This window comes from Miniopterus natalensis, chromosome 17, assembly GCF_054644295.1.
Source record: "Miniopterus natalensis isolate mMinNat1 chromosome 17, mMinNat1.hap1, whole genome shotgun sequence".
Classification (NCBI taxonomy): Eukaryota; Metazoa; Chordata; class Mammalia; order Chiroptera; family Miniopteridae; genus Miniopterus; species Miniopterus natalensis.
This window is the reverse complement of record NC_142097.1, coordinates 35,152,129-35,401,873: the sequence shown is the minus strand read 5'-3', so window position 1 is coordinate 35,401,873 and position 249,745 is coordinate 35,152,129. Positions and strand designations below refer to the sequence as shown.

Genomic DNA, 249,745 nt, shown 5'->3' with positions numbered 1-249,745 from the left:
AAGAAATGGGAACTGCGTTTGGGCAGTTACCGCCCTGCAGCCGGCCAGGACAGGGTCCCCGCCAGCCCCCATTGAGCAGGGCAGGGCCAGGTGCGCGCAGAGACTTGAAAGCTCTGCGGGGGTAACCCTTCTCCATTCATTCATTCATTCATTCATTCATTCATTCATTCATTCATTCATTTTAATTCATTCGTTTGCTCTTCATTCATTCTATAAACTAAGCGCCTGTCTAGGGGCTGAACCTGGGAACCCCAAGAGATGGGGAGACAGCTGTGCCCTGTAAGACTAGCCGGCATCTGAACGCCGCGGAGGGGAAAGCGGGAGCGCATTGCGTTACAGCGGGGAAAGCAGCTAGGAATTCAGCTGGCTGGACGCAGAGGACGCCACAGCGCCCCCTGTCGGCCGAGCCCTCAGAGTAAGGTCAGCTCCCCTGCCAGACCTCAGGGTCTTCACCCACCTGGGCTCCCTAGCTCCCCAGTGCACCCCCAACTCTGGATAGCAGCTCCTGCCTCCTCCAGCCCCTTAAACTTTCCCCTACAGCGCTTGCAATCGGACAGAACTTCTGGCTTCCCCTACTTTTTTTCTTCCGTAGCCTCTCCCGGGGGAGCACAGTCCCAGAGTGGTGGCTTTGAGATCAAACTCTGAACCTAACTGCTCTGGATTCTGTGCTCTGCTCTGCCCACCCCCCTCCTCCCTCCCACCCACTTCTCAGCACACTGGGCAAGAGCCAGCACATTCATGGGTCCAACTGATTCTTCATTTAGAAAGGGTTATTGTAAGAGGTCGTTTGATCCAATATGCAGTTTTTTCGTGAGGAAACTGAGACCCACAGGTGGTGGTGACCTGTTCAAAGTCACATAGCTGGTAAACCTAGTTCTCAGCCTCCTGAGTCCCAGCTCAAACTGTCTAGAGGGGTAGGCCCTGGTTTGGGGCTCTAAAGTGGGGAAGGACATTGCCCTGGACGCCAGCTGGTCACACTGGCCTAGCCACACAGGGTGGCGCTTTCTAGATGAAGCACTCAGTCCAGCGTCTTGCAAAACCCCCATTTGGTTAGTGCCCCAGAGCTGGTCTTATGGAATTTGGAACTGACTCACCCCCAACCAATCCCAGAAGAGATGGGTGCACCAACCAGATTGCCAATTTATTGTTCTCAACAAAATTGGCAGGGTGGTCTAGTGTAGTGCAGGTTCTGGAGTCAGACAGCCTGAGTTTGAGTCTTGGCTCTTCCACTTGCAAGCTGTATGAACCTGGGAAATTATTTAACAGTGCTTCAATTTTCTCATCTTCAAAATGGGGTTAGGAATTCCTACCTCATAGGTAGGTGTAAATGAATTATTATTTTCAAATGGCCCAGAATGGTGCCTGGTCCATAACAAGGGCTTAAAGAAGGTTAGCTATAGTCACCATCACTGTCATCATCATTGAGGGGACCAGATGCTCAAATGGTCCCTCCCTCTAGGCAATTCTTTGTGGAAAGCAGAATTCTTGCTGAGAAGGTCACAGCAGCGGGGGATTGTGGAATCAGAGGAGAGAGCTGGCGGGCCCTCAGGGAGGTTTGCCCAGATGCTGCAGAGGCATCTCTCCCCAACCCTGCCTGAGACCTTGCAGCTGACTCCCCCGGGACCAGACAGCTCCAGATTTTCAGATTCCATGTTTTTCTCTGCTTACTAAACACCATCAAATTTTGCCTTTCTAAGCCCCTTAATCTTCCCCTTGAGTCGATCTTTAAATATGCTAATGCCATTGATCAGGCTGTAATCAAGTCTTGCTCTCGCTGCCTTTTTGGCCTTGGATTCAGACCTTCTCTTTCTAAAGGGGCAGCTACAGATGGCACATTTCATCCCCACTCGTCCCCCTGAGCTGAGAGGAGGAAGGCTACTGTATCACTTCATGACCTTACTTACTTATGGTTTTGGCCTTGACCACCTCATGGGTTATGAGAGCCTCGAGTTTAACACCAGCCTTTGAAAGGATTCCATATCCCCTTTCATTTGTCCTGAAGCTGCTTCCTTCCACCCTCCCGGTTCTCATCTGCTCTGATGCCACTGCAGAGGCCTTCCATGCTCACCCACTTCAACACCCCCCTCCCACCCACCTACCACCTACCCCCACCTCCAGCCTCCAGACTGCTGGCTTAGGGTGATCTCAGGACAGGCCTTCTGCTCCACTCCAGCACCCCCTTCCCAGCCTGACCCTTCCCAGGCTCTTCCGACACCCTCTGACCTTCTCCTCTTCCTGTCTAGACCCAGACCACAATCAGCCTTCATTCATTTAACTTGCCAGATTTGGAAGAAAGGGAAAATATGAGGAACCCAAAAAGGAATAAAAGACAATCCCATGTCCTTCCAGATGTGATAACAAGTAGTGATGGGTGGGACGCTGCAAGGGAGGGCTGAGTCTGTGGATTCCGTTGGCTTTACCCGTGAGTGTTCCAGTGAGGGCCATGGCCAAGTTCCAGTGAAGCTTACTTTTGGCACAAGTAAGCTAAGAAGCTTACTTGTGCCAAAGAACAGGTTCTTGATTTTTTAAATTTCTAATTGGTTGCAGAATGATACTATTGAAAAGTACAATGGGAATGAATTATTAGAAAAATGAAATAAAGACATATAAACTAAAAGTCCAGTTTTTAAAGCTCTTAGATCCAGTGGACATAAAACACTGTCAAATTGCTTGAAAATTTCTAAACGCTCACTCTTGATTTCTGCACTTACCTTGTCACAAACTGGCACCAAATAGTTTGTAGACAGATCATGCTTGGAATAGAACTGGTCTAGAATGCTTCTGAAGTATGAGATCAGAAAAATGGCAGCTTATAAAACCTCATGAACATTGGGGGAGATGGTGTTAATTACTCCATTCATCTGTGCATTCATTCAACAAACATTTAATGAGCAGCAACTATGTGCCAGTCACTCTTGGCTAATAAAGATTAATATAACAGGGCCCTAGCTAGCCCTCAAGATGTCCACAGACTGGAAGTGGAGACAGCCACTTTGATGAATAATTAAAAGCCAGTAAAATTAGGTCAATAGAAGACTGTGGGCATGGAGGCAGAAATATTAATTCTGCTTGGGGTCAATGGAAAAGATTCTACTTTGTGTGCTGGGGTCTGGAGGCAGATCTTCAATCCCATATGGCCAGCTGGCACTCAATAAATAAGTTAACCTGTGTAAAATGCTTAGCACAGTGCCTGGCACATAGTGAGTGCTTCCAAAGCATTAGCTGTTTTTATTATTAAATCTTATACATTATCATCATCATCCGTCTATATCTACCAAGCACTGTGCTTCACTTGGGCTTGGGGCTGTGGGGTTATAGGTAGCTCGGTTGAGGGAAGAGAGCAAACTAGTCTTAACCCACCCCCTTTGTCAGAGGGAAGATCTTCTAGAGGGGGTGGGTTGGGAGTTGGGTATTGAAGGAAGTGGTGTGAACAGACAAAGAAAGAGGGAGACCTTCAAGGCAGGAGGGTCCCTTAGAGACACACAGACAGAGGGACAAGTATGGGGCCAGGGAAGGGGACTGGTCTGATAGGGACAAGTGATGGGAATGCAGTGACTGGATCAGACTCGGCAGAATTGAGGGCAGACAGTGCCAGGCTGAGGATCTCCTTGGATAAGGGGCTTGAGATTATTCATTCTCTCATCTAGAACAACAGATAATCGCAACACCAATTAGGATTTGCATGACAGTTGGTAAAAGCTCTTTCACAAATATTTTCTCATTTAATCCTTATAACAACCCCATGAAGGAGGTATTAATAACCTCACTTTACAGATGAGAAAGCTGAGCTAAGCGGCTGATCCCTTGTCCAAGGTCACACAGCTGGCTTTGACATAGGAAGGATTCTAGCCCGATGTCCCCAGCTCCAGCTCCAGATATTTTTCAGTGTACCACAGAGAGGTGAACTGAGCCTAGACCCCCAGGGAGTTGGGTTACCACCCCAGAAGGCCTTGGCTCCGGGGAAATGATGTTCTAGGACCAGTCTTTCCCCCCTTTCTTTCCCCAGTGGATGGACAAGTGGAGGAGCAGAGAGAAGCCACAGGACAGAGCAGGCAGGGGTGGGTCACTCAGCTACAGAGGGCTCCTCAGGTGACCTACCAACTTCTCCTTCTCTTCTCCTCAAATCTGAGTCTGTATCAAGACAGGTCAAGTGTGCTTACCATAGGCACAATTACCATAGTTTTGCATTTATTAGGTGTGGCTGAGGGGCACTGAAGGTGTTTGTTTTTAAGAAAACTTTTTAAAGGTGCATTGAAATAAGAAAGGTTGACACCCTGGGAATGTCCTGGAAGTGACAACAGATCTGAGGTGCCAGCCAGAAGTGGAGTTGAAGGAAAGGCATATACTTATATACCTCTACAGAGAAATAGCATTCCTGTAGCCTAGACCAGTGGTTCTCAACCTGGGGTGCTTCTATATGGGGGAAGAGCTACTGTAATTTAGTGGCAGAGGTTAGGAATGCCACTAAACATTCCATAATGCATGGGACAGCCTCCACAGCAAAGTTATCTGGCTCAACACATCCATAGTTCCTAGCGAGGTGAGGCATCGTGGCCTACACAATAGGTTGGTACCATGGACAGCAGAAACCCAGGCTTTCCACGGGCTATGATGCAAACCTAGACATTCCATTCTGTCTGAAAATCACAGAAAGTCGAAGGTTCTCCACTCTGTGTCCTATACTCCATCATTTCCAAAACACGGAGCCCCCAGGGAAGGCACCGGGGTAACATGAATGGTGGATGTGTCCTGCTTAAAGCCCCCCTCCTGGTAGTTGGTAGAGCCAGGGCTTGACTCCAGGGTCTTCTATGAACGTTCCTCACTCTCTCCCACACCAAAGCTACCACTCAGCCCGCCTCCCCTCCTTTTTCATAGGTATAGTTTGTCCCTTTTCTGCTGGTCTAATAGGTAAGGTGGTGTTGTTTTCCTTTTCCAGATGGGCACACTGATGTCTAGAGGTTAAATATACACGTCCCTGCCTGTTTCCCTGAAGAGCTGCGAGCTCCTCCTGGAGGGCAGAGACTGCTTCCCATTCCCTCAGCAGCCCCAGCCTCTGGCAAAGCACTGTGTCTCAGCAGATGCCAAATGAAATGTTTGCAGTTCATTTTACCAGTGGATTAGACCCCAGACTCCTGCCTCCAGGGCAGCACACTCTGTAGGCACCTGTCTTCTTCTGGATCCTTCTCACCACCAGTGACTTGTAAAAAAACACACCACCAAACTTATAAATAAACAATTGGAAATATGAATTCTGATTAGATATTTAAAAGTGTGATAATGGCATTGTGGTTACGTATTTAAAACGAGTCCTTACCTTTTAGAGACACAAACTGAAATGTTTACAGATTAAATGACGTTGTGTCTGGGATTCACTTTGACATAATATGGGAAGGGAGGAAGTGGGTGGGGATATCAATGAAATGAGACTGACCATGACTTGTTAACTGAATCTGGATAATGGGTACATGGGCGTTTGTGGTAACGTTTTGTTTATTTTTATGCATTAAAAAAAAATCACAGCATATGGATGCTGTCTGGGACCACTTAGGGAACACATAGGCCAGGGTTTCATTTTATGTGAAACCTCAAGATTCCCAAGAGATGCCTCAGGGACTGAAGTTAGAGGTGGGGTGGAGGAGGAAGTAGTGATGGGGAGACTGAGGAGGGAGCCCTGAGGTTGCACTTTTGTTTGAACTAGTTTCATGCATTGGAGTTCTAGAGGAGATCTCGTTTTGGGAAAAGGGGTCTGTCCAGAAGAGGAAACAATTTTTCCAAGAGCAGGTGTGTTTGGGACAGAGCTGGACAGACTCTGCACTGTACCACACCCTTCCTCAGGCTTGTCGAGGTCCTGCAGCCCCTGTAAGACCCAGTGGACCTGCAGCCTAGGTCCAGTGTGCCACAGCCAGGTCAGGGGCTGGGCTGTGCCATTTCTGCCTCAAGGTGCCTGTGAGTATGCTGCCTCTTGTGGGCCACTCATTGCCTGATTTCTAAAGCCAGGCCTATGGCTCAGAGCCAGCCTCAGCTTCGCCCGCTGCCATCTGGCCAGGCGCAAGTGGCTCAGCTGGATGGGGGCCAGCACCTCCAGGCATGCCTGAGCCATAGAAGTTCTGACCAGGGCTCGGCCCACTGGCCACACAGTAGCAGCTCATTTCAGAAGAGGAAAGGCCTCATGCTTGCCCCTTCCTGAGTCCCTTCCAAGCATGACAGGCCTGGCTTGAGACTGGTCACATGGGTCCATCCCCATGTGGTCAGGGCAAGGGGGTGACAAGGGCTGAAATTATTGAGTCCCACCTGCAGGCCCGGTGGGGAAGGAGCACAGAGGGCTCTTGAGTCATGGGGCAGAGGGGAGGGGGGGATCTACCTGTGAGACAGGTGGGGAATAGACTCATGAGGGCACAGGAATAGAGTGCGCATGTCAGTAATGAAGGGGGTCGATATGGCTGTGTAAGGGACCTCCCATTTGCACCTCCACATCTACTCTGCCTTTCCTTACCTGCGTGTGCCCCAGGGCTGACCTGTGTAATTACAGGAATGGGCTTCCTCACCCTCCCACTTCCCGATGGGTTCAGCCAATAGGAAGCCCGAGCTGTAGATCAGCAGAAGGGATGAGAGTGAGCTGGGGAACTTATCCCACCCTGTGGGGTGGCCATGGGCTGGCTGTGTCCCTGATGCTCTCATGGCAGCCTCTCTCGCCATTACTGTTCTTCTGGATTCTGGTAACTTCCTTCTCCCTTGTCCCTTTGGATCTAAGGGTAGTTAGTTCTTGCTGGCCTCAGAATACTGCATGACACCTTGTGGTCTGTATAAACCTTTATAAACAGTCACTTCAGTAAAGGCTTCTCAAGTTATTGGCTTCAAGTGGGCCACCTGCTTCCAGTTAAGACCTTGGTGGATGCAGGCTGCTGAGAGATGAGTCTGCAAATGTGAGTACACAATGAGTCTTTTCTTGTATGTGACCCCAGTGAACTGGAGGGATGGTGAGGCCTCCCCAGGGGGCCTGGCTGAGCAGTCAGGACAAGGGGTAAAGGCAGGATGTGAGGCAACCCGAAACAAATGAGCAGAGACCCCAGTGGAGGGCAGCTGGCCAGACATGTGCTTGGTAGAGGTGTCAGGAGGAGACCTGGGGGTCTCCCCAAACCTCACTAGAAAGATATTGTTATGGGGCAGGAGAGAGCAGGAGGCAGAGGGCTCCAAGACAAAGCAGCAGTGCCAGGCTCTGCCTGTGCCTCTCCAGGTGTGAATTGCACTACTCCAGGGGTGCCCAGGGAGCCTGGACCTGTGGCTGCTAAACTCCCAAGGATGGGCCCCATTGGTTGGACAAAAATCTCCTGCCAACATACCTTCCCTGTCTTGTCCTAGGTCCTCCCTATAAACATTCTGCGGAAGGCAGAGTGAATGCTGGACACCCCTAGCTCCTTGCCGTGGTGCCTTCCTCCATCTGTGCCGGCTGCCTGGTGCCCTGACCTTCTTTAACTCTCTCTGGACAGCCACAGCACTCCAGGCCCACTTCTCACTGCATCAGGCCCACCTTATTTAGGGTTGTGTCCCCAAACCTGCCTTCCAGTCCTGGCCCAGCTGCCCACTTCCTGTGTTACTTTGGGCAAGTTACATCTTCTCTCCATCTCACTTTCCTTGTCTGTGAAATGGTAGTGGTAGTGAGTGGTATATTAGGGGACTCTCGTGTCCCTTTCTGACTTGCATAGATTCTATGTCCTTTGGCTCAGTGATAGATGATGCAAGAGAAGATAACATGCTTCACTCATTCATCCTGTATTCCCCACGGCACCCGGCAGAGGGCCCGGCCATAAGGCTTGGATGGATGGATGGATAGGTGGGTGGATGATAAATCTCCCTGGAGTAGAGAAAGGCAATTTATTCCATGGCCCTACGTTGATAGAAATGTCCCCTGGGAACTACCCAGTGTCTCTGCCCACTTCCTGACTAATCCTGCGTGTCCTCATTTATAACCTGGTCTCCTGAGCAGACCAGCCCATGAAAGGTGTATCGGGCGCCAGAAATAATAGTCCTTTAAAGGAACAGGAAACACCGCCAACCGTATTTACCTCCGGCTGTGAGCTGGGGGCTGGGGAGAAAGAAGTGTTCTTTGGATTTCCTTTGGCTGTCTTTGGATTTTTAAAAAAAAAAAATACATGAGTTACTTTTATACTATAAAGAAGTCTTTTGGGTAAAAAGTCATAATTATTTTATAATTTAAAAAATGTTTTAAAGTCATGATATTTATTTATTCCAAGAAAGGGAACATAAAGGAGACTTACTTGTCAACTTATATCCTTTGGGTGCCTTTGGAATTTTGTACCATGTGTTCATCATCTATTACGAACCAGACATTGCTAACCAGTGTATAGATATTCTTAGAGAGAAATGAGGTGCTTTTACGTGCAATAGCTCACTTAATCTTCACCACAACCCTCAGGAACCACTACAATCCTTATTTTCAGAGGAGGAAACCAAGACCCAGAGGGTTAAAGGTTTGCTCATAGTCCCTTTGCTGGGGTGATGTGGCTTTGAGATCCATACCCAGGGTTTCTAATCCTAAAGCAGGCTGCCAGTGGGGCTTAGCTTGCCAAGTATGCTTCCATTAGAGAAAAACGAATCGGCATTTTTGACGTATGACTCAGTCTCTGGAAGGTTTGTTTATTGTGAGTCAGCGTAGCTGAGCTCTATCCTTTTGGAGGCAGCTGGAATAACATAGTTCCCAAGGCTGCAGAGCTGAGGCTGAGACACAGGGCTGAGGAAACCCCACCAAACTGCAGACACGAGGGCCTCCCCAGGCCACCTGTCATGTTCCAGCTCCTCATCTGGACTCTAGATGCCTCAACTTTGTCTTTGGAAATGTTATCTTAAATCTCACTCCCTTTAGGAAGCCTTCACCATTGCTCCAGGTGGCTCCCTTGCCACTCGAAACACTGTCCAAAGTCTGCTTTCCCTGCTACATGCTAAGCACTTACTATGTCTTGATCACAAGTATAATCCAGCACACCTGGCCCTCGGCCAGGCACATAGCAGGCACTCAATAGATACTTATCAAATGAATGAATAAACCAATGGCCAGGCCCCCGCTCCTTCCACTCTACTTGACATCCTGCATCTGTGCCAATCACCGATGCACAGGGTGTATGGGGGGGTGCCTACAGGGGATGGCCACCTAAGGAGTCTGCGTGCCAACTCCAAGTCACTCTCCATTTGAGGACACGGTGTGGGCAAAGTAGCTGCTCATCTTGTCAATGAATGAGTGTTTGTCTCTCCCAGGCTGCCCACTCCCAGTTCTAATTTCCCACAAGGGGGCTCTGGTGGGCGGATGGGCCACTGTCCCTCTCTGAGGTGCCACTCCCAGGGTGGCTGAGCTCTGATGGTGGAATGGAGGTGGCAGTGGTTGGGAGGGGGCTGCAGAGGCCTCAGGTGGCTTCTGGCCACCCCTGAGTAGCACTGCATCTGGTATTAACTCAGCAGAGCTCTGTCCACATTGCTCATTTCTATGTCCCCACCATCTCTCATCTCTCCCTGTGCACATCCCTGCTCACCTCGCCAGCCTCCTGAGCTGCTTCTTCCGGAGTGATTGAAGGAGACCAAAGGACACCTGATTCTATTCTCTCTGGAGCTTTTTCAGATTTTCAGTGAACCCCCTGAAACCCACCCCAGGCACTGCTGCCCCTGCCCACCTTCCCTCCAACACCCTCTCCCTGACAGCTCCACCTCTCTGCCATCCTCCCCTCCTCCTCCCCCACCCCTCCCCCCACTCAGCAGCAGGATTTTTGCTCCACTGGCAATTTATTTCAGCGTTTCTAAACTCTGGGAAAGCCCAGCTCCACTAATGAGCTAAAGCGGGCCTCGTCTCCAGGCCGTGGCGCTGCATTTATTAATCTCTCACTCTGGCAGGTCCCGCATCGACTTCCCAACCCCTTTCTCATCATTATTTCTGCAATCCAATGGAGCCATTTATTGGGCCCCCACATGGGCCAGGCTTCTCAGGAGGGATGGTGGTGCTAGGGACACGGCCCTTTTTTTTTTTTTGTGGAACTATAATCTTGCAAGAGCAGCTGCAATGTAAAGGGCTCATGTGTGAGAGGAGAGGTGGCGGCTGGGAAGCCAGCAGGACTGGAGTCTTGTCTAGGTCATGCCACCAGCCAGCTATGTGATCTCGGGCTAGTCCCTTCCTCTCTCTGAACCTTGGTGCTTCTATTTGTGAAATAAGGGGGTGAACTAGGCCAGCATTTTCCAAACTGCAGTTTGCAACCCATTATAAAATGGTAAAATGAATTTAGTGAGTCAGAACCAGCATTCAAACAAAGGAAGCCACAGATTAGAGTCAGAGCACTGTGCATAGCAGAGGTGAGAAAGTGTTACATAGACAAACTTCTTTCAGTTGTGGGTACATGTGTACATGTGTGTTTTGTATACATGTGTGTTTACATGTGAGTGTGAGTACACATGTATGTTTCTCTGTGTGGTTGAGTGTGTATGTATATGCATTGTGTGCAAGTGTGTTTATATGTGCTTTATGCATGTGTGTGTTTCTTTGTGTGTGTGCTGGGTCACAGTATAGAATGGATTTCTTACCATGGGCCAGTCAAAATATTTTGGAAAATGCTGGCATAGATGGTCCCTAAGGCTCTTCTGGCTTTAACACTACCTGATTCCAAATGCTGTTAGAAGAGGGGAGGGACCCCAAGGGACTCATTCTAGCCATGGAATAGGAAAGGCTGCACAAGAGATGGTGGAATTTGTACTTTCAAAGATGAGAATTTCCACCAACAGAGACATATGGTGCCGGAACAGAGGGGAGAAGGGGAAATGACATTCCAGGTAGAGGCCCCACTGAGCAAGGGCCCAGAGATGGGACTGTGCTTGGTCTGCTTGGGGAACAAGCAGAAGTCCTGTGAACCTGGAGCAGGACATGCCTGGGAGGTTCTGAGGTTGGAAAGGTGGGCTGGGGCCACAGTTTATGGAGGCCTTTGATTTCCACATGGGGACTTCTCATAAGGGCAGTAGGGAGCCAGGTGAAGCTTTTAATATCCTAACATAATAGGCCCTTCATGAGGGACCCCAAGACTCTGTCCTTCTCCTCCTCTTCCAAGAAACAGCTTTATAGGCTCATTTATACTAAGATGTGACTGACTGGCAAGACTTCATGAATGATCTGTTTTATAGAGATAGTTGGTGTTTTACTGTTGGCAAGTGGCTCTAAAATAGATTTTGGAATTTTTAGAGCTGGACGGATCTTTGAAAATATTTTTAAAGTGATTTTTTCCCCCAGGGGAAAAATTAGCACACAGGGTCTGACAAAGGATTGTCTCTCTGGGTGTGCAGCCTGATGGTCTGTGAGGGGGTCTGTGTGTTGATGTACTGGCATTTCAGGGACCTTGATGTGTGTGAGGACATTTGGGCCCAAATACTGGAAGTTGAGTCCACATGTCTGAGAATCTGATACACAAACAGATGGATTCATTGAATCGCTCCTTCTGCAGATGAGGAAACTGCAAGCCAGAGAGAAGTGACCAGCCCAAGGTGACGAGTGGGCTGAAACCCAGTCTGGCCCGTTGTACTCCTGAATGATGGCGTGCTGTGGGGGGCTTGGGGGCGGGAAGAGGTAGTATTCCAGGATACTACCCAGGAGATCTCTGGAAGGTGGCTTCCTGCTCAAAAAGCCCATAGGACTAAAATAAAACAGCTCAGCCTGGCCCCCTCGCCCACAGAAGGAGGCCCCACCCCTGCCCACCCTGCTATATAATTGGCCAGGTCTCATTAGTTAAAGCTGGGTTAACCCTATCCTCCACCCCAGCACCCAGGCAGGACCTGGACCCCAGACTCATTTCCTTCTTGGCACCAGGAGAGATTGGATGTTGAGCAGGGAAAGGTGAACCCACAAGCCAACTATTTTTAGCCTAAGAATTGGTTGCCAGGGACATACGCTAATTCCCTGCCTTATATCAGGGACACGACAGTGGAGCTGTTTGCAGGGTCTAATTGCGGGATTTGCTGTAAATGGCAACTTGTCAGCGCTGCAGTGCAGGGGTTCAATCTCTCTGTCATCAGAATTGAGCTATTTGCCAGTTCCTTGGGGGAGGGGAAGGGAGTGGGGTGGATAGGGGAAAGCCCTGTGTCCTGGGACTCGGGGTACTCCTCCTACTCGCAGTGGCCTTGCACTGAGAGTCCTTGAGCCCAGGAGGGGCAGAGAAGGTAAAAGGGATGGAGGCTGGACGGGGGACCAAGCAGGAGGGGCTGGGGCTCCTAGGCCCACAGCTGAGAAGGCTCAACCTTGACTTTCTTTGTACATTGAGATCTGGAAGAAGGACTCTGACAGCTTTTCCTCTTGCCTGTGGACAAATAGCACAGGAGGCCATGGACTTGGGTAACAGCAGGAGGGTCTTCAGTCAGACAGAAGGAGGACCTCCTTGACATGAAGGTGATTGATGGAGGTGATTGATGGTGTCTGGCTTCGGTGGTGGTCATTCTTCTGTTCAAAGGAGGGGAGGGGAGATGCACAGACACCTAATAGAGCCCATTATATGCTAGGCACATTGGGTGGCCTCTGGGTGGGATCTTATTTAATACTCACACCGGGGGTCTCTGTATCCATTGCATGGATGAGAAAACTGAAGCTCAGGTAAAGACCTAAGGTCACATGGCAGTCAGGAGAGCAGAGCTGGGATTTGGGGCAGAATGTGTCCAGCTCCAGAGCTCTGCTCACCACCTCTCACTGACCTAGGATCCCAGGAGCTGGAAAGAGGGGGTCCTGTTCCCCTTTTTTCCTCCATGCCTGAAATTCTGGGGCAAAAAGCCATCCATCCAACACATGGGCCAGGTGCTGCACCAGGTTTCTGGAATATAGAGAGCATGGTGCCCACTCATAAGGAGCTCACACAGAGAGGTCATTCCATGTAGCCCCCTCCTGACCTCATCCAGCGGTCTGCATTTCAAATCACTCAGTAAAGGAAGAGCTGTAGACTTCCCTGTGTTGGGAACACTGAGGGAGCTTCTGTTATCCCAGGAAAGGGGTTGGGGAAGGATGGCTTGGACTCAGAGTATCTTGAGGGAAGGCTGGACTCAGGCCTACTTTCCTTATTTAGAAACCGGGAGTAATGATGCAGAACCACCTTATGGGAATGCTAAGTGCTGAATGAGAAAGGGAAGGTTGAATGCCGCCGGCCACGGGTTCAACTATCCTGAGATGAGCTAAAATTGGCTTGATCGTTATAGCAAAACTGTGATCGGCACTCAGGTCTGTGACTATTCTTTACAATCACTTTTAAGCTGCGTATGTATATATATTTTAATAGATACCATAGAACTTGTACATGATGCAAAAATGAAAAAGTGCTCAGGATATATCCTGAAAACGCCCCTCCCTTCCCTGCTGTTGGCCACCGCATTCCTCTCTCCACCTGCTCCAAGGTTATCCTTTCTTGGTGCCTCCCGGAGAGTCTGTTTATTCACATAAACAAGCAGTTTTGGTTGTATGTTCTTTTTGCTTCATACAAACATGCTTTTATGATTGATGGCCACTCTCCCCGTGAATTCACTAGTAGTCAGCCTCCAAAGCAAAAAAGCAAGAGGAAACACAATCCTTTACCACCCCCAGGCTTGGGGAAGACCATGGCCAGAGCAGGGACATCAGCCCTTGAGTGAAACCTGCAGCCATCAGCGATATCAACACGGTGTTCAGGTGGGAACAGAGATGACCACCCTGACCTCTCCTGAACCAAAGGGATGGATTAGCTATAGCCTCTCCCTACCTGAGTCCTTTTCCTGCTTAACTGTTACCAGAAGTGCAGAGAGAAAGCCCAGCACCCATGACAACTGGCTCGGTGTCAAGGAGGGGACAGGGCAGGTTCAGGGGAACCAGGAAGCCTGGCGACAACCTCCCACCCTGACAAGTCCAGCTGGTGAACACAGAGCAGTGGCTCCTTCCTAGATCCCAGCTTGCGTCTTTGTAAAGTAAGGTGCTGTACTAAATTCTGTTGGTAAATGGGCACTGAGCACCTATTACATGCCAGGCGGAAGGAAAACAAACTTGAGCAACACGTGGAAGCAGGTGTTGAGGGAAGTGATGGGCTGACTGCTGGAGAGGCTGGTGAACTGAGGCTGAGGGGCCAGCGAGAGTCTGTGGGCCCAGGCCTGGCTGGAGCTGGGGGCAGCCAGTGAGGATGAGGAACAGAGGTGACATGGGGAGAGAAGGGGCTGCCGAGCAAAGCCGCTGGCAAGAAGAGAGGGTGGGACTGGCTTCCCAGAAGGGGCTCATCAAACACCCCATGACAGAAAGATTTCTGGCCACGGGAGTGGAAGGGACACCGAGGAATCCTTGCAAAAGGCACTGAGACTCTGAAACGTAAGCTTCTCTGCTTTATCTGCTGCAGGTTATGTAGTGGGTATTGATTTTCTCTTAATAAAATCCTATTCTGATGTTTTAAAAAGGAAAGATGAGAACAGATGTATGTGGAGACAGGGAGCTCAGGCATAGCTCTGAGGAAGGGGTGGGCCTCCACTGGGCCAGGGTGGGTGCTGGGCTTGAGGAAGACAGGTGTCAGAAAGTCCCCAGATTCAGTCCCTGCCTGCTCCCTTCTCTCGCACAATCCAGTGGAGCAGACACCCCTTCCATAGGTCACACCTCTGCTTGGACATATGCACCTATGGTCCATTTGACCTTTGAGGCCTGTCCTGCACCTCCTGGCCTCTGAATGCCTGCGTTTCCACATCACCTCTCTGAGGCTCACCTTTGCTGCAAAACAGGAAAATGCCACTTTGTGAATGCTCTGCTGCCTAGTGCACGGGAACTCTGTGATTACAGAAAACCAAAGCACTTTGCACAAATGACAAGTTCCCTCCCACAGGCAAGGGAGGGAGAGGAGGGGGGGGGGTTGTTGATTCCCAGCCCTCTGCAGGGCCAGCCTTCTGCCTAGTCAGATGCCTCCCTCACTCACACTCTCCTTTTCCCCTGCTCACATCTTACCCGTTTTCTATTCCTGAAATGGAGGTGGCACTGGGGAGTCAGGACTGTGCCCTGGTGTTTAGTTTCTCTTTGGCCACCTGTCCCCAAATCAAATAGCTGTCCCCAGACAAATAGGTCAGAGTTTATTTATCAGGAACTGCCACACTTGTACATTTCTATTTTACCAAAAAAAAAAAAAAAAAAATTAAATTGTGGTAAAATATACATAACAAAATTTGCCATCTTAACCATTTTTAAGTGTACCGTCCAGTAGTATCAATACATTCACATTGTGCAGCCATCACCACCATCCGCTCCAGAACCTTTTCATCTTGCAAAACTGAAACTCCGTCCACATTAAGCAATAACTCTCCATTCCCTTTCCCCCCAGGCCCTGGAAACCACTATTCTACTTTCTGTCTTTATGAATTTGACTACTCTAGGTAGCTCTTATGAGTTGAATCAGTCAGTCTTTGATTTTGTGTAGTCCCAGTAGTCATTTCTGCTGTTCTTGATTTTGGACTTGCCCTTCCTAGAGTTGAAGGTCTTCATTCATTTAAAAAAATTTTGTTGCTGGATTAACATCTGCCAACACAAATGCCAGGTGCTGGGGTGGGGGGCTTGGGGCAAGGACATGGTTTATGCTCCTCTCTGCCCTACAACCCCTTTCCAGGGCAGGAGTTGCTCATACTCTGCTTAATAAGTATTTATTCAGTGGTCGAAGAGTCATGTCTGTCTACTGTCACTGTAGTCCTTCAGTGTTTTAATTTGGGAGCACCCCACCGATCACCTAGCCCACCTTCTCTCATGCCTTTTACCTGGCTGGCTTCTAACTGTAGACACCTTGCCCCAAGCCCCTCCAGTGTGCCCTGAAAGCCCTTCCACTCAGTCTGTTATCAACCCTGCTTTCTTGCCATTCCCCACTGCAGAAGGAAGAGGAGCTGGGGAAGGGGGGTCAGGGTTCAGCTTCTGGCTCCTGATTGGGGCTGGGAAAGGATAGGTGGGGGTGGGGTCAGAGAGTCAGATGTGCTCTCCCTGGAGACCTCCTCGCTGCCAAACCACCTCCTCTCTGCCTTCTACTTCTGAAGATTGAGTGTGCACCTATAGAAAGTGTACCTGTATACACCTGGCCCAGTACCTAAATACTTCTGGCCTTGTCTCTGAATCTCCCAAGGGAACCTGTTAAAATGGAAACAAACTAAAAAAGACCCACATTTTCCTGGGCCCCCTTCCAAATTTACAGAATCAGAGTTTCTGAGAATGAGGAACCAAAAATCTTAATTTCTAACAAGCTCCCCTGATTCTGATGGAACCAGCTTGGAGCTGGGAACCACTAGCATAAAGAAGAAAGAGTCTGTGGAAGTGGACAGCCCTGGGTCTAATGTCAGTTCTAGCATTTATTTACTGTGCAACCTTACCAAGTTATTTAACCTCTCTGAGCCTTGTATCAACACCTGCTTTATAAGGTGGTAGTAAGAAATACATAAAATGATGCACTGTGCCTGGAATTCCCAGAACTCTAATAAATGGGGAGCTGATTTTACAGTTATTATTACATAATTAATTTATTATTATGACTACCCAAACACCTGGCAGCCCACTCTGTAGTTCTAAAGAGTGCTGTTGCCAGGCAGGGCCCCTGGAGAGAGTGTCTCAAGTTGAAAGCCAAACAGATAAAAGGCAGCAATGGAGCTATTTGCTAGATGCTGGGCTCAATGACAGTAAAAGCTCCAGGGAGACCAGAGAGATGAAAGGAAGGAACTCTCCATGTTGGTGATATTACCCCGCGCGGTGACATCTATCAAACACACTCACCCCAGGTAACTCTAGGTGCTTCCACCCAGCAGCTTCTATAGCAGCAGAAGAGGCTTCGAGAAGCTTCAGGACTGGAAAATCATTTGGGGGAAGTTCCTCTGGGCTGGGCAGCTGGCACCACTCCAGAGCCCCCTGCTCCTGGCAGGGAAAAGCAGGGGGGCTTGGAGCAAGGTCCATGGTGACAGAAGGACAGAATTCTGGCCACACTGGACTGCAGAGAGATTTTTAAGTCACATATGAAGACCTGGTTGCCAATGTAGCCTCTTCCAGGCTGGATTTAGGGCTTCCCCGAGTGTTTCCACCTCTATTGCAGCATTTACCACTCTGCTCTGATTATTGGCTTATCTGCCTCTCCCAGGGGATGGGAGTGACTTGTCAAACCTCATCTTGCACTGTTGGAGCCTCAGTCCTGCACTCCTGCTGCACTGGACTCCTTTCTGGTCCTCAAACCCACTGAGCTGTTTCTAGCCTCAGGGCCTTTGAACTTGCTATGCTCTCTCTTGGCTCCTGGTTCCTGGCTCCCAGCTCCCAGCTCCCGGCTCCTGGCTCCTGGCTCTTTCTCTTCAGTCTCCAGGTCCTAGAGGCCCTCCATAGCTGTCCCTATGCAAAGTATGCCACACAGCTGCTCTCCATCACAACATCTGCATATTTTCTTTATAGCACCTATAAATCTAGAATCATCTTGCTTATTATGTATTTCATTATTGTCTAGCTCCTGTGGAGGGGAACATATAAGCTCTCTGGAGGTAGGACTATCTTTCCTCTCCACCTCTTGATGTCCAGTACCCACAACCCAGTGCCTGGTGCAGCAGGGGAGCTCAATGCATATTGTCAAATAGTCTCATTGTCTGTTTGAACAGTCTCATCGCAGGTTTTAACACCTAGCGGCCAGGAACCTAGAGCTGACTAACAAACACTATCTGAATGAATAGATGATACCCTCTACCATTTCTGAACTGGTTTATCCAAGAAGAAATCTTCTTGCAGTGATCCTAGAGCTAGAAATCCATTTATTCAACAATGTTCATCGAACAATTGCTATATCCCAGGCCCTGAGCTAGTCTCAGGGGACACAGCAGAAATCAGACTCCCTTCACAGTTTACATTATTGGGTAGAGGAGGTCGGGGGCAGGTGGGTGGGGCAGAGGTGTGTAGAGACGCTCTCACCATTGCCTGGCCAGGCCTTACTGCCCCGCTTTTCCTCCCATCCTTTTTACTGAATTCTGGGATATTCCAACATGCCATCATCACTGTGGTTTGGTTTGCAGGCTTGGGGTTTGCTGGTTTTTTTATGTTGGAGAAGCCAAAGGAAATTGCTCTTTGTAGGCAGGATCAGAGCAGCCACAGAGCTTCTCCCCTCTCCCCATCCCCGTCCCTCTGCTTCTGCCCATCTACAATCCAACAGCCTGCAATCAGGTGCCTTCATTGATGGTATGTGGACGGGGAGCTGAGAAAGCTTCTGATGAGTCTGACTTTCTTGGTAGGAATTTAGACCTCGGTAACCAGACCAGCAGCTCCGTTATTCTGTGCCCATCAGCCAGGCTGAGGCAAAAGGTTCCTAGGAGGACCCAGAATGGGTCCTGGGGGCTGAGGACAGCCAGCTAGATGAGGTGCCCCAGAGCCCTAGGGGTGGGCTTTCCCAGCAACATGTGGGCACTGAGAAGCAGATGCAGAAACAAGGGGAGCCCAGAGTGAATAGAAGCAGTGGGGCAGTAAGGCCTGGCCAGGCAATGGTGAGAGCTTATTTGGTAAGAGGGAGAGGAACCCAGGAATTGCCCAAATGCACATGCTGCCTGGGGATTTGGTTAGGAACCAGAAAGGGCTGCCAGTGACCCTGCAGGGGCTGAGAGACTCCACAAACCAAGCCACAGCATCCAAAATGCTAATGCCAGATTCCCCTCGCTATAGACTATGAATGTTTGTCCCCCCTACCCACCTCAAAAAAATCCATATGTTGAAACACAATCCCCAGTCGTGATGGTGTTGGGAGGTGGGGCCTCTCGGAGCCCTCATGAAGGAGATTAGTGCCCTTGTCAAAGAGACCCCAGAGAGCTCCCTTACCCCTTGCACCAAGTGAGGGCACAGCAAAGACAGCTGTCTATAACATACAATTTGCTGGTACCTTGATCCTGGATGTCCAGCCTCCAAAACTATGAGAAATAAATGTTTGTTGTTTAAGCCATCAGTTCATGGTAGTTTTGTTGTAGCAGCTCAAACGGACTAAAACACTGCCCATAGGCCTGGTCCTCCCAAATCTCTTAGGCACAATACACAAATAACCACTTGACCTGAACCCTCTGTATTTCAGGGTCACCTCATTCCTATAAACCAGGCTATCAGCCTATGGAATGAGTGATGCCTGTGACCTTGGGGTCCTGCATTTTCCTCATTCTGCTGTATTGCCCAAGTAGCCCCTGGGGTCTAGGAGAGGACCACTGCCCGGAAATGAGAAATCTCTGCTCAGAAAATCAACCAGACCCTGAAGTACTAGAGCTGGAAGGGCCCATGAGATCTTTAGTCCAAACCCTCATTTTACAGAGAGGAGCCAAGGCCAGAGACTGCAGAGAGCTGCCCAAGGCTGGTATTAGAATTGGGTTTTCCAGACTCTCACTTTTCTATCTACACACTGCCCAGCACATGGAAGGTGCTCAGTATAGACTGGCTGAAGGATTGAATGTCTCAATGGATGGATGGGTTGTTTTATATCTTTAGGGAAAAAACAAGGACATCCTCCTGATTTCCTGAAGTGTGGTTAGCTCCACAGACCAGACCTCAGAAATTTATTAATAAACCAAATGATCAATTAGACACCACCCACAAGTGCATAACACACTACACAGCAGCCACCAAATTGGCTTTGGGAACAGCAAACTGTACCAGACCAATTTAATTTCCTCTGCAGTGACAGAGTGATGGGCCTCATCGGTGAGGAGTGAGAGGAGCTGTCATCTATCTTGATTTCAGGGCGGCTTTTGGTTCAGTCTTACATGACATTCTCATCAACTTACCAAGGAGACACTGCCTGTTCCAGCATCCCCTGGGGGTGGACAACTAGCCTGAGGCTTCATGCCCAAGGCCCTATCCCCATGTCAACTCCCCATGGGCTCTGGGCTGTGCACACCTTCACACATTGAAAAAATAAAGAGGTCCGGATGCAGACATGCACCCACACACATGTGCATAGGGACATCTGTGCACAAAGCCACATGAATACACATGTACTTGCAAACATGCATGTGTCATATGGAGATCAGCATGCCAAGTATGGGTCATATGTAAGCCCAATGGGGCCAGCATTTGAGCCTGAGGATGTGGGGGAGGGGAGAATAGGGTGGGGCTGGATCTTCAATCATGTGCTACATGAGTGATCTACATAAGTGCTATCTGATAGAAACAGAATTCAAGCCACATATAATTTTAAACTTTCTAGCAGCCACATTTAAAAAGTAAAAGAAACAGATGAAATTAACTTTAGATATATTTTTGCTCTTTGTTCTCTATAGTAACTCACTGTATCCTAAATATGATCATTTCAACATGTAATCAATAAAAACTTATTGAGATATTTTATTCTATTTTTAAAATTTTGTACAAAGTCTTCAAAATACAATGTGTATCTAACACAGCACATCTCAATGTGGATGCTGAATTCAGACACAAGCATTTTCCACTGGGTATATTAGATCTCCATGTGGATTTCATTAAATTTACAGTTGAAAAGGTAGGTTCACATACCCAAATTGTTCCAAACATATTTAAAAGTTTTCAGTAACTGAATTGAGTATCAGAGCCACATTCCAAGCCATGGGGGCAACTGGCCACCAGACTGGATGGGAGGCCTAAAGCCCCAGCAAGCTTAAGAGCAGCAAAAGTTGGCGTTGGAGGGGAGGGACTGCACAGAGCATGTCAGGAGCCCTAAGGGGAGGTCAGAGTGCACATGCTGGGGCCTCCTTGGAAGGATGGGCAGGAGTCAAGGGTCTGGGGCCGCAGGGCCATGGAGAGGCTTCATCCCTTAGGCAAAAGGAAGCAACTGGGTACTATCTTCAAGGGGGTGGGTTGGGTCAACAGAGACCCTTGGCACTTACACATGCCCTCTTCCCTAGTTACTGCCATTTATTGATGCATGCATGACACATAACCCCAAAACTTAATGGCTTAAAAGCAATTTACTGTTTTCATGTTTCCCAATTTTGTGGGTCAGGAATTTGGACAGGGCATAGAGGGAATGCAAATGGAGACTACAGCTAAATCAAGAAAAGGCCGAGACCCAGAAGGGCAGCCATGCAATTAAGAAAGATCACCAAGAGCAAAGATGTGTCATTAGAGACCAGGTTAAGATCGCCCACACCCTCATACTCCCAATTACTATATACAGATACAAAAGTTGGACAGGGAAGAAGGCTGATAGGAAACAAATTATTCATTTGAAATATGGCTGTGGAGGAGAGCTCTACAGATACCCAGGGCTGCCAGAAAGACGAACAAGTGGTCCTAGAGCAAATTAAGCTTGAAACATCGCTGGAGGCAAAATGACAAAACTGAAGTTGTCCTACTTTGTGCACATCATGAGAAGGCAGGGTTTTTTGGGAAAGACAATAATGCTGGGGAAAATAGAAGGCAGAGGAAATGAGGTAGAAAATATGAGAAGGATTGACTCCATACAAGAAGCCATAGGCATGGGTCTCCAGGAGCTGAGCAGGGCTGTTGAGGACAGGACATGGCAGACATCACTTATTCATAGGGTCACCAGGAGTTTAAGCCAAGTCAACAGCACATCTCTGCTCCAGGGTGCTTGTGGCTGAAGTTCAGATGACTAGGATGGCTGGGAGCTGAAACTGATTGGCGGGTGGCTGGCATGTTTCTCTCTGCTCAGTCCCTCCACGTGGCACCTTGGGCTTCCTTACTGCATGGCAGCCCTAGGTAGTTGGTCTTACAAGGCAGCTCAAGGCCCAAAGTCCCTAGAGGCTCAGGAACTGCAAGGTTGTTGTGATCTTGCCTTAGAACAGAGGCCACAGCCTCAGTGACATGTTGAAATGCTTGTCTTACCTACTTAGCCAGAACAGAAACCCCTGAAGAGTTGAGACTATATCTTTTATGCCTCAGTGCCCTGGCCTTGACATTTTGGGTGCTTTGCGTCCTGAATTGGTGCCCCTCACCTGGTTCCGTTGGCCTTCTGCTGCTGGCCACCCAGTGCTCCTAGAAACACCTTCATTGAGTATCCTGGTCCCTGGGGTGGAAAGAGGGCTCATGGATTCACCACCATGGCTTGAGTGCGGAGACAGATGGAAGAGGAGGACAGATGCATGGGGTGGACAAAGTGGGGGGAGAATGGCAGTGGGGTCCTGATCTGGAGGAGCCTTAGGTGCTGATGGCCATCTGGATTTATGCTCTTGTCATGGACACATGCCATCTGTCTACAAGGCCCCCGCTCCTGCATTTCAATTCAGTGTTGCCCTTGCCTTACAATGCAAACTGTATTAGAGAATTACATGGTTCCCAGGAGGGGAAAAATAAAAGATAAACAACAAAAGGAGGGGAGGGTAATAGCAGTATCTTTAGAGAAACTATTTGTCAAAATATTTCTAAATAATGATGGCTGGACTAGGTCTACATTCAGGTCCCTGTGTGGAAATACATGCACTTGCACCGAGCAGGCAATGTAGCCCGATGTATTCTCCTGGCCCCGGCGGAATGCAGAGGCACAATGAGACTGGGCCATGCAAAGCAGAAACTGCTGATGGAAAAGACGATTTCTGCTCGGGAGGGCAGGGGCTCGCCTCTATCTGGATCTCTTTCATTGCTCCACAAAGAGCCCTTTCTTCTTCCCAGGCGGCGCTAAATAATCACAACTGGGGACTTTTTCTCGCCCCATTTCTGAGCCTCTTCAAGTGTCACCTGGTTAGCAATAAAATTCATACCTGGAATAGTGTCTTTGACCTTGGGCGAGTCTGTGTGTTGCCTGGCCTTTGGGTGGGATTCTGGGAGAAACAGCTTGGTTTGGAAATGTGATGGAGATTGAGGGCTCCCAAAATGCTGGTAGGCTACACCTAGATTTTGGATTTTTGCAGAGTGCATAATTTTTCCTATCAAACGCTGTTAGATCGGGAAAGTGTGTTGTCCAGAAGGAGTTGCATAAGCTCCCTCCCTGCACATCCACTGGCCACCATGGCCCAGGTTTCCCTGGTGTTTCTTGCTCCCACCATCAGAGCTGTGCTCTGGGTGTCATTTTGCTTGGGTTTCTGCCTGCCTGTCTTTCCACCCACCAGGTCTTGGGTCCCCAGGGCCGTTTGCTTTGTTCTTGGTCTCTGTGTTTATCTGAGTGGGCCTTGCTGCCCTGGCCTTGACATTTTGGGTACTTTGCTTCTAGAATTGGTGCTGCTCCCCTGGTCCCATCAGCCTTTGGCCACCCATTGCCTGAGTGACACCATGTCTCACTGAGTGGGTGGTGAAGAGATCCCAGGCAGCTTGGGAATGGAGGCTGGATTCAAATCCAGGCTCCACCACTCAGTAGCTGTGGGACCAGGCAGGGTATTTAAGAAGCTAGAACTTGTGTTTCCTCGTCTCTGAAATAGGGATAAGAAAACCCTCCTTGCTGGGTTGATGTGAGGATGACAACTCATGTAGGCCAACCGTCTGGCCTTCAAAAGCATTCAATTAATGACAGCTCCTAGTACCTGCTCACCTTTGCTGATGGTGGCAGTGGGGACTCACTCCATGTGCCTTAGCTGAGGGCTGCTTGGCCAAGGCCTCGTAAACAAGCTTACTCAGCTGCACAATCCAGGGGAGCCGATCGAGAGGGGTCCGGGAGAAGCCAGGACCTGTCTCCCAGCATGCTGAGATTCTGTTCTCTGCCCCATCGTGCTGGTCGCACTGTTGCCTCATCCTAGGGCAGGAGTCAAAGATGGTCTTTCTACTCCCGAGAGGGGAGATGGTAGAGCCCCTTAAAGTGACAATGTTTGTCTTCCCATTTATAGGCAAGAGTCCCATGACTGGCTTTCATAGAACCTTTCACAGCCTGTCCACTCAGGGGAATGCACACTATCTCCAATCTCCTCAAGCTGTGAAACCAAAATACAGAAACAAAGGCCCGTCCTCAGGGGCCCTTAATCTCTCGGCCAATCATGGTCAAGGAGCCCTCTTTCCCTGGTCACACATGCCAGGCTCAGGTTTAAAGCTGAGGGCACAGCAGACAAAGAGGGCAACAGAGCAGGTGGAGACAGAGCTATTGTGTTGCCTGTTTAGTCTTGCGGTCCCAGCCGGGCCAGCTGGGAGGGGCAGGGGGTCTATTTTACTGCAGTTGGCACAAGTCTTACACATCCAGGCTTGTTAACCCATCTGCCAACTCAGCCCAGGTCTCCCGGGCCAGGGGCACCCATGCTAAGGGAAAGGAGCAAGAGACAGTGGGGCTGGTGGGAGGGCAGCCTGACAGAATAACAGAGGGGTACACATCTGGGTTTAACACCAAATGGTAACCCCCCCATATCCCCAGATGGAGGTGGGGCTTGGAGATAGAGCATAGAGATGCTGTAGTCTCTGTCCCTGCTCCACACAAGCAGACCCCAAGCCCTGGCTCTCCCACCCCGCTGCCCCACGACTGTTCCAGGAAGACCCCTGGGAGTTCCCGAGTGAGCTCCTGGTCTCTTGGTTTGGGATTAGGTGTTCTGCTCTGGCTGCTGTTAACGAAGTTGTCACCATAGGAGACCCACCCTTGGAGCTGAGTAACTCCTGGACTTGATGACACTCATTCATCACCCTCGTTAATCGGTGATGCCCGGTCTTATGCAGCTGGGTGTGACAAATATGCTGGGTACGCCCGCCCAAAACCCTGTGCAAGGAACTTCCCATGGGGAAGAGGAGAGGGAGAGGCAAGACGTCCAGCCCTGCCAGCCCTCTTGGCCAGAGTCTGCTCCTAGAACATGTAGGGAGACAGTATGCCCGAGAGGTTAACACTGGGCTTTGGTATTCGGTGACTTTGGATTTAAATCTTGGTTCTGATACTTGCTGTGGATAACCTGACCTCTCTGAGCTACCACATCTCTATCTGTAGGAAGGTGAGATTAAGAACAGTTTCATAGAGTTTTCAGTCAATCAAATGAGGTCAAGTTGAACAGCCATCACACAGGGATGTACACGGGGGCATTAGTGTACATTGGTGGGTATTACTAAGTGGGTATTACTAAGAAGTCACATGGGGCGGAGCACAGATAGTGTCAGACAAATGTTGACTAGTGAGGATGAGAAAGTTCTGGGCTGATGGTACTGTTTCTGACAACCAGGACAGTCTCTCCCTTCATTACTGTCCTTGGAAAGACCCTCAGAATGTCTCTGGAATTGCAGGAACCTCACCTGCCAGCAGAGAAAGGGAGACAGGGAAGGGACTTGTGCATGCACTCAGGAACCCGGGCTCCCAGCAGGCCCCCAGCAATAGCAGTGCAGTCCCCTATGTGCCCAACGCAGGACACATGTTCCCTCAGAGGAGCTGGAAACTGCTGGGTTCCTCTCCCAGAGTCTGTAATGACGTCTGGAGCAGATGGCAGGGGTGGGTGTTCCCAGCTGGGCTGACAGAGCCTCATTTGCCTGGAAATTCCCTCCAGTTCCAGGGAATCCCTTCCAGATGTTCTCACCCACAGCCCCGCTGAACAGGAGCAGTGGGGAGGTGAAAAGCCAGAGATAGAAAGCTGAGCCAGCCTATACATAGACAAAGAAATAAACCAACGTAAGGCCAGTGTGATAGCCTTACTGCGCTCAAGCACCTGCTCACCACCACTTATTCCAATCCATGGCTCCACTATTAGATAGCCATTCCTTTGGATGAGTCATTCCATCTCCTGGAGTTCTCTTTCAGACTTTAATTTCCCTGTGAGGGATAACACATAAATCCTTGCCACTCAAACTGTGGTCCAGCAACACTGGCATCATTTGTTAGATTCTCAGGCCCCACCCCAGATCTAATAAATGCATTTTAACAAGATGCATTTATTTAACATAGTGCATTTTAACAAGATGCTGCACTAAATTACTGTTGCCCCTTAATTTCTAGAATGAGCTCCAAAAGGGCAGGGGTTTCTGTTTGCTTTGTTCACTACTCTGTCATCAATGCTTAAATAGTTCCTGGCACAGAACTCATTGGAAGCTTTTTGAATAAACGAATTAACACTATTTAGAGCCTAGTTCCCCACAGCCCCGAGGGAAAGAAGGTACACAGGAAAGGTAAGCTTTGAGATGGGAGCAAGGAGAACACTACCAGGGCCCAAGGTAGTTAGGGGAGAGGGCTGGAAAGGAGAGGGTGTGCAAAGGTGTGGCGCCCCAATATAAGCTTTATAGTTATTCCTGAACTAGCAGTGAAAATGGACTTGGGAGGAAATGAGATGAGCCCCTTCTAGAGGTCCTCCTCTTCTTCCTCTCGGTCCAGTCTGACCCTTCCTGAGCACGTCTCCAAGTAGCCCCCTCTTTCAGTAGCCCCCCTGCCGGTCCCTGGTGGCTTGGATGCCTGCAGGGCCCCTGAGCTGCATGTGAAGCCATTTGGCCCCTCTGCCCAGAGGTGTAGGCTGCTCCTTCCATGTCCCCATGAGGGGGCTTGGCTAACGCGGGTGAGTCCTTGGAGCTGGCAGCCCCTGGCACTGACCACAGTTCCTTCCCAGACCACCTTGGCTTCTGGCCAGCCCCACTTCCAGCAGAGCATTCAGTCAAGCAGTCCGGGCCAGGGTCTCTGTGACTTCAGGTCACCTGGGGCCATGGGTACCTGCTCTAGTTGCACCCCAGTCTCCACCCAGCTGCTCAGCAGGAGAATCACCTAATAACTGCCAAGCTGATCTACAGTTGGGGGAACTAAAGCCCAAAGAGATAAAGCAACAGGGACAAGTTCACACAGGTGGCAATGGCAGACTAATGCCCAGGACTCTGCCTCTGACACTGGTTGGTGTTCTCTCCGTCCCACCTTTGGGCAGCTCAGGTGTCCCTCCTCTGGGTACCCTAGCCTCTAGTGCCTGGCAACTAATAACTGTGGAATGAATTAGTAAGAAGCAAAGAGTTCCACTGGCACCAAGAGAGTGACAAGGGTAGTAATGGCCACCATTTCAGCCAACTCTTTCCTCCCTGCTGGGCACGGTGCTAAGCACTGCACAGGTTCTTTCTTTGAATTTACACCAGCCTGTGGGAAAGGTGCTGCTGTTACCACTGTTTACGGATGAAGAATCGGGGTGCAGGGTGATTAAGAAATAAACCTTCATCCTGCTGGAACTGGGATCTCAACACATTTCTGCCTAAAACTCTAAAGCCCCCAGTCCTCAGCTGCTATGCTGCTCTTTTCTTTGAAAAAGGCCACTGCTGCCCAGATGACTCTGACACAGGCTCTGAGCCAGCCGAGTTTTTAATTCACTTTGATGGCAGCAGTGTGTCCCCACTGTTTCATCGAGGAGCCTGAGACTTCAAGGAATTCTCTCTGAATCCTGCTCCCCGCCTGGGATGCCCCTAGTCCCGATTCACTCTCCGTGGCAACTTCTATTTAAATACCAGCTGTCCTGAAGGGCTCCATGGACCCTTCAGTCTCTCCCCATCCTCTCTCCTGCTGTATTTTTCTTCATAGTAGAAAGCATTGCCTGACATTATTGTATAGTGGTGAGCTGTGTTGGCTCTTTAACTGTCTCCCCACTAGGCTGTGACCTTCATGAGGGCAGGGACACTGGCTCTTTTCCCCAGCACGGAGTAGGTGCTCAGTGTGTATCAACAGAATGAATGGATCCTCACAATGTGTTACATAAAACAGCATGTTTCTAAATCACTACGTACAAGTTCGTAGTGTTCTGGTGACCAATATGCCTCTCGGAATTTGTTACTGAGAGCAAAAAATCAACATGTGCCAGAGGTTTACTTTAAAAAACACACAGTGGATCCGCTGCATACCCACACACCACTTACTAAGCCCCTCCTTGTGCCTGGTGGCCTACTAGGTCCCGACCTTGCACAGAACAAGCCATGCCCCATCCCATCCCAGGAGTTATATTTCAGTGGAGATGGGGGGAGACAGACACTAAGTAATCCCCACAAATAAATAGTGAAACTGCATTGTAATAGTGCTGGAGCTAATCAGGGCCCTGACCTGGTCTGCTGGGCCAAGCACAGATTCGAGGGCCGTCCCCTGACAAGGTCACTCCCACTTGTCTGCATTCTGATGGGTCTTCCTGGGTGGGAGGGGGCTGGAGCAGCCGCTGGCTTACCCGGAGCTGTGGATGCCCAAGGGGGTGGGTTTAGCAGGGATAACATCCATCACGTCAGCTCCGGGAGAGCAGGCTGGTAAATACTGGGGGGGGGGGGGGTGACTTCCTCTGGGAAAGGATGGACCCCACAGGCTGCGGGCTCAGCCTCACAGCATTAGGGGTCTTATTAGTCACTTAGAAAGGCCCCCCTCAGTCTGGGCTCCAGGAGCCTGCTTCTCCCACTGTAAGCATGATAACAAGATCTGCCTCCCTGCGGGCAAAGGATTGAACAAGACATATGTGAGGGATGCAGCTCAGTGCCTGGCTCTCAGGAGTGACCTGTGAGGGTCTCTCCATGTGGGACAGGGTGGAGATCCCTGGGGGAGGGGGTACAGTGAAAGGCCACTGAAAGGCGAAAGCACAAAGAGACTGGGATTGTTCCATCTGGACGGTGGATGGCTCAGGGGCCTCAGTTTTAATCTCTAAAATGGGTCATTGGCCTGTTGTTTTCACACAAAGGGCAGAGCAAGGAGAAATGGACTACAAATAAAGCAGAAAGATTTGCAGTCAGAGAGGAGGAAGAACTTCTTGAGTCTCAGAGCAAATAAATAATTGAATAAGCCAGTGAGAGGGAGGGGTGGACTGCCTTAGAAACGGAATTATAAAGCTGGAGGGGACAAGTCACCACCCGCACCACCACCTCCTCCCCCCTGCCACAGACACACACCTCTTGGATTTTAGAAGTGAGACTCTGAAGGAGGGTGGCCTGCCTTTGGTCCAAGTGATGCTGATATTCAGTGAAATTTGAAAATCACCCAAGTCCAAACCTTTGAATCAAAAATAAATTACCTGTCCAAGCATACACAGTTAATAAACTGAAAGCAAATATTTGGAAGCTACTGTTCCCCCCATGACACTCTCTGCGCTGCAGACACACATGACACAGATGCACGCACACATCCCACATACCCGCTCCTGAGCTAACGCCAGGCGCCCGTCCTGGGGCTGACTAAAACCTGGCCCCTTTACTTCTAGGCCATGGAGCCCCAAGTCTGGGACAGAGCAGTCCCTGTGGAGTGGGGAAAGGATGGCTGTTCCTTGATGAAAGCTATCACCCCGCTGGGGCCAGGGCCTGGCATCATTCAGAGCCCAGGTCACACACCCAGCGGTGATGAAACCCGAGCTGCCCCTCCCTGTCCCAGCTGTCCCAGGAGGTTCCAGGGGCCTGGCCTCTCGGCCACCCTCCCCAAGATTCAGGTGTCACGCAACTGGGCCCCAAGCCAGGCTCCTGGTTCCCAGGCCCCTCTCCCACCCGAGCCTGTGGGAATCCCAGGGGACTGCAGTTGTCTCTTGGAAACGGCTGGAAGGCTCGGGACGGCTGGGAAAGGGTGCCGAGGAAGTGGGCCTCCTCCTGGGCCTTGAGAGACCCTTTCTCACTACCTGCAAGCCCTGAGTGACAGGTCTTCCAGGTCCTGCCATTCCGGCTTGCTGTCCCCAGGCTCTTCACTGCCAGCCCTGGGCCCCAGCAGGCGGAAAGCAGAGGCCTAAGCGCCAGGGTAGGGGACGGGAGGCAGCAGAATCTAAATTTCAGTGGTGGCACTTCAGTATTAGACGGGAATTCCAGAGAACACTGGGATTTGAAACATAAAATATATTTACTAGTTTTCCCGGAACCTTTCACCCCTCTTCTCCGGGCAAAGCACTGCCCATTCCCACTCAAACTGGGGGGATGAGTGGGAGCGGCCATCTTGCTGAAGGTGATTGGCTGAGGCATGATCACCTGATCCCAGCCTGGCCAATCATGGTGCTTTTCTACCCCTGGCTCTCAATGATTGATGCCAGGGGATGGATGGCCCAAGCCTAGCCAATCCGAGCCTTACCTTCATTGTTTAGTTATTTGTTTGTAACTGAAATCGGAGAGAATTTTGATGTTTGGTGGTGAAACTGGGAGTATTAAACCTTGGAACAGCAGCATGGGAGGAGCTGCCTGAGCAGGTCTGACACCCAGAGGATCAGGGATGAGAGTAAGAGGGATGCCTGGTGGCCCCAGAGGCCCTGGTTCCAGTCATCCCTCAGGCTGCATTCATTCCCACCCAACCAGTGGCTTGGATACTTGAGCCAGTAAGTGATCTCCCTCCCCCTTTCCAGAAGCTGGAGCAAAGCTGTGTCTGTACCAGGGGAGGGGGAGGCTTGTGCGGGTTTGCAGCTTGTTGCCCATCGGGAAGTTCTGTCCCATGCAATGAGGCCTGGCTGTTCTGAAGCTCTGAAACCCTGCATGCTGGAGAAGATGCTGAGGAAGAATAGGGCCAGTCTTCCCTCTTACTGAGTACCTGAGCTGTGCCACATAGCACACGCTACAGGGGAGGTATTATTAGTCCACTTACAGATAAAGCAGCTGAGGCTCACAGAAGTTGCTCAAGATAACACAGTAGTAAGAGACAAAGCCTGGGTTGGGACTCCAGTATTTGTGACTTGCAAGTAGTTTCTTTCTGGTTTGTCCCACTATCTACAGGAGCACAAGGATTTCTCTCTTAGCAAGTCTCGTCTGCTTACGTAATGCTCTTTACTATCTCAGACATTTTAGTTGCTCTGAACCTCAAAACCATAGGGGTACTGGTAGCCCAGCAAGACTTAGTGGTTAAGATTTGGTGTCAGATGGATGTGGGACAGTGTCCAGGCTGGATGGGGGACGCTGGGAACGTTACTCTACCTCCGTGGACCTCAGTTTCCCCATCTTCCATTTGAGTTGATAATAGTAACGACCTCCTAGGGTTGTTGTGTGGATTAAATGAGACAATGAATGGAAAGTGCTTAGCCTATAGCAAGTGCTCTGGCAGAACTCAGTGAGCAGCCTCTGATCTTTATGAAAGATGAACCCAGGGCCAGGCATCTTCTGTCACTACGTCAGCCATCTGACGTCCCTAATCTCCCAGGCTCTGACCTTCTCCCTCCTCCCAAGCTCAGCTCTGCCCAGGCCATTCTTGTTTAAACTTTCCCAAATGTCTCTCTTTGTTTTTCCTTTTTTTTGGCTTTGTGTCTTTATCTAGGTGACATTTTTCTTTCCTTCCACAGGGACTGTTACGAGAACAGGAGTGAAAATAACAACAGGGCCTCTGGTCAGGCTTCCCAGAAAAGCAAAAAGCAAAAAGCAAAAAGCATGCAGCAGGAGGATATTTTGGCCTAGAGGCACCTAGAGGGAGTCCTAAGGGAGTGGAGGGCGGGGGAGGCAGAGAGATGGAACTGGGGGAATGCTGCAGCAGTGAGCCTGGGACCAAGAGGAGGTTTTAGGAAGTGCTCTGCCATGGGCCTCGGTGAGGCACTTGGATTTTATTCTAGAAGGGACGAGAAGCTACTGGAAAGATTTAGAACAGAGACGTGAACTGATCCATTTGTGTTTTAAAGATTCACTCTGGCTGCTTGGGGGGAGGAGAGACTGACTAGGGGTGCGACTGGAGTGAAGAATCACCAGGTATTATGGGTGGGATTTGAGCTCAACCATTCTGATGCCAGAGCATCACCCTTGGGTCTGCTGCTTCCTGAAGGCATCAGGGATGTCAGCTCTGACCTGACAATTGCAGTGGTTGGCTGGCCCACCCATCGTCTGGCCTCCTGGAAATAGTTCAGCACGGTAGGCAGCTGACATCTTCCATTGTAAGTCAGGCCTGGGGTTGAACCCTGGCTCTGCACTTAGAAGTTACAGGAACCTCTGTTGCCTCACTTAGCCTCAGTTTCCTACAAAATGGTGATAATAGTGTCATGTAGCTCGTAGGGTGTTTGTGAGCATTAAATGAGACACTGCTTATGAAGTTTGGGCTGTGGCACAGCGACTCTCTCTGCACTGGAGAATCCAGGGGCAACCTTCTCAGTGTAGCGCTAGTAGCCTTGGGAAGGTGATCCCTGATCCCTAGTGTTTGGCTTTCCTTTTCCTAGAAGCCTGGGATCCTATCTCCTGGGTTTAAGGCTTTGCTTCCTATTACTGTGCAAAGTCCCAGGAGAGAGGCAGCACATTTCAAAGTGTCTGCTAGTTCCCTCCGGGGATGGGGGAGGGGAGCTTCAGTGAACCCTCCCCAGAAGCCTGCTTGAATGAGGGTCTCCCTGGGGAGAGGAGTGCCAACAAGAAGGAAAATCACTCTCAAATTAGGGCCAAAGATCCTCCTTCCTTCTTGGGCAATTTTGCCTGCTCTCCCACACCAGAATACTCTCACATTCATTCCTTAAGTCCATTGGGGAAGGAGAAGTTGGCCAAATTCTGGCCCCTCGGAGCTTATAATTGGAGCACGCAGGCTAGGACAGGACCTTGCCATTGGAAGAGCTGGGAGTGAAGGCCTGGCATCGAAGCTTGAATCTCTGAGGAGCAAAACTTTGAGTTTTCCTGGTGCCAGTATTCACATTGATTCAAAGGTGGAAAGCCCCAAAGAGATTATACAAAGCTCTGACCTAAACCTGCTCCTGGCTGAGCACATTTTGACGTGCTGAATAGTGATGAGTTGAATGGCTCTGCAGGAATAAAGAGGGATTCTGACAAGTCTGTGGAAGATAAAGCCCAAGGGTGCAGACTGGGGGCGGGGTGTCTGGGGTGTTCACTGGCCACATGATGGGCTGGAGCTGGAGTACCAAAGGGAAGAGCTGGGGAGGGCCAACCAGGAGCACTGGAGTAAACCTGCCAGAATGTTCCCTCAGGACATGCAAAGCTAACGGTTGAGATCTAGTAGATAAGTGTGGCTTCAGTGTGGAGAGAGGTGAACAAGGGGGAAGACAGCGAAAAAGGGAAGGAGGGGAGAAGGGGTTAAAAAAGATGTGAAAGATGGGATTTCAGAGTCCACTGGCCATCCTGAAAACCTCTCCCCCTGAACCTAGAAACACTGGGCAAAATACAGCAAGCACCCTTTCAGTGAAGCCCTGAACTCACAGGCAGCCGAGGGCAATCCTCAGGGGCCCCAGACAAGAGAGAGCATAAGAGTAAGAATGCTGAGATGATATCGAAGGTGGCAGCTCCCCTCGGTATTACCCACCCCCTTAACACAGGGTCCTAAGTTTTCATACAGAAATGTTTGTATTAACAAAGCAAACCACAAGCAAACACTCCACCCACTCAATAAATACAGCCCCTCAAGATACTGACCCACCCCAGGCCTTGTGCAGGCAGCGGCCTACAGGGGAGGACGGGACCCCAGGGCTGGGATGCGGACTGTGCCCGCAGCACACAGGAGGCGGCCCAGAGCAGGTGAAAAACGCAGCTGGAAGCCAGCGACCCAGATTCTGGGCACATGGATAACTTTGTTTGCTGTGCGGGCCCCTTGAGGGCCCTCTTTTGGGCCTCAGTGTTTCAGGCAGAAAGTTTCAGACAGGGCTGGACCTGGTGACATTTTGTGATTTGAACTGTGAGGCCCTCAGGTGGGCAAGCAGGAACCTGCTCCCAGGCCAGGCCAGGCCAGCCCAGAAGGGAGCAGGGAGAAGAGCCAGATTTAGGGTAGGAAAAGGGAGAAGAGGGTACCAGCCACCCTGGACAAGGGCTCCGAAGGTGGGTGCTGGCCAGGGCAAAAGCAGCTCCCTGCACATGGTCTGCCAGCCACCTATGGGGGCCTGCTTGGGGCTGAGAGGGTCCTCACACAGAGACCTCTTCCCGGAGTGAGAATTCCCGGGATGGGGGTGAGTGAAGCCTTGGGCAGACAGAGAACCCTCTGGGCTCATTTTCACCCATGCACTCATTTCCTTCTCCATCCACATTTTCCTGGAATCTGACACGCTTGTGAGTGCAGCCCAAGATCGGGCCCATCCAGCCCTCCCTGTCCCCGGTGCCTGCCATCTCCCCCATGGGGGCATGCCAGGACTTCGCACCCCCTGTTCCCAGGACTGAGCTCCTGCCGCCTTCTTTGGTCTGGAGGATTTACAACTTCTAATAAACTACAACACCCCCTCGATGTGCTTCTGTTGTAGCCCAGGATGCACAACCACAACACGAGCTCTGAAGGCAGGCTCTCACTCCTGTACATGATCGCAGCGGTCAAGTCAAAACCCTATGCCATGGTTCTTCTGGAAGGAGGGGTCCCTTGTCACCAAAAGGAACAGGAAGTGGGGCCGGTGGGAACCAGCTGGCCCCCGAGAGACCGACTCTGGGGTTTCTGGCTCTGGTTGTCTTTCTGCCTGTCCTCACTCAGCTGGGGCACCTCCTCGCCGAAGCCCTGCAGGCATGACTCAGGCTGACTGCCTCTCATCACCCCTTCTTTCATCAGCTCCAGGCCACCCCTCCCCGGCCAGGCTCAGGCTCCCAGCTGGCCCCCTCCTCACCCGCCCACTCCCTGTAAGGAAGCCTCCCTGCAGCTTCGATGTTGGCTTCTCTCCCTAAAAGCCTCGTCTCGGTCCTGTCTTTTCTCCCCCGAGAAGTGGTGTCTTTAATGCTCGTTGCCAGGAGGGTTCTTATTCCTTGGTCCAAGATTCCTGTCCCCCTCTCCCTTTTCTCCTGCTCCTCCCCCTTCTCTGCCTTCTTCACCTCCTCTTCCTCCAGAAAGCCCCTCTTGATTGAGGGGGAGTGGAGGGAGAACATCCCGGAGTCGCCTGTCGCTGTCCAGCACCATCTTACCTTCTTACCTTCTCGCCTTCTCCGCTGGACCAGAGGAGGCAAGCAGCGTGTCCCAGCCCATCTTCCTCTTAGGAACTCATCAAGCTCATCCCAAAGTTCTTACAGAAAAATAACCGAGCAAGTAGAGGCAGAGACCTAAACAGGACAGCAAGGGGTCCTGGGGCTACCAGATATTTAAAATAGTATAAAGCTGTGGTGATTAAAACAACGCGAATAGACAGATCAATGGAACAAAAAACCAAAAAAACACAAAAGCCTCTGGAATGAAAACAAAGAGGGACAGCAATTTGGTACATGGTAATTACTGTGTTTAAATCACTGGCAATAAGACAGTTATTTACTAAATGGTATGGACAATGGGTAAACAGTTGGAGCCTGGTCTCACAGCTTACACGGAAATAACTCTCAGAAGCATCAAAAATTAAACCAATGGAATACAATGAAAATATTTTAAAAATTAATTTGGAGGTCGGAAGACCTTTTAAAATTTGATGCAAAACCTAGAAGCCCTAAAGAAAAGGTTGATAAATTTGACTACATAAAAGTCAAGATTTCCTCCATGGAAAAAATACCCTAAGCAAACAACAAACTGGCATCTCTTAGCACAGGCAAAGGAGTTATTTTCTTAATATGTAAAGATTCCTCCAAATGGGTAAGAAACAGGAACAATCCAGGTGCAAAGGCAGCAAGTAAAGAAGATGGTCAGACTGTTCCTGAGGCAGGAGGAACAAATGGTCCTTAGACACATGAAAAGATACTCAACCTCACTCATAAAAAAGTGCAGAGTAGGCTACAAGGAGATAGGATTTTTTTCACCTGTGAAGTCAGCAAAAATAAAACATATTTGCTAACAACTTTTATATATTGTTGGTGAGAGTGTAAATTGGTCTCCTCTCTGAAGAAAGCAATTTGGTACTATCAAAATATGAAAAATGCGTATGTCCTCTGATCCAGAAATGTTAGTCCTAGATATTTAGCCCACAGGTTAAGCAGGAAAGCGCATACTTGCGGGCCTGTTGTATTGAAGCAACTCTTGTAAAGCCAAAGATTGGGGAATGACCTAAATGGCTAATAGAGGATTAACTAAATGAATTGTTCAGAAAATGGAATACCAACCACTGTTTAAAAAATGGGCCTACTCTCTTTGTGCTGATATGGACAGATCTTCAAGTAAGGTGGAAAAATCCAGGGGCAAAACCATGTTTAGTACGTTACCTTTCTGGGGAAAACAAAATATGTATTTATCGACACACTGTCTCTGGAAGGATCTGTAAGAAGGTGGAGCAGTTGTTGCCTCATTTTACAGATGAGAAAACTGAGGTTCAGAGAGGTTCAGCAATTTTTCCAAGGTCACACAGACGTGGTGGGACCCAAACCCAGAACTGATCTCTTAACCACCCCCCTTAGAGCTACCTTTCAGTGTAGCACAGATGATGCTCAGCCAATCCTCACTGTTAGCAAAGTCCAGGCCAAGAGGATACAGCGAGGCACATGGGAGGGGAGAGCATGTTCTAGCCCCCAGGAGTCTGATGCAGGTCACTGTGACCCAGTTACTGATGTAAAAACGGGAGGTCTGTGCTAAAAGCACCCACAAAACATGATGTGGTCCTTTCTGCAGCCAAATGCACCTCCTTCCTTTGATTTTCTCCTTGCCTGGTGGGCTCTTATTTCCAGTTCCAGTATGGGGAGTAATGGAGTCACTTAGGCGAGAACCTGCCACATTGTGAACACCAGGTGTGGACCAGCTGAGCAGCCTGGCTCGGTAGGGCAGGCGAGTGTGAAACTGGCAGAGGCTAAGACATCCAGACTGTTGCTCAATGCCGTGCACTAATTGCTTTAATTAAGGTATAGGACTGTAGGTCACAGGAGCACAGGAGCACGTTCAAGGTGTATAAACAGGATCTTAAATGAATTTGCTATTAGGTCTTCTCTGGTACTGACATCAGTTGTCAGGTCTTTAGCTTGTGATAAATGCATTCCTGGGCAAGAGCTTTGTCCTAAAGGTGGCTCTTGAGCAGAGTGGCGACGTTGGCAAAGCGTTTGGAGAGGATGTGACTTGCATGTGGTCATAGAAAAAAGATAGATGGGGAGAGTGGAGCAGGAAGGAGGAAACAATTTTAGTGCCTGCTGTTCACCAGGTTCAGTCACATTCAGAACTCTGTGTCATCCCCATAATACTCTGAGATAAGGATTGTGCTCCCATTCTATAGATGAGGAAACTGAGGCCAAGAGTCAGCTCTAAATTAGGGCCGAGGTCACAGAGCTAAGTAAGCAGCAAAAACAGAATAGAAGGAAAGCTAAGATTAGTCAGATGCTTCCCATGTGGGGCAACTGCTTACCATTCATATTTTTACTTTGATACTAATCAAAACTCAGTAGCATAAGTATGTTTATCACCATTTTACAGAAGAGAAAGCTGAGATCCAGAGAGCTTAAGTGGCTTGCTGGTAAGTGGTCTGTCTTACAACACAATTCACGCTCTTTTTCCCCAGTACCTTGGAGTCTTGAATGACAAGGAATCCACAAATCTATAGTGAATCAAACAATGACAGCATAAATACCACACTTTTTATGTTTGCTGCTTTTCAAACATTTGTTAACTGCTGCTATATTGGTTAAAATATACATTAAAATATAATCAATTTTAAAGGGTAACCTATTCATAGTTGCTTTTTAAAACATTGTGCCCCTCCCGCCAACCTGGTCCCGATTGACGGCTACAAAATACAACTGGTGAACCTTGGGGGTCTGAGACATGGGTCGATGCTATAAAGGGCTTTCATAGTGAAAAAGTTGGGGGAGTTTACTCTGCCCTCCCTGGTAGGAGCAGGTCTGGAAAGAAAGCAGGTACTCTTCAAAGGGAATGAATTTGACAGTGGGGGGGCTGGTCTGAGTGTCCAATAGGGTGCAGAGGCAGAGGGGCCAGGAAGGGGTAGTCACTTTTCTGTGATGATGCTGTATGGCAAACCCCAAACCTCAGTGTCTTATAACAGTGAGTTCAGGAGTCTGCAGCTGGCTATGGTGACTGCTCTTTGCTGTGGGGGACTCAGCTCTGCTCCACGTGTCTCTCATGCTGGGACCCAGGTTGAAGAAGCAGTGGCTACACGGGGCCTGCTGTTCTCAGGGTGCAAGGCTGGAGCCCAAGAGGACAGGCCGTCCATGCAAGCACACTTAAGCCCCTGCTTGGATGGGGCTGTGAGTCATGTCCACCTCCACTCCACTGGCAAAGCCAAAGTCAGCGGCGCAGGGCAGTACACTCGCTGCACGGCAAGGAGGGGAGAGTGCACATCCTCTGAACAGTAACAAACCTGTCACGGAGGGTGAGTCTGCCTGAAGCCACCTGGGCAGAAGGCCTGGAGGACCATTCCAAGGGAGAGGCCAGCATTTAAAATCCACAGTAGTCTTGAACCTGGGCACACATGGCTGTCACCTAACAAGCACCCTTCAAAGCCCTTTGCTGAGTCGGATTCTGCACCCACTCTGCCCAGGGCACATCCCCTGTAGGTTACGGTGGCTTTGGGACAGTGGAGATGGCCCCAATGCAAGGCTCTCTCCTGCCTCCCCAGCCACTCTCCTACCCATCTCAGGGGATGGCTCCCCCACTAGCTCGTAAAACATTCATTTCTCCTAATTCAGATATTTTCACCCTTTAGAAGACTTGTTAACGCTGTATTTTAAGAAGCATTTTGAAAAGTCATCCTTTGCTCTGGCTGGAACAGTAGCTCATAAATGATTGATTTCTGCTGGTGGGAGACGAGGATTGTCTTCCTTCTGGGACAGAAAAGACATGGCCCTGGCTGGGATCTCAGAACAGGCAAGCGATGGGGGAGAGGGGGGGTCCTTCTCCCATCCAGGGCAAGGAGAGGAAGAAACAGGGCCCCCTTTTGTCCACCCCTAAATGGGGCTCCAATTGCTGGCTTTCTTCACCCTGGTTAGGCAATGCGCCTGGCAGAATTTCTGCTCTGCCTCCTGCCAGCTGTGTTACCCTGGGCCAGCTGCTTGGCCTCTCTGAGCTGCCGTCTATGTGCCTGTAAATGGAGCAGTGCTGCTGGGAGTAAAGACTAAATGAGATGGTGCCTGATGAGCCATCACCCACCATCATCTACCAGGTCCTAATAAGTGTCCATTTTCTTCCTTCCTCTGGGATCAGACTCCATCGGAATGGGGCACCCTGACTGCAGCCACCACATTCAGACTCTGAACTCGGTGCTGGAATGGGTCTAGGACAAGAAGAGCTTTCAAACTGGGTTTCCCAGGAGGCCCTCTGTGCTGCCTGAAGCCCCCCTGCAGGGCAATTCAGCAGCGCCCTTGAGCCTGGCTTGTCCCCGGAAGGCAGGAGTGACCTTGATCAGAGCTTCTCAGTGGTGTCTGGGAGCCACCATGGGGCTGCAGTGCTCAGAGCTCTGGTGGGAGCTGCCAATGCAATCTGCCTTCCCCGTGCTAGCCTCAGCCCCGGGGGATCTATTAGCATCTCGCACTTGTGCAAGGCCTGGTAAATCAGCCTCCTGGTGTGGGGGATTCTGTGTGGCAGTATTCACTGGAAATGCAGAGAAAGGGACAAGGAGATGTGAAAAGAGGCTGCTCAGAGCCCCAGGGAGCGGCGCTGGGGAGTGCACCAAGCTAGAGCTGCTTAAGCCCACGGGCATTTGGCCCCCTTTCCTAGCCATCATCTGGTGTCCATGTCAGGGGAGTTGGTGATAGGGGCCTCTGATCAGTGAGGGGCTTAGGGGCTGGACACCCTGTCCTGACCCAGCTCAGTGCATGAGTCCTTAGGCACAACCACAAGCCCAGAATCAGGGTGGCTTAGCCCCTAAGCGGAGGGACGGGGGAAGGCTGGAGTTTCTCAGGACAGGAACCAGGTCCTGGATAGGTCATTCATTCCTAAACTTCGAGTGCAAAAGCTCTGCGCTCTGCTGCATGACTTAGGGCAGGCATGAGGGTATGCCTGCAACGCCATTCTTGATCATGGTTCTGATGAACTTTTCAGAGAGGGAGGATATGTGTTATCACCGCCCCTGGAGTGGTCCCAAAGAGAGACCTGAGCATGGCAGGGCCATCAGGCTAACATGGCCTCGGTGGTCACCAGCTGCTCCTGCTCCAAGGCCCCTGAGTTTCCATATTTCCTTGGGCAGATAAAGATGTACAAACCCCTCGCCTTCACCCACATTGTATTCCCTTCACTGAGTCATATTCTCTCTGTCATCTACTCCCACTCAGAGTGACTCACTCATGTCAACAGACCCAACATCTTTCCCTACCCTTCCTGAAGCTCCCAAGACTGACTCCTGGTACAGGTGGGGCTGGTGGGGGCAGGGAGTGGTGAACTCCAGCATTTGCTCTAGTGTTGATGCTGCTGGGGAGAGAGTGGGAGAGGAGAGACCCTGAAAAAAATGCACTTGGGTTTCTGCTAAAGGCAATATAACATCTGGAAAGTGGGGAAGAAATGGGGCTGGAGGCGAGGAATGAGAGATGTCTGGATCTACATGGCTGGTGCAGTCCCACTGCCCATCCATATATGGCTGAACATCCCTCTGAGGAGGGCCCCAGACTCTCCTGTGGGTACCCCCCACACACACCAAATGTCCTCTCCTGTCCCCAGCTATGCTAGACGTGACAGGATTTTCAGGGATGTCCAGGGGATGCAGGATCCACTGGGATAGCAATTGAGAATAACAAAATTGATGGACTGAAGAGAAAAAAATCCATTTCTCTTCCCCAGCCCAGTACTAACCACACATGGAAGTCCCATTCTCCTTTCTCCTGGCAGGGAAGCAGTTACACAGTCTGACAACGAGTCCCTGGGGCCTGGGCTGAGTTGGAGCTAATTACCAATTACTAATAAACATTGAATTAATACTCTGGACCAAATTAAACTAATCTGGATCAAACTATAATGACCCAAATGAATTCCATGTCTATTGTCTCCTCCAATTCACACACCCACACCCACACCAATTTATGTCTGAGCCTAAAGTCTCCCCAGGCTTGGGAATCCCAGGACAAAAACCCAACCCACAGTGACCTGGCGTCAGGACCAACAACTCTCCTGTTCATATTGAAGCAACTCAACTCCAGCATGCAAGGCCCCAGTCATCAGCCCACCCCGTAGTCGAACATCTCACCAAATGCATCTCGCACTCCCTTCACTTGGCCCCTGGAGCCACTGAGCTCTCCTGATCCCCAAGCACACTCTACTTGCCAATTATTGCTTCTGTCTTTACAACTCATGGTTACTTCCATGCCTGAAAGTTCAGATTCAATGCCCCTTCAAGAAGCTTCTCTTCTTGGGTGATCTTTATCACACACAGAATTGGGGGTTATATCTCATCCCCACCTTCCCATCTATACCAAACTCCTCTAGGTATCACAAGTCCCTTTCCAACACCTTGAGAGCAAAGCCTTTGTCTGGAGGAGAAAAATCTATTCTTTCTTTTTATTTTCCCTTCCAAGGTGGTGAGGCCTTGAGGCTGGCCATGCCCCCTGCCTTTTCTCTTGAGAGTTAATGGAAATTAAAGAAGGCACTTGCTAGTGAGGCCGGCTCTGGTTAAGGTCTCCGGGGAGAGAGGGGTAAAGGGTTTTTTTAGGGTCCATGGGTCTAGTCCAGCTCCATTGGCAGGAAACAAAATAAAATTGAAAGCAACTGTCCCATTTGAGAATGAAGAAGGTGCCCATGGATGGAGAAGTCCCTGAGTATTAGCTCTCAGGGAATTCAGACCAGGAAGCAGGGTGAGTGGGTGGGGTGCACATATGTCCAAGGTAAGTAAGGGCCCAGCCAATACCTTCTGATTAAAATGGAAGCAACCCAGCTCAACCATCCAGTCAACTCCTCTTGTTTTAAAGGAGAAACAGAGACCCATAGACATTTGACCTGCCGCTCATACAGCAAGTTAGTCAGGGATCAGTGTATTGGTCTGATGAAATGTTAATGTTTCCAGTTCCAATGATAGAGCTAAAGCAGTTCCTTTCCTCTGTGCGTAGTGGACCTTCACAAAGATACAGTTTGAAGGAAGGTGCAGGCAAGCCGTCTCCTCCTGTTCCTCCTGAGACCCAGTGGGGAAGGCTGGGAGGCTCCCCCTTGCTAAAGAGGGGGTCCAACATTGTAGCCTATCCCCTTTCAAGGTAAGGAAGGGCATGTGCTGAGAGTGGAGCAGGGAAATGGGCATAGTCCCGACAGGCTCAGGTCCTGAGAATGCCGAGGGCAGAAGAGGAGCTGAGGGGGGACAGCACTCAGCTGGGAGCCTCTGGGGCCTCCTGCTTACAGGGTGAGCTGGGTGTGACAGTAACAAGCAGGGGTTGAGAGACCCCTATCGTCTGGGGATAGGCACCCAGACAAAAACCACACACCGATCCTTTTAAAAGACAACTAAAAAGCCAATCTCATGCTTACATTTCAAATTTAAATGATTGCACTGCTGCAGTTAGATTGGCCAGTTTTATATCCAAGACTTTGAGGCTTTAAATACTCTAAGGAGTGGTATGGTGAGTAAAGAAAGAACATTTCATTATAAAGTGTTTTTTTTCTTTAAAGGTCACAGACCCTAAAATGTTGCTTGCTTCAGGGACCCCTTTCTCAAGCTGGCCACAACCCTCCCCCCACGCTGTTTTCGGAGCCGTCATTATATAAAGTGCTTAGGATTATTTCTGTGTGTTCCCATGTGGGTGTTTTATTGTCTAAAAATTTATTAAAAGACCCTTTATGACAGGAGCTGGGTTCCCTATGTCCTTTGGCTTCTTCAAAGTGCACAGCTGCGTGCTGAGCTCTGATTAGAAAGCTCAGCTCCTGGTTAATTCTGAGATTGTTGTTCAGCACCATGGACAAAACCTCTCCTTTTCCCCTCCTCCCAGGCTGTTTTCTTTCTTTTTTTAAAAAAACTATCTTTATTGCTGAAAGTATTACGGATGCCCTGTTCCCCCCCCCCCCATTGACCCCCTCCACCCCGCTCCTGTCCCCAGATCTTCCCTGCATTATTGCCTGTGTCCATGGCTTATGCATACATGCATAGAAGTTCTTGTTAATCTCTTCTCACCCCCCCGCCCCCGTTCCCTCTGAAATACGTCAGACACTAAAGCATGCACCAGGCTGTTTTCTATTTCCCATGTCTCCCTTCTAATTTCCTTCCAGAAGAAGCCCCCAGCTGCCTCACTGAGGGCTGAGATCCACTCAAATCTGTCTTTCTCCTGGGGGTACTGCGCTGGGAGCCAGAAGCCACACCATGGCAGCGGGGAGGAGAGAAGAAGGACCGTGGAAAAGAGGGGACCTCACAGCCTTTCTTGCTGTGCTTAGTTAGACCATCTCATTCACGTGCCCCAGCCAGAACCACAGTCCCCAGCTTTCCCAAGAGCTGCAGATACGCTTCCAATACTGCTGAACTTGGTCTGTGCTCAGGGGATTTAAGAGCAGCAGAACACCTGGCTACCTGGGGCAATGCTGAGATAGAGCCTTGCTGGGCAGGGCTGGGGAGACCCTGACATGGCAGGAGACAGATGGGGGACACATCTGGACTGTAAGTGAGGGTGGAGTCCAAAGGCCGAGGGTTGGGGGTACCACCCTCAACTGAGGTACAGCCTCAGTCATCAGAGTCAAGGAAAGTCTGCAAAGCCCTGGGCAGGGGGCAGGGCAAGGGCCTAGCACCGAGGCTTCCAGGGACAATTCAGAGAAGATTCAAAGCAGTACAAGGTGGCAGATGTTTGATGTTGGCCATAGGGTGGAGATTGTCACACTTTAAACGGGGGGTGCCAGTGGGACACAAGGTGGAAACAAGATTGAATTTTTAATAGGTAATAATCCAGAACCCATTTGAGGTCAGATAGTGCCACTCCAGAGCTGGAATTAGTGTATTTGTTAATACACGATAAATTCAAAAATCCACTCACTTGCTGTATTTCCACTCTGGTGGGTGCTGCAGAAGCTGAGATAAAACAGTAACAACCACAACACATAACAATTCCATTAAATTTATTGCCCCTTCTCCTCTTTCCATATTCTGCCTGCCCTTCAAGGGCCACTTGAATTTCTTCCTCATTCAGGAGTTATCACAGGTGCCAAATGTTTGTTTGCTGAATGGATGGATGGCCCTGGTGATCATCAGACCTGTTGATTCTCAGTTTTTTGTATCGCCTTACATTGGTTACTGGGGAAACAGACTCTGAAATAAAGATCTGCGTGCAGAAAATTATTGAGGGTGCTTTGTGCATCAACATCTGGGGATGAGGGCAGGGGAGGAGAGTGAAGGAAGTGGGATTGGGCAGAGAGAGGAGCTGAACTTGGATAAAGCTTTGGCCAGTCCTACAGGGAGTCCTGAAGCTGAGATGACCCTCTCGTATTGTCCTTTCCCGAGGCAAAAGGGGTGGAAACTTTCACCCTATGTCTGTAGTTGGATGCAGGCTGCCCCCAGGAAGGTGGTGTGTCCTTGGGTGAGATGGATGTTTTGGTTGAGGCCAGTTCCTGGAGTGGGACTCAGCCAAGAGTCATCACCTGCCAACACTCCCAGTAGCTGGAAGAATGAGGACCTGGGCCCTGAAAGGGGGATCAGGGTGACACCCCACAGCATCCACTACATGTACCAACAAACTTGGATGACAATGGGTGGAAGGTACATATCAGAATCCCTGAAGGATTCTATTTTAAGAGTTGTCCAGGATGGTTCTTTCATAACCCCTCCTGCAGATCATCATGATAAGGAATTATTCATCCACTCCTACTTGCCCTGAGACAAAGGAGGAGATTTGCCCTGGGACACACAGAAAGACAAGTGGCTGGGGGAAAGGAGCCCACACTCCATGGTGGGGTGAGCCCCATTCCCCAAGTGACCACCAAAACAGCAGTGCTCATGCCTCACCTGCTTCCCTAGTCTCTGTAATGAGCAAAGCCTAGCACCTACCTGGTCCAGAGAAGATGGGGACATGTTGGGGGCAGAGGCTGGGGAGGAGGCCTGTGTGTCAACAAATGCATACAGAATTGAATTGGTTTTTTAAAGCAGTTATCCTGTACAGACACGGCCTTTGTGCTGAGTATACATGACTTAACCCGGTGAGCAAATCCCCTGATCCTTAATTAACCTTTTCACTTGAACCCCTTGACCAAACAGCAAATGGAGGCTGGTGAATCGGAAACCACAGCCTTACCTCCCCGGTGCCACCTAGACTGGTAATTACCTCGGCCAAGGCTGGAACTTTTGACAAGCTGATGAACAAATAATCTCCCACTAATAGCTGTGATAAACCACAGAGCCCAGTTCACCCCTCCTCTCTTCCTTGACTACCTTCCATGAAACCAGAGGGCGGGTTGTGATAGCGTTTTCCTCTCTCTCCCTCCTTTTAATAAAAAGGAGCCCACTTGGACCGAGGATCAGGAGATGGCTTGAGGAGGGAGACACTGGCCTGCAGAAGCCTCTCCCCCAGGATAAGCCAGAAGCTCTGACATGTCCTTTAGCAGACCTGCTGAACAGCTGAGGTTTCCGGGGCGTGCCCCTCAGCGGATGTCAAAGCAGTTTAGAAGGCTGGCTCCTGGCCCACAGTTACATGGGGGGGGGGGGTCCACAAAGTCTTTAGCCCCCAAGGCTCCCAGCTGAACTGAGTAAGGGGCAGCAGAGAAGAAGGGAAAACCGATGGGACAAAAAGGGAGAGGAAGAGGAAGGTGGAGGAGGGTGCAGGAGAAGCAGCAAAGATTAGACACAGGATACTGGGGAGGGGGGTCTGGGCATAGAAAGAAGATTCTGACAGTGGCCCAGGTCTCTGACACGTCCCCCGAGGCAGCTCATTGTTTCTGCCTGGAGCGTCCTCCCTGCCCCAGCTCCGTCAAAATATAGCGGTAGTGACAGAATCGCTTCGAGTGCTGAGCACCGTCCGTGCAGCATCTTGAGCGAGCGCCCCCCCCAGGAGGTAGGCACTGTTCTCCCATTCTTCAGATGAAGCAGCTGAGGCACGGAGAGGTTTCCCTTCCCTCCTCCTCTTTTGCCCTCTCCTTCCCATGCCCCAGCGCTTCCCAGGACTTGCACTCAAATGGGAAGACATCTGCCCCTCTCTTTCCAACTCATCCCACGCGTGACTTTAACTCAGGTTTTCAAAAGCATAGCTGAGACCACATCACAGCCTGCTCAGGGTCCTTCCAGGGGCTCAGGGGAGAAGCTCAGGCTCTGAGCCTGGCGCTAAAGCCTCCTCTCTGGCCCCTCGCTTTCCCATGACGTTTTCTCATGGCACTTTCTTAGGATATTCTAGTCCTCACTTCTACTGTCGGTTTCTCCATCCGTAACAGCCTCGTAGGTAATGGGCTAATGGTGCCTGGCCCGCGGTTTGTGATCAATAGATGTGATATGTTGAGATGACCTTGTGGAATGAGAGCTACGTGCAAGGGTGATGGAGCAACGGGAGCAGGATCCTGGTTTCTTGACACGTAGGACTGCCCTACACGTTCCGGATTGTCTACCTCTGCATGTTGAATGAGAGAGAGAGACATACTTCTATCTTGTTTAGGCCACTGATACTTTGCGCTTCCTATAGGAAGCAGCCAAACCCAATCCTAATCGATACACCACCTAAACTGTTCACAAGCTAACGCTGGTGAAAGTACCTGGCCTAGTAAATCCCACATGACAGCATCTCAGTCGATCTCTTTTCTCTCCTAGCATATGACATGCTCCTAACAAGCTCTGGTATTGTAGCTTTATACAGCCTTTATACTGTCAGTGAACTATTCATGGCTATGTATAACCCCAACTCTCTAAATATAGCTCCTATTATATTTGCTTTTCAAAATTATTTTACTCCTATGCTTATTTAATTCTGCAAAAAGTGCATTACTGTCCCCATTTTACAGATGTGGTTCTGCAGGCTCCTAGAGGAACAGATTAGGCCTGGGACCCAGGGCTTCTCGCCCCAGGTCCACAGTGCTCCTCCTGCCTCACACCCACAGCAGCTAGAGCTAAGCTGCTTGATTGACCTTCATGTTCTTTCCATTGTGAACAGTGTGAATGTTCTTTGGTGTGAGGTATGCACACAGTAGGTGTTCAGTGAATACATTATATGAAATTAAGCATTCATCCAAGCTACTCTTTGAGATACATCTAGATCCGGGGTTGGCAAATTATGGCCCACAGTCTGTGTTTGTAGGACCCATGAGCACAGTACAGTTTTTATATTTTCATATGGTTATGGGAGAAGAGGGAAGAGAAGGAGAGGGAAGGACAAGAACATGTGACAGAAGCCTAAGATTATTTGTCCCTTAACAGGAAACATTTGCTGCCCCTGGGCTAGACCCTCCTCCTGCAGCTGTATGTTTAATCCACCAGCAATGCTTCATCAGCTGCTGTCCCTTGAGAGACATGATTCCCCAGAGAGCTTGGGGATCCTGCCACTGAGGGCCTGAGGGCTTGATCTACCCTCTCACACCGGAACCCTGAGAGAGCCCCCAGCCCCTCGCTCCCTGCAGCACTTCTTCTGGGCAGATGGGGATGAATTTTTCTATCCCCACAACCACCACCGCCCTGTGACTTAGAAGCCTTTCTGAGCCACTGGTCAAATAATCAAGCTCAATTTGATTAAAAATTCATTGGCTTTTTTTCCTGTAAAAGAAAATAAATAAGTGAGCAAACATCAGCGGCTGAGGCTATAAACTGAAGTGTGAAAGCCCAAACAGGCTGAAACCATGACAAGAAAAACCATCAGGTTCAGAGCATTTTTATTTCCCCAGATACCAGCCTTCCAGAGGGGAGGCTGAGCAGGTCCCTGTTTCCAGTGCCCCTCACAGCATGTTCCCCGGCAAGAGCCCTCAGTTATTCACTCGGGAGATAGTTGAGTGCTTATGAGAATGGGGTTTGAAGTCAGATGGAATTTTACCAGCTGTATGTCCTTAGCTGAAGCACTTAACCTCTCTGAGCCTCAGTTTCTCCATCTGTAAAATAAGATTTACCTTGTAGGAGATGCACAGTGCTCAGCACAGTGCCCAGCCCAGTGCCCAGCCCTGATGCGCTCACTGACTGGAAGGTAGACCTTTGGTATCATACTGACCAGCTCTCTTTCTCTCCTCCTCCTTCTGACTCTCTTCTTTTTTTCCTCCTTCTAATCACTCCTCAGTTACTCGCTAAACCCCATCCTTGAAGGAGTCCAACCCACCTCTAACTCGGCTCTCTCCTTTCTGGCCAGGCCACTCAGCATTTCCACCAAATCTTCCTTAAACTGCTTCAGACCACCACCCTCCAAGCCTCCTGCCAGGGGTCCCTTCCATGCTTCTTTCCTACCTCTACCCCAGGCCAGCTTTTTGCCCTTTGTTGGCACATTGTAAACCTAAAGGCTAAAATATCCATCTTTCATTTGATGAAGGCTCAAGACATCAGTCCATTCTGCGAGCAGGGATTCTGTGAGCAGGGATTGTGCCTTCCCTGTATTCTACCTACACCCCCTGAGCTGGGCCCATAGTAGGTGTTCAGTGAGCACTGGCCAATAGCATGGCCAGAAGGATGAACAATGACCAGCTCATGGCCAGAGTGTCCCTTCCTGTGACTGATGTGAACCCCAAGAACTACTTGGACTCAGGGACTGGCCCAGACAAAGCCAACCAGTTGGAGGGCTTCCTGATGTAACAACAACAAAATGAATTTGGACGTGAGACATGCCTGGTTTGAATTTTGGTATCACTTCTGGCTATGTGAATGTACTTACCTATAAAGTCAGATGAACCTACATCGAGATACCAATTCACACCCACGAGGATGGCTATAATAAAAAAGACAGATAATAACAAATGTTGGCAAGGACTTGGAGAAATTGGAGCCCTTAATATGCTTTGGTGAGAACGTAAATGGTACAGCCACTTGGGAAAGCAATTTGGCAATTGCTCAGAAGTTTAAACATAGAATTACCATATGACCCAGCAATTCTATTCCTAGGAATATACCCAAAGAAATAAAAACAGGTCCAAACAAAAAACTTGTACACAAATGTTCATAGCATTATTCATAATAGCCAAAAAAAATGGAGAAAAGCCAAATGCCCATCAACTCATGAAGAGATAAACAAAATGTTGTGTACCCATACAATGGAATATCATTTGGCATAAAAAGGAATAAAGTACTGACACATGCTACAACATGGGTGAGCCTTGAAAACATTACGTTAAGTGAAAGGAGCCAGCACAAAAGACCACATATTGTATGATTTCATTTATATGAAATGTCCAAAAAAGGCAAATCCTTAGAGACAGAATAGATTAGTGGTTGCCAGGGGCTGGGAAGAGAGGGAGATGGGAGTGATAAAAATGTTCTTTTTAGGGGGTGATAAAATGTTCTAAAATTAGGTAGTGGTGATGAATGCATAACTCTGTGAATAAACCATAAACCATTGAATTGTACATTTCAAAAGGGTGAATTGTGTGATATATTTCATGTCAATAAAGCTCTTTGTTTGTTTTCTTAAATGGGGTGGGCAAGGTCTCCCACCCACATCGAAGGGTCACCATGAGGGGCAGAGGAGGATGTGTGTGCCAGGGTTTGGGACACAGCGTCAAACTACTTACTATAAATAGGAGGGCTGGGGCCATGGCCCCTCATATAGAGGGAGCTGTTTTCTGCGTTCCCTTCTTGCTGCGGTTCGGGACTCCTCGAGGAGTCTTGCTGAGGAATGACATGGCCATCTGGTAAGGACAAGAGGAGGCTCTGGGCCTCCAACATGTCAACCCCAGAGCTGGGGAGGCAAGAAGTAGCTCCTCTCAAAGCTTCAGACCAGGAAGGACCTGACCCTATCAGGACACTCCTGTGTGTCTCAATACTGCCCCTTCCCTCACTGAGAGCCTCGGGGTGGGTCTTCCTACTAGAGGAAGGAGGGGCCAGTTAAACTTGGGGTTTGAGAGTAATAGAAAGCAAGGCAAGGGAGCAGAGCCTGGCCAGGGGTGACAGAGCATATTTTGAAGAATTGTGGTTTAGCGCTTTTAAACCTTCAGTAAGCATCAAGTGCTAAAATGATGATGATGATGATAACTAATATTGATTGAGTGAGCATTTACTATCTGCCAGGTTAGCCTTCAATAGAGACTTGTGGATTTGGTTACAGACCTCATGTACCAACACGCTCCTGTTTCAAAGATCAACTTGGCCAATATGCACAATTGGCTAATTCAATGTCTGCCGCTCAAGGGGACAGTCCAAGTGCCTGGATTCTTTCTCCATGGAATCCTGGTGCCTTCTCTATGCTAGACACCATGCTAGCACTGAGGGTCCAGAGGGAGACCCTCTCTGAGGGCTGACACACCCAAATAGCTTGTTCTAATGCAGTGTCCTTGGGTGAGATTTTGCCCTCCAGGGGATATTTGACAATGACTGAAGACATTTTTAGTTGTCTCAGCTGGGGTGATAGGGCCTCTGGCATCTAGCGGGTAGAGGTGAGGGATGCTGCTAAACACCCTGCAATGCACAGGACAGGCCCCTCCCCAACAGCAAAGCACCCAGCCCCAAATAACAGCTGCGAGGCCGAGAAAGCCTGCGCTAATGGAATGTGCTAAGACTTAGAGCGTAGCAACCGGTGACAGCGACAGTGATGGAATGGTGAACCCCCAGGGAACAGGGGCTTGTTGGAAAGGAATCGCAGAGGAGATGCTTAATACATATGAGCTGATAGATGAATGATGGGTGGGTTTTCCCCGCAGAGGCAGGGGAGGAAAGAGGAGGTGTTCCCGGCACCGAGGTGTGAGAGTGCTTGGCAGGTTTGGGAAGCTATTGCTGGGTACCATTTGGCCCCAGTGCCTGATGTTTGTTCCTTTCATTCATTTAACACATCTGCTGCCATCGTATTTTCATTACTCATTTGATCAGCAAACTCTGCACCAGGCGGAGTAGCCTGGTCAGCTCTGGCTCTGGTTGAATCATCCCCAATTCCGAATCGGTGACCTCTGAACAAATGGGGCTTACTACCAGGGTTGTATGTGATAATTTAACTGCACGGAGAGGCGAGACCTCTCCTCCAGTGGCACCGTTAGAAAAGGCCACCACCCAGGCATGACATCTTCCTTCCCAGAACAACACACGAGGGCTCTTCTGCCAGCAAATGAGGAAAGTGGGTTTGAAGGATGCCCGCACCTCTCAAGGTAGATAGGAATGAACACACTACAAAGTAATTCTGAAAAAAGAGGTAATCCTGGCAATGTCTGTCTCTTGAAATAATAACAACCAACCTTGAAGGCCCATTGTTTATTTTAAATTGCTATTTCCCTGGATGAGCTCAGTCTTTGCTGTCTCCTCTTGTACCCTCTTCACGTGTCTCTTCACTTGCTCTGGCCTCTCCGCGTCTGTCTCTCTTCACATCCACTGTCTGTGTCTGTGTCTGCATCGGTGTTGTGTGTGCTTCTCTTTTCATGTCTCCTTTTCTGTGTTTCTTTGAAGGTGGATCTGTTGCTCGAGTTCTCTCTCTTGCTCTCTCTCTGTTTTGATTTTTTCTTTATTTCTGTTTCTGAGTCTGCTTCTCCCCCCCTCCCCCATTCCTAAAACCTCTCCTCCCCCCCCCCCCCACTTCCCACCCCCCACCCCAGCCTCCTGTCAATAACTGGCCACAGTACATAACTGAAGTGTATTTTTATTACTGGTTGTCTTTCCCAAGTAGAATTACATGGTCCCCATACTTGATTTTCAAAAGCAAAAAATGGCTAAACATTTTCTATTGCTCTCACCCTACATTCCCTGAATGAAGCTGCATTTTATTTTCATCTCCCTCCATTGATTGATTTTTCCATTCTGTGGGTCATGTCCTTGAAAGGAAACAAATAAGTTCTGCACCCTCATTTTACTGTATTTCAGAGAAGAGCAGGCGCAGGAGGTGTGCAGGACGCTCGGGCAGTTGGTGCTGCCGGAGGCTGCGGGTTGGCTCTGGGTAGGGCCACCCCAGTGCTCTGCCATCGAGAGGGGGCTCTTCTTGGTTAATCTGACTTCAGCAGAGCCAAGACCAGCTTGGGGGTTAACATGCAGCTCTGGAGGAATATCTATGGATTCCTAATTCATCACCACGCATTCCCTCCCCTTCCATGCTGCCTGTAGTGACTGGAAAGAAACAGAAAATGATTGAAGACAGGTCTCAGGGAGCAAACCTTTTACATCTTAAAAGGAGAGCAATTTTCAGCGTGGCAGGGACATTAATGTAGATCCAGCAGCTCGTCAACGCTTTGCACTTCCCTGTTTTGCTTGAGCCTCTGCCATGCAGGATGCACTTCAGCTCGGTGAGCAGGTCCGGTACCTCAGCCTCGTGCTGGATGGAGTGGGCTCTCCATCTCTCTGCCCAGCCAGGGGTCATTATAAATGGAGTCACAGGACCTGGGGCATCGGGGAGGAAAGGGTCCAATGAAATTGCCTCATCTGATAGAGGAGAAAATGAATCTCAGAGGGTGGAAATGATTTGCCCCCAAAGCACAAGGCTACCTGGTAGGGGATGTCCCCAGTCCCCCTCCAGGCCTGTCTGTGCACCTATTGAAGGTAATGCTACCTGGCCAGGGTGTGTAGGCTGGATCCCCATCTCTGCTAACAGCTCTAGGATCTGGGGCACAGGGCCAGCCTGGCAGCCCTCAGGGACCATCCCAAGGCACATAGGACATGCATCTCCCAGATCACAGATGACCCCCTGCCAGAGCAAGAGGGAAGGAGGAGGGGGAGCTACTGGAGCAATCACACCTGTGTCTACATTCATTCTCACTGAATTCAACATCATTTATTGGCCAGCTAGTGGAAGCCAGGACCTTTGCTAGAACTGGGGCTAACACATGAAGTTTAGAGCCTTAAGGTTTAATTCTGAGGTATGTATAGAGAGACAAAGGGGCAGAGAACCGATCCTCCCTCACAACTCAGCCTGGGAGGAGAGTCCAGGAAGGCTTCCTGGAGGAGGTGATGTCACGAGAAATAACTCGACTAATAATGTTCTGTTAGACCTTTCCTCAGTAAGCTGCCAGTCAGGAGCCTCTGAGGAACCAAGGAAATAAAAGGCATCTTAATATATTAGCAATTCAGATCGAAGCACTTAGTGTTTCATCTCAGCCTCTGCATTCACCCACCAGCTGTGTGCCTACGGGCAAGTCACAGACCTCCCGAGTCTCCCATGTGTGCTCAGGGCCTGGGGTGAGTATCCAGCAAGATGTGATCTGGGAATGCATTGTGCACATTTTAAAGTTCTCTGACATTGTGGCTCATCATAACCCTTAGGGTTCCATTTAAATCCTCTGACTGTGTGGTGCAGCTGAAATCAAAGCCATACCCCCTCCCTTGAGGGTGCAGCAAAGGAGAGATGAAGTAGGTCCTCAGAATCTGTATCCTTGGTCTCTTCCTGAGCCTCCCCAGGCCTCAGTTTCCTCACCTGAGAAATGAGTGTTGGCCTGCTCCTCTAAGGTTCCTTCCTGCCTGTGATTGTAGGACAGCAGCCAAGAGGCAGAGGCTGGGGCCCTCGAATGGCCAGCGATCTGCCAGAGCAGGCCCAGCCTCTGCCTGGCCTCAGGCAAGGGCCTGCACCACCTCTGGCCCAGTTGCCGCCTCAAGCTAAACCCCCGGCTCTGCCACTCTGGGGCACCACCGGCAAAGCAGGGGCCCTGCTCCACGCAAGAACCCAGATGCTGGAAATGAGCTCCATCCCCAAAAAGAGGGAGCTGAGGGAAAAAGAGATCTGCCATCTTCCTCAAAATAAAAACAGAAGCAGATGGCTGGGAGGGTTTCCATGGTTAATTAAACATGCTTTAAGTCTCTAAGTTAATTATAAAATGATTCCTGCAGAGGAAAGCTCTGCTTTGCATGGAGTGGGTTCAGGTAAATATCCCAGGGAGGCTGCAGGGCCCTCTTTGCATTGCTCCCCCGCATGAAAAAAGATCCTCTGGGCCTCAGAGACAGCAAAGGCCACCCACTCGGGGCAGGGGGTTAGGGGACTGAACAGGAAGCCGCTCACCACCCCAGGCATCTGCGAGGAGACAGGTACCACACAGCAGATCTGAAATTCTGTAATTTCCCTTCTGAGAATTTCTCCTACGGAAATTATCAGAAACCCAGATAAAGATTTCCTGGGCAAGAATATTCACCGCAGCATCATTTATAATCATGAAAAATAGGAAACCGTTTAGATGCTTGCAAATGGGGAACTGGCTAAATAAATTCTGGTACAACCAGACAATGAAATATTATATAGTCATTAAAGTGGTATTTTTGAAGACTAGCTAATGACCTGGGGAAATGCTCCAGTTGTATAAAGTGAAAAAAGCAAGAAGCAAAATTGTATGGAAAGTACAACTAATTTTATAAATAGTGTGCACAGAAAAAAAGGGCACATTCAATGCTAATCATGGTTATTTCTGATTCTGGGAAAGTTTATTTCTTTCTATGTACCTTTCTGTATTTTCTTAAGTTTTTGCAATGAACATGTATTACTCTCATAATCAGGAAAATTATAAAAAAATGTTAAATGCCAGAACCTCACATAATGGATTTCTGAGTAGGCCTGAACAATTTCCGTACATCTTCTTTGAAGTAAATTAACTTGACTAAAATATGAGCTTTTGGGATTGATAAATGCAGGCAGTAGTTTATTTTCTAGAACTCTGGAGTTAAGGTGCTTCCAAAGGGAAGCACTGAACATGTTAAGTGTCCGTTCCCACTGGTGCCATGTGACATGTCATTGTGCTCTGTCAGCTATGACAACTGTACAGGACTCTGGGAGAGAGGAGGTGGGTGTGGGTTCCTGGGACCGCCTAATCTGAGAACTTGATGAGACCTTAAAGCTAATGAGAGGTGTGAGGACACAGCAAGTAGAAGCCCTTCCAGCCTGGAGAAACAATGGGATGACCAGGTCAATGGTGACATCCCAGCCTGTCCAGGACCATAGGACTGGCCTCTCCTTGGTCTCTGGAAACTCCCTGGAGTCCCCAGAATTGCGTAGGGACAGTGGCAGCCAGGCTGACCTATAGAAACTTAGAAGGCATTCTTGACCTCCCATGCCCACTGGCATGACTGGAATGGGGGATGGAAGTAGAAACAAACATTCTTAAATGTTTCTATGATCCAAACGCCACTTGACATGATAGTAGTTTTCATTCCTTATCAATTTAGCAAGCTCTGTCACCAAAATGGCTCACATCCCAGAGAGGAATTCAGGGTTTTGTCCTTGTGAAGGGCTATCTGGTGGTGCTACCCACCTCTGGGGCCCTGGGATGCTTCTATATACAGGCCATATGAGTTTTCCCCATCAGCACCAGGCCTCTCTGTGTTTCAGTGCCACACATGCTGCTCAGCCATCAAACTAAGAGTAACAAGATTCCATAAACCCTCATTGCAAGGAGAGTGAGAAACTCCAGCACTGCCTAACCCACCCCAATCACAAAAGGATACCAAAAAATGTGGGATAAAGAAACGGAGATGTTAGTGAGAGTCATCAGCTATAACGTGAGACACTCTCCAGGAGACCAGAAGCAGGGAGGGGTCCAGGCCACACTGAGGAGGCAACTTTGGTCTTTGCTGCTCCCTGGGACGTCTGAAACAGAGCACAGCCCAGCACTCCCCACGATTCCATTGAAGAATCTCCCTCTTTCATGCATCTGCTATGGAAAGGAACAGCAATTATTCAAAGTGCTCTCAAATCCCTCTCACCGCAATCCCAGCGTGGTGTAGGCCCTATCACCAAAACTTTTCGAAGCCATTCATTTTCTTATAGACCATCTTAATTTCATAATAGAATTTTAAAAACCTTTCTGACTCATAAGGGCTTGCTCTATAGCCAGCTTTCTTGAAATGGGCCTGCTGTTAACATGAAGGATACCAGTCTCCAACGTCATTGGTTTCAGTCAAGTGTTCATTGGTCTTGAGCCAGCTCTCTGAGTCTAGAATCCACCTTAAAACATAATTAGTCATTGACTAATGCTTTAAATATATTGTCAACTAATTTGCATGAGAACCCCATGAGATAGTTACTATAATCATTCCCATTTTCAAAAACTTGAGGTACAGAGAGATCTCTCAGCCATACACCAAGAAGTGGCAGATTTGTGCCCATGCCACCAGGGTCATTGTCCATGCTCAACCACAGGCAACACTGCCTCTTTTATAGCATAACACCATCAGCCAACTTGGATACATTTGACAGCCGTAGACATTTTCAGCAACTTATTATGTGTAAAAAAAAATAAGGTCAAGTTCTACTGGGACAGGGCAATCCTTGAGGGAACCTCCCCCTTTGCTGCTCTTGTCTTTCATGAACCTGTGGTGGTCAGCTTTCAGACTCAAGCTAAAGCAGGACTGAGGAGGTATTTAGACAAAAGCAAGACAGAAGTCATTTTTGCCATGATCAAGGCAATCGGCGCATGAACATATAGTTCAGTTCCAAATATAGTGTGTAAGACTCACACTCGAAAACTCCTTTACAAGACAGAAGCCCATGCATTTAAATTAAAAATTTAAAAAGTCTTTGGGAAGGGGCCGCTGAAATACAGGATGTCTGCATGGAGCAAGTGATTTTCCTGTCACTGGGAACATTACCTGTAGCCTAGGCTGTGGCTGTCACATGAGGCTTTCCATTTCTAGGTGCAGGGAAACTGAGGTCTGCCTGGGAGAAAGAGAAGGAGAGACGATGTACCTGCTGGCAGGTCTGATCTCCAACCTCCTGAAGCAGGTTCGGTGTTAGGGTTTCAAAGAGCAGAAGTGAGCCCCTCTTCAGGATGAGTCCTCAAAACCCTTAAACCTGCGAACCAGGTTTTCAGGGAGTCAGCATCCGTGTGAGCCCAGTCTGGATAACCTGGTACCAAGTTATGCCCCTTTGAGAAGCTGCAGACACTCTAGGAAAAGGCAATGCATGTGTGCACATGCCCATCCAATTTAACATACACAGTGCATGTGAGGGCCCCCTCCCCAGGCAAGTCCACATCCCCTCCCCAGATTAAAGAGTGCCTGCTGAGTGTAGGGGCATTTGGGAGGCAAGCCAGAAGGCTCAAAGAGCAGAGCAACTTGGGTCATGTGACTTGTCCCCTGGTCCGATGCCAGGTCCAGAAGGTTACAAGAGGTCTCTTCACTAGTGCCCATCAGAGCCCCTCGCAAGCTGTTCTCGTTCACACTCTCAGCATCTCTGTGAGAGGCGTGGGGCGGTGACCTTACTCCTCCCGTGGCCATTCAGGAAAGGGGAGAGCTGGATGTCTTGTCCATCTGTCCATCCTGGGGCCTGCCCTATTTGCCTGTCCCCACACCCTGCCCCTCAAGCTGTGCAGACACCCCTATTCCATCTGCCTTTATTTCTCATGTGGGAGATGGTACAGGGCAGTGGGGTGTCTACAGAAGGGAATGTTGAAAGGGACAGTGCAGTACACGGCCCAGGGAAGTTTGCAGGCCTTGAATTGCAGAAGAAAGCCTGGAAAGGATGGCTTCTTGGGGTTTCTTCAGCTCTCAGCCAGAGCAGAGAGGAGGCGAGAGAGAGAGTTCAGCAACTGGAACCAGTGAACTTGGGGAAAGAGATTGCTGTTAAGGCCGATAACACAGGCATGCCCGTCTTTCCCTTGGGTGCTGAGACATCTGAGGAGTTGATGCCACAGGGCCCCCTGGGGCTGCCCACCCATTTAGCAGCTTTGGCAGAAAAAAGCGTGTCAGCTGGGTTTGGCAGCTTTCCCAGCACCAACCCAACATGGTTCAGAACAGAAATAAAGTCTGTCTTCTCACTCCAGAGGATGGGTTCTCCTGTTCCCCTGTGAGTCAGTCACACACGTGCAAACTCAGAATATGCCGGGTAGACAGAGAGAGGAAAGATGAGAGGAGAACCCAAACCAGGCTGTGGGTCAAACTACAACCCTTGGGCCAAATCCAGTCTCTGCCCTGATTTTATAAGTAAAGTTTTATTGAAACAGAGCCACATCCATTCATTCGCATATTGTCTATGGCTGTTTCATGATACAACAGAGTTGCATAGTAAGGACAGAGATCACATGTCTGGCATAGTCTAAAATGCTCACTACCTGGCTCTTTACAGAAAAAGTTTGCCAACCCTATAGCATGGGGAGGGAAGGGAACTGGACTTCACTGAAGGGAACTGTGAATCCACAGATGGCAGGGTCCTGGGTCCCTGAGTAATTGCCTGGAGCAGAGCTTTCCTACTGGCTTGGGGTTGTTATATGAGAATGACATAAACATCAGCATTCTTTAAGCCACTGTATGTCAAGGCCTCCTTATTATAGTAGCTCAGCTTCAGCTACATTTTAAAATCCTGGCTTCAGCACTTACTGGCTGTTAGATAACCCCTCTGAGCCTGTTTTTCCGTCTGTAAAATATAAATAATAATATTGACCTTATGGGTTATTGGAAGGATTAAATAAAATATAAAGCCCTGCCTCAGAGTAGGGGCTCAAGAGATCTTACTTCTCTTACTCAGTACCCCGTTTGGGTGCCCACGGTTTGGGGAAGAACATCATTTCTGCCTCCTAAGAACTCCATCTGCTCAGGGAAAGCAAGTCACAATGACATGCCAGAGAAAGTTGTTAAAATGTCTAGATGCTTGTTTTTCTTAAGCCAAAACACCTCTGTTTCCCCACTCTCACCCGCTGCTGCAAATGAACACAGTTTTCTTTTATTTGGAGGCTGGCACTGCTGTTCACTTTCAGAAGTGTCCTTCTCAACTCCAATGAGCCGATCTTAGAGCTACTTTAAAATAACCGCCTCTCCAGGTGGGAAACCCTTTGGCTGGGCTGGAGGTTGGGGAAACTGGCTTAAGTGGCCACCCACGGCTCGGAGGGGCTGAACAGGAGCACTTCATGCCAAGGCCAGTAATTACGGGGTTTCTACTTGGCTTCATTTAGTGCCAGCTGTGGAGGGGGGCTGCCTCTCCCCCCTACTGGCAAAGAGTAGGTCAGTTAGTTCAAAAGTATGTCTTTATCATCTGCTGAATGTTGAACACTGTGCTAAGGAGCTGAGGAGAAAGAAGGGGGAGGGGACACAATAAGAAACGGGCCAAGAAATGCCACCACCAGCAGCATTTTGTAGGACTCAGCTATAAGCCTAGAAGTAACCAGGTCTGAAGGTTCAGGACTGCCAGGGGCCCTGCATTAAAGCCCTTGCCACAGCTGGCTGATCACCCAGTCGCCTGGGGAGTTTTTACATATACAGATTTCCAGCTCTGCCAGGGGCCCACTGATGCAGATTCCCTACGGTGGGGACCCAGGACCCTGTATTCTTAGCAGGCTCCCTGAGTGACTCTGCCTGGCTCTGGTCTGAGGATAGATTTTAAGCAAACACAACTATATGTAATAAGAGGAAGGGCTGTGATGTCCACAGGTCCGGGTTCAAATTCTAGGTCCAAGGCACACAAAAAGACTCAGCATAAAAGAAAAAATTGGTAAGTTGAACAATATCAAAATAAAAAACTCCTGCTCTTCAAGAGATACTATTATGAAAATGAGACAAGCCGTAGACTTATAGAAAATGCCTGCAAAGCGTGAATCTGATAAAGGACTGGTATCCAGAATGTAAAAAAGAGCTCTCAGAACTCGATAACAAACCAATAAGAAAGAACCAACCCAACAAACAACTAATTTTTTTGAAATGAACAAAAAATTCACCAAAGAAGAGATACAGGTGGCAAATGAGCATGTGAGGAGATGCTCAGCATTAGGAAAATGCAAGTTAAAACCAGAAGGTACCACCAGACACCTGGCTTACATCAAGCCCTGGGCCTACTGACTACTGTTTGGAAAAGCTCTGGCAAAATGCTTGACCACCCCATGCCTTAGTTTGAGACAGTGTTAAGATAGGGATAATGCCCACTCTGCGGGGTTGTCAAGATTTTATGAAATAATAGACTCTGGTTTATGGTAGAAACTAAGTGCGCTTAGTTCCCTTCCTTCGCCCCACCTTTTCTTCTCATACAAGGGACCTGAACTATTTGCTCAGTTATTTACTCTTAATTTAGGTTCAATCTAAAGCCTCATTATTTTGTTCCATGTCATAGGAAAAGAGGCTGTCGCAGGTAGGCCCACGATGGCAGAGAGAAAGAAGAGCAAAGGCACACAGGGTGTATCCGCTCTCACTCATTCATTCATTCATTCATTCATTCATTCATTCATTCATTCATTCATTCATTCTCTATTCAGCCCAGTTTTCTGAGCACCCTACTAGGATCTTAGGGAAGGAGGCAGCTCCAAGAGTTCAAGGAGCTTTCCTCCCCTTGGCAGAAGCAGAAGCAGAAGCATTTTCCTAGGCAGTCCCCTCCCAGTTGCAAGGTTCACACCAGCCTCAGGACATTTACTGCCTGAGATGCTGGGAGGGCTCCTGGCTCCCAGAGCTGAGGAGCAGCAACAGGAACTAGAGCCTCAGGGGCTCACACTAGGGGCTCAAATGCCACAGACTGTGCCCAGCTGTGTCTCCTCTCTGCTTGTCTCCCTTCTCTCCCGGGGCCTGGCTCTCAAACGGCAGATCCACAGCAGATCGGCATTGCCTAGGGCTGGGCCCTTGGCGTTAACAACGCCTTTGTCCGCCCTGCAAAGGAGAGCTTTAAGGTCTCCCAAGAGAGGCTTCTGATTGTCCCTGACTGAGTCACACGCCCATCCTTTGGACCAATCACTTTTGTCAGGACAGGTGATCACGTGCTCCATGCGTGTGCTTTCCCCAGAAAACAAAGCCCGAGACAACTTGGATGCAGGTAGTTAATTCGGGAGGTGACTGCAGGAAGCAGGAGCGGGTGGGGGGGGGGGGGAAGCAGGGTGCTGGGAAAGCCAGGGAAGGGTGAAGTGTCGAGCTGGTTGGCACCAGAGGCCACGTGGAGTACACCGCAGGACTGACCCCTGAGGGCCAGGAGGCTGAAGCTGAGGATGGCCCCTTCCCTTCCTCTACCCTTCCAGGCTGCCCCAGCTTTCAGGGCCCGAGGCACAGTGGCAGCTGCTGCAGGTGGAGGGAACTGGCCTGCACGGCTGGGCTGCGGCTGAATCCTAAGTGGACCAAAGGGGTGAGATGCGAAGCACAAGGGTATGTGCTCCGGGGGCCAGGAGAGCAAAGTCTGATCTATGAAGAGGGGGTGGGAAGGCTTTGGGGCAGATCCACTCAGTTTCCCCCACTATCTAGCACCCCCCCCCCCCACCACCACCAACAGTTACAATACAACAAATAAGGTGATAGTACAAGGTACCGGGAGGGGGAGCTCTGCCTGGGCACACAGGTTAGGCGCAGATTGCTCTTGCCCAGCTATTGCCCAGGCCAGGGTCAGCAGGACCCAGGTCACGTTCAGACGCTCTCCTCAAACCACCCCCTCCCCCACCTGCAACTCCTCCCACCCCCCCACTCCAGCAACTGCCTGAGTAGTGTCTTCTCACCTGCTGCATGCCCCCAGGAGATGAGGGTCCCCCAAGAGCTCTGAGGCCCCTGTGCATTCTGTCATTAGCAGGAGCATCCCGCATTTAATCTCTGAGCCTCCCCTCCCACCCAGGGCAGTCAGCTTCCCAAGGGCAGGGGTGTCATTTCTGGATCTCCAGGACGGACATAGCACAGGGTTGGAGCAGCGACTGAGCTGACCAGATGTGCTGAGAGTCGGGTGGCATCGAGGCGACCATCCGGCTCAGAGGATGAATCAAGAATCATGGTGGAGGGGGCTGGAGGCGGCATATGAATCAGCCAGAGAGGGAGGGAGAGGATTACAGGCTCCTAAATGGCCCCCCTGATTCAGGGCAAAGCCGAGAACCTCCAGGAGGTGGAAGGGGCCCTGCGACCTGGTCACACCCATGAGGCTGGCTCCAGGTACAGGCCCTGTGTGCTTAGATGAGAATCTCCTCACAGCCCGCCAACAGATGCCTCATCAAGGAGACAACTTGCAGAGATTACAACCCCTTGTTGTGATTTCTCCCACGGCACTAAAAACAGCACATCAATCCCACGCTCTCTGTATCCAGATGGATTCCACAGCCTCTGCACCCCAAGGGGGACTGAGGGTGGAGCAGATACTAGCCTGGGAGAGAGGCCTTGGGGGAGGACAAGCCTTAAAGCTGGAGGAAAATCCCACAGTGTGCTCCCTGTTCCACCCCCCACGACACCCCAATCCCAGGGAGAGCACAAGAGAGCCAGGGGCCAGGGGCCTCTCTGCCCCTTTATTGTGCTGGGGTAAGTGAAGCATGGGTAGATTTGGGTACATCAGCACCAGCTGAAAATCCAACACCTTTTCCCCAGGTAGCCCACCTAGGAAAAGATGCCTGAGCCCCGAGAAAGCAAGGAGAGAGGCTAAGAGGGTGGCTGGAGAAGCATAACTGAGATAAGTCGCAGGAAAGAACTTTGTCAGCACTACGATGCTCTGTTATTACAGACGCAAAGGTGGGCAGCAGGATTCTGAATACAGGCATGCTCACCTGTGGCCTAGGTGGGTGGACCCCAACTCGATTGCACCCCATCTCTTTCTTGACCAAATTGGCTCTCCCATTGCTAAGACCAACATGCAAGGACCCTGAGAAGCCCTTGCCTCTCCCTAGCCTGTCCCCTCTTCCTCACCCCCTCCCTGGGCCATGGGCAGGCTGCCCAGCATCTGTCAGGCAGAGTGGCTGCCACACACTCAGACACCTTGAGCCCAGGGTTGGCAGCAAGCGAGGGATGGATTGCAAACTCTGGGGGATATGCCGCTGCATGCGAGATTCATGTGGCAGGGTGACAGTGATGGGCAGGGAAACACTCCCATCCTGGCCACTCTGAGACACCTGTCCTCCCAGAGCAGCTGGCCTCAGGGCAGAGCAGTACAGAGTCCCCAGGAATTCCAGAGAGGTCCTTGTTCGCAAGCCCCAACTGGGCCAACCACGGCTTCTTGCTTCCCACTGCATCGAATGGAAGCTCCTTAGCCTTCCTGCCAGCCCCCCACCCACCCACCTACCCTGTCTCTCTTACTTCAATTAGCAATAATCGTGCCTCGGATAAACCTCATTGGCTACAATACTGCCACTGTGCAAAAAGCTGTCTCTCTTACTTCAATGTTTATTAGAAATCACTTTCATTTCAGGCTGACTGGCTGTACCTATTGTGTGCCACCTAGGGGCCTAGGCACCTTGGAGGCTACCAACCTAGATGGCTTGCCTGACCTCACACTAAGGCTGTTTCCCCCATACCAACAGGATGCATTGAAAACTCTCCCAGCAGTGCAGCAGAGCTCAGGAGCTAGGGGAGGGGGAGAAGTTCTGGGAGGCAGAGTCTGGAGATGGGAAGATATGGTGACCTTTGAGTGGGTTCTCAGAGCCAGATCTCATCACAGCTCCATCATCCCCACCTCAGGGCCTTTCCTCCGCCATTCCCTGTGCCTAGAATGCCCTCTGTCTTCCATTTGGGTTCCTGCCTCTCCCTTTGCGAAGCCTACCACGCAGAAGGCTGTGGAAGGCACAGAAGTGGATCTAATGCCAGAATGAAATAAAAATACGGTAATAGCTTCTGTTTCATAGAACTAGTTCTGTGCCAGGAATAATGCTAAGCATTTTATATGCATAATCTCTTCTAATCCTTACAACACTCACAGGCAGGTATTATTGGCCCTATCTTGGACAGGCAGGTACCTGTGGATGGACGGACGGACGGACGGACGGACGGACGGACGGACGGACGGACGGATGGATGGGTGGATGGATGATGGGTGGGTGGGTGAGTGGACAGATGAACTCAGACCAAGCTTACCTGGAACATCACACCTGCAGAACCATCCTAGTCATTCCTCTGCCTCAGAGCAACCTGAAGCATAACATAGGGGCAATGTCCTCAGCCCCCCTGATATCTATGGAACTGCAGGCTGCCTGTTTCTCCCTCGCCTGGGCACTCCCTTCACACACACAATCCTGCCACACTGCTCCCTTCCTCCTTCCTCTCCTTGAGTATTTCCAGTGCCTCCGGAATGGCCATAGTCCCACGATTTATGGCACATCACAGGAGGTGCTCCCAACTCGTGATACATTCCAGCCTGAGAAGCCTCCAGTCGTGGCTTCAGGGCCTGCAAAATGATTTGGAGGCCTACTCTCTCTCACTGTAAATCCAGAAGCCTGTGCATCGCCTTTCCCAGAAAAAGAACGTGTGTACCAGAGCCTGACAACAGATCACCCCCATCTACCCACGCCAACCGCCCCTCACTTAATCATCGGCACCCACAAATGTCTAAATCGCTGCATTATCAAATAAAGAACTGCTGAGTCATTGAATCCACCCGCTGCTGGACCATTAAAAGTGAGTCCAAGTCATAGCGCAGAAGTATTGCTGAGTCGGCACAAAGTACTCTCCTGGGCCATGGCTCTGTTCATGCAGCTCCTAGATCTTTCTGAGAGCCAAATCCCACTTCCACGTCCAATCCACGATGTGCTGTGTGAACATGATTTTATCTGACTCTCACAACAAATCTATGAATAGTTATCATTCCAAAAAGGAAACAGGTTCTCAGGGGTCACATAGCCTGGACTCACACCCCAGTCTTTTTGACCCGAAGGCCCATACACCCCCCTTCTGGAAGGCCTTCCAGTTTCCAGACTGAGCCAACCTTTCTCTCGGTGCAGCCCAGCCCTTTCTTTTACCTTCCTTTATAGCACATATTACACTGTATTAGAATCTCTCTGGGCACTTAATCCCCAAAGACTAGGTGTCCCACATAGACAGAGAACTGTGCCTAATCTTCCTCATGTCTCCCACACCCAGCACAGTGCCAGGATCATCTCAGGTGCCAAATGGGGACTTTGAATGAGTCCGTCCATAGAAGGCTCTTGCCAGGGAGCTTGACTAGCACAGGGGCAGACCTCAGAAAGGCAGTGCCTTCTGAGGTTCAAGTTTCCATCTTCCTTTGGGTACCTAGCTCACTCTAAAGTTGGGAGTGGCCCCCATTCCTCACCCTTCCAGCGGCCCAGCTGGAATCACATGCTTCCCGCCTTGTCCTGCCCCCAGCATGGTCCAGAGGGAGGATTTTTGTTCTGGGTCCTGAACCCATCAGAGAATCACATGAAAACTCAGGCCCCTTCTTCCCAGAGAGAATTTGAAGCCCAGGCACATGAAATTTTTTCATACACAGAAAATTTTGCACATGTCAATGAATTTGGTGTCTCCTGAAGTCCATCAATAAAGCCCCTAAAAGCATTTAGAACCCAAATTAGAGAACAGTCTGAGAAGTTTTGGAAGCAACGAATGTGGAGAGCAGAGAGCAGGGAGCGGGGTTTCTGGGTAGGAATGGGGTCCTAGTGAACCCCAGCCGAGGCCAAGCCAGCCCTCCCAGGCCTTCCCTGGCCACCCCCCTCCCTCGGCCCACCTTCTCTGGCTGAGGAAGCCTCCACTCTCCTTGCCAGCCGTGCTCTGCCAAGGAGGTTTATCTAACGTGAGTTGTTTTGCATTTGCTTCATTAGAAAGCCTTTTAAAATTCATTTTCAGTCTGTGTGTTCAGTACAGTGTGTCTCCCAAAAAAATTTCAAGCAAATCACTTTAAGGAGGTTGGTTTTTCATTCTTTCCACCAAGGCTCGCCACCCCCAGGCAGTGCAAACCGCATGAGAACATCATAAACCGTAAAGCAATCAGGGCCCCCAAGACCCCAGGCCTGCCTAATTCTCTCCATTGCACCTAACGGGTTGGGACCCCCCTGGCCAGCACCTGCGCAGACGTCAGTGTCCTCTCCCACCCCCAGACCCATCCCATGCTGACTTTGACCACAGTGACAAAAACCACCCTTTATAGGGGCTATTTTCTCAATTTACAGATGAAAAAGGAGCCCGGTGAGATGAAGGTGTCTGGCAAGGCCACCCAGCAAATCTGCGGCCTGGTCTTCTGACTAGATGAGCGCTGAGTGGGCCTCAGAAACCTCCACAGGTCTGTGATTTTCTGCTACTTAAAAATTCTAGGAGAAAAGAAAACTGTCAGAGATGGTATGCAGGACCTAGCATTGGTCTGGAGTTTTCCAGACACTGCAGTTCGATCAGCTCCAAAAGGCCCAGACAGTGCTGGGGACAACGGTGGGGACAAGGTTGACAGCTGGGCTCCAGACCAAGCGTTCAAGTGCAGACTGCTGACTCTGCATAGTGACACTCGACATCGGCCCCATAAGAGGAGTGATGTGTCTGACGGAGGGGCTGCGGCAAACAGTGAGCCTTCTGCTCCACAGCAGGCTTCTGAGGTCCCTACACAGTCTCTGCAGGAGGATTTTCTTTTAGAAGCAAGACAGAGCAGCATGGATTTCTCCTCTGGGCAGGTACCTGACATTCACAGATGACCACCTGTGTCTGCAGGTCACACGTGGTCCTGCTCTCCCATTCTAGATCCTTCTATGTAGCTGGCCTTTCAAGCCCCAACCTCTCACCGAAGCAGGTCTGTTGTTCTAGGCCAGGCATCAGCAGGGATTGGATCCTGCTCAGTGTTGAGACTTGTGTGAAGGTGGCTGGTGACAGCAGAGGCAATTCACTCCTCAGCCCACATTTGTTGAGTGCCAACTAGGTGCTTGGCCCCGGGATACAGAAAAAGCTGAGACCTGGCCTTTAGCCTCAAGAATTCACTGTCGGGGGGGGGGGGGGGGCGGACCAACACCTGAATGAATCATTATCCTTCACTGTGTCCACTGTGGTAGCAAAAGTATGAACAGGGCCTCAGAGCAGCAAGGGGGGGGGGTGTTTCCATCCTGGGCCCTGGAGAAGGCTTCCTCTCAGAGAAGGGGCCCTGGGAGTTGAGTCTTGAAGGATACATGAGACACTGTCAGATGAAGAAGGCCTCATGTAGGGAAGAGCAGGCTCTGCAGAAGGAATGGCCTGTGCAAAGGCACTGAGGTGCATAAGAACATTTCTATAGGATTCTGGTGGATGTGAAGTGATTGGGGGAGAGGGTATCTCAACTCTTCCCTCTGAGCTCCCTATGTCCCCATGATATGTCATCCTGTGTGGGTGAGACAACAAGTGTCTGGTCCCGCACAATTCCATGGTCAGTGACAGCTCTGTCATTAGCAGGGCAGAGGCACGCTCTCCCTGAGTGAGGAGCTCCTGGATGCTACAGCTGTGCTGTCAGCCACCGGCCCCATTCACTCCCAGCCAGGCTCTTACCTCTGCTGCCCCGTCTCAGGGAGGAAGACCCCTCCCCCAGAATCGCCGTCTCTGTCTATGGAGGCTGAAGCCAGTGGCAGCCCTGTCTTTTGTGGGGGCTGGACTGGATCAGTGTTCGGGGCCTGGGAGACCAGCTCCATTGTAGCTACGGTAAAGCAGCAGCAGCACTGTGAATAGATCAGAGCTCTGACAAGCTGTGGAGCCTTGGAAAGTCCTGTGTAGGACTCGCTGTATATTCCATCCCTGTGTCCCCAATACCCTTCCCACCTCCCCAGGGCCTGGCATATGGCAGGCACTTCATACATGTTTGTTGAATAAATTCTGTGCTTAAAAAAAAGAAAGGAAAGGAAGAGAGAGAGATTGATTGATTTTTAAAAGGGAGAGACATGGATGAGATGTTGGGGCACAGGCACACAGTAACAGATCACACCCCGAGGGCCCGTGTCAAATGCCAGGTCCTATTGCAAGCACCTTACATGCATTAACTTAATGAACCCTTCCTTGCAAGAACTCCATTTGGCAGTTAAGAAAACTGAGGCCACGTGGGGCTATGTAACTTGCCCATGGTCACATCTGGGACCTGGGTGTGAACCTGGGCAGTCTGGCCTTAGAAGCCGCACTTCTAACCGTGGAGTGTGATAAATACTGCAGTTGTGGTAGGGAAGGGTCTTCATGGGACACAGAGGAAATGGCACCCCTGGGGCACGGGATCACCGACGAGGGAGACACAGTCCCAGTCCCCTCATTTGCTCAGTGCGGGTTCTGGCCCTCAGGCCTCTGCGCTAGCTTCCTGGAGACCAGCTCCTGTGCTCACTGGCTATTGCAGTTGACTGGTCTGAAAATTGCTATCAGGAGTGTGGTGGTCTCCAGTGTGGCCTGCACTGCCAGCTGTGGGTCAAAGGAGCTTGGCTCCCAGAGCCTCTGACACCATCTATTTTTTGTTGCAAAACAGCTGGCCAGATGGTCAGCTTACTTTGTCCTGTTCCCAGATCCCTGCCAGCAGAGTTGCCCAGGGGATCAGCAAAGTAAGGGTGGGTTTCCACAGGGCTTTCAAGAGTCACCAGGGAACCCTCCTCTCCAGAGCCCACCATCGCTTCCCTCCCTTGACCTTCCCTCACTGGCTGTCCTAGTCTCTGTGGTCAGACCCGCCACCCCATTTGAATATCACTGTCTGCCAGGCACTCTGCCAAGCCTATTGCATGAATCATCTCATTTAGCCTTCACTACTGCAGCCTAGAGGGCAGATAGCATTCTCTTCTCTTTGCAGGCTTGGAAGGGAGGCATACCCCCCAGCCTCCCACCCGCTCCCCCACTTGTCTCAAAAATGCTGGAGGTGGGGCTGTGTAGGAGCCGAGCTCTGCCAGTCAGCCTGGGCCTTTGTCTTCTGAGCACCACGAGGGGGTGCTGGGGCCTACTATCTTTTAGCACTGGCTTAGATCCTTTCTCAGTGCCTAGGCTTATCCTGAGTGGGAAACAAAATTAGAGCAAGGGTGGCCTCTGGCCTCTGGCCTCCCTTCTGTCACAGGTGGATAGAGCCCAGGGGAGTCATTTAAATGCTAAGATGCTCCAAAGGGATTGAAGGGGCTGCAGACACACCTGCTGCAGCAGTTCCCAGAAGTCAGAGGTAATGGCCAGGCAGGAGAGGCCTGGGCAGAGGAGGCCAGTGAGACCCACTGCTCTTTCCACTGGAGAGGGCAGAAAAGGAGAAACAGAGGAGGCTCTATGAGAAACCAAATGTCACAGTGGGAGGCCTTTGTGGGGGCACACGTCCAGGACATACAGGAAGTGGAAGCCCAGGCTAGATCCCCCTATTGCAAAATTCTTGGGTGTAGTCCCACCTGCCAAGGTTAGTTCCTAGGAGCATTATCTGGGCCACAGCGCCATCTGCAGGGCAGCCCCCCACAGCACGGAGGCTACTGGGGCTGGTCCTAAGAGCTATTGATACAAGCATTCACAGGAATGATTGTGGGGGACAAAGCCAGCACCCTTAGGGTTCTTAGGGAAGTCACGTAGGCCCCCTTCCCAGCGGCCTTCTAAATCATTCGGGTCGATGTGACCGTACCCGTTTTGTAACTGAGGAAGCTGAGCCTCAGAAAGTTAGAACCTCCTTTCCAGTCGTTGGTAGAACCAGGCAGGATTCCAGCGCAGGCCCTTTGACAAAAAGCTCTGTGCTCTCCAGCTTTCCCTCCTGTAGCAGAGGAAAGAGAAGAAGTGTGCATGGTGGAAGGTGAAGCAAAAATCTGCTGGTTGGAGGGGTCAGAGAGGCAGGATTTGTGTCCTGGTTCGGTCACACTGACCCTCAGAGAGGACCCTCCCCACCCCAGCCGGGGAGAGCAACACCCCCAGATGACCCATCCTCTTAGGTCTGTCAGCAGAAAATTGAAGTGCTTAAAGGGGACTATCAAGGGGGGTAAGATGGATTTTTACATGTCTCAATAACTAGTAAGATACTTGAGAACATTCTGTTTGCTCCTTTCAGTGCCCATCCCAGCCGTGAGCCCTTGTCAGCCAGAACCAGGAGGCTGAGGGCTGCCTACCCTACTGAGGGGTTGGCTAACTTCATCCATTTTTCTGAAATTTGAAACCTATAGTTTTCTTGTTAGTTGGCCATCCAAATTCTTGAGCTCATGTTTAAGTGCCATAACACAAAATGAAGCAACCTAATCTGGTTTTCATTGATGGTTGAGGTTCTCTTAGCTATCCATTGCTAGGACCTATGAGGGAATTTTGCGAAAACATAGTCCCTTATCTCAAAGAGTTGACAGCACAGTGGGGAAGATATATATAAAATGTAAGTATAACAAACACAGACTTTAAAGGCTAGAGTTTTTTCAAAGCAAGAATACCAGGGAAGAGATAGACCACTGTTTAAGGCACATGACGTGATGTTTATAAAGACTGAAAAAAAGTTCAAGCCTTCTTTCTCCCAATTTTCTTCCATTTCTTTTGTTAAAGAGAATGATCTTCAACCTGGGAAGGTTAACAAACATGATTATGGGGTAATTGGGATCCAAGACAGATGATGCAATGCTGGAGGAGAGCCCTGCTGCTGTACATGAGCTCAGTTCTCCTGATTCCAACTAAAGATATCCAACGACTTTCCAGTGTGATCGTAGAACCCCTACTGGTAAATATCCTATGAAATCAGGAAGCTGAGAGGTGTGTGTGTGTGGGGGGGGGGGGGGATACGGGGAAATGTTGTCTACGTTTGAGAAAGTAGATTCCAGGAATTATAGGTTGATATGTCTGATGTTGATCTGTAGTCAGATAGATTTTCAGCACAGAGTCCAAGGCAGAACTTTGTACTGGAAGGATCTGGGCCCTGGTGCCCTAGACCTGCATTTGAATCATGGCCACGTGTCCTCCAGCAAGTTGCTTTACCTTCTTGAACCTTGGTTTCCCCTTTTGCAAAGCAGATGTAATACATGTGCCTTTCCAGGTGTGAAGATTAGAGATGATATATGTAAAGTGCCTAGAAGAGTGACCAGCATGCGTAATAAACAGTAGTGATGACTGCTTTATGGTTATGATTATTGCTGCCTGTATTATTATTGGCACTCACAAGCCCTCTGCTCTGGATGGCTATTTTGCCTCTCTCTTTCAGGCATATCCCTAGCTGTATTCCCTGTTTCCTGAGTCACTCTTGGTGTCCTGGCAAAATAATGGATTCTCCTACACTTGGGAACCCCTGTGGCTCACCCCAGCCAGGGCTGTGTGTAGGTGAGTGGCATGGAGCAGTAAGTAGCACCACCCAGTAGCAAGCTATTTACTGGCCACAATAGTAGCTGGTCTAAACATTGGACACCTTGGAGGGTCGCCTACTTCAGTGGTCCATCCGATGCTTGTGGCTGCCACAGCATCCTCCTAGAGGCTTTCCCATGCCACGCATCATTAGAGTAAATGAAAATCAAAAGAGTTCTTCATGTGCTGTTCCTCAAGGACCACAAGGTGGCGCAAATGCAAAGTTTAAAAAGTGCTCCACCAAATCCCGAGACAGAAAGGAGATCAGTGGTTAACTAGGGCTGGGGGGTATGAAAGAAACTGTGCAATGTGCTTTTCTACACAAACATCCCAGCTGGTCTTATTAGCACTTACCATGGCTAGAAAAGGAGTACAGTGAGCAGGTTTAGGTGAACTGAGCAGGAGAGAGAAAAAATAGCCCACACCCCATCCCCACTTCACTTCTGTAAATAATGCTGACCACTTTGTGGCCAGTACCGCTGTTTACAGTTGGGCATCAAGAGAGCCCCAGGGAAACACCAGAGCAAAGCACACAAAGGTCTGAGACATTTAATCCCCGCAACCCTATGAAGTAGGTATATTCCCATTTAACACTTAAGCAAACTGAGGCTCAGAAACCAGGGGGCTACAAGTAACTGGACCAAGGCCAGCAGCTAGTGAGGGACACAGCTGGGATGTGAATGTGGCTTTCAGGGACCCAAGTCTCTGCTCAAAGCCACTACACTAAAGTGTCCCCACTTACCCCAACTCACCAGCTCCAAAACCACTGAAAGACAAAGACTATAGTTGGAGTCATGAAAGTACCATTGAGGAGCCCTGCTAAAGGCTTGGGGCCAGGATAGTACCCCTGTGGTTCTCTTTTGTACAAGTGCCCTGTGAGTTTTCAATAGAAAGTCAGCTAAGATAGGAAAGAAAAGGGATTTAAAGTAGTTCGAGACATTCAGAAGTATACAGCTGCCTTCTCTTCCTTCCAGAGCAAGTCTTTATTGTCCAGTCAATCAAGTATTCAATGAAGACTAGTACTGTACTAGGTACACTGTACCAAGCATAAATATAAAAGTATAAAACACAGTCACAACCAATTTAGGTGTAGAATTTAAATATTTCTCAGGAATTACTCCAGGGTTAAACAAGAAAATCTGGAGTTAGTTGCCAGTATTACAACAAACATTCTTTAAAGTCAATATTTTAAAGAAAAACATTACACCCACATTTGTCATGGTATGCAATTTCCCCCCAGTAATATAAACTTCACTGTTATCAATAAACAAGGCTTACTTTTGTTAAAATTCGCCTCTGTAATTTCAATAGAGTTTTTAAAAGGAATTTTATGTAAAAGGTAAAGTAGTAGAAAATGTGTACAAATTTGGCCAACAGCTGTCTGAGCGAAAGAGCTCGAGACTACTGAGAGAACCTAGCTCATCTGCAGGCCATTTTCATTAACATTTTGATGACATAAGGCATGTTTCCATCTGAGACATTCCTGCCATCCTGAAGAGGAGGTCAGTACCATGGACAGCAGCACAGGCTAGACATTATCACAGCAAAATTTCTCACCAACTAGGGCACTACCAGGGGTTGTCGGGAATTTTTTTCCCCAAATTAACCTCTTGATTCTCTCACAAACTCTCAGAACTCACAGGTGTGTAGTTCTTTGAACAGAAATTAACTGAAACCAGAAGTTGGACTAAGGTACTGTACATGGTGATGATTCAATCCCAGGAGGATGCCTCCTGCTTCGAGCGTAGAACATTGAGTACGGAGCAGAGGCGTGGGAGCAGCAGTCTCAGAAGCCTGAAACCTGAGATGGTGATGCAAGGACACAAACATGACTGTCACCTTGCTTCCTTTACAGACCCTTCACTTGACCCGGTGGCCCCACTAAAGAGCTTTCGCTTCATGCTGGGTCATTACCCCAAATGGTCTCCATTTTGGCAAATAAGAGGCAAATGAGGGAAGGAACTAGCAAAAGAGAAGGACTGGATAATTTTCTAGTGTTAATGGAGTCTGGATACTCTAATGAAGAAGATCACTAATTCCCTGAAATAAAGCATGTTATATCAGGAAGTCTGGCTTGGTAATACAGCTTAAGGGTAAAGTTCAGATCTGAACTTCAGACCTGCAGTAAGCAAGTGCCTCTTCTCTCTTGAGGATCATTTGCTTTAAAGCACTGAAAAGTGAGCTGCTAGTTCTGGCGGAGATGGAAAAGAATGACAGTTCCTTCCTTTTTGTAGACACCAAAGTCTTAACAGGACCCCAGGTATGCAGAGATGCCATATCCAGGGCTGCACAACTGAACTCGGTCCTCACACCAGCTCTCCTCCTCATTTCCACCATGAAGATCACTCTGGCTGTTGTGCACCCATAAGCCCTCAGGATTCCTCCAACTGTGGAAATGATCATCCAATGGGAGGTAGTGTACAAAATATAACACTGATTTTTCTTAAAATATAAGACCGGTTTTCTTACAGCATGTAAAAGGCACTGTGTGCGAAAGCTGCCTCCCCTCCCAGCCAGACATCCACATTTGCTCCTTGCACACATACAAGCACAGAAGAGGCCAGCTGATTTTGCCATGATGCACAGGGAACGAACTGCTTCCAGTCACTTCCGGTTTCTGAGCTGGCTGGTCAGCCAGTACAGGCCTTCGTAAAGCCCATCTCCACTGGTGGCACAAGTAGCCTGAATGGACCAATTTCTACGGCGGGGTGAATGTAAGCCAAGTTTGTCTGTTATCTCTGCTGTGCTCATAGCATTGGGAACATCCTTGAAAGAAAATATTCAAAAGTCAGTTTATAATGTTATATTCATATAATGAAATATTATGCTCTTCTTCCAAAACCGGCCCTAACCCACAGTTCTTACCTCAGCTGAAGGCAACTCTAGCCTTCTAGTTGCTCAGGTCCAAAAACTTGAAATCATCCTTAATTTTTTTTCCTCTCTCTCTCAACTCTCACAACTCCACATTAGGAAACCCTACAGTGTCTACCATCTAAATATATTCAGAATCTGACCACTTCTCACCCCACCTTCACAGCGACACCCTAATCCCACCACCATCATCTCTCACTTGGGTTACTGACATAACTTCCTCATTGGTCTCCCTGCTTCTGCTCTTGCTCCTCTGATGGTCTGTAAGGACCTCATGACCTGAGCCCCCATAACTTCTCCAAATTGTCCTGCTTAATCTTCTTAACTACAGCATTCAGCATGTTACTATAACATTTATTTATTTAGTATGTTTTTTATTATCCATCTCCCCTAACTAGAATGCAAGCTTCACAAAGGCAGGAATCTGTAGCTTGTTCTCCGATGCACCTCAGGTACCTAGAACTGTGCCTGGCACACAGTAAGCTCCGAAGAACAAGGTAGGTCTGCCTTAGTGATATGGAAGGACGTCAAAGATAGGCTAAGTGAAAAGGCAGGTTGCAAAACAGAATGGAGAATATGATCTCCACAATTTAAATGTGAATATAATCATTTAACTGCTTATATAGGCATAGAAAGTTGTACCTCTGGAAAGAGGTAAGAAATTTAACAATGTTTTACCCTGAGGGGTGAGCCTAAATATTTCACTTCACTTGGTATTCTGAACTGTTTGCATATTTATACCATGAACATATTCTGCTTTAAAATTAAAAAACCAAATCTGTTACTTTCTTTTTTGAAAGTCCACTATGTCCACGAGTGAAATTCTGGACTGACATCGAACCTAAGAGTAGGGTCATGGTTGAGTAAATGATCATCTATTTGCCCTTTAAAGTCACATTTACAAAGAGATGGATGACAAGAGAAAATGCTTTCGATAATTCTGAAGTGACAAAACAGTATGCAACACTGTCGAAGCAGTATGATTTCAATTACATAATGATCATATTCACGGAGGAGAGAGTGGGAGGAAACACATCAACAGGTCACTGTGGTTCTAGCAGGCTGTACATTCCACAAGAGTCTATCTTCTTTTCCACACTCAGTTCAGCTTTGAGTCCTGAGGGTGAGTGGGTCTGCACTGGGCCCTCCTCCCACCCTTTTACTCCTTGTACTACATCTCCTCCTCCATGACAGGCCCCAGATGAGGCTAGCATTTCCTCCCTCGCCGACCCCCAACTCTGCTCCAGTGTCACTGGCTGCTTTGCTGTTTCTAGAACCATGTGGCCCCCTTCCTGCTGGACTTCAGGTCTCTGCTCAGATGTCATCAGAGAGGCAACCTGGCCCTTCCCCACATCCATTCTGCCCCCTTCTCTGCTTTCCCTTCCTCCATGCGACTTCCACCAGATACATTACATATTATTTATTGACTAACTCTCCTCCCACTAGGATGTAAACTCCATAAACACAGAGGCTTTTGTCTGTCTTGTTCACTGATATATCACCAATACCTGGAACTTAGATGCTCAATGAATATCTGTTGAGTGGGGGAATGAATGAATATAAGACATACGCTAAAAAGGAAGGAGAGGGAGAGGTTGTGGTAGGGACTGGAGAGAGGTAGGCAGATATCTAATTTAAATATCTATTATTTTTAAGTGACCATCTGGCAGTAAATTTCAATCCCAGTATTTAAAAAGCCAACAATATACCTGTTTATTTGCAAACACCAAAAAAACTGCATCTATGAGCTCATATTCCATTAACAATCTGGTTAGTTCTTCTTGGGCCTCACTGATACGCTCTCTGTCATTACTATCGACCACAAAAATCACACCTGGAAAGAAATCACAAGTATGTTGGTAGCCTGAACCTGGAAAGGGCAACTGTTTATATGTCCTTACAGCTTCTCCCTGTTCATGTATGTGGTTTCACTGAAAGCAATTGTATAGAAGGATATATAATCCCAAGAGTGAGGAAGTCTACTATACACTCAACCAACCTATCTCTGACCTTTCCCTCCTGGCTTCCCAGGCTCCTGCAACAGCTGCCTGACCAGCCACTCTGGAGCAGCCCACTCTAGCAGACAGGAGCTTGACAGCTTCTGGAGGTTTGGGGCTTGCAAGTGAGTCAAAACCATGTCTGTTATAGCACATCAGATTTAAAAATGCAAAACATTCAAAACTTCCCCCCAAATTTGAATGCTACCAATAGTTCTGGACTCTGATCGTCACTAAGCAAACCAAGTTATCCAGAAATTTGAAGAGATCCTTAGAATATCATTACTTTCCAGTGTGAAACTGAAAGGTGGAAGCAAGAATATTATCCCTTTTCCATTCCTAATAAAAACAAAGGTTTATAAATATTAGGTACCATTTCATATTCTATTTTTATAGGGATCCTTGTCGGAGAAACAAAAGAACCCAGCATCAAACTGACTACACTTTTGAAATAAAAGAACCTAGAAAAGGTAAATTTACACATAAATAGTATACTGTAATTTATTTATTAAAAGGGGGAGAAATATATATGTATAGATGTATTGCATAAAATATCTTTGGGCAGATATAAAAGTTGCTGCCTAAGGAGGGGAGCTAGATGGTTAGGGGACAGGAATGAGCTGATGACTTTTACTATATACTTTTATTTCTTTTTTAATCTAACAAGTTATAAGTATATTTTCATTTAACAAACTAAAATAACCTGTAATCAAAGAAAAATCTTTCCATATGAGAACTAATAGACCATTTTATGCATTCTATACAATATAACCCCATCTTTAAGAAAATGATAAGGAAATACATCTGGGATAGTCATGCCTATTCATGTACTTGTAGAATAGTAGGACAGTAGGGAGGGACTGTGACCACATAAGATGCTGAGACTTGGGATTTGGGGCTTCAGTGATTTCTGTTCATCTCTTTCTCTCCAGAGGCATGGTTTTTATTATTCTCAATAGGTTTAAAAAAGTTTACCGAATTCAGATTCTTCAAAAACCAGTACCTCATCTAAGGAACATGTAATTCTCAATCAAAAAATGAAATTCATCAGGACAACCATTTTCTAACCATTTCTGGATTAAGAGGAGTTTCCTATATAGGGCATTAAAGCCCAAGTACTTTTTCTAGGAACAGAGGGATCATTTCCCAGAAAAAAACCTCCCCAGTAAGTGTAAGTGGGCCATCAGAAGAGAAGGGATGACTGACAGTCCAAATAAAGCAGAGCACCACCAGGTTTTGCTTCAAGCCTCCATTGTTGGACACATTTAATATAAATGGTTCTGAGGACTGGATAATCCTTACCTTGGGTGTTCTTGAAATAATGTCTCCACATAGGTCTGACTTTACAATGGCTATTGACATCCCAGATTGTGAGGCTCATATTGTTATATTCCACCGTCTCCACATTGAATCCTAAATTGAAAAGATGGAGAAAATTTTTAATGATGATTTTTGCTGGCTGAACAATTCAAAATAATTTCAACTAACATTTGGCTGGCTTTAACATTTGGACTTCTAATTTACAAAGCAGCTTGCTAGTCAAAGACTTATAACTTACAAACAGAATGTGTTAGTCAGCTTGCTCTCCCACTCATCATGACAGGTGACAGGTGTCAAACCTTCCCTACTGTCTACAACCTCAAACCTTTTTCTCAGCAGAAGACCTTACAGTGTATTTGAGAGCAAACAGGAGCCATTAATGGGACTGACTTCCACTTCCCACTGCACAGTATAGAAACCTTCCTACATCTTCCCTCCCTCCCTCTTGGAACAACAGAAGGGGGCAACTATCTGATGCCCATTCCATCCACATATGTGCTGGATCCAATCTACGCACCTTGTCTGGAACCTTTCACCATTATTACCCTCTCCCCCCATCTGAATCTCCAACCTGTTCTCTGAATATTTAAGTCTTTCAAAAAATAGCTTCCTTGACCCTGTATCTTCCTTCACCTGCTAGCACCCTCTATTTTCCCTTTTAAAGTCAAACTTCTCTAAGAAGTTTAGCTTCATTCACTGCACCTACTTTGTCACCTCTCACCCCGAAGCACCTTAGTTCTGCTTCATCATGTTCCATACCTGGTCTCACCAAGGTGAGCAATGATCACCACGTCAATAAATCCAACAAATGTTCTTCAGTTCTTATGTAACTTAATTTAATATCTGACACTACTGCTTACTCCCATCTTGAAACTCTTCCCTGGCTTGACATTTTCCTTCTATTACTATGGATGTACCTTCTCAGTCTCCTTAGTGAGCTCAGCCACATTTAACTGATTCTTTTTTTTTTTTTTTTTTTAAATATATCTTTATTGATTTCAGAGAGGAAAGGAGAGGGGGAGAGAGAGACAGAACATCAATGATGAGAGAGTCATTGATTGAGCCCACAACCAGGGCATGTGCCCTGACCGGGGATCGAACCCTTATCGCCTGGATCCTAGGCCAACGCTCAACCGCTGAGCCACGCCCGGCCGGGCTTAACTGATTCTTAAATGATGGAGTTTCCATGACTCTGTCCTGCCCCATCCATTCTCCTCTTTCCAGCCCCCCCCCCCCCAGGTAATCTCATTTACTCGTACGGTTTCATTACCATCTTTGTGCTAATAACAAATTTACATTACTGCCTCTCTCTCACATTAACGAAATCTCTCTTCTGAGCTTCAGACTCATAACCCAACCTTCCATCCAAGGAAATGACATAAAAATAGGTTCAAACATTTTGTTTAATGCAAAGTAAACTAGAAAACAGCATGCATATGATTTTACAAAGATAGTCACAAAAATCTTAATAGTAGAGTGTTTTTAAAACTTGTTTATGTTTTTCTATGTGTATGAAATTATCGAAGCATGAATTATTTCTATAATTGGAGAAAACCAAGCAATTGTGCTATTTTCATTTAAACTAACATTTTTTAAATTGTGTTAACAATTTCTCCATCTGGTTTCCTCCTTTTCAAATGTTGCAGTCGCTGAAGCTCGTGCCCACGTTGGAAGTTGGTCATTTGGTTTCTGTTCCTAATCCAATATTCAGAACACTCTGACATTCTATGCCTATTCTCACTTAGGAATTTGGATCTAGAGGCAGGTCTTAAGGCAAAGATTAAGTTCTGCTGAAACCGCCTTTGCAAAACCCTTAAATAGCCTACAAAACACAGTGCTGGTTCAAATTCTTCAGTTGGACATCAGCTCAAGTGGGTGGCTTGAGCCAGCGTGAAGGAAAAAAATAAAAATCACACTTCATCTTTAAACACTAGGAGCATACTTGGAGTGGAGACATGCTTCCACTTAGAAAGGCCAGCTGGAACGAAGACTGGCTGAGGGGGTAACAGCAGATTCCCAGCTTCCATCGCAGGCTTAGGCTGGGACACATGCTAACTGAGAGGAAGGGAGGGTGTAAGTGCCCTCACTGTTTTAATCATTACCTTTTTCTTTTTTGCTTATCCTAAATGTGTTTGTATGACTCCCCTGTAAACCTAGGAATGTGCTAGAGATGTTGGGGGGCAGTTAGCTAAGTATATATTACCTGGTTTTTGGCCTCAAAAAGTTTATGTTCTTGGGACAAACAGATTTTTGAAAGGAACATTCAATAATATATGCAGCACATAAGAGTATAACAGACCACATTGTAAACTGGTCTTGCCACAGGTTGTTAGCATACCTGTTGTAGGGACTGTATTCACAGTCTTTCCCAGCTTCAATTTATACAACATGGTGGTTTTTCCTACTCCATCCAAACCCAACATAAGAATCCGCATCTCCTTTTTCCCAAACAGACTGTTAAACAGTTTTTCAAAAACATTCCCCATTGTAATTGAATTCCGTTTACCTGAATGAAAAGAAAGGCAAGTCAAATAATTGTTCTTTGCAGAGATATAGAAAGAACATACATAAAATACAAGTTTCTATTAGAGGTCACTCCTACTAAAATTCTTTAAAGCATTTTTTATTTTTCAGTTAGGGTTGACATACCATATTATATTACTTTCTGTGATTAGACATATAACTAAGTAATCATCCTGATAAATCTCACATCCATCTGACACCATACACAGTCATTACAATATTAGTGACTGTATTCCCTCTGCTGTACTTTACATCCCCATGACTATTCTGTACCAATCAATATGTACTTCCTAATCCTTTCACTTTTTTCACCTGTCCCCCAACCCTCCTTCCCGTCCCGCAACCATCAAAATGTTCTCTGTACTTATGAGTCTGTTTCTGTTCTGCCTGTTTGTTTATTTTGCTTTTTAGCTTTTTTTTCCTTAATTTTATTTATTGATTTGAGAGAGAAGTATTGACTTGTTGTTCCACTTATTTATGCATTCATTGATTGCTTCTTGTACGTGCCCTGACCAGAGATCGAACCCACAACCTTGGCATATCGGGATGATGCTCTAATCAACAGAGCTGTGGGTTTCCTACAGCAGTTTAACTGTACGATGTCGAAGCCCAGGCCATTCTATTCTACAAGCACAGAAAAGGAGCACAGCTCTTATCCTGTACATAAACGAGGTCTAGGTAAACTGCTACAGCCAAAGAACGAGGCATGCTTTAATCATTCATAGAAGGTCCCTACAGAAAGCATATGAAAAGTTCATATGCTTGTTGGATGGCAAAACTAGAAATTCCTTGTCTTTGTTTCTGACAAAAGAACGACAAATCTGTTAAGAAAAATCCTAAGGAGCACGCTGTGCGAAGGAAGGTACTTCCCGCTTAAATATCCCATGATCCCCCCTCCCAGCCACACACTCCTGGCGTCTCGCTCCTACTTCTCTCTCTCTTCCTACCCAACTTCGAGGGGCGCGCAGACCCCGCCGCGCCGAAAGAGATCCTCGGGAGGAAGGCACCGCCAACAGGGCACGAAGTGCGCGCAGGGTCCCCAGAGAAGGCCCCCCAGGGCCCTTTCTGCTCGGCTACCAAGCCTCCCTCTCAACCCGGCGGCCATCGGGAAATCGGAGGGCCCAGGGACAGACGAGCCGAGCTTCTCTCGGATCTCAGAAGCCTCCGCCCTACGGAAAACAGAAAAGGGACGGGGCCCCCCCCGCTGCTCTCCAGTTCCCCTCCCGCAGACGGTGTGGAAACGCAACGAGGCCGCGAGTACTGCGGCCTTTATCCCCGGCCTGGGGCTCGGTCGCCCTCACTGATCGCTGTTGGCCTCACCGCAGCCTTCAGGATTTCCGCTCCATTCTGCTAGGAGGTGGGGCACTGGTGTGGGGGCGGGACCCTTTGAAGCTTTCCCACCAATGAGCTCGAAGTTTCGTGAGTGACGACATATCTGGCCAATGCGAAGAACAACAAGAGCCAGGCGGAAGGAGGCGCGCTCTTTGCGACTTGAGCCTCGGCTCCAAGCTCTGGTAAAGCGGAATTCACCCACCTGGGACAGCTCGGCGCTTCCGTGTGAGACACGCCCACGTGCCCCGCCCAGTGCTGTCTGCGACCAATCAGGAAAGTGAAAGGATTTCGGGTTCGTTCTGCCAATCCACTAGGAAAAACCCGAAGGACTGAACTAACCTGGGGGAGGAATGGGACCAACCCCGGGGCGACGTGCGGGCGGGGCCAAGTTCACAGCACTATTTAAGGAACTTCGCTGGGGTGCCACTAAAAGTAGAAACTAGCTTGGGACGATGTTCTGTGTAAGAAACACGCACTGACACCGAAGCTGGGCGTAAGGAAGGCTTCCTATTCAGTCTGAAGCGAGACTGCAGCCCTGCCTCTAAACAGATTTCAACGTGTTCCTTCGTTGAAATGGTGCAGAACCACGGTCCTCACTTCTTGAGAAATGCTCTCAATAATTCAGCCCCTTAAAGGCCAACCTGGTTAGCTAAAAGGGTTACAAACTCCTGTAAATGTTACATGCGAATGGAAAAGGGGAGACACACTAAACTTGACAAGCTGTGGGGGCAGGCGGGTGGGGGGGCGCATGGCAGGTCTTACACTCAGATACCAAGAGTAACCACACAGGATGGTGTGAACATAAAAATCTTAACTAAAAGCAGGCAATAGTGGTCAGTTATGTCCTAGGCCTATAGCTTCCTTGACAAAGGTCAATGTCAATCTTTACCTTAAGTAAGCCTGTCTACCGTCTTTGTGCATCTAGGATTAAATACCTTTGCAATGTATGCAGAGTAATTTTATAGTACTCGAGGTCATGGTAATCAGTACTTGCTAAGTGCTGGGTCAGGTTTTGAATGTATTAGGTACTCTGATAATCATCTCATCTAATTCTCACGTGAAGATATTTAAGTTCAGAGCTTAAATGTCACACATTATACCCAGGCCACCTTCACCCAAGTATCACTAAACTTACCCCTCTATTCTGGTCACAGTTCTGTTCAAGGGTTGTCTTTTCCCTCTCTTAGAAAGCCCTGCCGTACGTATTCCTTGCCCTAGAAACAGCCCTCCAGTAAACTCTCCCTTAGAAGAAATCTGAAGACACACTCACTTTTTCTCAGGAGCCCTCCAGAGGACTGTCACAGGTAGCCAATGTAGCCATATCAATCAACTGTGGTTTGTGGGCCTCTAGTGCCTTAAGGTTCTAGGAAATGCAGCCTCTCCCAGGAGACTAGGACTTCCTTTTCTCAAGATGCATAAAGTTTCATCAGACCAATATTCGAATAATCCCTTTTCAAAGAGATGCAGGCAGCTCTCTGGATCCACAATGTTAATATGCAGGGTTAGGCAGCCTGGCAAATGCATTGGGGCTCATATTAAAGGATGGTCTGGTTTCCATAGCAACATTCATTCCCTTCCGTGGAGGATTCTATCATCTCTCCTGCCCACTCAGACTTTCCAGAGTGAATTAATTTTCGTGACTATAGGTGTTTGTCCTTGATCTTCCAAAGAGGAAAGACATATTCATCTGGAAAAACAAAAACCAACCACCTGACTGCAGCTAGACTGCTGCATTGCATCAGCTGCTCCTCCTTTCTTTTAAAATTCTGATCCTTTCTCCATTTTGCTCTGTTCTTTAGCCTTATCCATCAGTTGCGGAAATAGGTTTCTCTGACAACTCTATTTTCCTAAAACTGGCTATGATGGGGCTGTAAAATGAAGTTTTCAACAAGGCTCCCTGAAAGCCTGGGCTTAGCTTAGGTTGGGGTGGCTAACCTGTGGGTTATGATTGGAGGGACAAAAATAAAAACTGCTGTCCACATATAGCTCTCCATAGAGAAGTCACAGTCTCTGAAAATTTGCCATTAGACATTGTTTCCTTGGGTTAGGCATTGATCTCCTAGGCAGTACTCCTTAAACTGCATATACTCCTGGGAAGAGTAATCTATTAGGTTACGAATATAAAAAGAATGTAGAAAAGTGAGGAGTTGGTGCAGAGGGAAGGGTATCAAAGGGGCTTGGAAGACCACCTTTGTTTGCTTCACAATGACATCTTCCGCAAGAGGCACAGTGCAGGTCCTTGCCTGGGTTCTGTGCTCCCTCCTGGCCCAGGGTACCTTGTCTGACAATGCTTCCAAGGCTGAATTAACTGGGGGAGCTGTGACCAGAAAAAGCAGGACAGCAAAAACATTTGTTGTTTATCAACTATCACTGCAAGGATTGCTCAGCTCCATGCTAAGATGACCTTGAATATTAGAGCACAGCACAGATGGGATGTGTAGACATGTGACAACCTGGAACAATTTCTCAGAATCTTCCTGGAGCTGGATGCTAAGCACTTTAAGGACTGGAGCTCATAACTGCCTACGGTTTCTTTGGTAGTCCCTGCAGGGCTATGCACACCATTCTATTACATTCGTACAACTTGTGAGAGGATACAAAAGGCCCCTAGATAGGCTTATAAACTGATACACTGCAATCTCTCCAGCAGACCAATCTTTCCTAGGTAATAAACATTCCTCCTGGTTGGAGAGATTTAAAGACATTTTCTCTTTGTAATATAGCTTACCTATTAAACTCTGATCCACCCATGATTTAGTTAACATCTGATTTGTCCAACAAAGCACTTTACTCAGATACAGCGTGAGAGTTTATGAACCTGGCCTGAATTCTTCTGTCCCTAGCCCATCTTCAGGTCACTTACTGATTTTATTAGTTCTTAATTTTAAATCGCTAAACACGCCCAGCTCTTCTAATTCTTTTTTTCCTCTCCTTTCCTCGTGTTGGAAAAATCTATTTTTTCTAACTGTGAGAAATGAAAGATAAATCCTATAGTTTTGTATTATCATTTATAAATATGAAGAGAAATATAAGATAGTGGGGGCAATAAAAGCATCAGAGAACCTACTGGGCAGAAGCAACCTTCTTGCAGAGTCCTGTTACTATCCTGATGATGATGATGTATTCTGAGATTCCAGTGAGGAATTAAACTACAAAGGAAACAACATCAAGGTTTAAAAAAAAAAAAGGTGCCACTTGGGGCAGATTACATTCAAATTCCACCATATATACTGTCCAAAATGAAACACTGGGGAATGGCAAAGGTGTTAATGACACACATCACTTTTACAAATAAAAACAAATATAAAACATTTAATAAAATATTAAATAATTGGAAAATATGGAAATAATCACAATTCACTTTTAAATTAGAAGAAAATAATAACTTTAGTTTTCCAGGCTACAAATAAGCTAAATATAAATGCCAACTTCCAGGAGCTAGGAAAACAAGTCCGCCTACAGAGAAAAGCCTGAATTTACGCAGAACTTGAATTCAGAACCAACCACTCATTACTGATCTTCCTTGGGGGAAGGCCAATACCCTCTTGCGTGCATTTTCACTTTTAAGTGTGTCTGGAAGCATCAAGCTAAAGGCTATTACAGGGCAAAGATCAGGTGCAAAGAGAGAAGCAGGTGGCTCTGTGACTAAAGACTCAAAAGCCTCGCAAACGGCCAGCTGTGAAGAGATTCGAAAAGGAAGCCCTGGAGAAGGTCGCTGGCGGACACGTGCGCTCTAGAAATACAGAGTCACAGCTTCGTCATTGCCCTCAGCTCCCTCCAGTTCAAAATGGCGCCGACACCCCTCCCTCCCCCGGCGGCCGCTGCGCTCGCACGTGCCCTGCGGGGCGGGGAGGAGAGCCGAGGACCTGGATGGGCGCATGCGCAGCCTCACCGTGGCTGCGCGCCTGCGCGCCTGCGCGAGGGCTGGAAGTGGGCGGGCGGTTAGGGGCGCGCGCGCGCGGCGGGGGCGGGCTCTGCAAGGGATTAGCAGCGGCTGCGGAGCAGGACGTGTCAGCGAAGATGGCGGGTCGGGTGAGTGCTGGCTCCCGAGCCGCGGCTCGAGGCGGGGGCGCCGGGCTTGCGGGCACTCTGAGGTCCGGACAGCCCCAGGGGAGGGGGAATGGCTCTGAGCAAGTGGGGCGTTGGAGGGGGGACAGGCTAGAGAAGAGCTTGAGGGTAAGAAGGGGGTGCGGTGGTAGGGAAATACCCTCCTCAGAAACTCCATCCTCCTAAGAAAGCTCGTGGGGAGGTGGACCCCTCTCTACCAGGGTCTCCTGAGTCTCCCTTAGTTCTCCTTTTCCTTCCCTTGGGCTGTTCCCCTCGCCCCTCAAGGCAACCGCAGTATGGTGGCCGTTGCATCCGTTTGACGGATTCGGGGGGTTTCTCCTCACCCCCTTGCGAGGGCTTATCCGTTGCAGCCTCTGGAATAACTGCGGAGGACCCATCTGCTGCATCGGGGCGAGGGCTGTGGGAAGGATCATTAGGAACCCATTTCTGGTTCTTCACAATAAAAGGTCTTGGGAAATTAGAAGGAAGTGTAAATGACTTAGCGTTAAACCCCGGCTATCTGGGGGACCTGTCACTGTAGGATCATGCAGGAAATACCTTTAGCTTGGACTGGGTATTTGGGATATCGCGTTGCTTTTATGAATGACAGTCGCTTCGAATGCAGCAGTATGTGGTGTAGTTTCGGGGTTTTAAATTTTACTTCCTCCCCCAGCCTCTAAGATCACGGCGTAATATGGGCTTGGCGAGCGGAGATAGGGCTGGTTCTGTGCTGTATTGCAGTGTGCTTTGAGCTAAAAGCTCTCAGAGATTACACTGGTCATAAACCTGGGGATATTAACTGCGTCATTAGAAGATAAGGATGTGCTTGACTGATTATTTATACTAGAATATTTGGATAAGTTTGCATAATTTATGCATACATGCAAATATCTAAAAGAAATTGTCATGTCATTCCAAAGAGAGAAGAGACCTTAAAGGTCATTTAATTTGGCCTCTTTCTCTTCCTTTTCCCCATAGCCTCTCCTTTTTACCTGTGGCTACTCTGTCGACCTATGTTTCAGATTCTGTCTTTTCCTACCCTCTCAGGAACCCCTTTCTTCTTTATTCCCCTGCCCCATCTTAACATACTCAGGCTACTCCTATCCTAAAACAACTCCCCCATACCTCCACAGCTGTCACCTTTTCCTGCTTTACAGCCAGAAATCTTGATAGAATTGTCAACATTGTCTCTCATTTGTTTACCACATACTCATCCCTCAACCCATTGCAGTCTGATTTCTGGCACTGTCATCCCTCTGAAATGTGTTCCTAAATTTACTTGACATTTTTCACTCCTTGTCTTGCTTCATGTCTTAGAAGCATGTGGCATTGTTGACTGACCAGTGCCTCCTTCCTGGGAAAATGCTTTTCTCGTGGCTTCTGTGAAGCCTTGCTCCCTTTTTTCCTCATACTTCTCTTTTGCAGACTCACCCTCCCCTGCCCTGTTGTTCAATGCGTATATTCTTCAAGATTCTCTTCTCACTCTCTATTTTCTCCTTCGTCAGTTTCTTCTAACGCCACAGCTTCAAATACTATCTATATGTCAATGATTTTCAATATTTTACTCCCAGTCCAGACCTATTCTTTAAGTTCCAGATTAATACGTCAAACTACCTTTTCAAAACTAGGCACCTCAAATTCAACTTGTTGAAATGCAAACCCATGATCTTAGCCCACCTAATTAGTACTTTTTCTGTGTTTCCTATTTCGGCAAATGACACCACCATCTGTCCATTTCTATAGGCTAGAAACCTGGAGTGGGGGGTGGGGATGTCATCCTTCATACCTCTTCTCTTTCACCACACCCCCTGACTGAGTTCTTGATAGATCAAGATTTCTTGCATCCCCCCCCCCCCCAAAACGTTTTAGGGCGGAAGAATCAGGCTTGGGCCATTGCTGCTTTATACCCAAATCACCTACTGCACTGGTCACATGGGTTCTGTCATTTTAATGTCCTAAAAATCTCTCCAATATGCCCACCTCTCTAACATCTTCATTTTCACCTCCTTTTTCCTAACTTCTATCATTTTGGGTCTTAAGTGTTGCAGGAAGCACCCAAGTAGTCTCTTTACCTCACTCTCCACATTGATTGTTACCTCTCTTGCCCAATAAGCCCCTCCCTCTATAGCATTGCATTACTTTTGGGAGAAGACCAAATCTGTAATCTGGCCATTAAGGTCCTTCGTTGTTCTGCTCCTGCTTCTCTCCAGTACCCCCTTGCTCTCTTTGCTCAAGTTATATATAAGCTTTTCAATTCCTGGAACCTACAATGGTTTCTCTTAACACAAGGTCTTTGCATGTGCTGTTTCCTTTCTTTGTAATGTTTTGCTCCCAACCATTTTCCTCCTACTCAGATCATTCAGCTACTCAAAGGAAGCCTGTTCTGATCTCACACTTCAAGTCAGGATTCTTTGTTATATGCTCTTGAAGAACTATATTGCTTTCCTTAGAGATTTGTCTGTTTGTTACTTTAAATTTATTAGTGTGATTATTTGCCTCTACCATTATACTTTACCTTTCATTAGACCATGTTAATTTTTTTACTCACTATCATCATTGTGCTTTGTTGTAATACTCTTAAAATGTGTTCTGTATTTACTTTTTGTGGGAGAAAAGCTATTTTGAATTATTGCTTTTGGTTAGTTCAGTTAATTTTGGCATTCTGATGTCATCTTGTGATGGATATTTATGTTCACTGTGTAATTGTTTTGTGTGTGTGTGTGTTGTATCACTAATTTTTAACATTAGTAACCTGTAGTATATCTTGTCCTTTGCTTTTTTGGCCAAAAAAGAAAGTGTATTTAGTTCATCTGGGAAATTTGCTGCAGAATAAAATGTGTGATGTTATTCAGGATATAGCATCGAGGGCATCAGAACTTGATTAATCCCTAAAATAGCCTCTAATCTGAAAAACAAAAATCCTAAAAGAAAATAATTTTTGTCATTATAGTTTTAGTGTATTTATTATATGAGAAAAAATACGGAATGGCAAGTTGGATATAGTTTATAATAAAATGATTACTTGATTTAAACTTTTGTTTCCTTTGGCCTTTCAAAAATATTCAAGTAGGTATTAAGTTTTCTCAGCTATTTTAAATTTTTGCTAGTAATAAAGCAGATTCTAAAGTTATAATTCTTACTACTTACATTGAATGTGGACTATTATTTAAAATGAACTCCACATACAGATGGCTACCACTGCCCCAGGCCTCCACACCATCTTTCAGAGTTCTCATGCTACAGCTGCTCTGGAATCATGGAATCAGAAGTAAAAAAAGATTTTAAAATGCAACCTTAATAGCTTAGGAGAGCTGACTTTAGGTAGGGAGAGGCTCCTTAGTAAAGCTACTCTATTTGGTATTGCTTTCTAGGCCCCTTACACTACCGTCACCACTCCATTACTGAAAAAATGAAAAGAAGAAAGGCTTTCCACATTGCCTGAACTTTTTATGTAATCTGTCTTTTAAAATTGCTAGGAATCACCCTGGTTGGTGTGGCTCAGCTGGTTGGGTGTCGTCCTGTGCACCAAAAAGTTGCTGGTTTGATTCCCAGTCAGGGCACATGCCTGGGTTCCAGGCTCAATCCCTGGTAGGGGGCGTGCAAGAGGCAGCCGATCTATGTTTCTCTCTCTCCCTCTCCCTTCCTCTCTCTAGCAGTTCTTTTCTGAAAATATACATACATTAATGCAAATAAACCAAATGGATCACTTTCTTTCTACACCTACTTGAGGTGATTTGTTGAGAAGAAATAGAGCAAGTTGATTTTAAATAGGCAACTCTCTTAGGAGTTGAAAGGAGAATAGAAAAATGCTAGCGTAAAATTTACCTAATCCAACGTTTTGCCTAGACAGGCTGGGTATATTTATTATCAGTTAGTCTGGCAGGGTGAACTCCCTCCTCATTTTTCTTCATTTGGCATTTCTTGGCCCTTTTTCTTTTTTTAAATTGATTTTAGAGAGGGAGGAAGGGGGTGGCGAGAGAGAGAAACATCAATTGGTTGACTCTCATACGCTCCCTGACCAGGGATTGAACCCACAACTCAGGTATGTGCCATGACCAGGAATCAAACCCAGGACCTTCTGGTACCTGGGACCACACTCCAACCAACTGAGCTACACCAGCCAGGGCTCTTGGCCCCTTTTCTTATGAGTTTTAGGAGCATCTTAATCCTCCTAATAAAAAAAAAAATTTAGTCTTTATCTATTGCTATTGATTTTGACCTACTTTTTTACTTTTGACATTAAGCTAAAGAGTGACAACTTTGTGCTCTATAGATTTAAAACCAAATGAATTTGCATCAGCTGTTTATGAGTAATGCAGGGTATTTTGGTCCTTTGCTAAATTCAGAACAAAGTGCTAAAGTTCTGATGTATTTTGCACTAACCATATAGATCTTTGGTAATGGATAAAATGGGGAAAATTATTAATTTAAGATAAGAAGCATCCTGACAGGGGCTTTCCTGTGGAGCCAGCCCTGTACCTTTCCCCACCCACTTTCCCCTAGGTGCGTTTTCCTTGCTCTTCTCTTTCTCCTAAGCTCCAAGTGCCCTTCTTTTTTAATTTGGGCCCTTATTAACTTGTTTCCTGAGCCCACACCCAGCTGGCTCGCTTCTCCTACCTCTATGACTTTCTAAATAAACTTTTGCTTATAAAAAGAAAAGGAGAAAAAAAGAAAAGAAATAACCTGTCATTTTTGAAATCTAACATTTATTTTTAAAATCACTAAATAATAAAGAGTATTTAGGGTTTCAGTGGTGGATTTTTTAAAATTGTAAGGTGTTTTTAGTGTTATGTACATAGGAACAAACATTTTCTTACTTGGTTTGACAAGCAATGAAAATAGTAATTATCACTAATTCTGGGTCTTCTAAAGAACATCTGTGTTGGGGGATTTAAAATTTTTAGTTATCTTGGTTACTTTTCTCCTAGAGAATAATATTAGCAAAATTTTGTGAGAGGATTGAAGACTTAGTTCCCATTGATTAGAACAGAGCCTGACATGGAATTATTAATGATTTTTGAATTAATGAATGAACATGTATTTCTGAATACCTTAACCATTCTGGACAGTGTCTGCAGTTTGAATTTTAATGTTATATTCTCTGCCAAGCTATTGAATACTCCACTGTTTATTCTGTTATCTAAATCAGTAATAAGGTAGCATAGATATAACTTTAAATAGCTGCTGGACTCCTATACAGCCTTTTCTTCACCTGCAGATACTGAGTCTGATAACTGCTTTTTGTATATATAGCTTTCTAATCAATTTACTACTTATCAAGCATCAAAGTAAACTTAATTATATTTACCAAGTTAAATGATGAAATGGACCAAGAGCATTACTAAAGCCTCTTTTCCACATTTTTTTCTTGTCTATTGTAGAAGGAAATGAACCTGTCAGCATTTCTGTTTTGTTTTTTAATGAAGTTTATTTCTCCTTACTTAGTACAATGATTCTCAAAGTGGAGACTGAAGACCAGCTAATTAGCATCACCTGAGAAGCAAATTCTCAGGTCCCACCCCAGGCTGATTAAATTAGAAACTCTGAGGTGGGGGCCCTGCAGTCCACCCTCCTCCTCTCTCTTTTTTTTACAGAGCAGGGTAGGGGGAGAGAAAGAGAACATCAGTGTCTGAGAGAAACATCAATTGGTTGCCTTCCATATGCACTGATTCCAGCAACTTTCTGGTGCACTGGATGACGCTCTGACCAACTGAGCAACACCAGCCAGCGCCCCTGCAATCTTTTTTAAGATTTTGATGTATGCTAAAGTTGAGAACCATTTTGAGCTCTCCCATTTAGTTTCTTATAAATTGTTGAAGATATTTTTCCCCAGATTTCTTTCCAAATGTGTACTCAACCTTGTTATTTCCAGATTTCCAGTTAATGTCTTTCCTTCCTTTTAATACCATCACCTTTATCCAATTTTCAAACATTTCAGAAAGCATAGTTATTTCTTACAGAATAGTAGATTTGGTACCCTGATAGAAACGATTTGAAATGCCAGATAGCATGGTAACTATAGTTAATAATATATTGTATACTTGAAATTTGCTGATAGAGTAGATCTTAAGTGTTCTCACCACACACACACACACACACACACACACACACACAGTGGTAACTATGTAACTTGATTGTGGCAGTGATAACACAAGGGATACTTATATCAAAACACCACACTGTATATCTTAGACAAAATTCCCTAAAGCTGAACATGTGCCATATATGTATATTTCCCAGCAGTTCTACTGGAGGCTGGGTGGCGTGAGATGGGAATATATTCAATAGAAATGCATATATATATATAATATATATATTATTCAAAAGACATGTACAAACATGTTAATAGCAACAGTATTCATAATTAAAAACTAAAAACAACTTAAATGGGTAAATAATGGTGATATATTCATATAATTATATACTATAAGAAGCAATGAAAACAAATGAACTATTGCCACATGCAACAACATGGATGAATCTCATAATCATAATATTGAGGGGTAGAAGTCAGACACAAAATAATACATGATGTATGACTCCACTTATATAAAATTTTCAACAACAGTCAGAACAAATCTATGGTTTCTATCTGGTGATAGAAATAAGATATTGGTTATCTGTGGTTGGGGATGAAGGTCTAGTGACTGGGGGCCAGTATGAAATGCTGATAATGTCTTTCTTGAACTGGGTGTTGGTTACCTTGGGTGTGTTCATTTTGTAGAAATTCATTGAGCCAAACATTTGCAATATATGTACTTTTCTATATGTATGTTTTTATTCAGTAAAATGTTGGTTTAAAGAAATGGTAATGTTGCTCTGGCCCAGTGGCTCAGTTGGTTGGAGCATCAGCCCATGCACCAAAAGGTTGCAGGTTCAGTTGCTGGTCAGGGCACATACCTGGGTTGTGTATGAGAGGCAACACATTGATGTTTCTCTCTCTCTCTTTCTATGCTTAATTCGCCCTACTAAATTCTTTGATAAACAGTAAAGCATATACTTAATCCAATTTTTAAAGTGAACCTTTGGACAAAATTATGCTACTTAAATTAAAAAGCTATATAATGTTGCCCAGAGGTGTCCTGGTTAAATCCCCCCAATTTTTAAAAATATGTTTTTATTGATTTCAGGGAGAGAGAGAGAGAAGTATCGATGATAGTCATTGATTGGCTGCCTTCTGCACACCCCCTACTGGGGATTGAGGTGGAAGCACCAGCATGTGCCCTGACTGGGAATGGAACTGTGACCTCCTGGTTCATAGGTTGATGCTCAACCACTGAGCCATGCCAGCTGGGCCCCCAGCTTCTATGATGAAGAGAAGCAAATTCTCTTTCTGTACTTTAAAGGCTCTCAAATAAGTAGTGGTATAATTACTTCCAGTAAAGATTTGTTGAGATTTTCATTCTTTTGAGTGCAATGAATTAATCATTTTTTAATTTCAAGTTGTTAATGAAAACATTTTACAGCCTTCAGACAGTTAAGTTCTAGTCACCCAGATTATTAAACTTTTATAAAATTGCTCATCAGTTTGTATTTTATTTTCTTCGTAGTTGCATGGCTGTAGTGGTTGGTCTTTATTATTATTTCCTGGAGGGAAGGTCAGTGTTAGAAAATTTGTGGAATTTTTCTTTGGTATTACTGTGGTAAGTAAACAGCTACTATTTATAGGGACTTATATTTTGATGAGAAAATGAGATACCCTGCTTGGCTTTACCATAAAAACACAGATGCTTCTGGATTCCAGTAGGGAGGCCTTTTGCTTGCAGCATCTGTTTTAGTTGACCAGACAGATGACTTCTAAAGATTTTTTCACTCTTTTTTTTGAAGGACACCACCTCTTTGACAAGTAAACAAGTTTATAAATGAAAAGGTTAACTTAACATTCTGTGATTTTTTATTACTTTGGCTATATCAGTTCTGTGTAATTTTGGACTATTAGATAATTAAATCATATCACTTCCTAAATAAGCTTGAAATGTCCTTTGTGTACATATTCTTTGAATTGTTTATTCTGCAGTTGAGATAGATTTGTATTGATCAATAAATTCATTTATTAAACAAATGTTTGATGAGCACTCACTGTGTGCCAGGCCCTCCACTGCCCCAGGAACCAAAAAGTAGAACAAAATATAGTCAGAGTTCTTGAAAAGCTTACTGTCTTTTATTCAGTGCAAACGTGTAAACAGACAATAAAATAGAAATATAGCCAGGTGCTTCCACTTGAAGTTTATCTTATCAATTTAGTGGGGAAGGTAAGGTGCCAAGGAATGTCTTATAGAAGTATGACTGAGCTGAGAATTGTAGAATGAGTAGGAGTCGGCAGGCAAAGGCTCAGAGTTAAGGGAGAGAAATACACAATAGACCCCCCCTTATTCACTGGCAAACCCTTCAGGTGCACATATCCCACTTTAGAGACCACTGCTCTAGACACTGGGATAACCGTATGGAAACTAGCCTTTTTAAAAACAAAAGGGAAGCAATAAGTAATTTGTTTTCCTCTATAAATTTGTGTTTGAGAGACAAATTTAAGAAGAATCAGCTTTGACTTGAAGAATGGGCACTTTAGTTATAAATAGACTATAAGTGTCATATTTCACTAACTAGGAAACCTTAGAGAATGGTGGAGTGTTATTGGTTAAATACATTATATGAAGGACTGTTTTGCTAGTCACTATAGATAAAAAAGATTGTTTATTTGCTGCTTTTTAAAAATATAACCCTGTAATTATCTTTGTTGGAAGATATTTGGAAGATGGTTTTTCTCAATCTTGGGATCTCTTATAAAAAGATACTTTTCATACTACACTTTATCAAACTTGTAGAATTTACTTCATTGTGTTTGAAATCAGTTAAAATTCTTCTCTTTGAAGAGATAGAAAACCAACTCAAGTACGCTTGAGCAAAAAAGAGAATTTATTGGTTCATAACCAACATTCAGGACTCAAGGACTTTAACTTGGTTGTCAGGTCTGTTTCAAGGTGTTGGTCTTTGTCTATTGCCTTTGCTTTCTCTGTGATTAATTCTTAAAGTGGAAAGGCTTCCTTCATGTGGTGGTGAGGCAAGGGAGAATGCCTTTCTTCTGTTACTGGTCTACATAAGGGCCCATGGGTGGAATAGGACTCCATGTGGTTGTATATGTGCTGTGATTGGCACGCCCACAAAACCATGTGGAATGAGGTTTTCCAACGGAAGGTTTTGCTATTATCACAGAAGAAGGGGTCCTGGGAGTCAAAAATAATAGTTATTTATAACAGGCGATGAGGAATAGAGGACAGGAAGGCATAAACTATTCTTTAAGGTTATAAAAGAATTTTATTTTCCTAATCATTGATTTTTATAGAGTATGCAAGCTGCGAGATGTCCTACAGATGAATTATCTTTAACCAACTGTGCAGTTGTGAATGAAAAAGATTTCCAGTCTGGCCAGTGAGTATCTCTAACTTTGTTTTCCTTCTGACCTGCTAGATGGTATTTTAGAAAGTTCTAGAGAGCCCTTATTTTTAAGTAAACTTGAGAATAATTTTTTATTCCTCTTGTTGAGTTAGAAAATGGAAGAGATGAGAGTTACCTATTTCAGCCTTTACTGTGTTAACTTGCATAACTATAATGTTTTTAAAATCATACATTGCTTTTTATAACTAAACATACTGGTCTTGTGAATCATACATAGCATTGTCATTAGGTTTTTGGCTCTGGAGTCAGGTTGTCTGAGTTTGGATTCTGGCTCTGCCAATTATGAACTTGGTGACCATGGACAAGTTACCATCTCTGTATCTCTGTGTCCCAGTCTGTAAAGTGGGGATGATGATAATATCTTTTTCAGGGTAGTTGTAAAGATTGAGTTATACAAGTAAAGCACTTAGAACAGTGCCTAGCCCATTAATAAGTCCTCGATAAATATTAGCCATTTTGATTATTGCTGATAAGATAATCTAAAAGGCATGAAAATTGGAAGATGCACAACAAATATGGAATCTTTACAAGCATTTTTCGTTATTTATTTGAACTGATTCATGTCACCCACTGCCAGAACTTCTAAAGGCCCTGCTAACCAAGTTCACTGCCATCCATATGCTTCTGAGGTTGGTAGAGGTAAGGAAATGAAGGGGCTGTACCAGAAGGCAGACTAGGGAGATCAGAAACAATGAAGCAAGATTTTAACTGAGCCTTTTTTTGTTTTCTGTTTTTTTAGGCTTTCTGTGAAATACATGAGTTTCACGGAGTTAGAATTGGTAATAATCTGTGGGTTTCAGCTTCAGAGTAAGGGGCTGTACTGCATGATTGTATTAATATTGTTTTCAGTGCTAAAGTCCTAAAAATTCTATGATGCTAAGTTGAACACAGAACTTTCCACATATAAACTGGAGTATGGATAATCAGTGTGAGGATTTGTTTATGGAATTCTTTTACATATGTCAAATGTTCACCATGCTCATGATGGGGTTACTTAAAATATAGTTAGTAGCTATAAGGAACTTGTGTTCTAGTGGCAAACTGATGTATATAGAAACATTAACCATTAATATTAAAAATTATAGCATTCTAAAAGATTATTTAAAAAAAGATAGTGTGTAACATTTTGAAGTTTCTATCTCATACACAGTTCTTGTTAGTTTCTTGGTGTAAGAGATTATCATGAAATGACTATTTTATTTGTTTATGGGTAACTTCTGAGCAAGGTGAATTAGCAGAAAATGCTTCGAAATAGGAGATATTGATATCTATACGAAAGGTGATATATTTGGTGAAAAAAATTCTTTTTACCATCTTTTTAGTTTTACAGGTTGTTAGCTATTTCAACCTGTTGTGAGAGTCTGCAAAGAGATTTAAACACTCGTCCTAAAAACTAACTTTTTTTTTTACTGTCATATCCTGATTCTCTGTCTTTGGTTCTCCTCCCTTTATTCTATTTGGAGGTGAAATAATTTTCAAGAGAGGAAATTCATCTAGTTTTTACTTAATATTAAGGACTCTAATCACTGTCATCAGTTTTACGTAAACTGGAAATATAATGAATTTGGTTTGGGATGGTATGTACTCTCTTGAACCTGGCCCTCATTCTGCTTGATGAGTGTTTTGCCCAAGGTGCTCCCTATGCCTGGAAGACATTTTGAATTGCTGACACTTTTTGGAAATGAAATTTGTGCTCCTAGTCCTTCAGGACTCGCATGTAATGCCATTTTTCCACTTGGTACTCATCAAGTCTCAGTTGTTGGAAATGAACACATTTGGAAATGGTATCCTACATCTCCTTTGACATGGAGTACTGACTATGTTTCTGTCTTTTAGGCATGTGATTGTGAGGACCTCTCCCAACCACAGGTACATATTTACACTGAGGACCCATCCATCAGTGGTTCCAGGGAGCATTGCATTCAGCTTACCTCAGGTAACTCAGATATTAATTTATTCTCTTCTATTCTTAAAAGTTATAGAAGAAGCAATCCATTTAAAGCACGCATCAGTCACCCTGTAACTGCATTGATCCAAACTGAAGAAAAACACCTCGGTAATATACAGGGAATTTAAAGATATATCCTTAATTGCCAATTTTACTGTGTCTGCCTTTTATTGCCTTGATTTTTTTTCTAATTTTTAAAAATTCTGCAGTAATATCAGTTAGCTACCAGATAAGGTGTTATTTTATGGTAACAGAGAAGATATAAAAATAACATTTACTTGTAAAATTGACATCTGTTAATAATGCAGTGATGTCGGACTAAAGAATATGACATGAGTAATTGTTATCTCAAATTACGACCAATCTTCCTGGGCTCCAGTAAAGACTGGATGGTGATCACATTTGTAACCATTGATGGATTCTTCAGAGGGAAAATTGCCAGCACTGCTTCAGGCACATAATACATAATCTAGGAGCACTACAAGTATTCTCTGTGCTCTTTTCTCCCTTATCATCTTGCACATGCTGCTGATCCTACAGTCTTAAGCATTGTAAATACTACCCCTACTTCCTGCTAGTATACTAACAAGCATTGATTTACTCCCCTGGAGGTTTAGGGAAAGAGATCAAACACTTGTTTGGGGAACTATTAAATACCTCTTGAAGCTCACAGAAATTATGGGAAATCTTCACTCACTATTCCCTTTTTCTGTGGATGCATTTCCATTTTCAGGACTACTTTTCACATTTGTCTCTATAGACCAAAGGTTTGGGGTATTCCAGGGTTTGCCAGCTTTCACAGAGCTCCATTTGGGAGTCTGGTGGTCAGAAATGGAGTTTCTGACTATTTCTCCTTGTCTTTCTGCTATTAAAACAATTTCCCTAACATATAGGCCAGATACAATTCTAAGTAACTTTTGCATGTATTTGCTCATTTACTTCTTAAAACAACCCCATACCATAGATACTATTATTATCATCCTTTGAGGCTGTCTTTGGAATTGAAGCGCAGAACCTAAATGTAGCTTCTCTGTGACCCCAAGTCTGGGCCTAGTATGCCGCTAAATTTCAGGTTGGCAGTGCATGGGATGGGATATTACAGCAGAGGGGTGTCAAGGGCAGAGAGGAGGAAGTGACCTATGATGAGAAAGTTGGAAGGGAGAGCACTTAATGTTGCACATATTCACAATTCAGCATCTTCTTAGCTATTCACCTCAAAACCCACAATGTTCAAATGAGGAGACAAACTTGATTTTCGACCAAAATTATTTTTCTCTGTTCTTTGGAGTGGTGTAGTGATTACTAATTTTGAATCTAGACCAAGTCAGTCCCGAATTCCCGCCTAAGTACAATCTGGCTGCCTCCATACATTATTGCCATTGTAACTAGTCACGACCTGGGGAGAAGCTGACATCTGGCTGCAAATGCCCACAGATCCTTTGGCTAATACACAAAGACTAGTTGTAACCATCTAATGATTTGAATCTCTGCTTGGGTTTCAGTATACGTTGTCTGGCCAGTTTTAATTTGGTTTTTTATGAACTGAATGTCTTTCTTTTTGTGATGCTGTAATAAACACTGTAACCACAGTACATTTAGAATACTGAAATATCCCTTCAGTAGTGTTATATTATGCAAATGAGCATCTACTCACTGATGTCAGCTTTACTGTAAAAAGGCAAGCTTTGTATGTTTTGGGATGGAGCTTCAGATATAAACTGTAGCGCATAAATTTCCTAGACTGTTGTAACAAGTTAGTACCACAAACTGGGTGGCTTAAAACAACGGAAATTTCTTCTCACAGTTCTGAAGGCTGGAAGTCTGAAATCAGGGTGTCAGCAGTGCCACGCTTTCTCCAAAGGCCCTAGGGAAAAAGCAGTCCCATGCTTAGCTTCTGGTTGTGGCTGACAATCCTTGTTGTTCTTTGGTAGATGTATCACTTCAGTTTCTGCCTCCTTTGTCACATGACTTTCTTCCCATGTGTTTATGCATCTTCTCTTCTTACAAGGACACCAATCATGTTGGTGTAGGACCCACCCTAATTTGATTCTACCTCATCTTAACATGCTTCCATATGCAAAAATCTTATTCCCAAATACAGTCACATTCACAGGTGCCAGGGCGAAGACTCCAACATGTCTTTTTGGGACACAATTCAACATATCAGAGCATACCATGTTTTGGTCTTTGAATGTGTTCCTGAAATTCAGAGAAATTCTTCTTTTCCTCATTTATCTAATTTTGATTGATTTGGCTTTAAATGTCTTTTCTCTCTCTTATTTTACAGCGAAAATGGGCTGGACTTTCTATTGGGCAAGAAATAGAAGGTAGGTAAATATTTAGCTACCTGAGGGAGATCTTCTCTATGATTTTCTCATAGTTAAATGGAGATCTGTACAATTCCCTGTCACTGGTTGCTAGGTCATTGCACATTCATCATAATCATATTACTGGTTAGATCTATGAGACTAGACAGTAAATAGTTATGGTACTTGTATCCTTACCTCTACCTGCCTGCTATTTTGCCTGGAAATTACTGTCTAATGGGAAAAGAATATCCACATGTTCATAGCTCACAGAATATGTACAAGGTAAATATGTGCACAAGTATTACCATTAGGAGCTCTGTGTAAAAGTGCTAAGATAGAATGGGAGTGAATGAGTTGATTGGAGACTGGAAAATTAGCATAGAAATCTTTCTAGGCATCAGTGTTTGAACATAATTTTTTTGTTTTATGATGGTGACAGTTTTGAGGAATACATTTATAAAATGAGTTGTTAGTCAAAGGGTACAAAGTTTCAGTTATATAAGATGAGTAATTTCTGGAGATTGAATGTATAGCATGGTGATTACAGTTAACAATACTATATTGTATACTTGAAGTTTGCTGAGAAGGTAAATATTGTGTCTCATCACACACATGAAAGAAAATGGTTTGGGTTCACTGAGAAGGAGGTATATTCTTTGTTATCAGGATGTAGTGATATATATCCACAACCTCTACTTTATTGATTATGCTGCTTAGATCTATATTCTTACTTATTTTTGGTCACTTGACCTGTCTTACATTGAGAGTGGTGTGTTAAAATCGTCTGTTATTAGTGTTTTTCTGTTTTCTGTTCATCTCCTATGCTTTTTACTTGACATAGTAGCTTCTGTTTTATTTGGCATGTAGATATTCATAACTGTTATATTTTTTATTGTAAATTGTGGCTTTTAGCTATATTATATAGTTATTGTAGTTATTATACTTGTTTAATGTATTTTTAGTTATACTTTGATAATCAGGATTTCTTATTGTTTTTAATTTGCTCATTGTTTCTTTGCCCACCTCTTTACTTTTAGCCTTTTTGATTTACTGTGTTTTAAGTGTGTCTGTTATATATAACAGAGTTGGGTTTTGCTTTAAGCTACTTGGAAAATCTTTTTCTTTTAAAAGATTTATTAAGCCCATTTAGTTATTGATATGACTGATATGTTTGATCTTAATTCTGTCATTTTATGTTTGAGTTGTTTCTCTATTTATATATGTCTTCTTTGCTATTTTAAAATTTTTATTTTTGTATTTAGGAATATTTATATTTTTGTTTTAGTGATTACTTTTGCATTTACACCTCTCATAGTGCCCTTAGTACCCCCACCTTCCTTTTCAAAAACCCTGTTCTGTCAGTTCTAAATGATATTCTTTGATTCTCATCTATTACCTACACAACAGCTAATGATCATCATATTCTACCTTCCCCTTTATCCCCCCTTTCTGTTAGTTACTTTCTTTCTACTTTGTCAGAGCATAATATTTGCATGCTGTTCTTCTACACAGGACCCCATTCTTATTTTAGTCTTAACTCTACAATTAAGTCTCTTAAATGATCATGCTCAGACCTTTTGCTAGTTTCTACTTGGTTGTATAAAAACACCTCTGTAGATTCCTCTAGGAAGTATATATATGTGGTGTTCCCAAAGTTCTTGTATATTTAAGCCTTTTTTTTTTTTTTTTTGTCCTGCATCCTACTTTATTAGGGCAGAAGAGTCCACATACCTCTCACCTTAGCTCTTTCTTGTGTCAAAGAAAAATCTGTTTGGAAACAGCATGCTATGTCAACTTCACTGAGACTTCCAATACTGTTGTTTTGAGGAAGATGCAGGGGCCTTTTGCGGGTGGCAGGGGGCTGTAATTTCCCCTTAAGAGTTGAGTGGGGAATAGAAGTAGAAGGAGAGTGTTGTTCAGTACATTAGAATTAATTCAGATGGGGAAGAAAATCTCTAGTGGTTACTAATATGTTTTAAAATCTGTGCCTGTGTCCCTCCAATGAAGACCATGTAAAGCCCCCTTTCGGTCAAGTTCTTTTATGATTCATTTAGGTGAAACTTTTAGTTTCTTGAAACATAGCAAGTATTTGGTGTTCTTGTGATTTTAAAAAATGCTTCTTTTTTTGCCCTAGTGTCATTATATACATTTGACAAGGCCAAACAATGTATTGGCACAATGACCATCGAGATTGATTTCCTGCAGAAAAAAAGCATTGACTCCAACCCTTATGATACTGACAAGATGGCAGGAGAATTTATTCAACAGTTCAACAACCAGGCATTCTCAGTGGGGCAACAGGTAGTTTGAAATTTTCTCTTATTCCTTTCTCTTTATAGGCATTCTAATTCCTGTAGTTGTCTAAAATTATTCTACTTTTAAAAAACTGAGAGGAGCTTTGTGTATGAACAGGTTTATCTAAGATGAGTGATAACAAGTGAGGAAGATGTTCAGAAAAATTCTAAAGTCACCTTAAGTTACAATGTCATATATAATTACAGCAGCTTTTCCATCTGTAAATTTAGGAACACTGTGAACATACATGTCTCAGATTTTTTCTTTGCTTATTGTGGAGCGTTTGTTGAGTCTTTGGGTGTCTTTCTCTTTTACTGATATATTTCTGTAGAAAAGTAGTTCTTAACTTTTTTTGGTTATGAACCTCTTTGAGAATCTTAAGGAAATTATGTACACTTATTTTCAGGCTTTTCATAGAACCTCTGAAGCCGTGATCTTCTCTTCTTTAAAATGATATAGCTGATGTGGGCCCTTTGCTTGGACTTCAGTTAATATCATATTGTTAACTTCCTAGAACAACATTCTATCCTTTTAAAACTGTACTCTTAAAAAATGTGTGAATTCATAAATTGCTATTTGTACACACAAATACATAAGTAATCATTGCTCTTTTGCCCTTACATTTGTTTCCTTCTTTGTGACTTTTCTTAATCATTCCTAATTCCTTCCTCCTACCATAGCTCCATAGCCGTGGTCCTAAAAGTGTGGTCCTAAGACCCCTGGGGATCCCTAAGGCTCTTTCATGGAGTTTGCAAAGTCAATAACTATTTTCATATTAATACCAAGACATATGTATCTTTCCCTCTTATTCTGTTGTGAGCAAATGGTGCAGTTTTGTAGATACGTGCTAGTTTTGTAGATAGTGCATGGGCTGCTGAAGCAGACATGGCGTCCAGCTGTCTTCCACTAAAGAGGTTTACAAAAAAGTGACAGTGCCACTCTTCCAGCTTATGTTTTTTTATTTTGGAAATGAAGAGGATTTTCTAAATTAAAAATGTTATTTTTGTTAACACATGATGAATTTATTAGTTAATTTTTGATTAATAATTTTTAAGTTTTTTCTAACTTCTAATATGGTAAATATCAATAGATATAATCCATGTAAGCAAAGACTTTTTGGGGCCCTCAACAATTTTTAGGGTTATAAAGGGATCCTGAAACTAAAATATTTGAGAATCCTTGCTTATAGCATTCTGATCTCCGCACTGCCGTTGCAGTCTCTCACATGGGAAGGTATGTAAGATGGGAAATGAGAGAAGTGGTAGAAGGAAAGAGTTGTTGGAGTGAAAGAGTGTTATTTATTTTAATTCTCGTGTTCAAAGGCATAGACCTGGGACAAGACTAAGAATTTGATAATCCACACATTATAATATCAAATGGTTGTGAGTAGAAACTGTATTACCGATAGGCAGGAAGAGGATTCAGTACATCTGTTACTATTAAGAATATGAGACTTGGGATGAGCCTCAGACTTCATCGTGTCTAACCTCATTTTGCAAACGAGGGATTTTAGGTCCAGAGAAGGTAAATGACACGTAACTGAGACAAGAACTCACTAGTCAATTAATTAATTGAACGAATATTTATTGAATACCTAGTATGTTCCAGCCACCGTTTTAGGCATTGCAGACCAGCAGTGAATAAAATACACATAATCCCTACTCTCATAGAGCTTGCTTTCTAGCCTGGGAAGACAAAATAAGAAAGAAATACCATGAACTGTTAAGTACTTTGATGTCAGTAAAATGGGATGATGCACAAGGGAGCCACTGTGGTACTACTTTGGATTAAATGGTCCAGGAAGGCTCCCCAAGAGGACATTTAGCTGATAATTTTTTGACTACCTGTCCATTGCATTATGGACTATACCGTATTCTTCTGGATTCCTACACTTTTGGACTGATAGCTCAAGTCGCCTCGCTAAACTTCATTGTTTTTACCTTCTCCTTTAGCTTTAGTATTTCAGTAGAAAATGCTTAGAAGAATGTTTAATAGAAAATGAGTTGGTATTTGTAATAATTTTAAACCTAATAACATGCAGACGTCTATAAACCCATGAAAGAAAATCCTCCATAATACAGAGAAGAAATAAATATCTTACTCCAAATCACTATTCTTAGTATTTATTCCCTTTTGTAGTAGGTAGTAGTGGCAGGATTGACAGTCGGCTATGCTTGTTATATTTACTGTTACATCCCAGCCATGAAAAGGGCCTAGCTTGTGGATAATGAATACTTGGAAAATGAATTCATCAGACGCTGTCTCTGCACTCATATGGCAGGCATTTTGTATTGGTTGTAGAAAAGCACAGATGTCAGTCACAGACCCAGGCTGAATCATGGCACTGCCATTTACTGTGACTCTGGGTCCCATTGCTTAACCCCTCTCTCAATCTCAGCTTCCACACTAGTTAAAACTGAGGAATAATTTCTGTTTCCAAGAGAGATTGTGAATATTAATTATATAACTTCCTGTGGTGATTGTTAGGTACACAGCAAATAAATGTTAGTTCCCTTTTCCTCTCATTAGCTAGTGGGTAGTTTGCCCATGGAGCAGATCTAAGAGGAACACATAGGACAAAGCTGCTTTTTTGCATTTGGAAAACATTGGTGATGATGTGAGTCAAGCCACTATACCATAAAGTGATTTTTCTTCCCTTATCTCTTTTCTACATAGCTTGTATTTAGCTTCAATGAAAAGCTTTTTGGCTTACTAGTAAAGGATATTGAAGCCATGGATCCCAGCATCCTAAAGGGAGAGCCGGGGACAGGTAAAAGACAGAAGGTATGTTTTATTTCTAATAATTTTATTAGATAATCTCTATGATGTGAATTGTGCAGATTAATTGAATATTCCTACCCATTCTCTTGCTCAGTAATTTCTTTCATATTATGTACTCATTCTTTTACGATAGTAGGAAGAGAAAATACCTTTATAGCAGGCATCGTTATTAAAATATAGCATAAAATACACATACTTGCAGACATAGTAGTAATTTGAAATTTGTAATCCTGATTGAATGCAGATGAAATGTATTGTAGATAAATAATAACAATATGACAGGCATTATGAAAAGATATATACATTGAAATAAAGAAAATGGGAATAATTGGAAGGTAGTTATGAGAAAAGTAAATGTAACTTAGATGATAGTTTGAAGATTTTCTCTGCTCAGAGAGATCTCATTTCCCCTTTGTCTTTGGCTTTGCTTCGAGAAGTCCAGGAGTCTGCTATTATGCTACTAATCATTGTCTTTCTGTACAGATTGAAGTAGGACTGGTTGTTGGAAACAGTCAAGTTGCATTTGAAAAAGCAGAAAATTCATCACTCAATCTTATTGGTAAGACTTACAGGTTTTAGAAGATTCTGAATGAAGTGGGGTCATCTCTGTTATTATATGTGACTCAATTGTAGTGATTTTCAAGCGAGAAGGAGAATAGGGGCACCTCCCTTGAGAAAGCTTTTCACAAAATTACAATGTGCTAATGTAGTAAAAGTTTAAAATCTTCACTAGATCAGCATTGTCCAATAGAAATATAATGTGAGCCACATACGTAATTTTTAATTTCCTAGTAACCACACTATAAATAAGGAAAAAGGTACAGATAAAATTAATTTAAAAAATTTTTATATTTAGTTAAGTTTAGTCTTACAGAAGATTTGCAAAAGTAGCTCAGAGAATTCCTATATACCCTTCACCAGCTTGCTCTGATGTTACATCTTAAATAACCATAGTACAGTTACCAAAGCTAAATTATCATGGCTTACATTGCTGCTAACTAAACTACAGACTTTATTTGGATTTTACCATTTGTCCTTTTTCTGTTTCAGGATCTAATTCAGGACCCACCTTGCATTTAGTTGTTCAGTCTCCATAGTCTTCTCCAATCTCTGACAGTTCCTCAGACTTTCATGGTCTTATATGACCTTGAGAACTGGTCAGTTATTTTGTAGACTGTCCCTCACTTGCTTATGTGTTAAATGCAATACTAGCATCACTTCTGTTAGTGATTGAGTTAAATGATGAATGGGCAGGTAAAGAACAGATTCATAGTTCAGTCCTACTCTTTTACATTAGCCCTATTTTTATTATATTAAAATAATGCAGATTGGGCTTTAAGAAGAGTAACTCACCAGAATAATAATGCCATTAACTGTACAGCAATTCTTATTTTCAGTTGATTTAATAACTAAGTTGATGTCTACGCCAATAGAAAGTAGAGAATTTTCTTTGGTTGCATACTATCATATCCAAGGTTATTTAATTTTTTTAGACTGTGTGGCCTTTTTTTCTTGATTCATAAACTATCAGTCCCTCATTATTTTTTCTTAATTATAAATTAAAATATTTATTTTATAAAATATGGATAGACACCCAAAACTAACTCACAAACTCTAAAAGTTGATTCTCTTTTCATACTGTTTTATAATTCATTCTTTCTGCTTGACATATTTCAAGCATCTTAAAATCAGCTAAGAGCATGTTTCAATATACCTTTCAACAAAATTTTTAATAACTAGATCACTTTATGGATGTGGAATATATCCAAGTCTTTTATTATTGCTCTATATTTCTGCAGTGATTTCTTTGTATTTTGTGTTTTGTACACCTTTTGTTCTCTTATCCCCAGGGAGTTGCGTGACTTTCATACCATGTGGGTATTTCTAAGTAATTCATGCAAAGGTGTGATTGATAGGTTTTTCCCTTTGAAAATTAAAATTGCATAGTGATTTAGCATGCAGTAAGTTTGGCCACAAGAGGGCAGTAGAGTGTAAGAAAAATATTTTCCATAGCTTTGCAAAGTGTTTTTCTCTCTTTAAGTGCACAAAACTCTAACCATGAAACAACCATCTAAGATAAACTTTTTCTGATGCAACCTTTTCTTCCCTAATTAAAAAACTATAATATCATTTTCTTTTTTTTATTTATAGTAGAGTGTACTAAGACATTTTTATTCTTTGTGTTTGTGATATTAATGTGGTTCTCCTGAGTTACTTTAGGTGGCACTATGACATTTAAGTGAAATAATTTTTTTCTGAAAGAATTTGAAAACATGAATTTTGAAATCATTGAAGATGATTTTAGACTTTTGTGTACGAGTGAAGAAAAAGCAAATAAGACAACCAGCTTATTCAGTGCATCTTCTCAGGCTGAGGGGTTATATATTCAATTACAGATTTAATCTGGATAAATATATGTATTTTTAAATACACTTGCTTTAGGAGCCTTGAGAGGCTGCTAGATTTCAGTTGCATTTCTGTCAGCTGGTGTTGTCTTCATCAGATATGCACATGGTGTTTCTTCTGATCAAATTAGTTACCTTGGTTAGAATTAAAGGTTGATGAGACCAAGCTCCATGAATTGGTTACAAATGGACTGCAGCATAAGTTTAGCTAGTCATTTCAAAAGTGTTTTACTGACCCTAAATGGGGACCAGACAAAATAGTTAACATAGCAAAATCAGCTAAGAGCATATTGTACATCTTTGTATAAGGGTAGCTCTTCTTTATTCATTGAGGATGCCCTGTGAGCTCTGTCTGTCTTTTTACACTTACTGATGAAGTCCTTGCTTCACATTTGATTATCTTTGTTTGACATAGGCAAAGCTAAAACCAAGGAAAATCGCCAATCTATCATCAATCCAGACTGGAACTTTGAAAAAATGGGAATAGGAGGTCTGGACAAGGAATTTTCAGATATTTTCCGACGAGCATTTGCTTCCCGAGTGTTTCCTCCAGAGATTGTGGAGCAGATGGGTGAGTTTAAAAAGGAAAACTTGATGAAACCTTGTGTTAAAAAAAATGAGTGTGATGAAGTCTCTTTTCAGTAATGTTTTGAAATTATTCTTCAGACCTGCTAAAGTGTTTTTCTCTCTTCCTTAAAAAAAATTTTTTTTTCTAAAAAATCTTTGATATGTTAGAACTTTTAAAATTGCATTTTAAATTTATGGGGAAATCATAGAAATATTTGTTGGTTTGCCCCATTTTATTTATTTATTCTAGCATGATTTTTTTATTGGACACATGTAGCCATTTCGTTTTATTTAATTATCTATTAATGTTTTTGCATAGGGAATATTTAGAAATTTTACCTGACTCTAAAAATACACTATGGGTAAGATTTATCCTGCTGAATAATGATTATCTGTTAGACTATGAGCATTTTCTAATATTAGCTGCTGTTGCTGCTTTGTAGTATGCTATTGCATTACTTAATTAGTACATCTTCATACCTAGTAAATGGATAATTGGCATGTTTTTAAGTTAGATAAGTTTGATCCAATAAGACAAATGCTGGGTACACATAGGAGTTTCCATATTACATACAAAGAACTGCACTCTTCATTTATCACTTTCTTCTTGAAGGTTTATTTAGTTTATCTGTGTGAAGTGGCATTATTTGCCCTAGTGGAAATGCTGTCATGACTGTTTTCATATCCATATTATAGATCGGACTGGAATGTAAGCCACAGAATATCTCAGAAAGGAATTTATAACAGCTTCTGGCAGACTATTAGTATAAAAACAGTTTTCAAAAAAACTGGCAGAATACAAATATATTCCTCCTCTCACCCCCAACATTCTTTATCTTTCAGTTGCTACTGGGAGATAAAAGTATATTCATAATGGTGGGGATAAGAACTGCTTTCTAGGCACTAAGTGCTTGGTTCTGTTCGCCTCCTATTGTTGGTAGCCTTTCTGCCTGGTCACTCATTCTGATAAATTACAGGCACAGCACACACCTGTTCACTAGTAAAGGTCGAGTTTGGAATTGGATTAAGAGAAAATGACAGAGACCCTCATCACCTGAGTTTTATACACCTTCAAATGCAATAACATACTTTTTTATCTGAAAGATACAAAGGCCAAGTCCATAAAATAACAAGTTTAATTTGGAAAATAATAAAAAACGTAATAGTTCACTATCTTGGCGATGTATATTTTGAGGCACAATAAATCCGTAAAGCTTTTTTGACCAAGACATGAAAATATTGTTTAAGTGTATTGTAGGTATAGGCAGAGATAAAGGTGTGATTTCAAATGTTGTAAGTTATTCTTGTAGAATATTTTTTCTGGATTTCAAGAGCAAGCTCTGGTACAGAGAGAGTAGTGATTCTGTTTCTTTGAACATTGTACTGTCCAGCCAACAAGTAGAAGAATAACTGCTTTTGGAAAGCCATAACTTTTCATTATGACTGTTTTCTCACCATTGGAAACTACAGAGGACTCAGTTATTCAGATGCTAGTTTTGTGTTTGTGCATCATCTAAACTCTGCTCGTTAGGGCCTTTGTCTGAGGTTGGGTAGATAATTTATAAAGGAGTAAAACTCATATTGCTTGATTTGTGGTTTTGCCAGCTGTCAAAAGAGTTTGAAATTAAGTCAAAACAGATACAGAATTTCTGAGTGACTTCAGTCCATGTTTCTGCGATCCATACTGAAATCAATTGAATTATAATAGTATGCTTTTGTTTTTATTAACATGCTTTTTGACTAAGGACCATGGATTTAAGTTTTGTTTGTGAGTGCTACTATCCAAAACCCTTTTTATGGATTTATTTTTCTAATATTTTTACACTAATTTAATTAGACAAAAAAGAGTTCTGTCCTTTTTATTTTTTTATTTTATTTATTTTTTAATTTTTTTATTTTATTTTTGTTTAAAATATTACAGATAGTTCTGTCCTTTTTAAAAAGTAATATATTTTTTCTCTTCATGGCTTTTTTTCATCAAGAAGCACATGCTATCAATTTGATTTAAAAGAGAATAAGTATAAAGCTACCTTGGCTTTTGAGCTACATTGAAAGACATTTTCTTTATTCTGAATGAAGATTCTCAGTGTCCTAAAGCTACTTTTTTATGGTAAAATGGCTGCAAAATAATTCTCTTGCTATGCGTGTGTCATTCCTTATTTTTCAATAGAGGCTTTTTTTCTTTGAATTTTGCGGAAGTTTCATAGTAGAATACTTATTGCACTCCAAGTACAGTGTGGTTATTAAGTTCTCATTAGGCTTTGATAAAGGTATATAAAAATAAAATTTGCTACTTTTGGGTAGAATATAAAATAACACTACACAAGTCCTTTTTATATATGCCCTGTGTTCTCTTACCCTGTCAAGTGGAAACAAAATGGTTGTGGGATTCAGTTGGACACTGGATATGATTAGTTAAATCAATTCAAATGAAAAAAATAGTGATTAGAAAAGAATAATTATGGGGCTGTTTCATTTTGATTTAAGCAGGTAACTTTTTTACTTTTGGCTTGAGACCAAATCATTATCTTTACCATGAAGTCTAGAGTTATGTCTGCTTTGTAAACAGGAATCTTAGCTAAATGGGTCTTTTTGCCTGTACATCAAAGTTTGAAGTTGACAAAGTGATAAATTTAGAATTCTCTTTTGTCGTGTTTATGAGACTGATAATTATGCTTCTAGGTAATATAGTTCTCTCTTTTTGCTTGTAAAACTTCATGTTGCTTTTCAAAATTGAAAATAGTTTAGATACGTACAGAATGTTGCCGATGAGATGTAGGAAGACAAAAGGACTAACCAGAGTCACACAATATGAATAAAATTGGGGATCAGATGAGGTAATATACATGAAATAAATGTCCTATACAGGATGGGGCAAAAGTAGATTTACAGTTGTGAGTACATGAAACAGTTTATTCTTATATTATTTATGAATTGTATTATTTTTCCATATGAACAACTGTAAGCCTTCTTTTGCCACACCCTGTATATTTGTTTCCAATCTGTTGGTTTCTCTCTTCAAGTACTTTCAATTATGTAGTATATACCTTGCTGTTTTTGTTATAACATTTTTATAGAATTAAAATGAAGGAAAGCCTGAAAGGGGAAAAGAAGTCACATACAGGCCTATAGACAGAGGAAGAAAGGCCATGTGTAGAGATGGGAAAAAGGCATCACTTAGGGGGAATATCAGTTTAGACTTTTATTGTTTTCATCAGTGTAACTGTACATTTTCCTTGTCCATAGCAGTCGGACTCACCCAAACCCTCGTGGGCAGCTCTTGCTTGGAAGTATATGAAAGCATTCGCAAAGAAAGCTAGACCTATACCTTGCACTCAGTGGATACCAAATAACTATTTAGTCACAATGTCCTCCAGCCCCTATAATGATGGATGTTTAGTTACGAATGACCTTAGGTCCTTACTTTGTGGAATAATAGAAGCACCTTTTGAGTGCCAGGGTAGAAATGTCGGCATTAAGGACTAGTATCTGGAAGTACAGGTGAATAAACTCAAGGCTGATTGCTGGCCTTGAGAGTACTCAGATGTCAACTGATTATATACTCTTACCACACTCAGTCCTTTGCGTGCAGTTTTGGAGAGTGCTCAGGATAAACGATTGATTTCCTCAGTTCTCATTGTAGCTTTTTTGTTGGCAAAGATAGAGTTTCTGCAAAGAAACTTCATTTTTCAGCACCCCTGGCAATTACCTCTAAACTGTAAATGTCAGAGCAGAAAAAACAAAAATCCTTTTCAAAGAACAGTGGGATAATTGTTAAAGAATTAGTGTCTCTTAATGTAATTCTAGGACTAGGTTCACATGCATCCAAGGAAAGGGGCTTTGGTAAAAGTTATCCATTTTAGAGCTAGAAGGAAAAGGGTGTAGAGACTTAAGTCCTCAAGCCTCCCACTGTCCTTTGGTGAATCTATACCTCCTAGATACCCAGGCCGCCTAGTGGGGAGGACAGCCACTTTTATGGTCTTGTACCCCATTCTTTCGTACTGACAGTGTGTTCGTTTTGTGCCCTTTCCTCTGTGCCTCCGTCTCTAAGTCCATTTTCAATCTGTATTTTTAAGATTTCTTTTGAAATTCTAGAGGAAAGCAACTCTTTTTTGCTATCATAAGTGAGACTGCAGTTACTCTATGAAGCAGAGCTGCCGAGAGATAAGGAGCCTTTCAATCACATGCAGACATCTTTCAGATGCTAAGAACAGTGCAAATAAAATAGAGTGGAAGAAAGGGCGCTAAGGTTTTGAACATGCCATATTTGGGAGAGAGGGAGTTCTTGCTAAGATTAACATAAACACTGACACTCTTAAAATGCATTTTCACACCCCCACTCTTGAGCAGAGATTGCAATTTAAATGGGGGTTAAGACATCTAGCCGAACTCCAGGGCTCTGTAAAAGGAACCCTAAGGCTAAAGAGCTTATCTGAAATTTGAAAAAAAGAAGAAAAAAATGAAGCTTTCTGACATTCATCTTTTCCCCTTGTATTAGTCATAACTTGCTTTTCAGCTATATTTTAGGTTTTGAATGCCAACCTGACATCTGTTCAAGTCTGCCTGTAATTTATTAGGGAAGGAAAAGAAAGCAATTGCTCACTGGTTAGAGATGCAAAACTTCCCCCTTCTGGTTTTCCACAAAGTACTTGTAGATGATACTTAGATATGAGGAATGTAAGAGTTTAATAATTTATTAATTCTAATTTCAGGTTGGGAAATTGATAAAGTTGTGTGTTTTTTTAATTAGAAGAAGAAAATGGCTTATGACCATGTGGTTTCCAAAATCTCTAGATCAGAATTTAGAGATCAAGCACACACCCTAAAAATAATACTATCGGGGCCTTTCTATTAATTGAAATTTTAAACCTTGAATTAATTTTCCCATTGGTTTTAATTTTTTAAGTTGAACTTACTTACATTTGAATAGAAATAATGTGGCTGTGCCTATATCTTAGAGTCAAATCATATGCAAATTCAGCTGGCATTTTTTTATTGATAGACTTCTAGAAAAAAGTCTTTTGGGGATGCAGAGTTGTCTATAGAGTCACCAATGCATTAGGCTTGCTGGCAACTACAGTTGAGTTATGTATAGATCAATAATTGGGTCACTATAAAGTTGAAGTCCAAGTTTGAACCTGTAAGAAAATGATTAAATAAACTGCTGCACCCTCCTGTCCTCATTATGGAATGCAGTGGAGCAGATCCTAAAGTGACATATCTCTAAATGTACATATATGTTTTAATGAAGAATCCTATAAAACTAAAAGTAAATGCATCACAAAAGTCTCTACAAACACACAGTGAATTGAAAAAAATTGTCTACTCCTGGGAAAGGGAAGTTAGGATGGGAAATATAGGGAGATTTTTATTCTTTTCTCTGCATACCTCCATGTCTGATTGTTTTACTGTGATATTAGATTTCTACTTGTATAATTAAAAAACACAAAGATAATATCACAGGCTATTTCTCTCCCATGGTAGCTCCACTGTCAGCACAGCAGGGAGGAGAACAGGTATGTCCCACTCCCTTCATGAAGTTTCTCTGGGGAAGAAGAGCACAGAGGAAAGACCTGGATTCCCAAGGCATTGATGGCAGTTCCTTACAGATGCAGAAACTATGGTCTATGGTCACTAAGCAAGTCACAGGCAGAACTGGACTAGAACTTCGTTCTCCTGGCTCAGGAACCCTGAAGCAGGAGAAAGAAATGACTTACTAAGTTTGTACAAATAGCAAGTGCCAGAGCTGGGATTGGAAACCAGGATGCCTGCTTCCAGGGTCTATTCTGAACTGCCTCTCAGATACTGAAAGAGGGAGCTAAGACTCAAGTAGTCAGGAAAACTTGAATTTATGTCAAGGAATATCCTATGCTAAGTAAGTTCCACTTCTGCCTTTTCTCCCCCTTTAATTCTCAAAGAAATGTACAAAGCTTTTCATATGTAAAGATTCTGAGAACTTAGACATAATAGGCTTGGGGTATGAAAAGGAAGAGCGGAATTATTAAAACACTGAAAGTCTATAGTCTGGCCTCATCCCCTACCATTTCCTATATGCATTTATAAATGACAAGCTTAGCACTCAGAAATTATCCAGTACTTTAGTAATTTGCTAGAATTCTACACAGTGAGTGTATATAGAGGTAGTTATAAACTACAGAAATCTGATCTTTGTGTTTTGATACCCGACAAGACAACTGTGTAAACTTTCCTCTGCTAAATAGTTAAACCTCCTCCTCCTTCCCTCCTCCTTTCTCCCCTTCTTTTTAAGGTTAGAGGCATTTTCCAAAACCTCAGATTTTTGTCAGGGCAGGGAGTGCATTGACTGAAAGCATAAAGATCTCTTTATCTGTTAAGGTTTTAAAATTTGAGTAGAGAATGTGTCTCAATTGGGATTTCTTTATTTTCTTATTTCTGGCAGATTTTCTGAACTTGAATGTGGCAAAAATCAGTGTCTTGGCCTTGAGTAGGAAGCATAAGTGCTCAAGGTGTGACAGTGAATGAACTCTCTAAGACACTAAGGTTTTATAAATACGCTACTTTTCTAGTAACCTGATGTATTCAAATTTTTATGATTTCAAGAGACATAAGAGTTTGTGGTAGGACTATAAGGTCTAATAAATAACTCTAGTCCACTTACTTCATGTGTTTTTTGGTACCTGTCTGTTTTAAGTGAACTGTCAACTTAGAGATGGAACATAAGTGATAAGATAAAATAATAATTTAGAAGTTAAACAACATAACCTAACTAGAGATATCCAAAGCCAGTGTATTATAAAATGCCAAATCAGTGGTATAGATGATAAGTCCTACAGGAATTTTAAGAGAGAATGACAGAAAACTTCATAGAGGAGGCAGAGCTTGGGTGAGGCCTTAAATGCTGAATGGTTTTGATAGTGGGAGAGGAGGGGTTGGTTGTCCATATCCTGGGAAGAGCGACAGACTAAGCAACGTGTATAATTCACAACTTAGACCAGGCTAGCAGAGCATGGTAGGGAAGAAGCAGGAAATCAGATTTAAAATTAGGTTGGGGTTGAGTTGTAGAAAGCTGTGAATCAGAGATGACGATTTTTTGTTTGAGTGAGGATTGTTTAACCTTCCAGATAGACTCAAGTGCTTCTCCTGTGCTTCCTCTGTACCTTGTGTGTGCTTAGAATCTAGCTGTGTTCTTTTTTTTTTTTTTTTTTTACTGAATTGATTGTAGTGACATTGGTTAATAAAATTATGTAGGTTTCAGCCCTAGCCAGTTTTGCTCATTAGTTAGAGCATTGGCCTACAGACTGAAGGGTCTCGTGTTCGATTCCGGTCAAGAGCATGCACCTCTGTTGCAGGCTAGATCCCTGGCCCCCTTTGGGGCGCCTGCAGGAGGCAACCAATCGATGTATCTCTCTCACATAGGTGTTTCTGTCCCCTTCCCCCACTTCCACCCTCTCTGAAAAAGCAAAAATATCCTTGGGTGAGGATTAAAAAAAATTATATAGATTTCAAGTGTACAATTCTATAATACATCATCTGTATCTAGCTGTGTTCTTAATGTATAATCATAATTCATTTGTATTACACTCTTAAGGCAGTTTCTCAGCCTCAGCATTTTTGGCATTTTAGGCTGGAAAATTCTTTGTTGGGGGTGGGGGAGCTGTTCTGTGCATTGTAAGATGTTTAGCACCATCTCTGGCCTATATCTACTCCATATCGGTAGTTCCCCCTTCCCCCCAGTAAAAATATTTTATTCCCCTGGATGGCAGAATCACCCGGTATTGAGAACCACTGTTCTAAGGCCTTTGAAGACACAACTGTAATGTCCTTTTATCCATGTATAATCGATATCAAGGCTGTTTGGAATGTGTTCTATAGACCAGCAATTTTCAACCTTTTTCATCTCATGGCACATATAAACTAATTACTAAAATTCTGCGCACAACAAAAAATATACTGTATTTTTGCTGATCTGACCCAAAAAAGGTATAATTTTGATTCATTAATTCTTTGTTATGTTGGCCATTGTCTTTTTTTTTTTTACTTGACAATCTAAGGGAGATGAGGTCAGTGCCCTTGACTAAATGTTTTAAAATTTTTTACTGTACACTGGTTGAAAATCACTGGCTTAGACCATCGCTGGACCATGAACCATTGTTACTAGCCCATGATAAGATAAATATTTAAGTTGAGAGTAAAAACTAAGGAACTTTTTAAAAACAATTTAACATTACCACGTTTGTTATCATATTTTACAAAAACATTGGTCTGCAATCGATTGAAAACTTAAAAGAAAAGGGAAAACTGGACCTCGGCATAGTTTAAGAAGCACGCATCAGATTGATTCTGGAAAGTGTGATCAAAGTTGCCCAACCCAAAAAAGGTATATAGGCAGCAACAGCAACAACAGAAAGGAAGAAGAGGTACTTCAGCTGGTGGAGGAGGTGGTACTGGGGTTTCATGACTGAGATCAGGAGCAAAACTGGAACCAAGGATTTAATAACTATTATGATCAAGGATACTGAAATTACAGTAGTGCCTGTGGTGGTGATCAAAATTATAGTGGTTATGATTATCCCAGGTATAACTATGGAAACTATGGATATAGACGGGCATATGCAGACTGCAGTGGCCAACAGAGCGCTACAGCAAGGCGTCTAGAGGGGGTAGCAATCACCAAAATAATTATCAGCCACACTATAGGAGGACATTGTAGAAAACAGGAGGAGATTGCTAAGATAACCCATCTTGCAGGATGACACAACATTGGTCTTCTTTTGCTCTAAGATATTTATTTTGTAAAAGACTTTCTAGTGTACAAGATACAACTGCCCAACTGTATATAGCTGCCAATTAGTTTTCTTTGTTTTTACTTCGTCTTTTGTTATCTGTGTTATAATTCAATGTAACTTTGTGTTTATACAGATTTTATTTGATTTCATGTTAAACCTCAAATAAATGCTTCCTTATGTGAAAAAAAAAAGTATACTGCTGACCGTTCTTGAAATTTCCTCTTTACTTGGTTTCTCTCACTCTAAGGGTTTCAGATTTTCCTTTACCTCTCTGGCTGTCCCTTTTCAGTCTCTTTTGAGGCCTTTAACATGTTGGAGTTCCTCAGGAGTCTCTCTGAGACCTACTCTTCCTCACTCTGTAATTATTTTCCCCAAAATAGATAATATCTATCTGTAGCTTCAGTTAGTATCTTTATGGCATTCACTCTCAAACATGTGTATTCTATCTCAGTCTCAGTTAGAGCTCTGGATTTTTATCAGTATATGGCTATCTCATGATCACAAAGTGAGTTCAAAATTAAATTCATTCAGCTGCCCCCTGCACCCTCCCTAAACATGCTCCTTTGTGTTGTCTCTCTCAGGTGATGCCTGGGTACTTTCTGTAACTCCTCTCCTTCCTTCACCTCCCATTTCCAGTCAGTCACACAATAGACTGTCAGTGCTGCAGTCTCCTTAGTATCTCACACCTGTCCAGTTCTCTCCGCCTCCCCCATAGCCACCTTCCTTCAGGACACCATTATCTCTTGTCTGAATTGCTCCCTAAGCCTTCAGCCTTGCCCTTCTCTAATCCATTCTCCACACTGTAACTGGAGCAATTTTTATAAAAAGGCAAGTCTGATCCTGTCACTCCACTGGTTAAAACTCTTTAGTAGCTCTCCTTAACTCCTTCCATAGCTTACTAGCCCCTATGTGGTCTGGCCCCGGCCAAACTGTCTTGCCTGTCAGCCTGTACCCCTCCCCCATGCTCTGGGTTCCAGCCAGCCTGTGCTATTTTTGGGTCCTCTAATTTGCTATGGTACTGTCTTTTACCTACTTCTATATCTGAGGTTGTTTGTTCACCATCTTTTATCCAACTCCTCCCTTTAGGCCACAGCTTTTTCCAGGGTGTTTTTGGCCTTAGTGTTCCTCCTATGTTCCAATAATTCCTTATGTTCTTTTACGCATGATTACATTGTAATATAATTGCTTATTACAGGTCTATAGTCCAGTCCCCTCTCCCCCATGTCTGTACCCCCAGAGGAAGAGACCTTGCTCATTTTTGTCACTAGTGTATTTTCTGCTCCTGGCATGGTGCCTAGCTCATCATACGAGTTTTTAATAAATGCCAAGAACTTGATTAATCTCAGTTGTAGAACACTTAGGCAGTTAGACCCAAGTCCTGCCCTCAATATGCTTACAGTGTATTTGAGAACAACACTGCATTTGCACGTCCCAGAGCAATATCGTGTGAAGTATAAGGCACATCGTGAAGCAAAGTAGCAAGGTTAGGCAATATGGGGAAGCAGCCGATACATTGAAGGAGTACAGACTTGAGCCATGTCCTTTAAAAGTCAGAGCAAGTATGATATTTATAGTTCATTACTAAATCTATGTAGATCCTTTTAGATCCCTTCTTAATCTAAGAAAAACCGCTTGTATTGATTTGAAATGGAGCTAGACTCCAGAAGTATGGGGAAAAGTATTTTGCTTAGGTTCTTGTCACCTACTATCTGCTTCACTGGGAAATGCCACCCTGGTATATGGGTGCTGTTAAATCCGTGTTCAAATTTAAAGGCATCAGGTCGGTATAGTGTATGTAATGTGTAGTGTGTAGTGTGTGTGTGTGTGTGTGTGTGTGTAAAACAACACAGATACGCAGAATGAAGTGGCATCTCCCTTCATTTTAGACGCCCTCCCCCAATTTTACTCCCTCTCCTAGAGGCAGTCACTGGGAAGAGATTGACGTGAATCTTTCCAGACCTCTTCCTAAGCACTTATACACATATGTGTTTTTGACTCTGTGAACTCTATAATGTATAGATTTATTTTTCTGTTAAAAAATGATCACACAAGTCATTGTTCTTTGACTTTTTTCTTGATGTATCTTGGGGGTTTTTCCCTGAAAGAACATATTGATAACATTTTATCTTTTAAAAAGATAAATACATTAGCAAAGTTCTATCTAAATAAGCCCTGTAATGGTAAGTTAGCATCTCTTCCTCAGCAGAAAGAAGACTCTTGGGCCCACCAAACAAAGCTGGCTTTGAGTCGGCCATTACCACTTATTGCTTGTATGGCCCTGGTCCTCTTAATACATCTGGGCCTTGGACCCTAAACTCTGTGAGCCTTGGTACCTCTGCCTGTAAAGTTATTTCCTTTATAGCTTTATTGTCAGGGTAGCATTAATGTGTATAAATATTCTAACATAGTACCTGGCTCACTATCAAACACTCTATAGACGGTGTGTGATTGGTATTGTTATATTGCCAAAAGACACTGCTATAGCTCGGTAAAAGGCAAAAATCTTTAATCCATTTACTTTAATCAAATGTTTATATATATTCTCTTATCTTAAACTTTTGTTGCTGTTGAAAATAGTTAACACGCCTTAGATTATGCTGTTTTGTAATTACCCATTTTGAACAGTGTTTGTTGATAAGGTAGTCAAGGGGACACTTAGAAATATTTTTTTTATTGGTGAACTCATACCTTGGCTGATTTATACTTACTTTTTATCACATTCCATCAGAGAGGAGCTGATAAATGTTCTACCACGTCTATAAATCTTGTCAGTTTCTTATGTGTGATATACTGACTTGGAAAAACAACCATCTTGATAGACACAATAGAGGATAGGATGTTGGAGGAAGGGAAGTGGAAGAAAAAATGAGCAATAATGTTAGCAAAATGCTGCCCAGAACTTAACAGAGAATTATTTCAGAGAGTACTTCTACCATGATTCAAACACGACTTTTCTCGGAGTTCCATGTGATTTATTACCTTTGATAATATGTCCATAATTTTTTACAAAATACTCTGCAAGAAACTTGGGTTTTGCTTTTTAATAATTAACATGGTATTCTTTCAGGTTTTTCAAAGAAGTTAGAGTAGACAGCAGTAAATCCCTTCCATACAATTTTCCTAATAGTGTGAAATTTGAGATTGAAAATTATTATAGATAATGTATCCAGTACTCACAGGTTTTGGATGTGACTTTGCGCTTCGCTAATAGCTCTGGCTTTAACACAGTATCTTCTCTCTGGGCAAGTAATAGTTGGGAGTCCTATTCTTATTCCAGAGTGACTGAAAACTGACATATAAAGATACACACATCCGTAGTTGCTGTACTGTTGATACATGTATTTACTCAAATTTATCCACAACAATATACTTTTTTTAGAAGTGCTTTGATTTTTTAAAATCTATCTAGAATCCTGTCATGAGGGAGAAAACTTAGCAAGACTTAAGCGCCTTTTGATAATGAATGGTTACTGTAGGATAAACCTATAATTAGTATGCTGCTAATCCACACATCAGATAGATTCAGTCAAATCTCAAATATACATAGGAGAATTATCCAAATTGAAGATTATTAGTGCATTCCAGGGACATTTCCATGGTGACCCACAATGACTTTTTTGCCTGACACTTTTTTCTGTAACTGGACTTTTCTTTCCACAAAACTCTTTATTGGCTCTTGCTTTTTTGTCTACTACCCAATTACTTTGACTTCCTCTGTAACTCTTCATTTAAGCAACCAGTTGTGGCTGTGATGAGATTAGAAAAAGACAAGGAAGACTCACTTTACTGAGGTACAGATTTTCTGTAGTCTGATTGTTGTTTATCTGGGTATAGAAGGCTGACCATATGATGGTAAATGACACAGAGCTCAGCTGTTCAAAATTCAGATTTGTCTTATAAGTGATAGTGGCTCCAGGTAGATACTGTGTCAACATAGAAGAGAAAGATAATACTTTATTGCCGCAGTCCAAAGATTGAATCATTTTCTCCAAAAAGGAATTTTTTAAAAAATTGAATGGGTTGAACTTGTAGTTGAGTAATTCTGTTTTTAGCAACTCATAAGAATTTTTTTTTCTTAATCCTCACCTGAGGTTATTTTTCTATTGCTTTACAGAGAGAGTGGAAGGGGGGGTAGAGATAGAAACATCGATTGGTTGCCTCCCGCTCTCGAGCTGGCTGGGGCCAGGGATTGAGCCTGCAACCGAGGTACAGCCCTTGGCTGGAATCGAACCTGGGACCCTTCATTCCACAGGCCTACGCTCTAACCACTGAGAAAAACCAACCAGGGCAGCAGCTCATAAGAATTTGAAGGGAAAGATAATTTAGAAAGATAGACAGGAACAAAATAAAAGACATTGTTTACATTTATTACTTTAATTATTCAAGCCTTTCTCAGATACTTTTTTTGCCCCTTTTGCCAGTGGACCCTTTGCTTTCTGCTCTCAATTGCTGTTGTCAAGGTTTGAAATTTTCTCAAAAGGATTGCCACCAATTTTGTATTATCTAATATGTCTCTCTGTGAAAGAATCAAAAATAGTATATATGTAGATACAGCAGATTTGAATGTATTAAGGTAGTTATTTATTTGAATCAGAATTAGACTATGTTAGAGTAGGAGACCTTAGAAATGATGTTATCTAACATTTTCCAAATTTACTTAAACTTAACAAACATTCTTACAAAGAGATACACCTAGTAACATTCCAAGGAATACAGTTTGAGAAACACTGATCTTGTCCATGTCATTCTTATTTTATAGATGATGACATTGGGGCCCCAGAAAGGTAAACAGCTTATTTAAGCTAATGTCACAGTCGAGGCTGGGATCTAGATTGCCTACTCCCAGTCTGGTGTCCTTTAGGATTCTTGATTCAGCCACTAAAAATCATTTGATTTATTATTGGGGCTTTTTTTATTCCAGATTTCACAACTTGGGTGTGAAGCCATGCTTCCCATTGTTTAGAGTAAGCTTCACTATTTTCTGGAGTCTGAGTCCTTTTGTTTGAGCACTTAATGGTGATTTTTAGATTTCTTTGTATGTGATATAGGGTTGTATCTCCAGGTGCTTTCACCATCTCCCATTAGAATTCTTACTGAAATGAATTCTTCAAATGTTCAAAACTTTGTTACATTTATTAAACATTTTTCCCAGTTACCTTTATTTTCTAGGTCCTTGGAGTTATGTTTTCTTCCCTTTGTCTTTTGCTTTGCATGCATTTTTAAAAATTAAGACTTTATTTTTAGATGGCAAAATTTAGATAAGATACAGCGATTCCCATATACCCCCTACCCCCACCCATACATAGCCTCCTCCTTCATCAGTGTCCCCTACCAGAGTGGTACCTTTGTTACAATTGATAAACCTACATCTACACATCATAATTACCCAAGGTCCATAGCAAGTTGGTCAGAAGTACAGGCTGTCTCTCATATGCGCCTGGGGATTGAACCCACAACTTGGGTATGTATGTGCCCTGGCCAGGAATCAAACCCACAACCCTTTGGTGCATAGGACGGGGCTCCGACCAACTGTCTTTGTTCCATTGTTTTGCCTTTGCTCCTTTGTCAAAGATCAGTTGGCTATATTTATGTGTGCGTGTATTTTCCAAATGCAGTCTTGAATACTCCTAATTTTTTTTTCTGCTTTGCTTTTTGGTTTTGGTTTTAGAAAAAAGCTTTTGGCCTTTTGCTTTTTCATAGCTTCAGTAAATTACACTTAAACTATAGCAGTAGCCTCTTTGCTGTCTTCCTGGCCTCCAGTCTCCTTCCTTCCCATACTGGAATATTTCAAAGCTTACTATTTGCAAAACTGCCTGATTCTACCGGAGAATATCAGAGGAATTGTAGAATCTCAGCATTGTAAGGGATCTTGAAAGTCTTTTAGTTCACACACTTGTCTTTTGTTTGAATTTTCTCTCCATATCTTCCAAATAACTTCTGCCAAGTTCCATAGGCTAAGCTGGAATTCCTCCAGTGACAGAAAACTCATTCTCTCCCAATGCGGCAGTCCATTCTTTGGACAACTGTAAGTTGAAGTCGAATCTTCCTTATGTTAAGGTAGGATGTATATACTTGTAGCTTCTGCTACATGCACCATACAGAACAAGGATCATCCTACTTTCCTATGAAAATCCTTTAGGTTTGTGAAGACACTATTTTGTCCAGAATAAACTCCCTGTAGATTTATCTTTTCTCTAAGTTAAATCTCCAAACTTGGTTGGTTCCTCCAGCCAATCTTTTTGTAACTTGATTTTTAGCCCTTTACTATTTTATTCACATTTCTCTGAACTTTAGCATTTGTTTATATTCATCTTAAGTTATGAAACCCAGAAATCAGCTTGAGTACTTAAGTGTGGTACCTGTTATAAAATAGACCAGAAATATCCATCCTTTGTTCAAAACATCAATCTTCTTCTAATGCAGGCTGAAATTGCATTAACATTTTTGACATCCACATTCTATCTTGACTCATATTGAATTTACTGTTGAGTAACACCCGCAAGTCATCTCTCACAAAGCCATATCTCCCCCAGTCGTACTCAAGTGCAGGAATCTTACATTTACACTTGATAACTTTTATCTTGTTATAATAGCTCTTTGCTGATCTACAACTACAACTTGTCAAGGAATAAAAAATGTTTTCTTACCAGCTTATGATTTGAGACTATAAAACATATACACTAAATAGAATAAAAACCTAAGAACTCTTAAAAAGCAATTTAACATAGTGCCAGTTGTAACTATGAATGATGTTTTTCATAGTGTCCTCTGGCCTGCATTAGAATCACCTAGGGAGGGGCTTGTTAAATATTCAGCTTCCTTGGCTCCACTTTAGACTTAATGAATCTGAATTTCTAGGAGCGGTGCCTGGGAATCTGCATTTGAACAAGCTCCATTGGATGTTGGTGCTTGTTGAAGTTTGACAACTACTACTATAAGTATTGAAGGATAGAGCCGAAAGACATGATTGGAGCTAGGTAGTATTAATGGTTAGATGTGATCAGAATTAGGTGCCATTCATTAAGGAAGTGATTTCTGAGAAACAGAAGAACATGAACTGATAATGTGAGTAGAGGTTCCAGGTATAGGAAAAGAAAGAATAAGTTGTCTGCTAGAGAAGACAAGATGTTGGTTAGTCTGAAGCAGAGGCCTTGTAGAACAGCAAGTAAAATGAGTTTAAAGCTAAGGGATGTAAGGGGGAAAAAGAAAGGAAAAGCTGTAAAATTCTGAAACCAGTGAGGATACTTGCTGCCAGGTGGCAGCAAGGCAAGACCTGCAATGGAAGCATGATCTTTGTCATCAAGAATTCACGAAATACCAGGCCACACCCTGTGAGGGAGTGTAAAAGGGTGGGGGTGTCAGCAAAGATTAGTTTGGAGAGTTGCTACACATACCCCATCTTTAGTTCTAGACTATCTAATGAGAAGATCTATATTAAATCTCAGTTGACTAATTTGGTTATAGACCAGTCAGGTGGTAGACATCTTGCACAACTGCTTAGAGATCAGGGCATTGGCCCTTTTCACTTTATCGTAACGGAACTCAAAGTGCTCTTGGTAATTTAAAATTGGTGGGACAACAGCAAGTCTCTACTAGACAAAATGATACCCAGGGAATGGCTTATCAAAGACCTGACTGCCCAAATGAGATCAGAAGTTGTGTTTTTAGTGTTAAGTGTTTCCTTTTCATAAAGATTTGATAAGTGCACAGCTATGCAAATGTAGATAATAGCCTGTTTTAAATGCTGATTGACAGTCTTTGAAACAAACAAAAGGCTCCTCCTGTATTATGAGTTGATAGAGGGTACACTCCAAGTCTTCATTGCTTGGCTGGAAAATTCAGAACTGTTTCTTAAATCATATTGTACTGCTAAAATGAAAAGTTGAATAGAACTAAGAAAATACTCATGATTCCAGGAGAAATTGGAACTAGGCATATTTTAAAATGAAAGATCAAACATTCATATTAATTTGTGATTTTATTTTCTACAAGTGCATGCACTACATAAAAATAAGCATTCAGCCCAGCTGGGCGTGGGTCAGTGGTTGAGCATCAACCTAGAATGCAAAAGATCGAGGTTTGATTCCCGAACAGGGCATGCGCCCGGGTTGCGGGCTCAATCCCCAGTCAGGGGCATGCAGGAGGCAGCCAGTCAATGACTCTCATCATTGATGTTTCTGTCTCTCTCCCTCTCCCTTCCTCTCTCTGAAATCAATAAAGATATATTTACCCCCCCCCCCCAAAAAAAAAAAGCATTCAAATCTGGTTTGCATAACTGCAGAGAGAAGCTTGCAAGACTTGTGAATATGTCCTGACTTGCCACTAGTCTGTTGATAGCCTCACTCTTTGGCAAACTGTCTGGTGAATCTCTCTGCATTTGAACTGGAAGCTATTTGGGATTCCCCTTTAAACATCAGTTATCATTCAAAACCCACTTCACACTTCTCCCTTTTCATAGATCATGTTGCCTACAAAATGAATTAAACGGTTCTTATCTTGATGTTAATTTGAGATCACTTCTGATTTATTATTCTGCTCACTCTTGTGTAAAATTGGTGTTTGCTATCATTTTTTTCCACTTTTGGATACCTAAAAGTTGACTGACAATTTTTCCTCAGTGCAGCTTGCCTCTGATAATATATCAGACAACCAAAGAAAATTTCACTGTTTTTTAAGATAGACCCTATAGACCTTAGCAAATACAAACTTGTCACTTTTTGGATAATGTTTGAAAGATTGCAAATAATAAAGATTACCGTTTATTCATTTTGTTACAGAAGTAAGGTTGTGTATTTTTCATTAAGCTATTTTAAGAAAAGAGGTTAAATTAGTCTATTAAGTAACAAGTATTTTCATGTATCACTTTCATAGAGGGGCTGGATAAGCCTTATTATATTTGATAAGGTCTCAAATTTAAATTTAAATTTTTAGATCAGAAACCATTTCAAGCTATTTATAGCACACACCTTAAAACCTCTTAAAGTTCTCTCCACCAAAATGTGTATGATTATAATCACTGATATCAATACCTGAAGCTCAAAACAGTATTCCATATCTAGTACATTGCTGGGAGAATTGCTAATTCAAGTGAGAGAGCAGTAGCTGGACGTGAGGTAAGAAGGCATCTTATACTAACCTGTCCCAAACTAAGAGACAAAGGATGGTCTGTGGTAATCCAGCACTGCAAATACACTTTTGGGTGATGCTCCCAGAAACATCCCCAGTTCATCCCAGTAGAACCAAGTAATCCCAAGTGAGTACCAGCAGAGCAGGGTATGTGCTCCCTAAGAAAGGGGAGTGGCAGCTTTCTAATATCTGGTAGTTAGGGGCTCAGAATGGTTGCAGTTGGGTAGATAAGGAGAGCTTTGGAAAAGAAACATAAGTATGATAGAATAGATGGGGGCAGGGGGAAGAAGATGATGGAAGGATGTGTACATGTGGTACTGATAATCATGGTAGCTTGGTTTTTATGGATGAGCTGCGTATTGAGCCTAAATGAGCTTGGAAAGCTTGAGAAATAGGTATGAATTGACTGCCTAAGGCACAAGAGAAGAAGGCAGGATTGAGTCCAATAGTAACCCTCCCAGAAGAGAGAGGGTTAAAACCATGGAGAGTAGCGACCCACCAAACACTAGTCGAGTCTGTGAAAACGATGTGGTCCGTCTCTTCTACTGCTCATTTAATTTAGAGCTAGACGTTCATCAATGGGTACTGTAGTTTACAATACTTATATGATAGTAGAATTAGATAAAGTATTAGATGGCCACAACATTCACTCTCGGAAAAAATTTTGTAAGCAAAATAACATTTATTTTCAAGCTTTACAGTCACTTAATAGTTCTAATTTTCACATGCCAGTTGGGAGTCTGGCTCCATTTCACCACTTCTACAGCAAGGTGATAAAAAAATAAGCTAATATTACTTAATAGCCAATATTTATGAGCTCTAACTAGCTGCCAGAAAGAATGCTAAGTGCTATATGTTCATTATATTTAATCCTTGTAATAACCTTTTGAGGTTGTTGCTTTTATTACTTCTAGCTAGTAAATAGAAGGACCAGGATTTGAATCCAGGCAAGCTGACTCTTAAAGGCCCTTACTATTAACACTGTACATAAAATTGAGTATATTTAAGACCAAAAAAAGTCCTTTATTTTGAGATTACGTCCTTCCTATGTTTTGATATTAAAATATATTTTATATGAATGATGGTGATAGATTTTTGGGCAGGTTTGATTTTTTTGTTTAAGAAATCTTTAGTTTGCAAAATAAAAACTGAGCAACTCAATGACCGCACTACTCCCTAGGTTTTTTGTTCTGTTTGTTTTAAGTTCTTTTGCTAGTTTCTGATACCAAAGTCTGAGAACCACTGGTCAGAAAATTGGAGCTATTAGTAATTTTAGCTCTAGAGATTTTTCACTTGATTTCTTTCTTTTTTAAAATATATCTTTATTGATTTCAGAGAGAGGAAAGGAGAGGGAGAGAGAGAGATAGAAATATCAATGATGAGAGAGTCATTGATCTGGGGATCAATCCTGCAACCCGGGCATGTGCCCTTACCGGGAATCGAACCGCAATCGCCTGTATCCTAGGTCGATGCTCAACCGCTTATCCATGCCCAGTCAGGCTTGATTTATTTCTTAATGCATTTAATCCAGTCATTCCTCACCTATCTGGCACCTGACTACAATCATATGTTCATCATTTTGACAGGTATCTGTTGTGAAGCATAATTGAAATGCAGCTTTGTGGTTCATATTCTAGAGAATCATTAAACATACTTTCTGGCAAGGTGTTTAGAATGAGATACAAGCCTTCTATTAAATTCTTTACAGAATATAGTCTTATAGTGAGATTCCAGTGTCTCATTAACCTAAATCCTTAGGAAACAATGGCGTTACCATTTGTTATGCTTATTTCTTTGGCATTTTATATTACTTGTACCTTTAGTAGTTGCTATTACTTAATGATATATTAATAAACATTAATACTTTTCATTGTCAGTAACATTTGGAGAACAGAATGAGAGTGAACAAGAATAGCCCTGCTAGAGAGGAATGAGCATGAGCCAGATAAAGAGGCTGCCTGGCTTACTTGCTTTTCCTAACTGTAATCTTCCCTGGATGATTGATTTATCCGTAAGTTGCTGGTGACTTTAGTATCCTTGTTGGTGATTCATTCAACAGTCTGTCTTCACAGTTCTTTGACTTCCTCATTTCCTTCACTCCTTCTCAGCCGCCACTGTTTGGTCATACCTAGCACTTTGCCATTACCAATAACCACTTCTAGGATCTCAGTTTTAAGCATCCTGCTCTCTAGCCACCTTCCATTTGTTCCTTGATTACTTCTAGCACCCCTCCCATGCCAACTCCAGCAAGTTTGATCCATGGGACCCTCCAGTTAATTTACTCTTTCACTTCCCAGCCTTTTTTTCCCCTCTTCCCTTTACCCAGCTTAGATTCCATGGTCTATCCCGTTTATCTTCCTTGCACACACCCTTAATGGTCTTGCCCCTCGCCCCTCATCTATGTGTGTCCAAGCCCCAAGTGTGTCTCAGCTACCTGCCAGAAGTATCAGTACCCAGACTATTAAATATGGCTGAAGAAAAACACAAAATCATGGTGTCTGATCTCATTTTATATATGCATAATCCATAGACACAGACAATAGTGCAGTGAAGGCCTGGGGAGGAGGCAGGAGCAGATGGAGGGGGTTAGTGGTGTGGAGGAAGGACATCTGTAACACTTTGAACAATAAAAGTAAATTTAAAAAAAAACAACAAAAATCTAGATCTCAAGTGGGCCTTCAGTATGTCTGGAAGCAGTAGTTCCTGGATTTCTCTAGTCTAGTCCGTTTACTCTCCTGCTCTCTGAGATGACTGGTTTTTCTTCTCCATTCTCCTCACACCTCTGACATTGCCTCTTCCCTTCCATCTTCATCAGCAGCCAGTAACCTGGAATCTTTACTTCCCTGAGAAAATAGAAGCAGTCATCTTCTTACCACCAAATGTAACATATTCCAAGACTTCATTTACTGCTATATTCAAATGTAATTGGCAACTTATATTCCAAAGCCATATATATATAAATCTATTTTGGATTATGCTTTTTCTACCACCTTCCTTTATGTTGTTATAACCTCGAGTTGTGAATATGTTTGTGCCTCATTCAAATAAAATGAGGTATTTTTAAGAAGATGATTAACAGAGCAGTTAGTAAAACAAACAAGTAATTGAACACAAGAAATTAAAGAAGTGATGCATTGTAACTATATTTGATTATCCTGTTAACCCACAATGGCTCTTACATAAGCTATAGAGGAAGAAGAAAAGAAGAAAATGACTTAGAAATGAAGATTAAAGCCCCAAACTTTGTGGGAAATGGAGGAAAAACATTGTGAATAAATCATGTGATAGTTTTGACCTCACACTTTGAATGAGATATGTAGATAATAGAGTTGAGCCATAAATATGTTGATTTCAAATTAAATTAATATTATTTACCTCGTGTTGCTAAACTTTAAGATTCTGTTTTGAAAAAAGATGAGATGTTTAAAACCAAAAGAAGTCAAGATTCTTATGTCAGCCTTGATGACATTTATATTTGTAGAGTTGAGTAAGAATCTATACCTTATGTAACGGTGTGAGTTGCTTATATAATTACAGCAAAGAGGAGAGTCCCTCAGTGGCCTGGACTTCATATGCCAAGTTCATGTAGGATGGCATCTGTCTGCTCAAGTACATTTCCCTACACACCTTCCCAATTCCCCACATTCTTTCCGAATCTTCACATTGTTCCCCACTATCATCTTCTCATCCCTCATTTTGCAGATGGTTAAGCCCCTACTTCACATAGCATACAGAGCCCCACAGGCATAACTCGGCTTACTTCCTCTTCTCCAGTTTACTTATCTCAGAAGAAGAGGTTGCCTTGTACTCTGTCTCCCTGAATCCCTCCCCTCTTTTGCCAGAGTTCCTGAAAGTGTGATCTGTCTGTTCCTGCTTATGCTATTTAGCTTCTTTCCCATGCCGCATCTTGAAATGATCTGACTCGATCTAAGGCCCTGTGGCCCAGATCAGCATGAAATTCCTGATTTTTAAAAGCAGTGTTCTTTTTCCAGACCTCATCTTCTACCTCTGCAGCATGTGTCCCTGTTGTCACATTCCTCTGCTTAATGCTTTGTGTGTCTTTTCATGTGCCCAGAGCAGACATTCAGAAGTATTGAACCAGTAATTCTGATATCTTCTGAGTGTTCAGCCAACATCTTTAATGGACAATACTGCCTGAATCTCAAATGCCTTATAGCCAAAAACAAAGCTATGATTTCCTCTGCCCCCCTCTTGCTATCTTCTTGGTGATCTTCTGATCATATGTGCCCAGGCCACATACCTTAAGGTCATCCTTGACACCTCCTCTTTCTCTTATTTTCATCCTGAGTCTAAGTTCTGATGAGTATCTCCCTCATCTTTCTTTCTTTTCCAACTGCTATTGCCTCCAACTATTGCCTCTTTTCATTCCTACTTTCTTGTCTGGATTACTTCAGTAGTACATTTAGGAGTTTTTAATTTGGATTCCATGAATAGACCTCAGGGGATCTAAGAATCCCCTCAAAATTGTGTGCAAGTTTTTTGTACCTGTGCATTTTTCTGGGGAGGTGCATTAGGCTATTCCATGGGAAAGAAAGTGAGAGATACAGTGAGAGACTGTAACAATTTAAACAAGCCAGTTTCACTCATTTCTCCATTTTTTTTTTTTTTGCCTGCTCTTTGCTATTTAGTTCCCTAACCCAGGGCACTGATCTCTGAGTAGTGAGGGAGCATGTGAGACATACCAAAAAAAGTAATAGCAATCAGTACAGCTCTGCAGTCAGACAGTCCAGCGGCCAAGAGATCAGAGGTTCCCTAACATCAGAGCCATGCTTTAATGTCCTGGAGAAGCTCAGGAGAAAGCTGGGGCATCAGTAGGGAGGTGTCCTCCTGAGCCCTCTGTTCCCATTTGTTCATGTGCTTCCAAAGAAATTGGAGGGATATGAGAAGCTTAATTGGTGAAAATCCAGAGCTAGCCAGTGAGGCAGTGTCCCCAGAAAAAGGTTAAGAACATTTCTTCAACTAGACTTCCACCCTCTGCCTCTTTGTTCACTAATCCTTCCTCCATTCTACCACCAGACTTAGTTTTTAAACACATATCTTATTGTGCACCTTCCTTGATTAAAAACCTCGGGGTTTTACAAAACATATTAAAAACTCCTGGGCATGGTGTCAAGGCCTTCTGTAGTTGGGAACTTGTCAGATTCATCGCCAGGCACTCCCCTCTCCTCACCTCCAAGGCTGAGCCACAACAGGTTACTACTGGCTGTTTTGAGAGGACAGTTTCCTTTGTCCATACCTTTGTGTGTTTGATCATTCCAGCCTCTCTCTTAAGGGTTCCATTTCTTCTCTGTTGCCCAACCATGAACCTCTACTATCCTTCAAGGCCCAGATGGAATGTTACCTCTTCCTCTATGTCCATCCCTAATTTTCTGCCATCACTCTGGCAGAATCAAGTCTCTCTTGGCTGCGTTCCAAAAACATTTCATGCATATCTCTGATAATGTCATATTATATTATAGATAACCTTTTTTAATTTCCGTCTTTCCTACTAAACCAGGAATGCCCTGCGGGTAGGGATGGCCTTTTTCATGTTTGTATCCCTAACACCTAGTTTCATGCATAGTCCAAACAGGAGTTTAATACACTTTTGTTGAATGGAATTACTTATGAAAAGTTTTTATGACTCATTTAAAATTAGAGACCAATGCTTATTTAATAAGTCAGAATAGGCTATAATAATAATGGTAATAACAAAGTCTCATTTCCACTGCTTATTCAAGTAACTGCTTCCTTTGTGGAAGTGGATTTTGAAAATCTTCACATGTCAGTTGTATATTTTTGATGTGCTTTTTGAGATCCTAAAAGAATTATAGTTCTAATGCAGACTAGAGCTTCTGTGACATTTCTATTGATGTTATATTGAATAGAGTCTGTCATTTCAGAGATCTGTATTATATATAATAAGTTCCATGTAAATGTATCTTATCTCTCTCAAACTTCATTGTAATATTTTGTGAAATGTTTAGTTATTTTATAAGATCTGGGTCAATTAAAATGAGCATTTTCCACATTTTAACAGAGTTACAGAGTTAAGATTCTAGTAGTTATATATTATGTAGTTTGTTCTACTAAATTTGCAGAGTTCAGCTATGGTACACCATTCCATAAATTAAGAACTTTAAATAAAAATTTTAAAACAGGCTTCTCTCCCTCATTTTCTTTGAGTTTTTTAAGGAAAGGAATCCATAATTTACTTATTCAGCCACTTATCGAGTACATATTATATGCTAGGCACTATGCTTCATGTTTGCAATTCAGGATTGATGAGACAGTAGCTGCCCTTGAATAGTCCACAGTCTAATGCTGAAGAAAGTATATACACAAATTATGGCAATTTAAACTTTGGAGAAAAGGAAGGAAACTCGTCCTTTGAGAACCAGTGTCGATGTTGAGAATGGATGTGTCTACAGATAAATATGTAGATACAGAATCAGGGAGCTATAGGGAGCCCATAGTCTTTAAAAAAAAAAAAAAAATGAAGTAGGAAGGTAGGTCATCTTTAGGAGTTAATGGCATGGGGTAGCACTTGAGAAGAATGGTGAACATCTGGACAATTACTAAGGGGAATGGGAGATAACTAACAAAAACAAGTAAAGTATGCCATGCAGTATGGAGGAAGTAGTGATGTGGAACTGAAATTGGATGGTATTAAATTGTGAGGATATCAGCAGAGTGGTATAAAATTCTCTGGCTGTGCTCTGTGACCACTGTTCAGGTGCAATAAAACCATGTTGTGTTCAGGGCTTGTGGGATGGGTATTCCAGGAGTATAAGAAGGCCAATGAGTTGAGAGTCCTTGAAAAAAACTATGGCTTAATATGGAAGTATCATTGGGGGGAAGTTGATAAACTTGGAGAAAGTTGAGAAACTGGAGATGAGGATAAGGCCTGGTACTCTGTAGGTACTCAGCAAATCTTCAGTTTTTCTTTCTGTCTCTCCTTGTACCTATTTCACCACCACCATCACCTGCCTCTGCGTGTGGTTTATATATAGGAATAGTTTCAAATCATCATGGTAGCAGTTGGCTTGGAGGAAAAGATTAGGAGGCAGGTTCCAAAGTCCTCACCAAATGTGCCAGTGACTTGGATGCTGGCAGGGCTTGGTGGTATTGACCTCTAAGTGAAGCGCAAGGCTTTCCCCCTCATCTCCTGCTTGAAGTGTGGGTCACGGGCCAAGACATTTTTTTGAGCCATGGTTCTTAGTACAGAAATCTGCTCTGTGATAAGAAAGGTTAAGACTAAGCCATCAAGGGTTTCCACTAAGTTCCCCTATTCTCCACAAACCTTACCATAAGCACAGATCTCATTACTTTCAGAGATTTAATAGGGCGTCCTTTTTGACATAATGATAGAAGTAATGATCTTACTGGCAATCCAAAAGGTCTTCCTCCTTAGAATCTAATATTTCTAGTAGAGTTGGTTATATCTTGTGATTTCTTTTACGTGAATTATTAAATGTGTTGTCATCATTGAAAACACACAATTTATATTCCATTTCCAGAAATTTTCTTTTTCACCTGTAGTTTTGAGTGTACCACTAAAATAATTTTTTATTTCACAGCATTCTTTTTTGGTGTAGGAGAAATAAAAAACTCATTTAAAAAAGTCATGCATCGAAACTGTAAAACTGCTAGAAAGGTGAAAATTCCTAGTGTGAGTAAACAGAAACAACAGGTCATCCTAATCTTAAGAAATGGAGTAATTGTTCATGTAGAATTGACTAAAGAAATCCTGGAGCATCTAGATTATTAGTCTTGTTATTTTGTTATTAATGATACCTTTATAGCATTTGGCAGTGCTTGCCTAGAAAAGAAGTTTCCTTTGGAACCTCATCTGGGTGGCTCTGAGAAAGCATGTGCCTCACTTGGCATTAGTCATGTGAAGCAGACCATTTAACTTTATCCACGAAGTCTGTAATATCCATCTGGATCCTATGGATTGCTCTAGACCATCCAACTCAGACATGTTTGCCCTTTCTTCAAGTGCTTGTATTGACAGGTAGACCTGTAATTTCTATGACTAAGATAGAGTTTCCATAGCTTACTGTATCATAGAGATTTGTGTTAGGTTAAATTTACAAAAACAAAAAAACACCAGATCTCTTTCCCTCCCCTGACTTTAAAGAATAATGAAAAATAAGTAATAGTTCCTAATTAGGTATTTAGTTTAAAGAGACCAAGTTAAAAGTATTTGTTCTACATGATAGTTCAAATATGCTTTTCCGAAGACCTCTAATTGGCAGCTTCCCCCTCAAATATTGGTACTGGTGTAGGAATTGTTTCTGAATTTTAAAAAAAAAAAAAAAAAGGAGCTTCACTTGTTCATTCTTGTTCTGTTCATGACACCTGGCTATTAATGTATGTTAATGAAATCACTGTATTTCTCATAATGTGCATACGAAGAAGAACGAAAACTTTCCTTTAGATGTCTTACTTGGATTTTAGTTGATGTAAGACTGTTTTCTTTTTCTTTTTAGGTTGCAAACATGTTAAAGGCATCCTGTTATATGGGCCCCCAGGTTGTGGTAAGACTCTCTTGGCTCGACAGATTGGCAAGATGTTGAATGCAAGAGAGCCCAAAGTGGTCAATGGGCCAGAAATTCTTAACAAATATGTGGGAGAATCAGAAGCTAACATTCGTAAACTCTTTGCTGATGCTGAAGAGGAGCAAAGGAGGGTAATGTTAATATAAGTATAATTCAGTAAAAGTTTATTATTACTTATATGATGAATGAAACCCAGAGTTATGGTGGAAAACTTGTTAGAACAATCTATATTTTGAAAAACTTCAGGGTAAAATTTATTTAGACCAAGGTATGTCACTCAACCCAGGATTATCAGGGATTTACGTGACGTGAGCAGATGTCATTACCCACATGTTCATAATACAAAGATTGTATAAGCCAAAAGTTTTACAAAAACAGATCATGAATATATTTTCAGGTGACACTTTTATTCCACATTACTTCCAGAGACTTGAACTCATCTTTTGGAAAGGGAGAAGTTAAATTCATAAAGGGACTTGTAGAATTGTGTTTATGTTACGTCCAGGGGCAGAAAGCTAGCTTATTTATCACTGTGTCAGCTCAGTTGTAGAGTGACAGGTATGAGTTGTTAGGTCTCAGAGGCAGGCTTGATTTGGGTCTTAGAAGAAAAATAAAAGTAATTAAAAATAAAACCAGAGTTTACTAATTATGATTTTATGTGTCAATTTGACTAGGCCTCAGAGTGCCCAGACATTTGGTTAAACATTATTCTGAGTGTTTTTTGTGGGGATATTTCTGGATGAGATTACCATTTGTATCAGCAGACTGAGTAAAGCAATCACACTCCCTAATGTGGGTGGGCTCCATCCAGTCAGTTGAAGGCCTGAATAGAACAGAAGATCTGCAGATCTTGGGCCTTGTCAGCCACCATAATTGTGCAATTAATCTCCATATAGCTAGCTAGCTAGATTGATAAATAGAGATCTAGGTATATAAATCTCTTTCTAGATATATAAATCTACATGTACATCTGTATATTTTCAGGTGACTAATAGGGTGGATCTTGGTTCTGTTACACTGGAAAACTTAGACTAATACACTAATATTACATATTTGTTTCATTGACAGAGTGTTTAAAAATAATGCCATGGGATTTTTGTTTGTGGCAATATAGTAGAGTAGGCAACTTGGAAACCTTCCTTCTACAAACACCTTCATATGCTGGGTAAAATATAATAAATCATTTCAAATGCATAATTGAGCTCTCAGGAAAGAAAAGAAGATCTCCGGAAATGAAAAGAAAACTCTGAAAATTAGAATGATAAAAATATGAGCTAAAGCTTTGGTTTTGGTAAAGTATGAGTTTGGGTTTTAGCACCACTTGGGGCAGAAAATGAGTCCTTGCATTTAAGGTATGGACTAGGAACTGGAACCTTCAAGGGGCTGTGTCCTCAATGAAAAGAATGGACTAGAAAATATCTGCCTACCAGCACAGAGAAATAACAAAAACACTTAACTGTCTACCTGGGTTTTGAAGTGGGAGCTGATGAATCTCTCATGGCCACTCTAAACTGTGGATCCTTAACTCATGCTTAGGATTTAAAAACAAACAAGCAAAAAAGCATTCTATCTATGGTCTTGGGCCTTGGGTCTATGGTCTATGAGTCTTGGGCTGAGAAAATAATTTTAAAATGAATCCTGGATTAATGATACCATAAGGTTGTTAAATATGAGCAAACCCCAAGGAATGCTCCAACAGCCCAGTCCACAAGAGATTCTCATAGGGGAAGCTGAAATAGTTTCAATGAATGGAAAATGTTATCATCAAAATGTAAAGCTCAGCAACTAGGTTAAACAAGCCAGTAGTTTCAGCTGAAGAGAGAAGTGATAAACAGAAGAATAGATCTGGAGAAATCACCCAGAATGTAGCACAGAGAGATAAAGAGATGGAAAATATGAAAGAGAAGTTGAGTTAAAAGGTTAAAGTGAGAAGTCCAAATAGAAAGAATAGTGTAGAAGCAATATTCGAAGATAGAATGGCTGAGAATTTTCTAGAATTGATAAAACATAAATACTCAGATTCACATAGCACCATGAGCCCAAATAGGATAAATAAAAATTAAGTTATTTTTAGACCCATTGTAGTGAAACAAGAATGCCAGAGAAAAAAGAGAAACATCTTATATAAACAAAAAAGAAATGATGATGACATACAAAGGGAGGTCCATATGTTGACAGCAAACTTTTCAATGACAGCAACAGAGATCAGAAAATGGTGAAACAGTATCTTCACAGAGCTAAGTGAAAATAATTAACTTAAAATTTTATAGCCAGTTTAATTCTCATTGAGCAATAAAGATGAAATAAAGATATTTTTTCAAGCAAAAACTAATAGAATTAACTAGTCCCAGAAGCTTGCTGGAAGAATATGAAGGAGAATGAAGGAAGTTGAACACAGAAGGAAACAGTGGGTGCAGGAAGCAATGATGAGCAGTGAAATCGGTGAAAATGTAGATAAAATCTGAAGTTTCTGCTTCTGGTAGTGGCAGATTAGGTAACTTGAATCATGCCTGCCACTGAAGAGCACCAGAAAAGCTCAACAAAATATTTAATTATTTTTTGCTTGAAGGAATCAAAGAACTGACAAGATCTAGGGGTAGAACGGAGGCCCAGGTAAAAAGGCCCTGGTTTATAGAGGCTCATAGAAAAAAGGTCACTGTTTTTCTGGAGATATTAGCCAGTTCTGGAGTTGGCTGCTAAACAGCTTTGCAGCCCTTTTGATAAGCTAGTGGGAGTACTGGGCAGAGATTAGAGCCTATGGCCCACAAAGAGGGAACACCTGATGAATGTGCCCCATTTTGAGTTGAAACACTGAAGGGCCACACCATAGGAGCAAGGATTAACTAGAAGTAGACATGGGTCCTTTTAGAAAAATGAAATGGCAAAGTTTCTTGTCACAAAATACAGCACATTGAAGACTTTTTCTTGAACAAATAACTGGGTGAAAATGTCATATTTTCTTTTTGTCCTTAGAAATACATTTTCTCATTCTTGAGTTTGAGAAAATTTATGTAGAATATCATCACCTGAAGGCATGTCGTAGTCTGAGATTTTACTTACAATGATCAATTTCACCATCTTCATTAGAGTCTCAAATGCTGCTATCTCACTCTTTGCATTCATCTTTGGATTCATATCACTGTGAAATATCTTTATCAATTTTCTTTCTTTTTTTTTTTTTTTTTTTTTTTGCCATTATGGCCAGAGAATTTAAAACATCTAAGTTCTCAACTGTGTTCCATTAAAACTAAAACCAGGCAATAAAAATGGTGAATGGTATCTCCAGACTTCTTTTATACCTTCTTGAAAAATGATGCAATACTTTGAACACTAAGAAAACTGAAGGATGATGTCATAGCGATACTTATTTCACTATTGCATCATTCTAAGCAGTTTCATCATTCTTTCATTTCTTATTGTCTTAATCTTTTTTTGGCATAGTTGGTAATTGATGAGTAATGATGAGATAATTTCTAGAATGTTGAAGTAGCATAGTATAGCTTAGATTCATAAAAAAATCCAATAGACCCATATGGTAATTTCCAGATAGAATAAGTGTTATTTTATTTTTTTTAATATATTTTCCCTTTTGGTCTGTGGAAGACTTCTAAGAAAAAAAAAGTCATGAAGTAGCAATCTTTAGAAATAAACTTGCAGTCAGTTTAAATATGACACTATTAATGATAAAATTGAGTTGGCAGAGAATTTCTAGGTAAGTGTTAATCATAGCCAGCCTTTTCAGTTATACCTTTTTCAGTTCTTACATCCAGAAATGGCTTGGTATACTCAACTAATGACCCCATGGAGGGTATATGTGTTACATAATAAAGAAAAGCATCACCTCTGTGATTCTGGCCAGCCCAGGCTGACAGAGGTGAACACTTGCATATAGGTCAAACTAGTTAAATATAGAACTGTGGCTCTCCAAGGCTGTTGCCAGGAGCTCAATAGCATCAGCTCTGTTTCTATGGGGGAAGACTTTTCAGATGGTAAGAATAGAGCTAGAAGCCAGCAAATTGAAGAGGATTGCATTGTGGAAATTTAAACTCTGGTAAAGGGTTTATTGATGATTCAGCTCTATTAATCTGTGAACATTAATTTTGACATCTTCCTTACCTGACTCCTGATTTATTGCAATAAGAACTTGGCTTTATTTAAGTAACACACCTGTAAAAATTGATGTTATTATACTGACTAGGTTGGGGAAAGGGACCTGATGACAGGTCACAAGATTAGTAAGGTTCTGAAAAGGTCAGAATTGTACTGAATTATGTTTAGGACAGATTGCTCCTGTGATCATTTAATCAAACACAGTGTTCTTATTGTCTCTGGCTTCCCTTCCACAGAGATGATTTTTGAGGTTGGCCTGAGAAGGAAGTCATGATTCCAGTGGCAACATAAGGCACATTGACAGCGAAATTCATACATTATAGCAGCTTTTTGTTTCATGCTCTATTGGCAGACAACCTTGAATAAAAATGCCTTATAAAAATAATGTAGAATCCCACAGTTTTTCAGTCACAAACAGGAGTGTCCTTGTTTAGTACTGAAGACGGCAAGAATTAATACCCTACATAGAAGTGTTTGGCAAAGCTAAGGTGGTAGTTCCAATTCCTCCTCCTCAGTCTTCTCTACAGATGGAAAGATGAATAGTTTTTGGTGTTGAATTTTTTTTTTAACAGCAAGCTATCATTTATCATCAGACGTCTGTTCAATAAATATGATATTGAGAAATTATGTTCAGATTTGAATTTAGTTTTTTAAACATTTGTGGAAGGAGAACAATTTGTAAGTAATGTTCAGGAAAAAAATAATAAAACCTAGTTAAATTTTGGAACACTTGATGAGCACATGACTATCAATTATCTTGCATAGTGTTGCATTAGAGAATGAATAATACTCTGAATATGAATGATAGAACATCTTATAAGATATTTGTGTTTCTATTTATTATTATGAAATAATACTGACTTTCTTGTGTACAGTTTTATGAATTTTAGCATGTGTATAATTTTATGTAATCACCATTAAAATCTAGATATAGAACATTTACATCACCCCCAAAAATTCCCTCAGGCTGTCGCTTTATGGTCACTCTCCCTTGCTAACAGCTCCTGGGTAACTACTGATCTGTTCTCCATCCCTATAGTTTTGTCTTTTCAAGAATGTCATATAAATGGTATCTTAGTATGTAAGCTTCTGAGCCTTGCTTCTTTTACGGGGCGTATTTTCTTGGAGATTTACCCAAGTCGTTGCAGGTCTCAAGCATCCCTTTCTATTGCTGAGTAGTAGTAGTCCATTGTGTGGATGCACTGCAGTTTGTCTATTCATCCACTAAAGGGCATTTAGGTTGTTTCCAGTTTGGGGCACTTAGGAGCAGAGCTGCTGTGAGCCAAGGGGTGGAATTGCTGGGTCAAACAGTATTTCATCTGATTTTGATGTTTTAAAAACTTTATATATTTAGGTTTGTTTTAGACCCCATCTAATTTATCTCTGTCATGTTTTCTTGGTCCCCCTTTTCTTCAGGTTGCCTATATTGTAGGCATCTAACAATTTGTCTTCGGGAAGTTCATTGCAACAGCATACATAATACTGAAAACTTAGAAATTATTAAAGATCTGTAGCAAGGAATTAATGTGGAGCAGGGGAGTTAAGCTATAAAACCAGTCATACAATGAAATATGTAGCCATTAAAAATCATATTGTATAGCTGTATTTATAGGCATGGGAAGCAGCTTAGGGTAATGTCCGGGCTGAAAAAAAGCAGGATACAAATTATTTACATAGCATCAAATTAATAATGTTAGTTATTTCTAGCTAGTTGAATTTTGGGTGATTGTGATTTCTTTACTTTTTTGGTGTTTTTCCAAATTTTCATACTATCATGTATTTTGCAATTAGAAACTAAAATAACCATTTAAAATTGTTTTCAAAGAATAGTTAATGTTCAAGAGAATAGCAGATACAATAAGTTCCCAATTTTGTAATTAAAATAAATTTAAAATATAGAAATAAATCTGCAGAATGTTAACAACAGATATTTTTAGGTAATATAGTTTAAGTTATTTCTACAACTTTTGATCAGTTAACTTCTGATACTTTTATAAGTTTTAAACCTATTTTTAAAAAATCATATCCTTGCCAGAGGTTTAATGAATACCAACCATATCTAATCCTTAATCTCACTATGCCCATCTTAATATTATCCATATGGTGTCACATTTAGGTTTTGTTCATTCTTATCTGTTTTGTTTTGTTACTCCCTCACAGTTTTGTTTTCTAAAAAAAGAAAATTTCTAGAGCACTTCTCCCTTTGGTTACTAATAAGGGACTTAATTACTTAAATACAAAATGATAGAAGGTCCATTTAACCAAACCTAATTAATTAGTAGAATTTAAAAGTATTTGCATCCATTAAAGTTTTAAAATATATAACTTATTTTAACAATGACTCTTATTTCCAATAAACTAAAACAGAAATCACTATGCAGAAGAAACAGCACCCCCTTCACTGTATTCTTTTTATAAACTGTGTCTGTTAGGAAAAAATAATCTGTTTTCATGTGATAGAACTGAATGTGAATCATATTTAATTCCTTACCCCATTTCCCAAATTCCCAGTGGACCTCTGGGTGGAGTTACCATTTAGCTATATAATGTGACAAACAAATGAACATTAAACCTATTTCTAGGATGATCTCCTCACCAAAAGTCAGGGAAAATGGGAGGGAGTTGCCATTCACTGACTTTGCATCTGATAAATATAAGAATTCTTTTAAATAGTGAGGTAAGAAATGAGTGTAAATGAACAGTTAGTTATATGATGGACTATTCACTTTCATCAGCATATAATGTGTATGTTTGTTTTATGGCTATTAAATAAGAGGTTCTGGAATGTCTTTGCAGTTTGCAGAATTCTGAGAATGCAGTTCTAACACCTTTGAGAGAGCAGCAACCATGACTAGACTTGCTATATTTATTAGTCAACATGGAGCAAAGTCCATCTATGGAAAGCTTTGCTTTTTTGATTAGTTTGATAATATATTCAAATTATTTGACCTTTAATATAATTTCTTCCCTTACTAGCTTGGTGCTAACAGTGGTCTGCACATCATCATCTTTGATGAAATTGATGCCATCTGCAAACAGAGAGGGAGCATGGCTGGTAGCACGGGAGTCCACGATACTGTCGTCAACCAGTTGCTGTCCAAAATTGATGGGGTAGAGCAGCTGAACAACATCTTAGTCATTGGTATGTTTGTTTAGAAAAAAGTGCTATGATTTCAAAAACATTAGACACATAGGTTTGGAATTAAGATCTGTGTAGGTTGTAATTATACTACTTTGCCAATGTTTCCAAGTTAGAATCAAGTAATATTGAAGAATTTGACTAATTTAATGTCTAGCCTTAACAGGACAAATGAAAGATGGGTTTTAGTAACTCACGGGCTTAGCCTATAGCTCACCCACAGATTTAAAAGGCAGTACAATGTAATGCAGTGGTTTTCAAACTTGGTCTTGTAGGCCTCCAAGGGTCATCAGAGGAGCTTCAGGGTCTGTGAGGGCTACAGAGTGAGCTTCAGATCATGCATCCCTGTTATAACTTCATCTTTTAACTGTTTTATGTACTGAGCTTCTTCTTAAGATGACATCGGGGGGAAAAGTTTGCTGTTTATGAAGGTTGAAAACCATTGGCCTACAAAAAAAGGGAAGGGACTTTGGTCTCAGATCATGTTCACATGGTCCTTCTCTCACTTTGGCAGGTCACTTACCCTATCTGAACCTAATTTTTCTTTTTAAATATTTGAAGTTTTTATTGTATTTGTATTCCATTGGCTTGTACAGTAGTGAAATGTTAAAGCAAAGTCTCCAGGTATTTTCATTAGAAGAGATCAAGAACAAATGGTATTTTTATTTGAGAATAATTTGGTTTTCTATTTGACTTTTATAAAATGTCCTCTTAGCTTCTAAGATAAATTACTATTCTTATATATATTGAAGGAAATTTTTCTCTTATTTTTATCATTTGTATATTGTTTTAACATCTGTGCTCAGGAATGACCAACAGACCAGATCTGATAGATGAGGCTCTCCTTCGACCTGGAAGACTGGAAGTTAAAATGGAAATAGGTAAGTAGACCTGTCACTGATGGCATGGGGGTGGGGGATGTATTTAGAGTTCATTAGCAGGAATAAAGGCATATCATTCAATGATTTAATGTTTGTGAGAAAAGTTGTATAGCATGAGAAGCAGATGTTTACATGTTTGAGTACCTATAAGAAAAGCATTAGGGATACAATAATCTCTACTGTATTTTCAATTTTATCAGGATTACCGGATGAGAAAGGTCGACTGCAGATCCTTCACATACACACAGCAAGGATGAGAGGGCATCAGTTACTCTCTGCTGACGTAGACATTAAAGAGCTAGCTGTAGAGACCAAGAATTTCAGCGGTGCTGAACTGGAGGGTCTGGTGCGAGCAGCACAATCCACTGCTATGAACAGACACATTAAGGTCAGTCAAGTCAACTAATAGATTAGGAGTCTGCAGCTCTGTAAATACTGTGCCAGTGTTCTTTCTCTTTCCCTTCAAGCATACCAAGGGCTGGGGTGGTGCTGACTTCTGATAGAGAGGATTCATGGTAAAAGGAATAAGAATTGACTATCAACTGCTAAATCCTCAGAGTAGCAGGAAACATAATGGTAGCATCTGCCCCATGGTGACCACTGACCCATCTACCTTAGCTTGTCACCATCTGATACATGTGAAGATGAAGATTTTGAAGAAGTTTTTAAATCTTTGTGCTGTGTTGAGTTATAACATGTCATAGGAAGTTGGATTTTCTACATTCTAGAATTATGGGGGCTGCTTCTTTAAGAAAATGTACTGCATAATTGCTATGTTTGTGGTATTAAACTGGAGACACCAAGATAATGAAGCATGACCTCTCCCCTCAAGGAATTCAGAGTCAGGGAAATGGACATGTTTGCATATTAGTACAATAATGTATTGATACTCTGGTAGAAATACATACGGGGATACTTTTATGTACATTTGATTCTTTCCCATCCTTCTCCTCTTCAAGTTTTAGTTATCACCTATAGATAGATGACTCCCAGATTTATAACTACCTGGATGTTTTATCAGATCTCATTTTATGTTCCAAAACCAAATTTGCTGTCTTTTTAAATTTTTTTATTTTTTGCTCCTATTTTGCTGATATCTCAATTTGCCTGGCTTAAAACTTCAGGGTTATCTTTGATTGCTGTCACTCTACTGTGTCCTACATCAAGTCATTTGCCAAATTTTGCCAGTTCTATCTTGGTACTATATTTCAGTTCTCAGTGTCACTGTCTACCTTCTGTTTGATTAATCTTCCTATTTCATACTATTTACCCTTCAGCAACTTTCAGCAAGTCACCTTTATCTACAGAACAAAGAACAGACTTCTTAACCTTATCTTTAAGGTCCACTAGTCCTTATGCTAGGCTAGCCTTCCCAGATGTGTTCCCAATTCTCCTTACACCTTAGTCAAACCAAAATACTCACTGATCATCAGACATTAATTTATTTTTCCACTTCTCTGCTCTTTTTCCCTTCACTGAGAGTCTTTACCTTCTCTGCTTACTTATCTTTTCAATACCTGGTTCATATGCCACCATTTTCTTCAACCCTTTTCTGATTGTCTCTTCCAAGAATGATGTATTATCTTCCTTCCTGAAAGAGTAGTGTATCATTAATGGTACCTTCAGTTAACTTTGGTTCAAAATAGATTTATTCAGCACCTCCTCTATGCCAGACACTGTGCTAGGGGTTAATGTACAGCTGCAAAGAAGTAAATTGCCTACCTTTGAGCAGCTCACTGTCTGTCCTCCACATAGAAGGTGAGGAAATGAAAGGTGTCAAATGTGGTCAGTTTGTGGGATGAGAAGAACCTTCACAGAGGAATTTCTGTGTCTCTTGGTGGGGTAGGTAATTTTAGGTAGAAGGAACAATATATGCAAAGGAACAGAGACACAAAATAGCATGATATGTTAGGGTAATGCAGTATTGCTTCAGCATAAAAGGTAGGGGAGGGGTGGTAGAGATATTGTGAGGAGACAAGTCAGGAGAGTAAAGCAGGAGATGGAGCACAAAGAGCCTTTTATACTGTGCTAAGAAGTATGCACTTTTTTCTGTGAGTAGTGCTAAGCCATTGAAGAGTTTTAAGAATAGCAGTTACATAGTGTTAAAACATAAGATCACTCTGGCAGCTGTGTCGAGTGGAGTATTTAGGGGAGTGGAGTTGGCGACACAGACAAGAGAGAGGAACTTTTATAACAGTTCTTACAGGAAATAATAAAAGCCTGAACAGTTAGGTTGAGTATGTTCTAGTTATTTGGGAATATTCTAGCAATGGCTCTAAACCAAGGATCAGCAGACTGTGGCCCATGGGCCATATCTGGCCAGTCACCAGTTTTTACAAATAAAGTTTTGTGTGTGTATTTAATATATTTTTTTATTGATTTCAGAGAAAGGAAGGGAGAGGGAGAGAGAGGTAGAAACATCAATGATGAGAGTCACTGATTGGCTGCCTCCTGCACGCCTGCTACTGGGAATCAAGCCCGCAACCCCAGCATGTACCCTGACCGGGAATTGAATTGTGACCTCCTGGTTCATGGGATCGATGCTCAACCACTGAGCCACACCAGCTGGGCCAAATAAAGTTTTTTAGAACACAGCCACCACACCCATTCATTATGTATTGTCTGTGGCTGCTTTCATTCTACAATGACAGAGTTGAGTATTTGCAGCCGAGACTGCATGGCCCACAAAGCCTAAAATATTTACTATCTGGCTCTTTACAGGAAAAGTTTGCCAAGCCCTATTCTAGACTCTAAGTCTGTATCTTATTCATCTTCCACAGTATCTCAAATAGGTCTAAATATTGAGAACATTGTAGATAGTTAATATTTTTTAAGTTAGTAAACTTATATATGTATTCTGAATAAAACTATCTGTAAGTCATAATTTCCCTACATAATAGAAATGACTTTGTTCTAGATCAAGAATGCCATACTGGAGGAAGCCACTTTAGATAGATAAGAAAATCCTCTTTCGCAACCTCTTTAGACCCAATAGGAGGAAGATACTAGTACTATTGCATTTTTTAAAAAAGCCAAAGGTCTAGATAGGGTTGGAATGTAATATTAGGTTCTTTATGAAGTGGATTTTTCCTTTCTTTTTCTTTTCTTTTCTCTCCTTGCTATAGGAAATGTCTTGGTAAGAAGTGATGGTGACTTCAAAAAAAATTGTATAAATGATGTGAGAATTGTTGCCCACCTTACTGATCCTTCACCTCAGACCACACATCAGTACTTCCTGATATAATCCACAATAACGAGTTTATTAGTTATCAGATTTTCCATATGTATTAGCCACTGGATTTTTCTCTTACTTTGTTATTTGCCATTTTAACCATAATAATCTTATCCCAGCATGTTTCTAAACCATCATCTCACTAAGAAACATGCTTTCTTTAAGCGTGCATTAGGTATACACGTGAAGCAATGAGATAGGGTGGAAAGATCACATATTCCATAGTCCTGAGGTGTGATTATGTATTATACTTCTTCACTTTCTTGTTTTTGCTCTGTCAGAGAGCAGTGACTATGTATTTCATCTGGATTTTTGTGAAAATGAAATCAAATACTGTATATAGGAGTGCTTTATAAACTACATATAAATGTTAATTCTTCACATTTTTGTTATTATTGGCTGATTTGAGAGATATCATATATATCCTTTTCAATATCTGAGTTTCTGGTTTTTGTTGACTATTTGCTGTTATCATTTTTCTAATTGCAAAGCTAATATGTTGGTTACCACTATACAGAATATATTATCCTTCAGATTTACAAGTAAGAACTAGTGCAAGTAGTGGATATTATTTCCCTCACTTTTTCCATGTGGTTGAATTATTTTTAATTTAAATTTCAGGCAACATGTAGACTTGTGATCAACACCTTTTGTACCAAAGAGCTTTTAATTTTTTACAGTATCTGTGGAATATCTAACACAAGGGACTTATAGGCATTTCAAGGAAGGGAAGGCTATGTGAGACACTAACTTCACCCCCAAAAGAATAACACTAACATTTATTCCCTTTTCTACATTTTAAAAAATCTGTATTGTCAAAAGTTCTTTAAACACTGTTTTCCTAACAAGACTCCTCAGCCAAACAAAAGGCATACAGTTTTAATATCCCCATTGCTGTCGGTGTTCATCGCTTCACCAGTAGTGACTGATGAGTAAGCAATTTGAAACTTATGATTTAAAGTTGGTATGGAACCGATACACAAAATTCAACTGTTATGGGGTTCTTTCTTTGCATTATAAAAAACCATTATTAGTGGGTTTTGTTCTCTTTTCAAAAGATTTAGGTTTAAACAAAGTCAGGTGGACTAAACTAAACAGATCTTCCCTGTTAAACTGTTCTTTCAGGTTTCCTGAAACAAGTGGAAAATCCAGTCATAAACACCTGATGTTCATGTCATTTGTAGTTGAACCCATGTTTGTGGTCAACTGAAATTCATGTAACATTTGGTTATTTTTATCTTGAAAGGAATTTCTACTTCAGGTAGAGAAGACTCATAACCCAAATTTCTTATGCTCTTATCTGCTGTAAGGAAATAAATTGATGACACACACACACATACACATACTTTACAACTGAATCAAAGCTCTGATTTATGTTTGCAGAACTTCAATAAAATTATTTCTTATTTTCGGTAGAATTTTGATTGATTAAGGTCACTCTACCCTTAATTTAACAGGAATGATAAGAACTTTGAAAGGTCAGATTTAAAAGGTTATGAAATTTAAGGGTGACCACTTGATATTTGCTAGTGTTGAAATACAAGTTTATTAGTTTCTGCAGGTATAAGCTGAAAGATGTTGCCTCTTCTATATTGATTAGCTGTTATAAATAAAATGCAGGGGAAAATCACACTAATTCAGACAAATGAGAAAAGGTTTTCTGAATGAGTAAAAATTCAGAATTGTAGAATTTTTTAAAATAAGGTTTTACTATTTTTTTTAAATAGTAAAAAATTAGCTAAGAGAAAGCCTTAGAAAACTTATTTTAATGAATAGAAATAATTCACAATTGTATTACTGTTGATAGTATATAATTAGGTAACCTCTGAAATTCTTAGAGTACCTAAAACCAACTTATTCTAAAATAACTCTACCCCATCCATCTTAATTCACTTTTAATTCATTGGGTAAGTCCTTTCTTCATAGTTAAAAGACAAGTTGCACACCAGCTTCAGTCCTGAAATCTATCATATTTTTTGGCAAACGTTGAAAGATAGACAAGGTTTTCCCTTTATATTGCTATATGTTTCTGTCATTTCAGTTTCACTATAAGAGGAAATCAAAATATAAAACGTCTTAGTAAAAAGTTAGGGCTGTATAGGGAAAGGACATTTAAAATGATCTGGTAGCTTCACTGGGATTTTAATGTGACTCTGTCAGAGCTTGCTTCTTCACTTTCAACTTAAAGTTTATACCTTGTAGAATTCTTTTAGATGTGTCAAAAAGTCTTACTCAGAGTTTAAAGCCTTTATATAAGGTTACCTAGGAAGGAAATTGTATATCTACCCTTAATTAAATCACCCTTACCCTCAATTTAAGAAAACTTCCAGGTTTGAATAAGAACAAAATGAGACAATGGGTATGATGAAATGAGATAATGTATATGAACATACTTTATAAACTATAGAGCTAAAAGATTTATATATTATAAACATCATAATTCTTTCAGGAAAATGCTTGTTTCCTGTAACACAATTTTTTTAGACTTAGAGATGTCAAAAAATGTGATCCATATTTATCGAATACCTAATGTGTACCAATGAAAACCCTATTAATAATTTAAATGCTAATTGTTCTCTTTATTTAAGTAGAATATTTGTCTATCTATTTAAATCTTACTTGTTACCTGCTCTCTTTTTAAAAATATGGAAGTCATACATGAATACATTCTCTTTGTAGAACACTCAAGGATGCCAAAGTGTATAGGGAAAAGTGGGACAGGCCTTCTTTAACACTGTCATTTTATTTGTCTCAGCAGCCTGTTCCTAAAGGAACATGACTCATATTTTATAATAATCAATGGAAGATTGATGTTGCTTAACATACTTTTGTTTTATAGTCAGATTTTTTTTAAGATAACTTTTTTGTAAACCATAGTACCATTTTAAATATTAGACTTACTTGCCTGGTGCTATTGGGAGAGAGCCCAGTCACATTTTAAAATGTGCTGGTATCTCAATCACTCATCAGGTCCAGGCAGCTCCAAGTGCTGATAAAGGCCTTGATGCTTCTCCAGATGTCTGTTCTAAGTGTCAGCTCCAGGTGCAGTAAGCAGAATATTTGAAGCTGGCACACAGATTCTCAAGCACAAAGTATGAGTACAAATCAAAGTTGTAGGTCCTTGGTCTCCTGGAATAATGGTTTACAAACCTGGTTGAGCATCAGAATTAGCTGCGGCACTTCATAAAAACATAAATGCCTGGACCCTCTTAAATCAAAATCCTGATGGGGGTGGGGCTGGGTATCTGTGTATCTATAAAGGCTCAAAGGTTATTCTGATATAAGAATGACAGCCAGTGTTCTTAGAGACCCTCCTTATGTATTTTCTCCTCCTTGAGCCTTATTTAGAAAGAAACGGCTACCCAGTGTTCTTTGGTACAGATGTGTCATGATTGACTTAACTGATACCCGCCTGGTGGACATTTAATTTGCTTCTTCTCTCCCGCTATTACAGATCACTGTCCATATCCTGGTAATATAACATTGCACACATCTGTGACTATACTTATGGGATAAATCCCCTAGAAGTAGAACTGTTCGGGCAAAGGTGTATATGTTTGTGAATTTGAGAGAGGTGTTATTTGTCTGTGAAAATATGCTTTTAAACATCTTCAGGTGTTACATTCTTAGGCTGAAAATATTCTTAAATCTTAGAATTCCTTACATTTTGTTTTCATTTCTAACTAGGCCAGTACTAAGGTTGAAGTGGACATGGAAAAAGCAGAGAGCCTGCAGGTGACCAGGAGCGACTTCCTTGCTTCTTTGGAGAATGATATCAAACCAGTGAGTATGAATATTGAGTGATGTATAAGCCAAAAAATAATAATTTAGGAGAAAAGTAACTGCCGTTTTACTCAGTATTGTGGAAGGTTATATCCTGTGTAGTTTTTAAAAATAAAAAAATCTTAGTATTAGAAACATTCAAACAATAACTCTGATGGCTGGGTAATTAACCTATGCTTACTGAAATATTTCTCATGATAGGGAGCTCACCATCTTACAATGCAGACTATCCCATTTTGAGACTTTCTGATTTTTAGTTCTTACTTTATATTGAACTAGAATTAGTTTTCTCACTGGTTCTTATACAGTCCGAAGCTGCTGAAACCAAAATTCATCCTAATTCATCCATCCTCCATGTGTTAGTTATGTATTGTATTTAAAATTAACTCTCATATTCTCCTCTCTCTACCCTTCTCCAACCTCCTCCAAGGCATGCCTTTTTCTTGCTCAATACCTTTAGGTCCTTTGACTGCTATAGTTTGTAAGGACTGTTAACCATTCTAAGTGCCCTTTAAAAAATAATGTGTCACCCAGCTGGCATGTCTCAGTGGTTGAGCATTTATCTATGATCCAGGAGATCACAGTTCCATTCCCAGTCAAGGCACATGCCCCAGTTTCAGGCTCAGTCCCCAATGGGGGCATGCAGGAGGCAGCCAATCAATAACTCTCTCATCATTGATGTTTCTGTCTCTCTCCCTCTCTGAAATCAATAAAAACATATTTTTAAAATAATAATAAAAATAAATAAAAAATAATGTGTCAAATTTTTTTAATGCACTCAAAACTCAGTAGTCATAGTTGGAGCTTTAAGAATACAGTATAAGGTCATTAACCCACTTTCCCATAAAATAACCACTAATGTTTGGTTACTTTTCCTTGAGTAACCATTGTTTGGAGTCCTATATTAGTACAAAAACAAAGTGCAGAAAGGCCTCTTAAAGAGGTATATGTATGTTTGGTTTTCTTTTTTAAATGAACCTCAGGTGCACAGAATTGGATTAGTCTTAATCTTCAGTTTGTGACACACTGTTGTCATTAGTCTACATAGTATGTAGAATAAAGTACAGTGCATATAATTTTGGGGGGCTTGCTATTTTATTACCAAGAATCATCCATATGATTTTCTGTAGCTGTACGTCATTCATTTTCATTCCTGAATAGCATTGCATTGTGTGACTACCACAATTTTTCTGAATGGGCATTTGGGACATTACCAGTTTTTTGTATTACAAACAAGTGCTGCTATAAGCATTCTTGAACAAGTTTCTCTTAGATATATATTGAGGAATAAAATTGCTGGTTTGTTGGGCATATGAATGTCCAACTTCAAACTGAAGAATTTCAAACTTTTCGCAGTGGTTGAAACAGTAAGCACTTTCCCCAATAATGTAAAAGAGATCCTGTTACTCTACATCATCTACACTTGGTATTGTCAGACTTAATTTTTGCCATTCAGTTGGATGTAAGATGATATCTCATTTTGGTCTTAATTTGGTCTTACGAAGGTAAGTATTTCTTCATGTATTTATTGACCATATGAGTGTCTTTCATGAGATGCTAGACATGTCTTTGCCTGTTTTACTGTTGTATGTTTATTCTTTATTTTTATTTGATCGTGTAAGTTCTTTATATAGTCTTGAAAATAATTATTTGTTGCAAGTATTCCCTTTAAAGATAAAAATAAGTTTGTTTTAGCCCTGTCTACTTTTTTGTTGCCATTGTGACTTTTAAATATAAAATATTTACTTCCAAAAGTTACTGAGCAATGGAAATGCTTAATCTTTCATTGATGTCATTTGTAATAGTTACCAAAAATATTATAGCCCAGCCTAACTGATCTATTTCAAGATTTTTAAATGGCAACTGATTTGGCTACAAGAAAGGGGAAACTAAGATAACTAAGTTAAGTAAGGAATAAGTTTCTTTTCTTTATTCCAAGAGCCTGGGGGACAAAACAAAAAATTAAGTGATGGGATAAGTAAGGAAGACTCACATATTGTGTAGCCCAGGAGGGTCCCTGTTTCCTGGTTCAGGTATCTTAAAGCTGCTGCTGTGAGACTTAGAGCATATACTTGGAATAATTAAAGACAAAAGTCAGCCAATCTACATATTTCCTACAGCAGTATTTATTACGCTCTTCCTTTATAACTTTTTACAGGGCCACTGAATGCAGCACCATGTCCAGACCAGGGAATGAGGACTTTCCTTTGTACTCAGGAATCAAAGGACTAGTGTATGCAAGGACCAAAGAGAGCTCTGAGAAATGATTTGGTGGCAAAGTAATAGAGTAATGAGACCATTGTATACTGTTTAGAGACGCTGTTATAAAGAATGATTTTCTGTGAGGTGCAAGTTCTAAAGAAGAGTTAAAATTATTCCGTACATCGGGGTAGTGAAAAATTAACTTGGTGAAGGATGTAATAACTTTGTAAAATCCTCAAGACATATGACCTTTACATTTCATTGGGTTATGTTTTCCTACTCATTTCTTGTTAACCTTATGAAAATTCAATTCAGTTAAATAACTAAGTACTAAAGTTATTGACTGCTTTTGGCAGCTGGTTTGATGGGAGTTCCAATATGAGATTAGAAGTTGAAAATGAAGAGGGATGTGATTTATACTCCAATATGTAATGAACACAATTAAAATTATTACATATAATAATTGCTTTTATTTTATTGTCCTAACCTGTCAATCTTTCATTACAACTGCTCATTTCTGCCTCATTTAAAATCTTGTATTTACACACGTATACTTACCTTGGTGCCATTTAACTTGTATCTCCTTTCACCAAGCTGATGTGGACAGGATCTCCTCATTACCATTTTACATTTCCATTTTAATCCATGACACCTACAGTAAGAGTTAGGATAGTGTCTTTGTCTGCTTTAACAGAAGAAAACAACCCATGTACTTCTTACAGAAATAAACACATTGGAACATACCCTTTCTCAGGGATTATGACAGCTTGGGCTCTGGTAGAATCTGAGCCTAGACTCTATTGTTTTTTCCATTAAGTCGCCCAAAGCAGCACCCCCTCTCCCCAATTTGGTAAAAAATGAAATGCGAAATTATAAAATAGTGGAGGTTCTTTTGCTTTTCAGGCTTTTTACATTAATATGGGATATTAATGGGCTCAACACTTTTATTGTGTAGAATTATTACTCATCTTTTATACCTTTAACTATTTTAATTTTTAATACTAATGCTTAAAATCCTTTTCTTCCATAGGCATTTGGCACAAACCAAGAGGATTATGCAAGTTACATTATGAATGGTATCATCAAATGGGGTGATCCAGTTACTCGAGTTCTAGAAGATGGAGAGCTGCTGGTCCAGCAGACCAAAAACAGTGACCGCACACCATTGGTTAGCGTCCTTTTGGAAGGTGAGAAGAAATTATGAGATGGCATTAAAAGTTTAAAAAAAAGAGCAGCACTTTTACAAAGCCATGTAGCACATTCCAGAAAAATGAATTGTTTGCATTTTAAAAGCTGTTCATCATCTGAAAATAGTAGTCCAGTATATGTGTACCAGCATTGTATACAAGTTCAAGTTCTGTTGGGGATAGAATGTTACTGATGAATGACAGCAAATAGTTTTCTGGTAGTATTGTATCTAAATTTCTATGTTACTTAATAGACTGTAATACCACATAGTACTCAATTTACTTAAATAAATATTCACTGAGTACTTTGTACTACTTACAAAGATGTTCATGAAGTTCAGTTTGATCATTGAAAAAGACATGTAAAGAGTCCTAACTACAGTGTATATGTGTAAAGATGTGTGCGAATGCAAGTCATTTTGCCCATCAGTGGTCAGGGTAATTTAATTTAGTGTTTCATTTCATTGGTATTTAGAGGTGGTATTTAATTTAGACTTTGAAGGATCAGTTAGGATTTTACCAAGTAGACAAAAAGAGAAGGACATTCTCTTCACCAGTTGTTTATTTACAGTTATGATGAGTACAACAGAAGTTCAGTGAGTCCACATGACAAGGGGATTGAACCCTTCCTGACAGTCTGGGGGTAGGCTCACTGAGAGAAACACATGAAGCAAGACCTGAAGGATGAGGAGAGTCTGGCTGCACAAATTAATCAGGAGATGTACTATGTAGAGCGACCCACATGTGAAAAAGCCCTGGGCAGGAAGGAAATTGAGCAGAAAGAGAGATTGGCTAGACATGAGACTGAAGAAGTAGACAGGAGCCAGTTCATGCAAAGCCTTGTAGACCATGTTAAAGATTTAAACTCTCTGAGCAGCAATGGGAAGCCATTTGTAGAGTTTTAAGCAGTGAAGTGACATGATCGGATTTGTATTTTCAAAACATCACAGCTGCTTTGTGATCGAGAATGGATTGGAAGGGCAAAAAAAGATATAGGAGAGTCCAATGGTTAGGATCAGTTGCATTAGTCTTAATGAGAGCTGATTGTAGTTTGAAGTAACAGTGGTAGTGGAGATGAGGTAAGTAGACCATTTTGAGAAATATTTAGGAGGTAGAATAAAAGAGACTTCATAGTATTATAATTATTATTAATTATAATTAAGCTATCATTCTTTGAACTCTTACTATTTGCCAGTCACTCTACCAGAACTTTACACATATTATCTCGTTTAAACCCCACTTCAGTCCTGAAGATAGACACTGCTGTTATCCCTATTTTGTAGATAGAAGAGCTGAAGCTAGAAATATTCAGTAACTAGATGGACTATGGGAGAGGTGTCAAGCATAATCCCCAGGTTTCTAGTATACACAGCCTGTTTACTAAGATTGGGAGCACTAGTGGAAAGGCAGGTTTGGGGAAGAAAGATCATGAGTTCAGTTTTGGATATGTTGAGTTTGAGGTTCCTATAGGATGATTGAATTGGAAATGTTGAGTAGCCCATTGGATATGTAGGTCTCATGCTCCAAAGGGAGGTCTGGCTGCAATATACATTCATGAATTATCAGTATATAGACTGTTGTTGAATCCGTGGGAGTGGATGAAGCCACTTACAGAAAGGGTATAGGTTGAGAAGAAAAGGGAGCCTAGAACTGGTCTCTGATGTATGTCAACATTTAAGAACTAAGTAGAGGCCGCCCAGGCGTGGTCAGCAGTTGAGCATCGACCTAGGATCCAGGAGATCGCAGTTCAGTTCCCGGTCAGGGCACATGCCCAGGTTGCGGGCTTGCAGCTGATCAGTGATGACCCTCTCATTGATGTTTCAACTCTCTCTCCCTCTCCCTTCCTCTCTCTGAAATCAATAAATATATATTTAAAAAAAAAAAAAAAAAAGAACTAAGTAGAGCAGGAAGAGTTGACAAAGGATACTGAGCAAGAGTAACCAGAGAGGTAAGAGGAAGGGGAAAGAAAATGTGCTCCCACAGAATCAAAGAAAAATATTTAAAGAAAGAGGAGAATTATCAGTTGTATAAAATATTCTTAAGAGGCCAACAGATAAAGTGTCTGTTGGATTTGGTGACACGGAGGCCATTGGTGATCCTGATGGGAGTCTGTTCCATGTAATGGAAATGGAAGACATAGGGTTTGTTTGAGAAAGGATGGAAGGAGAAGAGTGAAGGTAGCCAGAGTAGATCATTATTTAGGGAAGTTCCATTTGAAGGGAGAAGAAAGAGTAGTGTCAAGGGGTGTGAAGAGGAAGAGGTGAACATAGGGGGAGAGGGCTCTATCAATAATGTCAGATTTAGGAAAAGATGGGGAGGAAGAATTGGTTGGTTCAGGGGTGGAAGAGGGACACATCTTCTATTACGCAGAATGGAAGAAGGAAAGATGTCTAAATACAGGTAAGTTTGTAGATTGGTTGCCTTTATGCAAAGGCCTGAGTCTTTAGAATTCTAACTTTTTAAGTCACATTTGCTTCTAATAAGGCAGTTTTTCCCTGCCCCCACAATCATCTCCTAAAATTGTATTTTTTTGTTAGACAAAATGATTTGGTAGAACTAAACATAAATAGTGATATGCATTTAAATGTACTCTTCTTTTAAGAAGCAAAACCCTTGTGTTTTTATATATTTAGCCAGAAGTTTAAAAGATTAAGGCTATGTGAGAAAGAAAGAAGGAATGTATTTCATCATACTTTTGAGAAATGCTAATCAGTTCATTAAGTTTAGTTGCTAATAAATAAGAGCAAACATGTCTGCCGTGAAATTGTGTCAGGATATGCTAATGAGCAACTAGTTGAGACCTCAATACCTTGTAGATAAAAGTTTAAACTTGTTTTATCCCCCTTTGCTTAGGTTGGCTTTTTCCCCTGACTTGCTCATATCTTTATGCAGGCCCTCCTCACAGTGGGAAGACTGCATTAGCTGCAAAGATTGCAGAGGAATCCAACTTCCCCTTTATCAAGATCTGTTCTCCTGATAAGATGATTGGCTTTTCTGAGACAGCCAAGTGTCAGGCCATGAAGAAGGTATCAAGATTTTTACTTTCATTTTAATTTCATATCTCTTAGATATGTGTGTGTGTGTGTACACGTGTACATATATATCTATGTTTGTGTGTGTATATATGCCATAGCAACTATGTTTTTCTCAAGTGGAACTAAATTATCAGCAGAATTTGGGAAGAAACAGCAACTATTTTAGATTAGTTTAACTTTGTAATGCATTTTTATTACTTTTGTTTTATACATATTATAATTAATTTTCATTTCTTAAGTTTGTATTGGCTTGATTGAAAGAAAGATCCTAGTTGAGAGCATTTGAGTAGAGTGGAGCAAATTCATTTAGGATTTTTTTTTAAGTTCTTTCATCAGTGTACAAAATCAAACTGTTTGAATGTCAATTCAGTTGACTGTATACAGAAGTGTATCATTGGAAATATATTTTCAAAAACCCCTACAAAAGGATGATGGTATATTAGATCATCAAAGTTTGCTTGGCAACTTAATGCAGTCCTCGTCCTTCTTCCTTCTCCAAGTGCCATTTGTCACCTTCTCAGTATGGCTGCTTTGAGCCATCAGTGAGTTAGAACAGCATAGAATAGATTCCTAGAGCTGGGGGACTATTAAGACCACCTGGTCCATCTCTTATACATTCAAGCAAATGCCTTGTTAGGCATCTGGGGTAGTAGGTGGCTGCTCTTTAACAACAACAAAAATCAATGATGAAAACTTAATGGCTGTTTCATCTCACTTGGTAGCCAGTGTTTCCATTGATACTCTGATTTTGTATACTCCCAGAGAGGGAAAAAATTTTATTTTGTATCTAGTTGAAGTATTTCTTTTACTTAAATCCTTTTTTTCATGCCTGACCTTTTATAGATAAGAACTGACTCTGAGTTAAAGAGATGTGGGAAAATCAGAATCAGGGCAAGTAATCTTGAGAACTGAAGTGCTACCTAGTGAAGACAGCTCAGGTGTTCTTTTACTGTGCTCAGAGGCCCTCACTTTATAAAGAAATAGGGTAGAATTACTTCAGTTTTTCTTTAGGGAAGAAAATGAAGAGGAAAACAATGTTTAAAAAGAAGCATACTCCAAAAAAATATGTTTGAAAAGTTAGTTTCTTGTTTGTGCAGGTGGCAGAAAATTATTTGTGTAGGGTGCTTGGAATGGTTGGAGGAGGCAGAGCTTGGAGCAGGATTCCAGTCCTGCACAATGAAATGTGAAGTTAAGTATTCTATATAAGGAGCCCTGGCCAGGCAGCTCTGTAGGTTAGAGCATTGTCTTGATACACCAAGGTTTCAGGTTCAATCTCTGGTTCATACAAGAAGCAACCAATGAATGCATAACTTAAGTGGAGCAACAAAACCATGTGTCTCTCCTCCCCTTCCTCTCTCTCTCAAATCAGTAAATTTAGAAAAAAAATTATATAAGGACCTTTGAAATTGAGTATGAATGAGAGGGAAATGTTTTCAGACACAAAAAGAACTTAAATATCATAGTTTATTGTGTGTCTGGAGTAAAGCCAATAATATCTGTTCTTGAGAAAATCTAGACAGAGTCATGAGGACCAGTAATTTCCTTGATGTAGGTAGGGGTTGGTTTTCTTTGTTGGTGTTTTCCCCCTCTAAAGCAAACCCTTAAGCCCCTTCCTCTGGTAAAAATTTAAGTAATAGCCCTTGGAATCTGTGGTCATTGAATTTACCTTTTAATTGAACAGCTGATTCTATTGGCATGTTTCTAACTCCATCTATTCCTTATACTTGTAAAAAGAAGTCATCTTCTGTCCTGGCCGGTGTGGCTCAGTTGGTTGGGCATCATGCACCGAAAAGTTGCTGGTTCAAGTCTTGGTCAGGGCACATTACCCAGGTTGCGGGCTTGATTCCCAGTAGGGGGCTTGCAGGAGGCAGCCGATTGATGTTTCACTCTCACATCATTGTTTCTCTCTCTCCTTCTCTCTTCTTCCCTCTCTATAAATCAATTTGTAAAATCTTTAAAGAAAAAAAGTAAAAAATAAAAAAGTAGTCATCTTCTGTGCAGATGGTAAATTACTCCATTGCTTTTCACCAGCTGCCAGCATCTGCCTCAGATGTATTCTGAGATGTGGGTGGATGGTCCTAGCTTTTGTATAAAAGTTTTTAAAAAGTACTTTAGGCTCCTGCAGATCAAAGCTGCTTTGTAAGTGTGAGATATTATCATTTTTATTATTTTAATCTCTTGCAAATTGACTTGAGGGGGGAAGGTAATATGTGCTGTTTTTAGAGGCTTAAATGGTTAAATTAATGGCTTAATAACTTATGTTTTAATCTTTAAATTGTTGAAGCCTTTCAAGGCAGAGTTTTAAATGAGTGGAAGGCTAAGGAATATGAAAATAAGTGTCTACACAAGCTTATTCAAAATTGTTTCAATTCATGATTCACTGTCTGGATCATCCATATACCCTTAAAGTTACAAAAATGTTTTCTGTTTCAGCAGTATAACAAAAACATATTCAACTTTTTGGTTTTCCTTGAGGAAAAAATATTATTCCCTGAAACTAAAGTACAGAACAGAGAAAGAATGAAGCATAGGTGTCTTAGAATTATATTAGAAATATTGCAGAATCTTTCTGTGCAAATAATTTTCACATTGTTACCTAATGATAGGTTGACAAAAGCCTGAGGGCTCAAACCAGTCTAAGGTGCTAAGTCTTCCAGGTTGCTTGTGAAATGAAATATAAATGCCATTCTTCAGTAGCTCTAGTCTGCCTCCCACCACTGTTGTCTTCCCTTCATTTGTAGTGAGGATGGGAAAAAGATGTTTTAATTTTTTTTTCAGAGCAGAATTTATAATTTTTTTATCATTCTGGACAGGACAGTTCTTTCTTTCTTTGTAAGTGCCCCCCCCCCCCCCCCGCAACTCCATTCCCAAATGTAGCTTTTTCTAACTGCAAAAATAATTTAGAAAATGTAGAAAAGAACATAGGAGAAAATAAAAACAGGTCCATGTTAGTCCTTCAGTTTTCTTCTCTGCTCAGACACACTGGCACACACACATTTGTAGTGGGGATCACATTGGACGACTGTTTTAAACCTGCTCTTTTCACTTACTATATTATGAACTTTTGTCTTCTTTTTTTCCTTCTCATCTGGGTTTTATTTTTTTGTTTGTTTTAGTTTTTTCTCTTTTGCTCAGTCCCTCCACCTGCCCCCATACCTCCAATTGTGAACTTTTTTCAATGTCATTAAAATTTATCTCACTGTTATGTTAATAGCTATATAATATCCATTTAAACATTCCCTTTTTGTTGAACATTTAGGTTGTTTCCAGGTTCTTTTCACAATTATAAATGATATTCTGTAGAACTACGAAACTAGGGAAATTACTGCCCCCATTTTCTTATTAGATTTTTCTTAGAGTTAGCATTATATTTTGCTGGCTGGGAACTTGGGCTTAGGTTTCAAATAGATCTGAATTTGAATCCCAGCTCCTCCACCACATTTACCAGCTCTTGACTATAAGTCTCTATTTTCTCATCCATAAAATTAAGATAATAGTAATAGCTGCCTCAGGATTATTAAGAGAATTAAATGGTAATTTATGTAAAGTATCACAGTGTCTTAGGATATAATATGTGCTTTATAAAGTGTAGTGGTTATTTTTACTTATCATTATTATTGTACATACATTTTTGGTTATTTCCTTAGGATAAATTCTCAGAATCAGGATTGCTAAGGTAAAAATATGAATAATTTAAAGATTTTTTATAATATTGCTATCAAAACTCTCATATCAAAATACTAATGATTTATAGGAGCCCACCTCTTCAGAAAGTTGAACCAATTTACACTAGCGGCCCCATCATATGAGAGTTTTCAGTTTCCTTGGACTCTCAACTACACTTGATGTTATGAAAATATTTTTTTGCCAGTTGCATAGATAAAAGATTGACATTTAAGTATTTCTTCAGCTACATTTTCATGACTAAATGCTCAATTTTAAAGATTTTTCAAAATACCTTGTAATAGTTTGTGAAACTCAGAAATATTTTAGCATTAATTTTTGTTAAAGAGGAGTGGTCTGAATAGTTAATTCATAGAATATCTTTGTATACCATTTTATTATTTAGACTAAGAGATAAGAGTTTTTGTCAGAGAGGGCCATTAGAGTATCTAGAATTTTGCTGTACTTAAGCTATTGCTTTTTGTTCACATATGGATAGTATTAAAATGCATGAAAGTAATTTATTCTCAATTTATTTCAAATTCACCTTGCACTATTATTAATTTGCTTAAGTTCTTTCTCCATAGGTCAGCTTCTCAACACTGCCAGTCTGTGTGAGGTATTGTCCTCACATTCGGGGGGACCATATGCTCCATTCAGATACTTGAAATACTCACAGATTCCCCCATTTATGTTTGTTTTCCCAGCTTCATTCTATTTTAAAATTTTCTTTCCATTATCCATTTTTGCATCTATACTTTTTAAAAATTTTGTTGTACTAGTTCTGTTAGTAGCATTAAATGAACAAAGCAGTAGAATTTAATTTTAACTAATTACCTAATCTTGACACTTTCTGAGTATACAATCGGTACTGAGAGGAAATAGAACAATCTGATGGGACTAAATTATTTGAATAAAATTAAGTAAAAATATTAGTGATTTATAAAACTGTACCCATTAATAACATAATATAGTCTTGCTTTTAAAGGAATGAAAATTAATGGAAGACATTTTCCTTTCCACTAGCTTTGCACGAAAGAAATAATCTTCTTTGAATATCCTCCTCCTGTAAATCCCACTGCAAATTGTAGTCTTCACAGAACAGAATCATGGTGCCTAATCCTCCCCTTTTCATGGTTTAGTCCATACAAAGAGCAGAGCTGGAAATTGGATCTTTTGACAGCAGTTACTAAGCAACAGAATTTGGATGTTTTTAGTTAACATCCTAATATATCATGTAGCTGATTTGTTGAAGTTTGTGCATGTATCAACTGAGAGAGGTGGGCGCTTCAGAAGTGATCACAGGCAGGTCCCTGCGTGGCTGGGGGGCGGGTGCTTGTTTTTTTTTTAATGCACTTTGTCTTTTGGCATTTGTATCTGTTTGGCACACAAACAAAGATGGTACACATCTTTAGTAGAACTTTCAAACCTTGTGACTTTTTACTTTATTAAGAATACCTCACTCTGTGGCTCATGTTATGTGAAAATGTAAGAATTTTTCCTGAAAAGCAGGGAGAATAAATAAAGGATTTTAAGGTCATTCCAGGAATCTTTAGTGCTTTGCCAAAAGTTTAGGTCCACTTCCTGAGGCAGTTTCATTAGAAGACAGCTAATGTTTGCTTGGTCTACTCCCAAGTTATTTTTAGAAACTAGAGATTATTACTGATAGCACTGATTTGAATTTGCTCATTTACGTTTTTATATGCTACCAAATATGATTAGAGTATGCTTTCAACTAATTGTTGACAGATTTACTGCATTAGGGATTTTCTAAATCATCAGATTCCTACTAACTAGGTACTTCACGCCAACCACTTCAGAATTGCGATGAACTCTTTCAGCCCCCAAAGGAGCAGAGAATTTGGCTTCACTTACATCATCAGAGCGCTAAAGAGGTTACAGAATATGAAGGACAGAATTTACTTAGAGCACGCTTTGCTGTGGCTTGTGATTCTGAAAGGCGGGTTAACGTGGAGCTAAAGCTGGTGTGTTCCCATTTATATTCATGTAGACTCCAGAGTCTGCAGCTGCTGCCGCTCCCCTACACACAGGTGGCTCCCAGCTGGTCAGAAGATTCCAGGAGTGGGCTGTGTGCCTTGAGAGCTTGCAGTGTCCTTGAGGACCACATTCAGACCTGCCCCTCACCCCTGTGTGTCAGGAGCCCCATGCCTCCTTTTGCTCAGCGCTTAGAGTGCTTCCAGCCTGGTCTTGCCTCTAACCCAGGCTCCCCATGTTCTAGGTTGTCTCTTATGACCCCTACCTACCTTTGCACATGAGAGAGGTGGTGCCAGAGAGTTTAATGACAATCTCATTATGTCCACAGCTAGAAATAGACTATGGGATTCTGTTTTCTACACATATCCCTCATCTTCTAGACTAGTCCTCATTACGTCCATGTTGTGCCACTCCTCTTCACACTTTTTCTTTCTTCAGTATTTCCCATTTTTTCCTTTAGCTTTCTCTGTCAGACTTCTCACCCAACTTTAAGACTATCTGTGTAAATATATGTATATATTTAAATCTACATACTGATAATTTTACTTGCTCTACAGGAAACTCCCTGATAAAACTAGGGTGATCATATACTCCAGTTTGCTTTGAGCAATCCTGGGTTTTACCTGTGATGCCAGTGTGATTATTAATATCTCTCCCCTTTCAAGTGTCCTGGTTTCCGTGATAACTTATATGATCCCCTGCTGATAACCTCTCTAGCAAGAAAAGGCTTGAGCATCATACTTTCATCTTACTAAATGAGAGGATCAGAATTTAAATTAACTTTTTTAAAGAGTCTCTAAGATACAGCCATTAGCCTCAGCTTCAGCCCACGTGGCTAACTGTTGTGTTGGCATCATTTGACCTGGAGCAGGCACTGCATATCTGCTGTGTGCTGGCACTGGTGAGAAATTTGGAGCATCAGTTGTAGTATTCTAGCCTGTGCAGTTTTTTGCATGTTTTCTTCTAGTACTCCTTTACAAATTTATCTACCTACAGTTGTGGTAGACCGTCCCAACCTAGTATATAAATGTCTCACATTTTAGTCTGGCAGCTAATCCCATATAGTTGCCAGTCAGATCTGAGTATCTTCTTAGTGAATACTCTGCTGGGGCTTGGGCCAGGAAGCTGAGAATGGAAGCAACTGAGATTAGGCAGAAAACATGAATCCAGAGAAGAGTGATGATCTTATATTACACTAGTGACTAGATAAGGAAAACAGTATGTAAGAAGTGAAAGGGGTGTGTGTATTTAAATTAGAGTGCAGTTGCTACCCAAAGGAGTTTCAGTTGACTGGTCAACTGAAACTGGTCAAGTTACAACTGGAATTGCACTGCCTTTGTCATGGATAGTATGTTGTTAAGAGTTACCTGTGAGTGCTCCTCTCCCCGTGATGCTAATTAGTACATTAAGAGCTGTCTGTAAAAAACAACAACAAAAAAAAAACAACTACTTTACATTGAATGACTGCTGTATTTTTTTTTCTAAAATGTTATACATAGACCATGTAGTCAACTGTGAAGTGGTTTGTAATGCTTCATGAATCACAATACCTGAGATAAGTTGGTGAGACTACATAGCAATTTGTCATCAATTTAGGCCCAAGCAATGTCCTCAAGGTCCCTGTAGCCATTTAAACTCTACATTATTTTTGAGAAGGGAGAAGGGCTGGTTTGGGGAAAATGTAGAAAGTGGTATTCCGGGCCCCTTTGTCTCTAATCTATGATGTTACAGTTTGATAGACAGAATTAAATACTTGCATCAGGGCTTTAATAGAATTCTGAAAAATATTTTTAAGAACAAAGCATTATTTTCAGTGACTCCTTGAAATCACCTGAGTTGATAGGATACCTCATTGGCTGCTGTATTGGTTCAGTCTTCAATAAATAACAAAGAGCCCAGCCAGTGTTGCTCAGCGGTTGAATGTCGAGCTATAAACCAGAAGTTCACTAGTTTGATTCCCCAGTCAGGGCACATACCCAGGTTTCAGGTTCAATCCCCATTCGGGGCACATGTGGGAGGCAACCAATCGATGTTTCTCTCTCTAAAATAAATTTGAAAATAAATTTTAAAATTTTTAAAAAAGAACAGATCATCTGTAGCTAACTTGAGGTCTAAAAAATTAAAATTCAGCATATCAAAATTATACCATGTAAGACCTAGTTTTTAACAAAAGTAAACAAACATTTTAAAAGTCTATTTACATCTCTTCTATTTATAAGTCTAGAAAAATTTAACAATTACTTAAAAGAGGAGTTTTACAGTTTAATTAAATTTCTTTAAATATCTTAAACTGTATTTTCACATTTAAAATATTTTATTTTCTCTTTGAAGTACTTTAGTTTGTCTAACAAAAAACATTCTAAGTTTCAAAGTAAGTATATAATTACATTTATTTAATAATAAATTAAATTAAAACATAAATATAGTTAATCTTATATTATCTTTACCATTTGCAAGGCTATTAAAATTATCTTTTACCTTCCAACATAAAATTAATTATTCAATTGCATATTTTAAATAGAACTAGCAAGGCTAATCTAGTAATCTAATATGGTAAATTTTCTTAATTGTTACAAATACTTTAAAGACCAAATATACACAGGTTGTCTTTAAACTTAATATGAAAAATATTAATACTGTATAGTTAAAAGATACCTGCCAAGTAATATTATGTCACCCCAAACAAGATGGGAGGGAAGGTGGGTTTCCATCTTGGTGCACTGAGGTTACTTATCAACCAGAGATTGGGCTGCGACGCAGGAAATAATTTTATAGAGGACACCAATGAGATGCACTGAGCCCCAATTATAGTTGCTGGAAAAGGAACCCAACATTTATAAAAAGGCCGGCCTCAACGCCTTAGGTGCTTATATTCAACTTACACATAAGGTGTAATCTCCAAATAAAGAGAAAAGTATTACTCTTCCATCTTATTTCATTGCAAATTAATTCTTCTATCTGGCTTGAAATTGCTACATCCTTATCAGGATACAACTTCCTTCACTGCTTCGTTTAATTTCCATTTCTTTGGCTGTCATAAGACATGTACTATTATCTTTCATCTGGTTCAAAAGGTAGAACCAGATCTATCTGATCCAACTTTAATTATTCTGTAAATACTTTGACCATTATGGTCAGATTTGAGTTGACAAGCTTCTGTTCTTTCAATGTTATTCCTGCTTAACAGGGTCACAGTTCTTACAGATAATAAAATGACATCCAATTTTATTCTACATATCCCTTGTGGCTTCATCTGGCCCTTGAGTCACAACACTAAAACCGTGTTCTTACAAAGAGAGATAGGAGAGAGCTTTGTGATAAATGTGATGGGATTTATCTGTTCTCTGCATCCCAGGTAGGACATAGCCATGATCCAGTTGTATCATCTTGGGAAAGTCATTTAACTGCTTTGGGCCTGGTTTTTTTCATTCTTAAAATGCAAGAACTCTTTTAGTTCTAAAATCCTATTACCTTTTAAATTCTAATCTAGTGTAGTCTGAAATATTGGTGTTTTACTGTGCTTTGTTTAGGCATTGTTCAAGAATTAACTAAATTTTATCTTCTTGGAAATTGTCATAATTATGGAGAGCAGTGAGATAATAAATGGTTTTGCTTTCTTTCAGATCTTTGATGATGCATACAAATCCCAGCTCAGTTGTGTAGTTGTGGATGACATTGAGAGACTGCTTGGTGAGTCATAACGTTTGCTATTATACTATCTTTGCCACATTATAGCCAATGTCTCACAAGTTATAAGAGAAAAATAACAGGTATTTATAAACTCTAAGGCAATAGAAATACCTTTGTCTTATAAGAAAATATAACATTATCTCTTCTCTCTCCAGTCAATGATGGTATTCATGTTAAGTATGCCTTATGACTGTAACTCCATTATAAGCTGCTTTCCCTCTAAGGACTCCTGCCTCATAATATTTTGTATCTTCTACAAAGTTCCCTGCCCATAATAAATGATTAGTAATTTTTGTCGACTGATATATTTACTGCCTGTAGCTCAGAGGTTCCACTTATGAACATTGATAGAGCTAATGAAAGAAGGGTTTATGATTGGAGTGAGAAAACACTTGGGGCAGAAGCTGCAAGCTCTCTGTTACCTCAGTTTCTGCTCTTATAAAACAGAGACTGTATCCCTTCCTTACTTATCTCATATAGTAATTGTAAGACAAAAATGGTATGATAATGTTGAAAACATTCTGAAAGTTAAAAGTGCTCTATAGTAATTTTAAACAATATTTATTGAACATCTGTGTTCAAGTGCACACCTACAGAATATAGAGATGAATAAGGCAGTCCTTGTACTCAACTCATAAGGTATAACCTATAAATAAATTATAACAATGGCTCAGTGTGTTGTAATAAACTCATTTGAAATTGAACCCACCTGAACTTAATAAATCTCTGAAAATACTATCTAATGCCTGATTAATCTCTTCTTCCTTAAGCTACCCACACTGGTGAAGTAATGATTTCAAGTTAACTGTCCTGACTACGTTTTCCCCATGATTTTCAGACTTGCTTTGGGTCCTCATTTATTTATTTTTCTGTTTCTTAAGGCAATATTTGTTATTTCCTAAGGCAAAGCAGGTATATCTGTGAGATCTTTTTAAATTAATAGTTTTATCTAGTGACCTGGGTTTTTGGTCTGCTATTTTTGATACATTTTAGCCCAATTTATAGGATTATTTCTTTAAAAGCTTTTAGGCACATACTCATAGCTCTGTAAATTCCTTTATCAAAACACAATTGAGATGTGTGGTCATAGCAACACTACTATGTCAGGAATGTGTGCCCTCTGAGTATATTTTCACTTGTATGAAGCTATCTGTACTTGTTTGTTCATTTACTCAACAAGCATTTGCTGAGCCCTTACTGTGCTAGAATTCTTAGGTCTCAGAAAAATAAGATGTTGTCTGACGTTATAACATATATTGGCAAAAATTAATGCAAAGCAGAACGTGCCATTGTTCTGGATAATCAGAAAAGGGAAGGATCACTTTTGACTTCAGAGAGCTGATGTCTGAAGGTAGCTCTAAGCACAGGGCAAGGGTGCATATACATATGCAGAGAAAGCTAAGGAGTTGGCATTTGTGCAAAATATTGAAGGATTGGTAGAAATTTAACAGGTGGTAAGTTCTTTTAGAAAGTTCTTTATTTTTCACCACCTGAGGACCAGTCTTAGAGGCTCTGATTTCTTGGAAATGCTTAGTAAATACATTTGGGGTTTTTCTCCATTAAAAATAACTGTCTCTGAATATGTCTACATGAACTCAAATGTATATTTAGAAGCTTTTTTAAAAAATTTACAGATAAGAGTTGATATATTTTACGCATTGAAGTTATTGAAGATATTTGTTTCTTATTGTCATTAGTTGCATGACTCTTTAGAACTGCGTTTGCTCTTGATGTAGAAAAATCTGTTTGTATTCTGTGCATCAAGTCCCTAAACGTGGTAATGTTTCTCTTCCAGATTATGTCCCTATTGGCCCTCGATTTTCTAATCTGGTATTACAGGCTCTTCTTGTGTTACTGAAGAAGGCTCCTCCTCAGGTAAAAATAATAGAAGGAACATCTTCACAGAGTTTTTCCAGTAGATTGCATATAATGGCACACTCTCTCTAAAGTTATCATAGGTTATCATAAACATATACAATTCTGTTGAGGAATTTTGAAAGGTCATCAGGCCTGGCTTTCTGTCTTAAGATAAATGATTTTCTTAACAATCAGAGAAGTTTTTCATTCCTTTTCTGAAGATTTATAAATCCCATAGTTTCAATTAGTAGTTGTTTTGTTTTTTAAGTTCCCCATTATATAACACATCTTTACCTCCCTTCATCTCCTATGAGAGATTATAATATTAATGTGGAAGGAATTAAATCCATGTTCTCATTTGTTTCATTTTATCATGTCATAGGTTTTTAAGAATTTTTATTTGGGGAAATTTATTTCCTAGGGTAGATTTTTATTTGCATTTTTTCTTTTTCATTTTAACAGATGAATTTGAGTTATTTCTCTTGTGGCATGTGGCCTATTTAAGGGGCGAGTTTGCAGCCGGACTCTTGGTTCATGTGGCTGCATTTTTACTGATGTGGCTGTTGGAGACAGGTAGTTTGATAGCTTAACACATTTAAAACTACCCTGTGAGGGTTGGTTAAATATGTTAATTATGTAGAGGCTGCCAGAGCACGTTTGGCTATGACACAAGACACGAATTCTCTTGATTGATTTTGTGTGCTGTAACCTCGAAGAAATGCCAATCAGAGGCAGATACAAAGGGGCTGAGTACTAACTTGAAAAACATCTTAATGTCTGTATGGGAATTTCATAATTGAAGTTAGAGATATAAACTAAACTGTATGGAAAATATTTAATATTAAGCTGGTAAATCTAAATTTTTTTATTTTAACAGTTAAAATTGTGTGTGTGTATGTGTTACACCTAAAGAAAAGGATTTGTCTTGATTTTTTGTGTTTTGGTTTTTTAATTTCTAGAATAGTGAAAAGAAACAACCTACAACAACCTTGAAATTTTACTACATACTTGCATTGTGAAAGGATTTTTTAAAATTATCTTTCCATAAACTATCATTCCCAGTGATTAGGGTTTTAACTTATACTTAGATTGACGGTAGAAAAGCGAGAATGAGAGGTGACTGCTAATTGGTATGGGCTTTCTTTTTGTGTGATGAAGATGTTCTAAATTGACTGTGGTGATGATTTCACATATCTGAGTGTATACTAAAAACCATTGAATTGTACATTTTAAATCTGAATTCTGTGTTATGTAAAATATATCTCAATAAAGTGGTTACCCCCCAAAAGAAAGTGATTTCAGAAACTACTTAAATAATGAAGGAAGGATTATATAAAAAGCTAGAAGTAAGGAGTGAGCACCCAGGGCACCTGGCCCAGCTTGGGAGAAATCTTAGAAACAAGGATTGGATCATTAAAAAGGGATGTGGAAGGCATTTCTCTTAGGAATGAAAAGGAAGGATATAGGAATAGGTAGAAGTAAAAAATAGATCTGGTCGCTTTAGTGACTGGAAATGGCAGGGAGTCTCATTTAAGAGAATACCAGCCTGTCATTAATCAGAATTTGGTGACTCTGACCTGGACTGCTAGATGACCTCCTGTGTAAGTGAATCAGTGTCAGAAGAAATTAATATTTGAAATATTTCTTGGTATATATTTAACAAAATTAAAATATGCTTTCTCTGTATCACCTTGTTCTTTAAAATTAGTTTGTATTCTCTCAGGAAAATGGGAAGATTACAGGGTGATCCAGTGTCAAGAATATTTGTCATTCTAGGGCAGAAGCATTTAGGTTTTTTAGATATTTTCAATTAAATATTAAGAGTATATGAATTTGAATTTATAGAAATACATAGACTGGTAGAAAGCTATTATTTTATCACTGTCAAGAAAACAAAAGTTGTGGGCATTTTTCTTTAAAAACAGGAACTGTACATGTATACAATAATCATATCTGCCACGGAATCCTTAATTTTGCATTTGTTGTAATTCCAGCTTTCACACAGAAAAATTGTGTGCATGTGTGCACATGCTCAAATAAAAGAATCCCTTCAGGGGCACTATGTTGTTATGTATCAAGATATTCTCTTTTCTACTACCCCTCCCCCACTCCTCTCCGTCGTTGTAAATTGGCTTATTAAAACTGGTTCACAAGCCTTCCTTTTTTCCCTTTGTGATTGCTTCGGTCTTGGATTTTCAGGGTAGGACTAAAAATTCAAGTCAGATTTCAGTTACTAGGATAATTTTCTTTGAATTTAAAATTTTTCTAAGTAAATGCATAGATTTTTTTAATGAATCTGGTATTCAGTGGATTTGCTTTAAATTTAGCTGGAGAATTAATTTCATGATTGATTTATTAGCCCCTTAAAAGTATAAAAAGTGGTATCTGTAATTCATGAAGACTGAAAAACATCATCACATTTTGTTTAGCATCTTTTTAAAACCAATTAAAAGCTTTTCTAAAATGGATTGAACAGGAGAAAATAAAACATGTTCCCTAGGTCTTTATTTCAATCAAGTTTCCCTGTGTTGTGCTGGAGAAGAGATCGAGGGGGGATAGAAAAATTGAAAAGGGCTGTCCCAGCAGGGAGCCACGCCGGAGAAAAGGGCTGCTCTGAGAACTCAGCAGCAGCAGCTAAGAAAGCTCCCAGCCTGCTTCATCTACATGCAGAGTCACACAAGGCATGGGGGTGCTCACCGTCAGCACAGAGGTTTCACATGTGCTTCCCTGCTGATTCCTGTGAAAAGCTAACAATTGGCTTGGAGGGTAAAAGACCACTGCAGTTCACCCTCCCTGAGCTGGATGTACAATTTGTCCAGTGTTAGGAAATGTCCGGCTTAGCAGTGAGAGGCTTGAAGACACCCCTCCTTCCAGTGAGAGTCCTAAAGCCCGCTCTTTTACTTGATGGCATTGGGGCTCTTTTCAAGTTTCACAGATTTATGGAAGTTGAGGGGAATGCGCTTTTCACAGTCAGGAGAATGAAAGCCTTGAGCTTAATGTCAAGGCAGCTGCAGGAATGAAGCCGTAAGGCCAGGTAGACCTTCCGCAACCTGCAGCACCAGTGGCTTGATTGTTTTCCTCGGTTGCTTCTGGTGCCTTCTCTTTGGGTGGGGATGGGAGAGACAGAATAAAACGCCTGAAAAGGAACTGCTGGGGCTGTAAATGACATGACTGTCCAGTTTCCTCAACAAGTGTGAGTAGGTAAGCCCATTGACCTGACCGCTTAACGCTAGGTTTACTTGACACTTTAGGAATGAAATTGGAAGGCCACATTTGTATGTACCAGAATAGCCTTGTAATTTATGGAGAACCCATAAGGCTATAATAGAGCTGGAAAATTCCTTGTTCAGTTTAGTGCTTCCCTACCTTTTTCAGATCATGGCATATAGAAAATGATAACATTTGATGTTATGCCTGGGTAAAGGTATGAGGCCACTCACTGGCCAGAGATGCAGCCACCCCAGCCTTCCCACAGGCAGATGAGAATTGATATCTTAGTCCACCTATAACTTGTTTGCAGCATACCAGTTGGAAGACTCTTTAGAAAATCACTCCGAATTCACAGCACTATTACTGAAGTAGAACTCAGACCTAACAGAGTTTTAGCTAAAGTACAAAGTTGTTGGAAAAAAATGACTTCCTCACTGCTCTGGCACCTCAGAATATTACCTAATAAGAAAGAAGTGAAGTTTAGAGCTGAGATGGGCATAACATGTGAACCAAAAAGACTGTTAGTAAACCCCTGATGGGAACTCAGGCAGACATACTTGTTTCCCCATGGGTTTCATTTTAATGTAACTGGTCTCTAGACAAGATTGCTTTTTATGTAATCTCATGACATCTTTGTACACTCTTACTTCAGAGATGTTATAGGAAGTCTTGGTAATATTAAGCAACTCTTCAAGCTTAGGGTTGCTTTAGCAAAATAAGCAGATAATGGAAGAGACTCCAAGTTGTGCAGGCCTAAACATGAGTATCTCCCCATCGATCTGTTCAAAATTAACTCTGGCTAATGACTACAATATGACTCAAGAAGATATATAACCACTTTAGGAAAGAGGTTTAGTCATTTTGCCACACATATTAATCGTAATCACTCCTATAGTGGTGACTTTTGCATTGTACTTCTTCATTGAAAAATAATGTACAATGCTTGACAGTTTAGTGCCCAGTTTTCCACTTATTAAGTCAATGACATGAGATGGCTGCTATATCTTATAAAATTCCCTATAAATATACTTTCTTAGTAGTAGATTGTCTTATAAAGTTCTGTGTAAATTGGACTTATATGTAATACATGTACAGTCAGGCGCTGCATAACTTTTTGGTCTATATATAGAACCACATATACCACAGTGGTCCCATAAGGCTATAATAGAGCTGGAAAATTCCTATTGCCTAGTGACATTATAGCCGTCACACAGTAGCACAACGCATTACTTATGTATTTGTAGTGATGATGGTGGAAACAAACCTACTGTGTTCCTAGTTGTATAAAAGGATAGCATATATAATTACAGCCATAGGCTCTGCCATCTAGGTTTGTGTAAGTGTACTCTATGATGTTTATGCATTGACAAAATTGCCTAATGATACATTTCTCAGAACATACCCCTGTCATTAAGTGGCACTTGACCGTATATGTAGAACAATTTCAAATACATTAAAAAAAGGTAAAAGAAATTCCGTGAATCCCTTTATAAAACATAGCTACAGATATTTGCTGAACAAAATCATGTTTTCAAAATTGGGTTTTTTGGTAGAGCACATCTGTAATAGGTATTAACAAATACCAGAAATTATAAGACATATATGTCATTTTCAGATCTCAAAATTACCTAAATTTTATTCATCAGGGACATGTTAATGTTTCAGAGACAAAATATTCTCTCAGAATGTCTTTACCTATCCCCATTGCCTTAAATGTATTACTGTGAGATGGTATCAGTGTTAGAAAAGTATTGATATAGTATTCCATGGGGCCATGAATCTAGTTATGAGCACCGTCTCTCTGCAGAACTTGCTCTTTGTATTGGACTTGGAGTCGGAAAATCTGAGTTTGAGTCTTAGCTCAGTCATCTTCTGGCTATATAACCTTAACCTTTGTGTTTATTTCTTCATCTCTAAAATGGAGATAATTCCTCCTGCCTTACCTACCCCATTATCTTAGGGCCAACTAAGATAATGTAGCGTGAAGTTCTTATAAACCTGTGGACTACACAAATGTAAGGTATAAAGCATGGAGTTACTGAAAAGTAGGAACATGCCATTGTCTACAGAGAATGCCATTTGTACACAGCTGACTTATAGAGTCTTATCCCAAGATTTTCAAAAAGGGAATGGATGTTTGTCCTGCTTGATTTGAATATTCCCGTTGCTTGGGCCCAGTGGTTGATATCTAAGATTCTGTTTCTTCCTGTTTTGTTGCTGTTTCAAAGTTCTTAGAGAGTCTAGTATTTTGTTAACACTGTTATGTGGAACTGGAAATTTATTTTCCTGGTGTGTGTGTGTTTTAAAGAAAAGAGGTGCCTTTAGATAATCCACAGAACCTTTAACTTGTAAGATAGGAAAGCTAAAGGATGTAATAATTATATAATAAATTTCCCATGGACAGTTGAGTTCACAGTTGCAGCTTGGAGTGCCCAAGCACAACTTACCTCATTTGCAATGCTGGAAAAAGAAATAGGGACACCCTGCTTCTCCGTCTCTCATTGCTGAAATTTAGAAGCTTCCTAAGGCCTAAGACAAATACTCTGACCTGGCGACTGGGAATCCCAGTTATAAAAGGAAAAATGAAGTAGAGACAAATATCAGAGCTCAACAGGGTAAGGAGTGGAGGGAGGGCCCACACTGTGAGGTTTCCGAGGACTCTACCCATTACACTTGTCCTCAGCCTACAGGGACTGGCCCACCTACTTGCTTTTTCTCTGCAACCATCTGTTACTTGTAACTAAACTTCCCTCTTTCTCCTAATTCACTGTGGAGCAGAATAGCATTTCACAACTCCTCTCCTACCTTCCTGTCCCCAGAATAAAGTACATAGATCTCTGGAGATTCCTTAGGGGTTTATACCACATGACACTACAGCTATTGAGTAAGAAGAACCAGTAAGAGGAACCTTACAAAGGTGGAACCTTACAGAGGGCCCAGGACAATCCATCAATATTCCTAATAGTTATTGGAATGAAGATGGAATCAGTCCTTGATCTGTTTAAGTCACTACTTGGTCTATAACCACATCTTCATCTTGACAATCCTGCATACCCCTCACGTTGGGGAATGGAAAGAGCTCATCACAAGGAAGGCTCCGGACAGTTTGCATGGCCCTCCTTTTCCCTCCCTCCCTCCCTCCCTCCCTCTCCCTCTCCCTCTCTCTCTCTCTCTCTCTCTCTTTCTTTCTTTCTTTTAACATATTTAGACTGTGTAGATAATAATGTCTGTTGAATGGATATTCTGAAGATGGTGGTTCTTCACTACACATAGAACTGGCCTTGGCAATGTAAATAGCACAGGAATTAGAATGCAGACACTTGAATTTGAATCCAGTCTCTTAACTTCTGAGCCTCACTTTTCTCACTGGTAAAATAGGAACAGCAACAATATTTAAGTTGAGAAAATTAAGTACAATAAGTGTTTATTGTTGTTCTTTGTAAAGTGCAAAGCACAACTCAGTTATTAGTTTACTATTCACGTCAAAAAAAAAACTCTGATCCTGTCTTTCCTCACTCACAAAAAAAGTATCTAAAAACAACAAAGTGACCAACCCCGTCAAAGGAGCTAATCTCCATGGGCTACTGCTAAAGAAACCAGCCCTAGAAATGCAGGCAAGAAAGAGCATAGCAGCTTTCTTTTTTCCTCTAGCTGCCAGCCTCCTGCTCCTGTAGACCCTGCCTTAGCCAGCCCTGGAGCAAGCAGAAAAAGGGTGCTCATTTCTGGAAGAAGCGTGGTAATGATAGGAAGGGAGGACAGGGAGAAATACCAAGTGACAGCAGTCAGATAAAAAGCTCTGGCCACCCAGCTGGTGACCTATTATCCATATAAACTGAGCCTATGTCAGCAACTCCCTGCATAACTATCAAATCACCTTGCACTTAAACCTCATATTCTTATAGTGTGATTTCAGTTATAAAGAAGAAAGGACTGGAGCAAATATTCCAAAATTGTCTATTGTGATTGCCTTTATTTTAATGGTCTCCAAACTTTTTGAACACCACTACTAGTAAAAAAGATTTGACCTCATCCTCTCAATAGTTTAATAGATCTATTATTTTATAAGATGATGTTCACTTTCAAACATACACAAAAAAGGAAATTTTTTAAAGAATGAAATTAGCTGGGACAGTGTGGATCAATGGTTGAGTACCGACCTAGGATCCAGGAGATCATGGTTCGATTCCTGGTCAGGGCACATGCCCAGATTGTGGGCTCCGTCCCCAGCAGGGGGCATGCAGGAGGCAGCTGATCAATGACTCGTCATTGATGTTTCTATCTCTCTCTCTCTCCCTTCCTCTCTGAAATCAATAAAATATTAAATAATAATAATAAGAGAATGAAATTAAACATAAAAATAAAGGGCAGTTCTAATATTTCTCCATCTTAAAGACAACTGCTATGACTTAAGATGGTAGAATTTTAGGTGATTTTTTTTCTGCTCTATTATTTCCTATATTTTATAAATTTTCTATAATAAGAATTTATTACTTTATAATCAAGGAAACATGAAAACAATGTTTGTACTATTATTTTCATTTTTAACTTAGCATTACTGTCAAAATTTTTTCATCCCAACCCTTCCAACTAATTTGCTGTGTGACTAACAGTTAAGTGAATCTACCTTTGTCTCTAAGCTTGTCTGTGTATAATATATTTTTAACCTTTTTTTTTTTTTAAGGCTAATTTAATTTAAGGTCTGGCCTATAAGACACCCTGTCGTCCTGAGAGTAAATGTGAAAGTGCCTAATGGCCCTCACAGTTGTCCTTGGAAACCCACCTGGCATTCAGCTCAGTGCTGTATTTCTAGTCTGAACTCATGACAGTTGAATGCCAGTGTGACTAAGGTTGACTAAGATAGATGGTGACAGTTGTATTAAGTTTCATGGAAGGGAGATAGGAAGTTTCTTTTGCATCCAAAAATATTTCTTTTGACAGGCAAGTCAAATCTTACTTTAGGGAATATATGCTTTTACTAGGATGTGCATTTGTTCCTCTATAGAAACACAAAGGTGAATAAGACATTTACCTGCCCTCAAAGAGCCATAATCCAGGACCACGTGTTCAGTTGTACAGTTTGTGCACAAGATCAAGTGGCAAGATGGGGTAGACATCCAGCTCACACCCTGCTCACCAAGCCATCCACTCTGGTGAGGGGCTGAATCTGCCCTGAGTAGGGTTGTCAGACTAAGTAGGTAAGAATATAGAGCAGAGGGGTCATTTTAGGGCATGTCATGCTAAAAGTTGAGAGAAGTAGGGAAAATCTAGGGGTACAAGGTCAAGGACTTTGGATTAATCAGTGGTCATCTTAGTTAAGTTTCTAATGAGACAACACATCTACAAAACTATTCCTTTGGTACTAAGAATACCAAGAGTACAGCTTTATTTTTTTTATTTAACCTTTTCTCCTAAGAGCTCAGAGGTCATAATTTCTAGGTAATATATCTAACCTAACTAACTCATAATTAAGGATCAGCTGTTGCTGATATGAGTTTAAAATTACACAAATAAGAACAGTAGGCAGCAAAGTGTAGTGGATATCAGTGAAGTTGAATTCAGTTTCAGCTCCCTCCTGATATAAAAGCTTCAGACAGATGCCTTCACCTCTCACCCCAGGTTTCTCAGCTACAAAATAACCAGAAGAGGGAGAAGGCGAGGACTAGGTAGCTCTTTTAAGAGCTATTCCAAGTGTAAAATTTGATGACTCAGTGTCTTCTTCACAAATTGGTACTAAAATATTATTTAATATTATAAAGTGGGCTGCTCGCCTATAGTAATTATTTACAATTATTTAGGGTGAAGTTCCTCATTTCATACCCAGTCTGCATCATGAATTCCCCTCCTTACTGTCCTCTGCCCTACTTGCGATAGTTACAAAGACGGTAGACTAAGAATTTGCTTCAGGGTAAAATCTAATGGAGAGTTTAAGTGTAGTTGTCTGCCTAGTTGTAGCATGATTTATTTGAAACATCCTTCCTTTGGTATTCAACTTAAACATTTAACTACAAAAAGAAAAAAGAAGTTGCAGACAGTTGAGCATGAGAAATCAGAAATGCATGCAGGATATGCAAAGAGACCCCATTTCTCTCCTTTCACTGTCCAGACTCCTGATCGTTTATAATAGTCAATTTCTCCCCTTGGATTGGGGAAACTAAGGGTTGCAGGAGATGCTTACTAATACTTTTTATCTCTCTAGCTTAAATTAATGGCATCTAATGAACCTTATCTTTTCTCTGTTAGTCTGTATTATCTAATCAGTAGCTTAACAACTGATTGATCAGTTAATTAACTAAAAGAAAGATATGACAGCCTTTGCATCTACTTATTATTATAAATGAAGCATATGTGCCATTCATTTTAGATTCTTTTCTTTAAAACTTATTATCATAGCATTCAACACTTGGGGCTCAGAGTATATTTTCCTGTTGAACACTTGGTATAATGTGCATTTTTCCAGGGCCAGAAGACAGAACATAACAAAGAAGTGATCTGCTAGAAACCTACCCTGAGATCACCATTCATTCATTCAACACAAATTTATTAAGTTCTATGTACAAGGCTAGCCCTGAATACATCAATAAAACCAAACAGAAGTCCTGTCCTTATGAAGGAAGACTAGCAATAAATACAATAAATAAGTAAATGAGTAGATTATTTAGTATGTTATAAGGTACTGCAGGGGAACATCAGGATAGAGGAAGGTGAGGAAGAGGGGATTGCAGTTTCAAATGGGGCTGGGGGCTAGGCCTTGTAGAAAAGGCAACATTCAGGCAGTGCTTTGACTCTGAGGGAGAGAACCACGTGGGTGTATAAGGGACGAGCATCCCAGGCGGTGGGAACATAGGAATCTCCTGTGTGCTGGGCATGCTGTGCTAAGAACTGCCGGCACACAGATGAATAAAACATGGCTTCTATCTCCAGGGAGTTGATAGGCTGGAATCGAGATTCCGACTTGCAAATAAATGCAGCAGTAAAGTTGTACAGGCAATATGTTAGGTAGAATTTTTTTACAGGTCTCTATATTGAATAATACAAGCTAAATGAGAAAAATATATATGAGAAATTACCATTTCAAGAATGAAGCTAGGATAAGTGTAGACAACTAAAGCACCTCTTACCAGGAAAGTGTTTTCACACCCTCTGCCCTGAACTGATTGCTCCCTCAGAAGTCCCTGCCTCTTACTGAGGCCCCTCACTCTTACCACCTCCACAATTCCTTCTGAGGGAGTGTTTGAGCTGTAGCTACAGGCCTCATCTGGGCCTTACCGTAACCCTAGTTAAGCTGAAGACTGCTCACATCTTCCCCCGAGTGAACCTCGGCCTTCTGGGAGAATGTGCTCTCTCCATATCTTTTGCTGCTAATGCCCTGTGTTGTCAGGAAGAGAGGAATTCTCAGGCACCCCACTGCTTGCCCACTGGACCTACTATTATGGATTCCTGACATCCTAGGCAGAGGGGAATTTTTGAGGTTCCCCTCAAGACCATTCCTTCAAGCCCTCACTTCCTTTCATTCTTGCCCCCTCTGACAAGAATGGCAAAGAGTCCCTCCCCCAAGCATTCTTCACCTCATTCTTCATCTGCTCTACTGACAGATATGATTTTTAATCCCATTTTTATGGTTGAGGAGAAGACAAGTCCTGAGAAGTTAAATGACCTAGCCAGAATCTCACAGCTATGAATGATGGAGCCTGTACTTTTTCTACTGCACCAAGCCACCTGTCCATCAGGGGACTGGCCTCTCCTCCCTTTCTCTCTGCCAGCCCTGGGCTTGCAGTAAGAAGGATGCCATATATGTGAGGTATTGGTGAAAGGTGCAGACGACCCTCCTGGCATGCATACTCTTAGAACTGGCATGTAATTAGTGCAGCAGCTTTCTCACCGGCCACTAGACCGTCCTGCATGTGGCTGCTAGGATCATCTTTCTCTTCATCACAGTTCTTCCTCCTCAAGAACCTTTAGTTTCCTGTTGCTTTTTATACTAAATCTCCTTCCTTAGTGTAGCATTTTGAGTCTTCTTTTATTGGCTGCCTACTCCGCATCTGTCTAAAAAGACTTCATTACCAGCCCTTAGTGCTCTGGCTCAGCTGCCTCCACCACCCACATAGGATTTGGTAGCATTAGAGGCCCGTCCCTTCTCCTCCTGGGCCTCCTCTTTGTCAATGTCTCGTCAGAACTATAAGAATCTTCCTAGATGACCCCACTCCAATGAAACTGCCCCCATGTGCTGTGTCCCCTTAGCCACTATGAGTTTGTACTTACTGATGTGTTACTTGGTAGTGGTCCCTGAATATTTATTTGCTCTTTCCAGCTAAATTATAATCACTTTGAGGGCACAGACCAAATCTCATAATTCCATAAGTACTTGAACAGAAAAAATTCTTGTTTATGGTCTGATCAACTAATATATTGTATCTTTTAGTTACTGAGTTTATAAATTCTTAATATTCTGAAATTTTTCACTCGTGTTTACAAAACCCTCAAATTCTAACAAGCAGAAAATAAAGTTTAAGGCCCCCAGCACAACAGCAGTTTGGAGTTGCACTTTTAAACTCACTTCTTAATCCATTTCAGAGTCTCCAATTGTTCACAGTTAATTCTCTACACCAAGGGTGTATTACACTTGCTCAGCATTGAATGATATGGAAAGAATGGCCTTTCTCTACTGCATAACTGACTTTACTTTTGTTCACAGGTTAAAATCAGCCCTTCCATTTCACTGCAGTATTATATTGGTGGCATTTTTATTTAAGAAGAAAAAAAGCTTTCTTCCATATGAACTTTTGTTACAAATCAGTTTATTGGGGCCAGTCAATGGGCAGGACCTATGAAAGGGTGTGGATTATCTGGTTAGGCCTTTGTGTGGCAAAAGGCTTAGACGCTGCTTAGTACTTGGCTCATTCTTCTCGTGTAAAGAAGTGTTTTTTTGAAGGATCAACACCTGACTGAGCCCTGCCTTTTTCATGGTAATGTTTTCACCTGAGTTGCTTCTTATGGCACTAAGAATTAGTTAACTAATACTTATTTAACCTTGGAACAATGTTTATCATAATCCGATTGGCAGATAGTCATTTTATTTAGGCCTTTTCTTTATTGCATCAGAACCAACAAATCTCAGTGAAGAGTATGCTGGGAATAATTTGTTTTTCCAAATGTTACCTCTCTGCTGTTTTTTCTCTCCATCAAGGGGCATGTTTCGGCTCTGTAGACTTAAGACTAGTAGCTACACACTAGCAAATTGAATTTACCCTCTTGGGTTGAGCTCTACTTTTATTTTTAAAGCTGGCCTTCCTGTTTTATGCTGCTGTCAGCTTTTCCTCCCAGATGTTCTCCAATATGATTTATTATATTAATACATTCAGAGCTGCTTTTTCATGATAAAGCTCCCTCATGAGCATTACTCCACTAATTAATATACAAAATGACCCAGCACAATTTAATTATTTCGTAATTTTTTTTTGGTGTTTTCGTAAAGATGATGCTTTACAAGCCAAGGCCTAGACTTGCCTGGGTCATGACCTCTCTGCAGTGTTTGCAGTCTTGTTAAACAAGAAGAAAAGCAAAACATAAATTAGCATCTCTATTAGACGTTGCTCTACATTTCCCAGTCTTTCAACGCCCTGAAGAGCAGAGTCACTATTAGCACAAGAGAAAGGTTCACAGGGAAAATGGCAGCCCCATCTTTCTGGAATGAGCAAGAAGCTTCTTCCTCAGTGCCATTCTGCTAGGGCCAACGTTGTCCTCCATGAGAGAGGAGCGAGGTGAGGGAGTTTGAATTATGGGCTATGGAACATTAAAAACCTAAGGAAAAAAGGGAAGTACCACCTAACCTGTAAATGTAATGAGGATGTTCTACCTGTGTGGCTTTGGCATCTGCTATCCTTCAGGAGTATGTTTCTAAGTTTACCACTAGAATTTAGTGTTGGAAAACACCTGGAGTGGAGTGTAAAAGCACCACTTTTCTGTTACAGTAGACGTTGATAAGTCTTTGTGTCCACAGTTACCCGAATACCCTAGTTTTTGTTTTTGTTATTTTGCCTGTGAACTTACATATTTCTGCTCTTTCTGACTTGGAATGTCCTTCCCCTCCATCGTCCTCATCAACCTACCGCCATTCCTTAAGACTCAGCTCAGGAATTACTTCCTACAAAGAGAAGACGTTTCTCTGTTTCATGTTTCTTCCCTCTACCATGACATCCTGTGATAACATCTCTACATTTTTATACTTTATTGTAATGATCTCCTTTGTATCTGTCCATAGATACAAGATCTAGTCCATATTCATCTAGAAGCTTAATAAAGCTCTGCTGATAATGCATTTGATTTGCAGCTACTGGATTTCTTTACTAATTATAATGATTACCCTCCCATCTGTATACATCTATCCCATAGTCTTTGCACAGTCAGCTGATATGCAATCACTAATTCTGCCAGGTCTCAACTTTGTTTCTTTGACATGCCTTTGTCTATGTTGGTGCATTATCCATTCTTGGCCCAGTAGATGGACAAAAACAATGAGTAAGACTGAGATAGGCTACCATACCTTATTGACAATAGTAGTGTAGTGTTTACAAAACCCAAATTGGAATTGTTTTGGCATCTGTTCATAAATTTCTTTAAATCTTTCCCTACATTTATCTTAATTCCCACATAATAATTTATTTATTTTCATATTTATGTTAACATTCTGAATTTCTAAGATCTGTGAATAGGTTTAATGATTGTATTAAAGGCTTATCCGTGGAATGAGTATGTATAAATAGAGTGACATACAATTAAAATTTATTCCTCTTCCATTTTCCAAGTAAATTTTTTTTTAAATGTGTTTTTCTTCATGAAAAAAGACAGCATACAACTTTGAGTTCTGGATCTAGTTTCCATTCCTGGCTCTGTCTTTTATTAGTTATTTGACCTTGAACAAATTACATGTTTCTGTGAGACTCAATAGCTTCATCAGTAAAATAGAAATAATGCTAATACTTAATTCTCGGGATTATAATGAACATTAAATGAGAAATTGCTCTGAAGAGGGACCATACTGCAAATAGGAGTAAATGAATGTCTCCGTAATGAACAGTGAGATACTCAGACCCTTTCGCCCATCTACTTCTAGTATGCTGGAAACTTGGCTTCAGAGCCCTCAGGAAGGAGATTGAAAGAGTCTTCTCCAGTAAAAAATTTATACATCCTGACCTTTGAGGGACTAATCAGCGAAGTCTTAGCTGGTCATCCTCATCCTGTAGTGAAGCCCACAAACTCAGAGGTCCCAGTTACTTGTTTCTTAATTGTGATTAGTCATCAAATAATGACCACACTCTTGAGGAAAGCCTCCAGTGAATAAATAGTAAAAAACAAACTCAGGAAACAGAGACAGAACAGAGAATAGAAGAAAACATTTTTAAAATCTGTAGTATTCACAGACATCTAAAATTACATATTGTATCCATGAAGTATAATAAGATGTAATAAAAAAAAGAGCCAAGAAACAAGAAATAGCGTTTAGAAATAAAAAATATTATAGAAAAAAATTAATATAAAGTTGAAAGAAAAAGTTGATGCTAACCTAAAAAGTATTAGAGAAAAAAATAAAAACTAAGAGCAAAAAAAGAAAAGAAAATTAGAAGATTAGTATTAGACCAGTATCCAACTAATGGAAGTTCTGGGGCAGGGGTGGGGTGGGGAAACACAGGGGAAATAAAATGAACAGAAGGAAATCTCAAAGAAATTTCCTAGGACTGAATGATTGGAGTTGCCAGTTTAGAAAGGACCCATCTAATGCCAACAAAATGAGTAAAGAAAGACTTACCTCAGGGTACATAATTTTGAAATTACAGAACATAGGGGTAAAGAAAAGATTCCTTTAAAATTATATTTTTTAGCCCAGCCGGGCGTGGCTCAGCGGTTGAGCGTTGACCTAGGATCCAGGCGATCAGGGTTCGATTCCCAGCCAGGGCACATGCCCGGGTTGCGGGCTGCAGCCGGTCAATGACTCTCTCATCATTGATGTTTCTATATCTCTCTCCCTCTCCTTTCCTCTCTCTGAAATCAATAAAGATATATTTAAAATTATATTTTTTTAAAAACAAGTTAGAACCAAAGAGTGAAGAAATGAGAATGGCATCAGTCTTCCAGCCAGCAACACTGAAAATTAAAAGACAGTGGAGCAGTGCCTTCAAAATTCTGAGGCAAAAATTATTCCCAACCTTGTTCTCTATACCTAGCCAAACTATCAAGTATGAAGAGTATGTACAATATTAAGGGTAGAATGAGGCATTTCTAGACATTCAAGGAAATGCTTAAATTTTTGCTTCTCATATACCGGACTTTCTCAGGAAGTTTTGACATATATGTACCACAGGAAAGAGAATAAATGAAGAAAAAGGAAAGCTAGGAAACAGGAAAGCTAGGAAAGGAGGGCCATAGTGGGGCGGGGGGGTCTCCAACCGAAGCTGTGGTGCAGGCCTAGAGAGTGGTCAGTTCACACTGAGCTCTGAGAACAGGAAGCTTCAGGAGGGGGATGTCTTTAAAAAAAACAAAAATGAACTTCCTAATGTGTTTGAATGTATTGGTTGGTCAATTTGGAGATGAACTTGGGATGGTGTATGTACCTGGTAAACTAAGCAAAGGGGCAAATGGCAATTATTAACTCTAATAGAAAAATAAAAAGAAAATGTTGCTCAAGAAAGGGAATTAATAGTATACTACATGGCTTAGCTGTAAATCACATTTATATAATCATAATAAATACTGAATATAGATTTAACCAAAGACTGTAAAATAACTATATTGGAAGGATGAGGAAGGGATATTGGGGGTGGGGGTGGGGAATAAGTGCAAAATTAATCTTAAATAACCATCTTCCATAATAGTAAGCCAGTAAATAATATATAAAGTTGAAAATAAAATTCTTAAAATAGTAGTATCACCTTATTTAAAGATAAGGAAGAGAGTACGAGAAAAAAAGCTAAGAGAATTGAAAATGGTTGCCTCTTGCTACAGGTAATCAGGATTGGTGGCAAAAGCCTGCTATAGTTTTTAAACTTTTTTTTTTTTTTTTTGTATATTTTGGGGTTGGAAATAAAAATGAAATTTAAAAATATTAAATGAGGCAATTATGTAAAGCACTTAGTACCATGCCTTTCACAGTTATGTGTTACATAACATGTAAAATATTATTACCCTGCTCTTTTAAAAATCACAATAAAGCTTTGCTAAGTGGGTGATATGGACTTTTCAGTCATTCATTTTTTTCCTCCAGTTCCCACTATCCATGTACCATGTTGGCTGTGAAAAATGAATTACAAACATGTACTGAAGTGTCCTGGCTTGTAGTCTCCCCGATTTCCTAAGCTGTTACTCTGTTGATGTGAATGAGAAGAAAGGGTGGTTGCCTCTTTCTGAGTCATATTCTGAAGAAAATGCTGCTCTTTCTGAATCACGTTGTTGATTGTTCTTCTTTTAATTTCAAGAGGAAAATTCTGATATTTTTTATTGCTTAATCATTTGCATTTCTGCAATTAAGTGGATATTGTTCAGGGTTACACTAGTTTTTCTAATCAGTTTTATCCTGTGCATTTTAACATGTTTTCTCTCTGTGATCAGGGCCGCAAGCTTCTTATCATTGGGACCACTAGCCGCAAAGATGTCCTTCAGGAGATGGAAATGCTTACCGCTTTCAGCACCACCATCCATGTGCCCAACATTGCCACAGGAGAGCAGCTCCTGGAAGCTTTGGAGGTGAAAATGAGCCAATGGATTGTTCACTGTTTATAAGAAAGGAGTTGAGGCTGGAAATAATGCTCAGGGGTGCCAGACATCACACCTAGTGTTTAGTTTCTATGTTAACCTAGAATATGGGACTTGGGCTATGCCTTCAGTTTTTCAGGAATTAGAGGAAGGAGAGATGAATATAAATGAGAGTGAATTTCCCACTTCTCGGTGTAGGCAGCACAGAGACTGCCAGGAATGAGTGACTCTATGCCCAGCGTGAGTGATGCATATAGATTACGTGGGCCAGAAATGTGGGGTGAGGGTAGGTGAGGTAAAGTAATCAATATAGAAAAATCAGTTATCTGTAGTAGCTTTCAGCCCATTTACCTGTATTTATCTAATAAATTGGAACAATGATTAAAACTTTAGGAACTTCAAATAAGCTACAGAAGTAAACAGAACTGCTTCATGAACAAGTTCATAATACGGAAATATTTTCTTCAGTATTTTTGAGGATGACAAAGTTTTTAATTTAAAAAAAAAAATCCATTAAACTTTTGATTGATATCAGTGCATACAAGTGACTTGATGAGTTCTGTTAGAAAATATTATCTAGTGAGTTATTTAACAGTGGTGAAGGCTCCTTAAAATCCTCAAGACCCATAAACTTGGGGCATACTCCCAACAAAATAGAAATTATTTATATGATAAATGTCTCTAGGTTGCCTACTTGAACAGCTTTTGTGCTGGAGTTGGGTAAGAGAATTAAATTTAGTCTGCTTTGACACATACAGATTTGTTCCTAGAAAGGAATGTTAAAAATTTTACCTGATATTTATTAATGGTGGAGCTGTTTTTCCCCCAGCAAATATACCTCTAAATTATCATGGAGGCCTATAGGAAAACAGGATTTAGGGTTCCAATTTTCAGTTTCATAGTTACACCTAATGGGTTTAGGAAGGTCAGGTTAGGTTTTTAAATAGGAGTGAGTCCTGTCTACTTGAACCAGTCAGCTGGTCCTTATCATTGTTCTTTTAAGCATAAGTGTGAGAATTAACTAATGTTGTCGACTCACTATAACAGTGCTTTCATTTCTTTATTGTTTTTGTAGCTTTTGGGCAACTTCAAGGATAAGGAACGTACCACAATTGCACAGCAAGTCAAAGAGAAGAAGGTCTGGATAGGAATCAAGAAGCTACTAATGTTGATCGAGATGTCCCTACAGGTAAGCTGCTTCCTTCTCCATATGATTCAGACATAAAAGATTCATGATATGCCCAGAGATTTTATATTTCTTTTTGCTAAAGTGTTAATTTGTTATAATTCTCTTCTATGATTTCTGAACTCAAGTTGATATTAGTAGCCTGAGATCAAACAATAGTTTATTGGTACTTTCCCACATCTTAAAATTGTTTATAAAGTTATTTTAAGTTTTAATTTGGGGAGTTACTAGATTGTAGAACGAGAAAGGACTTCAAAGAGCAATTGTTCTGCTGCCCCTCATTTTAGAGATGAGGATACTGAGTGTCCCACAGGTTGTCAGTGAGTTATCCAAGGTCACAGCCAATTGGTAGAGAGGGGATGATGTTGTCTATCAGAGGTCAGGAAGCTACCACACATACAACAAAAGGAGCCTGGGAGACTGTTTTAATGGACAGAATAATTGATTTGTGCAGATTAGACATTACACAGTAATTGATCTGTGTATTTTCCCTGGCCTGGGCTCCTAGAAATGTCATGGGAACTGCTGTGGTTAAGCACCCGTAGGAAACTGAGCCCGAGGCTGTTGCCTGGGCAAAAGCAGATGAAACTTCTTCTGGACTTTGTCGCATCTACTGGCAACTTACGTTTCCTCTTTTTGGAACTCCACCCCTCCATGTACCCATCCTGTGTCTTATGCTTATCTAATTAGATAATAAATGTATCCTTACCAAGTTCTGTGAGTTCCAGGACCTTCGCTGTCACTCACTATTGAATCCACAGTCCCTGGAACAGAGCCAGACACGTAGTAGTTGGGCTCAGTAGACTTTTGTTGAGTGAACCTCTCCCAGTTCCTAGGCTACATTCTATATGTATTTGCTGCTCAGTCCTGCCACTTGATCAGTGTGTAAGCAGTGGGTGGCAGAGGTGAAGTTTCAGTTACTTGGAAACACCAAGTGAATGCTTTTTAATCTTTTCTGGTAAGTTTATTTTAAAATAAAGTTGTGGTTTTCAGAAACCTAAAGTTTAATCTGTTGAACTTTCAGCTGGACTGTTTTTAAGCCAATTTATTTATTTCCCATTTTAAGCAGTAAGTTAAAGTTACAGACTAATCACTTTGCTTAGGATTTTTCTTGGTAAAAGTGCATATACAGATGTATTGGCTCTTTCCTTGGAAAAAGATAAACCTGTCAGATAGTCAGCTCAACTCTTTATTTTTTTAGTTTCAGCACAATTTTTTTTCAATAATTGCATAGAAGAAGCTATGTGGGTTTTTCTCCCCAACCCCAACCCCTACCCCTTCCTCTTGCTTTCATGCCTGCAGGTCAGTGATCAAGTTAATACCTCTTGTGTATGTGGGGTAGAAATTGAGAGTGGGGCACTCAGGCCTAATCTTCAGCGACTGACACTTCATAGGCCTCTGAGTTTGAACCCCTTCATGTCAAATGGATTTCGTGCAGCTGAGTGAGTTCTCTTTAGATCTGCCTTAGAGAGACTGAGCCTAAGTGAAGAGGCACGTAGTCTAGCAGAATATAAGTCATGTTACCTCTCTGTTCACTATACACAATTCTGTTAAAACTTGCACAGTGCCGAGGATCTGCTCTGACTGGATGTCACCTGAGGGAATAAAGTCATTTATCTAGATTACTTTTTTCCTCCCTTTCTCTTGACTTTTAATTCCATAGCTACAGGCAAGTCAGTAAGTCGTTGCTCACACATATTAAATATATTTAATGGGCAAAGACCTGCAAGTACTGACTACAGCTGAGCTCCAGCCAGTTCCATTTTTTTAAAGTAGTTGACAATTGATTCATATGTAATTCTATTCCCAAAGAAGAAAAATGTTTCTTTTGTTAGCTATTCACACTTTTTCTTAGTCCTTTGTAGTCTGACCTCTTAACTTTGATACATTTAAAACTTCTGTGCAATGTTTTTCTGGGATAGAAGAGATCTTTAAAAAAAAAAAAAAGTAGTTAGAGGGGGAATGCAGTTGCACATTTACCCACAGCTGCACACTGAGCGTTTGAAAGCTGTTCCTGGAGGGCAGGGAGTTCCCTCTTGGGAAACAGACTCCTGGCCTGGAACATTTTTTAAAAGTTAGGTGTGTTTCTTACAATAAAAATCATCTTAAGGAATTAAAGACGTTTTAATGACCATTTTTTAGATAACTTCACATATCTGGTGGACCAATGAAAATAGAATATAGTTAAACAAATTAGTATAAATAGGAATATAAAATGAAAAGTAATAATAATAATGACCTGAACCTAGAACCTGTACCAAAACTCCTCCATCTTTTCTTAGACTCATGACACCGTCCCCATCACAGGAGACTCCGATTATCTAGGGATCGTGTCAGAGGAATCAGCCCCCCCCTTCATTTTTTTAGTTTTAGCACAATTTTTTTTTAAATTAATTGCAAAGAAGAAACTATGGAAGGGAGACCAAAGCTAAGAAAAGCTAAATTATTGATCATAAAGAATTAATAAGCTATTTTTTAGTTGTTTAATCAACATCAATTGGTTTCTTCAAGATTGGTCTCACTTTTATGCTTTAGATGAGTCCTGTGAATTGGATGCCATTTGAGCCCCCATGAATGGCCACTGTCTGGTCTCACACTAGTCCCCTCAGGCATGCTCCCTTCTCACACAGCTGAGGTGCCTGTGAGTGACCAGCTGGGTCATTTAGAACCTCGAATATAGTAATTCTCTGTGCTAGGAAATCCCATTCACTTCTCTTGAATGACTCAATCTGCTTTCCTGTGTATCAGAATACTGGTCAAGGAACAGGTAACACATTTCTGTGACTCAGCAGAGCACTGGTGAAAGTATGAAGTTTAGTATTTCCTTGGCATGAATTAACCTCCCATCTTTATTTATTCTGATGTATTTAGATGGATCCTGAATACCGTGTGAGAAAATTCTTGGCTCTCTTACGAGAAGAAGGAGCGTAAGTATGTATATACAATACTTAAGACTATCAACCAGACTTACCACTCTTAAATCCCAGGGCCTATTCTGCGAGTTGCTCTACAGTGCATATGTATTTCAGATCTCAACCGTTCTTGGACAGCTTTGTTTCCATTTATAGAATTCTTCACTGTGTTGTAGGTCTGAGAGACCAAGCAAGAAAATTGGTTGTACTGTTGGTTTGCTCTCCCTGTCCTGCTTCACAAAACTTCCTTGTCACAATGCAGGAAAAAACTCAATGGTACATATTTGTTGGAACCTACTTTTAAATGCATAGAACTGTGACCATTTTCTTTTATGACATGCTTATCTAATAGCAAGTGCATAGTGAAACTTTAGAAAAGCCTTTAAGAAGCTCTTAGTGATTTTGTGATGAATGGCTTTTTGCAGACCCTCATCTGTTCTTTGTGTTTGGGGTATTTCTTTTTCAGTAGCTCCCTTGACTTTGAAAATGGACTGTTTGCAAACACATAGTGACCAAGGGAAGTGACCAAGGTAAAGATGGCCTGGGATCTTCACTGGATTTACTCAAGACCCTAAATGAAGTGAACTGTTCCCTGTCTTCTACACATGCTCACTCTGCATGATTGGTGCAATAAAACTCCCTTCCTTGTACTTACCGAGATAGTCCACTATTTTATGGAAGGTACAAACTTGCTTTTAGAATGCTTTGCTTACCTTTCCGTGCAAGCTAAGCTGATTCCTTCTTTCTCAGTCTTAAGTGTGGGAGATATACTGTACTCATGAACACTATTTATTTTAAGACTATCAACCAGACTTATCACTCTTTTAAATCCCAGGGCCTATTCTACAAGTTGCTCTACAGTGCATATATATTTCAGATCTCAACTGTTCTTGGACAACTTTGTTTCCATTTATAGAATTCTTCACTGTGTTGTAGGATGATTCCTTCTTCCTCAGTCTTAAGTGTGGGAGATATATGGTACTTGTGAACACTATACATTTTAAGACTATCAACCAGACTTACCACTCTTTTAAATCCCAGGGCCTATTCTACGAGTAAATCTCCACCACCCAAAAACTCTCAACAGATATAATGATGTTGCAAGGCAACACTTGGCCTATTAGAAGGACTTTCTACAAGTAAACCAGGAACAGGGAGGGCTCACAGGGGTTATCTTACTACTTCCCTGTGCTTACACTAGAGGTAATTGAACATTTGGTTCAAGTTCTCCCAGAAAGCTGGTTGTTACCTTTGCCTGAAGAAACAGGGCTTTGGATTTCTAAGATGCTGTTCTCAATCATTTTCAGAGATGTTTCCAAGCTGCAACCAGGAGATCTTTCCTAATAGAAAGTCACAGTATTACTGTGTTGGTGATGACATTCCCTTACTATAACTAATGTCCTCTGTGGTAAGAGATATGCTAATCCTTACCAACTGGTAGCTGTTGTTAAAAACTTGTGAAAGATGCATGGGAAAAGCCTACACCCCTAAAAAGAAAGGAGTCATTAAAATAAAGTAATATACAAACCTCTCAGCACTAATTAGTGTCCATCTCTAAATGGGTCAGTTCCTTAATATGATATTAAAGACTTATTAGCATCACCCCTTTATCTTTTTCCCTTAGCTTAATGACTTACTTAGAATGTAGCCTTCCTTTATTTTAAATTATTTTGTCACTTTCTAGCTTTCCCCCCTCAGTCCTTTAACATCCATTCCACTACATTTAACACATTTCCTTTACCCTCTACACACTTCTTCCAAAGGGTTTGTCTTATAACTGAGTGAGGAGGAATTTAAATCGGTCATCATATATGGTGATGAGACCTATAGAGCATGCCCCTCTCTCCCCATTGCTGCTTAAAATGTGAGGACAAACCATTGGAAGCCATACGCAACTGCTTGTGAGGCTCGTTGCCACAGTGGCACTTGGATGTAGCTCTGTCATCTGTCCCCGTGGTAGAAGGCAAATTATCTCCAGATCTTGCTATCTGCATATTTTTGGTAGACTTGTATGTCATGTTCACTTTGTTTCAGCTTTTCATCCCTAGCTTATTTTGTGGCTTTTCAAAAAGTGGATTTGTATTGCAAAATTCTGTGATTCCTGGTGGCCAGTATCCTGGATTCCTGTATCTGTTTTAGACCTTTCTTGCTCTTTTCTCTTCCCATGAAAGCAACACGCATTGTACTAACTTATGTCTCTTATTCAATGAGGTTAATGTCTTTGTGTTTTGTCCAAAACTATATTGAGAAATATAAATATTATATTGTTTAATGCAAATGAAGGAATGCAATAAAGAGTATATATACTTGAAAACATTCTGTAGACCGGTATTTTATACAAAGCAATATATGTAACTGATATGAATGTATGAAGAAGAGGGGGCTCAGAAAAGACCCTCTGGGTGTTTTGTTATAACTGTCATAGGAGATGGGTGATTTTTATTTAAAAATCTCTGATTTTGGCCCTGGCTGGGGAGCTGTTGGTTAGAGCATCATCCCGATACAGCATGGTTGGGGTCAGGGCACATAAAAGAATCAACCAATGAATGCATAACTAAGGGGAACAACAAATTGATATTTCTTCCTCTCTTTCCCCTTCCCCTTGCTCTCTCTCTAAGAAGAAAGAAATCTCTGACTTTAATTATTTTAAAAGTTTAGTTATTTAAAAAGAAAAACAGATCAGTAGCTTTTTTTTAAAAGCTAATGCACAAGAATATACTTGTATTACTTATTTCACCTTATTAAAAAACTGAAGTGTACCAAAGTCATAATTGGGTTAAACCAGAAAGGAAAATTGTTTCTCAGGTAGAATTACTCCTTCCTATGAAATGCACAAAGCAAGGGGCTCAGACACTCAGTGAGATTTCTTCATGTGGTTCATTTTGGTGTCCTTCATCTTTTTTGCATGTTTCTGAGCTCTTAGATCTCTTAGCCTAAATGAACCCTGGCCCTTAGAGTTGGCTCAGCTTAGGACTACAGGCAGCCTGGAAGTCAGCAAGGGTCTGTGGGAAGAGGCCAGCGTCAGAGCTTCTCTGATAGCGGGCTGGCTCCCCAGGAGCTGTCCACACCCTCCTGGGAGGAGGGCCCAGAGACCACACTGGTGCCTGGGTAGCCTTGAAAAGGTGGAGTCCTGAAGCTCTTAGTCCTCCCCAAAGGCAATGCTGGGCAGAGAGCGCATGAGATCATTGCCCGGCCCGCTGATGAAGCGAAGGAGACTCCAGCCAGCTGCTGCCTTACTTTTCTTCATCTACAGGTGAATGGTTAATGCTATTTTGTAAGAAGATGTAATTAAAGCCTCAAAAAAAAGAAGTTATTTTATCCTTCTAAATTTGTACATCTTCACTGAAACACTTTTTTAAATGTAACATAGAAAACTGTATAATGTAGTTAAAATATGAAATATGTTTTGCGTTAAGGCTGTTTTTTCATATCCTAAAAATTACAGTGAACAGCCCCCCCTTGAAGCTTCAGCAGCATGCCATGGAGTAGGTTCAAGTGTGTATAATAACCAAATCTCGGTAAACAGACCTGTGCAAGCACTGAGTCAGCTACAAATAGCCAGCCCAGCCCACACACAGAAGGCAAGAGCAAGATCTCATCTTCCCTTGCCTGGCAACTTGATCCATAAGCTTTTTCAAAGAAGTGACAGGGAAAGGTGTGTAAGAGAGTTCAAAAAAGCATGTAAATTTCAGAAGTTATTGCAAAATGATCTAAGGTTTCTCATCAGCTGGCAAGCAGTGCCAAGACTGGGGCCTGCGCCCATGGGGGGGGCGGTATGTGTGGACACCACAACATTGAGATGCAGGAGATAGTGCTGCGATCGGCAAAATTCCCAAGTAGTGAAGACAGGATTTGCAAGGAGAACTCAGGTTTGAAATTTTCCCAGTATACAGTCTCCACAACTACCTTTGTCGCACTATTTTGGGAGTTTAAGACTAATGGTTAGATAATTTTTTGCTTCCTAGAAAGTTCTCTGTTAAGCTAGGAGAAATGATGACAGTCTGGTGGCCATCGTTTTGCTGAAATAACTTCACTTTGTGTGTGGTGTGGTGTGGTGTGGTGTGGTGTGGTGTGGTGTGGTGTGGTGTGTGTGTGTGTGTGTCTGTGTCTGTGTGTCTGTGTGTCTGTGTGTCTGTGTGTGTGTCTGTGTGTCTGTGTGTGTGTGTGTACCATGCATGTACTTATCCATAGACCCAAGGTGCCCAGATATACCCCTGGATCATTGGATACTGTCACTGGGCACACCTAGAATAACCTCACCATCCATCACCTCCCCCTTGCTTTTCTCTGACTGTTCCTTACCCTTCTCTTTTGCCTTCATTTGTACCTCCTTCCCTCATCCTTGAACACTCTACCCCCTCCTTTCTTTGTAAAATAATACTGCTTTGAAAGATATCGTCTCATTATATTGTCTTTTTTCTTTCTTTTGGATCTTTTTTTAAAACTTCCTCTTGTTTTTAGATGTTTATTAGTACTTATGCTTACTGAGAAGCTAAATGTTCAAGCGCTGCTATAAACTGTATTCTCTTTAATCATAGAATATGATTAATCAGAGAGGATTACAAATGGCCGTGGTAAGTATGAGTAGAGACCATTTAAATATTTGGCAATCTTAAAAGTACCCAGAACGCTGGGGCAGACGAGTATCAACCTTACATAAAAGCTAAATAAAAGATCAGCAACGCTGTAGGACACGGAGGAGATCCACATACATTCCGTGCCCGTGTCCTCGCACAGCTGAAACCATTTTTGTGAGTTAGGCTTTTCAGGGATGAATCTTTAGGAGTCATCCCTAATCTAAGGTTGGAGGTCTGATGGAGCGCTGGCAGCCCATCTCCACTGCACAAGGCAGATGGCTTTACTTCCCTGTTACTTTTTTTCTGTGAAATGAGATGAGTAAGATTTGTTCCTAATACAGGTAAATCAGGAGAAAGAAAAAGATTTTTACTGTGCCAAAGAAACTGAAGATGACACTTTATGGGTAGGTTTGAAGACACTGTATGTCTGTCACCATTAAACCAAGTTACAGCATCTCATTGTTGAGAAGGTGTTATTTGTGGACCTCAGGTGAGTCCTTTTGAAATTGCAGTCCAAGGAGAGAATGCCTTTCCCTAGAGCATGCCCACTGGTGGGTCCTTTGTGCCCAGAGCAGTCTAAAACTTCAAATGACACTTATTCCAGGTAACCCAGAGCTCAGGGGACACCATTTCTCCTTTCTGACCAACCTACCCCTTCTGTAGCTCAGCTCTCAAGCAGAGCTAGCAGGGCAGCACCATTTCCAGTCAAATTTCATTCTCAGTAGAACAAATCCTATGTTCCCAATAAGTGGAGTTGAAAACATGGGTGAGGAAGGGATTGAGTCAGTGGCCAACATCGTGGTCTCCTGGCCTTGAGCCACATCTTTGAGTGTCTATGACATTAATTTGTGCATTGGGAGTGCTGGAGTCTATGAAATGAATTACTGCCCAAATTGCTTATTTCTGAAACTGGAAATTCTTTGTTAGAAGCTGTTTTAGAACAAAGTGAGCCTGTAAGTCCTAGAGTAGATCAGACCTACTGTCCATGACGTCTCAGACGATCTTGCTTAGAGAACAGAGGAAATGAACTTACTTTGGGCCACTAATTTAAGGGTGAGAGTTGAAGCTAACACATTCAGATCTTGATATTCTTGACCGCCTGAACATTAATCTGGAAACTCCACACACTGTACAATGTATCATTTTAAGTTTGTTTACCTTCTCTTTAATGACTTAACAGAAAAAAACTGCATGATGAAATATATTTTCTCCAAATATATATATATTTATATAATATATAATCTTAGTTAACTCAAAGGTATATACATTGTATAATAAATAATATTTATAAAAAGAGACTTTTTGAATATAAAATCAAAAAGATCAACAACTTCTACAACTTTTTACAAAACTTTGGATACAGCAGGTTGGTAGGAAATTTCCGTTGGGTACTATTACCTGACTACGGCAAGAATAATTACAATGCACTCAATGTACTATTAAATAATTACTTGTCAGCTACTTGAATACGCCCCAGAAACATGACTTTATCACTTTTAATATAGAATACATAGATATGAGAAGGCTGGTTTGAAAATTTGTATCCATTCTGCTGAAATAACTCACATAAAGCAAGCATTATCCGGTTGACATGATTGAAAACTTTTCAGTCTAAGGTGAGATGAGGAGGGGCATTTCAGACTCTACAGAGGGGAGGGGATGTGTATCTTGAGCAGGGCCTGTTGCCAGCAAATTCAAGAGTGCAGGCCTGGCTCCAGGACAGCCGTCTGGGCAAGCCTGCCTGAGCAAGCGGGAAGGTCGCTTGACCCGAGACCTTGGGCCAGTGTTGGGTGGACCAAAGAGAAGGGAGAAAAGGGAGAGAAAACTGTGCTGCATGCTACCCCTGCTGCACCTCTTTCTGATTCTCCTTAAGAACAAGCTGTTGGATTGGTCCCTATGTCAAAGCTGGTTGCCTCTGTGTTGCCAGCTCCCTCTAGGATACTAGAGGGCCACTGTGGACCAAGGAGAACTCAGCTGTGAGGCGCTTTTCCCAAGGACCGGTGACTGCTTGCCGCCCTTTGAACACCTAACCCTGTCCTTGGTGACTGCAGGGCTTGATGCTTATCAGCATGCAGGTGATGCCAGCAGCTCTGCCTTCAAGGACTCTGCATGTCTGTGTACTCACTCAGGCCAAGAAAGCAGGGTGCAGGAAGACATGTCCTTACTGGAGAGGAAACGAAGGAGTCCTTTTTACTCTCCACACCTGCTAGTCTCAAAACTGGACCTTCAGGAAAAGATTGCTCCTCTCTCACTGGCCCTTTCTCTAACTTGCACTAACGTGACCTAAAGTCCACCTGCTCACCTGGCATTGATCCGATGGAGAACCTGCAGGTGAGCAGGGCTGGAGGGATTCCGTGGCCTCGCCCAAAGATACCCCTCCTTCCGTTAGGAAGCCATACAGGCTGGAGAAGGATTGTCCTCCCCACCTCCACCCCATACACAACCTATTTACAGTGTCCACTGCACCAAAAAGAACTGCATTAATGGTGGAAACTGCAGGATGGTAGAAAAAGATTCTGAGGCCTGACTGCAGTTCACAAGAGCCTCGTGCAGAACAAGGTTACAGAGAAAATGAGGCGGAGAACACACCGCTGCTCTTCAAACAGCTTACCAGTTTCTGCAAAACTGAAAACCCTCCCCTCACAGCTGCCTTGGGCCTCCCTACCACTTGATCCTCACTAAACCTATGGCTTTTATCGGCTCGTGACAGTGTATCAGATTTGCGCAGGAGTAGACAGAGGAAAGGAGACTGCAGCCCTACTCCGTAACTCCCACCTCACAGGCATCCTGGACCGGCCCTCAGGAAGCGGCCTGGGAACCACCTTGCCCCTGCTGACACCTCTATCACCAGGCAGAGAGCTCACATTAGCCCAGCCTGTTCTGTTGGAGTAGAAATTTTTTTCCATTTTTATTTTCTTTAACATGTGCAAAGATAAGCTTCGGGTCTGTTCCTATCAGACCCCAGAGAACTAAAAAGAAAGCCCCTTCTTTAAAAACCACACACCATCCGGAGTAGGGTGAGAAACTTGAGATGAGAGAGGGAGGGAGGCCTCCAGGTCAGCAGGCGGGTTGGGTCCAGGTAATTTACCACACGTGCATCTGGCAACAGTCCGGATTCCTTGCTGTCGGATGCGAGGGCTGAGCCCAGCTTAGGTCCTGCTCCCCACAGGACTTCAGTGAATCTGCCCAGCCACACACTTCACCGTTCCCAGCGCCCTTTGGAAAAAATAAAGAGGAAGAATTAGAAATATAATTGCTCTCCCGGGGAGACCACCCATAAGGGTGCAAAGGTCACTAGCTGAGGACAGGAGATCTCAGCATTTTTCTTATACTTGGAGGTAACGGGGTCCACCAGTAAGGAGGGGAGGGTGGTCCACAGGAACAGGAGGGCTTTAGCTTCCACAGACGGTTTCAAATCCTACCTCACCTTCTAGGTGGGGCTTGGGCGACAGGAAGCCCTATAGCAGGCAACTAACTACCCTAATGTAGGAATGTCTTGTATAGAGACTGGGAGAAGCCTGGCAGGTGTAGGGCTGTTTCCAACTTAGGGCAGACTCCTGGGCACTGTGTTCGTATCATACCAGATAGATTCATAACGAGCTGTCCAAACAGAAAGTATTTCATTTAAAAATTATGAGTAAGTCCTGCTCATGGGAGCACCAATGTGCACATTTTATTCATTTGTATATTTACAGCTCACAGAGGATTTGAGGCCCAAAAAGCCTTCACGGCATTCCCAGCCAACCCTCGCTCAAGGGCCAACAGGGCGAGTGTAGGGCGGTTTTACAGTGAGGGAAGCAGACTCAGCAAGATTCAAGGGGCATGTCCAAGGACTCACAGCAAGTTAGTGATGGATCCAGCACCAGGGATCAGCCAGACCCCCTGAGTCTTGTCCAGAGCCCTTCCTGCTTACCATGCTCACAAAATCTGAACAACAAGGAATAAATCCGATACTTGTGATGTAGGAAATCAGTGGTTAGCCTGAGACATTGGACAAAAGTTGCACATGATGGAAAAGTTTTCCCAAAAAGGAGGTCTGGCCTTCCTGTGGCATAAAGCCATTTTGATGAGGGCTCTCCCATCCCAGTGTGTGGAAGGCACGTGTCCTGCCCTGTGGCTCCCTCTGTCTCCTACCCGCACTGTTGCGACAGGGTACCTAAGAGAAAAGCTAGAGGCTCCGTCCCATGCAATCCTGCCAGCCTGTGTCAAAAGTCCTCATTTTGCCTGAATAGCGTCAGTGCGGATGCAGATGAAAGAATGGGAAGAGGTAATGGGGTCCCAGCCTGTGGCTGCAGACCCAGCAGCAGGCCTGGGGGAAGTTGCTCTTGGAAATCAGCTTGGCCCGGGAATCTCTGCTGCCTCAAGAGCACTTGGACCCAGTGGGGTGCCCTCCCTTGACACAGCCCCAGCCAGCAATGACCCAGGCAGGCAAGTCCTTTGCCACGAACCAGTCACTGTTCCCAGTGCTCTTTCCTGTGTTCCTCATGGCACCTCTAGGGAGGATGACAGATGAGACAGGTGTGTAAAGACTATCTTGTCTGGGTCCCACGATTGGCAGGTGGTGGAAGCTACACCATGGTTCCTGCCTCTGTATATTAGGCTCCTTCGGGCAGAGGAGGGAGTAAGGGCACACCGGCCTCGAAACATTCCACCTTCAAGGCTCTAGGACCACCCTGCATCAATCTTGACCTGTCCTGGGGGACCTCTGGATCTGAGGGCCAGGCATACTGTCTCCCACGCCGGCCACCTCTGGGAAGCTTGGCAACATAATCCACCAGCCTTTGATCCCTTGATTACTCACCACCGTCACTGTGAACTTGACTCCTCCCTCCTCCCCATCACCATCCATAAACTTGGTGAGAGTGCACCCCACTCCACCCAAGCTTCAGATCTGTCAGAATATGGGCTTATGCACAGCTTCCCCCCACCCACCTCCCCGAGGTTGGTAGGATTTACACTTGTGCAAAAACTTGCCCTCAAAGTTCAAGGTGGGTGCAAAATGACTCTGCCCCAGGGTTTGTAGAGAAGACTTTTCAGGCTACTGTTTCAAGTATTTTAAACTTATTTTACAGTAAGAAAACAGGCCCAGAGAAGTGAAGGAACAGGCATTTAGGGGCAAAGTTGGCACCAGAGGTCAGGCCTCCCAGCTTCCAACTCCACAGTGTCCCTCCTCTGTCTCCACAGATGCTCAAAGAGAGCCAGTGGCTGGACCAAAATTTGACCTGGCTCGTAATTAACCAACGTGTAAGAATTTTAATCAACTGCTTGCAGCCTCAAGTGCACACACTTGGGGAACTTGTGTCTTGGGTAGCTGAGAACTGGAACAGGGTGGTCAGGAACAGGAGATGGGCAAACCCAGGTCCCTGCAGCAAGCCCCCCCCCAGCACCCCCCCTGCCCCGCCCCGCCACCCTACCTGGCTCCCTACTTGCAGGTGTGCACGTCGTAGATGCGGACGCACTCCTGGCAGCTCACGTAGCAGCACCAGTGGAAGATGCAGTGGCATTTCTCCTTCCGCTTCTCGGTCCTCGTGTTGTGGCCTCGGCCGCAGCACAGCAAGTCGCAGCCATCGATGCCATGGGAGGTGACATTGCAAGTCCTGTCCCTGGTGCCAAAGGAGCCCGTCTCGGGGTTGGGCTCGCAAAAGTTGGGGGAGTTCTCGTAGTAGACCAGGTCCCTCTCGGTGGGCGGCTTGAAGAGCGCGTACTTGGCGCGCAGGGTCTCCACCCAGCCGCGGGACTCGCGGTGCTTCTCCACCACCATCTCCGAGGCGCTGTCGTACTTGTCTTTGAGGAAGTCACCGATGGCGCGGAAGTCGGGCTGGGCCCACCAGCAGGTCTTCACCTCGCAGCTGCCCGACAGCCCGTGGCACTTGCACTTGAGGTGCATGTGGTCCAGGATGGTCTGGGAAAGAGGAGCGGCAGCTGGCCCCAGGCTGACCCCGCCTGGGCGCACACCTAGGCCCTCCTGCGCTGCCCCCCCGCCCCGGCCCGGCGCCTTCTCTATTCCTACCCTGTGCCAGGACGAGAGCCGATTGAGGACCGAGGCACGGGCCCAAAGGGTGACTACTGATGGTTTCCCTCCCCTTCACGCCCCAAGCATCGGCACAAATCACATCCATTTCTCACAGCTGGAACAAATAAGGACGGTTATCCACGTTTCACGGATGGGAAAACCGAGGCTGGGAGCTTAAGCGTCTCGCCCTAAGTCAAGCAACCACAGGAAGGGGTGGAAGCTGGGTTCAAAGCCAGGCCCACACGGGCAGCCGGAGCGCACGCACGGGGTGCGGGGACCTGCTCCACGGGGCCAGCACACCCCCAGGCGGGCGGAGACCCGGGGCAGACCAAGGATGGGGGGGGGCAACAGACCGGTGAATCCGGGTGTGGGTGGGGGCCAAGCTGGGCCAAGGGGAAAGAGGCAGGTCGGGGAGCCCTGGCCACGCCAGGGCCGCTGGAAGGGGCCGGGACAGGGGCCCAACAGGGCGGCGGCGGCGGCTCACCGTGCGGCCCGCCTCGTTGTTGTGCTTGTTCATGGCCGAGCGCGCGTCGGGCCTGTTCTCGCGGGCGTCGGCGAACTCCCGGGACACGAGCACCCCGAAGTCGGCGTCCTCGCTACAGCCGCCCCACTTCCAGCCCTCGCCGGGCGGCCCCTTGTGGTGGGAGTCGCAGCCGCAGATGGTGGAGGTGCCCTCGGCGCAGGAGCGCGTCACGGCGAAGGCCACGCCGGCCGAGGCGATCGCGTGCACGAAGGCCGACTCGCGGGTCGCTGGCGGAGGGTTGGGGAGCATCGCTCAGCCCGGGGCCTGGCCTCGGGCGCCCTGCCCCAGCCTCCCCGGCCCGGAAGGAGAGCTCGCCAGCCGCGGGGGGGGGGGGGGGACCGAGGTGCCCTTCAGGCTCCCTTTGGCTGGCCCAGCTCGTGGTGGGGTATCCTCACTTTACGGATGAGCAAACAGGTCAGGGCCACTAGCCGGCAGAACGGAGCCTGTTAGAAGCGGTGGACGGATAGCTCCTGCAGGCCGCTGAAGGGATTAGTGGCCTTGCTCTCCGTCCTAGCCCCGGGCCCCCTGCCCTCCACCTTCCCAAACTCCAGAGACCCCAGCACAGGCCTGAGCCTTCCCAGACTGAGAGCCCGAGGTCTGTGGGGAGGAAGGCCTGGGAATCTATAGCCTAAACCTACCGGGGTCCACCCAGGATGCGCCTTGGCGGGCCCTTTCCTTTTCCGAGCCCCAGGTACCCTGCTCACCCAATGGGGAAAGCTTCCCTCTGCCCCCTGAGCTCCTGGCCAGGAAGGTGGTGGCAGGCATCTCAGTCCCCCTCTCCCTTCCCATTCTCCACCCAGACAAGGCCAAGTGCCTCCTGGGAGGAGGGGGCAGTTCCCCTGGTTCTGCCCCAGGGTCCAGCAAAGAAAAAGAAAAGATTCTCAGGGATGGTCCCCCAACCTCTTTAAGGCGGCAGATTCTTCCCTCCAGGTGCTATATCCCACTGAATCCTTTTAACCCCAGGAGGCAGGAAATCTTACAGGCCCATTCTACAGATACAGACTAACGATTAAAGAGGCAATGGCCTGAAAGGCATGCAGTCCAATCTCTCCTTACTGGTGACGGACCCGGGGCAGGCACGGGACCTGTCCAAGGTAACGCAGGCTGCAAAGCTCCGGGCTACCCCGGGAGCCAGGGCTCGCGTCCCGAGCGCCGCGGGGAAGCGCCGCTCCGCGCACGAGCGAGCCTAGTGTCCGCGGGAGCCCCCGCCGCCTCTCTCGGGGCCCCGGCGCCCTCGTGGGCCGCCTGCAGAGGAAGGTCGGTCCCCCGGCCTCGAGCTGGCCGGAGGGGAGCGCGGTGGAGCCCGCGCAGCGAGGGCGGACTGCGGACAGGGGGCGGCCGAGGCCTGCGGCGCAGCGCCCCGGTTCCGAACCCGGGTCCCGCATCGCCCCAATGCCAGGCCCCTCCCACCCATCCGCGCCCGGGGGCGGGGGGCGCCGAGGGCGAGGGGCGCCGAGGGCGAGGGCCCCGCTTCCGGCCGAGCTCGCGGCCTCTCGCGGCGGCGGCGGCGCCCAGGCCCCGGGCGGCGCTCGGTTCCCAGCCCCGGGGACGCGGGGGCGGCGGGGGCGGGGCGGGGATTAGCCTGGGAGCGGCGCTGACAGCCCCGCTGTGCCGGTCCCCGTCCGGCGGGGCCCGCTGGGCCGCTCAATCCGCCTTTGTTCGAGCGGTGTCACACCGCATTACCCGCATAATGCGGCCGCCGGGCCCGGGCCGCCGGGCCGGCCGCCACCGCGTAGCAACGGGCGGCTCCCGCGGCCGGGCCGCGCCCCGGGCCCCGGCGCCGGCCCGCGAAATCCCCATTGAGGCGGCGCCCCCCGCCCCCGCGCGCAGCCGAATGGCCAGAGGGCGTGTGAATGCGCGGCGGCCGCAGCGGGCGCGGGGCCGGGCCGCGCGGCGGGGGGCGGCGCTCCGGCCCTTTGCGAGCCGCCCGCACCCCTCCGGGCGCCCGCCTTCGCCCCCGCCCGGGGACAGCGCTCCCGGGCTGGCCCCGCCGCCCGCGCGCCGCCGGGCCTCAGCCCCCCGGCCCGCGCCCCCCGCGCCCCCGCCCCGCCCCAGGTCCCCGCCCCCGGAGGACCCCACCCTGGGGCGACCGTCCCGGGCCTCCGCGGAAGGATGCGCGACCCGAGCAGACCGACCCCCCGCGGCCCTGGTCTCTAAGCCGGGGCGGAGGTGAACCCCCGGCGGCCCACCCGTCGCTACGGACCCGGGGCGGGGGCTCCCGGGGACCTCTGCGCTTTCATCACACTCCCAGGGGCTCTGACTCTTCGCCCCTCACCTAACCCAGAGCTGCCCCCCGCAATGTGGGGACGAAGGCACGTCCTAGAACCTGAGCGGTGATCTGAGCCGCGAGGCCCGGCCGGGAGCGGCCTTAGCTCGAGCCCGGTTCCCACCGGCCGGTGCCCGAGCGGGGCGGGGAGCGCGTCTAGACGCCGGGCGGCTGGATTCGGCGCTACCTGGCCCGAGGTGGGGCACCGGAAGGCGGACAGACTGACACACCAGCGAGATCAGGTTTGAAATGCAAACCGCCGCCACTTGGCCCCAATTAGAGGCCAAACCTTTTGTGTAAACACGGAATAATTAGCTTTGGTAACAGAAGCGTAAACAGAACCATCATCCATTGATTCGCTAATTGCCCTTCGGTCCCAGGACAATAGCCTGTCGGGCGGACTTACTCTGCGAACCTGAGGCTCAGGTTAAGGGGGACTGCATTCTAAAAGGAGGGGGGGTCAGCTTCCCCCCTCCCATTCTCCGCCGACACCCGCCCCCTCCTCGCCAAGACCTCCGGGCTCCCAGAGGCCTTTTCCTTCTGGCTGTAAACGCGGCTCCCCTAGAGGGAGGGAGGGGGGGCGCAGGGGGTTGGGTGGCAAAGTTGCTGTGGAAAAGGAGAGATGGCTCCCCGGAGGCCCTCTGGGGTCATTAGATTCCCGGCCACTTTCAGTTTCTCAGAGTTGCCCATCTTCAGCCCCAAACCTTCTAGGGAGCAGTTGTCCCCTCACCCCTCTCATCAGGGGCCTTCCTGTTTGAAGTCACCTTGTGTGACTCCCTTCATTTGAAGTGCAGCCAGTGAGCCTCCCAGGCTGCAAGATGGGTAGGAAGTTACCCAGAGGCCAGCACTCCCTCTGCCCCACCACAATCCAAGGCGCGTCCACCTTGCAGGGGCGTGGGACCGGCAGGAAGTTCTCACGGAAGCACCTGAGAGCAATGCAGTGCCACCAGCACCAGCAGCTTTCTCAGCTCCAGAATTTTCCATATGGGAGGGATATAGGGGAGACGGTGCCCCCACCCCACCCCAAAGCTACATTTGCATAGCACTTAACACAGCCTTGGGGAAATGTCACAAATGTCCACATCAAAGCCTGGGGCTACCGCTGTGCAAGCTGAGGGGGAAGAAAGGCGGCAGCCTCCGAGCCTGCCCTGGATCTGGGGATTCTAGAGCATCGCAAGGCTGCCCAGCTCCCAACAGCACCTGGGAAGGTGTGGCAGCCATGGTGACAACCTGGGTCCCTCTAGAGAAGGACCTGACCCATTTTCCACGGAGGCCCCGGGTTGTGACCAGCTTTATCACCCTCCCCTGGGGACCCTGCGCTCTGAGCTAAGGCACCCTGAGATGGAAGTCACTTCATCCTGATGGTCTCCCAACCCCACCCCCACCCGCCTCCTACCCCGCCCAGAGACAGTACCTTTGTCAAGGACGGGCCCAAAGATGGCCAGGCTGTCGTCTATGGTGGTGCAGTTCCAGCGGCGGCCCCGAAACTGGTGCTGGCACTCCTGGATGCCCAGCTTCACGCCCTCGGCCACGCTGGGCATGATTTCGATGTAATTGCGACAGAAGCGCAGTTGCTTGGGGACCAGGCCTGGGATGGAGCCACAGAGCAGAGGCTGAGAGCCCAGGGACGTGTACTGCTGGCCCAGGGCCAGGGACCTGTGGGCACACAGAGGACAGTGGCACTGCAGGCACAAAGCACAGAGCCCATCATGGGCATCATTTCTTCCTCAGTAGCTCTCCGGGGGGCCCGTGAGCCTGAACCCATGCCCTGAGAAACCTGGCACCTGAATGCTGTCCTCCAAGGGCAGAGCTCTAGAAGGGCAGCGCTCAGATCCAGGCAAAGTCAGCCCTCTGATATGGACTTATCCAGCTTGCAAGGGCATGGGGACCGGCAGAAACCTCTGTGGTTGCCCTTGGGGACCATTGCAATTCCATGAAAAGAACCCGGGAGTAGAAGATGGTATTGGGGCCCAGGTCGAGTCCTTCCCAGGCTCTGGACCAGTTTCCCTGAAGGGCATAGAAGGAATTGGTCTGGGCAACCTCTCCGGGAGTCAAGGGAGGTTGCACACAGCAGTCAGGTCCCCCACACAAAGTGATGTCAGATGCCTTGGGAAGAGGGTCCATAAGACCCCGGGCAGATGGGGAAATACCACACAAGTTCTCTGCACTAGACAGGGATGAACCAAATGCCTGCCATTTAACAGCTCCTACTACGTGCTCTTAATGGGCACCATGGAGAGGCGTGGTGCCCACCCACCTTAGGCTGACTCTGGGCTCAGTTGTCAGAGGGATGAGGGGGCCCCCATTTTTCTATTTATTCTGGGGGCAGGGATTGGAGGACCAGATCTGGGAGTTTGGATGGTGACATTTATGAGACATTTCCAGATCTTGAACGTCAAGCCCTTTTAAAGAGAAGGAAGGGCAACCTGTGGCCTGACTTACCACAGAGCATGGCTATTCCTGAATTCCTCCGTGCCAGGCACTGGGCTGTCCTTTCCTTGGCTTTGCCTGACCGAGTCCTTATAACTACTCTCTGACTAGGAGGGGCGTTACAGCAGCCCTGTGCTCAGACGGTTTACCTCACAGGCTGAGAGCCCAGACCATAGGACTGCTAAGGAGCTGCTCATTGGACCCCATGCCTTCCGACTCCAGGGCCCATGGGGCAAACCCATTGAGCCACCATCCCTCCTGGGCACTGCCTGTCTGGGCCCTCGGGGGTGGGGGCGGCTGCAGGCCGGCATATTGCACCCTGGGCCTCAACACTGAGCCCTCCATGCCTGGTTGGGATGGAGCGGGTCAGCCCAGAGGCCTCTGATGGGCTCATGCCCACAGCAGCTGACGGCCCGCCGGTGTCCTCTCTTGCCCTGCTTGTTTACAGTTACAGACAGGTCAGTGTGCTAATAGTGATAACCAAACCCCTGTTGCTAATTATGTGCTGCGTTGGTTCTGACTGCTCGCATTACGTAATCCTCACAGCAAGTCTGGGAGAGAGGAATTTTATTACCATCCCATTTCATAGATGAGGAAACTGAGGCCAGGGAGCTAAGTAACCTGCCCATCTGTAGAACTGCAACGTGTCAGCCTCCCTCCCAGTTCAGGCTGCCTCTCCTGTGCTCTTAACCAGCATGTCCAGCCCTGTCCCAGCAGCCCTGCAATCGCTGGGGACGGAAACTGAGCCCAGGTTCAGTGCAGATGGCTCAGCATAGCGCCATCCCGGGAGGGAGGCTCAGGAGCAAGACCCCCCTGGGAAGAAGCCCAGGCCTTTCCCACTCCTGCCTCTGACGTTTAGAACCCAGGCCCTATATGGGGACAGCTGGAGAGGGAAGCTGAGGCAAGACAGAGGACGCTGCCACCCCCATGGCCACCACTGTGTGGTCATGAGTGTGGAGTGATTAAGGCCTCTCTAAAGGAGTCTGGTGGTGATTACCCGCCCCCTCCCCATGGCCTGGCCTGGCCCCTGACTATCCCAGAGCAGCACGGGGAGACCTGGCCCCCAATTCCCAGCCTCCTGTCCCTTCCCTTTGGCCAGAGTACTCCCCAATGTCCCTTCTGCAGGTGCCTTGGCCCTGCCTGTCCCTGGAGGTGTGGACTGGCCCTGCAGTGTCCATTAGCCCAGCCTCCCATCCTCTCTGGACACTCTAACCTGGGCTGGCCTGTCCCACAATCTCCTCTGGCACCAGGAGTGCTTGCCCCACCTCACTCCCCATTTATTGGTCTGCTCACCAGCCAAGCCGGGTTCCCAAGGCTCCAGCCTGCCTTCTTCCAGGAGATGAAAGTGGGGCCCAAGGGGCACTTAGGGAGCCTTCCTCCCGCGCTCCCCCCATTACTTTTCGTCTTCCTTCTCCTCCCAGCCTCTGCTCTGCAGGCCTAGGTACCCTCAAGCTAAGTGGGAGGCTGAGCCCTGGATCAGTATCAGAACCTATGAGAGGAGCCCTGAGAGAGTTCAAAGCCCATTATACAGATGAGAAAGCAGAGGCCCCCAGAGAGAAGTGACTTGCCCAAGGCCATACAACCGGGTGTACGGAGCCTGGTTAGCTGGCTACCACTGCATGGGAAGGGGGCTAAAGGGTGGGGAAGCCCCTGCTGGCACTTCATTCTTCATTTCCACTTGGTGAGGCTGCTCCTCATGCCAGCCCTCCATGGGGCTTCCTAGTTTCGCCCAATCCCTCCCACAGGGTCCCAGACAGCCTGTCCGGCCCAGCAGAACCCTGAGCGCTGGGGCTGGCATGGCTTGGAGATGCCATGGTCCCCTCCACTCCCCTGAGAGTCACCAAGACCTTGCTGGCTGAGTCCTTCCTACAACCCAGCAGATTTCCCTTGTCCTCTGTAGTCACTCTCAACACTAGCAATAATCACAGCAACCATTTACTTAGAACTTGTGTGCCAGGCTCTTCATCCGTTATCTCATTTAATCCTCACAATAGCTCTGTGAGGATGTGATCTCATTGCATATTACAGATGAGGAAACTGAGGCACAGAGAAGTTGGATGACTTACAGAAAGAAGTTGCCAGATTCAGACCCTGGGTTTGTCTGACTCCAAGTGCGATGTCCTCTGAGAATGACACCCAGCCTCAGAAATGAGTTTATTTCCCTCATTCCACCAACCCCCTGCCCAGATCCAACCAATTGTGTAGCCGGGAGCCAAGCTGCCTTGGTTCAAATCCAGCTCTGCCATTTACTAGCTGTTGATCTCTAGCAACTTAACCTCTCCGTGCCTCAGTTTCCTCATTCGTAAAACAGACATAATGGGAAATATAAATGATATGAAACACTGGGCACATAGGAAGCGCTCAGTAAATGGCGTTCATTGTGGTTACCATGTGTTTAGGGGCTGTCCCCAGCACTTCGTCCCCTGCCCTGTCATCAATGTCATTCCTCCTGCCCTCCCATCCCTGACTTAATAAAGCACATCACATTTTAAGAGCCCCTTCCCATCCATCCCTGGAAAGGATGCCTTGGAACAGAGCAAAGCTGGGCCCATCCCGCAGTTCAGTCCTAACTGGGGGGAAGGCTAAACAGACGTGTGACCTGTCTGACTGTTAAAGGCGACCCAAAGGGCAAAGGCAAGGGCGTAAAGATGTGTCCGTGGTGCTGCAGTCAAGGGTGTTACCTCAGATCTGGCCATCCTGCCAGTAATTAGCAAGAGCCTCTGCGGATGAAGGTTTAGCGCTGCAGGCGGGTGCAGGGCTAATGAGGCTGTGGCCCAGGATTGATTTCTGCAGGATAGCTGCCCTCCCCCAAACGTGCCCTGCCACCCCTGACCTGAGCCGGCTACCCACGCACCACTCACGTCTGAAGTTCTACCACCTCAGATTCATGTTCATTTAACTCCCAGCTCCTTGTCCCCTCTATTGAAATGCACGGTCCCCTGGGGGAGGTCACACAGTGAGCGTCAACCTCCTCAGTTCTTCCTACCAAAGCGAGTGGCTTTGATTAGATTTGTCCAGGCCACCGAGGGCTTGCAGCACAGCTGTCTGGGCCCCCTGGCCCTGCACACCCCGGGCCGCCACCTGGGGCACCTGTCCATGGCCCAAGCCTGGCAGACACCTTACCGGTCCTTCAGCCCTGATTCCCGGTCGCCTCCATTCCAAAGACTTTCATGGGCTCCGCACAAAAGCACCCTCTCCTGCCCTGGATTTTGCCTCTCCCTATTCAAACCTTATGGCAAAGGGCTGAACTGAACTGTTCCCATCTGGCTGCGCCAGCTAAGTTTCCTGAGGACAGAGGTTGTGTCTCCTTCCATGCTCCCTCCACACCCCCTCCGTAACACACCCACACACCACAGAGAGACGTGAGCACGTGGGGTCTACCAAAAGGCCGGGCACATGATAGGAACGTGCTGAATCTCAAGGGAAGGACTGAAGGAACAAGCCCTTTCCCAGAAGGCCAGGCTGCCCGCCCGCACCTTGCCGCCCGTCATTCCCACTCCCCAGGCCTCCGGGCAGCCGGAGGTTCCACCTACACACAGAACAAGACTCCTCGGTTCCGCGCAGGAAGTTCCTACAGTCAGGGCCTGAGACAATGGCTAGGCTCCCCAGGGAGACAGGGACCCGCCTGGCACTGGCAGCTGGTGAGGGGGATGGTGGAGGGCACTGCCAGGCCTTCCCAGCTGGGCAGGGGCTATTTATACCCAGCTCCTGGCCCTGCCCTGCCACCCTCCCCCTAAAGAAAGCTCATTCTCCACCCCAACCACCCACCATGCAGCTGGGCTAAGGACAGACAGGCAGCTAGGCGATGGGCAGCAAGCAGATGCCAACAAGCACCAGGCGCTTGTGAGGCCTCCGTGTTGACCTCTCAGGGCAAAATCCCCGCTCCAGACAGGCTGGACTTGATTAAATATTGTGCATCGCCTCATCACACTCCACCCCTGGCCCAGGTTGATCACCTCTATCCAACAGCACCTTCTGTCCCCTGCTGGCTCCTGGACAGTACTGACAGGTGTCCTTCCCACTCCTGGGATCAGAGGGGCCCCACCTTGGCCTAGGGCAAGACAGAAACTTACAAAAAGGGAGGAAAAGCTTGAAAAAATGGGCAGTTAGTGAAGAGCTAAGCACTGGCCTCGGAGCTTAAGGCTACTACTACCCTTCCATTTAGGCCAAGAGGCCACTCAGGGCGGATGGGTGTCATAAGGGGAACCTGACAAGTTCAGGGGCACATGCCCAGTGGGGCAGGCCAGGGGTAGGGCCTGGTGGGCCCTGATGCATTCACATCCTGGAGCTTCCAAAGAGCTGCAACCCAGAGTGTCAATCACCACTCCAGACACAGGAGGCCACGGGTCCTGACCAGGGGCCACTGGCCTCGGTGTCTCAGCAGGGTGCTTGTGATGAAGCAAGAGAGGAGGGACCTAAGTCAAAATTTGCAAGCTACCATCTTTCCTTGCCCATCCACTGGTCCTCCCTGGAGCACACATGGGCTCCATGGGTGCTAGGCACGGCTCTATGACTTCCCAATCCAACCCAGCACCCCTCTCAGTACAGGTCAAGGGTAGGGAGTTGCTTCTGAGTCCAAAGGAGCTCATGTGGTCCCATGGTCCACTGAGCAGGCCTAGGTAACCCAGAAGATGCCTTTCATCAGAGGAGCAGGGCTATCTCTGTGGACCTTTCCCATCAGCCACTGGTTCCTTCACTCAGCAGGCATGGATGGGCCACCTGGTTCTCATGTGTCTCCAGCAGGGCTAGGGGCACCCTTGTTTATGTATGGGGAGGAGAGGGGAGAGGAGGGAAGAGGTGGAAGGGGTCCACGTGCTGAGCTGGGACCCAGGGTCCAGAGAGGAGTCAATAAGGAAGCAATTTTAGAGCTTCTGAACCCAGGGTGGCCCAGGCCTCCTGCTGGACTTGCCGTCTTGATTCAGCCCCAGACTTACAGACTGGGGCCCTAGGAGGGCAGTAATTATGTGGAGTGACTAGAGGTGCCTGCCCTTGGGAGAGCAGGTTAAAATCTTTCCCTGATAAACAAACGCATTCCCTGCCTGTTCACTCAGCACACATTTGAGTGATGACTGAGTTGGGCAGAGCACCAGGCCTGGGAACACAGATAGGTTAAGCCACACACACGGGGCACCCAGACCAGGAGGCATCTGTCAGTACCAGACCAACAGGCACTTTTCCAGCACCTACTAGGTCTGGGTGCCATGAGTGAGTGACAGAGGGTCCTGAGGCCCTTGTAACTTAAAACCCAAATAACCACCAGGCCGGAGAGCACTAGAGACCAAAGGCTGAGAAAGCAGTGGGGAGGCCAGTGTGACAGTCTAGGCTCAGGAGCCTCAGGCCTGGCTGCACATAACAGCCCTCTGGGGGACAGGTTTCACTGCTCTGGGCTGAGCCTACTGGGCAGCTGGGGCTGAGCACCACCCATCTGGGTCATCAGGGTCTGTGGTCTCAGGACAGTGGCATTGGGAGCAGAGAGGAGGCAGCGAGTAAAGGTGGACAACTACTGGTCACATGGGAAACAAAAGGAAGGCGGACCAAGGGTGCCCGGGAAGATGGAGATGATGTCAACCAAGAAAGGGAACTTCAGAGGTGGCATAGGTTTGGGAACAAGGAGAAGGAATTTTGTGGGGCTAGTGAGCCCTCCAGGCCCCATGTGCAGGCAGTGCTGGGGGTGCAGAGCTGGAGCCCAAGAGAAGGCAAAGGCTGGAAGTTCAGATTTGGGGATCTTTGTCCTGGAGCTAGGAGTAGAATGATACTTGAGGCCTCCTCTCCCGCAGTGGGCGCACGGGAAAGGATGAGACAACTGGGAGCCTCGTGGTGGAATGCTGAATGTCACGTGCCAAGGGAGGGACCTCATGGTGGCTCCAGAGATGCAGGGCTCCCCTGGGAGGGAGGGCACCAGGATGGGGGCCAGGACCTCACACCCACAGGCTAGAACTTCAGGCCAAGAGGTGGGGAGGGCTCTTCTGAAAACCCTGCAGGAGGCAGGTTCCTCAGGCCTGGCTCTGCCAACACTGGCATTAAGCGCCCAGGTTTGGCTGCTGTTTCCCGATGTTCTTGATCAGGTCCCACCAAGGCACATGGCCAACATACTAGGCAGAGTGAGTCACCTTGCTCTCCTTCCCTCCGCTCCTTCCCTCTTCCAGGTTTGTCCCCTCCCTCCGCTCCGCATCCTGAACCTTCAGTCCACAGCCATGTCCTCCTGTGCACAGGATGGGACCTCCCAGCCTCACCTGTCTCCCCCCACCCTGGGGTGGCAAAGGCCACTCTTCCCTCTCGCCCTGGGCCCAGGGTCTGGGCCTCTTCCTCAGGTTGGCTTGGCTGAAATCTGGGCCTTTGGACTTAGGTCAGCCCTTTCTGGATCTGTCACCTGTACTGTGTGACCAGAGTCACAGTGAGTGTGGCAGGGAAAGAAAGGTGGGGGGCTGGGGTGAATGTGAGGGAAAGGGGGTTATTACAGTCTAGAGGCCCACAGTACCATGGGTGAAAAACCCACACACCCTAAAAAATCGAAAGCAAAGTAAAAAGCTATCCCCTCCCACTGGGAACAGCCCCTGAAGACGCGGGGAGGGGGTTATCCTGTCTTCCTCTCCCTCCCTAAACTCACCAGCACAACTCACTGGCCCTACTGGCCAAGTGGCTGCTTCTACATTCTGAGTGGCTGGCCCCCTCCTGCCCTGACTCTAGAGGTTTCTTTCAGGGCCCAAGGCACCCTCAGAGGAGGTGAATTAAGACCACCTGAGAGCTTAGAGGGGCTGGAGAGAGGGTGTGGGGTCTGCAGACCCTCAAAGCTGAAGGGGTCCCGCGGGCAAAGACTGAGTTCCCAGTCACAGGGGAGGGGTGGAGGTGGCGGCCCTGCGCTCCATCCTGGGGAGCCCTGGGGGATGTTTCTTTGGGGGAGAGGGGAGGGGAGGGGAGGGGAGGGGAGGGGAGGGGAGGGGAGGGGAGGGGAGGGGAGGGGAGGGGAGGGCGGGGCAGAGCCTGGCTGGAATGTTACAGCTTCTGTTCTCCAAAGCAGCTCCCAGAGCGCCTGGCCTGCGGCTCCCGGCTGATCTGATAAGATGTGACAGGGCGGCCTGAAAAATGTTGAAACCTGTAAAATGTTTAAACCTGTTTTTGTTGTGTTGTGAGCATGAGGGTTTTTTTTCCCTCTCAATTTCATAGGAAAGTGGAGTTGATCAGAGTGGGGCAGGGGAGGGGGCCGGAGAGAGGGATTGTCCCCTTCAGCCAAATTGGGAGGCAGTTCGAGCAGGATGGTCAGACCTGGGGGGGGGGAGAACTGGGAGGAAGAAAGGGGTGGGGGTGGGGGAAGCCTGAGAGAAGGGACCGAGGAGAAGGAGGGGGGGAGGAGGCAGGGGGCTCTGCAGCTCCAGCCTGTCAGCAGCTTCAGCTCTCGTTGTCCTCAGGGCTGTGTCCCCTCAGCACCCTGGGAGGACACATGAGCTGTGGCTCTCTGCCTTTAGCAGGTGGTCCAGGAAGACTCACCAGGGGGCACACCGAGACCTCACTCCTGAGACCCCCAAAGGGTCTCCTGAGAGGCACCAAGGCCACAGGTGGACAAATGTTTACAGGTGGAAATAGCTCCCACGTGCACTTGCTTTGCTGAGCAGCTGAGAACTCGCAGGTGAGCTCAAGAGTCCTGCCCTTCGGAGCCAGAAGCTACGGTCCAGCCTCTGCCTCAGACGTGTAAAGGGTTGATATGCTATTTCACAGATGAGGCAACTGAGGCCCAAAGACATTAAAATGATGGCCTGGGATCACAACGCTCCTGCCTGTCACTTTGGGCGACTGTATCAAAATTCTCTCCCAATGGGCCCAGTCTTTCCAACTGAAGGATGTGGAGCCTTCTAGAAACCAGGGTGGGGCCAGGTGTGTCTGGAGTGCTTGCTCACTGGGTACAAGGTAGATGCTTATAAAGGCCTTGAATGAAAGTCTCTGCCTGAGAAGCTTCTCCTGCTGCTCTCTTGCTAGATGGAGGGGGTTCGGGGTCAGGGGGGGGAACAACACAGGACATAAGAGTGCCTTAGGAAGGCTGTAAGGCATTCTGTAAACCACCACACACATGGCTTATTCTAGCGCAGTATCAGGCCCCAGAACATCAAAGTTGAGTGGAAACGGGCATTATCCAGTCCGGAGCCTCAGGGCAAATGAAGCCCAGAGAAACATGCGACTTGCCCAGGGCTCCTCCGCTGGTGGGAGTACAGCCCAGACCTGACCCCCAGCCGGGCGCTGTCTCCCTCACACCGAGGCCTGGGGCTTCATTCAGCACCGCATCGCCTGCCTACTGTGTGTAAACAGAGCCTGGGCCCTTCTTAGGCCCCCCCTCCTGTAGGAGAGATGTTCCTGCAGGTGACCGCTGTCAGGGGCAGAGTGTGAGAGATCCCATTTGGGATGGAAGCCAGGAGGAACGGGAGTGCTGAGGGGAAGAGGGACTGAAAACAGCAAGGAAGACATCTCCTAGGAGGTGACATTTGAGCTGGGCCTTGAAGTTGAGTTCAGCTTGGACATCCCTTACCCTGGGGCTCTGCGATTTGTTTCTTTGCTTCCCACTCCAGTCACAGTCTAATTTAAACTTTTCCTAAACCACGTTTGCATCTTTAGCTCATTTCAGCCTGGCAACACCTCTCCCCTTCCCAGCTCCCCCAGCCCCTAAGTACTGTAAGGCAGGGGTTAGCCTCCCATTTGGTAGGTGAGGAAATGAGGTCCTTACTGGATTCAGTTGCTTGTTCTGAGGAGCCAAGTCTGCTGGTTCCCAGGCCTGAATTTTGCTGGGTTCCTACACTCCTTTACCCTTCAAGCCCAGTTCTGGTAAAAGATAAAACACAGCCTGCCCAGCACACTTGTTTACTTCGGACTCAGCAGTAACCTTAAGCACATTCAATTGAATTGTCCATTTACTCTCTGTCCGCTAAACTTGAATTTTTTTGAGAGGAGAAATTATTTCACTCATTTTTGTATGGTGAGCAGAGTGCCTGGTTAACCAACAGGCACAGCAGTCCTGCGTCCCAGCCATTGTCCTAACCCCCTCCCCCAGAGATCCCACAGGCTGCCGCCAGGACAAACTAAGGGCAGGTGATGGCTCTCCTAGTTCTCTAGGCCTTAGTACACAGCTGCTCGTTCCACAGTCTGGAAATGCTTTGTTTGCCTCTCAGGAACAAGCCCAGGGAGGAATATGGAAAGCGGGGCTGCTCTGCTGGGAGTTCACTCTCTGAAAAGCCAAGCCTGATGAGGGTCTTAACTCAACAAACATTGACACTAGGCCAGGCCCTGTGCTGGGAGCTGGGAGCACAGAGATGTACATGGGACACTCCTGGTCTTGCAAGAGCACCCGGCTCAGCCTGGATCTAGGCTGCCCCCAGGTAGCCCATCCTTGTCTCCTACTGGGGCCCAGATGCCACCCACCCTGCCTCACAGCAAGACAGCACTGAACACCCACCCTGGTGAGGGCTGGAGACTCAAGGACTTCACCTCTGTCGACTTGTCCCACCCACTTCCTTACACCACACCTTTTGGAAGAGCAAGGACATGCATCTGCCAGCTGCTGCTAGGGTCAGGGATGCAGGCTGTGGCACCAAGGTGCTCAGATCACCTGGGGTGGTTTTGAAAAATACAGACACCTGGGTTCCAAAGCCAGCCCTGCTGAATCAGACTCTGGAGTGCAGTCTAGGAAACTGCAAGGTATCCAGTGTCCTTAGGAAATTCTCTGGCCAAAGATTAACCCGAATCTCACCAAGCTTTTAGTAGTAACTTTTGGGTGTCAGAAAAACTTGAGGGATAGAGGAACAACCCAAATGACACTACGGGGGAGGGGGGGGGAGATAAGCAACCAGACAAATTCATAATGTGGAATGGTCCACAAGGCTACAGGCCTCCAAACTCTCCAAAACACCAGTGTCCAAAAAAAAAAAAAAAAATTTTCAGTGTTATTCTCTCTAAAATGTGTGTGTGTGTGTTGAGTAGGGGAGGTGTGTTTTAGATGAAAATACACTTAAGAGACATAATAAAAAATTGGAACCTAGTTTGAAAGTCCTAGTCACCAAGGCATTTTGAGGATAACTGGGAAAATCTCTATCATTAGGAAGCATTAATAATTTTGTTATTGATAATGGAATGTGGTCACGGGGGTCATCCTTAGATTTTGGAAATGCGAGGCGAAAAGTCATGATGAGTATAACTTACTTCCAAATAATTCAGCAAAAACAAGGCGTGTGTGCGCGCGTGGGCTGGGGGAACGCGAGGGGAGGGAATGGAGGAAATGCGGCAAAATGCGGGAGAAGTGCATTCCGTATGCATAGTCCTGCTATTTTTTTGTTTTCCTGATTTTCATAAAACTTTGGAGAAACAGTAACAACGCAATTTCCAGCCAGCTCGCGGGGTCTTCCTGGAAGCCCGCGCAGGGCAGGAGCGGGGCGCAGGAGCCCTGGGGGGCGGGGGGCAGGTGCGCACGGCCGGGCGGGGCTGCGGCTGCGGGGCGCTCGGGGCGCGTGCGCGCCGCCTCCCCCCCCCCCCGTGGGTATTTCCCCGCGCTCCCGGGAGCGCCCCCCCCTCCGTCCCCCCCCCCCCCCCCCCCCCCCCCGAGCACGCGCAGGTGAGCGCAGCCCTGCCGGCACCTGGACTTCCCCGCCCGCGCGCTGAGGGAGGCTCCCCGCAAGTTCAAAGCGGCGGCTGCCTCTCGGCCCCCTCCCCATCCGCGGGCGAGGCAGCCAAGCGAGCCCCAACATCTTCCCTCCTTTGCGCCCCTCCAGATCCATCAGGCCCACGTCCCGCCCGCCGCGCGGTCCTCCCCGGCGGGGTCGCTGCGTCGCCCCCTCGGCCCTTTCTTCTCCAGGGCCCATGACCGCGGGCGTCGGGGCTTCGCAGCATTTACTCAGCACCTCTGAGGAGCTGAATCCCGGGTCCACGCAGGACCTCAATAAAAGATGCAGCGCCCAAAAGGGTAGGTCACTGGTTCTCAACCTTGGCTGCGCGACAAATGACGCGTGGGGGGACTTAAAACTACGGATGCCCGGGCCCCACCCCCAGAGAAACGGATTTAATTGGCCCGGGTGCTCCCTGCCGTCTGTGGCATTCTTTCGCCATTTTAGGAGGCGGCAAGGTGGGGGAGCACTGGCCTAGGTCACAGACAAAGCTCCAACCTGCCCACGGTCACGCGCGGGGCGGGGCGCGGGGGCTCCCCAGCCCTCCGTCAGCCGTCGGGGGGCCCCACCCTCTCCTGCTCGCAGCATCTGTCCATCCTTTCCAACCCAGGTTCTGTCCATTTCCTCTCCTTAAGTTACCCTCCGCCCACCCCCAACGTCTCTCCCGGCCTCGCTCGCGGGTCTCCGTCTTCACAGCCGGGGAAGCGGGTGTTTTGATGGCCCGGGTCGGGCCGCCCCGCCACTGACACGCTTAGGTCGGAACCTCAGCCGGCCCCGCGCTCCTGCTCTCGGTGCGCTAAGCACACGCGCTAACATGCACTGGACAGGACGAGATAAAAAGTCTGTTTCAAAAGAAATCATTTCCTCCTGCAACCTAATGCTTTACCTGGTGACCCCCGCCCCAGCCTTCAACCTTCCCATGCACCCCCTGGTTTTTCTGTTCTGATCCCCTCCCTCCTGGTTGCCAGCTCACTTTTCTTAGCTTGGCAAACATGTTTGGGAGTAAATGGAAATTCTCTCTGCAGAGACCCAAGCCACCAACAAACACTCTTGGGGTGCAAGGTACCAAGGCCTTTCTCCATCTTTCTGGGTTCTTGCCCACAGCTACGTTTGTGTGTGTGTGTGTCTAGGACTCCGAGTTCCCCACTCATCTCTCACTGGAAATGCTTTCTCCCCACCAGTCCATGGGGGAGCCCTCCCGTCTGTCACCTCCTCTTAGTCTGTCTGCACTCCCTGCTCCCTCCCCTCACTGTGCCCAGCACCCTGTCTCCCACGGGACCGGCTGATCCCCACAGGAATGCAGTGCCACAGGGAAGTTCTGCATTTTCAATCCTGTGTCCTAGTCACATCCATGACAAAAGTAGAAAGGAATTTCTTACAGGGAGAAAACATTGGGCAGAAAAGATAAAATCATTGCACACACATTAGCAAACATTTAAGGTAAAAAGACTTTCAGTGATCAATTTCTCTACAAAGATCAATTTCTCTACAAAAAGGACGTGTTCAATACGGGGGGGGGGGGGGGGGCATATCAAAGCAGATTAGCTCCGGTTAAGGTTCCCTCAGGAATCACCCTGGCCTAAGAGAAGGCGAGAGTCACCAGGAGGAGGTGCCCACAGCACTCTGGGGAGATGAGGTAATGGGGACACTGAAGTGAAGGGAACGCTTTTACGGGCGCAGACCCGATGGTGAGTAATGCAACGCAGGGTGTAGTTATCTGGGTAGAGAGTGGTTAAGAAGGCTCTGAGGAAATAATTTCTGAACTCTGCCTAAGTAAGGCGGTGAGGGAACCAATTTGCGGGGGCACTCAGAATGGTTATTATTACTAATAATAACAGCCAACATTTACTGAGCGTTGACTGGTGCCAGGAGCCATGTAAATCCCTTTACACAGGCTATATCTTTTAATTTGCCAAAGAACCCTATGAGCTCATTACTATCCCCATTTGACAGGTGATGACATGGGTTCAGAGAGGCTAAGTAACTTGTCCGGGGTCACACAGCTAGGAAACGGCGGTGCCAACACGGCTCATAAAGCAATGAGGGGAGGCATTTATTAGGACAAGGTCTGTGAGGAGCATGTTGATGAAGGGCTGGAGGAGGAGGGGAAGGAAATACTCAGGTCTGTCCTGCTCCTCAGGCTGCTCTCTGGATTTACAGTCCTGTAAACTCAGACACCAGGGCCCTGCCTATTGATCTTTTTCTCTTTTGAGTGTTGTCATGGATCTTCCACACCTGAGGTTTATTTCACTCTATGTCAGACGAGGCCAGGCCCACACTCAAGGTGTCCCCACGGGGGTGGGGTGAGAGGAAACCTGTAGGGATTGTGTGTGAGACAGGACGTGTGGTTTCAGGGCCTCTTCCAAGAAGCCAAACCCACAGATGTTAATAAATGTGGACACTGATTTCCCAAGAGAGGTCCGGGGAAAAGACACATGCTCCAGCACCTTCCAGGTGCAAAGCGTTTCCCCACAGAGCATCCTGGCTAATCCTCAACAGCCCCGAGTGGTAGATACTGTCTCTTTACCAGTGAGGAAACTGAGGCTCAGACAGAGGACCGTAAGCCAGGGAGGGGGGGTGGGGTTGGACCCCTGCCCCCTTTCTGTCTGACTCAGATCACTCCTGTTGTTATTTTGCTCTCGGTTTAGATCCCACCCTCTGGTGGAAACCAGTTCATTCCAGTAGAATGCATTTATTCAGCACCCACTGTGTGCTCTGCACTGAATGGGCACCTAGTGAGGAGCAGGCCACGTGCACAGGAACAGAGGACAAGGGCAGGGAGACCAGCCAGCTCACAGACCATCCTGGTGGTGACAGGGAGGCCACGTGAAGGAAGACATAGAGTGAGATGGGGAACTGATAACCCACAAGACCTCGTGGTGGATTTTATGGGCCCTGAGGGAAAAGGAAGAGGGAGGACATTTTGGGAACATTAACGTGACACAAAACACTGAAGTTCAAGGAGCAAAGAGGGAAGGAGGCCAGGCCCCGAGGTCCCAGCCAATGAGTTCAAATCCCACAGGCTGTGAAGCAGGGACTACCACTGGCCTGAAAGACGCCCAGGTCCTATGCAGGGCTGGTCCCCTGGAAAGGAGCCTGGGAGGAACACTGGAGTCATCTGCCCCAGAACCAAGGTCCATGGGAGGCCATAGGACTCAGTGTTCACACCCACTGGCTCTGTCCAGTTTGGGAGTTCAGGTGGGATCATGTAGGGCTGAGAGGCCAAAGCATTTGATGGAGCAGCTACAAATTCCTGGGAATCCTCCCCTCTCCCAGGCTGGAAAGATCTCGGCCCCTTCGCTCGCTCCCTCTGCCAGATGCAGCGGCTGCTCCCACTCATGGGCACCTTCACCTGGTGACATGTGGTGGGAAATCTTACCTACTCACCTACTCTGTCCGTCTGAGCCACCACTTTGACGCCTGTGTCTGTCCTCAGGTGCTGAGGGAGTAGCTGCTCCCCTGCACAGAATGAAATCCAACCACCTCTGCTCCAAGAAAAACAGCCTCCTAGTTCATGTCACCACACTTAGCCCCTCTCCCAAGGCTCCCACATCTCTGCTGTGTGGCCAGACTGGGGATGGTGCTAGAACATAGCCCTGGCCAGTGTGGAAAGAGAACACTGGACCCTGTGACTTCTGGGGTTCCCCTCCTAAGGAGGGAGATTGGGGTCAGTCTGTGGGGTCCGAGAAGGCCAGCTGGCCCACAGGGAAGGGATTCCTACATGCTCACCTCAGAAGTCAGGGATGCCCCCCATTCCTGAGGCCCCTATGACCTTCCCTAATCCTGGCTGCTAACCCTCAGGAAGTTTTCTGTCTTTCAGCTGGATAACCTGCCTGGTAAAAGCGACCACGGGTGTCCTGCCTGCGAACATTTCCCGGGCACACACAGGGCCCCGGACAGGGTGCCGAGGGCGGTGATACCAAGCTGAAGGCCGGGATCTCTGGGCTGGCTCTGCAGCACTGTGGATTCACCAGAGGCTCTCCACCATCTGTCTTAAAGTGAGTGCTGCCTAAGTATCTATCTTATTGGGTCTACCAAGAAGGTTCTGGTAACCCCAAGTCTCTCAAGTAATTCGTTCTCACCTGCTACCACTCTCTCTAATGCACATATATGCACATAAGACCTGATCATGCCGTGCTATGGATGTCCAACTTTTGGGGAAGGACAGAGGATTTAAAAAAAAAACACACACAAAAACACACAAAACTGAATCAGTTCTCAGTGGGGTAATTATGGTGAAAAGTAGAGCTACCCAAGCCCCGAGCGTAAGCAGCACCATCCATGCTCACAGGCCGGGACTGGCTGATCCCGCTCACCTGGGTCCTGGCCCACTGCTACCACCTGCTACCTACCGTGCAGGGGCCCTCGATTCCTAATCGGAAAAATGTAAGTATCACCTGCTTTAAAGAGGCTGGAGGGAGGAGTCCTTGAAATAGTGTAGGTAAAGCTCTTATCACAGTTCCTGATGCCATGAATGGTGGTGGCTATTGTTGTAAGTCTAACACAGGCCAGTGCCATTCTCAGTGCCAGGCACTGTTTCATGTGCTTTACACACATTAACTCATTTAATCCTACCCACAACCCTGTAAGGGATATACTGTTATCATCGCCCCCATTCAGACAGGGAAATTGAAGTGCAGAGATTAAGTCATTTGCCTGAGGTTACCCTGGGAGTTAGAGACACATCCAGTCTGGCTCCGGAGCCTGCAGGCGTAACCACAGTGCTCTACCGTCCCTCTGGAAGGAGTCAGAGGAGCGATCCATCATTTGGCAGCTGGGGACCGAGCTCCGGCTTGTGGGAGTACAGAGAGGTGAGTGTGACATGGTGCCTGCCCTGCAGGGGTTCCCAGTCTCACAGGGAGACAGATGCCTAAAAAGAAAATTACAGGAGGCCCAATGTGGAAGAGTGATTCATTCTACCAGAGGTGACGGGGGTAGGCTTTGTGGAAATACTGTAGAGAGGGTCTGACACTGGCCAGACAGACCTGAGTCCCCAGGGTACAAAGACCAGCTGGGCCTCGTGCCTGACTGCCTCACGGCAGAGGAGATTCAGCTGGACTGACTCCTTGGCTGATCGCCCTACTCATTCATTCATTCATTTGTTCATTCATGCATGCGTTCTACTCAACCCTCTGGAATGGGTGCTGTGGGCTGGACTGGTTCACATAGGATGATTTAAAAGTCAGAGGAATCACAGCAAGACTGTTGAGAAAAATAACACCACAGGGACAAAGTGACATATGAAAGGGGCAGGAGAATCATCTAGATCACATTTTCCAAATGGGTAATAGTTGTTACTTGGGGGGGGGGGGTCAAGAACCCAGGGCTCAGAGGTTAAATACTTTTGGAAAACAGATTATATCAATGAAAACAAGGGTCATCCCTGCAGTGCCTCTCTGTTGCTAAATGCTAATGAGATGCTAGTATGCTAATGAGCACCATTAACACCAAGAGGCCGGAAGCAGCAGGTGGCACTTCCCAAACTTATTTGACCCTAGAAGCCCTTCTCAGCAGGATTTCGTGGGATTGGGGTAAGAAGTACATTGTGAGGGCCTGCTCTGGCCCCAAAGGTGTACAGAAGAGCTGAGCAAGAGGGAGGGAAGGTCAGGCTGGGAGATTCCCAGGAAGGATTTGGAAAAATCCTGGGAAGGTCGTGGGCAGGTGGAAAGGTGATAGGAAAGAGTTTCTCCATAGGGAAAACTATTTCATAGTGGAGGCCCAAGGAAGTGGAGTTTTTCCCCAGGGGCAGGAAGGGAGCCTGACCAGGGGCCCAGCCTTGAGAACAGAGACCCAGCAGGAGACGGCTGCCGCATCTGCTTTCTGATGTGGGCTGAGGAGCTCAGCTCTTTTCTCCCAGAGGGAAGGAGCCCAGTGTTTGCATAAAGCTTTAAGGTAAAATTCATCTACTGGTCTTCCCTGAAGTGGCACCTGAGAGATGTTATTCTGTAACTCAGTCAGGGTGGCCCATGGGGACCAAGGGCAGGGGGCTGGGCCAGGAGGGAAATCTGCCCTGGCTCGGGTGGGCTGGGCCCTCCCAGAAGTGGCATTATTTCTGGATAGTGGACAGGGTGTTCACGGCCCATGAGGGTGCAGCTGAGGAGCAGAAAGGGAGGAGGTGACGAAGGTGGAGAGGTGAGGCAGGAGACCCAAGTCTGCAGCTTCGTTAGCTAAGTTTGCCTGTCACCAAATGCCAGTGATCCCCTCTGGCCCTTGGACAGACAATAAGAGGAGTTTGAGGGACGAGAGCCTAAAGTTGTGGAGGATTCCCATCAGACACACCAGACACAGGCCATATGTTCTTCCAAACACATGTGTTGACAGGAGTACTGGGGTCCCAGCCCTGCCTCTGCTGCTCTCAGCTCTGAAACCTTACAGCAGCCCCATCTCTATCAACAAAGACCACAGGTCACATTTTATAGCCGCCAGATTGACAAAAATAAATTCACTTGATTCCAAGTGTCAAAGCAAATGAGCAGAGCCTCATTGGAAAACAGCTTGGCATCAACTTGCAAAACAGAAGATTCGCCTACCCTGCAACCCAAAGTTCCGTTCCCAGTAGGTCCCCCATGAGTACTCTCCCTTGTGGGCACCTTGAGGCACCTGTTCATTGCCTGGTGATGGAGGAGACAAATTGTGGGATATTCAGATGATGGACTAGTATACAGCTGTGAAAAACGAAGGACCTCCTGTAATATCCAATAACACAGTCTGAAATTTAGAAACATAATACGAAGGGAGAAAAGCGAATTACAGAAGACTGCATCTAGTATAAACCAATTTTATAATGCCTAAAAATAAGCAAAATGAAATCTATATCAGATAGGTATTCCTAGCTGAGAAAAACTGCTATTTTAAAGTAATGGAATAAACATGTAAAATTCAGGACGTGGTCATGTCTGGAGGGAGATGGGGGATGGGATGGGAAGAGACCACAGGTAGATTTCTTGACCCTGATCACATTCTGGTTCTTCAGGGGTGGGGTGTGGCCCAGGTTTTCATTTTGTCATTATATCCTGTATAGTATGTGGTATGTTTTCTCTCATGTGTGTCAAGTATCACATAATTTAAAAATGTTAGCAATTTGCAACCAAGAATATTTTTAAGAACAAAATGTATTACGTGGCCTCTCTGTGCCTCAGTTTCTTCCTATGGTTTAGCAGGCCCTTCTAGCCTGAAGGTTGGGAGCTCAGCCTGCATCCCACCCAGGCCTCCTGGTACCCCAGCCAAACTCACTCACTGTGTTTAGCAGGGCTGTCATGGCCAGTGTCTAAACCACTGACCACGGCCATAATAAGCACGCACAGACCAGGCCTTGGAAGCCCAGTAAAAACTCTAACAGGCACCACGATTGATCTACAGCAGTCCCCCTTATTAACAGGGGATACTTTCCAAGACCCCCAGGGATGCCTGAAACTGCAGAGAGTACCAACCCTATATATACTATGCTTTTTCCTATACATACATACCTATGATAAAGTTTAACTTATAAATTAGGCATAGTAAGAGATTAACAATAACTCACAAAATAGAACAATTATAACAATATACTGTAATAAGTTATGTATATTCGTCTCTTGAAACATCAATATATCAAAAAAAAATTTTTAAACCCTCATACAAGGATATTTTTCCCATTGCTCTTCACAGAGTGGAAGGAAGAGGGGGAGAGAGGGAGAGAGAGAAGCATCGATGTGAGAGAGACACATGGACTGGATGCCCCTGCACACGCCCTTCAGGGGCCAGCACGTGCCCTTGACCAAAATAACACTCAGGACCCTTCAGTCCAAGGACTGACGCTCTAACCACTGGGCCAAACCAGCTAGGGCTATCAAAAATCTTTTGAATTGTTTATTTCTAAAGTTTTTCGTTTAATATTTTCAGACCGCGATTGCCCATGGGTAACTGCAACCATGGAGAACAGACCTGCAGATAAGGGGGAATATTGCACCCTTCCCTTTCTGAGAACTGAGGTCCTCGTGAACATTTTGGCTGAACAGGACACCAGGACACAAGGTCAGGCTACAGTCTATGTTCTCTTGGGTCCACTGAGTCACAGAATTCTGCCACATGCCCATCACTCACTTCTTTCTTCACACAGGTTAGTTGATGGGACAAACCAAGATAAAGGGTATGGCTTTCCCTGAGTGTGGCCTTTTCTGTTTTGGAAGGAATTCAGATCTTTGTTCCACAGAACCCTGACCTGGAATGGAATATTTTTATAACCTTTGCTACCTTGGAATGACCTTCAGAAATCCTTAATCCATTCAGTACTTACTCACCTTTAACTCCTTTCCTGTGTACTATTTCATTTCAACTTCACATTTCAACTGCCCTGAGATTAGGATTTTTACCCCCATTTTACAGATGAACAAATTGGTATTTTAAAGAAATGACCCACAGTTCCACAGCTATAAAGTAGCACATCTGAGTTTAACACCAAGGCCGATTTAGGCCCAAAGCCTACCCTCTCTCTGGACCACCAAGCTGTCTCCCAGGACAGAGGCTAGAAGCTCAAATCTGGACCCTCTGGGGAATCACAGAATGAGGGAAAGGAAATGCTATCCCAGGGAGCGGGAACCAGCTGAACCCAGACATAGCTTGCTTGGGAAGAAGCCAGGCTCATTGGCCAACAACCAACAGAATTACCAGCTGTGCTCCTGCAATATTCAGGCTCCCTGGGGATACAAAGACATATAAGGCAGAATCTACCCTCAAGGGGCTGACACTCTAGTTGGGAAGACAAGACAGACACACATGAAGAGGTAACTAGTAACAAGAGCCAGTAGGTCTTCTTCCCAGGAGGACCTCATTGAAGCCAGGGGAACCAGCTGGGGTTGGAAGACTGAGCCTGTGACTGGCAGATAACCCTCAACCCACAACACACCTTGGAGGACCTACTGTGTGTCCTGTGCTATGCAAAGATCATGGAGACCTGGTCCTGCCCACAAGGGGCTCACAGTCTAGTCAATAAAACAGATACACCCAGAAGGGGGCTGAGCTGGGGCCAGGTGCTGAGGGAAGGCTGCCCAGAGGAAATGGAATCTGAACTGTCCTTTGAAGAATGAATGGGAGTTCACAGAGGTCATTCCAAGAGAAGGCAGGGACAATCGCAAAGGTCTGGAGATGGGAGGTACTGTACGAACAACACAAGTAATAAAAAGAGATTAACAATGGCCAAACGTGTAGGACCAGACCCTGTGCTAAGTCTCACAGTAGCCCTCATTTTACAGAGAGAAAACTGAGGCTCAGAGAGGTTCAGGTCGCCCAGATATTAAAGGCAGAACCATCTAGAGCCCGAGACTGATGCCCCCCACCTAAAGCCCATGCTTTTACCCAGACAAGTGAAAGCAGGCTGCAGGGTGAGGATGTGGGGGTGGGAGATGAGCTAGGGGGGAGAGTTAGGAAGGGGCTAGATCCCACAGGGCCTCTGGGCCATGCTGAGGAGTGTGGAACGACACAGTCAGAGCTCCTGGCTGAATGCTCTTCTGATCGGGCCATTTTAAAACCATAAAACCCACCAAACATGAAGGAAGATCCTCTGAGGCGAAAATGAGTAAGACAAGGTCCCGGTTTAACAAATAGAAACTTGAAGTGAAGCGGTGACAACAGACTACAAAGGAGCCTGTGTTGCTAAAGTAGATGGCAGTCCACCTGCTAAGGAAGGACCGTAGAGATGGAGAAGGGAAGCCCTCTTCCAGATTCCAGTCAGGCCTGGAGGGCCCTTTCCCATCCAGTCCCCGAGCCCGGCAGGAACATACAGGGCCTGGGTGAGAACCCTAAATGCAGGCTCACCCACCACGAGCCCAATACTGAAAAGTTTCATGGCAGGTTAACAAACTGTTAAATATAATATATTATATCCAACTCAGTGAGCTATACACTTATTATGTATGTACTTACCTATATGTAGACTTCAATAATAAGTTAAAAAAATCATTCCTATCATGTTATTTTGGTCAAATACCTTATTTACCACCTGGAAGGGGGGCTCTCTAAGGAACTCTGTGCTAGAAAAGTGATACGGGAGAGCCAGCCCCCAGCCTCAGCCTGCTCCCCAACTCATTCGACACTGGACATTCCCTGAACCCCCAAGTTCTATCCCCAGACCCTGAAAACAGCCTCCCCTTGACCACCTCTCAGGCCTAGGGGCACCCACCCTAGCAGCATGGCCTGGCCTGATGGGATGGACCCCGGGCTGAGGTTTGCAGAGCCCAGAAGTGGGCAAAACACTTAAGGTTAAGTTGGAGAACCACTGGCCGGTGGGGAGGCCTTCTCTTCCCTGAAGTCAAGGGGCTCGGAGGGGTGGTCTCCAGAGGTGCCGCCAAGGGCAGAAGCAGAGAGGAGGTGGGAAGCTACTCAGAGCTGAGAGCACGCCTGGGCTCCCTTGCTGGCAGCTCTCCTCTGTCCCTCTTTGAGGTTCCATCGGCAGATGGGGGCTTGGCACCTCCCAGGCCAAGCCAGTGCCCCTCCAGGGTTTTGCTAATGGGAAGGGCCTGGCTGGCAGTGAGGACCCTGGTGCTTGTCCTACGTGACCCTGGGCCCGGCCTCCCTCTACTCTACCTTCCCCTCAGTGCCCTACAGTGCCAGCAGTTCTCACAACGGAGGATGGGGGGGGGGCCAGGGTGTGGGGAGCAGCCCAGGTGGAGAGACAGGGTTGACGCTCCCAGGGCTTTCTGTCACTGCAGAAGGGCAGCAATAGTGCTGGCTGGCTTCCGGGGCAAGGGGAGGTGAGAGGAACCAGATGTGAAGGGAGCCGGGAAAGAGGGAACACAATCATTGGCCAGAAACAAGACAGAGTCCCAAGAGGAAAATTATGCACCAACTTCAAGTTCAGAATGAAGCAGATCATGGAAAAGAGAAAAGATGGCAACTTCCCTGAAGACAAGGCTTTTGTAGATTTGGAGGGAAAGCTGACAATACAGAAACAGAAAGAAACTGATCAGAATTCTTGCAACCCCAAACTCTCCGGTCAGGGCCAACTCCCCAGTATAGCAAGATTTTTAAAAAAATTTATGTGCACCTTGTTTTTTCCAGACAGGATCCGAAGTGGCTTAAGGCAAATATTTAGTCCAAAGACAACAAATATTTATTGAGCATCTACTATGTACCTTCCAGGCACAGAGAACACAGCAATGCACAAAACAGTGCCTGCCCTCAGGCAGCCTATATAAAACACATGGAATTAAATAATAATAAAATGAAATAGAAAATTAGGATCAAGGTGAAGGAAAAAAGTCAAGGTCAATACAGGTGCAAGGATGGATTGAGCGAGCTTCAAGCTTGACTCTGGGTTTCCTAAGAGCCAGGAATCTTTATCTGAAAGGAGAAACCATGCTAGTGCCTCAGGGAGAAATAAAGCTAAATACTGAATTGCAGAAGTAAACACTTATCCCTGTCAGAGATACTAACACGAGAATTGGTTTGGGCAAGATAGGATTCTGTCCAACCGCCTGCTGGTATGTGTATGACGGAGGCCGGATGCCAAGGGGCAAAGAGGGCTTCAGCTGGAAGCAACACGAGGGCTCATTTACCCTTCATCTCGCCTGTTTGACAGGCGAGGCAACGGAGGCCCAGGGAGCAGTGATTTGCCCAAAGCCGCCACTCTCCCCCACAACGGAACGGTCACCTGGCCACTACTGCCAGCTTCGTACAGTCCCAGCTTGAGGACATGTGGATAGTTTGCCAGTGACTTGTACGTGTTCCCAAAGAGCCCTCCCAGAGGTTCAGCAATAGTGTCCGTAAACCCAAGGCAGCGGCTCTCAAGTTGAAGGTCAAATGTAATCTTGCCTCAAAGCCAGCCTCTGAGAAGCAAGGTAGAGCAAGTCACTTCTTGCCCCAAATAAGAAGCCCACTTTTGAGCCTGAACGGCGGTGGAAGGAAGGAGCTTCGGGCCCAGGAGGACATGGATTCAGAGAACAGGCTGTGAGTCCATCCGTCAGTGGGCGGAGTTTGGTTCTGGACTATGAGGTGTGAGTAGGGACCGGCCCACAGACACTGTGAGCAAATACTGACTTATACCTGGGTGGAGAAACAAGTCCTGCCGAGTGGGGCTTCTAAACTAAGGACTTGGACAGACACTCCAGCGTCGTGTGAGCTGGGGAACCTGGGAGCAGAAATAGCACACAGGATGCATTTGCAGATGGAGCTGGGATGGAGAAATTAAGACTCTGGCGACAAGGCTCTCGGCAGCCTGTGGGATGGCAGCCTCTGGAGCCACCCCCCAGCTCCTACTGTTAGCCACGCGTGGCCTGAACCACGTGGGCCTGAGCTGAGCAGCGCGCACCAGCTCCAGCCGCCTTTCAAAGTCAGCAGAAGCAAAGTGCTCAGAGCCTCGGGTCACACCTGGGGGTGAGGTTTTCATTCCTTCTGCTCATTCAGTCTGTTCAGGACACTGTCATGACTCATTCGCATGTGCCACTGACACTCTCAGAAACCGATTTTGTCCTTGTGCCTCTTCAGGGGGTTCGACACGCAGCACAGAGTTGTGTTCTTGTTTATTGAGGCCTACTGTGTGCTGGGCACCAGGAGAGGGGGCCCCAAGGTGACTAAAGCTCAGGGTCTCCCTTGCTGGGGGGCATCTAGTAGCCTAGCGGAGGAAAGTAAGTCACTCAAAGCCCATAGGAGAAGGCAGTGGTAGTATATGACAGGTCTGTCCCACAGGGAGAAAAGGAGGGAGTGATGACATCTTCCCTGGGAGGCCAGTGGTTCAGAAATCTAGGTGGGCTTCCCAAAGGAAGAGTACTTTGATCTGGATCTTGAAGGCAAAATAGAATTTCAGCAATTGAGTTTGGAGAGGGGAGAAAGGGGAGGCACAGAGGACAGTTGGGGGACTCACAGGGGTGGGGGGTGAAGCATACAACTGACAGGCAGGTAGAGGCCAATCCTAGGGAACCTTGGTGCCAGACAAGAAGTGGGGAGCCCCAGGAGGTGGTAGAGCAGGAGAGAGACACCCTGAGAAAGCCAGGTTAGGAAGATAAGTGGGGAGGAGCTGGACAAGTTCATCACTGCCGTGGCCTCTGCCAGGAGGTTGGTCTCCTCACTGGCCCAGCTGGCTCTGGCGGGTAAGTGGGACTCAGTGCCCAGGGGCAGGTTTCACAGAGGGCCCCACTGACCTGGGTGCTGGGTCCTGTTGCTCCCATCTCCCTCTCCACCCCCAACCCCCCCACACACACACTCCTCCCTGTTTTTGCAGCCTAGCTCAAGCGAGTGGTCTCCCCGTTTGAGGTGACTAGGGTTTCCCGATGACCACAGGCCTCAGAAGAGCCCTTCTGGCTCCCGGTCCTTTACCCTCAGCCCTGGTCACCTCCACCCACACCTCCCACCATTGTGTCCCAGCTTAGAAATCCTCCTCTGTCTGGCTGAGCCCAGCTCAGGCCTGTGATCCTGTATTAGGTTGGGAGGGCTCCCAAGCCCCATGCCCTGAGCTGTGAAACTGGGCCTGCCCTGTGCCCACTTGGCCTCAAGCCTCTGCTCCCTCCCCTGGGCACCCCCACTGTGCCCGGACCCCACAGGAAGGAGCTGATAACTCCCTGTAGGTGCCCCATTCCTTCCTTCCTTTTCCTCAAGAGGGTCCTGATGGGTGTTTTGAGCACCCTCTGACCAGGTGCTGGCTCTCACTCCTCTTTTCTGGTGGGACCAGCACTGATATTTACTTCTCTAGGAAGGACTTGCAGCTTCTCAGGGGCTTTCATATGGATTATTCCTTCTGAAGCTCTTAACAGCCCTGCTGGTAGGCAGGGCGGGTAGGTTCTATTATCATTGCCCATTTTGCAGATGAGAAAATAGAGGCCCAGGAAAGGTAGAGAGTCATCCACGATCTCACAGCTGTTTGAGCGTAAAGGTTTGGCCTTAGCACTCCCACCTTGCCCTAAGGCAGCTCTCAGTGACCCCTTGCCCGCCCCTCCCCCCAACCAGGCACAGATGACCCTAATAGCTTGGCGACCAGAATCCAGGGTTGAGATCTGAGAGCTGGAAGCCCAAGGCCAGAGGCCTGTCCAACTCCCCTATTTATTGAGGCCCAGAACAGTGAAGGGACTTGCCTAATGCCACACCATAACTAGCGACAGAGCCAGGTCTCAGGTCCCCTAACTCCCTGCCCAGAAACCTCCCACCGCCCCACACTGCCCCCTCTTGTCTTGAGCATACTTTCACAGCTCTGTCCTTCCCCTAGATGTATGGGTGTGCCTGACATTTCTGGAATTCACTCCACACACATAATGAGGCCATTTTGAGAAGGCCCGCCTCAGGGGGAACCAGAGAGCTGTCTAGTGTCCCCATCCTGACCCCTGCCAACTCCTCCCGGCTCTACACACCAATCTGCAAACAGATAGGCTCCATGGGCCTGGGCTTCCCTACCCCCTGCCCCCAACACACCTTTCTAGCCTCAAGAACTAGAGGCGGAGTTTTGGGGTTTCAAAGCTGCAGCGGAGGCTGCCTGGCAATCAAGAAGCAGTAGAGAGATGTCAGGCTGGTTGCCACATGGGCCAGAGGGATCCAGATGTCACCACGGCAGGTAACTGAACAGAATGGGGCTGCTTGTCAACAGCGCAGAAGTGGTTTTGGCTTCGGCAGTTGAATTGTGGTGACTCCCTGAGATGTTGGTTTAATATGAGGATGGGAAACTTTCTCTCCCTCAGATGCCAGGCCGACCCTGCCTGGAGAGCCCTTCTGGATCTAAGGCAGCCCTGTGTCCATGTGCACAGATTGCATAGCAACAAAGAGTTGACTTTCAACCTCTTAGCACAGAGCTTGGTCCCCAGCACCCAGCCAGTGGCCCACTGAGACGGAACAGAAAAGCAGCATGCTTGCAGGAAGGACCCAGAAGCACCAGCTGGATAGGGCACCGGAGGGAAGTATGGGGTTGCCACCCTCCGGAAGATTCTAGAAACCCTCTGCCAGGCGGGTTAGCTATTCACCTTCCCAGAGGCAGGAGTGATCTTTCCCAGGCAGTCCTGGGTCCCAGCACCCTGGAGGAGTCCCTGGAGACAGGACCCTGCCTTGTCCCTTTTCTTCCACCCTCAGAAACCCTCCCTGCTCTCCCAGCCTAGTCTCTCACTGAAAACAGGGAGTTTCCTCTCCAGCAGCAGGAGAAAGAGGGACCATGCTTGGAGTTGGGGCAGCTACAGGGACAGGGCCTGGAGGGGGAGGGTGTAGAAGTGGGTCCCCTGCTGCCGCCCCACTCATACATCCACCCCCCAAAGAATGTAATTAAGCAGCAGGCCTCTGCCAGGAGCCAAGCTTTCTGCCTTCCGTCTATAAATCACCTTCTGAATCATCTCTCAGCTCCTGGAGGAGCAACTTCTGTTCGGGCTGCTCCAGGCAGCCCCAGTGCCACTCCCCCCTCCCCTGAGCCTGCCTTCCCCACCCCTCCCCCGCCCAGCCCGAGGTGGCTCCAGGTCCCAGCTGGAAATGGCAGTGGCAGCAAGAGTCTGGCAAACTGTGCGGTGGGAGGAGGGTTAAGGGAGACTCCAGTGCCCTCTTTCCCTTTCCTTCCCCTTCCAGGGCAGGCAAAGAGCTGAGTTCAGGGTGGCCAGGCCTAGCTCCCTCAAGTTAAGAATAATGCGACAGGCTCATAGTCACCAGTGCAGGGTATAATGGGGCAAGCTGGCTCTGAGGATAGGAGAAGACTGAGCCAGGTGGGGCCAATCAAGGAGGGCTTCTTGGAAGAAGCAAATTTAGATCCATGACTTAAAGGACTTCTAGTACTTCCTGTATGTCAAGCATTATTCTAAGAGCTTAGCATGTATTCACTCATTTAATCTTCGCAATCATCTTTTGAGGTAGAAGCAGTCATTATTCTCATTTTATAGATGGGGAAACTGAGGCTCAGAGAGGTTAACTTGCCCTTGGTAGTACATGAAAAAGCCAGATGTGAATCTGGGAAGGCTCCAGAGGAATGTGAGCATTTGGGGGAAGTGAGGTTTGGAGGTGCAAGCAGGCTGGCTCGGCAAGAGTGGAGCAGCCAGCTTTGGAATTTAGGTCAGATGGAGCTGCAGAAGTAAAGGGCTGGGCTTCCTAAGCCAGGCTCTGACCGTCTGAATGGGCTTGGGATGGGTGGGGGAGGCAGATTCACCGGGGGAGTGGCACTGGGGCCGCATGGAGCAATGAATCGGGTCCCTGTCATAGTCCTATGGACTCCCAGAGGCAGAAGGGACCCCTCAGTGTGGTCAAGAAAAAGGAAACCCAGAGGGAGGCAGGGACTTGAAGTACAGAGAGGGGAAGGGACTCATGCTAGGTCAGTGGGTGGTAAGCTCAGAACTCAGACTCAGCTCTCTCCACTCCTGGCTCTAAGCTCTTCCTAGCACACAAAATAATATGAACAGGTCGATGTAGTATCAGGATGGCCCTAACCTTTGAAGGAGGCAAAGCTCCTCCCCCACCCAGGGACAGAGGGTAGAGAATGTCTGTCCCTCCTTGGTGGCTTTAGAAGAATTCTGTGGCTCACATAGGGTGGCTGGAAAAGTCTGGAGGACCAGGTCCTCCTCAATGCCCCAGCTCACTGCATTCTGAGGCCAGGAAGGTCTTCCTTTTCCCCACTCTCCCCAGAAGGATCTGTTAGCAGCATTCTCCTTAGAAAGAGTCACCTCTCCTTCCCCAGCCTCACTCTCCTAGCCTCTTGCCCAGACAAAGGAGAGACCTATTCAAAGTGTAGAGAAAGCCCCAGGGTCATAGCTCCCTTCCCCTACCTTGTGTGCATATCACCTTTTCAATTCTACATCTGCCTGAGTCCCATTCAGGTGTATTAGCATTAAGTTCTGCAGAGAGCAGGATGGGAGCTACTTGCTTGGCTGAGTCTGTTCACTGGGGATTTCCACCTAGAGCCCTCTCCATCTTCATCAGTGACTGAGCACGCACCCAGGTGCCAGAGAGTCCGGGTGCTGCTGGGCTCTGGCTGGATTTGCCACTGGGAAAACTGCATGGAGGGAGGAGAGAGTGCCCGATAAAGGACTGGGCACCATGGTCTAGCTCCTGCCACTTTTGACCTTCCCATTGGGCAGTTGCCTCATATCTGAGGTCATCAGGATCCCTGGGGAGGGGTGATGCCCAGGACCAGACTCCACCCATGGCTCACCTCTTAGCCCCAGAGCTGTTGACAAATGCTATGAAATTCTAGGAGAACTTTCCCTGACAGCTGCCCCTTCCCCCATGCCTTCCCCACACATTAAAGCAGGTTCTTCCAAGAACGTAAGTCAGCCCCAGGCTCCTGGTATTATTATAACGTTTGACCTGCTTCTTTGTTTGTTTTAAGCAAAATGTCCCATCAGAAGAAGACAAAAAATCAGCCATCACTTTTACTCCCTTTGGACACCAAGCTCTGCCCATAATGGATGTGGGGTGGTCAGGAGGGCTGTTAATTCACTTCCAAGGGACCTGGATTAATTTCCCTGCCACATCCCCTCAGGGAAAGACCTGCCCTGGAAGGGAGACCACCCGCTTAAAGCCCGGCCATTCGATCTGGTATCTGCTCATCTGTCTGTCTGTCTGTCTGTGGGATCAACAGCCTCCAGCCAGCTCAGCTCCTCGCCAGCCCCAGCCCCAGCCAGCTGTAATTCCTGCCTGTTACAAGTGTTAACACCTGGCCCGGGGGCCTTCCTCCCCCGCAGTCTCCAGGTGCCTCCCTGGGCCCAGCCCACTGACCCCCATGGGGTTTGACTGAACATGTTCACAAGCCTCTGAAAGGCGGGTGGAGGTGGGAGTGGGTGGGGGAGGCAGCAGGACACCTGACAGATGGGGAAACTGAGGCAGGGCTTAGGGCAAGCACTTGAGTGGGGGAAAGGATCTCAGGATGGTGGAAAGAGAATTCAGGTGTATTTCCCAGCTCACTGCCCTTGACTTCTGCAGAACACTGCCCCCAACCCCAACCCCAGGGCAGGCTGGTGATCCCTGAGTGAAAGGTGGGGAAACAGAGGCCAAGGTGGGTGGGTCACACAGAAGTGGGGTGCACTCCCGACCTGGAGCATAGGCCCCTCCAATCAGGGCCTCTGCCTCTGGAATGTAGTAGGCACTAGGCTGGGCCCTAATAAGAGTTCATCTCTCCCCCAAGGAGAAGAAAGACAAGTTCCTCCGCCAGGCACTCACTGGGCTGACAAGAATTCCAGAAATCAGTGCTTGCTGTCACCACTTCCTGTCCCAGCTCTGCCAGGGCCCTGGAGCACATCTCCTTCCATTATCTCTCCCTTCTGGTCTACCTTCTCTCAGGGCTGAGGCCTGTGGTGCAGGACGCGGGGGTGGGGGTGCCTTCCTGAGGGTGGCACAGATAGAAATCCCAGCGGGAAGGTTTCCCCTGTAAATCCCTCCTGGGGAATGTGTGAGCTGGGTGGGCCAAAGTAGGCAGGGGCATCCTGATGGGCTCAGATGCTAACTGGCCTGGAATCTGACTGCCCGGGGCACAGAGTGAGAACAAGAATCTGAGGCCCATTCACTTTACTGTCCCTGTCCCAGCTGGGCCCTGGCCCCAACCCTGAGAAGGTGACTCACCTTCTACCCAAGCTCCAAGACCAAAGACAATTGGCCTAAGAGGAGAGGGCTGCTGACCACAGTCCTCAGGCAGACAGGATACGCTTGTGCCAAGGAAGCTCTGCACCCCACACCCCACACCGCCCAGCAGATCCCAGGTCAGCCATGCCCCTTGCAGCTTCCTTGTTAGACCTTTGTCTCCTACTGAACTGTCCCTCCAGGACCATGCACCCAATCTCAGGATGTCACTCACACACATAGGTCATACGTGTGCAAACGTATCCACAGTCACAGGCCCACCCGTGGTCACTGGCACTTGAAGACAGGGTCATAGGCAGACCCAGACACATCCTTCACACTCAGACTTACAAGCAGAATCAGGTCGTGTCCATGAGCACTGATATCCATGCACAAAGACATCTGTGGGGCTTTCCCCTTACACTGTCATGAAGGCGTGTGCACACATGCGCACGCACACACACACACAACACTCACATGCCCAGTCATGAACACAGTCATGCAGTGTCATAAGCAGACACAGGTGCTGACCTTAACATGAGCATAGATACTTCTAGGCTCTCTCTCCCTCTCTCTCTTTCTTTCTCTCTCTCTCTCTCACACACACACACACATCATAGTATCAGCCACTTCCTGACACTTGTATGCCGTACATCCTGTAACTGCCTGTGGATACCCCAGGTACATCTCCCACGAGTTCACATCCATGGTCACCCAGTTGCACACTAGTGTACTGATGACACCCCTTAAAGTCATAGACCCAGAACACACACACACACAGGTCTCTGCTTAGACAAAGCAGCATCCCTGTCCCCCCAACCCCCAAACAATCCATGTGTCCAGAATTATGTTTGGGCCAATGTCTGGCTTTCCAGGTTTTCCCAACATCTTTCTATTGGGTGGTTCCTATCTAGACGCTCCTCAATACACCATTACACACCCGGCCCCCGCCCTCCCCACAGGCACTGCCCAGGGAAGAGGGGCTGTGGTCCCTGGGGTGAAAGTCAGAATTCCTAGGGAGGGGAACCTGGTCTCCCCGCTCATCCCTGCAGCCTGTGGGCTCCACACCTCCCCTTCCTACCCTCCCCCTGGCCAGGGTCCCTGTGAAAGCAAAGAACAGCGTGGCCTTAGCAGGGGGATGGGAAGGGGGTCAGGAAGGGCCACAGGGGCAGGACTGGTTTCCCCAGCAGCCTTTCCTGCAGCGGGCAAAGCCCCCAGCCCGGAATCCCCACTGCCCAGGCCACCCCCCACAGACTTCTTTATGTGCAGGAGGCCTCGGGCCAGCCCAGTGCCAAGGGAAGGATGGGCTGGGGCAGAAGAAAGGCTTCCCCTCGGTGTCTGTCCTGGAAGCAACTCTCAGCACCTTCAAAACAGAGATCCTCAGCCATGTCCTGCTCCTGCCCCCATCCCAACCCCCAAACATCCAGAAATAAACACTGCCACCCCCAAACAACTGGAGGCAGGTTTGGGGTGTGGCCCCCAATCTCCTGGCCCTGCTCCCCCTACCCCAGGCTAGAGAAGGGGTGGCAAGACAGGGAAAGGGGGACACGCAGGTGGCACCACACCCTGGTGGCTCTCCTCTCTGACTTTCACCCCGGGTTCCACAGCCCCTCTTCTTACTCACAGATCCTGAATTCTCCCTCCTCGCCTCGCGCCCCCCAGGCCCAGGCTGTCCTATGTCCAGGAGGGGAAGATTCTTTAATTAAAGTTTTCCGGAATGCAGGGGGCTGGAGGCCGAGGCAAGGTGGGTGTAATTTAGAGAACTGGTTTCAGTGTGTCTTTCCCCTCTGGCCTCTGGGACCTGCCGGGGGGCAATGGGGCCTCCTGGAAAACAAGGGGACTCCCTGGAATTGAGGCTCCCAGAGGGCTGTTTATTCCTCAGTCAGCTCCCCCATAAATGCACACCCCCAAAAAACACAGCGCCTGGTTTCCTCGCCTTATTTACTAAAAATGTCTTTTGTATCCGCATTTCTCGGGGATGGAATTCTCCTTTCCCTCTCTCCCTTTCTCCTCGGTCCTCGGTTTTCCAAAAGGAACGAATTTAACCAGGAGAATTGGGTTTTCGGTCAAGAAGCAAACCCACCCCCTTCGGAACAACTGCATTTTCAAGGACCCCCCCTTTCGCCAGGATGGACAGGCAAGAAATACATCAGATCCCAATTCAATGGCATCTCGGATCCGCAAACCACCACGTTCACTTCGGAGGCTCAAGATCAATCTAGAGCAGAGTGGGGCGAGTCTGATGAACCCCCCCCATGCCCCTGCCCCTGGGGTCCCTGACGCCATTGGGGTCTGAAATAGGAAAGCAAAAGGGGGTTATTGTGGGGAATCTCTTGACGGAGGCGCCGGCAGCGGCGGGGGTGGCAAGGAAGGAACAGATGGTTTTGCCCATGAAGACCCCAAAATGGAGCAGAGAAGCGGCTGGGCCCCAGGTCAGCGCTGGATTTCCACCGACCCAGCTGCGAGCAAATGGAGGGTCTTCGGGGCCCCAGGCTGGGATGGGCGGGGGGCTGGGGGGCGGGGGTCTAGGAGCAGGAGACCCTCTGAGACGGGGAAAGTGCTCCAGCCTCCGCAGCGAGTGGCAGGGAAAATGGTGATTATCCGAGAAGCCAGGAGTTGGATTCTGAAGGCGACACCAGCAGAAAATCCAAGAGGGGTGCGCGGGTGGGGGGCTGGAAGGAGGCAAGGGGAAGGGGCCCCCCGGCCCGGCCCGGCCCGGCCCTGCCGGCGCCCCCCCGCCCCCCGGCCGGCGCCCCCCACCTCCCCGGATGCGGCGGAGAAATCGGGCCGCGGGCAGACAAGAGGCGAGTCTTACCACCAAATTGGGTAGCCGGCGAGGACCCCGGTGCCACCGAGCAGGAGGCCGAGCAGCAGCCCGAGCAGGTGGGGCTCCATTAGAAGCGGCGCCGAGGAGGAAGTTTGCCCCCGACCATGAAGAGGGGGAGCGACGCCCCCAACAGTTGGAACGAAGTCCACTTGAGGTTGGAAATGACTTTCGGGCTTGTCGGGAGCGCACCTCCGCCCGCAGCGCCCTGCGAGCCCAGCGCGGAGCAGCCGGGTTTGAGGATGTCAGCGAGCAGCCAATCAGCGCCCGCGGCCCGGGGGGAGCGGAGTCTGTAGTTCGGCCTGTCAATCACGCGCCCCGCCCGCGCCGCCCGCGCGTCGGGCTCCGCCGAGGGCATCGCCCCGCAAACTTGGGCAAAGCCCGCGCCCCGGGCACGGGGAGGACCGGGGGGGAGGTGGGGCGCGCGGCGCGCCGGGCCCTCTGGCTGCCCCGGGACCGCCGCGGCGCCCCGCCAGCCAGGCTTAGGGCGCGGGGGCTTGGACGCGGGGCGTTCACGTGGTGCCGGGTCGGCCCGGGCAGGGGCGGGTGTCTCCTTTTCTCTCGGGGGACCGTGACCCCTCGGGCCTTGGGCCCTTGAGGAATCGACAGTGGCAAGCATAGAGATGTTTCCAGAAGCCTCGCTCGGCAGGGCAGGATCCGAGGGTCGCGGGGGGTGGGGCGGGGTGGGAAATGCGACCCCTCCCAGCCTCCAGCCAGCCCGCCGGGCGCGGGAGCCGCCGGCCGCTCGACCCGGCCGCGGGAGGCCGCTTCCCGGTGTCCGGGGGCGCGCGGAGGGGTCCGCGGAGGCCCGAAGGTCTGGCCGCGGGCGGCGCCGGGGGACGGAGCCGGGTGTCATTTGAGTCTTTGTCAGGGATCAGATCGGTATCGGGACCTCCTGCTGCCTTTGCATTTCCTGCAACTGACACCGGCGGCCAGTTGCGTTTCCTGCTCCGGAGCCGGGTCACTTTCTCCTCGAGGGGTTCAGGCCCGGCCTCCGGCTCGGGTCGGAAGCGCGACCCGCGGTCCCGCTTGGATCTTGCGGATGACCCGCTGTGGGGGGGGCGACGCAGAAAGCTGCCGGGGTCCGCGGAACACCCTGCCGCCCTCCAGGCACCCCCCTCCCCAACTCTCCTGCCCTTGGCTTCAGCCTGGGGTTCGGCGATAACGCCCCTTTTCCTAGCGTGGACACCAGATGCACCCGAACACCCCACCCCTCGCCATGGGTAAAAAGCCCTCCGAGCCCCGTGGGTTCGTTTCCCCCTTTCCCCCTACAGAGCCAAGCACCTCGGTCCCAGCCCCGAGCGCTGCTGAGGTGGAGGGCAGACCCTGGGGGGAGTCGCCCCCGTCCCCGGGGCGGCCTGCCCCGCAAGCCCCCTCCCTGGTCACTCAAGGAGCCCCAGAGGCCCCGGGGGCCCCGGAGCAGCCCCGGGCCTGGGCTGGAGCAAGCAAACCAGGGAGAGGGGCCGAAGGGCACCGCGGCAGGAGGCGCAGCCCCCAGTCCTGCTGAGGCCTCACGCTCGGGCTTTTCACCAGGTGGGGGGCGCGACTGGAGGAAGTTCATGCCAGGGGGCCAGACGTTTCTGGCCTTTGATCTGGGCCACCCATGCCCACAGCCCGAGCCCGCTGGCCCTGCGCATCCTGAGCGCTCCCTCCGCTCGCGGCTGCTGCGGGCGCAGGGAGCTCGGGGAACTGGCCCCCGGGCACCAAGGGTCGGGAGAGCCGCCCGGGCTTGTCACGGCTTCTGCTGCGTTCCTAGCCCGACCGGAGGGGGGGTCGGGGGAGAGATGAAAGAGCGGAGGGCAGGAAAGAAAAGGGAGACGGAGCGCAGGAGAGAGAGAGGGTGGCTGAGAGACCAAGAGCCACAAGGACAGAGAGAGACAGAAGAGGGAGGGGGGCTGGCAGAGGGACCCCAGGGAGAAAGAAGGGGGGAGGGGGACGGGAGAGGCTGGGGGGGGAGGGGGGCAAAGGAGGAAGCCCTAACCTGCCCAGGGACAGTGGGTGGGGTGGAGGCCGCAGACGCCCTCGTGGTGCGCTGACGAGGGTCCTTGTTTCTGATTCACCTGGAAAGGAGGTCACAGTGGATTTGCCATTGTCCCTAACTGCGGAGCCCCAGGGCCCCGGCGCTAGGGGTAGAGAGCTCTCCACACACATCCCTAATAGCCTGCTAGGTCCCAACAGGGCCTCTGTGCTACCCAGCAGGGGCTCCCAGCTGCTTTTCTGATCAGAGGTGCCTGCTGGAGCTCAAATCCTGCCTGACGGTGCGGGGCGCTCCAGAGCGCCATAATCGCCTTCCTGAGCTGAGGGGCTACCTTTCCCGCCCCCAAGACACCACTATAAATTCAGCGTGGCTGGGAAGTGGGAGCTGGACTAGATGGCCTTTTGGGGTCATTTCTGGACCCCAAGATTCCACAGGTGCCAGCCCTGGGCAGTGGGGCCAAAAGATTTCTGAGGCTGCATGTGGGGTAGAGGTTGGCAGAGACGCGCCCAGCCATTAGCCCTGGGCGCACATGTATCTGATGCCTCCTCCAGGCAGCCTGAGAGCACCGAGAGACCCAGGGCATGAGCACCGGGGAAGGAGGCCCGCAAACAAGTGGGTGGGAGCGGGTAACCCAGATCTGCGCTGGGCGCGCGCCCGAGGAAGCAGAGGACTGGTGGGGCGCTGTGGGAACTTGTGTGTGGCCCTGCGTGGCCCCTGGAGAACCGAGGCATGTGTGGGGATTTCCCCCCCACTTGAAAGCTCCCCAGAGGAGGGGATTCCTGATCCCCTTCTCCTCCCCTGCCAGGTGTCCTTCCTTCAACACAGGCTTAATTTCCTTCCTCCTGCCTGCCCAGCGCTGCCGGTTGCAACACAGGAATGGTCCCTGCCGGGCGGGGGAGGGGGAGGGCGCCCCGCGCCACGTGTCACGAACGGAAACACCTTCTCTCCGATAGGCACCCCGGACCGCAGGGTGGGTTGCACTCGATGGGGAAAGGGTTAAATTTGCTTCAAGGCCGGCTAAAGTGGGGAGGTGGAGGCTTCCGTGCGGTGGACCCCGGGGCGGACCCAGAACGGGAGGGTGGCCTGTTGAAAGGGTGCAAAGAAGGCCGCGAGGGCCAGGGACCTGGGGGCTGGGGCCGGCATGCGGGAAGCACCCTGTGCCATGTGCGTGAAAATCGCAGGCCTCCGACCTGCCCACCCGCATCCCACCCCCGCCTCTCCAGCTGCCCCCGGTTCCTTTTGATGTGCGCTCCCGGGGCAGGCCGCGGGCCGCGGGCCGCGGGGGCCTCAGCGCCGCTCCACCGCGCGCCCTGCGGAGGCCCCGCCGAGACAAAGAGCCCGAGGCCCGGCCCCCGCCGCCCGCAGGGGGCTGCCCGTCCGTCGCGGGGAGGGGGGAGAAATCTTCCATCGAGCGCTGTGCCCTTCATTTCTGCGCGGGGCAGGCCGGGGGGCTGCTGGGTGCCGGGGCGCCCAGGCTGGCCTGGGGATGAAGAGAGGCGGAAAGCTGCTGCGGGCGAGCGAAGCAGCCGGTGCGCTCGGCCAGAGGCGTCATCAACGCGCAGCCCCGCGCGGAGCCGGCGCCTGGGGGCTCCTTCCACATCCCCCGACTTACAGGCAGGGCCTCTGAGCTTTCTGCTAAGAGCAGCTATAGGAGCCGCAGACGGTTTCAAGCGAGCTCCTTGGAAGCCTCTAGAAAGCCGGGCAACCTGGAGGCAGGCGGGCCATAGCGTGGGGTGGTGAGCGCAGGAATTAATTGAACAAGATTTCTTTAAACTGCCCAGCCTAGAGGTAGAGTCCTGGGAATACCGATGGCCTGCACAGGGTAAGCACTTTGGTGAGCAGCAAATGTCAGTGGAAGGCGCCAAGGTACCCCGACCCTGCCAGCCTTTCCATCCCCTGGCCCCACCGCACCCCCTGGTGGCGGTGCTGATAAGGCAAGAAGTCTGCGGGCGGGGAAGGGGGGCCCTCCTGGGCCCCGCCCCGCCCCGTGGGCCAGGGGCCCTCCCCTCTGTTGGTGTGCAGCCCAGATCTTTGGGGATCCAGGTTAAGTAGGCGTCTTCGTGAGTGAATGCCCTTAATCTACTTTGCAATCCCTGAGCTTAGTTGGGGATAAAGTGTGTGTGGCTCAGGCTCCCCTCTCCTCCCAACCCAGGTGGCTCCCTTGGGAGGGGGGCAGAGGGGATGTGAGGTCCCTGGCAGACTTGCAGTCCTGGGTACTGCCAGGCAGGGACCCTGCGGCTGCAGCAGCTTTGTGCCGGTGGAGATCTGGGAGGCTGCAAAGGGCCGGGTGACGACTTGGAGTCCTTCCTGGCCTGGCCCACCCTCACCCCAAGATCATAGGTGCCACTTGTGGGAATGTGAGGGGTTTTCCCTGTCACAGTAGTTGCTTCTCAGTCTTAGTCATCTCCAGTTCCCCAAGGGCATTTTGGAAAGTGATTTGGGGTCAAAGTCTTAAAAGGGAGGGAGCAACAGAAAGCATTGGGGGGGGAGGCACCGCTGGCCAGCTGCCAGTTATCTCTGAGCCTCCTCTATTCCGTGTGAGAGGTGGAGATAATGCTTTATATCTCATAGGGAGTTGTCAGCGTTAAATGAGAACAGTGCTGACAGAATGCCAGACCGCGGATGGTGAATAATAAATATTGGGTTTCTTTCTTCTCTCTTAGGGGCTGAGGAACGAGCACCTCTCTTGAGTGGCTCCTTCTGCCCCTGTCAGCCTCAGCTAAGCGGTTTGTCCTCAGGCGCCCAGGAGCCCCCTCCAGGATTTGCTCACTGGAGACCCACCTCAAAATCTCTTCAGAGAGGCCCTGAGTGCCACTAGAGGCTCCTCACCCTGGCCCTCTGAGCCTCTTATTCCAATTTATTTTTTCGCATAGCTCTTAATGCTGGCCTTACCTTACTACATGACACATCAACTATATCGGTTAAGTTGTTCAACTTAATGTTGTCCATTTCCTACTCTGAAATCTAAACCTTATGGGACTGCTGAAACCCCAACACCCAGAGCAGCGCAACCCCCAGCAGCCATTGCTGGAACTTCAGGATGGGCCCTGCTATTGGCCTTGGGTCCAGGGAGCCTGGACACATAGAAGGGGGCCCAGTGAGACTAAGAAATTTCCCTTTTCCTTGCTTTTAGACACCATTGTATCCGGGTGGGATGCCTGGAGCTGCAGCAGCCATCCTGTGACCATGAGGGAAGCTGCCTGAGGATGAGGCCAGCTAGTGGAGGAAGAACACAGAGAGAGAAAGAAGCTGGGTCTCTGACACCATGGCTGAGACGTCAGCTGACTCCAGGGGAGTCCTGCTTTGGAACTTCTTGTCATGTGAAGTAATACATTTTCCTCATTGTTTAGGCCCCTCTGGCTGTTACTTGCAACCAAAGTCCTCTGGCTGAACTGAAATCTGTATCCTCCTGCAATAGTGTCTGGTATAAGGCAGTTAGATGACTTGTTACTAGTTGAGTTGCTTTAAGGGCTGGTTAGGCTTCTTTTTCTTGGTTTGGGGGTTCAGTCTGTTGAAGATAAGGTTGTAATTGGAACCTGGAGCTGAAGAGTCGCTCTGACAGCGTAGGGGGTTAGGGCGGAGGGGAGAGGAAACAACAAAAGAGAGGAAGTAGGCTTGAGGTGGGGCTTAAAATTAATCCAGAATATAGTTCCATCTGGTGCTGCCTTTTCGTTAACAGACGGCAGTATCTCCAGGGGGGTGATGAAAATTGGAATCAGATAGGGGTGATGGGTGCGCAAGTTAGTGAATATACTAAAGCCACTGAATGGTACACTTTAAAATGGTGAATTTAATGACGTGTAAATTAAATCTCTATTAAAAAAAAAAGCTTCAGCAGCTCAGCTGCCCTCCTTCCACACTCTCGCCTCCACCTGTGATCTCAGCCCTCCATTCACCACCTCCCCAGGCTCCCCGAGTTCAGTGCGGGAGAAGCAGCCCTCGGACAGGTGCTCGCAGTACTTCCTGAGGTTGCTTCTTCTCGTGGGGGCTGGTGGAAGGCTTGCCTGGGGACAGAGGGCTGTGTTCTGCCTTCCACCCGCATGTTCAGGCCTTTGTGCATGTGGTTCACCCTCTGACCTGAGGGGCCATGATTTCCTAAGGTCTGTCCCTGCTGCTCAGAAAGCCTCAGGTTGCAGGGAGGGAGTCAGAATATTGCCCGGGGGGGTGGGCAGGGGGAGCGTGGGCTCTATGATCAGACAGAACGTCAAATCCTGGCTCCACTGCTTAGCCGTGAATTTGGGGCAAGTGATTTAGGCCTCTGTGTGCCTGTTTCCTTATCTGGCAAATGGGAATACTGATTCCACAGCTCACAGGGTCAAATGGTATAATTTACCCAAAGAACTTGGGGGCATATAGTAGACAACAAATGCTGGTACCTTAAGACTTATTAACTTGTGACCCCCAAAATGGCAAAATCTTGACCAGACAGTCTGATGATTGAGGGACAATGGTGATAATGAATTAAGAAAGTTGGAATATTATTTGGCCAAAGGTTGGAATCTGGAGAGCATTTCCATGACTAGTGGTAATGTTTCTCCGAGGCTGGAGAGGATCATGGCTGCCCCACGAGGTGAAGTGTGGTGTTAAATAACTTTAGATACAGTGAAAACACTCATTTGTTCGTGTTCCCTGTTCCCTTCTCCTTCACTCCTGAGTACCGTCAAGGAGAAAGTCTGTTGGTACTAATGCAACACTTACTAAGATCCCTTCCTAATAACAAGAGATCATTTAGAACCTTTGGCTGGGGGTGGGGCAGTTTCTGGTTAGAATGAAATCACGTTTTTGAAAATCATAGTCTTCAAAAGTTTCCGTTTTATTGAAGTAATTAAGAACAAAGCGAATCAATTTAAGAAGAGTGTTGAGAAAACAGAACAGTTTGCACGCAGCTATAGTGTGAATGTGGCATGGAAACGCCTAGTCTGGAGGACAGGGGATCTTGGGGATGACTGAGCTGAGTGCCTCCAGTCAGGGCGCCCTGCAGGAGCCAGCCGGTGTGGCCAGGCATCTTCCTGGTGGCCTGCTCCTGCCGGTGGACTAGGGGTCCTGGGAACGAGCTAGGCTGTATACAGCTGACAGAACTGGAGTTGGATCTGGAAGCTACCCTGTCCACAAGCTGAGAATCACCCAGAATCATCCCACCCTGACGTGTCAAATAGGGGACTTGGGGCCACACATCCAGCCTTATGAATACATTGGATGACAGGGGGGCTTGGCACCAGGCCTCCGTGACCCAGATACTCGTGGTGGTGGTAGGAGGTGGACAGGACGCTTAATTGTCTCCCAGTTGTCCAGAGGAGCTGGGCAGGGTGATGGGTCACCCCTCCAGTCTAGGTCTGATGGAGGCTTTCTGAGTGGGGGAGGGGAAGAGCCTTAGGTGGCCTGATCAAGTTCAGACACCCCTTAGTCCCTGCACAATATGTAGGCAGGTCAGGGCCCAGAAAGTGCATCGGCTCAGAGAGCCACCTGTTTTATAAAGAGTCACAGAAGAGCGAGACCAGACACTAGAGTGCCACCCCCAGCTTTCTGGCTGTGTGTCCCTGGGCAAAGCACTTACCCTCTCTGGGTCTCAGTGTCCCTTTAGATAGAAGTGGCCAAGTGAGGAGTCCTCTGGGCCCAACACTCATGGATTGGCTGGTCTCTGTGGCCCACCATCCTTTGTGTCCCTGTCCCTTGCAGGCCAGACCAGGACACTGGGCTAGAGCTGGCTGCAGGCATCTGGCAGAGGGTTGTCCTTCCAGGTGAGGGATTGGGCAGTGCCCAGGGGCACTAATGGCACTAACAGAAGAGACTGAGACCTGAAAGGGAGGAAAGGAGAGGAGGAATAGGTGCCCAGGGAGGGGGCGGTCCTGTTGGCTGCCCCTCGTGAACGTGCCGAAGGTTGCCAGATTGAGTTTAAGCCTTGGTTCCAGAGCACAAAGCCTGTCTCTGGGGGCTTGACCTCTCAGAGCCCCCACCCCTGGGGCCGGCTGGCTGAGCTGCCCCAAAGGAACTGGCCCCAGAAGGGCCTGGTTGTTGGCTGCGAAGTGGCTGGGAGGGAAGTTTTAATGATACACAACACAAGACACAGGGGGGAAAAAAGAAAGGGGGGCGGTGGAGGAGAGAAGGGAGATGGGGGGGAGAAAGAAAGACCTCCTGCCAGGCCTGTTGCCAGGAGACGACTAGGCAGCCAGAATCAGCCCTGCTCTTTTCACAGTTGCCTTTAAGCACCGAGAGAAAGCCCTGGCCATAAAGGGGGACATGTGTTGCTGGGTGTGTAAGGCTAGCCTCTGCAGTTAGGGGAGCCCCTGGCCCCCGCCCCCTGCCACTGCCTGGAGAGAGCCCCTCTCGCCCCCAGCCCTGCCCCCACTCTTGGGGGTTATGGATGAAGGAGATTGGGCCACAGAGCAATGGGAAAGGACTCAGGGAAGGCGCTGGCCCTGGCCACCAAAATGCCGCAGCCACCTCGGGGCTGAAACTCAGCAGCCAGGGGCCCCAGGAGGCTGGCAGGGGCTGGCGGGGACTGGGAGGGGAGGCCAGGGAAATCCAACAGGGCACATCCATGGAAAAGGATTCTGTTGGCTCAGGGCGGGCCACTGGCACGCCTAGGGGTGTCTAGGTGTCTAGGAAGCCTCAACAGGGGACTTAGAAGGGTGGGCTGGGGCTCTGACAAGTCCCCAACCTGCACTCTGGCCCCTTGGTCCTTGTCACACATCCCAGGGCGGAAACAGGCTGCTCTAGGCTGTGCCTTGGCACTTGGGGATGTGTCCTTGTAGCCCAGTCAGTGACTGCATCTGTTTCCATGTAGAGTCCACCACACAACCAACAGAGGGTGGGGACTATTGGCAACACAAGGACTGAAGCATCCCGGGCCCTGGCCGTCGATCAAGCGCCATCCACGGCGGGGCTTGTGTACAGAGCGTTCAGGAGAGAGGCCCCGTAGGCCAGCCTACATGCGCGGGGACGCTGGCTGGAGGCCCACCCATCGCACTTATTTGACTCGAGTGTGAGCTCCCCGTGTAAGGGCCCCTTCAACGTGCTGGTCTCACTCCCGCTGAAAACGGGCCGCAATTCCTGTCGCTTCCTGTAGCGGTTTAATTAGAGAACAAGCAGGTCCTCTTGATCCTCTGCGGTGTCGCTGGGGCCTGCGTTCTGGCCCCCTCTGGAGCCCTGGAGTTAGTGTCAGGGAGAAATGGGGGCAGCCCAGCCCCACTTCCCCCGGCGGCCGGCCGGCTGGGGGCCTCGGGCACCGCTGGAGACCCGCCCGGCTCCCTGGCCTGCTCCCTGCTGGGGCGAAGGGCGCCGGCTGCCCACAGGCTTGGCCGGGCTGAACCGGGGGTGGCCTAGAAGGAGCTCAGGAGAGGCCAGTTCTGGACAAAATGAGAAATGGTGTCTTCGAAGAAATCCCTTCCTCTGCGTCTCGTGTGCATTGAGATGCTTCCCACGCGAGCAGCGTCCTGGCCGCAGGATTCCCAAGGAAGGAGTAGGGTGAGACTGCCCAGGAGGAGCTGTCTGTCTATCTTTCAGGGCTCCTGCTGGGGAGGGTGGCTTTCCCTCCAACTTCCTTTACATCATGTTCCTGCTGAAGTGTGTGTTTTTACTGGTTCTCAAGTCTTTCCTATCCTCAGCCGGGGCCAGGCCCCACTCCAGGTGGCAACACTTGCTGCCAGAAGGGCCAGATCTCCATGAGGTGATAACCAAAAGGGCAAATTTGCCAACTCTGGGGGGAAGGGAGGCTTGGGGATGGGGTGGGTAGTGGTGATCTGGGCAGTGGCTGGAGGGGTGGGGGTGACAGGTACTGGGTGTGAGGGGGAGAAAGAGGGGCCAGAGGGAGGACTGGGAAGCTCTGCAGGGCCCTTTGAGAGCTGGTTGGGCTTTATAAAAGGAGGTGTTGAGCACCTTCCATGGAAAAGCTCAGCTCCCTGGCTTGTCACTGACTTTTCATCCCAAGAAAGGCCACGGACTCAAGGAAGCAAACACACCTGCCCGGCTCAGCCCTGTCCTTAAGGCTGGCCACAGGTTAGTCCGTGATCCTTGCCTCCTGCCTCTCCCTCTGCTGTCTCACCCCTCCCCCATCCAGATGACCCAATTTTAACCTGGAAGGAAGGTCTCCCTCTCTCCTCTCACAACTCTGCCTCCTGTTATTTTCTCCTAACCCCTTACCAGCTCCTCCCACCCCCACTCTCTTAGTCTGTGGCTCCTGCTTCTCTGGCTTGTAAGGGGAGAATTCCTGAAAGCCCACCCCAATCCCAGAAATGTCCCCCAAAATGGTCATTGATGAACTCACCTGTCAGCATTCCTTTCCCAGACAGTACTGAACCCCCTAGGCAGGCTCCTCATCTCTCTTGTTCTTCAGATGAGGCAGGGCCATGAGTTAATCTCTTAAATCCACACTCACCTCCTCCAGGAAGCCTCCCTGGCATACAGCTCCCTTTGTGCCTACTGGTTCCTCATCAGTGTAGTGATTCCTGACCCCTAGTGGCCCTTAGCAGTCACCAAGATTTGTCCCCAGAGCTCAAGGCTGATAGTCAGGTGGGTTGGGGGGGGGGCGGTCACTCTCCTAATGCAATGGAAGAAGAGATCTGGCCTGCTTGGAGTGAAGGGAGAAGGGTCTAGGCCCCCTCTTCCAGCTTCACTCTCCACCCTCTGTACCCACTGCCTAGCTCCTTGACAATGAGGTTGAACCTTCACTGAACCACAGCCCTTCCTTCCCTAAAAGGGCTCTGGGAGATAGTGAAGCAGAAACAGCACCCTTCTCTCTGGGACAGGCCCCTCTCTGTGGGATTCCTTAGAGTTGAGGTCCCACCTCTGGGAACCCCCCCAGATCTCAAAGGTGTTGTGTGCACAGGCCCCAAAGAGGGGCCTGTGAGGATGGTCAGGGTCACAGTGACACCTGCTGGGGCTTCTAGAAACAGCAGCTGGGGAGATGCTGACAAGTGGTGGGGGGCAGGGAGGGCAATTAATAGCACCTCACCACAGACCTTGAAATTCGCCTCAGATATTAAACCCTCATCTGCTTCCCAGGAAAGAAGCACAAAAAGGTGCAGAGGGAACAGGGGCATCAGAATTCCAACTGGGGCTTCCAGGGAAAGCCAGGGCCCCAGGGGCAAGCGCTGCATTTCTCAGAATTGGTGGGTTTTTGAATTTTACTGAATCTGGTTTCTAGGGAGGCACCATGAAGTAAGTTGAAATTAGACTATTCTTTGCATTTCTATGTAAAATAGAGTTTTAAGGACACAAAACAAATATACCCTCTGTATGTCTTTGTGTTGTATTGCGTCAGAAAGACGAAGAAAGGTATGTAAAATTGCAAATGCCAATGAATAAAAGCTGTCTAGGCAACCATGGCGGTGCCAGTCTCTGAGGAAACCAGGAGGGGGAAATAATATCGTGAAATGAATTAGCACAGCTCCTGACACCTGATAATACTCAGGAGGCTGGGACAGTTTCCAGGTAAAAGTCAACTTGTGGTGGAGAAAGCCATCAGCTTCCTGCAGGCCAGCCTGGAGGTGAGCAGAGGTGCCCAGGCCACAGGGTGATGTCTTGGTTGGAAGCCACCAGCTGACCTGTCCTTCTAACCCACAGGTGTGCTGCTCAGTAATTCCCTGGAAAAAGTAAAAAGCCAGATGTGCAAACGAAGAAATCCAGGAATAAGGGTTCCAGATTGTAAAGTACCCTTCGTTTCAGGAAGAGCCCAGTCTAGGAGTCTTGCAAGTATTTCATATATCATTTGTTTTACCCTCGCACCCCTGTACTTGGATAATCCACCCTCGCCTTCAATGACAGGGCTAGAGAGATAACCTACCCATGTAGCCAGATGCTTGTGTGTTCTTTCCTTAGGTGGAGTTTGGAGTAGAAACGGGAAAAACATTTGGGGGGGGGAGCAGATGGTGGGGACTCAGCAGGCAGCAGGCCCTGGTCCTGGCACATTGATGTTTCCATTTCATCTTCAAGAAAGCCCCATGTGAGAGCTGACACCACTCTCACTTGGCAAATTAGGGACTTGAGGCCCAGGGAGGCCGTGTAACCTAGCTGAGATCACAGTCCTAGTAAGTGCTGGCTCTGGGATGTGAACCCAGACCCACACCACCCAGGAGCCAGGGTGAGAGGTGACTCCAAAGGGCTGAGGCTGGGTACACAGGAAGGAGGCAGGGTCTCTGCTGGGAATGCGCATGGGGAAGGTTTGGAGGGATAGCTAATGGTCAGTGAGGCTGTTTCCCACTCACAGGACAGAGGACTGACCCCATACACGTCTTTAGGATTGACATGCGCACCTGTGCAGGTTGTGCCCTGCAGAAGGGTACTCACCTAGGAGGGCCCCTTTAGCGTCGCAGGCATATTTGCAGTGACCTTTTTCTGATGGTTGGAAGCAAAGTGCTTGGAGGAGGGTGTCTGAGGGGCTGTGTGGGTGGGTGGGCAGTGCCCTGCCAGCCTTTTCCATTCCTACATCACACCTTCCTCCAGGCCATCATCCAAGGGAGTGAGCAGGTGTCAGGGCAACTCCAGGCCATGGCCTGTGAGTGGAGGAATCGAACCAGCAACCCTTCAGTGCACAGGGCGGCGCCCAACCAGCCGAGCCACACTGGCCAGGGCATCTCATTTAATCCTCATCCCAGCCAGGGATTATCTCATTTAATCCTCACAACCAGCCCAAAGACTAGCTTTATTCCTATTTATTGGGGAAACGGAGGCTCGGAGAGATTTTAAGCGACTTGCCCAAGGTCGCCAGCTAGGAAGGAAAGCCCCAAAGCCAACATAGGCATCCGGGCTGTCCAGGGCCAGAGAAACTCTGCTGTCCCGCTTTGCAGTGGGAAGAAGGAAAAGCCATTCACCAATAGTCATCACTGAGTGAGAGTTCAACCCTGTTCCAGGCACACCTGGGGTGGCAGCAGAAAAGCCAAAAGAAAGAGGCTCCTTATGGTCCCCAAGATCTCAGCAACAGGCTGACAAAGCCATGCCCTGGAACTGAAAGCCATTTAACTCGCAGCTCCTGGAGGCAATAGGGCCTCATATAGGGAAGAACTCAGGGATGCAGTGCAGGCAGGTTCCTGGAGGAGAGGAGCTTGCGAGGCCCTGGGGACTGAAGAGAGAGGCGGAAGGGGGACTGGCCCGGCGCAGGCCGGGAGAAAGGGGCCCTCTGGGCTCAGGAATGTGGGGTGGGGGGGAAGGAAGGTTAACGTGAGCTCTGCAGTGTGAGGCAGGCAGAATGGCCGGGAGTCCCACATCCTGCTGGCTCGCTGAGAGCCCTTGAGCAAGTCACTTCCTCCCCTGAGCTCCGTGTTTGCCCTGTGCAAAGTGAAGGCGCTGGGGCGATCCTTCTGGGCTCTACCTGCCCTACTTTGGGGAGTCCCCGGTCTCCCATGAACTGCCCCGCCAGCTCTGAGCATCTTCATTCCCTAGCAGCCGCTGTGAGCAGCGACGCCGGTGGCCAGCAGGGGGCGCTCCTGCAGAAGGCTGGCCCCCGCGGCCGCCCTCAGCATCCTTTGCCTGGCCGGGGTGTCAGGACTGCAAGGGCCTCCCTTCTCTGTCCCTCCCAGCCTGCTGCAGTCACCTGCCTTCCCGCACTGCCCCTCCCTACCCCACGTTCTGGGATTAACTGTCTGGAAGGCTCCTGGAATCCAGGTTCTTGGGCAGGTCACCTCGTTTTTTTGTGCCTCTGTTTCCCCATGAGCAAAGTGCGTTGTGTGAGGCAGACATGAGCTATCGGGTAGAAAGACTTCCAGCTACAGGCTGAAGTAGGTGTCCGGCCGCGTCACACCCCCTTATCTTTCTCAGGGCAGAGGATACTACTTCTACCGCCCACTAGGGAGACTAGAGCCCCCCCCCCTTACAGTTTGCTTTAAGCTTTTATTCAAAGTCTTTTTATGCAAAGGTAGGAATAATTTCTGGATTCTATACGGCACCCGGCACAGTGAGTGATATTCAGAAGGTAGCTGTGAGATGACCTGTTTTTTGAAAGCATCCAGAATCTTCGGAGTCACACTTGAAGGTGCCCACATCCACCCTCACGTTTCTCACCACCGTTCTGTGAAGAAGACAAACAGGGAGCGAAGTAGCCGTTTTGTGCACGAGGAAACCAAGGCCACAGAGGAAGGCTGAGCAAGGTTAGTTAGGCCCCAGGATTCTCTCTCCCTCAGACTGCAGCTGCCCCATCCATTGTAGCCAGCGGCCCCTGTTGGAGACATGTGGTATTGCAGCCAGGTCACTCAGGGAGACACTGAACGCCGCGTCCTGCAGAGGAAGGGAGGCCTTTCCAGAGGTGCAGTGACTGGGGTAGACCCTGACACTGGAGCCCGGGATGAAAACGATTCCAGAGTCAATAACACAGAGTGGCAATGTTCAGCAAGTCTCAAAGACATTTCAATCTACTTCTCACTCCATAATTGAACCCAAGTACAGCAAAGGAATGCTCTACAGGGCCATCCCTTAGAACTATAATGACAACCGCTGGAAAAACTTGACTCCTATCAAACACTTATGTGGCAAATTAGGATGGACTGTGCCATTTGGTAAAGTGAAGAAAGACTGAGAAAAATGACTGCAAGATTCAGCTCAAATATCACTGCCTGTTGGTACTGTCCTAGACACACCCTCCCTGGAGCAATGAATGGAGTGGCCTCTTGCCTGGCACTTCTCTTTACTCAGCACAGGGATGAAACACATGCTTCTGGGTCCAGCTCCCTGGGGTCTAATCCCAGTTCCACGCTTACTAACTGGCCACTTACTTAACTTCTCTGTGCCTAAGTTTCTTCATCTGAAATGTCGTGAGGATTAAAGGAGTTAATACTCCTCTAGGACTTAGAACAGTGCTTGGCACCTTGTAAGTACTCAATAACTAGCTTATGCTTCTATTGAAAAGTTAAAATGCACTATGGATGCACATCTTTCCCAACAAACTGTGTGCTCCTCAAGGACAGGGCCTGGGTTAATCATCTCTTGCTCCCAGGGTTTAGCATCAGAGGCTCAATCAAAGTTTGTTAAATTGAGTATTATATCATCATAGTTTATATGAAATGAAAGTTTTGCAGGAAAATGGAGTTAGTGAGGCTTTTTTGAGGAGTTAAACCTGAGCTTATTGTCTTACTGTTTCCTGGAGATAAATCAAGGCTTGAGTCTCTCCCCAGTTTAAAGAAAGACCTCCGGCTGGGCCACTAGAGTCCACGCCGAGTTTAGGAAGACATACCGTTGTCCAGCTGTCTACTAGTCAGGGCTTTGTTAATGAGCACTTCCTGCAAAGTTATTTGTGCCTGTAGTTGTGAAAAATGCAACCTGGAGGCAACGGTCTGTGGTGGCATCTCCTCCAACCATGTGTGCGTGCGTGCAGGGAACTGCATTCCTCCAGGCACCAGTTGCAGTCTGAACTCAAGATGGGGTCCCTTTTCTCTCAGCCCTCCTTTCCAGAGAGCAAGAGGTTACTCAGAGGAAAACAAACGAAAATGATGTTGAGAATGCCTCCGTTCAGAGTCAGATCTTATTACAATATTATTTATAGTAAACTCTGGATTATTTTTCACTTCTATTTCCTAAGGAAGTTGTTTTTCTTGCTCTCTCCCTTCCCTTCTTTCCTCTATTTTTCTTTCTTTCTTTGGAGCCATATTAGTAGCTGTGCCTTGTGTGGAACAGCTTTCTGTTGTAAAACACTCAAGTACAGTAGGGTTTTGTTGGTGCGTG

At 45.3% G+C, this 249,745-nt stretch overlaps 3 protein-coding genes and 1 pseudogene across 4 annotated transcripts; 1 reads left to right on the top strand and 3 right to left on the bottom strand.

Annotated features, from left to right (window-relative positions):
* Positions 1-62,360: 62,360 nt before the first annotated feature.
* On the bottom strand, positions 62,361-62,427 carry LOC148091295 (U4 spliceosomal RNA; annotated as a pseudogene).
* Positions 62,428-71,090: 8,663 nt separating this feature from the next.
* On the bottom strand, positions 71,091-79,883 carry LOC107530284 (ADP-ribosylation factor 2-like). The gene is made up of 4 exons (XM_016203974.2): positions 78,775-79,883; positions 76,419-76,529; positions 74,829-74,953; positions 71,091-73,014 (listed from the first exon to the last, which is right to left on the bottom strand). The coding sequence occupies exons 1-4, from the start codon at positions 78,920-78,922 to the stop codon at positions 72,853-72,855; spliced, it is 546 nt and encodes a 181-aa protein (XP_016059460.2). The 5' UTR covers positions 78,923-79,883; the 3' UTR covers positions 71,091-72,852.
* A 4,398-nt stretch (positions 79,884-84,281) lies between these two features.
* Positions 84,282-188,690, top strand: NSF (N-ethylmaleimide sensitive factor, vesicle fusing ATPase). 2 transcript variants are annotated; one of them, XM_016203910.2, is made up of 21 exons: positions 84,282-84,323; positions 93,679-93,764; positions 95,628-95,727; positions 98,027-98,066; positions 100,183-100,349; positions 103,020-103,127; positions 103,608-103,683; positions 105,945-106,100; positions 132,483-132,682; positions 139,638-139,803; positions 140,607-140,681; positions 140,882-141,069; positions 147,601-147,696; positions 150,929-151,085; positions 153,978-154,111; positions 163,402-163,468; positions 165,264-165,343; positions 182,135-182,269; positions 183,354-183,467; positions 186,336-186,391; positions 186,843-188,690. In XM_016203910.2, exons 1-21 carry the CDS (start codon positions 84,312-84,314, stop codon positions 186,883-186,885), a joined length of 2,256 nt encoding a protein of 751 aa, XP_016059396.1. In that variant the 5' UTR covers positions 84,282-84,311; the 3' UTR covers positions 186,886-188,690. The 2 variants fall into 2 exon arrangements, with proteins under 2 accessions (XP_016059396.1, XP_087682396.1); XM_087826270.1 differs by lacking the exon at positions 186,843-188,690 and adding an exon at positions 186,553-186,831.
* A 3,405-nt stretch (positions 188,691-192,095) lies between these two features.
* WNT3 (Wnt family member 3) lies at positions 192,096-234,259 on the bottom strand. Its single transcript, XM_087826268.1, has 5 exons — positions 234,112-234,259; positions 201,170-201,411; positions 197,451-197,716; positions 196,368-196,855; positions 192,096-194,169 (listed from the first exon to the last, which is right to left on the bottom strand). Exons 1-4 carry the CDS (start codon positions 234,189-234,191, stop codon positions 196,376-196,378), a joined length of 1,068 nt encoding a protein of 355 aa, XP_087682394.1. The 5' UTR covers positions 234,192-234,259; the 3' UTR covers positions 192,096-194,169; positions 196,368-196,375.
* Positions 234,260-249,745: the final 15,486 nt, after the last annotated feature.

Coding starts and splice junctions, on each gene's coding strand:
- LOC107530284 (XM_016203974.2), bottom strand. CDS start 78,922: ATGGGGAATGTTTTTGAAAAACTGTTTAACAGTCTGTTTGGGAAAAAG. Junction 76,530..78,774: donor GAATACAGTCCCTACAACAG/GTATGCTAACAA, acceptor TTTTCAATTTAG/GATTCAATGTGGAGACGGTG. Junction 74,954..76,418: donor TTATTTCAAGAACACCCAAG/GTAAGGATTATC, acceptor ATTTCTTTCCAG/GTGTGATTTTTGTGGTCGAT.
- NSF (XM_087826270.1), top strand. Junction 103,128..103,607: donor GGACAGGTAAAAGACAGAAG/GTATGTTTTATT, acceptor CTTTCTGTACAG/ATTGAAGTAGGACTGGTTGT. Junction 141,070..147,600: donor CTATGAACAGACACATTAAG/GTCAGTCAAGTC, acceptor ATTTCTAACTAG/GCCAGTACTAAGGTTGAAGT.
- WNT3 (XM_087826268.1), bottom strand. CDS start 234,191: ATGGAGCCCCACCTGCTCGGGCTGCTGCTCGGCCTCCTGCTCGGTGGC. Junction 201,412..234,111: donor GCCGGCTACCCAATTTGGTG/GTAAGACTCGCC, acceptor GTGTGCCCACAG/GTCCCTGGCCCTGGGCCAGC. Junction 197,717..201,169: donor TGGGCCCGTCCTTGACAAAG/GTACTGTCTCTG, acceptor ACCCTCCGCCAG/CGACCCGCGAGTCGGCCTTC.